Source organism: Paroedura picta, chromosome 5 (genome assembly GCF_049243985.1).
Source record: "Paroedura picta isolate Pp20150507F chromosome 5, Ppicta_v3.0, whole genome shotgun sequence".
NCBI lineage: Eukaryota > Metazoa > Chordata > Lepidosauria > Squamata > Gekkonidae > Paroedura > Paroedura picta.
In genome coordinates this window covers 58,353,555-58,641,912 of record NC_135373.1, presented here as the reverse complement: position 1 = coordinate 58,641,912, position 288,358 = coordinate 58,353,555, and the positions used below count along the sequence as shown (strand labels likewise).

General features: G+C 42.6%; 3 protein-coding genes, 1 long non-coding RNA gene and 1 pseudogene across 7 annotated transcripts; 2 read left to right on the top strand and 3 right to left on the bottom strand.

Annotated features, from left to right (window-relative positions):
* Positions 1-35,951: 35,951 nt before the first annotated feature.
* ABCD2 (ATP binding cassette subfamily D member 2) lies at positions 35,952-77,252 on the bottom strand. Of its 2 annotated transcripts, XM_077338201.1 has the most exons (10): positions 76,074-77,252; positions 73,316-73,496; positions 65,758-65,879; positions 61,870-62,038; positions 58,094-58,188; positions 54,756-54,901; positions 43,533-43,678; positions 42,047-42,131; positions 40,253-40,378; positions 35,952-38,042 (listed from the first exon to the last, which is right to left on the bottom strand). In XM_077338201.1, exons 1-10 carry the CDS (start codon positions 77,085-77,087, stop codon positions 37,832-37,834), a joined length of 2,295 nt encoding a protein of 764 aa, XP_077194316.1. In that variant the 5' UTR covers positions 77,088-77,252; the 3' UTR covers positions 35,952-37,831. The 2 variants fall into 2 exon arrangements, with proteins under 2 accessions (XP_077194316.1, XP_077194317.1); XM_077338202.1 differs by lacking the exons at positions 73,316-73,496; positions 76,074-77,252 and adding an exon at positions 68,558-68,795.
* LOC143837843 (small ribosomal subunit protein eS12 pseudogene) lies at positions 46,199-46,653 on the top strand (annotated as a pseudogene).
* A 2,026-nt stretch (positions 77,253-79,278) lies between the features above and the next one.
* LOC143837841 (uncharacterized) lies at positions 79,279-91,051 on the bottom strand. The gene is made up of 3 exons (XR_013231106.1): positions 90,881-91,051; positions 88,986-89,043; positions 79,279-79,603 (listed from the first exon to the last, which is right to left on the bottom strand). It is a non-coding gene; the product is annotated as an uncharacterized LOC143837841 (long non-coding RNA).
* Positions 90,245-112,748, top strand: REDIC1 (regulator of DNA class I crossover intermediates 1). Of its 3 annotated transcripts, XM_077338197.1 has the most exons (12): positions 90,245-90,381; positions 92,464-92,503; positions 95,344-95,479; positions 96,484-96,607; positions 97,899-97,965; positions 99,491-99,606; positions 101,064-101,587; positions 102,215-102,275; positions 105,464-105,524; positions 109,267-109,324; positions 110,661-110,743; positions 111,452-112,748. In XM_077338197.1, exons 1-12 carry the CDS (start codon positions 90,359-90,361, stop codon positions 112,061-112,063), a joined length of 1,905 nt encoding a protein of 634 aa, XP_077194312.1. In that variant the 5' UTR covers positions 90,245-90,358; the 3' UTR covers positions 112,064-112,748. The 3 variants fall into 3 exon arrangements, with proteins under 3 accessions (XP_077194312.1, XP_077194314.1, XP_077194313.1); XM_077338199.1 differs by lacking the exon at positions 95,344-95,479 and having other exon boundaries at positions 90,367-90,381; XM_077338198.1 differs by lacking the exons at positions 90,245-90,381; positions 95,344-95,479 and adding an exon at positions 90,441-90,511.
* An 11,660-nt stretch (positions 112,749-124,408) lies between these two features.
* On the bottom strand, positions 124,409-258,716 carry SLC2A13 (solute carrier family 2 member 13). The gene is made up of 10 exons (XM_077338196.1): positions 257,830-258,716; positions 233,165-233,324; positions 217,447-217,655; positions 198,517-198,625; positions 168,340-168,503; positions 165,669-165,789; positions 150,104-150,229; positions 134,358-134,479; positions 134,114-134,266; positions 124,409-132,610 (listed from the first exon to the last, which is right to left on the bottom strand). Exons 1-10 carry the CDS (start codon positions 258,392-258,394, stop codon positions 132,384-132,386), a joined length of 1,956 nt encoding a protein of 651 aa, XP_077194311.1. The 5' UTR covers positions 258,395-258,716; the 3' UTR covers positions 124,409-132,383.
* Positions 258,717-288,358: the final 29,642 nt, after the last annotated feature.

The following is a 288,358-nucleotide window of genomic DNA, read 5'->3' as shown; positions in this document are numbered from 1 at the left end:
TCAGGGGCAACTTTAAGACAAGTAAAGTTGTATTCAAGGTTTAAGCTTTTGTGTGCATGTACACATCATCAGTCACAAGACAATATCAGGGGAAGTCTTGGCCTCTGTGCCCTCTTTGGTGGTCCTCCAGGTCAACTGCATGAAACAGGATGCTAGATTAGATGGACCACTGGTGTGAGCCAACAGGACTCTTTCCTGGGGGCTCCTTCTTTGGGGGATTGTAATTTAGAGCCTGTAATCCAGCCCATACCAAACTTAGAAGGCAGGTAGAGGAAACTCATACCCCGTAAATCCAATGTTCACCAATTTAGAGAGCAGGTACAGGAGAGTCAGCCAGAGATCCACTGTGAGTTTGATGTCTCTAGTATGGGGGGGGCATTTTACTGTCCCACAAACCTCATGAACTGAACCAATTCATTTGGCACCTAAATGTTTGGGATGGTTTGTGGTTTATGAACTGGGCATGCCACAAATCAAAACGAACCCAATTTTTCCATTTTGTGCCCATCCCTGACATGCAATATTTAATCCTGGATGAGCAGGCTGACCTGGCATGCATTACAGACACCCAGCTGGACACGGTTGGCCACAAGAGCCAGTGCTGGGGGTTTCCTGCTGTGCCCCATGGCTGTTGCCCCATGCTATTTAATGTCTACATTAAGTCACTGTGAAAGGGTATTAAGAAGTATGGGCTGCAATGTCATGGCCTCCATGATAACCATCACCCTGTTGAAAGTGTGTGTGAGGGGGGAAATGGATGCTGAGCACCTTGAAGAAGAACATAATCAAATAAAATAATTTCATCTTCAGCCTTCTCCAGGCTTCCATTTGGAGACTGAACAAGACAACGGTCTACATAGTCATTGTTACTGTTGTTGTCAGCCATTCAATTGTGTCTGACTCTTGGCAATCCCATGGCACAGCTACCAACAGGATCCCTGATCCTGCACCACCTCTCTCAGCCATGCAAATGTTCTGGCCAGTGTCCATTTTAATCGTGTCCAACAACCATACCCTTTGTTGGCCTGGTTTCATTATGATCTATGACCTATTCAAATGAGTAGCCATGTTGGTCTGAAGTAGCACAATAAAATCAGAGTCCAGTAGCACCTTTAAGACCAACAAATATTCAAGGCGTGAGCTTTCGAGTGCAAGCAAGTGGAGATGAACAAAAGGCTTAGTCTGACGAAGAGTGTTTGCACTCAAAAGCTCACGCCTTGAATAAATATTTGTTGGTCTTAAAGGTGCTACTGGACTCTGATTTTATTGACCTATTCAGATACCTTATTTCAGTTTCTCAACACTGAAAACAACTTTTCTGCTATATTGTCTTGAGCATGCCCTGGAAATTACACAACCTCAAACTTGCCCTACAGGTACTGTTACTCAACATGTGAAGTTTGTCTCAATACCCATCCCCTTAACACAAATATCTATGCATCATCTTCCTTCATCTCCACCCTTTTCATGGTCTGGTTCTTTAAAAAATTGGCTTGTGACTTCCATATTTCATTTGAGTGCCAGAAGTTTCCAGAATGGTAGTTGTCACGAACCTCTCTCCATGGAACTGATCCAGCAGACGTCATAGCTGTTTCTGCTCCCCCCATAGTCATTTTTCTATGGGGCTCGGAGAGGGAGAGAAAACAGGTCCTAAATTTGAAGAGTCTTACTATCAGATAAAACCCAGTTCTTCATCCTATGTCTTTTTTCAAAATCAGGATAAAACATCTGTCTGAAATTTGGCTGGAAATACTTGCTATTTTCCAAAGATCTAACAAATAATGCTGATATACGTGTGCTGCATAGTGCTACCAATACTACTACTCTATCTCATTCAGTCCCCTCCATACCACAACCCCTATTCCACATGGGTTTTTTGCATGCAGTTCCCATGATCATTTGCATAGCTTTTGGGGGCAGTCAAAGAGGATGCCTCCTTAGTTTCTCATCAACAAAACAACTAGTTGAAGGGATCCAACTAAGTCTATAGGCCTTTTCAGAATTGTGTGTCCCAGGATTGCATCTCTCCAGTATGCGCAAAAGTCCCTCTTGATACACACAGATGCTACATGTGTTTCAGGTGTGAACAGTCCTGGTACACACAAACTGACCACCAGCTTCTTCATAGTCTATGTTCCCCACATTCCAAGGCTGTATGCACATAGTACAATTGCCCCTCTTCACACCAAATGGCAACTGTGCACACTGAGGGAGGGGTTGTGGGTAGCACATACTCCTGATAGACACAACTGGCAAGCTTTTAGTAGATCTAGAGATGCTTCTGAAAGCATATCTGGCAGCTAACAGTACTAAAGCTGTGCACAAATCCAATCAAACCCAGTAAGGTTAATTTTGAAAGAGATATGCATATATTTGATATTTAACTGATACATATTCTGTTTTGTCTCTGTATGCGCTCTGCAGATCAGAGCAGATATTTCTACTGTCTTCAGTTGGGGCGTGCATTCAGTTGTTCTGTACATTATGGTGAGCAGGTTCATCGGTTTGTTTTTTTAATTATGCAACATTTGTGTACAGGAATAACACGTGCACTTTGTAGATGTTAACTTTGCTGGGTGTGTTGTAAATCTTTAAAAGGGTGGAGGGTGTGAACCTCTTGAAAATTCTATCTCTGTTGGCCTGACAAACAGGTGAGCATGTGCAGAGTTGGAAGTAAAAAGTGCAAGTGGAGATGAACAAAAGGAAATGTTTAGGTATTCATAGGTAAGACATTTGAAAGCTTCAAGAAGCTGGAGAGGAAGGAAACTGCAGATTGCCTAAGCAGTCTGCAGAACTAGCTAAAACAAAGTGACATAAGTATTTTCTTTGCCTCATAGAAACCAGGGGCCTATCTAAAGAACAAAGCTCTCTCAAGGACTTCTAGAAATGGCAATGTTACACATTGATACAATAAATCTGCTCACTAAAAGACAATCGCCATGGTTTCTTAGGCAGGCCATGAAAACTGGTTGACACCCAGTTTCAAAGGGTGGCTTCACTTCTGAGGCTTAAGCTGAGTTTTGCTCAAACCTGTTTGTGAAGCAAACAGCGAACATTCAAATGTACATTTGATTTAGGAAATTCAACGTGACATCCCTGATAGCGTGTCAGACTAGGGCTCATTCCACACACTTAGAAGTAGATTTTCTTCTTTAGCACAGGAAAACCAAGCTGCAAAGGGACATTGAAAGTGATTATCCAACATGTGCGGAGTGAGCCTAGGACTCTGGGGTCATACTCCACCACCCCATGGAAGCTTGCTGGATAACAGTGAGGTGCTCTCTCTCTCTCTCTCTCTCTCTCTGTTTCTTCTCTATTTCTTCTCTGTTGTGTTTCCACCTTTACAAGTGAGGTGGGCCGCCATGGAAGACAAGGGATACAAACATAATCCTTTAAATACAGAGAGAACCCTCTCCCCCAGTGTCCCTCCTTTAATTTAAGCCCACCATCTTCCTTTAAGCATTACCACCCCCTCTCTCCAAAATGTTTATTACCTATAATCTTACTGATTAGGGATGCCATCCTCCAGGTTACAGTTTATCTCCACACTACAGAGATCAGTTGCCCTGGAGAAAATGGCTGCTCAAGAGGGTGGGCTGTATGGTCTACAGCAGTGGTCCCCGACCCCCGGTCCAAAGACCTGTACTGGTCCGTGGATCAGTTGGTACCAGGCGGCGGCTCCTCCTCATCCTCCTCCCTGGCTGCTACCTCGGGAGCTGCCCTGCCACTCTGCTGCTGGCTCACCTTTGGTGCTCTCCAGCGGCCGCCATGGGTGGGGCTCCCCCTCGGCGTGGCACTGTGCAGATGCTGCTGGCAGCACCCCCCAGTGGGTGGTGGGAAGTCAAGGGCACCAGCGGGAAAGCAAGTGGAGCAGGGGCTCAGGCAGCGGTGACATCCCTTGGCAAAAGACTACCCCTCCCCCGGGCCTCAGTAAAATTGATGTTTAATATATGGCACCCAGTCATGTGCATGTAGATAAAAATCAGCCACATGTTGTTGCACAGCCCCATCCTCAACTTTGGCCATGGGCCTTGGATAGCACAGATGATGTCAACCAGCATCCTGCTAATGAGCTCCCTTGGATATCTGCTTTATCTGTGGACTTTAGCCACTGGCCTTGCCCCTCTATCTCGCTTCTGTTGGCCTAGTTACTGACCTGGCTGATTTTATGTCAGTCTTACATGGTGCCCTCCTAGGAGGATAGTTGTCCCTCTGCCTATTCATCAGTCAATTATTTCCAGTCTCTTGGTCAGGAATCACAGCTGTTACTATCATCAGCCATTTGTTTTAATGAAAGAAAATACTGGATGCAGACTAGGCAGTGCAATGGAAATAAGTAACTCTCAGAGGGCGGGTAAAAGAAATACATCGATGTCTTGCCAACAATATAGCATACAACAATCAGTCCACAAAGGCACAGGTGGCTGGCAGCTGCAAAGTGCCTAATAACACCTCACTATTAGCGTTTTGATCAAATCAGCCCCCATTGTCCCTGGAATTAAATACTGCCGTGCAAGATGGAAAGAAAGAAGGTCCAGAAGAGGTGCAATAGAAAGAGATCTGCTGGGTGGCCAGAAGAATTAGCTTTTGCCTGCTCTTATTAACTGGACCTATTTGTTTATGTGAAAAGCAGGTGTTAATGGGTGCAGATGGCATGCAACTGGGTGGACCTGCGATGACAGTAATGAAATGAACCAGTGCAACCAGAAATAGCAATCAAAAGATTTGAAAACTGTAGCCCACTCGGGTAAGTGAAATAAAGAGCAAGCAGTGCAGTTGTTAAGAGTGTCATCCTAGTGCTTTCAGTACTGAACGAGGAGCTGAGAGATCCCTGGGGTCAGAACCCCAAGTTGGCTAAGTGATCTGGGGCCAGTCACATCACTCTCAGCCTAGCCTAGGCTGTTGCAAGAGAGGAGAATGATATTGCAAACTACTTTGGGTCTCCATCAAGGATAAATCCAGGATATCAACATCTAACTTGTGTCAGAAGACTGCTATTGTAAGTCAGCTGCAACGAATAGCTGCATTTTGCAAATCTGTGTGCCGAAAATAAAAAGGTCCACTGTTTGGGTGGGGTTTTGGTGCCACCACCTCCCTAAGTGGTCAAACACTTTCATGGTTTCCTACTTCTTCTAAAAACACTTGGTGAACACAGACACCATTTTGGGGACTCTAACCTACCATTTAAAACAAAGACAACTGCAAATAAACAAGCAAAAAAGCTATATTCCCTACCAAACAGTAGCAAAGAGACATACCAAGTCCATGTCATGTTTGCCTTTTTTAACCTTTTGACTGTGGCGGAGCCCCTGAAATAAATTTTCAAGCTTTGAGGACCCCTGAAAGTGATGTCAGCTGGACACGCCTCCCTGTCCCGTCCCCTTGAAGTGATATGTCACCGGAAGTGGTATCACCACCCACACCTTCTTTCACTATCCTCATAACTTTACTACTACTACAGTGGCTCTGCCTCTTGTTGGCTTGAAAGAATGGCAGGAGCTGAGAAGACAGCCCAACCCTCCCCCTCCATATCATGACACAACCAACTCTCCCTCCTTTAATTTTTACACCCTACCCACTGATCCCTCTGGTGGACAGGTACACTAAGGTATATGAGGAAAGGCTGTGGATCCCTTCCTGAGCTCCTAGGGACCCATATGAGTCCATGGACCGCTAGGTAGGAATCTCTGGCTTACACAGTTCCAAAAAGCATCATGGATTTTCACCCTCCAGCCAACAAATTAGTCCAGTAAAAGAAATTCATTTACATTCTAGTTTTCTTCAATGGCATGTATCATTTATTTATGGGACTTTTTGTGCCTCTTTTTCTGGAGGGGGCATTTCAAGAACAAGAGCGTCAAAGGATCAGTAGGAAATGCTACATTTTTATCCTTGCTGAAGTTTAAAAGCTAACTTAAACAAGATTAAACAACGAATAAAACAGTGTATTTGAGGAGAAATTGTTGTGGTTCTTTTTAAATACTTCATAATTAAAGCAGTGTTACCAAAACAGATCATTCATCTCTATATTTCTTAATCTAGAGCAAGTATGGTTAAGAGTGGTAGACTGTAATCTGGATAACCAGGTTTCATTCCCCACTCCTCCGCATGCAGCGAGTTGGGTGACCTTGGGTTATTCACAATTCTCTGAAACATGTTCTCATAGAGCAGTTTTCTTAGAGCTCTGTGATTCTAGACTATGCCATTGGCCTTTCTTACAGGAAGGTTTTCTCAGATTTCAAATGAATGATGCCTCTGTTTATGTGATTTTGGAGTTCTAGAGGATACACCACATTATGAACTATTTTGCCCTCTTTTCAAAGAACCGAGAACCAAATTTCCAGATAAGATCCCAGTGATGTTTCCTTTTTCTTCCTCAGGCCTTGAAAAACTCTCATTTCTGTTATAAGAGTTGCACTCTTGGCTCTGGCTGCTAGGAAGCTATGAGCCAAGCAAGCAAAAGTTATGGAAACAAATACACAGCAGGTATATCGGCTTCATGAAACCACAGGTTTCTTGCTGGATTCAGTTACACTATTTTCTTACAAGAATTCATAAGCATTTCTTTGATATCTTTGTTTTAATGAATTTGCTGTTGGTCCTGGGCCCCCCGGATATTTGATTGGCCCTGGCCCCAGCCTGGTGGAATGAGTTCCCGGAAGAGGGCCCTGATGGAGCTGTCAAGGTTCCTCAGGGCCTGTAAGACGGAGCTCTTCCACCAGGAATTTGGTTGGGGCGGGGAGAATGCCTGGAGTGACCAACTGGAATCCCGCCCAAAGAGGTGCAAATTACATCTGGTACAATTATGTCTGGTGCAATGAGCCTGGAGGAATTAAGCAAAGTAGGTGTTGGAAGATTCTAACTGCTGGTTGATTGGGTTGGAAAGTAACCATGGCTTTTTTGCTGGCATCTGTGGAATTCTGTTTTTGATCATTCTATTTTAAGGGTTGTATTTTAATGTTTTATGGGGTATGTTTTATTATTGTAAGCTGCCTCAGGATAACTTAGTTGAGAGGGGTGGGGTATAAATTAAATTATTTAAAAATTAAATAAAATCTTAATTTTGTATTTTATATTGTATATTTTGTACTTTATATTGCCTCATGTTTTATATTGTTATAGTGTTTGGCCATACATGATAAATTTAACTACTCCTTAGGGCTCTCTCAGCCTCATCTACCTCACAAGCTTATCTATTATGGGGAGAAGGAACGGTGACTGTAAGCTGCTTTGAGACTCCTTCGGGTAGTGAAAAGCCAGGTATAAAAACTCAGCTCCTCTTCTTAAGCAGAGATTTGTGTATTTGGTCAGAGTCTCTAAGAAGGGGGGAGGACACAACATTCTCAGGGTCATCATGGGGTGGCATGAAGCTGGGCAAGTCATGTGATTTGTTTATCATGGAATGTTTGGGCTGCAGGTGGGTGGAATGAGGAGGCTCTAGAGGGGATTTTTTTGTCTGGGGGCTGTTGTGGTTTTCAACAGTCCTGTCTTTGGGAGACACTGTATTCAACAGTTTATAACAATAGGCAACATAAAGCTCTAATAACAAGATCAGAATCTCCAAACTGATAGTGAAAAGCAGGCTGAAACACTGGTGTCAGCAATAACAACAAAGCTCAAAGTTTAGTTGTGTCAGTGCCTGATTGTGTTACCCCTTCTCATGTGAGAACCGACAAGTATTTTGGACCATTCAGAAAAGATTCTGCAGGGATTGAAGGGATGTCCTTGGATTGATAGACAAACACACCAATTGTCCTTGTTTTGATTTTTTTTTTGCAATGATAAGAACTGTAGGAATTAAATTTTCTAACCTTGACTTACAGGAATTTATGGGAATCTAATTTGCTTGGTGATATCCTTCCATGCCATCCAATTAGGTTTCCACTCTATTCTGTACATTTTCCTTCCCGTTGCTTCCCCCACTGCCAGGCTAGTGTCCTGAATTTGGACCAGCCATTGGTGTGGCATGGGAAACACTTAAAATAGCAAGGTCTATTACATCCCTCTGTACTGCAACCTAAATGGAAGTCATACAAGCACAATGTGAAGGATTCAGCTTCCAGTGGCTTGCAACACTCCTTTTAACGCTCTAGGTTAAATAGGTGTGTGGATGAAACATGGGTGTGTCTTTGGGTTTAATCATGATCCTTATCTGCTCAGCCAAGCATTTAGTTCATGAATGTTACATAGTTTGTGCCACTGTGTATAAGCACACTGGCTTCTGTCCAGTAACTCTGTCATTAACTCAGGTTCCTCCTGAACTGCCTGTTCATCTTTTCTGTCATCCTAATACCTGCAATCAACCAAATCTCAACTAGAAAGTCTTCCACAGCACGTGTCCCACCTGCTATTATTACTCATTTTAAATCACTTCAGCCATCATTGTCTGTATTCTACACAGGACATAATGTTCCTGTTCCTCCAGCACATGCAGCAAGGTTATCACATCGCATGTCAAAATCCATGTTCTGTTGCCTGCTCTCAGGCATTCTGCTTTCACATAATATTTCCAGTTGCTTTTGGCCCTAGCTTGTCTATAAATTAAAACATAATAAACTTACAAGTGTGAGGAGAGAAAAACACATTTTCATCCTGGAGACTAGCAGATTTTTTAACTGTAGATGAGAGCACCATCTAGTGCTAAAGTTTTTGTTGGTCCATAAACATGAAGAACAGCCGCATATAGCCCACTGTTTACTATTTTTATGCAATCTTTTTACTTCCAAGAAGGGATACCTTCCTAGGAGAATACACTATTTCCATGGATGCCGAATGATACTGAAAGTGATGCTGATTCAGGAGTATTTTGCATGTAGTTAAACCAATAACTAAATACTAATCTACAACGCATCAGGGAAAGATTTGTTTTTTTTTTATCTGAAGTTCTGGATTCCCTGAGTAGCACACTGAAAATACAACGTAGTTTCCATTAATTTTAGCAGGCTCAAAGTTCTGTAAAAGTTAGCACATGTCAGTATAATAAAAAGTACATTGATAACTGCAATCTTAGTAACTCAGAAGTATGAGCAAGGCAAATTATGGAATGCAATAAATATGAAGATTGTAGTGTTGATTTGTTGAAACTGCAGAGCTTAATAATAGAAAAATATTTTGCCACAGATGGGATGGGATGATAGCTGAATTTTAATTTTTTTGTTGCATTCTTCTTTGTATTCCTTCCAGAATTTTAAAAACTTTTTTGCAAGCCTTCCACATATGATAAAAAGTTCCATCTGTTTCTTGACATTTCCAGCATTTAACATTATAATTTTTATCCATTTTCTTAATGTCTTTAGAAATGATGTACTATCTTAAAAACATTTTATACCAATTTTCTCTTAATGTCTGACTACCTGTGTACTTAATTTGTTTATCCCATAACTATTCCCACTGTGACATAGGTATTTGCTCTCTGAAATTCTGCATCCATTTAATCATATATTTTTTCACTTGTTCTTTTTCTGTATCAAATTTAAGAAGTAAATTTCCCTTGAGCATTTAGTATATTATTATTTTTATTTCTTGTATTTGTATCATAATATGCATATATTGGAGACATCAATGGAGAAATTGGTGAGTTCAATAAATTCCATCATGAAAACCATATTTTCAAAAGTCCATCTCTAATTATATTACTCTTTTCTTGTGCTGTAGTGATTTTGATTGATTTCTTTGTCCACAAATAATTATGTAGACCTTCTTCCAGGTCTGCTGCTCCAAGTTTTAGAGTCTTTAATCCAATTTGTCATCCTAATGAAACCTGCCACTTAGTAGTATAGCTTTATATTTGGAACTGCCAATCCTCATCTTAAAGCATTCTGAAACTTATCCTTGGTTTCTTGCCATTCCAGATGAATTTATTTATCTGACTTTGCCACTCTGTCAGAGTTATTTTCTTCTACATATATTGACAAAATTTAAATAGAATATTTAACTTTGGAATTACGTTAATTTTTATTGCTGAAATTCTGGATAGATCTGTTTGTAACAGTTTCCAGGTCTTCTGATAATTATTTTTAAAAGATTGTAGTTTTGTCCAGATATTTTTGTTCCCAGATACTTAATGGGAATAGTGTTGAATTAGTAATTTGTAGTCTCCATTGAATTTTCTTCTTGTTGCTAGGTTTGAAATTTTTGTCTTTTTCCTATTAAGTTTATATTCTAAGAGGGATTCAAATTCATCAATATGTTCCATTGCATACTGCAGCAATTCTTGAGGCTCCAGATCTGTTGATACCACCACATTTGAATAGCTTTTCATTTTTAACTTTGCATCATCTACCTTTATTCAATACTTATATTCTGTCTTATTTTTGTAGCTAAGAATTTTAACACTAAGATGAACAGTAATTGCAATAATAGGCAGCCTTGGCATGTTCCTTTTAAAATTAAAAATGTTTCTGACAATTTTCCAGTTATTAACATTTTTGCTTTGCTATTTTGAATATATGCCTGGCCACAGTCCCTATGCTGTGTACCATAAAACGGGTGAAGTTGTCAAAACCTTTTTCTGCATCCAAGAATAGAAATGCTGTTTTCTTTTTTCTTATTCACAAATTCAATTTATTATAAATCATATATTATCTTTCACATACTGCTTTGGTACAAACCCTGTTGGATCAGTATATATTAAATCTGGAGTGCACTATCCTAGTCTTTCTGCCACTATCATCTTAAAAATGTTGTTTTGGTGCCTTCTTTGTGTATTAGCATTATGTGTTCTTCTTGTCATGTAGTAGATATTAACGTTTCTTCTTTTATCTCATTTATATTTATTTTCCAACTTGTCTCCTTAGGCTGAGAGTGGCTTACAAACAAACAGCAAGTTGTAAACATATATAAATAATATAGCAGTCCATCAACAATTTAGAAACTATACATAAGATGAACAATGCAAAATACTGGGAAGTTCTAAGCCCAACATCCTCCTATGATGGGAGCAGCTCCTTCTGAATGACAGCTAGAGATGAATCACTCCAAACCTTTTCCCTTAATTGCAGACTTCTTTCAAAGACACCAATACTGACACATTTAAAAAGGAGGGTCGCACCTGAGAAAAATCAGTGTTGCTTCTGAGGTTCTCAGAAGGCCGAATTTACCCTCTAGTTAATTATTGACCCAAGCTCCGTAACCATTAGGATTTGTGTGCCTGTTTATTATGTTCAGCAATTCATTGCTCAGCTAAACTAATCAGTTATCCCCCATTGAAAGCAGGATTCCAGATGTCCCAGCTGTCCATGCCTTGCTCACCTTTTGTAACTTACCTGCCCTACATATGGTTTTGCCCCAATTGCTCTTCCTTGTCTTTTTGGTTTTTCTTGAAGAAAACTGGACAGGAATTTCTGCCACACAGCTAACAAATTTGACTTCTAGCAGCTAGAGGCCTGATGTGTTAATAAAAAGTTTCCCCCTCCTACTTCTTTCCCAGTAAAACTTGTTCCTTTTGCCAGTTTCCCAAGTATGAAGATTCTCAGATATTAAGGAAGGTGAGAAAACCATTTTCTTCCTTACCACTTCTGAATCTTCATACTTGGGAAATTTGCAAAGGGCACATCATAGGGGAAATTTCCTAAGCAAATTGTGGATGTCATAATTACTCTGTTTCATTTTTATTTAGTATATACAACTAGATCCTTATAAGAATTCATTTCTATGAGATTTACAAGGGAGTCGGGGAATGTGCTGTTAACTCCCTTCCCTCCTCTTACACCACTAATACCGAGAAAAATCTATCTGTCAAGGAGTAGAAACCTCAGTTTCTCCCCAGATGCTCACAAATGAAGACTTTCATGCACTGCTAAACCTTGGACTTTTGACAAAGAAGCCTACCACAGCTGAGGGAATGGAAGCAGATCCAGAAGTAGGGGACAGTAATTCTGTGAATTATTTATCATGATTTCAGACACACCCAGTGGTCATATTTAAGTACAGAATGGGAAACTAATAAGGCTTTCATAAACTACCTGGAGGTGGAGGAAGATATGGGCACTAAGGGTTAACAGCACAGCTTCAGAAGATTGTATTCAAGCCCTATTCAACTTCCCCTACAGTTTTCATTCACATCAGGAATTCAGCACTATCATTCCCAAAGCAGATTGCTTTCCTTCATATTCGTTGTTCTGTGTTTTCAGCTATTCTGTAATTACCACCATTTAAGTAGTATGATTGGGCACATACAAACCACACCTTTAGCCTATTATGAGTAATGATGCATGTAATTGCTCAACACATTTTCCCAGTGTAAACAAAAATATGCTATAAATACACACCCAAGCAACTGTAATTGAACAACTTTAATGTGTCACTTTCCTCTCCCAATGAAGCTACGAGTGCCATGGAGGTTCCAAATCAGTGCCAGTGCCAGTGATGCTCTAGTGGCAGAGAAAAACATGAGTCTTAATCCAGGTGAGATGAATGGACTGCTGGCCAGGCATGTAGCTGATCCTAGAGTAAGGGGCTTTTTGCACGGCTTCAAAATCGCACAATGGTTGCCAATTGGTAACGCTATTGATTTGCCATAACGCACGACGTCGTACACAATCTGCAACACTCCTGAAACCAATCAGCAAAAAGCGCTTCATTGTAGCGCTTTTAGGGGAATCGCAAAAAGTGGATTCACCCTCCGGATAGCGATACACTCCTGCAACCAATCTGCAACACTAGCGCTAAAGACCTGTGCGTTAACATTGTTGCGGGTTCTTCGAAGTCCCTCCTCCTGAGCCTGTCCTCCAAACTTCCGGCGAACTGTTCGCCATTTTTTTTTCTCGGACCGAGCACAGATCAACGAGGCAACGAGACGGCGCCTGGCTTTCCAGCACGACCACTTTCGGGAATTTTGCCCGGACAGCACAATAGTATTTCAAAAGCACAGTAGCACACACCGTCACGCAAAACATGCCCCAAAGCTTAAAACCCCGTCTACCATCGGCCAGACCTAGCGGAGTCAACGTACAGGGAGCATTTTAAAAAACTTTCCCCTGAGCGTTGCAACGAACATTCGCCGAACGCAGTCTCCTGTACAGCTTTGAGGGGTTCAATAGATATGATGCGATGTGATATCATGAGGGGCGGTTTATGTGTCTACCTATCCCTCAAGTCTACCTATCCCTCAAGTGCAGTCCTGGTTGTAGTTCTCTTTCTGAATGTCCAGGTGATGGTAGGAACAATCTCAAGCAAGATCGACATGGAAGTATGTCCCATAGTACTCATTGGGGTTACTTCTAAGGAAGATTGCAGCCAGGAATAGCCAAGAGTGGTGTAGCAATTAATGTTGATTTATCACCCACTGTTCTGTGACTTCTGTGTTTCTTCCTTCGTACTGCTGCCTAAAATGGCCCTTGAAATGCTGCTCCTGGATAGGGTTGCCAGGTCCCCCTTGCCATCAGTAGGGGATGGGAGGGGATTGTTGCAAGAGCCACGAAGGGAAACTCCTGGAGATTTGGGCATGGAGCCTAGGAAGGATAGGATGTTCAGCAGGGTACGTTGCCATAGGAGTCCACTCTATAAAACATCAGTTTTTATCCAGGGAAACTGATCTATGTAGGCTGCACAGGAGCTGAATTCCAGGAGAGCCCCTGCCCCACCTGGAGGCTGGATTCCCTACTCCTGGTACACAGGGAACACCCCATGCCAGAAAACCTGGGAAGCTGATGGTCTTTAGAGGGAGGGGGAAATCAGTGAACCCCCCCCCCCTTAAAACAGTTCTTTTCAATCCATAGTAAATGCTCTTTATTTTGTAAGATATTGGGATAACAATTTTTGTTTAACTTCTGTTGCATCTGCATTTAAATCATAGACTTTAACAACTGATCAGCTAAATGCTACATTATCTCCTCAGGTTAAGCAGATCCAGTAAGCCAATCTGCTTCACATCTTTTCAACCCCAAACACAGGAGCCTTAAAAAGTCTATTGGTTTCATTGGTATTTGCTTGCAAATAGAGATGGGTGTGTAAGAGAGGTGCTTGAAGATGAGTCTGTAAAGGCTCTTTATTAGCTAAAGATGTTACAGGCACCAAGGAATCTGACCTTGGGGCCCTGCCATTCAGGGAATTAGTACCTGCACCCTGGCCTCTAGGGAAACGGTAAGCATTTCCAACTGGAAGATTTATACGCATTCCAGGTGGCCTGGAAAGTCAGGTGATCCAGGCCTTCTCATACGCCTAGTCTCAGATCTGCTGACTCCTCAGTCTGACAACCTGACACTATTTTATTTTATTTATTTATTTATTATATTTATATACTGCCCTCCCCGGAGGCTATGACAGGCCATCTGGGGTTCCTTCTGTACAGCAGTGGTCCCCAACCCCCGGTCCGGGGACCGGTCCCAGTCCGTGGATCAGTCGGTACCGGGCCGCAGCTCCTCCTCATCCTCCTCCCCAGCTGCTGCCTCGGGGGCTGCCCTGCCACTCTGCTGCTGGCTCACCTTTGGTGCTCTCCGGCAGCCGCCATGGCCAGGACTCCCCCTCAGCCTGGCACTGTGCAGCTGCTACTAGCAGTGCCCCTCAGCGGGTGGCGGGAAGTCAGGGGCGCTGGTAGGAAAGTAAGCGGAGCAGGGGCTCAGGCGGTGGCGGCGACGTTCCTCGGCAAAAGACTACCCCCCCCCCTGGGCCTCAGTAAAATTGTCAAGCGTTGACCGGTCCCCGGTGATAAAAAGGTTGGGGACGACTGCTGTACAGGATAAATACCTTTTGTCCAGCCCTCTTCCCAGATATCTATCTGTTCTTGGACCCAAGAAGATGGATCTTAACCAAATTTTTGAGGAAGTAGGTTTAACTGACATTTATGAGACAAGTAAATTGTTTTGTTCAACAATCAGGGATAATTCTAGCTGTAGGAATTTTGGATCCTTCAGTGAGGAAATATATCCATGGCAGTTGTTAGAACAGGGTCAGAACTTTCTGTGAAGTCTTCATTTAAAGATTTGATCAGTTTATTGTTGACTAAAGTAGCTGAGAACTTCTCACAAAAAGCAGTCAAGAGGTCTATGTTGTGATATATTGGACGCCTATGATATATTTGCATGCAAAGTTGGAGCCTTTTAAACATTCCCCTACCCAATCATGTACATAAATGTATTCAACATAAACCAGTGATCTAGATATATAGGAATGGGCACAAACCACATTTTTGTGGATAGATTCAATTCATGGTTCATGGTTCAACCATGAATTGATATGAACTGGGAGGTTCTTTTATGAAGTGTGCTTCATGAGTTACTTAAAGTTTAAACCTATGATTTCAACTCCCCACTGCTTTTCACTGGGAACAGAAAGTAGGTAGCCATTTAAACCAAATAGCTGAGTGGTGGGGAGCAGAAAGGTGGGGAGTCATTTGAACTCCTGCTTTCTACTTCCTATGAAAATCATCAGGGAGCAGAAAGCAGGGGGCTATTTAAACCAAACAGGTGAGCTGCAAGGAGCTCCCTGCCACTCATGTTTGGTTCAAATGGCTCAGAGCCATTTCAATACTGGTGGGTCTGGTGCAGAAGGCACATGCCCCCACAACAACATTGCTGTTGTATGGCTGGATTCCAAGGTGGACTGCAGAAGTTCTGTGTCTGGAACCTGCAGAAGTGGCTATGGAAGAGAGTTCTTGAAGTATGCCTTGGGCTACCCCATCTGGGGAAGAAGATGAAAGAGAGAAGGTCAGAGAAGAGCAAGTCTACAGGGGTGGATTAGTAGATATAAGAAATGCTAGAAATAATCTTATATAAGAAAATTAATTAATGAAGATTTCCCTATTGCAGGCTGTAGGGAAAAGGCAGGCCTGAAAAAGTTGAAGCTCCTTATTTTAGGACATAAATAGTGAAATCCAAAGAGCCTTAGCTTTCTTGGCCAATGAACTCTTTCTAGGATTGTACTGGAAGCAGGGTTGTTGCTTTTGGGGGCCATAGGTGTAGAATTCCCACTCCCGATAAGATTTTGGGAGCCCAATCCTACATATCTCCAAGGGAAGGGGAAATGCTTTGAGTCAGACAGTTTTTTTCTTGTTTTTTATTAGAATCATTACTCAGCCCTTTAGGATGTTTTTATTGCTCTGGTGGTTGATTTTATTAGGCTGTTTCACAGACATCCATAAAACAGCCATCTCTAATGAAAGCCACCAGCTACCACTGTAGAAGACCAAGTGCTAGCAGGGTAGTGCTTTAGAAAGTCCAGCAATTTTTCTTGCAGTTTCCTGCTCAGTCCAGATCAGTCACAGTGTGTAGATGCCAACAGGATCACATGCATGGAAAAGACAGTTAAATTGTCACCTTTTGAAGCATCTATAGAGAAGGCAGACCACTTAACAAGTTCATGTCTCCCTCTCTAGCATCTTATGACGTATACTAAATACTCTAAACATCAATAGTGATGCATACTGAAGATTATGGTAACACCAGCAGCATTTATGAGCTGGTGTGACTCTTAATCCTCCTTTTGACTACTCTAAGTACCCTGGGCACTCTGGCTTTCCAATTAGACAAAAGGGATAATTGTCCTGGGTTTATATATCACAGTGGATGTCAGCCAACCAGCTGTTGCCTTTCCCAGTAATGAGGCTAGTACACATGTAGGGCAGAGAAAGGGGAGGGGTGATGTGAGAACACTGGAACAGAAGGGATTCTCGGTTTGTTTGGTATAATTCTGAGCAAAACTCATTGAGACCGATATATGCTCTACTGACTCCACGATAAATTGCAGAGAAATAAATATATGGTTAATATGATTTAAGACAGAGAAGTGGCAGCCATGCAAAGTTCCATTGAGGTTTCTGCATCTGTCAACAGGTGCATGATCAGCCAAACTGAGGAGGGTGGAAAAATTTAAGCCAAACAGCAGATAACCTTGAACTGTCTATTGTTCTCACTCAAAGTACACTGGGGCCAAAAGGGCCAGAAACAGCCAGACAAGGGTTTAGTGACATGCTAACACAGAGGCTGTCCCACTGGTTCAGAGTTGGGAAATACTGGTTAACAAATCCTTGTTGAGTACTAAGTCATGACACTAATGTGAATGTCCTTGGGCAGGAGACTCTCATTCTAACATACTGCAGATAGAATAAGAGCATCAATTTTCAATCATTCAAACTTCATCAAAAGGGAATATGCAACAATGATATGTATTTTGGTTTCTTCTTTTGTTTGTTTTTGTTTCTTAAGGACAATGCCCATCAATTATATCGTGACTCTGAAAAGATAAAGAAAGTTATAAATAAAGTAAATCAGCAGTCTGCAGGATAAATTCAGACTCTGAGATCTCTTTACCCAGCAAGATAGATGGCAGGACTACCAAATTTTGATTAAATGGCAGTCAAATATTAAATTGCTTCCAAAAGCTAGAGAAGTTTTTCATTTTTAATATTACCTATCTTTGAACTAGGCATGTAAAATGCCAGACAGGTAGCTACTGAGATATGTTGTATGTATCTCATTAGATTTTTTGGGTGGGTGCATGTTAACCTGATTATTCTGCAAAACCATATAGTGGAGCCCTGTTCATAAGTCACAATAAACATAAATGCAATCCATGTACAGTGTACATTTGATTTTTCTTTATACACGTGTTAATTGCTTCAGTTTTCTGGTGGAAGTGTGCCATTTTGCAGGCCCTGAGGAACTTTGTCAGTTCCGCCAATGCCAGGATTTCAACTGGCAACTCATTCCACCAGATTGGGGCCAGGGCACAAAAGGCCCTGACTCTGATTGAGAATTGGCAAATGTCTTTAGGGTGAGAGATTAGCAACAATTTGGTATTAGCAGAGCAGGGGGCATATTGGGAGAGGTGGTCCCTCAGGTATCCGGGATTTGGTTCACAAAGGAGATACTCCTGCATCTTGCTAAAGTGCCTTGCTGTCAAATGCACTATACTGTCCTCTGTTCTGAAAAATTGTTTTCATCCTATTTGTGGGTGCTAAGCTAGGGTCTGGACCAAAAATGACTTCTTGCATTCTTATAGTCAAAATATTTCATTCTTATTCTAAATAGCCTTGTGGGAGCCATTGCTGCTGAAAATACAGTCCACTAAAGTAAATAAACGGCTATGAAAAGCAAGTCTCCCAAACTAGTGTGGTGCATACACATAAATGATTTTTTATGCAATGTTAGTTACAGCTTTATAATCTTACAGCAGTATAATTCTGAATCATTAATAAAGGTGCCCAACTAAGTAACTAGAGCAGAAAGCAGATCTCTCCCCTGGCAGTTGGATTATGTCATAAAATTCTGCAAGGGGCCAAAAGCAGGGATTTATTCTTGGGGTAAGGGAGGGGAGACCCTGACAGATTAGAATTATCTGGTATCTAACCCAGCATGTCTCTTGAATGAGACTGACAGATTCTTGGCATATTTTATGAGGCAGCATGGTTTAACATGCTGGACTAGGAAATGTGAAATCCAATTCTGGAGAGAGAAAAAAACCCATCTGCAATGGAAGCTTGCTGGGTGACCTTCGTCAAGGAAGAAAAGAAAGAAGGAAAATAATTTCCCGCCATGTGCTCTGCAGCGAAGACCTAAACACATAGAGGGCAATGTACATGGTGTGTGTGGGAAGACCAGTGCACTCAGTCAGGCTCCCTCTGAACGCACTTAGGTATACCAACTAAAGAGTAGAATAATGCATTCATGTATTCAAATATTTATATCCCCCATTCCCTTGTGGCTTAAGATAGCTTACAATTCCAAATTTAATAATGTACAAAGTACAATAAACTCAAGAAAATGTCTGAAGCTTATATTTCCCTTTATAGTGAATAAAACAGCCCTGCGGTGCTTCTGAAAGGAATATGGGTTTATGCAAACATTTCAGCTTCTGTATACCTCGGTCTGGAAATCTGGATAAAGCCAACATATACATTCAAAGTATGTGAATGCATCCATGCTTTGGATATGCATTGACAATGCTGGTCAAAAATTAGTATTTCCCAAATATGTCCTTCCCCTTCATCTATTGGAACCAAAATAGAGAATCCTCAAGTAAAGCTGGATTGTCTCTCTTCCAATGTCCAACAACATGCTGTATAGTAAATATATACATGAAGATTAGCAACCCAAAGGATAGAATTTCCTGTAACATAATTATGGCTTATAAATAGACTACCTAACCATTCTTTGCACTTTATAGAAAGGCCAAAGTTCAGTCTCTCTGCAAGCATAGCCTTTATATTAAAAGTGTGGTTGATCCAAGTATCTCCCAAGAATGTCTGCTCTCTGCTACTATCAACACCAACTCAGTGGCTGCCAATCTTCCATTAGAAAGTTGTAATCAGTTTCATTTAAAAAAATGTTCCCTTCTCCAAACTCCAGGATTAAAGGAAGCTCACATTTAATATATGTTTGAAGCAATGTGTATATTTACTGCTGTAAAACATTTCCCCTGGTCTTTTCATATCCAAAGGCTGCTTACATAAGATGAGCCCTGTTAGATCAGACCAATAGTCTATTTAGTCCAACATCCTGTCTCCCACAGTTCCTGTGGATGGCCAACAAAAGGAGGACAGAGACCAAGGCCTTCCCCTGATGTTGCCTCCTGCCTCTGGGATTCAGATGTGGAAGTTCCCCTCAGTCCCCATGTCCAGTAGCCACTGATAGACTTATCCTCCATGAATCTATCTAATCTGCTTTTAAAGCTGTTTATTCTTGTGGCCATTATGACATCCTCTAGCAGTGAGCACATTTTAACTACTCTCTGTGTAAAGTAATATTTCTTTTGTCCATTCTGAATCCACAGCCCATAAATGTCATTGGCTCAAATGCTGAACCTAATAGCATTGTGGTCACTGTACTTGATTAATGTTAACAATCTCTACATCTCCCACCAGGCCTTGAGACATGCTCAGAATTAAGTCCAAGATCACTACCCCTCTGGTTGGCTCCATGACCAACTTTTCCAGTACAAAGTCCTTTATGATGCCATTTCTACAGCATGACCGAAGCACATGTTTACCCAATCAAAGTGAGGGTAGTTGAAGTCTCCCAGTAATAACAGCTTCCAGTACATTGCATTTAATTTTTTTAAACCAAATTTAGGGCTCAATCCATCCAATGTTAAGCAATTCAAATCCTACTGATCTTAATGAGAAAGATATAAACACATGTTTCACTCTGAATGCATTAGGGGTTAAAAGTCCTTTATATTGGCTGGATTGCACCCAACCTTAAGAAACAGAATTAAAATAATAGCTGTTATTTCAAAGATCCATGCATCCAAATTTATGTTTCAATGGATCACACTGATAGCTCTTACTCAAAAGCCTCCCAATGCAGATATGTTTGTACCCCTTTCAGGGCAACCACATCAAAAAGCCAGAGCAATTCCAATACTGGCTGACTTTTCCCAAGAGGCATAGGGACTTAAGAGATAAGGACAGTGGCGGTGTGGAAGGACAGGTAGAGGTGGAGGAGGAGAGGCAGAATAGGAGACAAGTGGGCAGGATTAGAAGCTAATGATTGGAAGGTGGGCTGGAAGGTTGACCCCCTCAGTCTGCCACATTGTTATAGAGTTGGGCCAGCCAAAGTTTAAAGTATTAGCACCATTATACATTGCCACCTTGATTTGAGAACAGGAAGACTGTGCTTCTGAAAAGTAACTAGGAAGGAACTGTTGGAGAAGAACATGCCTAAACTTATTCTGTTACAGATTTCTCATAGTGATGAAAGCTGGTGACAGCTAGGTAATCAGTTGAGTTTTTCCTCTAGGTTCTTCTCTTCAAAGGCTTTGAAGTTACGTGTTTCTAAAGGGAATGGCCCTGCCAACTGAACACTGAAGAAGAATTTGTGGAGGTTTCAAGACACTTGGTGGCATTCAAGCATTCTTACCTTTGTTTGTGTGCAATGAATAGGATATAGATGACCATTTACCAAAACCTCACTTGCTATGATTTACATCTAACCAGTTTTAACATTGGCCACCCCATTAATGATGTGGAGAATTATGAGTCTCCTATTTCCATTCCATTCTAGTCAGGATGTTCCTTATTACTAGTTTTTCTAGTAATTTGGGTGTACACTGTGTTAAGTTACCTCATGATAATTCATTCAGTTGCCTCATGGTGTTCACTCTACATTTCTAGCAGTTAGGTGGCTACCCATACAGACAAAAAAACCCCAGCTTTAATCACATCCAGATACCATGTGTACATCTCACAGTGGCTTTCCAACACTTAGTCAGCCATATAAATGTCATGCCAGTTAAAGAAGAGTTTATGACATATTGCCATGATGTGCCTGAATGGCTTGCTCCTGGCATTACTTTTATATGAGAGACTGTGCCTGGAGGTATGCTTAGGATTAGACACAACCTAGTTTCAAAGGCTCTTGTGCAGATCATTCTTACATGTTCATGATGGCATGAGCTCAATATATAATAATTTTGAAGTCATGAGGGTCAGCCCAGTTTCCCATTGCACTGCTGTAGCACTAGAAAGACAGAAACGTTTTTGATCTTCATTGCCTGAAGAAAGTGTGTTTCAACACAAGATGGGAAAACTCACTAGAAAATGTACCTTTGGTTTTCAATTAATGATTTTGTAATTAAATAGCAGAGTCTTTGATGTCAGAGGAACGCTATATGAAGCACCTTAGAGGCCCAATTCATAGATAAATGACGTGTGTTATATTAAGGAATTATCTCATTTCCTAGAGGCAATTTGAGTTCAGTTGAATCCTGGTCTCAAAAACTTTTAAAAAGTAAATAGTATTCAATTTAAATTAAAGTAAGGACAGATTTTATGTTTGTTTATCTTTGCATGTGTTATTGTGCTTGATTAATCTCATGTTTCAATATTTTGTGCCAGTTTATTTACTGTAATTACAGACTGATTCACAGACTCTCAGACACCAAGTTATTTATCCATTATTTAACTAACAAGGAGTTTCTCATTAGTAAGAAGCTGAAAAGCAGGAATTTCCAAGAACTTTGAGCTGTAAAAAATGTAGTTTTAGTACTGACTCAGAAAACTCACCTCATTTTATTTCTGGCTTATATGTAATTATCTGTACAGTAGGTGTTTACCGTTCCTTATTTTATGTTCACATTGTATGTATTTATTTGACCAGTAAATAATATCTCATTTTCTTAAACTGTGTGGAGAGTATTTGGTAAAGTAAGCTGGGGTTTTTTTTCCATTCTGTAGTCATTCAAGAACATGCAGAGGGTCTTTTTAAATCAGGGGTCCCCAACCTTTTTGATCTTCTGGGCACCCTTGGAATTCTGATACAGAATGTTGAGCACAATTATAAAATGGCCATGGGAGGCAGAACCAGCCATAAAGTGATCACCATGGGAGGTGGACACACACACACATAATGCAAGTTCAAATGAATGGAACAAGAAGAGGAGTAATTTTTTTTAATGTCCTAGGAGAAAAAAGTGTGTGAGAGAACAAAACCTACACTATGGCTGCAGCTGCCTCTGAAACAATGTCAATTTAATTTGCACAGCCAATCAGAAGCCCTACTGGGCAGGAGCCCCACTTCACCCCATCTACTTTATAAAAACACTTGGATGGCACACATTTGGGACCCCTGTTTTAAATCAATATGGAGTAACTTTATTCAGGAGAAACAAAAACAAGAACACAAGGCCTAAAAGTCTTTCATAGCAGTCCTCTGACCAGCTTACCCAGCCATGAATAAAACCTGGTCCAGAACTGTTCCAGATTGTAATATTCTAGATCAGGTTCTGAACATATCTTTCAGTGATGATATCATGCACTGTAAGTGTGATATGACATTATTGCTTTATGGATTGGCTGGCCAAGGTACATAGCCAAACAGTCTGATTCCTCCCCCCCCCCCCAGTTGTTTAGGTTTGGGATCCATGGGATAGAGCCTTCCACCTTCTCAATGATACCAAGCTTTTCTAAGTGTTCTGATTCTTCTTCTGCTAGTTTATGTACATGTTATGAGGTATATAGTTTCCCAATGCTAATACGTAACTTTACCTGATAGTTTCTACATTTACCTATGCCACCAAATATATTTATGGTAGCGTGATTAATCCAATCCAAATCAGTTGAGTGAATGTTGCAGACCATGTGAATAAAGTTCAGTGAAATAGCTGAGGCGGCGATGTGAACGCTGAACTTGCACTCAGACCTTAAGGCTCCGGAAAGCAACCACTGTCCACTTCAGCCTGGAGAAGGCACTCCTTTATCCCAGTGAAGACAATAGGACATCTCCTTTTCCATAATTTATTGACACAAAGAATGCACTCTTTAGTAAACATTGATCGGAAGCAATCTTCATGAACTGAACACATCCACGTTTATTTGAGGGAGAACAACAATAACAGCCACCGATGGGAATATTTTTAAAGGGCCCATCCTACTGACAAGGGGAGAGAGCCCTGCCTCCCATCTTATCAGTTAGCTCTGTTTCCTAATTGCTTTATGATATTACATTAGGGGGAGCTCTGCTCTCTCTTCTTCAGAAGATTATGTACTGCAGACAATCCATTACTAATAGAAAACAAATATAATTGACAATCCATATTTCCATCCAGAGGCTAGCGGTGCCCTCTGCTGCAACACACAAAGTAGCAGTGGCCTGGCAGCTTTGAAACTGTAGCTATATTTGGTATTGTCTACATATTGGTAGTGGATGACATGACCCATATTCATGAAACTTCATATTTGTCCACTCTAATGTGGGTTTGTTGATCAGCGTGTCATATGTTTGTTTTGACAACATGTTTATTGAGGTACCGGTATCTATGAAGATCTTTGTTTCTTACCCTTGTTAAGGTTGCCAGATCCCTCTTGACTAGTGGCAGTGGGAGATGTGGAGGTTGGGTTGCCGGATCCTGATTGGAAAACTCCTGGAGATTTGAAGATGGAGCTTAGGGAGGAGAGAATTCTTAATGGGGTACAATGACAGTGAGTCCAGCCTCCACAGCATCCATTTCCCCTAGGTAAACTGATATCTGTAGTTTGTAGTGTAGATGAACTGTCATTCTGGTGGGTCCCTAGCCATTGTAGGAATATTTTGGGTCACAGTTGAAGACTATTTTCAGTGAGTACCCTGTATACTGAGGGGATGGTGGAAATAGAGAGGCCATTTTGTTTTTCAGTGCTATGGTGGTCATTACAACAGAAGCATGCTTGCCCCAAATGGGTCCTTTGGATCAGAATCAACTACATTAATATTTCATTTATTGATTGATTACATTTATATGCTGCCCCATTTTGAATGGGGTATTATTTCTCTAAATGGCTGTCTTTGTGAACTACAGACTGCTGCAAAATGGTTCAAGTTTCAACACTTCCAATCGCTAGACAGCTGAGATCATGGGAGTATTGGCCTCCACAATAATAGCATGAGGTGTCTGTCTCCATCGTGGGCTTAACAGGGATGGCTGCTCTTTCTGTGCTAAAGTAGTGTGAGCTTCCATGAACTGTGCTTGTGTCTCTATTGGCTCACAGGCATCAACCAATGTCTAAAATTGTTGGGAGTATCAGGACTGGATCCATCAATATTTGGCATCTTAGGCAAGGACAGATTATGTTTTTTGTTGTTTTTAATTGTATTTAAGGTGTGATTTTATTATGTATGTTTTAAATTTGTTAGCTCCATGGATGGCCTTAACGAGGGCAGAAAGGCTGGGCATAAATTATGTAAACAAATAAAAAGATCTGCTTCTACATGTCAATCTTCTTCCTTAGATGTACCAGTCATTATTCTTCCTGAAACGTTTCACTTCTGCAGGTTATCTTGCTCACATGTAACTGCTGCTTAGCAAGAACATGACCTGCTTGATCAGGCATCATGAAAGTCAAGAGATTTTTCCTCTCAAACCGGTTCTCTGTTCCACAAGCCGACTGTTATGCACCTGTTTGTGCAGGCCCAACTGTGGGATTTACTTCCAACAAGGTATACCTGCTCTCATCAACAAGCGCTCAAAATTTCCATTGTATATTTGCACTAGCTGTATTAGGGACAGCAGAATTGGAGTGAACACCTGGTTTACAACAAGCCCATACAAGAGGAAGCTAGCCTTATCTTGTGCATTTAACAAGGCTACTTGAGCACCTTCTTTGAATCTAACTTGGTGTAGAACCTGCCTCCCAGGTCCAACAGAAACATGACAGGGGCATCTATCATGGCTGCTGCTACATGTGTGAAGGGGGGATAGCAAAATATAGAATGTCTGTATGAGGGGAATTATACTTTCCAATTCCACCCCCCCCCACACACACACACATTCATTTATTTTATTTATCTATAATTACTTTTATATTCTGTCCTTCCCAAAGGTTCAGATCCAATTCCCGTCAAGTAGCTGCTTTTGGGGTTTCCCCTCTGAAAACCTATCGATCATATCAGTCAAATAAACTTCACTGGATATTTCTGTCACATGGTTTCATCAGTATCACAGGACATCTTTAAGCAACAGCAAATATTATCTACTCTGTGGTTTACATATAGATTCTAAATCTGAGGGTTTCATATTGGATTTGGAATATGGCACAACAGCACCATTTATTTATGTATTTATAATTTAATTTCCAGACCACCCTTCTCCTCAAGCAGACTCAGGGTAGTTTACAACAGAAACTGGACATTTAAAAACAATAAACACAATAAAACAGAATAAAATAAAGTAAAATTATACAAGTGCTCTGCCATTCCACTAACTGCCACTATCCAACAGGCAATTTTGGTTGTTACACTGGTTGAATATATCCAAGAGAGAGAGGGCAGACCTAGAATAGGAAGTGGAGATGAGAGAGGCCCACATATTTCTGAGCTGCCCTGGGCTCAACCATAGGTCTGGTGGAAGAGTCCATTTCCTGATCTTGTCTGTTCTTCCTTTAACATGGAGAAATCTGGGCTAGTTCTCCACTAGTAACTTTTAACCATCAGTGTGGAAGGGTGACCAATGTATGTGGGATGGCCCAGATTCAAATTCCTGCTCAGTCTTGTATGGCATTCAGAAATCATCATCTATTAAACTAACCTTGGCCCATTCTGCACATGCTAGATAATGTTCGTTCAATGCACTTTCGAAGTAGATTTTCCTGTTCTGCACAGGAGAATACAGCTGCAAAAGCATACTGAAAGTGCATTATCCAGTGTGTGCAGAATAGGTCCTAGTTCTATAATTTTGCCAAACATATGAAGTGCTCAGAAGCAACTGTTAATTAAACCTCTTTTTTTACATCCATTAAATTGTCCCATAATGAACCCCGCCCCCCAATTATGTCATTAGGGTTGCAAACTCTGGGCTTGAAAGTTCCTGGATATTTGGGGTTATAATGCCATAGAGTCCACCCTCCAAAGAAGATATTTTCTCAGATTCAAACAAAATGGTGGTGACTAAAGAGGACAGTCTTAGGGCTCATTCACCTTGTATACCTCCCAGTGTTTGATGGAGGAGAGATTAGGGCAGCAAGCTCTTCTTCCACCCTCCATTCATTTTTGACTGTGTACAGAAAAAGAGGAGTTGGTCTTTATATGCCGCTTCTCTCTTCCAAGAATCTCAAAGTAGCTTCCAATCACCTTCCCTTTCCTCTCCCTGCAACAGACACCCTGTGAGGTAGATGAGGCTGAGAGAGCCCTAATATTACTGCTCAGTCCAAACAGCTCTATCAGTGGTGTGGCGAGCCCAAGGTCACCCAGCTGGCTGCATATGAAGGAGTGGAGGATCAAACCCAGCTCGACAGATTAGAAGTCACCGCTCCTAACCACCACACCATGCTGGCTTTCCTTCATAGGACTTATGTATATTCAGTTGTTCATGTGGAAAGATGTGCTCATGTCCAAGTTCTGTCTGTATGTTTAAATGACCCAGAAGGAAGAAAGGACGAAAGGAAGAAGAAGAAGAGGGTTGGTTCTTATGTGCTGCTTTTCTCTACCTGGAGTCTCAAAGCAGCTTACATTCACCTTCCCTTCCTCTCCCCACAAAACAGACACCCTATGAAGTAGGTGAGGCTGAGAACGCCCTGATATTAGTGCTCGGTCAGAACAGCCTTATCAGTGCTGTGGTAAGCCCAAGGACACCCAGCTGGTTGCATATGGGGGAGTGCAGAATCAAACCCAGCTCGCCAGATTAGAAATCTGCACTCCTAACTACTATACCAAGCTGGTACACAGGTTCACACCTTGCCACACATTCAGTCTCCCTAATCCGAAGTCTGAGAAGAGGTAAGGACAACACAACTTTTAAGTATTCCTGTACTGGAATATTGCAGTCACATTGCAGAAGTGATTTTATTTTTATGTGCTTTGTTATATTTTAAATTGTTAGCAGCCTTAGGAGAGGTAAAAATTTTGTAAATATTAATTTAAAATAACGTAAAAGGCACAAGTTTAGGATTACCAACCTCCATGTGGAGCCTGGAATTCTCCAAGAATTACAGCTGATTTCCAGACTACAGAGTTCCAATTACCATCTTCCAAGGAGTGCCTACAGTTCTTTCAGACTTACAGTTGATCCACAGGGCTGCCAGACCACCCCCCCTGGGAAGGCAGGGGTCCCCCAGTGCCAGGCCCTGATTCACAGCTGCCAATCAGCTGGCTGGTGGGAGGACTTACTTGGAGAAAGAGAAAGGCCCAGGCCTCACTGATGTGTTGCATAGGAAGTGACATGACACCAATGAAATTCAGGCCACACTTTGGTATTTGGGTAAATACAGTAAAATCCATTTTTCCCATAGAATTTTGACTCAAATATCAGAGTGTTGCCTGGATATTGCAGTGTGATGATGTCACTTCCTGTGTGATACTAATCAAGAGAGCAAGGGGAAGGAATCATATTTTAATACTACAATATGAAAACTCTACGCAAAATAAACAAAAATGAACACATCAGAAATGGGTAACTAGTTACAAAAGCTGATGCAGTTAAGAAAGAGGCAAAGCCATCCTCCTCCTGGTGATGTCTGTGAAGAAGTGTGGACTTGTTTAACATGGCTGTTAGCGTTGTTGCAGTCAGAGTCTCTATGTGAATGACCCCATTTTGTTCCTTCACAATTGGCTGGGATCAGTTCTTTTGGGAACTTGGGAGATCTCCCTAGGTTCCCATGTGACATACTGAGCTGGTGTTCCAACTGCAAGGAATTATTAGTGTTAGAGAAATGTGAACAGCCTGTCCTACCACTTCACTACTAGGACTGCAAACTTCCACATGGAATTCTCCCATAATTATAACTGATCTCCAAACTATGGAAATCAGTTCTCCTGGAGAAAATGGCAAATTTACAGCCAGCTTTCTGGTAGACCATGGAAGATTCTGAATGAAATCCTACCAGATTCCAGTAATTTCCCAGGCTGGAGTTTTTTGTTCATCTTTCAGTGTAATACCACATCTAGTTAATCTCCAAAATGATACAGCTGTGTGTTTATGACCACTACTGTTGCTATATTAGGTTACTGTGCAGCTATTCTGAGATTTTTTTAGCAGAAAATAACCATTCAGTAAAGGGGTATTGACTTTTAGCTACTGTTTCATCCTTTCTCGGTAGGGATCAGTGAAGAGGTATAAATCATTCCAGAAACCTCTCAGTACCAGACTTACCCTTTGCACGTCAGAAATGAATGACAAATTGTTTCAGGATGACAGAGAGGGATATGACAAAGGGCTTTCTTTCTGTCATGCAGGCAAACCTCACAAACCTGTTCATGGCACTTTTCAAATGATTAATAAACACTACCGCATCAAAGTAAAATCCCTCATTTATTTAATGCTGAAATGAACTATATCCACCATACGGCAAAAGTATTGTTTAAATCCTGTTGTCTTTGAGAATGAATGAAACCAGAATGGTCATATTGAATGTTTTGCTTAAACTCATATGCATTCATTTGGCTTAAACTCATATAGATCCCTTTTCCACCATTCTTCTCAAGTGTCTTTTATACTTTCTGGAGTTTTTTTCTTCATCATCCATCATCTGGATAAGATTTGAATGGCTGGGGCCCTTCTGCTTCCCACCCCCTCCAGGCCCATCATTGGCCATTTGGTGAAGTGGGGTGGGATGACCTGCCCATAATTTTTTTTAATTCCAAGTTGCTGCAGTACACCTCAAATGCACCAACGACACACCGATGTGCCATGGCACACAAGTGGAGAATCCCTGATCTAGGCCATGCTACATTCTTCCTCTTAGGGAAAGGTGAGGTCTTCATAGGAGTGCTGAGGATACATATAGGGTGCTGGACCCTGTTGATGTCTCTGCCCCTTATACAATGGAGTGGCAAATCCATGTTGCCTCTGAATGAAATGCTGCCTTGCAGTGGTAGCAGATGGAAAGACACTGTCCATTTCGCTTCCTACATTATTTTCCCTGAAAATAAGACATACCCATAAAATAAGCCATAGCAGGATTTCTAAGCATTTGCTCAATATAAGCCATACACCAAAATTAAGACATACCCATAAAATAAGCTGTAGCAGGATTTCTAAGTGTTTGCACAATATAAGCCAAAGAAGTAACGCTGCGACTGCCTTTTTACTCAGCACTGTGGGTCTCTCCCCGCCAGCCAGGGGGCTGGGAATCCGCCCTGACTTGGGGGTGTTTCTCTCTCCTTTCTTCAAAGGAGGGGGCAGAAAAGCCCAGCCAAGAGGAGACAAAGGGAAGAGCCGCCCACCCTCCCTTGCGGCGGGTTCCAGCCTGCGCCACCACCTCCTCCTCAGTGCAGCAGCAGCAATCCCAGCTTGCTCCCAGCAGCCAGAGCAGGAGAGGTGAGGCAGCGAGGAAGGCGTTTTTGTAACCAGGGACAACCGGCAGCAACACGCTAGCTGATGCTTGGCGGAAGACTTGGGTGCCTGCAGCCAGCCAGACATCCTCCTGGGCACCAGCCCCGAGCACACCCGGCACATTTCCATCCCCACCCCGCTTTTCTCCCCCCTTCCCCTGCCGTGCACCCGCTTCCCTCCAATATCCCTTTTGGGGGTTGCTTTCCTGGTGGGAGGGGCAGAGCTGGCAACAGTGTGCCAGCCGGCACCCATACGTGGGTGCAGAGCTCTGTACCTGCAGGTGGGCACTGGCTGGTGCGCCGCCAGCATCAGCACTCCACCCCTCCACGCGCTGGCTGCCCCAGTCACTCTCACCTCCCACAAACACCAGTAAAGCTGCTGTTCCACAACACTGACCAGCAACAGTCTGTGGGTCTCTCTCACTCCACACAAACACCTTTGTTGATGGCAATGACTTTTCTCAATACCAATGAGACACCCCCTGAAAATAAGCCATAGTGTGTCTTGTTGAGGAAAAATAAATATAAGACAGTGTCTTATTTTTGGGGAAACACAGTAGTTGAAAGGAACTTGTAAGTACCCTGGGAAAACAGAATTACTCCTTCAGAAGGAATGTCCTCAACCTTACAATGTGTCTCCAGTGGGAGAGCCATTTTACAGAGCCAGGAGTGGCATCTGAGGACTATTGTAGGGGCCAGGGATTTGGCTGACAGATCAGCAGCATGCCTATCTGCATTCATTTCTTGTTTGGACAGCCTCAGATTTAGACTCATCCGGAAGTTTGTTCAAATACTGGGAGAGGTTCCCCATACCTGTAATTTGGTAGTTGGTAACTTGAAAATTGAGAGCAGCCAAGGAATACAATTTATGTCCTAAGGCATCTTGCTGACAACTCTCCCTGTTCATAGGGGATGAGTGTTGTCTTGGTCTCTGACAGACCTGCATATCCTCTGTAACCAAAGATAATGGGGAAGGATAATTAGTTAAAAACTCACATGAAATCTGATGAACTCTGTTTTGATTTTGTGAGACATGGCCAGAATAGATTCTAGTTTGTGTCAGATAAGGGTCATAAGATCTGAGAGCCCCACTAAAACAGGGAATGCCATTATCCCCAGGAAGTAAGGGTAGAGACAGGTGAAGATTCTGTCCTTTGGTTTATTATCTGAGGCTGAGACATTGTTTTTGTGGGCTTTGGCCATCTTAAGCATTTGCTCCCCATACAAATGCAAATCCTCACTAGGCAAAATGGGTACTCCCATAGTATCATCCGGCAATGGGTTGGGCATGGTCTCTAAAATGCTGTGAGAGGCTACTGACACCTCTTCATCTGGTTCATGAAATTGAGAATGAATTGGAGCAAAGGAGGTGTGGGATCCCATGAGGCGGGGGTAATAGTGATCCCATATGACACTGAACTAATGAGGTTGATGGGATTTCCACCTCTTGAGGTAGGTAGGTGATGTGCAGTACCAAGGTGGTTCTGCCTGTAGCCAAGCCTTCTGGGTTTGAAATCTGGCCAGATGGGGGACTTGAATGATTAGATCAGCAAGGTATCTTGGTGGGAATTCAAAACGTGATGATAAAGTGGATGGAGGCACCAAGATAATGTCTTGGATGATGTCTCCTATGCTTGGTTGCTGAGTCAGCCTTTTCCTTATGTTTCATTTTTTTCTTTCTTTGCTGGAGGCTCCAAATGGCAAAAGCTGATGCAGCCAGTGAAAGGGACTGAGGCTGTCTAGGTTCAGAATTTGGAACAACCAAAGAAGCTGACTTATGAATACCCAGCACCTTAGCTGTCAGAACCAATGGAACTGAACAGCCTCAGGTACTAGGTCAGAAGTTGGGTGAACCAAGCTGGATAGATCCAAACTCAGGTTGGGTTTAGGAGCTGGAGTGGACCAGGCTTTTCCCCAAAGTACAGGCTTGAGCTGCAGCACTCTATCTGATTGAGCTTTAGGGGTTAAGCACTGGCAGATTTGGCAGGCACTGACATTATGGGACTTGCCCAAGGACAACAGGCAAAGATCATTCCATTTCGAGGCATCAGTTTGGTCCCACATTTGGGACATTTTATAAACAACACCTTGGTCACTATAATTTCAGCCCCACAGGCAGCCTTCCAAAGAGAAAGCAGTTCAAGGTAGGCCACTGGGTCTCAATTCACCCAGTTGAGACAATCCCAGAAGGGACAAAGCTGGAAACAATGCAAGTTGAGAGACAATGCTAGAAGAGCTTCTTAACTCTGCAGCAATGAAAAGGAACGGGGGGAAGAGGGGGCACCTCCTGCCAGAACACATGGGCAGGAAATCCCACACATGGGCTGGCTCCAGCAAGGGTGGCCATCCCTTTTGGAGCTTTTAAGCTGGGAAAAAGTGTTCTACCATCAGCCTGCACACACACAGTCCCCAACGTGGGGCTGCACTGAAGATGGAAGATGAATAAGCATTCTCCTCTTATGTGCAGCCAGAGCTCGGTAAGTAGGTTAACACTATGTGCTATATTGGGGTCACTGTTACATTGCACAAGTAGTAAAAAAATTTTTCCCCACATCCAAGAACATCCTGTGAATGTAAGATTTCAAGTTAGTAAAAACAGTGGGATAGACAAGGCCACAATCAAATGATTTGTAATTGGCTGGCTGATAGAACCCAAAGGTTGCTCATTAATGGTTCATCTTAATCTTGGAGGGAGGTGACCAACGGTATAGAAATCCAAAACATAAATACAAATACATTAAATAAAAATATCACAGGGTTCTGTACAGAGGGTACATTGATCGGATTTGCAGATGACACTAAATTGGGTCAAATTAGCCTAATACTTCAGAGGAAAGGACTACTATTCCAGGAGCTCTGGATACTCTGTATCAAGCCATAGCCAACAAAATGAACTTTAATAGGAAGAAGTGTAAAGTATTACATTTGGGTAAAAAAAATGTGATGCATAAATATAAGATGGGGGTACTAGGCTTGATAGTAGTACATGTGAAAGGGACTTGAGAGTTCTGGTGGAAAATAATCTGAATATGAGTGTGATATGGCAGCTAAGAAAGCTAATGTAATATTAGGCTGCATTGCTAGGAGCACAGAACCTGGAGCAAGGGAAGTCATTGTACCACTCTATTCCACATTGGTTATTTGGAATGTTGTGTTCAGTTCTGGGCACTGCAATGCAAGAAGGATACTGACAAGTTGGAACATGTTCAGAGAAGGGTGGTTGAGAGAGTTGGGTATGTGTAGTTTGGAGGAGTGCCAGGGGTGATATGATAGCTGGGGTTAACTGTGGTGTAGTGGTTAGGAGTGCGGACTTCTAATCTGGCAAACCGGGATTAATTCCGCGCTCCCCCACATGCAGCCACCTTGGGCTCGCCACAGCACTGATAAAGTTGTTCTGACCGAGCAGTAATATCAGGGCTCTCTCAGCTTCACCTACCTCACAAAGTGTCTGTTGTAGGGAGAGGAAAGGGAACGTGAAAGTAAGCTGCTTTGAGACTCCTTCGAGGAGAGAAAAGTGGCATATAAGAACCAATTCTTCTTCCTCTTCTAAAAAGTATATATGCTGAAGAGGGGGCCAAGTTATTTACTGCAGCTTTGGATACATGGACTAGGAGCAATGGATTCAAATTATAGGAAAGGAGGTTCCACTTAAATATTAGAAAGCTTTTTCTAATGGTGAGGGCTATTCGTAGATGGAATATGCAGCCTTGGAGGGTGGTATGGTCTCCACTGGAAGTTTTTAGGAGACTGGATGAGCGCGTCAGGAGAGTGCGATTTTTAAGTTCCCGAGAAGGTGTGTGGTTGGATTAGATCAGTGGTCCCCAACCTTTTTATCACCGGGGACCGGTCAACGCTTGACAGTTTTACTGAGGCCGGGGGGGGGGTGTAGTCTTTTACTGAGGGACGTTGTCGCCGCCTGAGCCCCTGCTCCACTTGCTTTCCTGCTGGCATCCCTGACTTCCTGTTGCGTGCTGGGGGGGTGCTGCCAGCAGCAGCTGCGCAGTGCCACGCTGAGGGGAGCCCCAGCCATGGCGGCTGCTGGAGAGCACCAAAGGTGAGCCAGTGGCAGAGTGGCCGAGCAGCCCCCAAGGCAGCAGCCGAGGAGGACAAGGAGGAGCTGTGGCCCGGTACTGACTGATCCACGGACCGGTACCAGTCTCTGGACCGGGGGTTGGGGACCACTGGATAAGATTACCCTTTGTGGTCTCTTTCAGCTCTGTGTGATTCTGAAGATAGTTAATTATGTTGCACATCTTAAACACACACACATGAACATTTATACCTAGAAATAAACTCTGTCTTTCTGGTGCCACTGGACACAAACTTTGTTTTTATGTTAAAGAAGAAGAAAAAAAACCGGGATGATTTGAGAACATATTTCCTGTGTGTGTTTTAATGAAGAAAAACAAAAAAAGTCATAAAAGTTCCAGTTTAGGTGAAATCCTTTCCCATGTGCCCATTAAACATTCACAAACAGGCTCCCAGAACTGTTGTTTGCCCAGTTGGGAAAAGCCTACGGGATGCTGTACATTCTGTGTTGCAGCCTCCCCCCCCCCCCCCCCGAATGGGCTGCTTGAGGAGGTCAGGAAGGATTCTGCCCTCTTGGAGTTCTACAAATGAAGCAAACGATTCAAGAAAGTATTTTGACAAACATTACAGGGTTCTGGATGATTGATAAAGGGAAGGGACTCTGTACTGTACTATACTGAATTCTCCTATTATGCCACTTCTGCCATGTTAATATTTATGCTTTGATTCATCTTTGTTCCAGATTTTTACTTGGTTTTATCCTATTTACTACACTGAGTTACACTCTGTAATCCACTAAGTGGAAAAGGCAGACGAATGAATGAATGAATGAAATAGTAGCTCCAGATGGCTTTTTGATTGGGGGGGGATTATGTGGTGAGAACAGTTAAAACCCTTCCCCTATGCTATAGCTGCATTAAGCATCAAGCCCCCACAGCCATTATTTAGTAACGAAAAATGAACTGGAAATCCATTTGTGACTCCCCCTGTGTCTTATCGAGTGTGCCTCTTGATTAACAGTGAATAATGCCACATGCCATTTCCAGTCCAATATTCACTTTTTAAACCCTGCATGGGTGACCAGATATTTTAGGAATTATTATTACGAATAAAGCACCATCAATTATGAGGCCAACTTTTAAAGTAATATCATCATCAGTCTTCCCAGCTGTAATTCTGTCTCCTCTGAATTGAATTTCTTATGTACTGAGTTCCCAGAAACCTTTGCTTAATTCAGTGGCCTGAATGACATCTGTTAGTTCACTATCTTGATCTATCTGCACACCTATTTCTTTTATATCCCAGGAATCTCAGATGCATCTTACACTTGGGATCTGGAGTCTTAGCTTGACTTATACACCTTAGCAGTGATACGACAGCAGAAAATTGAAAGGTGTCACTTGACACCCAGAACAAGCTCCAAAAGACACAATAAATTAATGGGGAAAGTTCACCTCTACATTTCCCTGTGCTGCAGCAATTAAAGGCAGAACCAAATGGGGCATGGTTAGAAGGAAATGTAGTTAGGGCTATCAGGAAAAACAATACACCCGAGAAGACAATACATGAGAAGTTCTGGGGAGATGAGCCCTGTCTCGCCCCTTCTTCTGCTTTGTATATTCTACCAGCACCATCCTAAATTGGGTTACACTCTTCTAGGTCCAAGGTCAATCTGTGTTGAAGGGTGCAACTCTGCCTAGGATGGCACTGCAAGACAGCTACAGTGATCTCAAAAAAACGGAGATCAGCTAGTTAAACCCTTATTAGGATTAGGGTTGCCAGGTCAGGGTTGGGAAAGGCCTGGAGACTTTAGGGGTGGAGCTGGGAGTGGGTGGGATTTCGGGCAGGGAGGGACCTCAGTGGAGTGAAATGCTATGGAGTCCCCCCCTCCAAAGCAGCCATTTTCTCCAGGGGATCTCTGTCATGTTACATACCATTCATAGTAATTGTAGGACATCATAGGGTTGGAGCACATCTAGCTCCTATTGATGCATTAGGCAGAGTTTAACAATGACTAAAGGTAGCTTAGCATATCATTAGAAAAGCAAGAAGTCATCCAATTTCATGTCCATCTCACCAATTAGACTACATGGTGTATGAATGCATATCCTTCAGCGAAAAGACAAGAAAAAGGTTCTCTTCCGAATTTGCCTTGTGGCACACTGGGCATTCATGCACACCACATGCGTTTCTTGTTATCCTTCCACATGCACAGAACAGGAGGCTGGGCTGTTCTTGCCACGACAGTTATTTCTAAGCCGCCTGTCATTTTATTATTTTGCTAAGCAAATACAGCTGACAGCTACTGACATGCGTTATGTTTCAAAACAGGAGGTCAGTTTTACACGGGTTAAAAAAAACATTCCTGGGTCCACCCCCACATCCGTTTTTTGCATGCACCTGAATACCCTAGCCCTGCACTTGTGTTGCTCCATCCCTGATCTGCTGGACACACAGGGGCATATCATATGCACGCAGCAGCAGGGTGGGAAGGAACATTCTGCCTACTGGCTTTGAAGCTAGAATCTGCTGAGGCAGTCTAACCACACAAATAGCTTTCCCTGGAGCAAGAAGCGTTTGCCTCACTAGGATAAAGTACTATGAACACATAAAGCATGCTCCTGGTTGATTTCCCTGGGTTCAAACTAGTGCTGAGCCTAAATTCGGAGGGGATCATATTTCCCACCTCCTCTCACACTTATCCATACACAGCCTGTTCAATCAGCTACCACTTTTTGCACTTCTTCTGTGAGAACCTGTCCACAATGCAGAAGATGTCCAGTAGAGGAGAGGACACATTCCTATTATCAGAGTAACGGGTGATACTTATCTCCCCCAATCCAGCCAACATACTGTCTAGTGCTTTTTGTTGTTGTTTAATCATGTCCTGGCTCCAAGGAGCTTGTGGTGGCATAAATTCTCCCTTCCCTGTTCTTCTACCATCACAACAGTCCTGTGAAGTCGGTGAGGCTGAGAGATTAACCAGCCCAAGGTCAGGGAACGAAGTTCAAGGCAGAGTGGGTATTCAGACCTGAGGCATTTATCCTGACCTCCCTTGCTGTTACGCTTACTTGCAGAAGAGAGAGGACAACTTTGCTGATTCCTGTCTCTCAGCGCAACGCTCACTATTTGTCCCCACACAGTGTTTTCTTTGGGGGGGGAGGTCCACTGTCTCACGGGACCACAGTTTTGGGGGTCGCAGAAGACTGCAGTGGGACAAGGAAATCTGCATAGGATTGAAGAAGGGGTCTGCCAAATACTACTCTCACACCCTTATTACCATACACAAGCCTGATTATGCCACCGGGGCAAAGCAGAGATGCCGATACGCATTCCTGTGTGACTCTTCATGTGCATCTACTGGAAGCAATACCCTGCAAATGAAGAGTACCCACATTTGGGTGGGCAACAGGAGAGGTCTACAAAAGCAAATGTGATCCATTGACACTTCATTCTGACGTACAGCTGGATAAATATCCCCATTCTACCACAATCAGTCAGACACCACTACATGCAACCACAGCTAGCCTGAGGAGAAGGTTCCTGCCACACAATGGTGGTGGGTAGTGAAACAACCAGCACAGAGCAGCAAGACAGGAAAGGCTTGGCCTGGGTCTAGAGCCAAGGGGATGTGTAGACATCCCTCATTCAGAGTCCAATCAGACAGTTCCCCCCACCCCCTTTTCAGTCATAGTGTTTTGCAGCCACCTCTGATCTGAGGCATGGACACTGTGATTCCCCAACTGGCTGGGATTATGCAAGAAGGAATAAAAATTCTGTCAGACCAGAAGAACTTTGGGGTCAATCAAACACAGATGCAAAAAAAAAAAAAAAAAGGCAAGAGACCACAAAGGCAGAGGGAATTGGTTTCCAAGAGACTTCAAGCTGCCCTTGAAAGCCCACTGTTCTTGTTTCATTCAAAATTCACCAAAATTCGGCACAGCACTAACTTGAACCACTTCCATCCTTTCAACTAGGTGGACCGCAGATTTATGAAAGCATCCCGTTGGTCGACTTGCACTCTGAAGCTGATCACAATACATGCAAGCCAAAGTGTCTCTCAGGAATCATAGTGCATTTGGACTTTAAAAGAAAAAAAAACCTCTGAAAAATCTAAATGGAAACATTTATTCCTCTTTATCCATAGTTTTCAGCACAGAGTCCTCCCCTAAGATTTTGCAAAGTTCGTTCAGTCTTTGCTGCATTTTTGGCATTCCTGCAAGCTGAGATTCCAGTCTTTGTTTCTCCTCACTGAGGGTTAAGCGGATAGCAGTGTCCAGCTGTTCAAAGCGCCAGCCTCCTTCCCCATCAAACTGCAGCAAGTGTGTGTGGTATTTCCTGCAGAAAGACAAAAAAGACACACTGAGAAACTCCGCAATGGAAGTTGGAACACCAGCGGGATAATTAGTCAGTAACCTTCAGTGGGGAAAAATAAGCAAGGAAAGAGAGAAAAGGGAGACCCCTACTAAGTCAGGTGTGTGTGTGGGGAGTAATAATAATAAACTTTACTTTTGTATCCCGCCCAGGGCAGGCAACAACATGGTTGAAAACAATCAATCTCAAAATAAAATCAAAATATGAACATTAAAACATTTTTTTATAAATTACAGTAAAGGTAAAGGTATCCCCTGTGCTGAGAGATTAACCAGACATGACCCGGTGCTTGCACAGGGGATACCTTTACCTTTTATCCCCTGTGCAAGCACCTAGTCATGTCTGACCCTTGGGGTGACATCCTCTAGCGCAGTGGTCCCCAACCTTTTTATCACTGGGGACCACTCAACGCTTGACAATTTTACTGAGGTCCGGTGGGGAGGGTAGTTTACTCCTCTACTCTCAACCACTGCCCTAACGCTCTCTGATCGCTATGGTAATGTTTAAACATCCCTTCAAAATAAGATACAGACACGCCACAACAATGAACATAAGGAACATTTTATTTTCATGAAAATTTTAACTCATGACAATGACAAATCAATGGGAACCCTGAGCTTGTTTCTCTGCAACGAGATAGTCCATCTGGGAGTGATGGGAGACAATGACATCCGAAGTGTGTTGTAAAGGGCCGGGGGGGGGGGGGAGGCATCCTTCGCGGCCCACCTCCAATTAGTCGACGGACCACATGTGGTCCGAGGCCCCCAGGTTGGGGATCGCTACTCTAGCGTTTTCATGGCAGACTCAATACGGGGTGGTTTGCCAGTGCCTTCCCCAGTCATTACCGTTTACCCCCCAGCAAGCTGGGTACTCATTTTACCGACCTCGGAAGGATGGAAGGCTGAGTCAACCTTGAGCCAGCTGCTGGGATTGAACTCCCAGCCTCATGGGCAGAGCTTTCAGACTGCATGTCTGCTGCCTTACCACTCTGCGCCACAAGAGGCTCTAAATTACAGTAACACCCTGCCTAATTTCAGCTGTGGGGGATTTTTGAGATCCTTGGAGGGCAGATCTTCTCTCTGTTTTCAGCAGTGAGGCCATCACTCCTTGATGGTCACCTGGGCATCAACCATAGGCCTGGCGGAACAGCTCAGTCTTGCAGGCCCTTGCAACTGGAAGTACCGAGTACTAAAACCGAAGCTGTACATGTGATGTATGGAGAAGAAAAAATAACACTTCCAGCATTGAAAGATAAAGCAAACTCTGTGTCAATGAACAGAAGTACCATTCTAATAGCAACTCAAAGATGAATGCCACACCGTCAAGTGATGGTGCTACATAATGAACAGATACACATAATCAAATATGTAACGAGAAAATAAACATGATATCAAGTGTCGACGGTGAAAACAAACAGTACATCAGTTGATAAGAATGATATTACAGCACTGCTAGAAAGGAAACCAGAATCTGTTTTGATCCATGTCTTAAAGAGGGAATTGATCCATGGACAAAACTTATGAGAGGAAAGCCAAAAAGGAATTTCCTCATGGTCAGTTCAGGAGATACTTTCAAGAAAATATGGAATATACAAGAACAACTCATAACTTCAAAAAAATTGACTGCAATGTCCACTGGGTTTGAATGGGGGAGGGGGAGGAATTAAAGAGCTAAAGAGAGTCCGATCCATCTAGTTTCCCACCCGCTTCCATCTTCGCATTATGTATAAAACAACTGGTGTATCAAAAGGGGATACAATCCACACTAAAGGCTGTTGCTTCTGAATGAAAATATCTATGAAGTACAGGGGGAGGGAAGGTGGAATGGTACAGTCCAATCCTGCCAGAAGCTAAGCAGGGTGAGCCCCGTTCATACTTAGGTGGGAGACTTCCAAGGAAGACATCAGAGGATGTCAATGGCAAACCACCTCTGTTTCTCACTTGCCTTGAAAGCCTCTTGCTGGGGGCACAATAAGTCATCTCTGATCTCAGCCACATGAAGTACTGGGTTCGATCCTGTACAGATACACTTCCAACAATAATGCTTCCCTGTAAGGTAAAGAGCCTCCCACCAATAGTGGAATAAATCCACAGACTCTAACCCATTACAGTAGCATTAGCTTGGAGTAACATCCTTTGCCTGGCTGCAAACTCAAAACAACCTTGCAGACTCACCAAAGAGACGGCCTGTGCGTGATTGAAAGCAGGGATATACCAGCTCCCTTTGCAGCCTGGAATATCTTTCCTTCGACATCAATGCTGACAGCACTTGTACATTCATCGAGTAATGCATACTTGGGCCTTGACAATCAGAAAATAAATAGGTTATTCATTCGTTTGTTGGAATACCACCTCTGCTTAATGCCTGGCACAGGATTGAGGGAGCCAGCCTAATAGCCTACAGCACCCTCGTTGCCTGGAGTATGTACCGAGTTCTCCACACATGCACTACAGCCTCTTGGTTCAGAATAATTGCTTCAGTTACACTGGCTACGACACACACATTTCTGGGTTAAACACCCCTGTTCTAGAGATGCAAGAGAATGCAGCTCTTGTGTGTCCAGAACAATACCTTGTCCCCACATACAAGACAAAAGGTTGTAAAGGCAAAGTTGCATTGCTTGCCTTCAGTGGTCAGATTAAGGAAAGCAGAAAGGCAGCCCCTTAAAACTGGAAATTGATTTCAAAGATCTGATAACCTAGCCAAGAAGATATCTATAAATGCTACTAAGTACATGTAGTCTGAAGAATAAAAATAGGACTGTATTGGCTATTTTTGTCTGGCCTCTCAAGTCATGCTGGTGTGGCCCTTATTTCTCTCTGAATGATGTTCCCAGCAGTAGAACTCTACTTCTGCCCTAGAAAACAGCCAGGGTCAAACTACACATCACGTGAGAGTTCTGTGACACCATATAAATGTTAAGCAATGCTGAAAATAGAATGAAATCCTAACAAAAACAACTAAAGCCCCAGAAAAAAACACATGAGATGTGGGGTCAAAGATGCACTAAGAAACTTGACAATATCCCAAAGGATTTTTATGGCGTTTGGGCTGGGCTTCAGCAATAAGATCCAGCATGGTGCCATGATTAGAATTTCAGTCTAGGATGTGGCAGACCAGGATTCAAACCCCTGCTCTGCCATGGAAGCTTGCTGGGTCACTTTGGGCTAGTCCACATGTTCATCCCAGTCTACCTCACAGAATTGTTGTGAGGACAAAATGGAGGCAAGGAGATCGACATCGTAAGCTGATTTGGATCCCCAAGTGGAAGAACAGTGGGATCTCAGTATCTGAATGAACAAATAAAATCCTCAGATGGGGCTCGTTGACTGGGGTCTTTATACCAGCCACTGTGTCTCTAATTTATCTTGGGGTAAACCTCATGGTTTTACTCTGTAACCCACCACAAGCCAGCCTGGCTGAGAGTGGTGGGAAATAAATAATTGCATAAATAAAAGAAGAGGGGCTGCATAATATGCCATTCTCAATTCCTTGAGGAAGAAGAGCTGGTTTTTTGGACCCCACTTTTTATTACCCGAAGGAGTCTCAAAGGGTCTACCCTATCTCTCCCCACAACAGACACCCTGTGAGGTAGGTGAGAGAACTTTGAGTGGCTCAAGGTCACCCAACTGACTGCATATGGAGGAGTGAGGAATCTAGCCCGATTCTCCAGATTTGAGGCCACCAGTCTTAACCACTACACCAACTTGGCTCTCAAGGAAGGAAGCGATAGAAGCTAATCAATGTCTAAGTTTCCGAAGGTCTTTTTCTCACCCCCTTTCTGCTGCACCGTTCAGACTCGCTGCATTCCATGCTCATCCAGCTACAGACCTCATGCTCTCCTCAGGACCCCACACCTGTTGAGGGATTCTTCGCTGCAACCCTGGAGATCCTCTACCCTTCTTCTGAGGGAGTAAAAATTCCACCCACAGCTGACAGTTGTTTCAACACAAATGCTTTAAGCTTACTTGTGGTAAAACATCCGAGCCATGCCCATCCTCTGCTTTTCTCCCCCAGACAAGACATCTTTCCAGTCTGTGACAGCATCCCATCCTTCAGAAAGACAAAAGAAAGAAAACTATAAGAGTAAAGCACCATTCATAAGCCAGGACAGACAGTGACCTAACCTAATATCAAAAGACACATCTGGCAGTATGATGAGGGGTAGAGAAAGAGAAAGGAGCATTACAGGCCCATCCCTGAACCAGCACCAAACTCTGCCTTCCTTTAAGAACAAACTTATCAAACACCAACTTAAAAAACAAAAGGTGGCATTTGTAGTTCTGTGGCTTTCTTTAAAAATAATAATTTAATCTTCATTTCACAATGAATCCTAAATTGTTTATACAACTCTATAATGCTACACGATATAGGTAGCAGATTCAGGACAAAAAAAGGTTGTACAACAGGCACAAAATGCACAATTAACTTATGAATTTGCCACAAGGTATAGTAACAAGCCATGAATGCATACGGCTTACAAAATATCAAACTCACATTGATGTCCAGGAAGATGGGAAACAATACAACTTGTCTTTCCAGGAGCTCCACATAAAGAAAGAACATGGAATAGCTTCTACACACAACCTCTCTATGCATTGACTGCATGTGCAGAGAGGAAGAGCAGACACAAGCACATTAGCCTAGCTCTGCTTCTGTGTGATCACCAGCTCATGAGCACTATTCCTGTGTGCAGAGATAGTATCCAAATGCATGATTAGTAATGTATGTAAAACAGCACCCCCAATCACGGGGGGGGGGGGGGAGTGTATGTGCGAACAGTGCCTTCATTAGCAGAGGCCATGCTCATAAGCCGGAAGTGGGTAAGGGGCAGAGTGCTAGTGCCCACACTCCCACTCCATGCAGTCAGTAAATGTGTGAAAGGTCATGCATAGGGGGCTAGAATGCCTTGCAGAAGGAAGGTTGGAGACAGCACAAGAGAGTCACATTGGCACATGGGACATGCCAGTATGCAAAGTTTCAAGCCTTATTCCACCTTAAGTGTCTCTTGCTTCTTAAGTAAGAGGAAGGCTCCAAATTCCTTCAGCCTAATACAGGTCTCTGTCTCCGGCATCCTTGGATGACCTCGCAGTGAAAATGATGGTAGTCATTTCAGTACACCTCGTAAAAATCCCTGTCTACGCCTGGGGCAAGTGGGTGGGTGGTGCTTGGTGATTCAGGGTTGGGGCCTCTGCAGTGAAATGCTTGCCGGCAAACTGGCCCCCCTCCTCAGCCTCTGGTGCTTCCATCATCGCACATTTTAAGAGGGTGTTTTGTTTCAGAAAGTCTGGCCATGCACTAATTTACATGCTAGCAAACTTGTCATGAAGAGCAAACCCAGGATAAGAAAGGAACCAAAAACATAAAATTCTGAAGACAGCATGCGCTATTGCACTATTATATATGCCAGATGTCCCTGGTCATCTTTTGCCCACTCCAATACAAGACAGGTACCTCCTTCTCTCTGAACTATGTGGTTCAAATGAACAATCTGCAGGATGGACTCGAGATTCTGGTCTTGGTATCCCTTTTCATGCATGTCATCCACTGAGTCAGGATAAATAACTTGATCACGCAGTGTTCCAATGGACATGTAAGGCCTGTAAAGCAAAGCAAGAAATTAGTCATCTCACTCTGAATAGCATCGCAACCCTGCTATTTAGGGCTGCCGGCTGATACCCCCTGAACAGTACACAGAATGGTCTAAATGCTGTGTTTCTAAATACTGTAATTATTTGAAGATTACTGTTTTCCTACATTTATTCGAGAGAACAATGCCTTGTTTACAGAAGAACTGATTAGAGTGTGGCAATGTAGACAACGCTGGTTTGAGTATAATATACGCATCGAAGAAGAACACGCTATCCTGGGCACAAAATCTTCCTTATCTCAGCAAACAGATCAGAAACATTAAATTGGAAGTGTATTCATCTCTTCAATTTCTCACAGCCCTAGTGGAATTCCCAGATACTGAATCACAGCAATCTGCCCCAAATGTGTGATTTAAAAAAAAATTAATGGTAGGTTCTCATGTATAACGAGCACTCAGAAGTCTGATCCCTTGTACATACTTGATGTCCTACAAATATGAGAGACTGGGTGGCTAAAACTTTTTTTTGGAAGTAGTTATACGAATTCAATTACTAAGAAATTAATATGTAATTACAATGGAACAAACAAACTTTTCTTTAAAAAAAACTTTTTGTACCAGAAGTATGGTTTGTTTTTCATGGACTTTCACAGCATTGCACTAACATCCTAAAGGTAAAGGTAAAGGTAAAGGTATCCCCTGTGCAAGCACCGAGTCATGTCTGACCCTTGGGGTGACGCCCTCTAGCGTTTTCATGGCAGACTCAATACGGGGTGGTTTGCCAGTGCCTTCCCCAGTCATTACCGTTTACCCCCCAGCAAGCTGGGTACTCATTTTACCGACCTCGGAAAGATGGAAGGCTGAGTCAACCTTGAGCCGGCTGCTGGGATTGAACTCCCAGCCTTATGGGCAAAGCTTTCAGACGGCTGCCTTACCACTCTGCGCCACAAGAGGCTTAATCATCCTACTACTCCATTAAAATGTGAAATCATTTCACTAGGTTTACAAGCAAATAAGCAAATAATTTGCATGCTATCTATTCAACATTCAGGCATACCATTTACTGTCTTCTTTATTCCTACTGGCACCCAGCTAAACTTCATTTGAGATCTATTTGTTATTTTTTGTGTGTGTGTTGATTATGTCCTTTCCTCCTTTGCAAATACTAATTCTCTCTACCCTTCACCTTGTTTTTTGAAAGAGTCATTTTACTGTACTTATATTTTCCACCCCAAATAAATGGGTTCTAGATCAAATCAAACCTGAATTTTTCTTAGAAGTTAAAAATAACTAAGGTTCAAGGTTCTTGTATTAACCTTTAAGGCCATTTGCAGTCTCGGTCCAGTGTCTCCCTATGCCCTCTGTGGGGCTCTTCATTCTGTGGGTTTGAATAAGCTGGTGATTCAGGCCCATGAAATTTGTCTGGCCTCAACCAGCCCTGGCCCCTGCCTGGTGGAATGAACTCCCAGAAGAGCTGAGGGTTCTGTCAGAGTGAACACATTTTTGCAGGGCTTGCAAGTCAGAGCTTTGGTTGAGGTTAAGCTGACAAGATCTTGCCCCTCCTTTGAGGCTCCCTGATAACATCATCGCTGGAGGCTGAGCAGATCAGGGGAGAGTTTTTTTTTTACTGTGATTTTAGTAATGGGATTGTGGGGCGTTATGCTTTTCTTGTTCTTATTTTATTGTTGTTAGCCACCACGAGTCAGCAAGCTGGGAGCAGTGCCCTAAAAGGATAAACAAACAAACAGAGAGGATTCTACTCTGGCCAGACCATGGGAAGACAAATTCTTACTGGATAAGACAATAATGTTTGGAGAGACTGAAGGCACCTATATGAGATGAAGACCAAATATGAGATGGATTGACTCAATAAAGGAAGCCACAGTCTTCCATTTGCAATTCCTGAGGAAGGCTGTTGATGATAGGATGTTTCGGAGGTTATTAATTCAAAGGTTTGACATAAGTAAGAAGCAACTTGTAGCAACACATAAAATACACATATAGTTTTGCCAGGAAATCATGGCACAGTCCAGGTGGATGCATCAGCATTCTATGGGGATAAGACCCAGCAGAGTTTAGTGCTTAGGTGCCAGATTAGGCCCAGGGATGTCTATGTTTAAACACGCAATCTTGAAGCTTCTTGGGTGACCTTGGGCCAGTAACACTGTCTCACTCTAGCGTATTTCAGAGTATTGTTGTGCATGCTGCCATGTGCTCCCTGGAGGACAGACAGACATAAGTAATGCCAAAATGAAACCAACTAATGGTGACCCCAGCAAGGGGCTTTCACAGCAATGAAGAAGCAGAGGTGGTTTGCCATTGCTTTCCTCTGCGGGTTCTTCTATGGTGGTTTCCCAACTAAGTACTGACCCTGCTTAGCTTCTGGACTCTAATGATACTGGGCTATATATACACCTTGCCACTTTCCCTCGTATCTCCTTGGAGGAAGAGTGGGATAAAAATGCAACAAACGAGGCAAGGGAGAAAAAGAGAGCAGCAGTGCAAACTAAAGATCCTTGCCCTGCCTTTCCAGCATTGGGCCGTGGAAGCTGGTAGCAACCCCGGGTGGGAGCGTCACCATCAACCATGGCCAAGGAAGGCATTGCTGCTGGAGGTGTAATGGACGTTAACACTGCGCTTCAAGAAGTGCTAAAGACTGCACTTATCCATGATGGTTTAGCCCATGGAATTCGTGAAGCTGCCAAAGCCTTAGACAAACGCCAAGCCCACCTTTGTGTTCTTGCATCCAACTGTAACAAACCCATGTATGTGAAGCTTGTGGAAGCACTTTGTGCTGAACACCAAATCAACCTGATAAAGGTCAATGACAACAAGAAACTGGGTGAGTGGGTAGGTCTCTGCAAGATCAACAGAGAAGGAAAACCTCGTGAAGTTGTGGGCTGCAGTTGTGTGGTTGTAAAAGATTATGGCAAAGAATCTCAGGCCAAAGACGTCATCAAAGAGTACTTCAAATGCAAGAAATGAACAAATAAAATATTTTAGGCCTGGCAAAAGAAAAAAAGATCCTTGCCCTTCTTTTCTCCTGTCACACATGAAATCTCAATCTGCAGCTACAGATTCTTGGGCTTTGAGGAAATCTTCCCTTACTAGGGCAGGGGCATTTAAAAAGCCAATGGAAGGCAGCAAAGGCCAGAGCCCTGTGCTCTGAATATACCTGTCACATGTAGCACTCAGAGGACCAAATGAGTATTCCATGTGACACAGAAAACGAGCACCACAACTTCGTGCAGAGACCGGGACCAGGAGGTGGAATGGCAAAAGCTCTGTAAGCACCAAGCTGTCCAACTTGGAGCTGGTTGTGATGCAGTTCCAAACAACTGGTTATTAACACCCTGTGCCTTTTGGGTATGTTCAGGTTACTCATTCTTTTAGTCACGGAGGGAATACAAACATGGTGTTTAATTAATGGATATCACTGTGCTCTTTCAAGAAATGCTAGCTCTCAAGGAACAATAAATATCCCTTTCCCAACATTGAAGGTATACCTCACATTAATCAACAGCTATTTTAATAACAACACTGTCAAAATTAGTTCCTGACATTCTTACAAGGAGATTTACCACACCAGTTTTAGGATATAATCCCATGAAAGCAAGAGAGTTGTCAAGGATCACATGCCAACTGGGATTTGCTTTTGGATTTTTCCATAGTCATTGTCACTACTGTGGCAAAATATTTTAGCAGAGTACTACCAGGGTATAGAAGAACACTGTATTGATCTCATAGTTCTGTTTGTTGGGAGAAAGCCCAGCAAAACCCCCACTAGGGCTTGGGAAGATCAATATTGGTTAAAGCAGGATTGGACTATTTTCAGAATGCCAACTGGCAACATGAGACAGCATTTAATAAATTTTTGCCAGGATCCAAAAGGCCAATGATTTCTGCTGGAAAATACACCGAATATTTTTACTATAAAATGCTATGGGCATTTTTGGACAGCTCTGTAAAGGGGTCTCCAACCAAGATTTTCAATTCCTCCCCACACAACTGCAATCCTCAAGATTTGGAGAGGGGAAAGTATAATTAATATGTCTTCTGCAGATGTGACCTAAGTTCCATTATAACTATTTACCGGTCAAAAAAAAAATATGACTAGTGGAATGTACAGAAAATGAATCATTTTCTTGTCCACATCTCACCCCCCCCTTTTCTTTGCAAACTGGTTCAAGGGTGTTTTAGGGCAAGCCTCACTTTCCGCAGCTCTCTCAACATATAAATAATTGATTTGAGCCTAAAATAACCCACAGGAAAGCTTTCTACTCCAGGATCCAAGAACGTCTGTTAAATATTTCAAAGAGATCAATTACCGAGTCTGCGCGTAATAAGCTTACACTCAGTGACATAGCTTACAGGGTACAAAGTGAAGAGCTTCCCTACGAGAGTGTATAATTAGAAGCTGCTGTCACAGGCAGAAATATTATACAATAACAGTGAGCTATAGAAAGTGCAAGAGTGCTGACTGCAGAAAGGAAATTGGGAAGAACCCATGAGCCAGGCTGAAAAGCATGTCACTGTTTAGCAAAATGGCTCTCTTACAGCAAACAAGTCCAGGAGCTCTATGCAGGAAGTGCCTCTGTGCCAGGGATCCAAGCTCAGCTGTCAATCTGTCTGAGCCAGCACGGTGGAACCCAAGGCAGCGGCTGGCCTGCCGCCTGCTCATCATTAGGTCTCCAGTATAAGGCTCATCTGTTAGTAGCACAAGCACAGAGACGACTGTGGCACAGCCCAGATTTCTGGTACGACCTGAAAAATCCCACATCCTTTGGATGGAGCGAGGAATACTCTGCCCTGGCACTTAGAAATGAATTCAACGGAATAACAGAAGTGGTATTAATCAAGATTCCATAAGAACTAGAGTCTTTAGGGAACAACAGGAGGTAACAGCAAAGAGAAGTCTAGAAACCGATGGCTATTAGTTCCCAATAGTAAAACTAAACAGGAGGTTGGTGGCACTTTAAAGACTAACAGTGTGCCCTGTCTATCCGATGGTCAGCAGCTGCCACAACCCAGCTCACTGCACACAAAAAGGAGGGAGAAGAAGGGGGGGGGGGTAAGGAAGCACCACTGGAGAATGCAAATATATATATAATAAACACAGTAAGTCAATAAAATGGAACCCAAACAAATGCCTGAAAGACAGAAATGGCAGTATGCATGGAGACAGACAGGCAGTATGCATGGAGCTTTAAAGATGACCCAGGCCGTTCTGGATATAGATATGGGTGCTGAAGAGAGGATAGAGCAGGGTATGCCACCTCTAAATGTGGCCCAGTCTTTCTCTGTGTTGTTTGTGCTTGAAGCTTGAGAACAGGTGAATTCTAAAGGCTGAGTCTTGCTCATACTCAGAGGTTTTCTGGGATCATTCCTAACCTTCACGAGTTCAGAATTCTTAGTCACCCTCTCTTTCCTCTCCCCACAACAGACACCCTGTGAGGTGGGTGAGGCTGAGAGAGCCCTGATATCACTGCTCGGGCAGAACAGCTTTATCAGTGCTGTGGCGAGCCCAAGGTCACCCAGCTGGCTGCATGTGGAGGAGTGGGGAATCAAACCCAGCCTACCAGATTAGAAGTCCACACTCCTAACCACTACACCAAGCTGGCTATAGGAGTTGGGTGGCTATAGGAGTTGGCTGGCTGCAGAGTAGAGCGGTAAGAGGATGAATTCACCCTTCCTGCATCTTCTATCAGCAGATGTAGCTTCTGGAAGAAGAAGGAGGGAGTGATTTTGACTCCTTTCTCCTCTCCTGTGCAGCCCACAGACCTGGATGGCTATTGATCTATATGGGGCCTGCAACCCTGGACATCAGCTCTCCTGGGATTGGAAAAAACTTTTAGGGGAAGAAAACACGGGAAAAATCCAAGGTCCTCATGCCCAAAGGGAAGATCTAAGCCATCATTTGTACACACATTTCTACATTCTCTTATCAACCCTCTTCTCTGTTTATGTTTTAAATATGTATTTTAGAAAACAGTTATCTCAGATGTTTTGCCTAATTGGTTTGCAGAAGCAAAATAATGAACTGGGAGGGGTGGGTCCCAGTGAAGACACAAATATAGAAAATTACAGATGCACTGGGAAACCAATATGGCAATAAAATATCCAAATTGGATTTATAAAAAGTCTTCTCTCTTCAGTAATTCTTTATTCTTATTATTTGACATTTAATAAGAATAATTACTGAAGAGAGAAGACTCTTTGTCCAATCTGGATATTTTATTGCCATGTTGGTTTCCCAGTGCATCTGTAATTTTCTATAATTGGTTTGCAGGGCAAGACACAAATGCTATAAATAAACCAATTAATACATATATGCCAGGGAGGGAGCCAGCTAGAGTTCTGTCAACCTTCCCAAAGAAAGCAACCTTGCATTGAAATCCTTACTGGTTAAAAATATCTCAATAAAAGAGATGCTCGGTTAATCCACTGAATAACCAGAAAGCTAGGTGGGGGAACTGCACAAGTGCCACAAAATGCCCCATTCTGTCTCTCACCAAATCCAGCCCTTGATCTACAGAACTTGTACAGTTGCCACGTCCCTGCCGGCCACTGGTGGGGGATGGGGGTGGTGGTAGGGTTGCTTGATCCAGGTTGAGAAGCTCCTGAAGATTTGGGATGGAGCCTGGGGAGGGCAGGGACCTCAGTAAGGTAGGAAGCTACGGAGCCCACATTCCAAACTTCAATTTCTGTAGTTTTGCAGCTCCAGGTTGAGATAAACCTGGACATTTTGGGCGTGGAGCCTGCAGGGGGCTGGGCTTGGAAAGGGGACCAGTGGGGTTTAATGCCATACAGTCCATCTTCTAAGTGGCCATTTTCTCCAACAGAACTGATCTCTGTTGCCTGAAAATGAACTGTAATTCCAGGGGATTCCCAGGCTGGCATCCCTACTTTTTACCCAGGTGAACTGATCTCTGTCATCTAGAGAGGAGCTGCATTTCTGGAGGATCCCCAGATCCTACCTGAAGGCTGGCATTCCTAGGAACTTTACAAACGTAAAGTCTAGTTTTCATACGCAGCTGAATGAGGTGGTAATGAGATAGCAAAGGGCTGAGGCAGTGGAATGGAATGGACCACTTCAGATGGAGTGGGGGAGGGAAGGATTACCTTTCTCAAAGTTCCCCTGCATTAATAATTCACTGTAAGTAGAAAACTAGTACCACATAGGAAGGGCTAGCCTAGAACCTCTTTTCTTGAGGCACTCCTTTTTATTATTTGCAAGGAATTATTACATGAGGGAGCAATTTTTAAAAAATGTGACACTGCCACCTGCAGTATGAAGTAGTATAGCCATGGTACTGGTGGTGGAGTGAAGTGTTCTCTCGTGCTATTTCCTCAATCAAAAATGGCTCTTCTGGGATGTTCTTCATGATAGTAGGGAAACAGGTACCATTACTAAGCCTGTTTTTTCTCCACATGAGGGTCTAAAGTAACTCTGGGAGCCGTGTAGATAAGGGGAAATGAATGGACGTTCACTTTCCTCAGCACCATGGCCTCAATTCATATCAGATCTCCCCATCTTTGTTCTTAAAGCCAGATTTCTCAGGCTTATGGAAGCAACTCTGCTATCATACCTCATTTGGTCCTAAACAAGCCCAAGTATAAGATTGCCTAGAAAACAAGAGGAAACATCTGGCTCATTTGCAGCTGTATGTTACAAGAACAAAAATTACATGTTCATTTTACTTAATTTTACTGTCATGCTTTCTGTTAAATTTAAAAGCTAAACAGCTGAGTCCAGAAGCAAAAGATTCCCACAAGTATTGTCAAATGTATTGGACTATAAAACATAGTGAACAAGCTGTAAAATCAAAAGTGCTGAGGTGAGGTCTTCAACAAACACTGCATGGGGTCTATTCTGTTGGGCAGGAAAAATAAAGCCTAATTTTAAAATGTATTTACATGCTCTTTACAACATGTATTAAGTTATGGGCCTTAAGTCGGATCCCTTTGGTTCTTACTCAGGATCTTCCAGGCAAAGGGGAGCTATGTCAGCTCTGACATTCTGCAAAGTATTTTAGGAAAAATAATCCCTGCCCATCAATCTGAGACTTACTGTCTGGCGTTCCTACAATTCTAAGCCCGGGTTTTAATTAGTAAGCACTCAGAGTGTCTGGTGTCTTGGACAGCAGGAGAGAAAATATCAGTTAATCTTTAAAGCCGATATAACCTCCTGGAGATGCGCCCAGGTAACTCTTATACATTTCACAAAAGCCAGTAGCACTGCCATCTTTACAGTATCCTCCTGGGCTTTGACACTAACATTCATGAGGCTATGACATCATTTCCCTTTAAGAATACCGGTACACCTTCTGCATAAACAAAGAGTTTCTGTGCAGACAAACACAAGCAAGGCTGCCAGCTAAACCATACAGAATCAAGGCAATTCCTGTTTCAAGCAGGATAAAACTGACCAGAATCCATTAATGAAAGTTGAACCCCATCAAGAGTTGGGAACTGACTTTGCCAGCCAGGTGATGTCCATCTTAGATGGATTTAATTTCCACCAGCTCTGCTTCAACCAACAAACCACGGCCTCAAGGCAACAGGCCGGATCAGCCAGTGCAAAGTGCAGCACTATCTGGTCAGAGAGAGAGAGAGAGAGCTGGGTGTCACATGCATATGGGTGACATCCAACTCCAAGCCTCCTAATGAGCTCCAACAGAGAGCACATATATATATTAAATAATATTAAATAAATGTGTAACTCTTCTGAATAAGTTAAGGAGGTCCAAATGATTTAGGGAGGCTCTCTGCTGACAACAACACAATCCAGAGGAAGGTTTTGGTATTCCCTTCATTCCAGTGATGAGAACTTACCAGGAGTTTAGTGGTCTTAATCCAAACAAGCTTTCCCTCTAACCAAGTTATATTCAACTTTTCTCATTCATTTCAGCAAGACTAAATGGGCAAAAGAAAAACAACCTCCCAAATAATCCACAGTATTTTGTTGTTCTTCCTTAGCTGCCACAGCAAGCATTTGAGCAACTGCATGCATCCCATTTGAATGAGAACCACAGAGACTTATTGGCTAGTGTCTACAACATCACTGATGATACAGCCCCTCCATCGAAGTTTTGGAATTTAAAAAAAATCTTGATCCCCCCCCCGATCCTTGTTCATAGGTTTTCTGTTGTAAACTTTAAAAAATGTCCTGATCCTCATTTATGGCACTGTTTGCCTGAACTTACTTTTCATAAACAAAAATAAGCAAAAATCAATACCCCCTCCATTTATTCCTCCCTTGCAGCACACAAACTGCCCTTTCCATTTCTCCCCCTCCATCCACCAACCCTAAAATCATAACAGCAAGTCAAAACATAGAGAACAAATTTTTAAACAAGCAAGAGTAGAGCTATGGGAAAGAGTCAGGGTATTAGCAAACACTTGACCACTAATAATTAATCTCTAGACCACAAGTCCCCATTGTACCCCTCATACTCATGGGAGCCGCAGTGCCCACCAATACCTTTCCTAGTGCCCAACAAGTGTCTTTAAAAAATGGGCAGGCCCAGTTTGGGATTTTGCCCGACAAGGCTTCTCATGAGGTGTACTGAGATCTCAGGAGCGGCTGCCACTGCAACACAAGGATCTTCGCCATATGACTGAAGGTAGCTGAGTCAGCTGTTGTATGGCTGGCTCTGCCTCCTGTGGAAGCCATTTTGTAGTATCAGAATTCCAAAGGCTCAAAAAAGTTGAGGACACCTGTGCTGGACGGTCTCACCAACATTTGTGAAGGTGCCCGAGGACTCACATGTAGGATATGTAACCCTTTCACATCATGACAACTTGCTAATTTCTTCTACCACTAACTCATATCTAGTAGAAATCTTGTCTTATCATCCAGTGGGTTGGATGTCTAATTAGCTCCCTAGCTCTCTGGCTGCCACCAACAAGCCTAGTTCAGCAGCTCTATCAACAACAGTTCTAGTACTGTAAGTGTAGCTGAGTGCGAGAGGTCATATAATGAAGGCAAGGGATGTTTTCCAGGATTAACCAAACTGAGTATTGTGTGTGGAAAAAGAATGCAATTTTGGGCTGCCTCCTGACTCCCAATTCTTAAGCAAGCTCAGGAGGGGGACACCTGTCTTTTCTTTTCTTTTTTTTTTTGGCATGAAAAACATGTAAAGTCTAATCCAACTGAACAGTTGTAACTAAGCACTGTAACTAATGATAGCAACTGCTAACCTTACAGCTCCATTACTTTTGACATGACCTACTCATGATTTGATTTAGCTCCTCTAATAAATCACCCTTCAGTGCAATTTCCCCACCTAAACTTTAATTCCACACGAGGATTAAGGCCCAGGCCAGTGCTTGTCTGGTTGTGCGGCTAATCCCCACTTCCAGATGACATTAGCACCAGCCCAGGACTGGCCCAACTCAGGCCCTTGGTTGCCCTGGGACAACGGAATGTGAAATCTCCCGCAATCCTTTCCTTGCTGTGGGTGCCATCGGGGTCAATATCAGGCCAGGCCCATCTGGGAGGGAAGAGTCGGGCTGTCCAGGCCTGGGTCCACTCCCGACTACAGCATCCCAGAAGGGACAAAAAATGCCCCAGTTGGCTCTGCGCTGCTGTGCAGCCACGCAAAGCCAATGTTCTTGATATGCCCAACACTGCTACAAAATGTAGCAGAACCCCTCCCTGGCTGCCTTGTCTGGAGGAGCTAATCCAAGGCAGACATGATCGGGCAGGAAAAATGCTCCCCCGTCTGGAACCAGGAAGAGGTGGGGCAAAGTGTCCCGTTGCAAACACCCGGCAGCAACCCGGTGTGGTGGTGCCCATCTGGAATAGGTACTAGTGAGCCTGATACAGAGGGTAATAAAAGAGCCATACAGTCCAGCCCTTGTTAACAGATATTAATGACAGAGAGGTTTCTATGGAGTGTCAAAAACCATCTGGTACAGCTAACGATCTTAACCAGAGAAGGTTAGGAGAAGCTAAATCTCGAGACCTGAACCTTCCTTTAAACTCCTGAAAGACCTGTGCGCCCAAGAAATTGAATGTTGCACAATTAGAATCATATCTGGTCCTCCTGTTCTACACTAATATTAAAAATGTTCTACCAAACCTTTGTGGGATGTAGAACATATGCTGAGGAGGTGGCTTGTAGAGGACTCCTTCATAGACAGGCCACAAGCCACCTAGAATTCGGAAGAGAGAACTTTTCCCACAACCATTGGGGCCAGTGATTAGAAGATGCATTCCTTCTTCAACCTACAAAAAGGAGAAAACAATAACCTTTTAAGAGGCCCACATTATTCCCAGGTAAGCACACAGACAATCCCCCACCATGATGCCATTTCAACATTCTGATCTTAAACAGTAGAACTAGTCTATCTACAAGGCAGCAACATCTCTGCAAAGACATGTCAATAACATTTTGAAGAATTTACATGAGGCCAGCTGATTTAATATAAGAATATAAGAAACTCTGATGGTATGTGTGTGGGGAGGAAGGTTTTCAAACATATATCTTAAGTTTCCTGAGATAAAATCAACTATGTGGATGTTTCAAAACAACCAGTAAATGAAATAAAAAGACCACAATCCAATCTTGCATGCTCCTATTGATTGATACAGGCACAGAAAGCAACCCTTGTGTAAATATAAAGGTCCTTTGACCATCACAACCAACAACAGGAGCTTCACATACACATACCTTTGAATTATAGTTTGAGTTTTATAGCCCATTGGTTCGGGATTTTACAGTGCAGTGAGATCCCTAAGGAATCCTGCTGCATGGTAGAAAACCCACATTTGTTTAAAGGAAATTTATTTTGGGCAGCAGGGAATAAAGCTGCATAGCCAGTGTTCCTTAGCATTCCATTTTTATCTGCATATATTAAAAACATCACTTCTGCAAGAGCCAATAAGACAGGCTACATTGATGGGGTGCATTACAGGAGTAGGAATTAGGCCAGCAACACATATGTGTACAGCCCCACTGGAGCCAGTTCCCCATCATGCAGTTTCATGCTGCCTGGCAAGCACGTATGATTACTGCAACCATGAGGGTAGTCAAGTGGATTGTGTGGCTCTTTCCCTCCCAGTGTTTGTCCTCATTCTCAGTGGGGAGCTAGGATATAATGTGAATCACTCCTGTGACATCACTGTTTACAAACCTTGTGCTCACTCCCCATAGGTGTGGAATCACAACACAGGGCACAGTAGCTCCCATAATCCCCCTTCTCTCCCTCTGAATGTGTGTGCCTTTATATGGAGGAAGGATGGAGAGAAAGAGAAAAGACTGGGGTCCCTATCCATTGATCCATCTCCAATTTGCAAAAGAAAAGTAGCACTAATGAATGCATATGAAGTAGCAGTAAAACCTATCAACTGCACTAATTACTTATCTAAAAGGGCTGGTTAATAGTCTCACCTTACTGCTCATTACATGTGCTTTTTCCAATAAGTAGGTAGCGTATAGGTAGCTGTAAGAGAACTGTGAGCCTCTTGTGGCGCAGAATGGTAAGGCAGCCGTCTGAAAGCTTTGCTCATGAGGCTGGGAGTTCAATCCCAGCAGCCGGCTCAAGGTTGACTCCATCCTTCCGAGGTCGGTAAAATGAGTACCCAGCTTGCTGGGGGGTAAACGGTAATGACTGGGGAAGGCACTGGCAAACCACCCCGTATTGAGTCTGCCATGAAAACCCTGGAGGGTGTCACCCCAAGGGTCAGACATGACTCGGTGCTTGCACAGGGGATACCTTTACCTTTACCTTTAAGAGAACTGTGGCATGACAGTTATATGTGCATGGGAAAGGAAGTATAAGAAGAAGAGTTGGTTCTTATATGCCACTTTTCTCTACCTGAAGGAGTCTCAGAACGGCTTACAATTGCCTTCCCTTTCCTCTCCCACAACAGACATCCTATGAGGTAGGTGAGGCTGAGAGAGCCCTGATATTACCAATAGGTCAGAACAGCTTTATCAGTGCTGTGGCGAGCTCAAGGTCACCCAGCTGGCTGCATGTGGGGGAGCAGGGAATCCAACCCAGTTTGCCAGATTAGAAGGCCGCATTCCTAACCACTACAGCTTAAGCTGATTCTTCTATTGTCAGGGTGAACAGGCTCTTGATTCGCTTCTGCCCACACCCCCACACAAATGAGGCACCACCCTTTTGTCACTGAGCCAGGCCAGGCCAGGCCAAAAAGGAGGCCATCAGCCCACTGGCAAAAGTCCCAGTAGCCACAATGGCCAGTCTGCCCCGACAGTTGCTCTGATAGTTTGTAATGAGACCAACATGAGCTGTTGGGACAAGTTGTCGGGGGACATTACACATAATAAATCCATCATTATTGTCCTGTGATTGCTCCAGATATGCTTCCATAGCACAAGGGAAGATATGTAAAATGTATATATAAGAAGAAAAATGGATCTAAGAGAGGCAGCACCTTGAACCTGACATTTGTATCACATGAAATAGCAGCACCTCACCGCTGCTCATCTGGAAGTGATATAATTAATTCAAACAATGCACGTTACCCACATTCCTAGTTGGAAGGTAACATCTGTTGAACTTGCCATGCATGCTGGGGGAAACATTAACCAGCGTTTTATAGCCTAACTTCTTTTTAAAACCTTTTCCATTGGGATGTCCCCTCCCAAACTCTGGGAGCTTCTGATTCCCTATGTCTGCTAGATTTCTGAAGGCTTTCACAGGGAGACCAGTATTGTATAGGGAGAGCTATGGGCACGGACAGCCAGAGAGTCCTCAAAGTTTCAAATCTGAATTCCTGAGGTGGCAAGCTACCAGTTCAATACCCCAAATACATAAGGTAACCAATGAGAGTGTATGTGTGTGTGTAAAGTGCTATCAAGTCGTTTCCAACTTATTTATCTTATTATTTTAGATTATTTTAATTCCAATTCCCCAAAGGACAGTATACAGCATGATTTTAAATATACAATAAATGTAATATTGGGTTGAAGATCTAAACTTCAATTTAAAAAATTCAACTAGCTGAATTATAACATATGCTGACCCTATGAGTTTAAAAATCCTATCATTAACAGCCTTGCTCAGGTTTTGCAAACTGAAGGATGGGGCTTCCTTGATTAAGTCAACCCATCTCATGTTCGGTTTTCCCCTTCTCTTGCTCCCTCCAACTTTTTCTAGCAGTACTGTCTTATCCAGTGAGTTTTGTCTTCTCAAACCAACAAGTACATCATGTGAAAATGGAAATTATCCCCAAGATCATTGTACCATTTAGACTAGCCTTAAGTCTCCCTGTTTTCTGATGCAGCACAAATTGTATACATCTATGCCTACCTTTCTTGACTTCCCCTCTTTTCCATTTGCTCCTCCAAGAATTTAACATAAAGATACTGAACTCTGGGCTGTTTTTTTGTTTTTGTTTTGGTGCTAATTGTGATGGCAACAATCAGAAGATTCTTGCATATCATCTTACTTTGAAGTTTAGTCTGGAAACCACCACATCTCCATTTGGGGTAATTATAGGAACATTTTCACAGATAATCCCATGATCAACATCTATCACTTTTCCTACAAGTAAAACAAAAACAAAATAACCACACACATATTAGTAGAGCAGTCCCACAGGCATACACATATAGGTAGGCAGACAGAAACTAGTCCAGCTTAGCACGGCAGATTCTTGTAGAATGTGACTGACTTGCACATGAACTGCCTCCATCAAAAAATAGCATTTCTGATCAGACAGTGATACAAAAATATTTTCATGTGTTCTCTGTATTGCTCTTTGAATTTCACTATAAACTACCCTGAGATGCAAGAGAGGGCAGTATAAAAATGTAATGAAATAAAAATAAATAAATTTAATTTACAGTTCATCACCATTGTATGTCATTGGGCTTGATCCTTAGAAGTTTTTTCATTGCAAGACATACTTTCCTCAACCAAAACAGCCTTCCCCAACGTAAGGCACCTCTGTCTCAGGGGACTATCCCCCTTTACTGGAAGAAAGGACCTCTACTAACAGAGCCACAAAGACTGATACAATCACCTTAGACTTGTTTTATGTTAACTTTTGGCTCTCTCTCCAGATATCTGGCATGTCTGTGCACAGTAAAACTCACCAAAAGTGTATGAGAATAGATTCCAGCTATGCAAGAAAAAATTGTGTATGATTGAACCCACTCAAACAAAACAACTATAGTGGTATAACTCACTGTAATTACCATTAAATATATTTCATGTGTGCAAAGACACTCAGGACTTTTTACGTACCAGATTATTTCAATATAACCTCTGCTGAAATGATAAGATAATTATTATTGGAAGTTGGCGCCAGAGACTGTAGAGATCATCCTTAAGAACATGGACATGGGGACGGGAGAAGCAACTAAACTGAAGAATGACCCAGAAACTATGAAGGAGGGAACTGCAAGGTGTATTTATTAACATCTTGTGGTTGAAATGATTAATCAGCATTCATACCATCAAATTCAACCTGGTTCAGATTGAAAAATTCAAAGTGAAACAGAGGTGACAAAGATCCTACCTAAAAAGGAAATTGGGTCTATAATATGGATCAAGACCATGCAAGACTGGAGAAGGGAACTGAACCCTCCAGGCTCTGCTTGATTTCTTATTCAGCACCAAGATCACCACATGGTTACCAGGCATTTAAAAGGGAAAGCAAAGTGCACCTTTCCACCTTTAAATGCTAGTAACAGTGAAGGAAGATGAGTGGGGCTTGAAGGGTGATATTCCTTCTTCCTGCATGTCCACCCCCATAACTAAACCACATGGGAAGGAGAGACATAAATATTTAATAAAGAAATAAATAAATTACTTTCAACAGAAAGATGGAGATCTGTGAAGACGTGAAGAGGAGGGTGGGTCCAGGAGCCCACTCAACCATGTGATGACCCCAAAATTCAAAAGTAGTTAGCTTTAACAAGCCCTATAAGTTACCTGACCATGACTGAGCTGCCCGATTGAGACCACTAGTCCATTTAGGAGAAGAAGAAGAAGAGGTGGTTCTTATATGCCACTTTTCCCTACCCGAAGGAGGCTCAAAGCGGCTTACAGTCGCCTTCCCATTCCTCTCCCCACAACAGACACCCTGTGGGGTGGGTGAGGCTGAGAGGGCCCTGATATCACTGCTCGGTCAGAACAGTTTTATCAGTGCCGTGGATAGCCCAAGGTCACCCAGCTGGCTGCATGTGGGGGAGCGCGGAATCGAACCCGGCATGCCAGATTAGAAGTCCACACTCCTAACCACTACACCAAACTGGCTCAGCACTAGCTATCTATTCAAAGATGCAGCACTATCTATTCAAAGAAGCACTATCTATTCAAAGATGCAGCAGCTCTCTATGCTCTCCAGCTGCGGTCTTTCATATTACCTACTGCCTGGTCTTTTTAGCTGGCAATTCCCGGGATTGAACATGGGACCTTCTGAATACCAAACAAATGCTCTGCTACTGAGCCATAGCCCCTGTCCAACATTCATACCATCAGATTCAGTTTGATCTCCAGTACATCTGTTTTGACCTTAGGGAAGCAGGGGAGAAGCCCTCCTTTCATCTCTATGGCATTATGTGCTACAGCATCTATCAGCAACCTTTTACAAACAAAATGTGACATATCCATAGCCAGTAAGTCATCATTAAACACCTCAAGGAGATCAGATACCCGCAAACATTTACCACACAGTGACTACTGGAAAATGTGCTGTGCTGACATCCCTGGGCACCCCAAGAGCTGGTTATATGTTGTCTCTGGTTACACTGCAAACTGAGTAATGAAATCCTTCCTGGTTCTTTTTCTGGATTTCCGAGCGGTCATCTTACCACACAGAGAAAATAGAGAACAAGGTTTTCCTTGTAACAGCAGCTATTTTGATCCAGAAGATGTTTAATTGAACTCAAACAGTCCTTCCCTCCCAGGAGCCTTTGAAAACTTCACAAACTCCTTGGCTTTGCTCTCTTTAGTATTAGAGATAGCTACTGTTGGCCAAGCAGCATAAAGTACATTGCATAGTTAATTCTTTTTAGTCCCAGCAGATGGAGCACTGGCAGTTCCTTCTGAGGCAAAACTTGGCTGCATTGTAGAATGCTGAATCACACAGGCATTTAGCTGACCTTTGGTGAATGCATACTGAGGACACTACCTACATAATGCTAAAAAGGGACATCTCAGCAATTGCTTCTGTGGGCCAGTTTTCACATTATTCTTGCTGGAGACAAAATGAAGGGTTTGTATCAGAGTTTAATAAGATCCTCCTGTCTTCTTTGGCAAAATCTTTCGATGCGAAGGCTGGTAGCATTTTCCAAAGCCATTTTTTTAAATGAATATGAGATATTTCAGATGATGTGTTACATTTTAAAGGTGAAATGGGGTGATTTTTTTTTAAATTCAGCAATAAAGACCATATTAGTCAGAAGGTACCTGGCAAAATTTGCACAGTTAACTTTTCAATTTACTTAATTTAGCCCTGTCTTTAGCCCCCAATGGGGGCCCAAAGTGGCTAACAACATTCTCCCCTTCTCCATTTTATCATCACAATGATCCTGTGAAGTAAATTGGGCTGGGGGTGCTTGATTGGCCCATGTTCACCCAGCAAGCTGTCCTGGCAGGGCAGGGATTCGTACCTGGGGCTCTCAGATGCTAACTTAAAACTATCCATGACAATACACGTTCAGATTACAGGCAGAGGAATGCACCAAAAAAATATCTTTGCAAAGAAAATCTAAGCTTCAACATTCTCTCTGACAGGCTAATTTTATACAGATGTGCAATCTCTGGCCTATGGCCTAAAAAGGGGGAGGGGGGAAAGCACGCTACAGAAACTAATGCAATTTATCTTAATGTGCAGATAATCCCACAGGCTCTACAGAAGTCAAATTATAATAGCAATGATACAGGTAGCTGAAAAGCCACAGACTTCTTGTACCTGGTAATGGGGATGGATTAAGTGTGCAAATATCCTTTAGCTTATATAGCTGCCCCAGTGACTCCAATTATAAGAATGTAAAACAGGCTGGGTCAGACCAGGGGTACATGTAATCCAGCCTCCTGTTTCACACAGAGGCAGACTTGGATAACCAACAAATAGGGCATAAAGGCTCCCCTGGATGTTGCCTCCTGGTATCCAGTAATGAACTACCCTTGGATATGGAGGTTCAAAATGATGTGACCCATCAGAAAGGAAGAACCTAAAGGGGGGTGGGGTGGGAATGACATAGAATTAATTACCTTTGATTTCCAGGGGACCATCAATATGTCGTTCTGTCTTCTCTTTCTTCACATTGCTACTTTCACATTCTTGAGACACAGCTGTCCTTTTGTAAACACCTCTCTTCACTTCATCAAAGACTGAAAACATGTTGTACACCCGAGCTGTATAGCCAGCTAACTCGGTGACCTGCCAGACAACAAATTATAGCAAAGATAAATTACTCAACTGCATGTTTTTATATATATAAACCTAGCTAATGTAGATATCTCATGTGCTGTCCTGAAATACCAGAAGCCAGTTTTGATATGTAGGCGAATATTTCTTCCATGAGACAGTGACAGAACAATGAAGGTCAACTCCTGGTGGTTGTACGACATGCAATGAAGAAATGATTAGTAGGTAACAAGCTAAAACATCAACAGGTGGGGTTTTAAAAAATCATTTAGGGGCTCTGGGGGGGAAAGCAGTGTACAAGTCTAGCAATTCAACTCAGCAGTTTGGCAAACTTTCACTTAAAATGAGGTGGCGCTCTTGACTTCAAACAAACTTAACCTGTTGTGTGGATCACTCAGTTCAATTGTCATGCCTTTGCAGAAAACAGTGTGCTCATCTCACAAGTGACAAGGAAGCCATAGATCACTTCAGAGAAAAGGTAAGTGCTTCGCTCTGCTTCTCTCTTTCATTTTCCATGCCAGCTCAAGGTCAACTAGCAGCTGGTGACTGATACTCAAAGCAACCCTAGACTGATCCCGTGCTGTTGCTTGCCTGTCACAGAAACATCCATGCTTTCCTAAGGTTGCATGGAGATGTAACATTTGATTCTGGGATAGCGTCAAAACACATGTCAATAACTAGGGGCTTTGATTCACAGTAGGTGTTTGATGTCTATGAGCCATTGTTGCAGATCAGCAACCTCATGATCTATTGCCTCCCAACACCATGTTTGTTTTGGTCTTTTTATGGGGAAGGAGTGTATTTTGCCGCATCTGGAAACTTGTGGTGACAGTATTAAGATTCCCCTCAATGTTCCCCATCATTCACATCTTTTAAAACCCTGCCTCTTCTTCAGGTGCAAACACTTGTGGCAAACTGTTAGGGTCAAACTACACTTTACAGCAGGGGTAGTCAACCTGTGGTCCTCCAGATGTGCATGGACTACAATTCCCATGAGCCCCTGCCAGCAAATGCTGGAGGACCACAGGTTGACTACCCCTGCTTTACAGCATCCATGGTTCTGGTCTGTGGACACTGCCACCATTTTAGAGCTGAATGTGAACATTTAAAAATTATGCATGGTTGTAGTGTGGCAGGAGTGTGGTTGTAGTGTGGCATTGGTCCCATCAAGCTGCATTTTTAAATGGCCAAGTTGAAATCTAAAATGGCATAATGCCTAGTTTGAACCTCAATTGCACTCATCCCCTTTTCCACAAAAAGGTCAATTTCCAGGCTCATTTCACTGGACAAGGCTTTCTCAATCAGGGTTTCATGAAACCCTGGGGTTTCTTGACAGCCATGAACGTGTTTCCTGAATGGGTGGGAGTTAATCCTTTTCATATTTTCAAAGATTTCTTAAGCATTTATTGGGTTATATGAACATATATGGGTCAAGTTGACCCATCCACCTCCCAAAATGGCCAATGATGGACCTGGAGGGAATGTGAAAGGGAGGGGTCTCAGGCGGTCCTGTACACAGCTATACTTCTCAACAATTTTCTGCATGATCACGCCACTTCTAGGGCTTTTTGAAGCCTAAAAATGTTTCAGGGGTTTCTCAATGGTAAAAAGGTTGAGAAAGGCTACACTGGACCATTTTGAAAGAAATTGCTGTGGAACTGACTTTAAAGGAAAAGGGAAGTTGGTTAGCACAGTGATCTCTGGCTTTCTACCATTTCCCACTAGAATTGTTCGATAACTCTCATTCTTCACAGGTACCTCTCCCATAGGTGGCAACTGGAATTATTCTAGTGAATTGTTCCACCTGTCCTGAAATAACACAGGAAGTCACACAGACACGCATGTAAAGAAAGGGGATGGGGAAAAAACAGTTGATAGCTGGCAGCTTCCTCATCAATCAACAAGTTGTGGCATCACCCTAAAACCAGAGAGTGTTATCTGCTAGCAGAAAGAAATTAGGCTAGAACATCTGGACCTGTCAGAAAGAATGGAAAGATAAATATTATTTGTACCATGAAACATACTAGAATGGAGATGGCAAACTCATTTGTTATAAGGGCTCAATCTGACATAAATGTTGCTTTGTTGGGCCAGGTCATGTGTGCCAAAAACATAATGCCAGGTACCAGAGATATAAAATGTATAAAGGACACAGGCAACCCAATTAGCAATATCATTTTTTACTCAAAATACAAACATGCTTGAATCATTAATACTCTTATGTATTAAATACTTTATTTAATGGTCCTTGATAACTGATTCCTCTTGCTCTGAATTATTTCTGTAGCTGGTTAGGTGTGTATCCGTAAGCTCAGAATGTACTTGTGACTTATTTAAATATATTACAGAAAGAGAAGAGCTGGTTTTTATACCATTTTTCACTACCCGAAGGAGTCTCAAAGCAGCTTACAATTTTTTCTCCAACCCTGGCAGTATTTTTCTGTCTGAAGCAGGGTTTCTTTCCCACTCACTCACATATATATGTATTTATAGCCCATCCCTCTTGAACCAGCCATCTTGGAGTGGGTTACAATATGAACAATGAAACCGCAATAGAAATTTTCTATGGAACTGGAGCCATCACCCTCAACACTTGTTCCATCCACCACAAAAATCATGAATCCTCCACAGATTCATCGGCCACCTGTCAATGACCAGAACTCCTAAATCAGCCCTTTTCTCCCACCATCTCTGTGTGATTCATCCACACCAGTACACTCTCCATCAAAATGTCAAGTCCTTCCTTGCACTTCAGTTCCACTTGAAGACCTGACCTTCCAGAAAGATACACATACACTCATGATGCTGAGGTTTAAGCATGGAAACTAACAACGTGGACACCCAGGTTCATAAGCCCCACTCTGCCATGGAAGTCGCAGGGTGATTTTGGACCAGTAGAGCTCTCAGCCTAACGTACCCTGACCTGTTGTGAAGACAAAAACATATATGGGGAGAACAATAGCTTGTAAATTGCTTTGGGTCCTCATTTGGGGAGAAAAGCAAAAAAGGTGCTTAGAAAATAAAAATTATGCAACAAAATTGCATTAATTCTTTGTGGTGACTCAAGTCTCCGGTTGTTATCTCAGCCTCCAACTACATTCCTGCTCTTGCATGCCATCCCCCAAACACTCAGCACCTTCCCCCACCCCGACAGCTGTATTAATCCTCTGCTCCCATGGCTTTCCAAGCAAAGTTCCCACCATGCACCCCACTGCATTAACTTCCATGCTCCTCCCCTCAGATACACACTGACATTCCCATCCTTATACTTCTCCTAATGCCATTTTCCATCAGCATCTCAATGGATGGAAGAGGAGCTAAAAAGTTTACTGGTTGATATATTCTTAGTCATGAGCCTCTTGTGGCTCAGAGTGGTAAGGCAGCAGACATGCAGTCTAAAAGCTTTGCCCATGAGGCTGGAAGTTCGATCCCAGCAGCCGGCTCAATGTTGACTCAGCCTTCCATCCTTCCGAGGTCGGTAAAATGAGTACCCAGCTTGTTGGGGGGTAAACGGTAATGACTGGGGAAGGCACTGGCAAACCACCCCGTATTGAGTCTGCCATGAAAACGCTAGAGGGCGTCACCCCAAGGGTCAGACATGACTCGGTGCTTGCACAGGGGATACCTTTACCTTTACCTTTATTAGTGTGTACATGTGTGTGTATCCTATATTATTTTAAGATCTCTATCATTAAACTCTTTCCATAATCACAAAGAAATCAACCCAGTACCTCTTTATAAGATGACATAATCCGTTCAATGGCATCCGCACCAGAGGCCAGTAAATTTCGGGAAGTGGTAAAGGCTTCCGTTCGCTCACTGACCATAGCTTGTTTCTGGCCATCTTCTAATTCTAAAAACAAGAGAGAAATAACTGGAACACATAGTACCTTGAGAATAATTCTAACAGCATGAAAGAAAACTTTCTCGTAAGGAAGGAGCAAAATCCATGTCATAAAAATCCGCTCAAAACTTCTTAAACAGAACGTCTGAATCCTGACTCAAAAGCTTCTGTAGCCATAGCAGGCAGAAGACTTTTGATGGGGAATGCTTCTTCTACCAAGGAAAAAAGGGCAGCTGTCCAAGTTCGCCCTTGCAGCAGTCCTGACAAGCAACCCGAACGTCCACATAAGGGGGGAAAGTAGGAATTGATTTCACTATCTGAAAGAACACTGGCCAGCAAACTGGCTGTTAAACCTGCAGGAACAGATCGCACTGGGTGTTGCCCTGGAGGGCCACTGGCAGCCAGGATCAAGCCAAGCCCCAGTAAACCTGTCAGCACCACTCAGCTTCCTTCAGCAGCATCCATGGCTGGGGGAGGCTCAGCAGCTGCTTCCTTCTCTTCTCCCCCCACCCCCGGCCACTGCTTGTTGGCCGTATGGGAAGAGGCAATGGGCATCAAGCACTCACTCGAGCACCACAGCTTGATTCTAAGTGGAACTGCCCTAAGTGCTGGCTTTCATTGCCACAGGGGCTGTTCATCTTGGGTTGCCCCGGGTCTGCTTTGACGTCCCACCTTTCTGGTCCTACCATCTTTCCGATCTCTTTGCAATCTGTACAATATGGTGGGCTGGATCAAGCCAGCTTTTATACTCAATCTTGCCCAATTCCCCTTCTTAAAACAGTCCCCCACCCCACATGGGTTTTGTCCCTGTAGGTCTCAGGACACTCACTGCAGTCTTTTCAGATGGTTAGATGAAACCACTTCCTCCCTTATTCACTATTGGGAAAGCTGAGTGGGTCCAATTAATTGACTTTATACCCTCGGCCAGTCTGGTCACTATCACAGCACTAATAAGTCCCCTACAACAAACTTTTTCATTCCTTTGGTTTATTTACACCATTAATGTTCCCTAAAAACTATCCCTCTTTTACAATTTGGAAATGCAACAATAAAGGCACCTATGGGAAAGGAAAACTGCCATACAGAGAATCACTCTGCTTTGCCACCAGGGGAGTTTTCACACATGCTAAATCAGTGGTTCCCAAACCTTTTGGAGCTGCTGCCCCCTTGGCTCTCAGGCCACAGCCCTAGTGCCCTCCCCCACTGATATGGGCACACAGCTCTTTCCTCATGATAGATCTACTGCAAATTCAAAACACACTGTACTGCCTACATTTATTTTTGAGTTGTTGTGCAGAGGCCACATTTTAGTCTGGAAAAAAAATAAGCTTTTTATAAGTCATTTATAAAAGTCACTTTGGGTCCTCACTAGTGAGAAAGACAGATGGGGGGGAGAGAGGGGGCAAGCAATGGAAAATCCCATGGCCAGGAGCAAGCAGCAGAAGGGTTTTCCAGCCTCCCAAAGATGGAAACTTTTTGGGAAGGAGTGCCAACCCTGCATTAAGATATCTGGGGTGGAGCCTGAGAAAGACAGAATCTGGGGAGGGGAAGTAGTTCAGCAGAAATGGAATCCCACCCAATCCACCCTCTAAAGTCATTGCTTTCTTCGGAAAGCTATAATCAAATGGAGAGTACACACAAAAAGAGGATGGTTCAAAATGAATGTAACAGCAGAAGAGAGAGTAGGTTCCTGTTTTCTTCAGGAAGCTAAACAGCCCCGGTCAGTACTGGGGTGGGGGACCACCGAAGAAGTCCAGGGCCACTACTACCCAGAGGCAGGCAATGGCAAACGTCTCTCACTAGGAAAATGCAGCTGCAGCAGGAAGAGTCAGACTGCTCACCCGTCTGCCCCAACGTTCCTCACTGCCCCTCGGATTTTCCCACTGCCCCCAGAAGGGGCATATTGCCCACTTCAGGAACTCCTGTGCTAAATAATGCCAGTTCAATCCATTCCAGAACCCATTTCCAAGTGGTTTTTGCCATTTCACACAGTAAAATCCAGCTGCAAAGTGCACTGAAAGTGGATTGAAAGTACATTATTTAATCTTCTCTGTATCGTTCCAACTGTAGCATACATGCTGCTGAAGTGAGCAGAAAAGAAAGTACATTATTTAGTGTGTGTGAAGGCCCCCAGGTTGGCATATTTGTGTGTGTGGGGGGGGTCCCAATTAGCACAATTAAATAAAAGTTCTCTTTCTCTCAGCACAAGTTGAAAACTCAACGCTCTACTGTTGTAGAGGGTTACCTGAAAAATAACTTTTTCTTCAGGATCAAATTGGCAGGGGTAAAATATATCCCATAATAATTCTTGTAAGCAGAGATATAAGCAAAGCAGCTCCAAGCATTTTCAGATGCAACATTCATTTTTCTTTATCCTAAATTCTCTCCTGCCTATCATGTACTGCACTGGCAAAAAAACTCATGATATCTATTACTGTATAGTTTTTTGTGGAGCCAGCCAATCTCTGGTATTCATGCCACTAGAATACTGGTTTTAAAGCAAGATAAAGAAAGACAAACGTTCATTGAAAAGGCCTAGAAAAGGCTTTACAGATACCAATGATGCAAAACAACACTTGCTCCACGGAATTAAGCAGAGTTGGTTTTTATACCAGGCTTTTCTCTGCCATAAGGAGCCTCAAAGCAACTTACAATTGTCCCTGCCCTCCTCTCCCCACAATAGTTACCTTGTGAGGTGGGTGGGGATGAGAGAGTTCTGAGAACTGTAACTGGCCCAGGGTCACCCAGCAGGCAGCATGTGGAGGAGGAGTGGGGAATAACACTGGCTCTCTAGATAAGAGTCTGCTGCTCTTAATCACCACACCACCTGCCTCTGAACTGAGCAGTGTTTCCTCCCATGCAAGGAGGCTCCTACTAATAACAGAAGATCTTCCGTTAAAGAACTTGTATCTGCAGAAAGTATGACTGTTAGAAGAACAGAGTGGTAGGACCCAACACACAGCTACCCAAAACTAGCTTTGGTTGCACACAAGTAATCATGTGCAAATTAGAGGCTATGGGTGGAGCTGTAGGCCTCCAGACAGTGCTACAGAGCTCAGATGAGTTCTGTGATCAGGCTATACAACTGAAGTATGCATGGATCAGGGTCAACCGTTTTACCTCTGGATTTCTAGAGATAACCGCTGTGGTTGCTTCTTTTTAAGCAGAAAACAGAGTTCTAAGCAAAAATAACCACGGGGCTTCTGGCACCTTAAAAATGAATGAAGTATGATTTTGGCACAAGCTGGCTTGTCAGGCAGGCAGTATATAAATTGAACAAATAAATATTTTAAAAAAGAAGCTTTCTAGAGCTGAGTTCACAGGACTGAGAAAATTCAAAAGTGTTTAATTTGATGTTAACACAAATATGCCATTGGGTAAGCATTTTTTATACTTAGGCTTGTTTCTTTCTTGCACTCACTCTTAGCTATTTCGTCTACTTCTCCGCTTAAATGAATTAGTATGGAGTTCCCCACACATGTAACGGAGCTGGCCCATCCCCTGTTTTATCCTAGGGAAAAGATTATATTATGCAATTAGAAGGACTTCTACCCATGGAGTGGAAAATTCACAGCATATCCCTTCCCATGGCAGCCCAAAATGTCCTCTAAAATCTGTTCCTGTAGAGGGGACCCTCCAAGCACGTGATTTGGGGAGCCCCACAAAGGAGAGCTGCAAAGTCTTCCTCTTCAGGCAGAAGTCTTTGTGTTGGTGGAAAAGCTCTGTTGGATCCAATCTGGCATGCTTTCAGAAGCCTCTACAGGTTGAATGGCATCAGGTTGAATGGCATCTATCCCATTCTAGTCTCCCGCTCTCTCTGTCATACCATAGCACACAGTATGGCAAAGATTCCAACGCTAGGTGGCATCCAGAAAGATCTTTCAGCCATTCAACTTGTTTCTTCAGGGACTCATGGAATTTACATCTTCAGCTGAGGAGGAAGAAATTTCTGCTGGTCTCCTCCCATTACAGAATCCCAGTTTGTCTCCAATGCTGTCCCCAAGGGTCTAATGACCTCCCCCCACCATGTACAATAATCAAAGGGCACAGTGGGTTGTCATACTACATTTGATTGCAAACTGCTCAGAAAGCCTTGTTATGGAGAAGTGCATGTTAATAATAATAAAATACTCAGGAAGATTTGACGGACTGGTCTTTTCCTTACACATACTCAAGGTTTGATTGCTATATTTGCATGGACAGGCCACTGAGTCATTTAAAGCTCTTTGCTCTGGTTTGTACTAGCTCTCTACTTGAATGTGACATGAGATTGTATAAGTTGATCAGTAAAGCAGGAAGAAGAGAGGAGACAGACCTGTCTGCTCAAACTCGGGTTGCATCAACATGTCCAAGTGGGTGGGAGCTATTTCAATCAACAAAGCTGCCAAGGGAATGGGTGCTGAATGCTTCCTTCACCTGCTGCTTCCCACTCATATAGCCTTTTTTCTGAATGTATTTCTACCTATTAGGTCTCCAAGGCTGAAAGTAAGCCTGGCTAGAAGAAAAATGGCTAGGAGAGGATTGCAAGCAGACAGTCACAAGCAAGGGTCAACGCTCCCTCTCACATATACTTTGATAACTAAAATCTCTCCTCATCCTAGTCTACACATTTGAAAAATACCAATCTGTCATTGTCATAGCTAGCTTGTACGTAGAGAACGTTTATATATCTGACAACTGTATATAGTAATGCTACTTTGGACATCACACAGAACCTTACAAGTAAAGAACCTGTGAAAACTGGAAAGGGGGGAGTGTCATTGCCCTATTCCTCTCCCCAATAGTGTCCATAACCTCTCCCCTTCCCTTCTCTTCTAGCCACCCATCAATTTATCTATTCTGTTTCTCCTCCTGGAAGCTTCTGCTATCTCTGACTCATTTACCCCCAGAATTTCAGTTTTCCTTTTTTAGCTTTTCTTCCTCCTCTCCAGTTTTACGTTTTCTTCTTCCTATCTGTTCTGTTATTAAGTCTGTCTCTCATAAGCTTCCCCATGCTGACACCAACTAAGGTTTGGAATCCATAGCAATGCTGACTGCAGGTTGCCTAGCAACCCCCAAAATGGCCACTGAGATCTCACAATGCATTATCACAAGATCTCAGTGGAACACCAAGAATCTGCTTCTTTAAGAAACAAAATTGCTTCTATTATTTTGGGGTTGTTCTAGCTCCCTGATGATATCTATACATAGATCTATATCTCTATAGCCCCCTGATAGATCTGACCACTGGGGGCAAAGGCCAGTACTAGACTGTCCCAGTTCCTCAGATTATTCCATCTTATGCCCAGTTATCCATCTGTTTGCCTTTTTTGCTCACCCAATGGGCCTGTGTGGGAACAGTTGTTATTTATTATATCACCATCATTGTGCATTATTGTTTGGGGAAGGTTTAATGGGAAATTTTAATGGTTTTAATGTATTGATTTGTATCTGAAATATTGTAAATCACCACAAGCCAGTTCTCCGAGAGCAGCGGTCATACAAATGGAATTAATAATAATAAGATAGACAGATGTATATATAGATATAAAATTAGACATAATAATGTTATCTTAGAGCCTCTTGTGGCGCAGGGTGGTAAGGCAACCGACATGCTGTCTGAAGCTCTGTTCATGAGGCTAGGAGTTCGATCCCAGCAGCCAGCTCAAGGTTGACTCAGCCTTCGATCCTTCCGAGGTCAGGAAAATGAGTTCCCAGCTTGCTGGGGGGTAAAACGGTAATGACTGGGGAAGGGAATGGCAAACCATCCCGTATTGAGTCTGCCATGAAAACGCTAGAGGGCGTCACCCCAAGGGTCAGACATGACTTGGTGCTTGCACAGGGGATAACTTTACCTTCACCTTTAATGTTATCTTACCAAACAATGCCTGCAATTTGGCCTCTGATGAAAGCCCAAGTCACACAGTCATTCTATGTTTCATATGATAGCAGTCTTTGGGGATACACTCACATAAACGAACTGGGGATTCATGGATCCAGTTGGCATTCCTGGATCCAGCTGATTTCAATTTTCATGATTCAAATGGCTACTGTCCCAACTGCTGTAATCACAGAATATGTCAACCAGCGTAGGATCACCTAATTCCCACATAATGCTTGCTCATACAATTGTGGATATTATAGAGATGGTCTCCAGATTGTGCTCCAGCAGCAACAACCCAAAAGTGTGATTGGATGTGTTGAAATTTCCTGAAAACAATTTGTAACAAAAAAGCAAATGACATTCTAGTCATAGCACTTCTTACTGTCCCAAACTGTTGATGTCATGTTCTTTCTCAGCATGGATCACTATTAATCTCTTGTGCGTGAAAAGAAATCAAACTCTTTGGCTTACAGCGACGTGAGATAGTTCTTACTTCCTGAGATGCATCTTCTAAGCATATTTACAGTGCAGAGTTACACCTTTCAAACTCAATGAGCTTCCAAGGTTGTAACTCTGCTTAGGATGCCCAGATAGAGGTGGCTGAGCTAGGATTGCTCAGCCAGAAACTCATGGTCTAGCCCAGATAACTTCCTGAAGTCTCAGGCTGCACAAAGTACATATATGAGCTTCCATAAACTATACAAGGCACTTTACATTAAAAAAATATTGTTATCATTGGTATACAAAAATTTCTCAAGGCAAGTCCCTCCCCAACAGGAATCTTTATTCTTGTGCTGTTTAAAACAAAGTTGTCTCCCTTTTTAATGTAATTTTTTTAAACCAATTACTTTAAAATAAAATAAACCTTTTATGACTGTTTTATGCTGGGAACCCCCCAAATTTATTTGCTTTGATCCAACACAAAAAAGCAGCATAGCCCTAAGAACACTTTCATGGAAGTAAACCTTATGGAACAGAGCTGAGTAAACCTACTTAGGTTTGCACTCTACATACTCTGGCTTTAGCAGATTAACAAGGACACAGCTCTTAGGGCTTCACAGTTAAAACTCTTTGGAATCAGGGCCATTTTTTATATTTAAAGGAGGAAAAGGTTGGAATCCTTCTGTCTCCCACACTGCAGTTCCAAGTAGAACTGGGTTCCTGGTGATTTTAAAAATATAAACTATTACATTCTAGTACACTTTGCATTCTAGTACAAACTATAGAAGGCATTGTACATCATTATTTTTGGACTGCCTTTCCCCACAGCTGCAGCATGACTGCAGGGGCAGTAAACTAAGTCTAGGGAACTCCAATTGGACTTACAAAAAAATCGTAACATGTAGTTGGGCCCTAAGGGAATTTGTTTCACAGTACCACATCAAAGCAGGAAGACTGTGTAATCTGTAGTTTAGATAACTCCTGATTTACTGTTTTATTATCCTCTAGACTTGTATCTAGCAGAACTACTGGAGCATACAGTTTTAGCCCTTGGGCATTGTCAAGTTTCTTCCTCCGACATCTAAGACAATCCACAATAAAACTGTCACACAAGTATCTCAAATTAAATAAATGTCATTACCGCCATCTGCAAATCCCGTTGCTGTGATGATAGGTACAGCCACCATAATCAAACCACTACTACTCCAGACATATTTCATCAGGAACTGTTCAAGCATGATGTACCATAAACGCTTGGAGAGAATGAGGTTCATTTGATCGGCCAGAGCTTTGTAACTTTTCTGGAGTTGGTTCATTTCTACCTACAGTAAGAAAACAGTATGAAAATGGACATGCTGACATAAAAGGGTACATATAGAGACACAGGCAACTGAAACAGAAATGCCTAACAAAACTAAATGACTGGCAATAGGGCTTGTATCCACACAAAACAGCTGAATTTCTTTAAATTGTCTCTCTCAGTATAAGCTTATGCATGTTTACACACAAGTAAGCCTCGCTATGTTCAAAGGGACTTCCTCCCAAATTGCATCCTTGGAATCTCAGCTGGCTTATAATGTATAGTTCCAGTAAAATCAACAGCCCCCGTTTGAGAGGTCTGGAAATGACATCTTCCCTCCCGCAAAGTGGGAAGAGGCAGTACAAGATGCGGAAAGCTGAATGAGAGAAACAGTAGATCACTCACAGTTCTGCTCTGGGTCACTTTGGATGCCACTCACAATGGCAACCTGCAGATCTGAGCATTGCCAAATGGACAGACTGTCAGACACCCACATAGCTTTTAAATTGCCACACTTAAACGTAGGAAACGGAAAAGCCCATTGGGCAAGACACAACGCCTCACTTTCACTTCTTGTCTTGCAGACAGCTTCACAGAGATAGTGGAAGATGACTGAGCTAAGGGTTGCAAAACACTTAGAAGAGTTATATTTTAGTCAGGTTTCAGAAGGGTAGTCCTGTGAGTCTGTAGATTCAAAGCATAGGCTGGAATGTAATCTTTTTTGCTTATATGGTATGATCACATCACTGTACAACAAGCAGGGCTATCTCCCAGGAAGCCTATGAGAAAAAGTTATGCCAGGAGGCAGTGCTTCGGTCACAATCACCCATACAGTGCCAAGGTTTAGGAGGCATTTTAACAGACACATCCAAGAGGCAGCATACTCTAGTCTGCAGTTCCACAGGAGCACGCTAATTTGCTCTTTCTGTAACAGGCAACTAACACTGAATGAGTGTAATAGGTGATGTAGGGGCAAGAGTTTCAAAACAAGATCCAAGTGGCCCAAGTTTAAATCCCATGGAAGCTTCCTCAATGACCTTGGGCCACACATTCTCTTTCTCAGCCTACATTATTTGACAAGGCTTTTGTGAAAAGAAATGGGAGGAGAGGAGACAGTTCTTTAGTTTCCCATTGAAGAGAAAGGCAGGGTATAAATAAAGTGATTTATAACTAAATATAAAAATTACTAAGCACCGATTGGCAGCAGCTTAGTGGGAAATACACCTGCCCATTGGTAGCTTAGCTTCAGTTCTTAGAGCAGCCTTTCTCAACTTTTTTACCACGGAGAAACCCCAGAAGTGACACAATCGTGCAGAATACGCCTGGGAAGAATAGTTGTGAAGATGCCACCCATCCCCTTCCCACCTCATCCAGGCCATTGTGGGGGGGAGGGGGTTGACATTGCCATATATGGTCATATCACCCAGTAAATGTTTAACCATTCTTTAAAAATATATAAAAAATTCACTCCCACCCATTCAGGAAACCCTTACAGGTCCATCACAAAACCCGGGTTGAGAAAGCCTAGCTTAGAGTGACAGATACTCGCTTCTAGGAAATCCAAAGAATCTCATGGAAGCCACAGTGGAAAAGAGTTGCACAAGAGTGCTGATGTGCTCTTACAATGACACTTCCACAGGAAAGTTCTCAATAGAATTACATCCAGTAGCTTTTTATGAAAATGTAATTAGTACAAGGTAAAAATATTTTAATGCAAACAATTCTTCCCTAAATAAAAGCAGCTTTCAAATCCATATATGCAACATAATATCCTTAACTTTGACTTTGAAATGAATTGCTCATTTTATGTAATTACAGTTGTTAAGGCACTTCAGCCTGGGCTATTTAAAGAGACTGCATGGACAGCATCTCTGCCAAACCATTCAAAGCAATGTCAAAGGTTGGGGTGGTTGCTGCCCATATTCAAGCAAAGTTTTCTTCAGGCTAAAAGGCGTAACTGCTAGATTATGCTTCTCTTTTAACCTATACATTTACAAAAAGTCCTAAAAGAAATGCATGAAAATGAAATCATGCTAGCAACTCAGCCTGAAGAAGCACGATGAGTCTAGGAAGGATATTACATTTGATAAATGGGAGAAAACTGGGGTTTTATTGTGGTTTCACTATCCAGATGGTCGAGAGCAAAAATCCCATAGGACTGGATTTGGTAGGGGGAAGAGGAGGATGGGGAAAATAACATGCAATTGCAGGACTGTTTGTTGTGAGCAACCCTGGCTATGCAATTGGTAGCTGAGATCATTATACCCTTTGTAGCCTGGACGGATTTCTCTAAGAACTCTCACCTCTTTTTCTAGCGCTAAAAAAGAGAACACAAACCCAACAGAATGAGCAGGAACTTAGAACGTAAACATTTTTCCATCCCCTTGCCCTAAAAATGCTGGTGCCTCCCTCCACCTTCTGATGGTGCTTCCCTCCAGCAAGCCCCTTCCCTAAAGCCAATGATGTAAACCAGTGTGGGTGTGAGAAGGATTCCCATCTCTTGGGAATGGGGGAGGGAAGGGAGCATCATTTCCGGCATCCGAGAGAGCCTGGAGCAGCCCACGGGTCCTCTCCTCTAGTGTCTTTTTGGCCCCCTTACCTTGTGCCCTCTGTAAAAGGCGATCTCCTCCACATTGGCGATGATCCGCGCGTGGACATAGCGCAGGTAACCCTTCCTGTGGGCCTCCTCGGCCACCAGCTTGCCAAACTTGGGGGAGCAGGCTTTCAGCACCTTGGCAGTGGCGTAGACCACCAGGCCGGCCAAGAGGGTGGGCCCGATGGGGCTGGCCCCCCGGGACCGGGCCGTCTGGATGAGGGTGTAGGAGGTGAGCAGCACGTCGAGGATGGGCTTGGTCAGGTTGGAGTAAAGATGAGCCACCGACTGGGAGAACATCATGATGTCCTCGGTGAGCGACTGGTCCGGGTTGGCCAAGCGGCCGTCCATGTTGATCACCTTGTAGTAGGTCTGGTCGGCGAAGTAGGTGCGGTAGGCGTGATCCACCAGGCGGGTGCGGAAGGCCAGGGCCAGCTTGCACTCCAGGTAGCGGATGGCGCTGTTGACGAAGGTGGCCGGGATGGCGATGAGCAGCCACTTGATCAGCTTGAGCGCGAAGCTGCGCGGCTTCTTCTCCACGATGCTCTTGACGATCTTGCCGTCCAGGCCGGCCACGTAGATGGACAGGAAGGTCCGCGAGACCAGGGCCGCCGAGTGGAGGCACAGCCAGCCCGAGTCGCGGCTCGCCAGCCTGGGCAAGAGGATCTTGCGGAGTTCCAGCAGCTGCCGGAAAAATGCCGCATCGGCCGCCGGCGACGCTCGCTCGGCCGCCAGCTCCGCGCCCTGCAGCGGCACCTGCGCCCGGCCACGCTCCCCTCCGTCAGCCCGCCGGCCCCGGCCGCTGCCCTGGGCGCCCGGACGCTGCTCCTGCTGCCGCTCTTGCTCCTGCTGCTGCTGCCGCAAGTCCCGCTTGCCGCCCGCCCGCCGAAGCTGCCGGCAGAGCAGCGGGCAGAGGAGCTTCAGCCCGTACGCCGCCGCCAGCAGGCACGCCGCCCTCCTGGCCGCGCTCGCCCGGCCCCATCGCTCGCGCCCGGCCGCCGCCTCCAGCACCGGGGTCATTTTCCCGCAGCAGGGCAGGGCACGGCTGCCGGCAGCGGCTCAAGGCGCGGCGCGGCCTCGGCCAGGCCCCGGGCGACACATCCACGCGGCCCCGCCGACGAGCCGGCCGGCCGGCGACACACGCAGCACCTCCACTGGCGCCCGCCGCCCATGCCCCGCGCGCCGCCCCGCGCCACAATAATCCCCCGCTGCCGCCCGCCGGGCCGCCGGCCGCCAGCGCCGCACCAAGCCCCGCCCCCTCGCCCGCCCATTGGCCGCCGAGCCCTGGGAAAGCGAGAGCCTGGCGCGCGGTGGGGGGAGGGGGGCGCTCGAGCCCCCCCCCCAGCCCCAGGCGCCCTCCGGCAGGGAGGGTTAGACGCGCGGCCGGAAGGAGCCCCCCGGGCAAAATCCGCAGGGGGCGCCTCAGCACACGCAGGAAAGCGGCGGCCGGTCTCTCAAGGTCAGTCTGGCCTGGCGCCCTCACGGCTGCTCTCCACCGTCGCGGGCTGCGAGGGTCTTCCCCCTCCCCGGCTGCCGGGTCCGGAGAGTCGGAGGGCGCCGGGGCTCACCCGGAGACCTTAAGCACATCCTTTGCCTCGCCGTCCTTCTCAAAACAGAGGCAAATACGAAGCTGCTTTAGCAGATCTCTGTTGGGACATGCAGCCAACTCTCCAGGACATCGAGGTTTTCCCTATCCCCTAGGGTCCGGTCCTTTTATTTTAAAATCCTGGGGAGTGAACCAGTGATATTCTGCTCGAGCCTGGGCAGCAGAAACAGCAGAAACATTTTCTTGGAACTACTATGCATGTGTTCAATGGACACGTAAGAACTGCATTGGGTCCCAAACCCACTGATTTCCACACCTCTCAGCCTGCTTCCAGCAATCACCCTGAATGCACTGGCTGTACTCAAGCATCACCTCACAACCACCTTTGCTCCCAATTCTTGACCAGGGAGAAACACCCAAAGGATTTCTATGAAGCATTCTTGAGATTGGAGTGAGTTCAGACCAGTACCCAGAAATAGTCCACTACAAACAACAGGCCCCAAGGAGATCACAATAGATCACCACCAGCTGTCACCTATGGCTCCCAGCTCCTTCCAGTTTAGTGCATCATCAATGATTGACAGCCCATCCCTGACAGTGATGCTTCCCTCTTGGGCCTTGAGTGGGGGCACTTCTTTGTTTGTTTACGTCAGTCAAGAATGCTCCCCCCAACCTAAAACCCCTTATCAACAACTATGGATGCATACCTAGGAAGCAGTAATAAACCCTCATACCACCTCTGGCCCCAGAGCCACTCAAAATTAGGATTTAATTGTATCAGACTGACCCTCTAGGATCATCTATTTGCACACCTTCCAATGCAATACATGCTGTTCTGGGTCAACAGTGCCCTTCTGTTTTCTACAGAGTGAAAACAGATCAGTTGCTGCACTCACAAAAAATAAAACTCAAAAATGGAATACACATCTGACAATATTCAGTAACCAGTGAGACATGCCATCTGCATTTGTCACCAGTCTTGCATGGGACCTTTCAAAGGATGCAGTAATCGATGTTAAGTACTGCTTTAAAACATCCTGGTACCTGCAAGTTAATGCCTCTGTGCACACAATATGTTCACTAAGCAGAACTGGGCTTTCTCTTGTGACAAGAGACTCCTGTCTGTCTAGAGACTGTCTGAGCAGCTCATGTGCCTAGACACAGTAATGGAAGGCCCACAGATGCTATTCTGGTTCTGAGGGGGGTTGGGGCCTGGTGGTGGGCAGTCACTTGATGGGGGAAGAGAAGCCTAGACTCTGATATGGGAGGCAACTTTTCTTCACAGCAATGATGAGACAGGGAGACATTGCAGCTTATGAAATGGTGTTCCCTACTTCTTTAGTTAGAGCCTCTTGTGCCACAGAGTGGTAAGGCAGCAGACACGCAGTCTGAAAGCTGCTCTGCCCATGAGGCTGGGAGTTCAATTCCAGCAGCCGATTCAAGGTTGACTCAGCCTTCCATCCTTCTGAGGTCGGGAAAATGAGTACCCAGCTTGCTGGGGGGTAAACAGTAATGACCGGGGAAGGCACTGGCAAACCACCCCGTATTGAGTTTGCCATGAAAACGCTGGAGGGCATCACCCCAAGGGTCAGACATGACTCGGTGCTTGCACAGGGGATACCTTTACCTTTACTTCTTTAGTTAAGGTGTGCGTACACATGTGCAAACATATCAAACTATTCTAACAACACCTTTGTGCCGTAACTTCCAGAATGTGCCAGGATGGCCACGGAAGTGTTTTTCAGCCTCCAGTGAGCAGCAGGATAGGAAAGCAAGGTCACTAAGCAGTGCAAAGGATTTCTCCATGGCTCTGGCTTTTTTTTCTTCTCCTGTAACCTCCTGCTACTTGGTTTGGGCTTTCTGTCCCAAGCACTCTTGCTTTGCTGTCTAGTCTCCTCTCACAAGGCTAGCTCTCCCTCTTCTGGTCACATGACTGCCATATCCTGTGCTGGTTTCTTAGTCTCATGCTATCACCAAGTCGGCCCTGGAGCTGAAAAATATAACGACCGAGTTAGTTGCAGCTCTTGGTTGAGTAGACAAATGATGAGCCCATCTGGAAAGGACACAGGCTCAGTGGAAGAACTCAATCCATGTATTAAAAGATCCTTGGTTGTGCTCTCATGTCTCCAGTTCACCCGTGGGGCTGGTTAGTCTTTGAAGCAGAGAACCTGGAGAGCTTGTGTCAGCCAGAACAGATGACAGCTGTTTCAGGCAAGATGAATCATTGCTCCCACTTCCTTCTATCCTTTTGTGTTGTATCGACTGTGCTGAAGGGAGAATGAAAAAGCAATATCCAATTATTTGCAGGCTTTGGGCCTTTGTGGGCTGCATACCAAACGTGTGTGTGTGTGTTTTGTGCAGATTTAAAGGCTGCATGCTTTCTCTAACTCTGACTAGTGTGTGCAAGAATATCCCTGCCTTAATTGCTTCTCAGGGCTGGCATTTTTCTCATCTTCATTTCATATTTATAAACCCACAGTTGTTTTCATTTCTTACATTATTACATCCATTCATTTTCATTTTCCTGTTGTTTCAATGCAAAACACACACAGTTAGGCTGTGACTTGTTTTCCATCCCATTTAGACAAAATCTTCAGGGCGTATATCATTTAGTGAAGGGGCCCTGCCTGCCAAGTAGCAGTCAAATAGGATAAAGGGCCCCCTTTTCTAGGCAATCAAAATTCTCTCGCTTTGACAGCAAAAGATGACATAGGACAGACCACTGGCAGGCTCAGCTGTGTAAGTGCATTGCTACAGTCACCCAAGTGAGTGCTGGATCTGTTCCCACCTGCCACCAGGTGGGAACAGTGAGTGAGAATGGTGTTGCTGAAGGTGGTATTGGCTGAGGGTGATGGTTTGGCTGCTGGGATACCTGATGGTGGAGTTTCTCTACAAGGCATTGGGAGAACCAGCGTGGAGTGAGAATCAGCAGGGTGTGGTGGTTAAAGCCTTGTTGTTGTTGTTATGTGCGAAGTCGTGTCCGACCCATCGCGACCCCATGGACAATGATCCTCCAGGCCTTCCTGTCCTCTACCATTCCCCGGAGTCCATTTAAGTTTGCACCTACTGCTTCAGTGACTCCATCCATCCACCTCATTCTCTGTCGTCCCCTTCTTCTTTTGCCCTCGATCTCTCCCAGCATTAGGCTCTTCTCCAGGGAGTCCTTCCTTCTCATGAGGTGGCCAAAATATTTGAGTTTCATCTTCAGGATCTGGCCTTCTAAAGAGCAGTCAGGGCTGATCTCCTCTAGGACTGACTGGTTTGTTCGCCTTGCAGTCCAAGGGACTCGCAAGAGTCTTCTCCAGCACCAGAGTTCAAAAGCCTCAATTCTTTGACGCTCGGCCTTCCTTATGGTCCAACTTTCGCAGCCATACATTGCAACTGGGAAGACCATAGCCTTGACTAAACGCACTTTTGTTGGCAGGGTGATGTCTCTGCTTTTTAGGATGCTGTCTAGATTTGCCATAGCTTTCCTCCCCAGGAGCAAGCGTCTTTTAATTTCTTTGCTGCAGTCCCCATCTGCAGTGATCTTGGAGCCCAGGAAAATAAAACCTGTCACTATCTCCATTTCTTCCCCTTCTATTTGCCAGGAATTGAGAGGGCCGGATGCCATGATCTTTGTTTTCTTGATGTTGAGTTTCAAGCCAACTTTGGCACTCTCCTCCTTCACCCGCATCAACAGGCTCTTTAGTTCCTCTTCACTTTCTGCCATTAGAGTGGTATCATCTGCATATCTGAGGTTGTTGATATTTCTCCCTGCAATCTTGATCCCAATTTGTGACTCCTCTAATCCCGCATTTCTCATGATGTGCTCTGCATACAAGTTAAATAGGCAAGGCGACAGTATACAGCCTTGCCGAACTCCTTTCTCAATTTTGAACCAGTCAGTGATTCCATGTTCAGTTCTCACTGTTGCTTCTTGACCTGCATATAAATTTCTCAAGAGACAAATAAGATGCTCTGGTATTCCCATCTCTTTAAGAACTTGCCACAATTTGTTGTGCTCCACACAATCAAAGGCTTTAGCATAGTCAATGAAGCAGAAGTAGACGTTCTTCTGGTACTCCCTAGCTTTCTCCATGATCCAGCGTATGTTGGCAATTTGATCTCTAGTTCCTCTGCCTCTTCGAAATCCTGCCTGTACTTCTGGAAGTTCTCGGTCCACATATTGCTGGAGCCTAGCTTGTAGGATTTTGAGCATAACTTTGCTAGCATGAGAAATTAGTGCGATGGTGCGGTAGTTTGAACATTCTTTGGCATTGCCCTTCTTTGGGATTGGAATGTAAACTGACCTTTTCCAATCCTGTGGCCATTGTTGAGTTTTCCAAATTTGCTGGCATATTGAGTGTAGCACTTTTACTGCATCGTCCTTTAAGATTTTGAATAGTTCAACTGGAATGCTGTCACTACCACTAGCTTTATTGTTGCTCAGACTTCCTAAGGCCCATTTGACTTCACATTCCAGGATGTCTGGCTCCAGGTCAGTAACTACCCCATTGTGGTCATCAGGGATGTTAAGCTCGCTCTTGTATAGTTCTTCTGTATAATTTTGCCACCTTTGTTTGATCTCTTCTGCTTCTGTGAGGTCCCTACCATTTTGGTCCCTTATCATACCCATCTTTGCATGAAACGTTCTCTTCATATCTCCAATTTTCTTGAAAAGATCTCTGGTCCTCCCCATTCTATTGTTTTCTTCTATTTGTTTGCACTGTTCATTTAAGAAGGCATTCTTATCTCTTCTAGCTTTTCTCTGGAATTCTGCATTCAATTGGGTGTATCTTTCTCTTTCTCCCTTGCCTTTCACTTCCCTTCTCTCCTTAGCTATTTGTAAAGCTTCCTCAGACAGCCATTTGATTTCTTTTGATTTCTTGCATTTCTTTTTCTTTGGGATGGTTTTAGTTGCTACCTCTTGTACAATGTTGCGAACCTCCGTCCATAGTTCTTCAGGCACTCTGTCTATCAGATCTAATTCCTTAAATCTATTTGTCACCTCCACTGTGTATTCGTCAGGGATATGATTTAGTTCATACCTGAGTGGCCTAGTGCTTTTCCCTACTTTCTTCAATTTAAGCCTAAATTTTGCAACAAGAAGCTCATGATCTGAACCACAATCAGCTCCTGGTCTTGTTTTTATTGACTGGATAGAACTTTTCCATCTTTGGCTGCAGAGCACATAGTCAATCTGATTTCTGTGTTGACCGTCTGGTGATGTCCATGTGTAGAGTCGTCTCTTGGGTTGCTGGAAAAGAGTGTTTGCTATGACCATTGTATTCTCTTGACAAAATTCTACCAGCCTGTGCCCTGCTTCATTTTGTACTCCAAGGCCAAACTTGCCTGTTATCCCGGTTATCTTTTGGCTTCCTACTTTAGCATTCCAATCCCCCACGATGATAAGCACATCATTTTTGGGCGTTGCTTCTAGAAGGTGTTGTAGGGCTTCATAGAACTGATCAACTTCATCCTCTTCAGCAGCAGTGGTTGGGGCGTAGACCTGGATCACTGTGATGTTGAATGGTTTGCCTTGGATTCGAACTGAGATCATTCTGTCATTTTGGGGATTGTATCCCAAGACTGCTTTTCCTACTCTCTTATTGATTATGAATGCTACTCCATTTCTTCTGCGAGATTCTTGTCCACAGTAGTATACCTGATGGTCATCTGAATTAAATTCACCCATTCCTGTCCATTTTAGTTCACTGATTCCTAAAATGTCGATGTTCAGTCTTCTCATTTCTTGTTTAACCACGTCCAGCTTGCCTTGATTCATGGATCTGACGTTCCAGGTTCCTATGGAATAAAAATCTTTACAGCATCGGACTGTCTTTTCGCCACCAGTTACTTCCACAACTGAGCGTCCTTTCGGCTTTGGCCCAGCCGCTTCATTCATTCTGGCGCTACTCGTACTAGCCGTCTGCTCATCCCCAGTAGCATATTGGACACCTTCCGACCTGAGGGGCTCATCTTCCAGCGTCATATCGTTATGCCTATTGGAACTGTCCATAGAGTTTTCATGGCAAAGATACTGGAGTGGTTTGCCATTGCCTTCTCCAGTGGATCACCTTTTGTCAGAGCTCTCAGCTATGACCTGTCCGTCTTGGGTGGCCCTGCACGGCATAGCTCATAGCTTCACTGAACTACGCAAGCCCCCTTGCCACAACAAGGCAGCGATCCTTGAAGGGGGGGTTAAAGCCTAGTGGACTCTAATCTGGAGAACTGGGTTTGATTCCCCATTCCTCCACAGGCAGCCAGCTGGCTGACCTTGGGACAGTTACAGTTCTCCTTGAGCTCTTGTAGCCCCACCTACCTCACATGGTGTCGACATTGTGGGGAGAGGAAGGTGCTTTAGCTAGCACAAGCAGGGTAGAAAAAACAACTCCTCCTCCTCCTTCTCCTCTCAAGATCTTGACTAGGCCCACAGAGGAAGCCTCCCATCTCTCCCCCCCCCTGTTGGATAAATAACTTCTCACGGTGGAACTGGCAGCACCCAGGACACCTTTGAAGGACATCAGGATCACACTTCTGGCCACTTCAAAAGGGCCTTCTGCTGCTCGTCTAGTCTTTCCACCATCTGGGAGATATACTTAACATTACCCATCAACACAGGACACCTGTCGCTGCCTGCTTCTCCTGCAGAAACGGACTGTCCTTCACAGTTCTGTTAATGCCCTGTGATCTTTGTGCCCCTGTTGATCAGGTCACTGCTGCCACCTTTTCCTCCCAAGTCTAGGGCATGCCCTGCCCACTCTATCTCATCAAGCCTCCAGGAGCTTGGCACCCCACCTCTAATGGGACTGGAGCTGGCACCCCACCTCTAATGGGACTATTTTAGCTGAATACTGCAGTCATCTCGGTGACGGTCTGGGGACCCTGATTGTTGCTGACTGCCACCCTCTGCACCACAGACCCCACTTCTCCCCTATAACATCTCTGCTTGCCATTATGGAGGTATGTACTCATCTACAAATACCTCCCGTCCCTAACCCGATGGAAAATGTGCGAGCTGTACTTTGCCTGCCTAGGGTTATAGCAGCAACTGTATGTCTGAGTTGACAAGGCTGGTTTGTTTCCCATGTAAATTGCAGTTTACAGACCAAGGATCCTCTGCTGTGGTGCAGAAAGCATAGGCATTTCCTTTGCATCTGGGGAAGGAATTTGCCTTGCCTTTGGTCTCCTTTGTGGCTGGGCTGGGGTAGCAGGAGGAAGAGTGATCCTGGAAGGTCAATCCGCCCCCGCCCCCGCTGTTGCTGCCTGAGAAAATTGTTGCTTTGAAAGGTGGACACCATAACATTAGACTAAGGTGACCAGATTTTAACATTGGTAAAGCGGGACACCATTGACTGGGGGGGGGGGGTCTCGATTAAAAATTTGGTCTATATGGAGCAACAAAAAGTTTCATAGAATGCATAGAATGCAGAAATAGTATTGTAATATATATTTTACTTGCAACCTAAGTACAATTTGCCAGGCGCCCCCAGATGTCCCTCCAAAAGTGGGACAATCTGGTCACCTTACATTAGACCCCTCTGAGGTCCTTCCCCTCTCCAAACCCCATCATCTCCAGGCTCCACCCCCGAATGTCCAGGAATTTCTCAGCCTGGAGTTGGCTACCCCAAGACAGGTCCACTTTAAGGCATTTACTCTTTCTTAAGTAGAAGTATGAAAGAAAGCCTTGGCTGCCTTTTGCTACAGATTATCTTCCACACTGTGTCAAATTTAACAGAATTATGAAACCAAAGATTTTGTTTAAATCAACAATGCCAAATTTTTGCTCTTGTTTTCTACATTGGGCCCAATCCAACTCTGAAATATTTCTGATGCAATGAAGTCACCCCCCTCCCCCCGCTCTACAGCTGGAATATAAATCCTTGCCCAAAGTGCCAAGGAGTTAGATGCAGATCCTTATAACTCCATCTCACGCACTGTATGATTGTATTAGCCAGCAGGCATGTGGCTGCAATCCACTTTCCTCTCCAAATGGGGCCCAAAGTGTCTTTTCCTCTCAGTTATAATCCTGTGAGATAGTTTAGCTGAGTGAGATTGACACAAAGTCACCCAGCAAGTTTACATGGCAGTGTGAGGATTTGAACCTGGGCCATTCAGGATTCTAGTCCTACCAATGCCATGCTAGATCTCATTTGTAGTCTGGCTGCCCAGAGGCAGCATAGAGTTGCCATCCTCCAGGTGGCAGCTGGACATGTCCCACTATTAAAATTGATTTCCAGACATCCAAGACCCATTTCCCTGGAGAAAATGGCTGCTATGGAGGAGGGACTCTGTGGCATTATACCCTGCTGAAATCCCCCTCTCTCAAAACCTTGCCCTCCCCAGGCTCCATCCCACAAATCTCCAGGTACCTCCCAACTCAGAGTTGGCAACTCTAAGGTGGTACCCCACCCTTGCATTTACTGACTCAGTTGGAAGGTACAATAAGAACAGCCCTGCAAGAGCTGACAGCCAGGGCCAGCAGCGCCAGAGACCTCCTGCAGCCTCCCCTAAAGCCCAGCACAGCAGGGGAGACTGCAGCATTTGCAGCAGCACAAGAGCAGCCACAGGAGACTGTAGTAGGGAATCAGCTAGAAGAGGTGGTGATAAGAACAGCCCCAGACAGAGAAACCAGATACAGGAAGTAGAAAAGAGCAGAGGTGGTTCCAACTCCACAACACCCAGTAGGCTGGAAGTGAGCTCCTGTAGACGAGGCAGGAGAGGGTGTGACAAGATTCAGGAGAAGCCCTTTGGCTCTGGCTTTTGACAGTCTACATGGCCTAGGATAGGAGTTCCCAAAGTGAGCGGCATGACCCGCTCCCGGAGGTGGTAGAAGGATCCAGGGGGCAGTGAGAAATTTGAGGGCAGTAGGGAAGCAGCAGTCTGACTCTTCCTGCTTTGGCTGTGTTTTCCTAGCGAGAGATGTTCAAAGGTGGCTTGCTATTGCCTGACGCTCGGTAGGGGTGACCCTGGAGTTGCTTGGTGGTTTCTCATCCCAGTGCTGACCGGAACCAACCCTGCTTAGCTTGCTGAGACAACTACAGCTTCGAAAAGTGATCTGGATGGGATCATATTCCTGATGAGCTCCTTTCCCTCCTCAGACTTCCCAGATCTCCAAGAATTTCTTAATCCAGGGTTGGCAGCCTTTCAGCAAAAGCTTCCATCTTTGGTAGGCTGGAAAAGCCTTCTCCTGCTTGCTGCCATGGGATTTCCCATTGTTTCCATTGCTTTCCATTCCCTTTCCCCATCTGTCTTTCTCTCCAATGTGCACCCAAAATGGCTTTTATAAATGACTTTCACAAATATATTAGGTTCCAGACTAAAATATGGCTACTGCACAATTGCCCCAAAAGAAGTGTAGGCTGTATTTTGAATTTGCAGTGGATCTAACAACAGGAAAGAGGTGTGTGTTCATACTCGTGTGGGGGAGGGGCACTAGGGATGTGGCCTGGGAGCCAAGGGAGCGGCAGCACATGGCGAGGTGGCCAAAGAGGATCCCAATAGAGGCTGATGCCTGTGGGTTTCTCCTTGACTTCACTTCCTGGCAGTCCGGCAGGCCTGATGGAGAGGGGAAGCTTGACAGACATGTCGCTTGGACCCCGTGGGCAGGCCTGCTGGTGGGTTCTCCTCTCCAGGGGACTGTGGCCTGCTGGGGAGGAGTGGTTTTGAGGGTCTGCCCCCTCACATTTGGTTTGCCTATGTTCATTTGTATAACAATAAAAGCTGTAGCCTGAATCATGCCAAACAAAATTCAATATGTGTCTGTGTATTCTTTGTGTGTCAGGATGGTTCCACCCCTACCCAGAAGATAACATTACCTTGTAAGTAACATCATAACAAGTCTCTATTAAGGGGAGTGATATATTTTGTCTCCAGGTTGTTGGCAACTCTACTTTGTCATGAAAGCTCATACCATAATAAACATGTTAATATTTAAGGTTCCAGAAGATCTTTAAGTTATTTTTTGCTGCAACAGTGTAAGACACACATCTGTTGTCCTAGAATTAAATTTAGGGGAGCTTTTTCTGAGTGTAAATGCATAGGATCAGGCTGCCAATTAATTATTTTGAAAACAACTCTAATATTACAATTCCATGTTTTGCAATAGTTTCACAATGCCAACATCAAAAAGTACACCAGGCTATTGTTGATTCTCCCCACAAGACAGAGAGATACTTGCTGTATGTGTAAATTTGCCTTTCCTATTCATCCTGCAATAGAATCATAGAATCATAGAGTTGGAAGGGACCTCTAGGGCCATCTAGTCCAACCCCCTGCAGAATGCAAGAAATTCAGAACTGCCTGCCCACCCAATTGCATGTCCAGATGATGCCCCCCCCCAAAAAAAACCAAGAATCTCTGGCCAGTTTGATCTGGAGGAAATTCACATTCTGACCCCAGAGTGGTAATCAGCATTTCCCTGGGCATACAAGAAAGGGCCACAAGAGCCAAACTCAGACACAATCTGCCCACCCACTTACAATCTGCCTAAGTTCAACAGTTTAAGATCAAATTAGCCTATCTGACAAGAGTCAGCTATGTCTATGAAGTCCAGACTGACCACATGATGAGATGGACTTTCTTATACCACTAAATAACCACAACCAACTGTCATATGTGGAAGTAGGCATAACAATTTTCTAAATCCAAGTAGACTGGATAGCAGAATGCCCCGACACCTGGCTCCTCTCGTTTTAGACTACTAAACACTAGAAAGGTAGGAGGATAATTAGGCTGGATTGTCAAAAGTTATTTCCCAGACTGGGTTTTAAAAACAGCAGAAAAGTTTGTGTGTATGTCTTAAAGGCTTGTTAATGTGGTCAAAAGATACAGAATGAAATAGGGTGAATTTATTATGTGCTCTGCTTTATTTATCATTACCACTCGAGCCCCATTTGATGCTCACAGCAGCCATAAAAAATAACCATGAATTTATATATACCATTTTTAAATAAGGGCTCTGGGCTCATCTGCAGATACATCTTAAATGAGACCCCAAGGGTAATGAGAAACATGAGAGGCACAGCGTTGCCAGGGAGAGACAGCAGAGAGATTCTTTACCATATAAGCAGTACAGCTGATTATGAGAGCATGAGAGAAAGTCGGTCATTCAGTAGCCAATATTCAACACCATACATGCACAATCAATTCCTTGCTTAACTGGGAGGAACAGCCTTCTGGTTCCAGATTCACAAATACTAAAGCAGTTAGTAAGTCATACTATGAATATGATGTTGCAATGTAAAGGTATTAAGTAATCTCCATGAAGTGATGTTGAGTGTGCAACCCTGAAGTTAAAAAGTGTTCCTTCTTTTCTAAAAACTGAGTTAAAAATTGTCAGCATCAAGAGACCTGAAAAAAATATACAATGTAGGCTTAATTTCTATTACCTTAGAGGACACTCAGCCCAGTCCCTGGGAACCAGAGAACGTCATAGCCCTTGGCAACCTGGACAAAACAGATGCATTTAGAACTCCAAGGACCAAACTAAAATGACTGAGCCATGAAATAATAACAACAACAACAACAACAAAAACCTGACCCACAAATCCCATCTCTGGGGATTGTTGAGCTGATCATTTTACTCCAATGCTGGAGTAATTCCCCATTTTATTCTTAGTACAAACAACCTGTGAGATAGGTTAGGAACAAACTGGGATTGAATGGAAGTTCAAACCTTGGTTCTCTCAAATAATTTGCCACACTAACAGTACACTATACTATGCTTGCCCTCTTATTTACACACAAGGCTTTGGCTGGCTGTTTAAAACAGCCTGTGTTTTATATGGTTTATACAATGCAATCCTGTGTAGAGTTACATTCTTTTAAACACATTGACAAACCGTTCAGGATTGGGATGTTAATCTGTTACCCATCTGGAATCCCAATTGCTTGGGAGAAAGGCAAGTATATAAAGTAAATACATAAATTAATCTCCGTGTGTCTGGAAAACAGAAAGAGCAACACATCACATGTGAAAGAAATTCACCTCGGGCTAAGAACTCTCTGAGCCTAACAGAACCTACCTTACAGGCTTGTTGTGAGGATTTAAAAATGGCATTGGCGTGGGGGAAAAAGAATTACATTGCATGCTGGGACCGCATTGGAGAGCAAAGCAGGGCGAGGTTGATTTATCCATATATAGCATGTGCTACGGACCTTGCACTTCCAGGGGGTCCACATGGTGCCTTCCCCCCTCATGGGTCAGAGTAGTAGCCTCTCTCCTCCCACCCACTTTTCCTTCTTTAAGGACACTCAGAGTGACACCTCTTTCCACTGTGGGGGGCCCCTTCGCCCCCAGTCTGGCTGCTCCTGCTACAATTATATTCTGCTAGGGCTCAGTGAATCCTTAAACTGGCTCTTGTGGTATTGGCCCCGCAAATCCGTAAACCACACCTGAAGCATGGCATAAATATCTACATAGGAAAAGAAATCTGGCCAGGATGTGTGAACTCATGCAGCCCCTTTGAATCAGTTGCTCGAGACAATTTAATTCTAGCATTGTCTCTGTAATTTGCTTATTTAGCTGTTGAAGCAAATATCTTACACTGAGAAAGAACTTAACAATCAGAGAGTGTCAGGGAAAGACCATAAGAAGTGCTGTAACAGCTCCTAGAGCTCAGCTGGCATTTTCCCTTGGCAACTTTTGCGTTTTGTGGATGGAGAGTTTTCACCTCAGGTTCAGAATCAGACCTTAAGAGTATTCCGTCTGTGAGAGCTGCTCTTTCACTAGCCTGAGTAGGGTATTGCCTGGAGAGGGAATATGAACTGGGTTGGCGGCTCTCGGTGAGTGAAGCAAAAATAGTCACACAGTTGCCAGGACAAAGCCATGGCCGGTGGCAGCAGGAAGGCTGAACCTTCAGCCAAACTCTGCAATAGTAGGATTTAAGACTTGCCAGTTTTCTTCCCCTGTCAGGTCTCCTATCCTTTTAAATTTTAACATTTGATTAAGAAGTAGGAAGGGTGGGATGGCTTTTCTCAGCCAAGCGATAGGGTAAGGTGACCAGATTTTAACACTGGTAAAGCGGGACGCCATTGACTGGGGGGGGGGGGGTTCTTGATTAAAAATTTGGTCTATATGGAGCAACAAAAATTTTCATAGAACACATAGAACGCAAAAATAGTATTGTAATATATATTTTTTAATTTTAAAATAAGTACAATTTGCCACGTGCCCCCATATGTCCCTCCAAAAGTGGGACAATCTGGTCACCTTACAGTAGGGGGTTGTCCATTTTAATGTCTGCCTGAAGGGGGGAGGGATGGGGGAATCAAACCACCATACCTGATTTTGTATAGAAGATGTGGATCTACACATTTGTTACAGAACTTATTTAAGAAATCCTGTAGAATTAAAGAAAATCATTATTTCTGTTTCACAGTTGGAGTTATGAGGGAGAGTGACCTGCTTCAACTGAGGAACTGAACCTATGGCACAAAAAGGAAATAAATCAGTGTCTCCCAATACTCTGTCTGTGGGACCATATTAGCATTTTTAAGGCCTAGTTCTCACTGAGGTGGAAAAACCTAGATCGGGGTACTGACTACTGTGGGGGTTCACATAACTGGGGTGAAAGTTACAGGCCTACTCAAGATTGCCTTCTGAGGTATTTTTCTCTGCCTGTTTTTGTCTTGACTGGAGTTTCATATACCCTCAAAAGCATACTTCTTCCACACACAAAAAGGAGATATTTTTAGGAGTTTTTCTCCTCAGTGTGGCTGCTTCTGGTGCTGGAGCCAGACTGGAAGAAAATGCTTTTGTGATGGAACATGGGGGGGGGGGGGGGAGAGAGAGAGAGAGAGAGAAAGGGAAGCAGGATTCAATGTTGTTATAAAAATTAGACTCTCCCACAAACTCTGTCTTATTTATAAAAGGGGCAAATATGTAGTAGACTGATGTGTAAACTATTATGGAAAGAAATTGATCACTGGCTTAATAACTAAGTCCTGAATATGAAGACATGCTGAGAGATCCTGCACTGGGTTTCCAAGGATTTCCTATCTGGTTGTTTGTACTTCATGGTAGTGTATGTGGAGCACACTACTTTAAGATTCTCTGGAGTCTTAACTATTTCCCCAGTTAGTTTCATGATTTAAATGTCTTTCCTATCCCCCAACTGCTGTGTGTTCTGCTGGAGAAAACATATACATATTTCTTAAGATTTTAAAAAAGCAACATAGAGGGAAATGAGTGCCGCTTACCCTAACCCTGTGAATGATTTAAATTAGAAATATCTCCATACATGGGAGATCCAATCATGAATTCCCAGTGTGAGGATTTGGATATAGTTCTTCCTAGTAAAAAAAGTCAGAACTCTATCTACTGTGCTGCATTAACTGCAGGCTGTCAAAAGCCCCCCCCCCCCCACCCATTTTGAGTTAATTAAGTCTTCAAGGTTCAGGGTTATTTATGTTATGGAATACTGATATCTGAACAATGGTAGAGATGCTGCAATATTATTATTCCAACAGATAGATTTTAGTTCATAGATTTAGTTCATGACTTTCTCATTCCTTTGACCTGTTGTGACAGAAGCGGACAAGAGTTGCCAGAAAACATACATAACAGCCATTTATTTCCTGTAACATTTTAGTGGTATTGTTCCGAGTGAGCAATTCTATACTGGTCAGTTGTTCGAATTGTTTAATTCTTTGGAGTGCAGTACATTTTAGAGTTTATGCACTCAGTGGATTTGTGCAGGATAATCCTAACTAATAACTTGGCATATAATGAATGAGGGTTTAGCATGTAATTTCAAATAGCTTTTCTGGGAAATCATTATTATTCCATATTAAACCACAATCATTTTATTTATATAAATATATTACATTTCCAAAAAAAATATTTTTTCTTTTAAATCTTTCAAGTAAAAGAATAATATTTACCAAGGAGAGAAGAAAGCAGAAGGTATGTAGTACTTATATTGAAACAGAAAGTATAAATATCTACTTACCTACCTATTTGTACCTCACCTATATACTGACACAGCATACAAGGTATTATACCTTATCACTAGTGATGTTTCCAATTTCAAAATCCTGAGAAGACCTCGTCAAATAATTCTGGCCTCCGAGAACTGAGTACACTCAACAACACTCATAACAAAAAAAATTAAGTCAGCTTTTCCAAATAGTTCCAAGGGAACAAATCAAAGCTATCAAGAGTGATTCAAAGGTTATCATAATGGAGCACTCTGGAGATTATTCTGAAAAAAACACATGGTTTTCTAGAGTAGCTGAATGTATGATAGACACACACATGCATTCATAATTATACATCCTTATAATCTATACATTTTTGCCCAAGTTAGATGGAACACAGGTTAATAGTGGAATGCTAAACGAGTTACATGAAGTTGATAGGCTAGGCTAGGCTAGGCTAGGCTACGACAGGTACATTTCTTAATTAGAATAAGTAAAGTAGAATAAGTAAAGAGAGGAAAAAGGTATGTAATATTCAGAAATCTTCATGTTTCTTTTATAATGTTTTCAAGAACAGCCCTTCACTCAAGCAGATAAGTAACAATGTGCTCAGTTGAAGAGCATCTGTTTGGCATGCAGAAGGTCCCAATTTCAATCCAAGGATCAAGAAGTAGGTGATGTGAAAGATCTCTGCCTGAGATCCTGGAGGGCTACTGTCAGTCTGACTAGGCAATACTGACTTTGATGGACCAATAGTTTGACTCAGTATAAGGCAGCTTCATATGTTCAGTATTCCCAATGAGTTAGATCCAAAGATACACTTTGCCATGCATGTTAGAGTATTGGGTTAGGACTGGGGATATCAAGTCACTCAGATTGACCTACCTCACAGGGCTGTTGAGGATAAAATAAAGTTCTATATACACCACCTTCAGCTCCTTACAAGAAGAGCAGATAACAATGCGATAAACAGAACCTAGATGTTAATGCATGTGTAGGGCTCATTATGCATTTGTTGAAGCGCTGTAGAGGCTAACGCCCCCCCCCCCCTTCTTACAGTTCTCTGGATCCAACCCAATGTTTATAGCCCCTACTCAATTCTTGGTGTCATTACTCAACAAGTTGTCCACTTTTACAGAAGCATATTTGCAGAGATACTGTGTCCCTAAAATCTGTTCAATGTTGGCAATACTCCTTTAAGCAACAGCTCTCTTTTAGGTTTGGGGAGTCTATCATATTGTGACTGTAAATTAATTGTGAAAAAAACCATTAGTTCACATTACATAATACCACTTAAGTTAGAATGAATCACTGTTTTTTAATGGATTTATTCAGTATAATGATTAGCTCAATGAAAACATGAGTATGCAGTAGCAGTGAAAAAACAAAATTCAGTGCTAGGGATTATTCAGGAATGGATGGATAATAAAACTGCTTGCCTCACAATGCGCTTATGATGCAACTCTCCAGAATGAGGTAGTTCTGGCCATTTTCTTCCACATGCAGGAAAGGGCAGGAGTTTGGCTTATCCTGTGTGGGTGCAGTGGCTCCCTTCCACAGGGTTAATAAACATGAATCCAAATCTTAGGCAAGTTCTGGATCCATTGGCCTGGCTTCCATCAGGGCCTCAGGGTGTGAGCCAGAGGCTAAGAACTATGCATAAAAAGTCATTGGGCTCAGGCCCCATCCTCTGGTTACACCCAGGTTAAATATGCACAAGCCCAGATGCTAAATAAGCCTCTATAAAATATGGTTCCCAGCTTTTCTCCACATCTAATAATTAGGTTCATTTAAACATGCTAAAACCTGAAATATAAATCAGTTTTTTCCATAGATGTATTTTATTTATTAAAAGTCCTGCTGTCAGGATGCTTCGTTCCATCCAGGGCAATTTGGGTTTAACTGTCCAGCAAGAAAATTTGGAAGGGCTGAACTGAACTTCTCCCTGTGAGAGTTGCCCAGTGTCAAGAGGACAGTTTGATCTGATTGGGGCTCTGATTAGGGCTCCCCGCCCCCTGCCACGCTAGGCCATCTGTTGAGACCATCTGTTCTCTAAGGCCCCCCTCTTCTCACGCCCTTTATTAGGTGTTTTATTGGGGGGATGGGAAACAGACTAATACTGCCGTGTTTATTCTGGTTATATTTGTTGTATGATTTTCTATGTCCTTGTTTTAATGAGGTTTTATTTGGGTTTTAGCATGGACAACTTTTAACCCACCACGAGCTGGTTTCGGGAGTGGCGGGAAATAAATTTAAATAACAGCAACAACTTGAGAGGACAAAGACCCTGGAGTGTCTGGTGGCTGTTGATAGCTTTATGATAAGGCTGATTACCTGGTTGATCCTCCCATGTATTAAGCTATTATTAGTTCTGATTATTGCTGAGACTTCACTGGAACCTCAAGTGGGGAGGCATCCGATGAGTGCCTTTCATGGGATCCTTTTCTGCACAGAGAAGCAGGTGACATGTGAGAAATGCCTTTGACAATAGAAATGCCTTTGGCCAGGTGGAAATTTATTGGCACCCTATCTCTACTACTGCATATGTTTTTCTTGTCCAGGAGGAAATGCAGTGTATTTGGGGGGTTCTAATGTTGTGAGTCTACTCCCTGGATATCAGACTCTCTTCCTGCACAAACTCTTTTTCTGCAAAAAGTTCCAGCTATTTTGAGGCTCTTCCCCTCCTGTCTGCCAATGTAAAATTTCAGTTATAAGCCACCTTGAGCTTTAGGATGGTGTGAAAGATAAATATAAATGATATCCTGAATTACTAGTTTGGAAATCTACACTGATATAACATTTCCCCCAACTCTTTCAATGTAATAGGACTTTTTTGAAAAGGAAAGGCTGAAATCTAAGATGAAGGCATTGGGGGAATCTCCCCTTAAGCGTTCTGCCATCAGTTTAGACCTCCTTAATCTGCATGTTGTTAACCAGATATCCACCAAGAAAAATCATCCTGGTGAGTGTAATGGCAAATTTAATTTTCAAGCTTTGAAAATTAAACAATCATTTCATACAACAAAATGTCACTTAACTTTTAACTGTTCTATACCTCTCTAACCACTCTATCAGATCTGAATTATCAACATGCTCATTCAAATTTTACTTGTTGCAGTTTTCAGAAAAACCTCATTGATAGTATTATGCTAGTGCATCAACAATGACAAAAAGAATAGGAGGCCGGGACTTACCCGGGTCGCCATTTGGCGGGTGGAGGGCGAGCGGGTAAGGAGGCGGCACGGGCGGGCCCAGCTGGAGGCTTCTCTGCGTTGCAGCGCGCGCGGCAGGAGGCAGGGCCAGGAGCGTCTGATATAGGACGCTGCCTGGGTGTCTTTCCCGCCTCTTGCCAAGACGGCGACGAGTTGCCCACCCTCCCTCCCTTGTTATAATTGATTGTTGGTTTTATATATGTTTTCGTCACAGCGGGGTCTGCACTGGATAATGAGCCTGTTTAGTGGGGAGCCGGTGTGTGATCGGTCTCCCCACAAGGGTTGGGACCCCTTTAAAGGGGTGGTAAGTCACGAGCAGGCCTGCCCGGCGGGGTAGGTTAATGCGGCTCGTTATTGACCGGGCGACTCCGGGGGATGCCAAGGAGGTTTGCGCCCTTTGGCTCCCCCATCAGGGTCGCCTCCCATTTAGCAGGGCCACATAAGGAGACCCGTATCCCAGCGGGGATTAGTGATGGGCTCCTTATTGCTGGTTCGTGGGGCAGCAGCCGGCTGGCTGCTTAGGTGGCTCATTGTTCCAGGCAGTGCCAACCCTCCTCAAGGAGGCAGGTTGAAATAAAAAAGCTGTGGCCTATTTAAGCCAAACTAAACAGTGTCGCGTCCTTATTCCGCCAACACTGCCCTCTTACCTGCCAATACTTATTGAGATGTGCGGTTGCATATTCTTGTTGAATAATTAGATTTATTTCTACAGTTCACTGAAACAGCTGCTGACTTTCTGACCATTTTATTACAGACAAAGTTCAAAAGCCAGTTTATGTGGATATTAACCAAGTTCCTGGGAGGTGGCGCAGTATGGAAATCCCCAAAACACCAGAACATAAACCATCAAAATCATTCCTTGGTGACATGCAGAACAGGTACATTATACAGTGATCCTTTGAAACATTTTTTACTTATAATATATAAATATTATATAGAAATGGATATGAAATTTCATCATATGTGTAAGACTATGTGCTAAAATGAAGACTTCTCAATTGCATTTGCAAGTCAAAAAGCCTTCTATGTGCCTTCATCTTTGTTCCATTAGAATGAAGATGTTTCCAGTTTACAATAAGTTTGTAGAATTTTCCTGTGCTTTCTGCAAACAGTAACTAAGGGATATTGCTATTTTTCTGCACTGGAGGCAGAAGGGGGCGGTCAACAAATTAGTTTAAAACCAAATATCCTAATCATCATTCTAGAGAAGTCTAGTGGAATATCATCCTTTACAGGTGGTATATATATGGCCTATAGAAAGTATTGTATCTGTTTAGCTTTAGAAAGGTTGCTGTGTGTCATCAATCATAGAATCATAGAATCATAGAGTTGGAAGGGGCCATACAGGCCATCTAGTCCAACCCCCTGCTCAACGCAGGATTAACCCTAAGCATCCTAAAGCATCCAAGAAAAGTGTGTATCCAACCTTTGCTTGAAGACTGCCAGTGAGGGGGAGCTCACTACCTCCTTAGGCAGCCTATTCCACTGCTGAACTACTCTGACTGTGAAATTTTTTTTCCTGATATCAAATAATACCCTGGCCCCATTCAGTCACATTTTATCACTGTTTGTAGCCTGCCCTTCCATTTCATCATTGTTTTTATCCCAACCATCCACCATGATGTTTACCATGAACAGTACCCATGTTTGTTCTATAGCAGCTCTGGAAAGTATGTTATAGCCTGAGCTCAACTGATCGGCCCAGGGTCACTCAGACCATTTCCATAGTGGCTTAGTGTAATGGTTAGGAATGCAGACTTCTAATCAGGCGAGCCGGGCTTGATTTCCCGCTCCTCCTCCGCATGCAGCCAGATGGGTGACCTTGGGCTCACCACAGCACTGATAAAGCTGTTCTGACTGAGCAGTAATATCAGGGCTCTCCCAGAAATAAATGACCTACGTCACAGAGTGTCTGTTGTGGGAGAGGAAAGGGAAAGGTGATTGTGAGCTGCTTTGACACTCCTGGTAGAGAAAAGCGGCATATAAAAATCAACTCTTCTCCTCTAGAATAGGTCACTATTTGATGTTAAATGCTAGCCTTTCCACAACGTTGGTTGGGATACCAAGCATACCTCTTATCTAGGTCTTCAAAGATGGAAAATCCTGAAATCATTAATAATGTTGAAAACAGAACAATGTATTTGTTTCCCTGTCCCATTTTCTTAATAGGCTACAAAAAGAAGTACTAGAAAACAGAAGAAAATATCTTTTAGAAAAAGAGAATGTATGTTTTGAGGTAAGCTATGTGTAATTATCCTCTTACTAAACCTTCTTAATGACACTCATAATATTTTGCACCCATAGATTAATTCTTGGGGAATTCTCATGACCTTGTATGATAAAACATTAGTTCATGGTAATTTGCAGCTATTATGTATTATTTTCAGCTGCCTTTCCTCAAATTAAAAACCTACAAACATCAATACACATTGAAAACATTGTTTGAGAATAGCATTTATAAACATATCAATCACTATATTGTTAGCACATAATTCCATGAGAGGAAACACTCTTTTGGATTGCAGAGTAAGGGTTGTCCTTAAAAATATTGTTCTCATCTCATTGGGATTACCTGTGGTTTACATAGTTAATCACGTGTCCAGACAGGATATACCTTATTTGTTGTTCTGACTTGTTAAAAAAGATTGGGTGTGTGAAGGGCCATCAAGCCACAGCTAGTTTATGGCAACCCCCTAGTTTGTTCAAGGCAAGAGATGAACAGAGGTGGTTTACCATTGCCTGCCTCTACATATTAACCCTGGATTTCCTTAGTGTTCTCCCACCCAAATTCTACCCACAGCTAAGGTTGCTTAGCTTCTGAGATCTAACAAGAGCAAGCCAGACTAGGCTAAAAAAAACAGGTGTGATGATGTAGTTAATAGAGCATCATGTGAACCAGACTTGTAGGCATATGGCCTTTAAAAAGCATACTTTGTCTGCTCCTAGATTTAACAGGTGTGTTTGGCTCTAGCAGCCACTAAAACAAGGTGATATCACTAGAGCTATACCAAGTTTTGTGTTTTGTCTCTAGATAAGTCCAAGCCCTTGGTCAGCAGTCTGACCACCCTTGTTGCTGGTGATTGTCCCCTTAAGCGTTTGTAAACTTGACAATTCAGCAAGGACTAGGCAGAGTTCCACTGTCCAACTCTGTCATTATGAACTTAAGGACAATTTAAACTATTTAAAATTATCTGTGTTATTTAGTTTGGTCTGGCATTTCTCTATAGCAATGTGGCAGTGTTGGTTTTTATTAAAAATGCATCTGTGCTGTGGCATCTTTATACAGCTTTCGCTGTACTCATATTTGGCTAAGGCCCCTCACCAGGACAGACAGCAGTTCTAGACAATCGGGTGAGGGCACAATCTAGGCCCTCACCAGGCCAGGCCAGAAAGGCTTCTAGGCCCTCACTAAGACAGGCCAGAAAGCCACAGGGAAGCGGCAGGACACTGTGAGTAAAAACGGAGGCTTTCCCCTCGGGCCTAGAAGCACATGGGAAGGGAGCTTTCAAAGTCCATTCTCACGAACAGGCTTTGAATCTAGTTACCATATAAAACCATGACAGGGCAGAGGGAAAATGCGGGAAGGGTCTTCTGTGAGGAGGGCTGCAAACAAGAGATTTATCATCCCGCGTTTGCAAACAGGAAGCCATTCGTGTTTTACCCCTGTGTGTGGTCACAAATTATTCATACTTTCAAAATCCATTTTAAAGATCAAAAAGTATCATTGCTGCATTTATAATGTATTAATATCAATTTCTTAGTCAGCAAACATTGTACCTGAAGAATCATGGCTTTCAAACGCAGCATGCAAGCAAAGAAATATCAGTGACCCAGAAGCTGACAAACCATTGATTCCCTCTTTCCTGCAGTTGAGTAGGTAGGCATGGGTGTTATATCTTGTCCTGGGGCTTGATCTATGCTGGCACAAAGGACTGGGCCCAGCCTGCTCATCATCTGGCACATTCAAGGCCGCATCTTTCGGCTGCACCAGCAGTGGGTCGAGCAGTGCTTCTGGTGGCACAGCCGGTGTGGGCATGAAACTCTGACATCCATGTACTGGACTGGCACATTTGTACTATGAACTACATCCATATAACAACCCATGTTCTTTAAGGCCAGACCTAGAATTTGTACATTATGATTTGTAGTATAGAGATGGTTGTACAATTTAGGCTTATATACATTGGGGTCTGATGAGGTGATTTGATACATATGAGCTGAGTTGGGCAAAATCCTACCCAACTCTCATTTAATGTGTAACCCTGAACTCATCTTTAAGACAGCAGGAGGGAAGGCAAATTGGCTTTTGATTGCTGCAGGAGGAGCAGCTTCCTCATTCACTTGTACCCTCCATCATCAAAGGGCCACTGGGGATAGGCTGCTTGTCTTACTTGTGTCTGCCCAGGGATGAAACTATGACACGCCTCCTTCCCCTGTGCCACACTCAGGAGTCGATTCCTGCCCCCACTGTTTTTTAAGGTGAGTGCCAGGCCACATATGAACTGTAAGTTGGGTTGGGGTTTCCTGAAACCCAATTCTCATTTAGCATCTTATCTATTCAGGCTTTTATTTTGTTGATAGCTTTGCATGCCTCTTCATGCAGAAGTGATTTCTGCTCCTCTTCTACAGCTACTGACTAATTTACTGAAATGGAGCAGCAGTGACATGCAGTGGTTGGACTAGCTCATCACAGTTGCCTGAATAAACAGATATGCTTCTGAATCTTTATAACTACTTCTGAACTTGCCCTTAGAGAGGGACCAGAAATCCATCAAATGGGCAAGAGAGAGACTGTGGGGCAGTTTCTGAAAACTCAGGAGATCTCCCTAATTTTGCAGAAATAGTCCAGAAAGTATGTGGAGGAGGTCTTTTAAAATATATTATTTTTATTATTATTAAGGAAGCTCCAGCAACTGGAGAACTTTTAAAAATGCTGAGATCAGAGACCGTTCAGGATCATGGTCTGCATTGTTTGGTTTCCTAGCAACCAAGGCATTGTGAATGGAAGCAAATAATTATCCAGGGAGAGGGGAAGAGGAATAGGAAAAGTGGCTGGGAGGCTGGGAGAAAAGAAAGTGGTAATGGGTTGGGGTATGGATAAAGTGATGATGGGGAGGAACAAAGTGGCTACAGGTAGGGTATACAAGATGATTACAGTGGGGTTAAATTCCTGAGAGATGATCTCAGTTCTTGAGAGAGTGAGAGAGGAGAGCAGGATATGTAGATGTGAAGAATAATAGCTTTTAAAACTTTCATAAGGATATTGGTAGCATATTGTGAGCATTTCTGATTTTGCTTCGTTTTATGTGGACAACCATTTCTTTTCTCCTCTAGTCCAGGATGTAGTGACGCATTTGGAAAGTCTCCCAAGGTGACTGCAGGCAAAGATTTCAAGAACTGTAAAAGAGAAGAGCCATCGCTTGGTATTATGTGTGAGAAAGAGACATTGAACGGTACCAAAGATACCCAGCCCATTGCTGCATTGTTTGAAGAGGAGAATCATCCATTTCCAGCTGTTTTTTCCTCAGAAATTTATCATTCTTTTTCTAACAAAAATATTATAAGCCAGCCTCTTACAGATTCATGTAATGTAAATCAAACATCGAGCATATATAATCCTCCTTACAATGTGAAAGAAAGGCCTCAGATGGCAAGCTGTGCAAAAAGATCTCCTGCTGAGAGGAACCTTGAAAGTATTTTCACAGTACCGGAGCAGATTTACTTGCAAAACACACAAAGCTTTTGTGTGCTTCCTGAGGAGCCCACTAAGAATCACCTGCAAGAGTACTGGATCCAAGACCGAAATCTTTTAATGTTGCCTGAAGAGCAAAAGGATAGTACTAGCTCTGAGAGTACAGGTAAAAATCTGTGATATAAGAAACTTAACACAATGCAGAAGTCCTTTTGTATTTTCATGCAGGGCAGGGCAAGCTGCTGCTGTGACAAGTGAGCTGGCTTCCTGAGCCACCCACCCACAAGAGCCCCTCCTTATTTTAAGAACTTGGACAAGTGTAGTCATGAGTAGTGCATTACATTTTTATGCTGCTTTATATCCAAGGAGCTCAGGGTAGAATACTCGATTATCTCCTCTCCTTTACTCACAACAAGTCTGTTGAGCTCAGCCTGAGTCCAGAGTCATCCAAACAGCTTTATGTCTGAGGTGAGAATTTGAATCTGGGGCTCCTCAATCCTAATCTAATATCCCAATCACTATTGAACACAAACTCAATTATTAGATTGTGGGTATGCATCTTAATGTAGAGTTCAGTATATACATGCAGCCTCTGTTCATGTGGGTCTTCCCCTTTCACTTTGTTAGAGAGGGACAACATTCCCGTGAATCAAGTCCTGTCAATGAATTTAATAGGAAGGCTATTCTATGAGAAGAATAAGCCCAAGTTTACATACCTAGCATACAAATTTGAATTGGGGTGTTGTTGTTATTATGGAAATATTTGGTTTTGACAGTTGTTCTTTTATTGTAGGGGGATGTATCACCCAAAAGATTAAGGCAACAGCAAATATGCACAATTACTTAAAGCAAAAGTAAGCTCTATTTGTGTTTATTAAACACCAATTCATATATACAAGTATATAGTTGAATCTGTATCTACTAGATGGATTCCAGAACTGAAGATATAAGGTGTTTGGTATACAGAGACAAATAATATACATGTATTTTATTCCTGTACATGTAAGAAAGTTAAAGCTATTACACAGTTACAATAATAAGTAAAAAGCAGACAAAATACTCCCATGCTGGGAAATGAAAGGCTGCATTGTGACATATAGTTATGAACTGAAGCTCAAAAGTGTCATTAGAATGCTTTATTATATCCTGCACTGCTTTTACTATGGACATCTTGGTCACAGTTTGAGTCCAGCATCACCTTTAAGACCAACAAAGTTTAATTCTAGGTTTAAGCCAGGTGCCACTGGACTCAGATCTATTACTCCAGACCACCATGGCTACCACCTGAATCTATGGACATTTTGAATGGATTATTATTTTTCTAATTCCGTCAATATGTTTTTGAAGATAATGACACAATCAGTGAAAGTAAACAACAAATTCTAATGCAGTGAAGTAGTTTATCTGTCCACAAATAATTGCTGAAAGTAAAAAAAGAATGAGCTGTAATAGTATTTAATTAGCAATAGATGCTATGCATTAAAAGTAAAATGAGTATATTTTTCATTTGAGAAGAAGAGGGCATTCTGGGATGGTCGGGTCCTCTCCCGCTAACAGACCCTGGAGGCAGGTTGTAGGCTGATCTTTCCGTTTCCAGCTGGGGAGGGAGAATACACCCCTTTCCCAGTTGCCTGTCTTTCTCCTATGTTATTCTAAGTAGGAAGTTGGCTTTTGGGAATCGTCTCTCCAGGGATCTTTCTCTCCTTAATCTTGTTTTCATGTGTGTTTTAAAAGTTCTCCTATATTCCTCTACCAGCTTTTCTTCTCTCTCTGCTTCTGACGGTGGTCCTTCAGAGGTGGTCCTTCTACTGCCAAGACAAGTTTTGCCCATCCTATAGTGATGCATATGATTTTTTCCTACCTAAATGAAAAACTTTATATTTATCACTGTTGAAATTCATTTTATCCCTTTATCCCAGTTTTCTAGCCTGTCAGGGTTTTGTATTCTGATTCTGACTTCTGGTGTATTTGCTACCTCTCCCAGTTTAGTGTTATCTGCAAATTTAGTAAATACTCCCACTATTCCTTCATCCAAATAATTTATAAATCATGTATATAATTAAACTGGAGTTGAAAAACAAATTTATAATAGAATTCATACATTAAAAAAGGTTAGGAAGGAAAGATTACTGAGGGAATCCAAACGGGAGGAAACCTGTTCACCCATTGGCAGAAGATGGCAAAAGAAGGAGACAGACAAATTTTCCTAGGGAAAAAGTTCAAAGCTTTGGTGCCAGGATGAAGATGGCTTCTTCATGGGTTGCCACCCAGCTAATCTCAGAAGGTGGGGGTGCATGAAGCAGGGATGACTGTAGTCAGGCAGATTCTCAAGGGTTTAGGCAGTCCTTCAGGTATGTTGGTTCCAAACCATATAAGGCTTTGATAGAGCTTTTAAGGTCAACACCAGCACCTTGAATTGTATAGATGGGTCAAGAGTAACATAATATGGATTTTGACCTCAGTCAATATCTTGGCTGGAACAGTCTGCACTAATTGAAAGCAGCCCCATGTAGAGCTTACTGTGGTAATCTAAACTAGCTATATACAGGGCATGTACCAGAATGGCCAGATCTTTTCTGCCCAAGAAAGGTCACAGCTGGGTAACAGTCAAAACTTGTGAAAGGCACTTTTGGCCACAACTTCCACTTGCTTAACAAGAAGTTAGTTTAGATCCAAGAACACCTTCAAGATGAAGAAACTGTTCCTTCAAGGGGAGTGTAATCCCACTCAGAACAGGTAACACTTTAAATCCAAAGTCACACCTTCCACTCACTAGTAATACTTCCATCTTGTTAGGATTAGGCTTCAGTTTATTAGCCTGCATCTATGGCAAAGGTGCTTCCAGGCACTGGTTCAGGGTTGAGAGATGGACACAAGCTGAACCACGAAAAAAAATCATCACTAATTTTGCTGTTTGCAGTTAACAATCCGAAGTTTGTGATAGATCTACTGCCCTGAACTTCCATGAACTTTTTAAAGCAGTTCATGGCAGTTCGTGAATGGACCAGTCCCTTCAAACCCCTGCTTTCTGTTCCCTGCAAAAACTACAAATACAGTTCAGTTGTTCTGGTTTGTGCAGTTCCTTTACAGTTTAAACAGCTAATTGAGGAGAGCAGCTAGTACTGCACAAAACATCCTGAAACCGCTGAGTAGCAGGGGGGTGCCCCCCTATTACGCAGTGGTTTTTTGAGTTGTCTTATATAGTCCCTTTAAGCTTTAAAGGGACTGCAAAAGACAGCCTGAAACAGCTGAGCAGGAGCAAGCTGCTCCCTCTTTCTTAGTTGCTCTACTGTGGGGCCAGAAACCACAAACTGGTTTGGTTCACAAACAAACCAGGTTCAGTTCAAACCATGAATTTAATCACATTTTCTTGGTTTGTGCCCATCCTTATCAGGGCTTCTACAGCCTGTAAGTGTGGAAATATGAAATACAGCTGAGTGTATTGGTGACAGCCCATCCCAAATCTCTGGATGACCTCATTCAGTAGCTGCCTGTATGTTACAAAGCATAGGTGACAAGCTGGAGTCTTGTGGAACCACATAGGTCAAAGGCCAAGGGGCTGAGTAGCAGTTCTCAAGAACCACTTTCTGAAACCTACTGTCCAGGAAGAACCAGAATCACTGCAGAAAAGGGCCTCCCAATGCTATTCCAAACAGGTGGTCCCAGAAGGATACCATGATCAATAGTACTGAAAGCTTTTGAGAGGTCCAGGGTCACACTCCGTCGGTCTGTCTATTGGTGCAAGTTATTCAGTATTACGGTGGCATGTAGAAAGGATGCTTTAAAGTCAGAGTCACTCATACTAGATATCCAAGATTTCAAAAGAGATCAAAAATTCAGTGACCTCTATGATATATCTGCTAATTAGAGTCAACATTGGGGTTAAATAGTTTGTAGCTACCATATAGTACACCAATATCAGTATTATAGCAACAGAGTCACTATTATTATTAATATTAATTCATTAATTAATTAAACTTCAGTTTGGGGATCAGAGGCTGAAATGTCAGTGGAAGTTACCTTTTTGCTCTATATTTTACAGCCCAGAGGGTATCCTGGCAGAACCCAATCTGAATCATTTGCATATCTTTGGACTCGGAAAGGTATTCATTCATTCATTCATTCATTCATTCATTCATTCATTCATTTATTTATTTGTTTGTTTGTTTTGTATAAATTGAAGCAGATATAAGTCAATTTGTCATATTTTCAGTATTGCCTATATGTGCTATTATTTTGTACTGAAAATTGAATGAAATGAGCACACAAAGGATCCACTAACAGAGAGTTTATGGGCAAGAGGAAAGTATTCAATGTGTGGCTGCCAACTGCCTGGAGCAAAAAAATGCCATGTACTAAAAACACTTCTCTTTAAAAACAGTAACATTTAGTTTGGCCCTTGTGTTTATGGGAAGTGCCATCGAATTGCAGCTGACTTATGGTGACCCCAACAAGGCAAGTGAGAAGCAGAGGTGGTTTCCCATTGCCTTCCTCTTCCAAGGCCTCCTTGGTGCCTCCCGGTTTAGCTTCTGAAATTGCATTGTATTGGGCTATCCCATGCTACCTTCCCTCTCAGTTTGGGCCATAGATACATCACAATATGACCAACATTTCAGAAAAACCTTTGAAATATTCCCTACTTATCCATGAAGTATCTAGAGTGAAATCTTATTGACCGATTATACACGGGGCTAGAAATCCGGGATAGCAGCAGCAGGGCAGCCCCGATTATGCCCCCTGCTGTCGCCATCCCAGCCCTGGCCCGGGACAGCACCCCAGAAGACACACAACAAGGGAATGCGGAATCTTCCGTGTTCCCTGCGATGCAGCGGGTGCCAGCCAGGTGGCAGCAGGGGCTGGGTCGGGCCAGCCCCGTGCATAAGAGAAAGAGCTGGGCCTTTTGGCCCAGCCCTTCCCTCAACCTACAGTGTCCCTGGAGGGACACTGGACTCCCCTGTCGGCTCAGCGGAAATGACTGGGGAGTCCTCCCCCCAACCCTACCTTGGTTAGAGAGTGGCATGCCACTTCCCACCATTGTGCAGTGGGGGCCCCCATTCCCTCCATTCCCCCCTAACCTCCTCGCTATTGCTGCCTCCAGGCAGCGAGTTGGGCTTTCCAGTCACGGTGTTGTGCACATGCGTGTGTGTGCACCTGCACTACGCTAGGGCAGCCCGCATACTCCAGGGGATTCCTCCTGTGTGAGTACACCGGAAGTGCCAGGGCATCCTGCCCCGGCGCAATGCCCAACAGCAGCCCAGTGTGGCTGTGCATAACGGGTCTTTGTCCCTTCTCTTTCCCCAGTTCTCGCTACCTAACACTGTTTTAGGTGATAGCTTCATTTGAATTTTTTAAATAGCCAGCGCATTGACACAGATTGACTTTGGAACATAGAACATGGGTTTTCTTTCAAAAATGGCATGTCTTTGTCAGTGTCTTCTCCTCAGCTCGCAACATTTAGTTATGGGGAGGGGGAAGGATAACAGGATATCACTGTTGTGCATTCACAACTCCCTGCTATGGGATGAGGAAATGTAGTGTGGTGAGAAATCCTAAGAAAACTCAATATGGGTCTACAGTTTTTAGCAGCACACTTGCCTTTTGGTGACACATATAGTCCTGCCTATAGAGAACCAGGTTGAAAGATCTCAGTGCGAGCAGAAGGTTGACATATTCTTGGTCACAGCATCAGCCGTTTATGCTTGTGTGGCACTTGCATTTCCTTAGTACTCGAGAAATTCTTTGTAAGGCCCTGCTCAATATGGCAAATGGTGGGATGGGTATGAAGCATCAGGCTTCTTGCCTAAGGTCTCTAGGATGTTACCAGCCATGAGGTAGCTTCAGATAACAATATGGGGTTACTGGAAGGGTTTGTATAGTGGATAATTGCAGCCAGAAGGCTCTGTGTACTTTATCAGTTGCACAGCAATGCCACAGCTATTCTATTGATCAGCAAAATAAGCTTTCATTAAACAAATCCCATTCCCTGGTGTCTATCAATAAATAGACCAGGACTGACCTTGTGTTGGAGGAGAAAAAATATCTTTTCTATTATGGGAAGTGGATCCATATGGTACCAGATCACTGGCATTCTATCTCTTGGCAACTCAATATAAAATTAAAATTAATAAACTTTTGTAATTCCCCATGTGATAAAATATAATGACAAGACTTGAAGCCAAAGAGCATTATAAAGGGAGGGAAAGGAACTAGATATATTTCTATGTGTGTTTGCTGTAAACTGCTCCAAGCTTGCTTGCAAAGAAGGGTGGCATATAAGATGAATAATAAATATCCATCACACCATAGAAATGTGGATTTACATAGCTGAAGAATTCAGCAAAAAAAGCCCATAAGTTTCATGGCTCAGAAGATGGGCTTAGAAGGGAGTGAATTATATCAATGATATTCAGAAGATGAGGCAGTGTGGGATTTCCTGTGTTTTGTGTAGCCCTTTGCTTGTTCCTTTTTGATCACTGAAGAAATAATCTAGCAGAAACAAAATTCCAGCAGTATTCAACATTTATTAACCATGCAAATATATGCTTGATTAGTATAATTTTGCAACACACACAACTCCCCTTTCCTTGGCTGATGATGTGGGTTACCACCTTGGAGTGGAATTTTGATGCTCTCTGCATAGAGCAGATCTGATCCTTTTTATCTGCAACCTCTAACAGACAGAAATCTTGTCCTTTCACTTATCATTTCCACTCTCAACCTCAAGATGATAAAAAACATAAAAGGTTCTGTGCAAAGTGATTTCTGCCAGAGCACAGCTAGCCTGCTAGAGTGAAGTAAATATGGAAATGTCACAGAAGGTAAGAAAGCTGGCAGCTGACTTGTTTTGAAATGGGTGAATCAGCTGTTGGGGGGAGTTAATTATGAAGGGGGAAACTATTACTAGCTCAGAGATGACTGGCTAATTGCCACCCATCAGTGGGCAAATTCCCAAGGATTTATGCCAGATATGAAGCTTGTGCTGATGAGGAGGAACAGGGCACTCAGCTCAATATTAGCTTTCATAAAGTGTTTTATCTCATTTGAGCCAAGAGCCAGTTTTTGACCTACTTGAGAGCTCCTCTTCACAATGAACACTGTATTTTATGTCTCTCTCACAAAGGAGAAGATGAGAAGATCAGATGTTCTTTATTCACCAGTGTTCCAACTTGCTTTCCTTCCCCTTCTACTAGTTTGCTTTAGTGTTATGAATTTGAGTGCCAGATAACACATAACAGGAAGAAGGCAAGGCATTGCAGGAATGGAGACAGGGGAAGAGAAGCTAGAAAAGAGTAGGATAATGGGTAGATGATTCTGGCAGGAGATGAAAGGTTATCTTGTCTGGGTAAGGCCAGGACAGGGAACATCTCAGACTGCTGGAGAGTGAGGAGAAGATTCACAGGCCATTGCCAGCAACCTGAAGCTGGAACAAAGTTCTGTAATTTCACAGCAGAGTACAGCATCATATGGGTACTCAAACCCCGATTAGGCCTTATTTTTTTTCCTCTCAGTAAGCCATAAATGTGCAAAGGACTGTGTGTTTTTGGTCTTCATACCAGGTGTGGCTCTTTAGAGGCTCTCTCTAAAATATACCAACAGTGGAGTTCAAGCCAAACAACTTGTAGCTTTAGGTGAGGAGATCCTTGAAAGACCAAGCTCCAGTAGTCTCTTTTTGCCATAAGACATACAGTGTTGGAAAGCAGAGGTCATTTTCACAAGTGAGCCAACTATCCTCATGTTTTTAACCATGGTAGATAGATAAGCCGTGACTTCTTTGGGATAACTGAAATCAATACAAAAACAGTATTATATGTGAATCTGTAGTAATGTCTTTATTTTCTCCAAAAGACCGATGAGGAAGTGTGCACTAATCATAGCCAGAGTTCAAAGCCTTCAAGAGAAAATGGTCAGTAATTGCTTTCATGGTGTCTTAATTGTCCTTTCAGTGCATAAAATAAAAATTGACATTTGAGTCAAGAAGAACAAACCTTTTTTTTGCTTTGTGATTTACCCAACAGAATAAAGAGGAAACATTTAGTTGTAAGGTATCTTAATGGCCCCTTCTAGGAAGCACATTTTAATGATGTTTGTCCCAGTCCTCAAACATCAGCTCTTTAAAGTGGTTCCCAGCATCAAAAAGAAATGTCAGTTCCTTCTTACCCTGATCTATTCCCCACATCTGCATTCCACCTCTGGGCAATGATTTTGTAACCCATCCATTCTAATGTTTTGTAACCAAAGGAAGGATCTCTATTGTTCTATTTTTTTTAACTTTTACTACTTAACTATATGAATTCCATAATTAAACTGTGTTCTGTTGTACAAAAGAAAACTGCTCAATCCCCATCCTCCCTTGTTTTCAGTGAAGCTTCTCAAACCAAAGAATTTTCACATTGTTGTAATCAGTATTTACTAGGTTTACTAGGATATCACAGCTAGCTAATTTGTAAATACAACATCACCATAATGTTTCTAGTGGCAACATATTGAATCATTGTTTCAAAAATGTTGCAACAACTAAATCATGTACATTGAACAAGTGGAGGCCTGTATATACTTTAGGATACCGGTTTACTGTACTGTTCACTAAGGAAGCTATACATTTCTTGGTGGGTGGGTTCAAGAGGTGAACCCACTGTGCTTGACTGTGGCAACTGCTTGCAAGCTAAATGTCTGGCCTCCCCACCACTCTGTAGGCAGCCTCAGGGAGCTGTTGAGAGATATGCCCTGTAGAGCAACAGAGGCTGCGGCGGAGGTGAGTGGAAGGAGCATGTGGAAGGTCTGTCCAACAAAGGAAGTCATGGTGCACAGTCAGCCAAACAGCCCAAACAATCAGTCCCCTGCTTATGACTATGAGCTGAACAGCCCAAAGTCTGACATGAATGCTTGCCAAGTTACGACTATATCTTGTGTTCAGTTTATTAGATAGAACCTGAAACTCCTGGTGTGTGTGTGTGTGAGAGAGAGAGAGATGGTGTCTTGTGCAGAAAATATCACAGAGGAAAGCAGGGGAGCTGCACTCCTTCCTGCATGCCAGACATGCTTTACTGTAGAAGTTGGAACTGGATCAACACTAGACTTGATAGTTGTGTAGGTCAGTGGGATATCCATCTAATGAATCCCATTCTGACTTCGAACGAGAACAGTCTAACACAAAAGAGCATGCACAGAGGGTTAGTGTTATTTCTCACAGATTTTTGGTGCTTGGAGTTCCTCTGTACAAGTTGACTTTTTTCCTCCAGATGATGAATCTCAGCTGAGCAGCTGGTCCCCCAGTTATTTTCCGGAGCAAACAGAGAGATGTATTAGTTTGACGTTTGATGAGGTAAAACCAAGGCAAACATTGCCTTACTTTGAATTTATTGTACAACTTCAGCATCAAACTCCTGAGTATAACAGCCCTTGAAAGATTTCATTGGCTGAGTAATTTTCTACTTCATGCAATATCTTATTGTACAGAAGGATTCTTCCATAGTGCTAGAACTTGGTGGCAGTCATGGATGGACAATAGGTGAGGACAGGGTGGGGGGACAGGAAATTCTTCTCAATGAGTAATTAAATAGTGGAATCTACTCCACTAGAAGTAGCAATGGCCATGATCATAAATGGCTTTAAAAGGAGGTAAGAAAAATATATGGAGGATCAGTCCATCAGTGGCTACTAGCCATGGGATTATTGGCCTACCAGCACAACTGGGGAACAGTTCTCTGTGGGGAACACGATGCAGGACTAAAAGGGAAAATGATCAGATCCAGTAGGGCTCTTGTTTTCATGAATCCCTACATATTAATGTTAAAATATCATAAATGTATCTAGTTCATTGCATTGAATCATGATAATACTGAATACTGAATCATGATAATACTGTTATTGACCAACTTTGTACATTCATGTGATTCTGCTCTGTTGTACAAGTATGTTATGATACCAGCGCGGGGGTTGAATTTTCCAAGGCTATATGACTATGTGAAATTAACAATAGTAGTGATTCATTCATAGAGAAAGGAACATTAACAGCAATCTATTTTGGCAGTCTGCTGAGGAAGATCAAGAAGGAAATGCGTCAACCTGTTATGAAAACTATATTCCAAGAAATAATGGAAACCCGCTTGCAATTTTAGGAAGCCAAAGGTCACAGTGCAACGTCCACTCAATGGACACGCCCTTCATTCTTTGTAACTCTGTAAGTTGGGACAAAGCCAACATTCATCCCCAGGTAAAACCAACGATTGATCTAAGAAAAGATGATATAGTTCTTCCTCTGCAAATCATATCACATGGAACATTTAAAAACAAGCATGTGAATTCTAAGGCAAGGCATAATGCTTGGTCCCAAACAGAGAAATGTGCTTGGGAAACAGAGAAAACTGATGCAGCCGTACAATGTGATTTAATACAAGACTGCAGCTGCAAAAAAGAGATGTCCTCTGTCCATAGTGCTGAAATTGTCACTTCAACTAGCAAGATGGAAACCACTGGAGGGCAGAGCATTCCAGCAGATAGAGCTGCATTTCAGCCTTCAAGCACCAGCAGTGCAGAATTAGTTAAAGGCTTGCCTTCTGAAAGAGGAGACTACAGAAGCCATAGCAAAATAAGAGTAGGTATACTGAATTACATCAATATATTGGAAGTCCAGGAAACATGACTAAGTATAATTGAGTCATACTACATACTTATTTCCAGTACAGCAAAGATGGGAGTTTTGACTGATAGGTTTACCACATTCTTCAGCCATAGTCCATCACACAACTAGGCATACACAATCCACTGCAGAGTTAAAGTTGATAAAAGCCCCACGTTTTCAGTACAGCTGTTGATGAATGGTGACCATACCAGTGAACTTAATTATATAATGTGTTGGATAGTTATTTATAACTGCTTCAATCCTTTCTTTTGAATTATACATGTAACACCGATGAGAAAATATTCTTGTAAAAGAAACAAGAAGTCAAACAGAAAGAAACTGTCAAGAATTATTTATCCCTGTCAATGCATACAATATTGTTTCTCGGTATTTATATCAAAACTACTGACCACAAATATTAATTTAACATTACTCAATAAAGAAGTGACTGGTATTAAAAATACAGCCTGCATAACTAAGTTCCAATATTTATTTCATCTTGCTTGAATTATTTTAAACTTTGGTTTGATGGTTGTTATCGTTTGGGGTGTGAACTCCAATTAAAGAATTTCAGCCGCATTTTGTAAAATATAAATAGATCCATTGCCTTGTGACTTTTATGTTTTATAGATATTCGGATCAGATTGATACGCTTGAGGTTTACTTTCATTGTATTCGGATCAGATTGATACGCTTGAGGTTTACTTTCATTGTATTCAGCACCTATCTGTTACCCATGAAATAAAACCCATTTTCATTTACTCTCTTTCCTTATGTATTCATTTCTTTGCTAAGATGCCAAAATCAAATCCTCACTTCAGTGTTGCTACATTGGCATGTAAAAAAAAACAAAATGCAAAACTGGCCTCAACCATGGCCTTTTCTGCCATGGCCCCAGTATGATGAAGCGCTCTGCCTAGTGACATCAGGACCCCCTGAGACCTTAAGCAATTCCAGGGGGCCTATCAAACAGAGCTGTTCTGACAGGTCTATGTTCCACCAGGTTTCCACCAGGAAACCAACACCAACAAAATAGTGGCCTCCTTATGGCCCATTTATGCACGGAGGGAATGTCCATATTCGGGGTGGAATGGCGTTGCCTAAAATCACCGATAACACACGGTGCCGGCTGCAACTGGCCACAGATTCGGTGCATGCCACCGAAAAAGCCACGTTAGCGAAACGTGGAAGAAAGCGGAGCTTCCAGGCGCCCAGGGTGCAACCAGAAGCAGCGCTGGAGTCACCGCGTGCATAATCGGTTACTGTGGGTTTTGCTGCCATTGCGTCCCGTGCGTAAGCGGCTTGCTTCGCGTCTTCCCACTCTGTGTTTTCCATGTGACCCGAAATTACCGTTTCGGCAGCCATGCATAATGGGCCTATGTGAAAACCAAAGTTCAGAACCAATGAAAGTATTGATCAAGTCCTTCCCCCTAGAAGGTTTTTAGTCGTATCAGAGGCCCATTATGCACGGCCGCCAAAACGGCGATTTCGGGTCACATGGAAAACGCGGAGGGGGAAGACGCGACGCATACCGGTTATGTACGGGGCGGGGCGCGACGGCGGCAAAACCCAGAGTAACCGATTATGCACGCGGCGATCCGGGCGCCGCTTCTGGTTGCGCCCCGGTCACCCGGAAGCTGCGCTTTCTTCCGCGTTTCACTGACACGGCTTTTTCGGCGGCATGCACCGAAGCTACGGCCGGTTGCAGCCGGCTCCGTGCGTTATCGGTGATTTTAGTCGCCGCCATTCCACCCCGAATGTGCGCTAAAACTCCCGTGCATAATGGGTCAGAGAGAAGCCTTTTAACTTATTTATTCTAAAACCTAAATTATAGTAAATGTTTATTGTTTGTGTATTATATTGAGTGTTTTAACCCTTTGTTACCTGCCCTGAGTCTACCAGGGAAGGGTGGGTTATAAAAATAAAATAATAATAATAATAAATCATAATATTTAGTAGAATAGAAATATAAGCACAATCTTATTTGTTCACTGTTCTTCTGCAAAATCAACCCTCAGGTTCATGGGATGAGAAAACAGTTTGCTCCCCCCTTTTCTACATCTCTGTTTCCCAAGTATGTAGATAGTTTGCCAAGAAAACGTTGCACCTTTAGAAACTTGCCCTGTTCTAAAGCCCTTTTCTAAAGTAGTATTAAGTGGAGGAACAGAAAAATAAATGTGAGGACTGGAAGATTTTCAAAAAGCTCTCTGCTGATGCATTTGAGGGAAGTTGCCTTGGAGTACTACTATCTGTGCCGACTCCTGTTTCTCATCCATTCTCTTCTCAGCCTACACATACATTTCAACAGATCATTCTTACCAGTTCCCAGTTACTGCAAAATTGATTTGTCACCACATCAGTGGAAAAGCAGGTGAGCTAACTTGGTCCCCAACACCTATCCCATTCTGAAAGAAAATGAACATAACTGCTTGCCATTTCTACTTTCTGAACAAGAAGCACGGAGAACATGCCCTTATGCATTTCTGAAACAACGCACATTATTATGCCAGGATATATCAGTCACAAATTTCCATTTATTTCATACTATTAGAAAGTAAAATGTGAATGTGTAAATTATTTTTAATCCCAACATTTCAATGTCTCTGTAGATTAGGGATGCATGGGTCCAACAGAGAAGACCAGATCCCTGTGAAAAGATCTACACCTATCACAAACAGGAAAATTCCAGTTCAGGGCATTCCCTAATTTAATTCCCAAACCCAAGCAAGTCACAAGTGCTGAAGCAAACTGGCCAGGTTCAGGCTGGTCCATTTCACTACTCCTCACTTAGAAGTAGAGGGAAGCGAAACAAACCGCTGAAACAGCTGACAGCCATTTCAGCCTCACACCTGCCCCACTGTAAGGCGAAATGGCCACAAACCATTTCAACAATTGATTTTGCTCCCACCCACTTCCAAGTGGGTCTGACTGTCAGCTGTTGGGCTTAAAGGCTGGCAGCTTTTAATCTCTCAATTTTGCTTTCCCCCTCTTCCAAACAGATAGAAGTAAAAGGGAGTACTGAAATGGCTTGTAGCTATTTTAGCCTCACAGCAGACAGACACCACAAGCCATTTCAGCGAGCCATTTCAGTCCCTCCTGCTTCCAAGCAGGGGGGAGTGAAATGGGTCACTGACATGGCTTGCAGCCATACAGCAAGGTGGGTGCACCTGTCTGCTGTCAGCTTGAAAGGGCTGGCAACCATTTCATCTGGAGGTGGAAAGCAAAGCCAAGGCATCTAAACCTAACTGCTAATGGGTGGACTGCCCTGTTCAGCTGCTAGGTTCAAATAGCCCGAACCCTGAACCCAACTGACAAAAGGTCTGGGAAATGTTCAGGGGAGGCACCTCCCCTGAACCACATTCAGAGGGGGCAAGAACTAGTGGAATAGTTTTGGAATTTGGGATAATGAACCCATTTGTGCCCATCCCCATTCCTGTCTAAGAACACCAAAAAAAAAACCCTTGAAGCAGCTGGGACTATACAAATTCAAGCAGGTTGAACTGACATATGTTGATGTATTCATGGGTTACATTTCCAAATGTAAGGGCTGGCAAAAGGGCTGGCAATCATTTCAGGGGGTTGTTTAACTTCCCTCCATTTGGAGGCGGAAAGCAAAGCCAAGGCATCTAAACCTAACTACTGATGGGTGGACTGCTTCTAAGGTTTAGCTGCTAGGTGCAAATAGCCTGAACCCTGAACCCAACTGACAAAAGGAGAGTCAGTTTGGTGTAGTGGTTAGGAGTGCGGACTTCTAATCTGGCATGCTGGGTTTGATTCTGCGCTCCCCCACATGCAGCTAGCTGGGTGACCTTGGGCTCGCCACGGCACTGATAAAACTGTTCTGACTGAGCAGTGATATCAGGGCTCTCTCAGCCTCACCCACCTCACAGGGTGTCTGTTGTGGGGAGAGGAAAGGGAAGGCGACTGTAAGCTGCTTTGAGCCTCCTTTGGGTAGAGAAAAGCGGCATACAAGAACCAACTCTTCTTCTTCAAATAGAACAGAGATGCCAGGTAGCTAGGTATCAGTAGGCTGGATGCAGAACAAAGGGGGATCCTAATCATGTGGTTTAATTTGCATTTTTGCTTCACTGCTGTAGTCATGGTTACCAGGAGTCAGAGAGCTAGTTTCCTATGCAATGGAACAGACATAACAAGCTGCCTTCTTTCTTTAAACCTTCTTTCTCTAAACCTGCCTTCTTTCTTTCTTTTCCAACCTTTTGACTGTGAAGGAACTCCTGAAATGGGTTTTAAGGCTTTGAGGAACCCCAGTGGTGGTGAAATGCCCCTTCAGAAGTCAGGGATGGAAGTCAGATGCGGGGGGCCAGCCGATCACTTATCATTTCCATTGTGGAGTAAGATACCATGCCTTCAGGGCAACAGGAAAAGTGGTCTCCAGGAACATCTACTGATGTCAGGGGCTATTGAAACTTCTGGGAAAGGCTGCATAACCCCTGGGGAGCTCTTTGCATTCACCTTAGGGTTCTGCAGAACCCTAGTTGGGAATCTCTACTCTAAACTAACTTTGCAATACAACTAACCTTGGAAATTCCTTATGCATGGCCACAGTCATCTAGAATAGTCAAACACATGTTTTAAATATTTTCTTATATAAATCAGTGATCCTGTTTTATCACTTCTGTAATTAAATGTCATCTCTATGTAGGTTTTAAGTAATAACTTATTATATGCTTGGCCGGGATCTTCAAACATGTTTCAAGAGGCAGGGCTCAGTGGACACATCTTATAGCATATGGCCCTGTAGAACTACGGGATTATGGTGGGATGGATATCCTTCAAACAGAGTAAAAAGCATTACTGAAGTTAACCTTTCCTTATGCTGTTCACAAAAAATCACACTAGACCTCAAGGTCTCCCAGCTGGATATTGCCCCAAGAAAACAAAATAATATTTTTGGTAGATTTCCAAACAAGTGGAATCTATATTGCTTCCCTTGATTGCAAAGAGCACAAGCATCTATAATCGTCTTCCTCCATGACAGTTCAATGTTCATCAACAATATAAATATGTGAATCACATTTAATGTATTTTGAAACTCTCGAGAGACTCACTATGTCAAACTTACCTGATAGGGTAGGATCACTGTCAATATTTAATAAGCAACACCATAAATCTAGATAAGGAAACAGAAAATAAACCTTTACTTTTAACTCAGAAGAGCATAAAAGTGTTGATGGGACACCAACTGTGTTCTTCCCAATTTGCCACAGTTCTCAGAATCAGATGCCTATATGTTTTCCAGAGAAGACAACATAGCAGTCAAAAGTGTGTGCAGGCAATAGCAAGACTAATGTGTCCTACACCTCTGGCTATTAAAATGCAGTGCTAGAAATGTCACATACGCACAGAGAGAGGTGACTCTGGACAATGTCACAGTGACACTCCTGCTCATGGAAGCCTTCAATGCAGGTAGGCAGTATTCATTATTTGACTTCTTTATTATTCCCACAAACATATATCTTAATAAGAGAATCAAAAGTACAATCAGGCGAGAGGGAGCAGTGGGTCAGCAAGGGGCTGATCCAGTGATTCTCCAGCAGGAGGCCATCTGACTAAATTAACATTTCTGAAACTCGGCATGCTTACAAGGCTACTTGCTTTGTAAACTACATTTCACACCGGCTTCTTTGTCAGCTACATTAGTCACCCCAAAAAGATCCAGTCCAAAATCCACATAGCCCAAGCACTATTAATAACATCCCATCTCTGAGATCTCTGCAGAGTGCCGTCCTTCAGCAACCAGACTCAACTGAGGTTAGACTGGCTGGGTGAAACAGTACCAAGTGCCTGACTTCTACCTTCAGACTGTGGAGCTGCCTTCCCCAGCCACAGTCCGCATAGACCTTTGAGACTACAAAAAGCATTTAGCAGGAGTTGGGAAAGGACAGTCCCTATTTCCTGTTCATTATTTTACGCCTGTATTATTGAAGAGATGTTTGTCTTTTTTGGTCAACAGAGTAATTTGATTCGAATTATATCAGACTAGAAAATAAGCTCGCTGTACTCTAAATACAGCGGGCGCTAGCGGCTCGTTCGCCCCCTCCCCAGCGGCGCGGCTTACCTGGAGGCGAGGGGAGCTGGAGTCCAAGCAGGGCACTGATCGGGAGCGGCAGCCAAGAGCAACGGGGGCGAGCGGCTTCTGCCGGGCCCAGGCGCTCCCTCGCGGAAGCCGGATAGGAACGGGGGCAGGAGGTAGAGGTTTCTGCCAGGCCCAGGTGCTCCCTCGCAGCCGCAGCCGCGAGGGAGCGGCCAGGCCAGGCAGAAGCCGGAAAGGAAAGGGGGCGGGCGGCGGAGGCTTCTGCCGGGCCCAGGCTCTCCCTTGCGGCTGCGAGGGAGAGGCCAGGCCCGGCAGAAGCCGGAAAGAAAAGGGGGCGGGCGGCATAGGCTTCTGCCGTGCAAATTAAATAACCAGTATTACATAGCAAGTATAATCGAAGAGCAAAGGGAAGGGAATAAACACACACACACAGGCATACACACAAAGAGGCTTAAATATGAAGCTGAATCTTCAGCACACAAGCAGTAGGGACACTGATCTGATGTACTATGTTGGTTTTGTGGATCAGCAAGGTGGATCAATATTAATACCTTGTTTGTTTGTTTCAAATTAAGGTACAAAGATAATGTCAAGAAACTCTGCGACTAACTCTGCACTCTGTGGCGGCGGACGTGGAGCAGTCCATATGGGGACCCCAGGAGCTGGGCTCTCTCCTCTGGGTCGCCGTCCTCTGCGGCCAGCCCCTCGCCAACGCCGCCGCCCGGAGCGGCTCTTCTTCACCTTCACAGCCCCAGAGCCCCCCGCCCCTGTAGATCAGACGGACTAGGCCACCCTTTTTCAACTTTTTTACCTTTGAGAAACTCCTGAAACCCCAGAAGTGGCAGAATATGGTTGGGAAGCATAGCTGTGTACATTCCCACCCAGGTCCCCTCCCCTTCCCACTCCCTCCAGGACCTTCATTGGCCATGGGGGGGGCAGGTCAACATGAACATAAAAGGTCATATCACCCAATAAATGCTTCACAAACTTTAAAAATATATTAAACAATAATTAACTCCCACCCATTTGGGAAACCCTTCCAGGACCTTCAAGAAAGGCTTTTTAAGCAGGTCACAGAAGCCAAAGCCTCCCTAGTTGTTGTACTCAGGTACATACTGTGCATTTATTAAGACTCCATATAATCATTGTGGGGGAGATGATGGCCCCATCCCACCAGAAATGTGTACAATTTCCCTTGGAGCAGTGGCTGGAAAATGTTCAGGGCATCTTAAGCCTTCTGATACCCCTAAAGAGGTTCGCTGCATTTTGGCTGTAAATAAATTTTACCTAAGGTCACTTCACTGTAATATCTTCTATTCACTTTCTTTCTGTTTGTGCTAATTTGCATATCTATGACACATTCTGAAAACAGAAAAGGCCCCGTATTCTTTTGTTCTACAGTGGTATGCTTGCCAGAGGCACAAGGGTGGGGTGGGTGGGAAGTATAAGGATTATAAAAGACATGCCCTTAATTCTTTTTCAAACACAGCATGCTAAGCTTTTCCTGCACTTTGTTTTAAATACCTATTTACATTATTATTAAATTCTGCCTGCTGCTGTAAGTAGAAAAATCTCTTAAGGCAATTGCCAGAAATATTAGCATATGTATATATAAGAATACATTTTTCTCAAACAGAGACAATCTATGGATGCTTTTACTTCAGTACAATCAAACATTAACTTTTGGCAGAATTGCTGTGGTATAAAAGGCAGCGTTTCATAGGTCAGATTTAACAACTGACCAATTAAACTCCTGCAGAGTACTTTAGATTTTATATTGTAAACTTTATCTGTTTCATGTGTCATTTTTCAATGTATAAATTGTCATAAAATCAAAAAGTATTTCAAAAATGACCTTTTCTCTCTCTCTCTCTCTTTCCCTCCCTCTCTCGATCTCAGAAAGGGTTTGGTTGTCCCCACCCCATTTGTTTGGCAGCAGAAAAGGACACTGACAAGACACTTTAATTAGACGAGTTCTCAAGATACTTTATTATATGCATTTTTAGAGCATGCAAACTTCTGACTTGCTTTAATGAAAACATGTAGTGTTTTAATTCATGCCACATGGAGGAACTGAATCTGTCCCCAGGTTTTGGCATTAAATGAAACCCCAGAGAGAGGATATGAGTGGTTTCTGTGGTAAATGGATGGTACAGTATTCCAGAATGTTCTTCTGGAGGACCTTTCCTCCAAGAACTGGGATTTCCCCTTTGCTAGGCTGACAAGTTCTGTGGCGATGTGAAAAATCAAAAAAGTTAACCACTTTTCTTAAGTAAAAATTTGCTATAACTTTATTATGAATGGTTGTAAAGCTAGAAGTCACATGTCAAATTAAAAGTATTTTAATGATCTTTAACAAAATATGAACTGATTACAAAATTAATTTTAGCAGTATATACAACCCCTCCCCATTAAAACAGACTAATTTTTATTCACACTTGCTCTACCACAAAGGAGTTCTAGCCAAGACTCCAAGTGTCAGCCCTAGCCTTTTCCCATCTTGATGGACCAGATGGACATAAAGCACTACAAAAAATGTTACCAGGGAGACCGAAGTTTTGCCACTATTATGCAAACACATCCAATGAAAAAAAATTGCTGTTCTGTAGTTAAAAACAAAACAAAACACCTTGTTAAGCAATTATATTTCCAGCTCTAGGAATTTTGACAATGATGTTCTTATATTGTTGAAGAGAAATATTATTATTTGAAGGAATGTTTGTCTTTCTAACCCACTTTTGCTGGTTTTAGCAACCTGGAGTTTATATCACATTAAGCAGCAGCACTAGGCAATGTTGGAAATGAATGGGGGGTAGTTGTGTTAATCTGAAGCAGCAGAGAGTCTAGTGGCATCTGTAGAAGTATGCATGCACACAAATGCTTATACCTTGAATCAAATGTGTTGATCTTAAATGCTGCTGGACTCAAACATGGAAATTTGAAATGTATTTGAAATTTGTATTAACAAAGACTGTTTAATCTGGAATATTGTACAAGCATCCAACAGTCAAGTATTTATTCAGCCAGTACAGGACAACCTTCTGCTCTTTCTCTAAATATATTTTATTTCAGTGATTTTTAAGTTCTTGTGAAACTGTAAACAAACATAATCTACAAGTGGTTCCTGTGTTTCTAGATACAGAAAAAGCATTCATCATGTATTGAAAATCCTTCAAAGATTGATGCAAAGTATGTGTTACTTTAAGTGCATTCAAATTTCCAAGAGTTTTAATGGATTGCTTCATCTTTGTTTGAATCACTCAAGTATTCTGCTGAGCTTTGACATTAACACAGCAAATTATGAGATTCAAGCAAATATCCATATGCAAGGCTCTGTGTTTCAGCCATGTCAAACTGAGGAAGAGCACATGATACAGAACAATTTTAGTTGTACTAGGATGAAATATCCACAACTATGAAAAACAAACTGGAACATCACAAAACACTGTGTTCATTTCACTAATGGTAGTGCTTGAAGCATTCCCCTAAGTCAAGGGATGCTGCAGCCATACCAGAACTGATCCATACGATCCCACTGGGCAAGCTTTCAGGTTCTCCAAAAATCTTCATGAAGCTGGATGTTTAAGAGATTGGGTGTGTGGGGAGATCAACCATGATGTTAAGGTCTCTTAAACCAGATAGTAATTTAATCAAATATGAATACATTGATCAAGTATTCTTTTATATACACATGCCAAGTCATGGCAGTCTCTGTTTAACCACACTGTCATCAATAAAGAATGTGTAACTGAAATATAATTAAATCCTGTAATCAACTTTGTTTTGGAAACTATACCAGCACTAACAGAAGCTACCCACCGTAGGTCTTGGAGCATCAGTTTACACACTAGCCATGCCTGTGGTATTTTTTTTGGCTTCTAATTTGCTGAGCAGAGCAGTAAGGCCTCCTTGTGTCCTAAGTGGTCCCCAACTCCCAGTCCAGAGACCGATATCTGGATCTGTCGGTACTGGGCCGTGGCTTCTCCTTGTCCTCCTCGCCACCTACTGCCTCGGAGACTGCCCTGCCACTCTGCTGCCAGCTCACCTTTGGTGCTTTCCAGCGGCCGCCATGGCTGGGGCTCCCCCTCAGCGTGGCACTGTGCAGTTGCTGCTGGCAGTGCCCCCCAGTGGGCGAAGTCAGGTGCGGCGGTGGGAAAGGAAGTGGAGTAGGGGCTCAGGTGGTGGCGGCAACGTCCCTCGGCACAAGACTACACCCCCCCGGGCCTCAGTAAAATTGGCAAGTGTTGACCAGTCCCCAGTGATAAAAAGGTTGGGGACCACTGAGTTAAATGGCCAGTCCACACCACCTGAAGCTTCAGTTTGTCACAGGAAATACTAATAATCTAAAAAAATCTTCACGGTGTTTGTGTGTATGTGTGAGAGAGAAACACACAATTTCAATCAGGGACACCAATCAAGGAAATCGGATTTGGAGGCCCTTGAGGCGCCTTTTTAAATCCAAGTTCCACACCAGGAGATCCAGTCATGGATCCAAATATAACAGGCAGCTGGGCCCTAAAACTAGTGGCTTCTATCAAATTTTAAAAAGAACCAGAAATGTGTGCACATCCTAGTAGACTGTTCTTCTTCTCAGATATTAATACATTCTGATACTTGCCAGTTCATTTTCTTCTAAAGGAAAAGAGCTCTGTGTTTATATAAGATCTGTTCAACTCTCTGCAAAAGAAGACTGTGGGCAAAAAATAAATATAAATTTGACTAGTACTGCTGCATTATACTTAAAAGGACAGAGCAAGTTTTCTGGGCTAGAATGGTTTTACTTGTTGTATGCAACTGAAGCTTCATGAATAATGTAAGGGCCAAATGCAAGGTTTACCAGAACATACCAACTGGAATATCTGTACTATATTGTTGTGTAGGTCTCTTATTACCTTAGCATGTGACATTGTTACCTTTTAGTAACACATGAAAGTCCCTTATATCATGTTAGGTTACTGATCTGTCTAGCTCTGTAGTATCTACTCTGATGAACAAAGGCTCTCAAGCTCAGAATGCCATCCCCTCAACTGAGATCTTAGACTGAAATATTAGACTGAAAGTGGGATCTTCTGCATATATAGCATGCACCCTACCACTAAGACTTAGCACCTTCTCAAAATTCTTGGGGTTTGGAACAAGAACGCTGAAGAATTTTCTTGCTTTTCTCTGAAAAGAGAAGACCTTACTCTTCTCATATGTACCGTATTTGTCGGTGTATAAGACGACTGGGCGTATAAGACGACCCTCCAACATTTCCACTCAAAATATAGAGTTTGTTACATTACATTACAGTACTATGGGCCACTATGGGCAGCTCTGTCTATCCCAACTGAAGTGCACCCGGCGTATAAGACGACCCCCCCACTTGGAGGCATATTTTCAGGGGGAAAAAGTAGTCTTATACGCCAGCAAATACTGTAAATTTGCCTTAAACCAAATTTGTCCACTGCTCCAACTAGGTCACTGATGCCTACTGTGCCTAGCCGTAGTTCTCCAAAGTCTTGGATGCTGATACACCATTCCAAACACCTGAAACTGAGATCCTGGGACTAGAATCTGGACTTTCTCCATGCTATGTATGTGATCTGCCATTATATAATATCATATGTAATTCTGAAACTTTTGTTTGCAATTGGATTTTCCATTTACTCATGACTTCTTCACCATTGTTGTTGTGTCAGCCATTCTGTCATGTCTGATTCTTAGTGATCCCATGGCACAGCCACTGCCGTGATCCTTGATCCTGCACCTCCTCCCTCAGCCATGCAATGTTCTGGCAGGTGTCCATTTTGATTGTGTCTAACCACATCATTCTTTGTCAGCCTGGTTTCCTTTTTCCACTGACCAATCCTAGCATAATCACTTTCTCAAGTGAGATGGACTGCATGATAAGGCCAAAGTAAGTGAGCTAGAGTTTTGTGATTTTGCCTACCAATGATATATCAGACTTTATGTGCTGTAGTATTTCCTTTTTTGTGACTTGCTGTCCATGGAACCCACAGAAGGCTTTTCCAACACCAGAGTTCAAATGAATAGATTCTTCTCGTCTGATTTTTTTCATCATTCAGCTTTCACAGCCATAAGTGGCTATCGGAAATATGATAGATCTAACTCATCTACATTTGATAATCAGGCTTATATCCTTGCTTTTCCATGTTCAACCCAGAGCAATTCGACGTTCACTATATTCTGAACCAATTTCCACATACACAAATTATATGTACTCCAGAACATTCTAGTCCCACTGATTGAGAGAAAAAACAGATATAAATATTTGAAATAAATAGTACAAATAAACCCCAGAACAGGTCTGTAATCAACTCTCACTTTTATTCATTCATTTACAATTGTCAGATAATTCTTTAAAGATATTTATTTTTACGTAGAGACTGAACTTCCAGTAAAGCAACTGGAACATAAAAACATATAACTTTATATCACTATGTTTTAATAAAATATACACCACTTTTTATACATTATAGGCTTGGTTGGTTGAGAAACAAAACAGGATGTGCTAAAATTGTAAAAACAAGCTGACTTAGGACTGGTTCACATATACATCTCTGAAGTGGGAGGAAGTACTCTTCACAAGTTTAGTGTCTCAGGCTCATAGGAGACAAGATAATGAATCTGCTTGCTTCCTTAAAAGCTCTTAAAGGTACATGAGAGTGGGTTGAGACCTTCCAACTCACACAGTGCCCTGTTTTCCTTCAACGGGTTACTTACAGTGTCTTGGAGGGGCCTGCAAAGATGAAATGCCTTTCCCCTTCTCAGTTCAAACTGGGACTATGTGAGGCTATAACTGAGCATTTAAAGATCAACAGAGACTCTGTCTTGTCTGAGCCTCAGTATGGTATAGGCAGGTCTGTCTAAAACCACCAGAGAAAACAGGAATCATCACAGAAGTTCTAAGCCCAGTTTAAATAAACTGTTCATGATCTAAGAAAACTACTTAAGATTACTTAGGCATAAAGAGCAGGGAAGAGAAGCAATTAAGAGAAAACATATGGTGGAATGGAAAGGAAAAAAACCCACTTTCCCAACACCTACTTTTCTAAGTGCAGGGAGCTTTTAAAGGTATACCTAAGTACTGATCTTGCACTTAGATACTTTTCAAAAATGAGTGCAATCCTAAGGGCACTTTCCTGGAAATGAGTCTCACTGAATAAAATGGGAATTACATTAGTTTAGGATTGCCACCTAGGGTTCTAGCGTAAATTTACTCTCTTGTATGTGTTCCTGTGATCCATGAAACAAAAGGCTTCTAGTAGTTCTGAGTACTAATGAGGCAGGGCAGGCAGATTTGTGCAATCTTTTCACCTCCTTTGGTAGGTTACATAAAGTGAATTAAAATGACAAAATCAATTTAGATAAAAGTATCTAAAACCGATATGTACTGCAACATTATATATATTTATATATATACACATATAAAGCTTTATATAATTACACATGCCCAGTTATTGAATGTAATATAGTTTTACTACATACAAAAAGATTTTTTTAGAAACTAGTTTCTTACACTAATTTAACTGCCTTGACTCCAAGAGATGCAAGTCAGATTAGGAACTGTGTTTTGATATTTACTAATAAATCTTGTGGCTAAAATATTTTCTTATACAGTACTTTTGAACACCATTAGCACTTTGTTACAAAACAGCACAGTGATGATTATTGGCACATTAAAAAATCTTCCTCTATGTGAAAATACACAAAATAGTTAGTTGCCCAATTTGTTCCTGATTTTTAAAATCTACATAATTGCCTTTAATGAGTTCATTAGTCCAATACCATTTTTCACTGAGAAAATATTTTTCTGACCTCTTCTTTTAGACATGATCACAATCCACACTGTTCTGTAGCTTATGCCAAATGGTAACTGTACACAAGGCTATGAAGATTGATAGAAAATGACGATAATCTCCACCCAAAAATGTGATTTCTATCTCAGAATCATTTCATTGTCAGTAGCTACATTTAAGCTGTAAAAGTTACCCGCAATAACAAACTGTATATTTTTTAATACCATAACACATGTATTGTAGTCTCTCTGCTTCTGGCCTGATGTAGACTTTCAGATAAGAGGCAAGCAATCATAAAAGAAAAGCCCGCAAATAAATTTAACTTTTAGCCTTTGGGTGAAAATATTTTTTTCAATACATAGTTTTTAATCTCTCAAACACTGATTTCATTCAAATTTTCTCTCATGTAATTTTTTTTTAATCACAGAATAATTTTGGAACAACCATAAGCATGCTGGGAACTTCTGCACAAGGCCGATCCAAACAAATGGAAATAGTGCATAAGCATACAGATTTTGATTCATGGAATATATCCAAAGCTAATTCAAGTAAACTGACACAGTGGGTCAGTTTGGGATCATCCAGTATGGACTAGCACTGGGCAAATCCCCCCCCCCCCCGATTCCGAATATGCCTGATTTTTCTGAGTTTTGTCAGAGAACATTTGGAAAAGGCTCAGAGTTTTCCCAATAAGTTCTCAGAAAATCTGGATACACAGCTCCATAGGAGGATCCCTGCTAGTCTTCTACCAAACTCTTAGGGGGTGAGTGGATGGAATAAAACTTATTGCAACCATCTTAAAGATGCCAGAATGCCTGGCAGCCATGAAATGGGAGAGTTTTGAGCATGTGGAAGAAAAGCCATCATTGCTAGAAGTTCTGAGCTCTGTAGTTTAATTTCTCCTGGCTCAATATATTTAATAAATGTGACAAATACATAAATAACAGTGTTCCCAGCAGCAATAGGAACTCCCAAACATGCATGAAACTAGAGATGGACTAGAAAGTTAACATGGTCCAAAAGCAAACCAGGCTGAGTGACTCTTGCAGTGAATCTGCAAAGCTAACAGTGCTACTGGCCCACAGCTTTATTTGTTCTAGGGCTTCCAACAACCCTCCAGGGCAGTAGTCTACCAGGAACCTTCCCTGTTAAGTTAAATGGCCAGTATGCTCCACTTGAAACTCCAGTTTGTCACAGGAAATACTACTAATCCAAAGTAATCTTCACCTCAGCCTTTCCTCACTCCACCTGCAATTTAAATTTAGGAAAGGGAAGGGAAACTAACAGCAGAGCTGTTTGGGGATGTTTGATGCCAAGGCAAGCTGATTTGGTGGGGATTTGGCTCAATTCTTAACTGGCACAGTTTTTCCAAATCAGGATGCTCAGTTTCCAAACCCACCCAATGATGAAATTCAGTGCTATCCCTAATTGGGACAAAAGGAAAACACACAGCTGGGCATGCTCATACAAACATGTCATTCTTTGAGATCACAGTGACCCATCTTGTTTTTTTCTATATTGGAGGGCTGCTCCTAGCCTGAGAATTAATGTGTGCTTGTTTGGTTTTATAGTTAGTCTATGGCTTTCTCAGAATCTTCTATATCATAGGTAGTCAACCTTTGGTCCTCCAGATGTTCATGGACTACAATTCCCATGAGCCCCTGCCAGAAAACGCTGGTAGGGGCTCATGGGAATTGTAGGCCATGGATATCTGGAGGACCACAGGTTGACTATCCCTGTTCTATATTACAGGAAAGAGGGTAGGGTCTACTATGTTGGTATATTCTCTAAATACCTTTTCAACCTGCCTAGCAGTACTTAATATTTACACAATTCATAATGACAGTGTCATATCTTTATTAATGGCAGGCAACAGCTATAAAAAGTTGCTTCCAAAGTGTTAATTTCTTTTAACAAACACTCTACTTAAATGATCCTGTTCTCAATATATTTCTAAAAGTGATTTCATTATGCTTCACCAAGATGGTGCACATATCACATATTAGATGTAAGGCTGTAGGTCTTTTAAAGTTCTTGAAGGACTTGCCCCCATTTAATGATGATTCATACATTAACTGAGGAAAAACAACAAATAATCACAGAAAACCATTCTAAATCTAGCCACACCAGCAATAAAATAGAACTTTGATTAATTGGGTGGGGAAAGGAGCAAAGTTAAGCAACAGTGATCAGGGAATGGGTGATATGGGGACATTTGGATGAGCACTTCTCTTCTCTCTCAGTCCATGATCTTCATTATTAAAGAATTTTTTCCTAAAACCTAGTATTGAACAGACCACTGTGCTCACATCCACTGGCATTTTTACCTATGCTGCGTGGTTTGGAATGAGAATCTGGATCCACCAAATGGATCTTTGTACAGAACCCAGCTTCTGCCTGCAGTTTTAATTTCCCCAGAATGAGCTAGGTGATTAGAAGAGGTGTTTAGGATGTCACACCACCTGAAATTATTAAATTAAGCCATCTTCCTAGTAAAAGTTACTTATTAGAAAGTTTTAATAGAAATCTTGTGCTTAGGCTATTCATATAGTTAAAAATCAAAATCCCGCCGTAGGAATTTGACCTGTAATTGAATACTTGTTTTTGGAATGTTGAGTCTAGATCCCTTTTAACAAAGTCTTGTTAAACTTAATATATGCAAAACATTTTCAGAAAATCTGTTGCAAAATAAACATTAACTATAAACATTTACAGATTCTAAAGATAAAACCCCCAATTTTAAAGAACAGATTTCAAGTACTAATACAATTTTAGCTATATAACAAATTATTTTTGGTGCTGTGATTAATGTGGACATGAGCTATAAAATGTTTTCAGCATCAGAATATAAGAAACACTGAAATTAAATCTTGATCCAACATGTCTGTGAAGAAAAATACGATGCAAGAAAGATGGTACCGTTTCCCCCCACTTTTTGCTATGCTCTTGTTAGTGAGCTGAAACGCTTCGCTTTTGGTCTCTAACAGATACAGACCAGGAAAAGGTCAGGACTGACTTCAGAAAATACAAGAAGATGAAAGTAATAAGCTTTAGAAAAACAGATGAGTTTGGTACATGACTGAAAGTTATTTAAGGGAATGTCAAGGAATAGGATACTGGCTAATGTTCTTCCACTGATAAAGGCCTCAGCACAGCCTGAAAAGTAAGATTAATATAGATTGGAACATTATTTGCAAAGCTGCCCAAGAACTTTGTCACTGACAGCCATCCCATGATTATATCAAGCAAGCCATTAGCAATCTTTGCTGTCCCATAGAGGATAAACTAATTCAGCAGTGTAAAGATGGACTACTAAGTAACTAGCTGGATTCTACTTGGCTTTAATACTGAGATCAGTTTGAACTCATGTGTTTAACCTCAACACATATTTTGGAGGCTTCTTCCTGGATTAAGGCAGGTAAATCTTGTGAAGGCATATTTAGGGATCATCCATATTAAAGGCAGCATTTTGGCACAGGCTCAATCATCAGTATGTTTCATTGACCAGGTAAATATAAGAGCTGTTCTGTCTAAATTACAAGAATGTTTAGGACAAAGCAGAAAACAGTTGGGCTGCAGAAAAGAAGATTTTGTTTCCTTACTTCCCTGAAGGCAACCCCCCCCCCCAAAAAAAAAAAAAAAAGACAATATACTTCTTCCAGGGGAATCTTGGATGGGGAAATGGAATGAGATTATCAAGAAAAAAAATCCTCTGTCAACTAACACAGCTTGCTCGGAAAGCAGATCCAGAGGTATTTGCATTACTGTTTGAGAACTTCCTAATTTTAAACTATGGTTTACAAAGCTATTTGTATATTTAATGGGACAATTAATCAAAGAGGAAAAAAGCAGGGGCGGAGAAGTAAGACAGGGTCCATGTTCCAGGGGAACTTTTTGGAAACTCTCACGCCAAATTTTCCAGATTGCACTTCAAGCTGAACATTACAGGCAGCATTGAACACACCACATGAATGGTGGGTGCAGAAGAATCTTCTAACAACAGATAATACTGAAGGAAAGGAAAAAGGTGCTCAGGCAGCAATCCATGGAGCAAATAGGGGTGAAAAGTTTTCATCTGAGGACGGTTATAAAGTACACTATCTGCTTACAAGTTATGCTAAGACATGAACTGAGAAGTTGAAGCAATGGCTTATGATCCAGGAAAGAAAAATTACACAGAATAAAAGTGGAATGATCTCCTGTAATGTTGTAGAAAAATTTTTATTTCACTTTACCGTTACGAAGTTTGAAAAGGTATTTTAATTTTTAAATATGGACGACATCATAATTATGTTAAAGGACAATTAATTTGCCTTTTAAAAATACTTCTGCTGAAGAAAGTCATATTTGCAGGTGGATGGAATGTTACTTTTTCATTACAAGGGAAACAGTCATTGATTTATTTTATTTTGTCTCCTCTGAAGACAGCCTCATTATTTACGAGGATATTATGAAGAATACATGAAGGTTGATGAGCCTTACTCTTTTTGATTCCCAAAAGACTTAGGAGCCAAACTTTCAAAGGGAGTGTGGCTGGGAGGGGAAATATGAGAAAAGCAAAAATACTGGAGGCAATATTATGTGAACTAGACCAATGCTGTTACTTCCATATTGCGAGGGGGATGCTAAAAGAAGAGCCTACCTTGTGAGTTCGCAGCAAAACTGCAGAATTTTTCATTCAGGCTGCAATACTATCTGCACTCACTTTGGAGCAAACATTATTCAATAAAGTGGGATTTACTTCAGAGTAAACATGTACAGAAGTGTACGGTCAGTCAATGTTCCCTCTGTTTCCCCCTCTAAGCAGTTTGCATCCTGAACAGAATATAACTGCTATCATCTTCAAAGGGGCAATGGGCAGTGCAAGACCCTGGGTGGCTCTGGATTGCTGGCTACTGAGCTTCCTGAGTGAATGAGTGGCTGCTCATCCATACAGCTTAGAGGGAATGTGGCTGCCAACCACTATACTAACATCCTACCTTTCTCAACAGGAGGCATGTTCAGACACATCCTTCTGGGAACCACTGGAGAATGCAAGGGTAGGATTCTCCCAGGGCAGAAGTGTTTCCTGATCCAGGGAAAGACAGCACTGAATGGTGGAGACTATGCTAAGACCCTTCTCCTTATATGGTAGCTTTCCATGGAAGCTGTCAAATATGTGATTCTCTACTTGGATTTGAAATGGTACAGCTCCAGAATGACTACATAATGAATTAGCTGTATTAAATTCTGATAATATCACATAGTCTGTGATCAGTGGACAAAATCCCAAAATATGAATAAATAATCTAAGGGCTCACAAGGGATTGGGAGATGGCAAGGGGAAAGACTATAAAAATTCCTTGTGGATGGCTGGCCCACAAAGTCTTCCCTTGTGGATCCCCCAAATTTACAAAGACTTGGTTAGGCCACTTTCTCATCCCTCACTCTTTCTTTAACTCTCAGCTGGCTCTAAGCACTCTGTGTGTTCTGAAGCATTTTCAGTTGTCGGGTCAGGTGGGTGAATTTACAACTTTTTTTTTTGCATGCCTGGAAATACCAAGTGTGTAGAAATAACCCTGCTTTGTTTGCAGGTGGCCTGGTTTTTCTAGACTTGCAAGGGACCCAGCCATCTTACAATTAGATACAGTGATGGGCTTAGACCAGTGTAGACCCATCTTGTTTAAGGCCTAGCATTAAGATAAGTGAATGAGGTTTACTTCAAGGAACATACAAAAAGCAAAGGAACGCTGTTGCACTACTGAGGGTGACATGCTTCAATGTGCTATAGTCAGGTTGAGAGCACCTATACACAAAAGACCAGCCGTCCACAAATCTGGCTTCAAATGGCTGATACCCAGCAGGATTTCTAACAGAGTTCTTTGCCGAATCGCAAGAGGTTTCATCAAAATGCAAGGGCAGTTAAAAAATGTGCTTTTAAAGGCAGCATGTTCAAAAATAAAAAGGGGAATAGTGCAAAACCCTACCTTCTCTATACATATGAAATTAATTAGTTTAAGGAGTCAATTAATCAATCATTGTTTCCACAGCGGGCAGTGGATTTTTCTTTCCTGCTTATTTCATAGCAGGCCGAACACTTTTTTACTGAATATACCGAATCTTGGTTGCCAGGTAACCATACTTTTATGATTCATCTGGTTTCTGGCTAGCTGTGCTATTTCACATGTTTTTGCAAGACTGACAACTAAGCTTAGTATTTCATCCACTGTGTTTGGTATCACAGTTTTGAGGACTTTAGGAATACAACAGTGCATGCTATGGGATTACTTATATCATCATGGGATAACCTTCCACTTGGCAAGCCATCAACTTTGGCTAATATTATATTTCACTTTATTTTTTCAAAGCAACATGGTTGAGAACAATTAACATATGAGAAAAAAGGAGAATCAGACCAGAAGCAGGGCAGTGAGGTCATCCAGAGCAGCTTCTTCATCCCCACACCCAAGGCTTTTAAATGATTAAATATACCAGAAGCTGAAAGTCACTCCACATCAGAAGCATCATTGTCAGAAAGATGATAATTACTTCCTTTTACACGGATATATTCAATATACCTCCCATCATCAGAATCTGAAATACCACATGTACACAGGGAACTCTCAAACAAGCATTCGATTTCCTCTAGCTTCTTTCCTTTCGTCTCAGGGAGGCAGCCATAGATGAATATGACTCCCATTAAAGCAAATCCTGCATATAGGAAGAATGCCCCTACAGTAAAAAAACACACACAAAAATAACACATACACACAGTTAACACTGGATCATTCCCTTCTCTTCCAGAATAGATTTGCAAAAATATTGATAAAGTACCAGGGTTAGAATGAAGGTTTCTGATTACATTCCTACTAATTATACATTTGTATACTATTATACAGAAAGCCTCTTGTGGCGCAGAGTGGTAAGGCAGCCGTCTGAAAGCTTTGCCCATGAGGCTGGGAGTTCAATCTCAGCAGTCGGCTCAAGGTTGACTCAGCCTTCCATTCTTCCGAGGTCGGTAAAATGAGTACCCAGCTTGCTGCTGGGGGGTAAACGGTAATGACTGGGGAAGGCACTGGCAAACCACCCTGTACTGAGTCTGCCATGAAAACGCTAGAGGGCGTCACCTCAAGGGTCAGACATGACTCGGTGCTTGCACAGGGGATACCTTTACCTTTACATATATACTAGTAAATAAGCCCACTGCACTCTGAATGAAGCGGGCGCTAGTGGGGCTCGGGAATTGGTGGGGCCGGTGCGGGCGTGGGGCGGCGCGGCTCGTCCAGGCCCCCCCCACAGCACAGCCTACTGGGGCCCGTGTTGTTGGTGTAGGCGAGGTCGCGGCAGCGAGGCGAGGCGGCAACCTTCCCTGGCAGCTCCGCGGGAGGTAATGGCGGCGGCTGGGAGTCCGTGGGCGAGCAGGAAGGGGGGCAGATCGGGAGGCGCAAAGTGCCTCCCAATTAGTTAGTCCGGCGGCAATGGACCAATTGCGAGCCGCACTGTGCACGGCTCGCAATTGGTCCCCTGATGCCGGACTGACAATCGGAGGGCCCGATTGGCCCCTCCGATTGTCAGTCTGGGGGAAGGGGCCTATCGGCACCCTTCCTCATCACGGACATTATTTTATCTGCTCCGCTAGGAGGGCATCTGGAGGCCCAACAGGGCATCTGGCGGTACAATGGGCAGACGGTAAACCAACCAGATGGTCAAGTTCTCAACTGATTCCCATCCTAGACCAACACATTCCCCACCCTCCGGATCAACTGTGTAGGAAGAGCCCTGAAGGAGTAAGCCTCCCAGATAAGGATTGCCACCATTTACTGATAGTGGTTCTCTTATCTCACTAAATATGTTCAATATGTTCACTAGAACTTTGACGCACCTTTTTGACCATTTTAACAAGATTATAATCACATCTGGTTGAATTATGGAGAATCTTCAACACACTGCGGCAAGTATGTCTCATATTAGCAAGAATGGGTAGAGAATTTTCAGCTGCAAATTGACTTTAAATTAACTTTCTGGAGGTCTTTAAGGGGGAAAGATGCACTGTCAGTAAAATCCTTAGTTTATTTATTTATTTCTTGGTTTTAATATGCCTTTCCCCACATGCAAACATGGAGTGGTTCCCAATATGTATCATATGTATGTTTACAGCTAGTTGGAAAGCTAACATTTTATCTGTATGAAATACAATTCATTTGAGAATAAATTCAGACATAAAAGACTTCTTACCATAATATGTAAGATATTCAGCTGTGTGCAAAAAAGTTAGTGACACCAGAACGTTGAAAATCCAATTGACACCAGAAGAACATGCATTTCCTGTACTCCTAGCCCAAAGGGGGTATATTTCAGAATTTACTGTCCAAGGCATTGGTCCCATTCCTAAAAAAATAAAAATAAAAAATTAAGAGAACATTCAAACACAGGAATTAGATAAAAACAGACAATGGTAGAATGTGGGATTACTTTTTACCTGGTGCAAAGAACATCAGATATAAAATAAGTCCCAGGAGGGCTGTCCATGAGTATGATGTTGGGCAGAAATTATAAGCCCAAAACGTGTCTCCAGTTTTGAGTTTGGTCTCATTTGAGCATCTGAAAGACAAATACCACATAAAGCAAAGTTTAAATCAATACCTGAACCAAAATAGAAACAAAGTGGTTACAACAGATCCATTGGACCTCAAAATCCAGCTTCCATATTGAAGCATGGTAATTTCTACCAAAATGCAGATAATGTATTTTTTTCAAAAACAAAACTTTAAAGAATTCTATAATCCCAAGGCATCTTATTCATTTGCTAAACTATTAAAAATATATATTCCTTCCTTTGATCACCAAAAAATTACAAAGTGGCTACCTATCCAATTAACACAATATGACATAAATATAAATTAAAGAATAAATAAATAAAATTTGTTTACTTCATTTGAATCTCACCTTTCTATCCGGGGGGGGGGGGGTGATCAAAAGTGGCCTTCATAATTCTCTTTTCCATTTTATCCTCACAACAATGCAAGAAGAGTAAATAACAATGTTTTAAGCTGCTCTGTGTCTCCACTGGATGAAAAGAGGGGCATAACTATCTACACAACTAAACATGGGGTAGTAAGAATTTACGAATAATATGGCAAGCTCAGGGGATTTACAGCTCCCATGCATCAAGCTTCCCTGAGCAGTATTTCATGGGCCAACAGTACAGTGACTGCAGATTTTCCTGAAGTCTGAAATTGGGTTCAACTGTGTTTGAGGTGTGATTATTAGCCACAATGGGGGGGGGGGAAGCTGACTAATTGATGGTAAGCTGGAAACAATGTGGTAAAGTACACAAGCATCAACATTCTTTTCTAGTAGATATTCTGGGAAAAGGTGAGTTTACCCAACCCACCAAAGAATACTTAGTGAGTCAATCTTGAACTGAGTCAAAAGTTCACCAAAGGCTAACTCAAACCCAAGATGTCACTATCCTCCATTGCAATCTCTTTTCCCTTGTCGCGTCCACAATCATGGTGACTGGAAAAAAGTAATCTTTAAGTCCTTTTTCTTCAAGTTTTTATACAATTTTGTTTTTCCATAGCTGGCTAAAGTAGCAAGTAAACATTTGTGGGCAATGTGGGACTTTGTTGAAGCCATGAGCGTCTTGATTCCACCTATGCTAACTAAGTCAGCTCAATGAGTCTCGTTCTTTCTGTGACCCACCTTACACAGGCAGATTTTTACATTCATACTGGCTTTTCAATTAGAGACAATACACTAAACAACTTCACTGCGTGATATTAACTCATTTCAGTGTTGTCCTTAGTATCTTTTGCAGGTGCAGAGTGATGAATACTGGTTGATTATTCATATTGGAGTGTCTTGAAGCAAACAATAGTGTAATGGGTTTAGTAGATCTCTTTCAGGCAGCACTGCAGCTGCCCATTAAAGTCACGTCCAGCGTCTTCTTATGAATGCATCTCATACTTCACAAAGGCGCTAGTCAGTTTATCATCCTGCTTTCCTGTTAGCCACTTTGAAACAACCTGCTGATTAGTGTTCATCGTGCAGCCTGAACTAGCAAAGTGTGTATTATTAGGTAATGGTGTAAAAGGAGATGGGAGGACTTGCATCCCCTAAATCCCATTAAATGTTGTACATGCCTTTAAATTCTGCATGATGGAGCATGTTGAACCATCTAAAAACCCCTTGGGGGGGGGGGGATGAGGTGCTGGTACTGGAAGGCAGGTTTGTCTTCAGTACAATAGAAACTTACCCTTAAGCAGCGGAGGCCTGCGTTTAGGTGTTAGCAATTAATAGATTTGAAACTATGGTTCTGAACATTATATTATTCTGTCCTAGGCAAAATGGGATTTGTCATTTTATGCCACCTCCCATGGCAGGGAAAAGGGGGTTTGCCCTATGTATTACTAGGTTTCCTAGTAAGTGTTTAATTTTTCTGTTATATACAGTGATGGGTAATGCTCCCTGAAATCTTTTAAAGCGGTGTTCCCCAACCACCGGGCTGCGGCCTAGTACCGGGTAATTTGGTAATTTGATCTCCCCCAAAATTAAAATTCACTATGGGTATATTCAGAAATATCAGTGGCGTGCTGGTATAAACTTGCTCCTGGGTTTGGCCCTTTTAAAATCTGGCCCCAGGCTGCCATCTGTTTCAGAGCAAGCTGGACATTTTTTTTTCCAAAATAAAAAAGTGCTTGTCACAGCAACTAGGCCTTAATAGAAACCATCTTGATGTTATAGTTTCCTATTTTCCGTTGATCTTTTTTCTCCCTTTTCCTGTCACACAGAACAAGAAAGCCATGTTGTCTGGCAGTTTATTTTCCCAACTGCCACATTTAGTTAGCTGTTCTGTGTTCTTCTGTTTCCATGGTTACTTCAGTTTTTCCCAGACCGTTTATGCTTTGGTAACTTCACTACCACAGCTCCCATGCAGGAGCACAAATTGGGGGCAGATGAGGTGCACCAGGCCACATGTTCCCCCATGTGGGTGCAGGAAGAGGTGGGGCAACCTGCCATGACTAAAACTCCAGCCTGCAGCCCGGCATGAAACCTGTAGTGCGTAAACGGTCCCAGAGTTCCCATTCTTTCTGGGCATGCTCATTCCTTTTTGACAATACTGACAAGTCTTGAGTTTTTGGAATTCCCCCACTGCCATAGATTTGTGTGTGTATGTGTGTGTGCCAACACTTTCCAAAAACTACTGAAAAAACATAAACACAATGATATTTGATATTAGAGAAGCAAAACAGAATATTAGAGATGAGGGCTGCACAGACAGGAAAAAGAATGTATTGATGATCTGCAGGTACAGATACTATACAAGTGAGAGAAGGCTGAAAGTACTTTGGAGTCTTATGGCATTACTGTAATAACTGCTTTATTTGCACAGATGTGCTACCACAAGTCTGATCCTAGAGAGAAGAGAGAGACTGTGCACCCTAAGGAGCTCTAGCCAACTCACAGCCATATGAATTTTAAAATACAAGTTTGCTGTTGGTCACACACATGCATGCATACATACATACATACATACATACCTGTCCTCTTTCCTTAACTGGGAAGGTCTTCTGATTCATGTTTTTGTGTGTATTTGATAAAAATACCATCAAGTTGCAATTGACTTATGGCAAGCCCAGCAGGAGACTTTCATTGCAAGTGAAAAGCAGAGGTGGCTTCCCATCACCTTCCTCTGCAGATTCTTCCCTGGTAGTCTCCTATCCGAGCACTGACCCTGCTTAACTTCCAAAATCTGATGAGAGTGAGTTATATCATGCTGCTTTCTCTCCTCATATCCTAATAATCCTATCCTAATAATCCTATCCTAATTATCCTAATAATTAGCATCCATTGAATAAACACTGATCAACCAATCTGAATCACTGACCTAACCAAGGAATGCTCAGCTAGCAGCCTCAGCAATATTGCCCTTCACACTTTATCCACCAGGCAAATAAAAGGAAGGAGAGATGTAGGAAGGAGAGATGTAGTGAAGACTGAGGCTCAAGCTCTCTGCTTCTTTATGTTTGCTCCTAATCCAAAGGCTGGACAGGCAGTGTGGGTGAACTGTGGAGTCAAGGGATGGTTAACAAAGTTATCCTATCCAAGCTTGGGTGAAATGAAACCAGGAAACTACACTGACACCAAACTTTCCCCCCATCATGGGGGGAAAAGGCAACTTATTTTGAATTTTGAAGCCTCATTTTGCACACTGATCTTCCATTCAAGATATTTTTGTACTTGGGTTGTTTATTTTAAAATTATATTCTATAATATCTAGTTTTAACTTCAGATTTCAACATATGTGCACACGAAGAATTTTCAAGGTATAAAGGTATGCATTTCCTATGTCAAATACTGAAACAATGTGGACACTGTACTACTATTTGTGCATATGACAGTCATGGCACATTCTGTCTCCGTGGCAGCAGAAAGGACCACCCCTGCACATGACCAATTGGACAGGAAAAAGTGCTCTCAACCTAATGGAGGGAGGGAGAGCACTCCTTAATTAGCGCTTTGTAGAAGCTTGTGGAGTTTCCTTCTGTGGCAAGCCTGCACAGGAAGTCTGTATGGAAGATATGAAGATGAATAACATCTTTAAAGATCTCCTCCTTCCCAAACAGAATATCTCTATCTTTTCAGGATTTAGTTTCAATTTGCTCACTTACTTTCAGGTACAAAAATATGTTCTGTAATCACTTATGGCCAATCTAACAAATGTACTGATTTCTTGAGTGTACTCAGCAAGGGTCAGGAAAATGCACAGCTGCATTAATGGGGGAAGAGGAAGAGGAAAGCCTGCTTAACTGCCTCTTACTTCCATACAATCTGTTATGACAGGAGGCAGTTGAACTGCAGCTGAGGGCACGACAGTGTCATTTTCATTGGTTTTGCCCAGGCAATGAGATTGCTATTGCATGCTTGCTAGAAAGTGGGTGCCAGACTAGCACACCAGGAGCCATGTGCTGCAGCCTTCAGGAACTCTTTCCCCAATCGTCCTGACAGCAGTGTAGAGAGTGCTCATGAATAGCCAGCAGACCAGGAAAGGGGGGAAATATCTCAGCACGTCCAAAAACATTATGGACATTCAGAAGAACACTCTCCACTCTCTTAATTTATCTTCTTCAGTAAAAGCTTGCAGCTAATAACATTAATTGAACTGTAACAATCTAGGGCTATAAATAAGTACACCAAATCCTATTAAAAGAAAAACAAACAAAGAACCAAAGGGGAGATATATAGCTTTCTGAAGGTTGAAAAACATGCTATTGACAAGTGAATGACTCTTGCCACAAATGCAAAAGCAAAGTTAATTAGGTTGCCAAGTTCTTAATGCCATGTAGCTTTAGGGTGAATTTTACAAACATTTACATTGTTCTGATGGGACTGAATGTTGAGGCCTTGCCTGTAATGCCATCAAACCCAGCTTCACATATCTTAATTTGTTCCTTACAGAATACTGCAGTGAGCCTCCACATTGCCTTTTCAATTTTCTACATTACAAATGGGAACCTGTTAGAATTTGTGGGAGGCACCTCAATTCACCCTCCATTTCCTCTTTCCTTATCCTAAAAGTCCCCATAAACCTCTCCCCTAGTTCTACTTCCTTCTTGGCTTGCCAACCTCCAGGTGGAACTTAGAGATCTCCTGGAATCACAACAAAATTCCCAACTACAGAGATCAGTTCTCCCTGAAGGATACCTGCTCTGCTGGGAAATTCCTGGAGATTTGGGAATGAAGCCTTGGGAGGGTGAATTTTGGGAAGGGAAGCAACCTCATCAGCCATTTTCTCCAACTGTAGCTCAATTGTGATTCCAGGTGATTGCCTGTCCCTACCTGAAGGTTGGCAAACCTAGCTCCTCCATAGAAAATAGCTGTTTTGAAGTATGGAGTCTATGGTATTATACTTTTCTGAAGTCCCTCCCCTCCTCCTCAAATCTCACCCTTCCCAGCCTCCCCCCCCCCATGGACACAAAAATATCTAGGAATTTCCTAACCTTGAATTGGTAACCTTATCCCCCCCCCCAACTCTGTCTAGGAAAACTGTGGCCCAGTTGTGTGGTGCCACAGTTCCTTGTCTCATTCTTCTTCTCAGTCATTTACCAACATACCTTTTATCTGCATCCCATCTTTGGCTATTTTATTTATTTACTTCATTTATACCAACCTTTCTCCACAGAGAGAATCAAAGTTGCTTACATTATTCTACTGTTTTCCTTTTTATCTTCACAACAAACGTGTGAGATTGTTAGGCTGAAAATATGTGACTGGCTCAAGTCACTCAGTAAACTTCTGCAGCAAGTCTCCCAGATGCTACTCTACCTACTACACCACACTAGTGATCATTGGGTGACTGCAGTTCAATAGCAGCAAGCATCCAGGCTTAGTTGACCCCGATGAGTCCTCCCTCAAAGGCCAAAAACTGAGCTGAAAAGGACCCTGCCCTTTCCTTGCTCAACCAAAGTCTGAATTACTGTGGTTGTCTAGAAACAACCACTGAGGAAAACTAATTTATCCTTTTATCATTTTGAGTTTTTTTAAACCTCCCAATATATATATATATATTAGATTTTATGTTTTTCTGTAAATCTGGGGCCCCTTTCAGATTTATAGAAATATCTGTCTTGCCTATTTACAGCTCTAGTCATTAGATTTAAGTAGCATCGGGTTTGGCTGATTTCACAGTTAGCATATAGATACTTCTCATCATAGTGCTTATCGTTTTTTAAGACTGTTGCTTGAGAACCAGACAGAAGGCATCTTTTTACTTGCAAGCAGACACATTTGGCCAGTCTTTATGCTCTCATCACTGTGAAAAGGTCTTCTTGACAGCCGGAAATGTATGGCACATACTCTTGTGTTAAAGTTCTATTATTCTACTTTGCTTCAGTCATTAGCCATCATTAAGTACAATTATAACAACTGTAATCAACAGCACAAGAATAGCAAACCACAGCAATATGTTTGTCAGGAGAACAATGATTACATTAATCACATGACATTGATTCGTCTTAAAATATTTCTGCTGTTTTAGAGCTGGAAGGTGAACATGAAGTTTCTATGATCTAAGCCAGTTTTTCTTCCCTTTGTGTGGACTACCAGCACCATGGAGCTATAATCCTGAACTGATATTTGAAAAGACTCTACAATTCACTGGTCTGGCTTATGGCACAAGGAACCGAATACATACATATTACACCCACACACTCTGACACCCCCCCCCCCGTGATACAATTCTCTGTAAAGTTGCAGCTTTCCCCATTATCTTCCATGAACCCAATTAAGTTATGCCTTTCAGTTCTTCACAACTGCACCAATGCTCTATTGCTATTGGGATTACGATTGAATTAAACAGCATGATTTTCACAATGTCCCTTTAGTTATTTTGAGATGTGAAATTCAAGACTGGGGTCATTACACAAATAAATAAAGATATAGCTCAACAAACAACGGAAACAAATTTAGGCACAAAATCTCTGATGTTTACTAACTTCTTTGATTATTTTGCCCTTTGAATAAGAAAAGCAAACTGAGTGGCAAAAGATTATTGTGTGTGGATGAGCAGCAGACATATTCAAATCAAAAGTGGTCTAGTTCTCAATTTTCACTTGAATTCAGAAATGATTCACATTGATTAGATGTACGCAAATGAGGATTGTTTTTTTTTCCTTTGGGAAGAGATAGACAGAAGTGTTCTATTTCTGTGAGCACCAGTTTAGCAACTTTAATAAACACTGATGATGTGCACACATTAAAAAGGGACTAATTTATGAGGAATGGTGTGAAAGAGTATGGCACTCATTAATGAACAGCCCATTACTTTTGACAACTGTGACTAGATTTGTATGAACTCTAGTGGTATTTCTACCATCCTAAGCATAGCTTAAGTCAGTCATTCTGACAGCTATGAAATTTGATGCCTTACATAGAAATATTTCAAAAGTGTGGCCTATGTACTGGCCAGTAGGATATGCACGAGAGTAAAACATTACATAATACTTTAAACATATATGAGTGGATATTTCATTTTTTAAAACAGCATTCAACTAAATACTGAAGTATAATAATAAAAATAGATCAAAAGTCTTTAGGGGACATGTAAGGTTCTAACAGTGCAATCCTACAGTACAGCTATTATTTAAACTATTATATATCTCAACATAAGACATTAGTGTAAGAGTGATCAGACAGCAGAAATATTTATACTGGGATACACTAGTTGCTTTCTGAAATTCGGTGGATATTCTTCAATTTGTTCATTTTAAAATATTTGTGCACTGCCTCTCCTCATTCATATCAAAAGGTGGTTCACAATGTAGTAGGCAAATACAATGTATAAAATAGTTTAAACCCCAAGTCCATTCTATAAACATAACACCAATAGCAGCAAGCACAAAAGCAGGATGAAAATAAGCAATAGTGGTCATCACCAGGCATTTTTTGGGGGGTGAGGGTGTGAACGAGGTGGTAGGGGGAAAGAAACAACTACCAACATGATATGATCACAAAATCTGGATGGCCTTTGTTCGAATTATGATGGACAAGGTGGACTTTGGTCTGAACAAATTTCGAACTATGATGGACAAGGTGGACTTTGGTGGGGGTTTCCCCCACCTCTTTTTCTCTGATTTCAAATAATTTTAATCAATGAATGACTGATAAAATCCAATAACTAAAAATATTCAGTATAGTTTGGGCACGATTCCAACATTTTTCTAACAAAGCAAAGAGGCTGAACAAAACTAGTTTCCTTCTTTTTAAAATACGTACAGTAAACTTATTTTACTGTATAAATCTTGCAATTGGTTCAAAATTGAGAAAGGAGTTCGGCAAGGCTGTATACTGTCACCTTGCCTATTTAACTTGTATGTGGAGCACATCATGAGAAAGGCGAGATTAGAGGAGTCACAAATTGGGATCAAGATTGCAGGGAGAAATATCAACAACCTCAGATATGCAGACGATACCACTCTAATGGCAGAAAGCGAAGAGGAACTAAAGAGCCTTTTGATGCGGGTGAAGGAGGAGAGAGCAAAAGTTGGCTTGAAACTCAACATCAAGAAACTCAACATCCGGCCCTCTCAATTCCTGGCAAATAGATGGCAAATAGATGGTGAAGAAATGGAGGTAGTGACAGATTTTATTTTCCTGGGCTCCAAGATCACCGCAGATGGGGACTGCAGTAAAGAAATTAAAAGACGCTTGCTCGTGGGGAGGTAAGCTATGGCAAATCTAGACAGCATCCTAAAAAGCAGAGACATCACCCTGCCAACGAAAGTGCATCTAGTCAAGGCTATGGTCTTCCCAGTTGCTGTGAAAGTTGGACCATAAGGAAGGCCGAGCGTCAAAGAATTGAGGCTTTTGAACTTTGGTGCTGGAGAAGACTCTTGAGAGTCCCTTGGACTGGAAGGCGAACAAACCGGTCAGTCCTAGAGGAGATCAGCCCTGCCTGCTCCTTAGAAGGCCAGATCCTGAAGATGAAACTCAAATACTGTGGCCACGTCATAAGAAGGAAGGACTCCCTGGAGAAGAGCCTAATGCTGGGAGCGATTGAGGGCAAAAGAAGAAGGGGACGACAGAGAATGAGGTGGCTGGATGGAGTCACTGAAGCAGTTGGTGCAAACTTAAATGGATTTCGAGTAATGGTAGGGGACAGGAAGGCCTGGAGGATCATTGTCCATGGGGTCGCGATGGGTTGGACATGACTTCGCACCTAATAACAAACACAGTAAACTTATTTTCCATGTATGTATGTATGTATGTTTGTATGTATGTATGCATGCATGCATTCATTCATATTTATATACCGCCCTCCCCGAAGGCTTAGGGCGGTTTACATATAACTGAAACTATACATGAAACATCCATATAATAACTATAACATTCATATTATTAATTGATATAACCGGGTAACAAAGTCATTTGGATTGGGCTCACAGCACAGCGTTTCATTGCCTAATACTGCAGCAAATTATAGTAGCTAAATTAGGAATCGATCATCTGGGTAGATATTTTCACAGAAGAACATCGGTTCAGAAATGGACACTTCCCCAGGGATGCTGGCAAAGGAGGCACTCTGGAGTAGAGCTGAATAAGGCTGAGGCCCCCATTAAATTGCCTAAGGTTAGTGATCAGACAAATGTGCACCCATCCACAACAGTGGTTTGCAAGTCAAAGAGAAAGCTATTGGTGCATCTAATGAGCAAGCATTTATGGTTATTAATGAATTCATTGCATATAAATCTTGCATATTGAACATTATGATGCTATTCCATGCATTCAAATGTACTATGTCATCTGCTAGTTGCATGGGGGGAGGGAACAAGACTTTCTGTGGCTCTCCATAGCCCTATGTGCCACAAAATCCTGGAGATACTTAGGGAAACTATAGCATGTATTTGACATGCATTTGTGAATATGTGCTATGCAGAGTTTACTCCTTGTTATTTTATTTCCGCTTAATATTTCGGCAGCAATGCAAATTACAAATTTTAAAGCTTTTAGCTGAAGAATACTTCAACCCATAAGGGAAAACTGAGGGGCTTTCCGCACTCCTTCAAAATCGGACAATGGTTGCCAATTGAAAACGCTACTGATTTGCCATTATGCACAACGTCGTTGACAATCTGCCACACATCTGAAACCGATCCGCAAAAAGTGCTTCCTTGTAGCGCTTTCAGGGAAATCCCCAAAAGTGGATTCACCTTCCGGAAAGCGCTACACTCCTGCAACCAATCTGCAACACTAGCGGGAAAGTTCTGTGCGTTATTATTGTTGTGGTTTCTACAAAGTCCCTCCCCCTGGCTCTCTCCTCTGATCTTCCGGCGAAGTGATCGCCATTTTTTTTTCTCCGAGCGAGCGGAGATCAACGCACCAGCGAGCCTCCGTTTAGTCAGTGAGGCTTCCCCGGCTGCAGTCCCTCCCCAGAGCTGTTTACAGTCACTAAGCACAAACAACAGAGAAGCCCGTTTGCTGATTTATTTTCCCTTTATTTTTCACACTGTTTTCGGCCAAAAATCGCGCCCGTGAGGGGGGGGGATTTTTTTTTCACTCGGGGGGAGCGTGGCAACGATGAAACGGCAGCTCAAACACACCTGCCAGCTGGATGGGTCTCTCCGTTGCAACGAAGCAACGCATATTCGTTGCAACAGGTGTGTTTAAAAAAAAACTTTCTTAAAGGGAAAGGGGCTGTTTGGGAGCATGCTAATGGCCGCCCATTGGCTGCTTGACGGCCAGGGGCAGGACGAGCTCGGCAATAGCGCTTCCTTTCTAGCGATTTTTGCCGAGACCGGATGCCTGTGGGAAACGATATAAAGGCAACTGGATTCCACTACAAAGGCAGGTATGCATAACGACGAATTCCACTATTTTAAATGGCGATTTTTCGTTCAGCAAACAATTTGCTACAAGGATCCCGGTGCGGAAAGCCCCTGAGTCTGGAAAGAAAATACAAATTCAAAACAAAATCATATGGCTCATACAGTATTCAATTAACATGAATACTGTACATATAAATTACAGTAGCCTTTTATTACTCCAAGGTAACACTTTCTGATGTGTGGCATGCTGTACTATATTTCTTCCTACTTTTGTGAAGAAGTAATTTGAGGACTTCTGTTGGCAGATGTGGGCACTTCTTCTCATTCAGGACAGGTGTGACTAGTCAAGGCATGTTTTCAGGGTTTCTGCAACCAGACATGTAATCAGAGAAATGCATCCAAGGTTCCCTAATGAACACGACTTCATACTCTTGGTCAACCTAGATCAGCATTCTCTTCTCTGGCTGACAGAATGGCCACATTTCAGGTAGAAAAAAGGTCTTTCTCAACATTTGCTACCTGAAATACTGATATCTGAAACTGTTTGGTGTGAACCAGGGATATTCTGGATATGCTTGACCTATGAACCATGGCCTTTCCCTTGTGATATCATGGAGCATCCTAGACTTAAGCTGCTGTTTCTGCTGAAAAGGTGCTTGGGTCTGCAAAATGTTTGGCTTCTTAGCCAGAGCTCCACATAGCTTAAAGATAGCCACGTTTGGATGTAGTATATGTGGATATTTTATTTTTAAGTTTTCACTCTTAATAAACTCAGAAAAATAGTTGTAATTTGACCCCTCTTATACATAAATAAATAGATATAAATAAATTTTACTCATGAATCACATTGTGAAAATGCAACCACTGCTTTGAAAATAGCTTTAGTTTGGTAAGCTTTTTGGGGAGGGGGGGAGTAATTACTTACTGTTACAAAAGAGTTTTAAAGACCGTTTATTATGTCCAGTTAAACTCCCTCCCTAGGAGAAACCAGATGATTTTACTATAGTGTCTTTTGACAACCCTCCATCATCAGAACATTTTGGTTGCATGATAAAAGTGTAAATGAAGTGCGTTTCATTACTTGTTCATATGTAAACGTAACTTTACACCACTGATGATGGATAAAGCCATTTGCTAACTATTTGTTTTCTATGCTGACTTCCACTTAAGTCATACTTTAAAAAGAAATAATAGAATTATGAGAAACTGGGGGAAAGTTAGGTTAGAGCTTAGCATTCTGTTGTGGTGTTGATAATCAGGTCTTCTCATATCACTATATCTAATTATGAAAGGAGCCATAGATATGGAATTAAAAATACACCCACAACCACACAAAAAAATGTAGCCAGGAACAGACAAGGGATATACTAGAAGTACCAGATTTGCAGAAAAGTATTAAAATCAACAGAAAAACACTTGGGTTTAAAACAAACATTATTATTTTATTATTATTATATTACTATAATTATTAGATTTATTTCCCGGCACTCCCTACAGGCTCGTGGTGGGTAACAGTAGTCTTAGAATCGCCCATTAAGACCCCCACTAAAAGACATACAAAACCATAGAAGCAATGTCTGCTTCCTTATGAAATGTTTGCCACCAAAAGATTTTAGTGGCAATTTTGGAGCTCGCAAGGAAATCTGAAGTAAATCCAAGGCTCGATTAGTGTTGATGCTGGAGAAGGCAGAGAGAAAGATTTAAACAGGAAAAAATATGAAAGGCGGGGAAGGTAAAGCTAGACTGGCTAAGAGTAAAAAGGCAAACAGAAAAAGAAAAAGTAAAGATGGAGGAGGGGAAAAGAAAATAGTGGTTGAGTGAATGGGAATAGAGGCTGCCAGGGAGAAACAGAAAAGTGGAGGTAGGTGGGTGGGTGGGAGGGAGGGAAGGAGAGGCTGCAAGAACTGCTGAGGATGGCAAGGAGGAAAAGCAAGAGAGGGCATGAGACTCCCACCCCCTTGCGTTCTCATGGGTCCCTCACTTATTTCGCAACAGCAGTTCGTCATGGCTTTAATAAACTCACAAGGTTAGAAATGGTTAGGATTAGGTTTTTTGATAGCAATAATTAGAAAATAGAACATGAAACCTTGAAGGGTGATGAATGTGTCTGGTCTCTACATTTTTGAGCCGGCTCCTAGACCCAAGGAAAAGGTGTCAAGGTCTGCTATAACATGATTATGATATTGAAACTTTGTATCAATGACCCAGTACAAGACCCTTTGCAGTTGTTAAGATTCAATTTCTAATTTCCAGGGTCCCAGCTTCTAGTGCAAAATTATATTTTCTGCAAGAATCTAATTTTTGTATTCTCCAAAGCTGTAAATCTCAGCCCCTTATGGAATTAACATTTTGCCTGAAACAAAACTGCAGTTCAGCATAGCACAGCACAGCATGCTGCTTAAGAGCTACTATTTCCAGGGAGTTTTAATAAAACAAACAACTCCTAACTACATTTATGAAGGGTTTTCATGGGTGTAAGCAGGGATCCCAAAGCTATAAGAAATTCTTTGAGTGCATGTAAACATGGCTTTTTCTTTAACACTGCTTATACTGGGGAATCCACAACTCCAATATATTTTAGAACATAATTTTTGTCCTGCCTAGAGACAGATTCTGCTGGGTCTTAGTCAGAAGATATACAATTTTGCTTTGTCTTGAATCAGTCATACTGGCTGAAAGTTTCTTAAAAGAGCAATTTAAACAGTGCTTTTTTATTACTTTTAGTTAATCCTTGTAAGCATGCCCTCCCTCTTCCTCCTCCCACAGATTCCTCTACAATGAAATGAAGAGACAATAGCACTGCTCCTGTAAACTTTGCTCCCCATCATTTTGACACACTATGGTTCTTTCAGTTTTCCACACCAGCCCCTATAATGCAAACAGCCATCAGGGTAACCATAAGATGATGACATCTCCTCTATTCCCTCTACTGTAGGTGACATCTGCAATTTGGACAATAATGTCAAATTCTGAACTGGAATTATTCACCTGACATGCAGTATTGCAGCTGTGAAACAAATATCTAGAATCTCTCATAAGAAGATGAAACTGTTGACAGATCTTGACAGATCAAAATATATTTATTTCTGCTTGAACTGATGGTTAAAAGCTTCCACTGTGGATTTTGTGATGATTCTATTTCTAAAAAACTCATAACTGACAAGAGAAATCCACAATGGTTTATAAATTTGAGTATCACCTTTACTCATCAATGATCAACATATATCATCTCTCAAAAAGAAAAGATGAAACAAAGGCTTTAAACTGCCAGACTAAGAGTGCAGTCCTAAAAACACTATGTTGAGATTGTTCCATTTATTAAATTGGACTTTCCTCTGAGTAGACCTGTTTTGGCTTGATCCCTGACATTTTACCAGCAGCATTAAAAAATAAAATCAGCAAAATGATTCAGGGGAACGAGTCCTCACACTAGATAGCTACTGTGTAGGAGAAGGGGTAAATTGAGCAAGACATTACAGAAGGAACTCAACAAGGGCTGTCATTTTCATCAGCCGCTCTGTGATTGTTTGAGTACTGTATTATTATCAAACAAAGTTAGGAAGCAAAGAAATTATTCCTCAAGGAACCCTACTAGCATACTGGACAAGTTTAGTTGAACTCATCAATATAGAAACTTTATGTTCTAGGTCATGGTTTTAAATATTTCAAAGGTATTCAAAGACACAATAAAAATTTCAGATGCAGCAGTAGCTTCTGTAATGTACGTATCTAAAGTGAGGAGAAAATGGAACACTCCTTCAGTTGCTCTGAATTTGCCACATTTTCCAATACATAAACAGAAAATTATTCACAACAGATGTAGCAACAAGCCAATGGACATAGAGGGAAAGCAAGCATGCTGGCCCTTGTCCCCACAATGACACAGCATCTACAAACCTATGTACACAGGCATTCTGCTCATGTGTAAAGATGTACAAAGGAGAGTGGACACAGTATACTCATTCCTCCTCTGTGCATGCTAGCTTATCTTAACACATTTTGCAAGTCAGGATGGGCACAAACCTAGAAATTCCATTTCGATTTGGGGCAGCCCTCAAATAAAACCCCAAACTGAAGTTTTCCCAAACCAAACCAGCTATTTTGGACACTCCTTCTCCTGGCTATGGCTTGCTGCGGCTAGAAGGGAGAGAATTGCCTGCTATGAAGTCTGTGTGTTGGGGGGGACAAAACAGACAGGCTAAATGGCAGGCAGCCATTTAAACCTAGCAATGTCATGGGCTGACCCATCAGGCTGTTAGACTGAAATGGCTGGCAGTCATTTCAATGATCAGTTTTGCTCCACTCCCCCACTATCAAGCTGTTAGGTTTAAATGGACCAACAACCACAATGAACCAGACAAAAGTATGGTAGATGTTTGGGGAAAGTGTATTGGTTTGGGAGCTACTGAATCAACTGTGTGCCCATCCCTAGTCACAAGCATCGGGGCTGTTTGGCATTCTGTATTAATTCTAATTACTTGTGCCTCCTTCTGTCACTTCACTAGCTTTAGGTACATCACATTTATTCAAAAGTCATAACTGAATCTTGGCAAAATGTTTATTAAGACTTGTTTTTCCTCGCAATTGATGTCAGGGAAAAATATTATGTGACCTTTAAGTAGGCAGTCACAAATGATTCTACTGAAGAGTGCTTTTATTTTCCGAGAGAGGCAGGGGGAAGGGGAAGAAAAGAAAGCCAAATGAAAGGGTTGTTTGACAAATGAAAACTCCTAGAGAACATGATGATTATGATGATGATAATGACGACGACAAATGCAATTATGAAAACTTACGTAACATCCACACTTTCTAATATAAAAAGGACTGGTTATCATGGAAAACTAATATTTAAATTACTGTATCTCTCTGATCAAATTAAGGGACAGCAAAACGAACATACCTGCCCCAAGCAGCTTCCATTGTAGATTTTTTATTAACAGGAACACAGGAGGATTCCACAATACTTGACTTGTTCAGTTTATAGCAAAAGCCACACGTTGGATCCAGCATGCACCCATTACAGTAACTGAAAAAATTAAAAAAGAAGTGTAAGCACAATCTTGATGCAAAATATCAATTAAGAATTGGTAAGGTTCAGGTGGGTTCAAAAGATAGAAGACTGCTTTTCAATTCCATGACATCTGACTGATGATGAACAATAAGATTCTACCTCATCTCTTACACAGTTTGAAATCTACATAAATCTACTAGAGAAGTTGCTCAGGATTTGGAATACAGCAGCACTGATATGTAGATGTTACCAAGCTCTCTCTTCTGCTTCTAGAGAGGAAGTACAGATTCTGAATCTGTAATGGACTGGATGAAAGCAAACAAAGCGAACCTTAATCTGGACATGGTGGTAGTGCTGTTGCATGGCAACAATAGTGGATGTGTTTGACAGGGTTATTCTATCCCTTAAGACCAAGGGTCACAGCCATTGTGATATAGCAATGGGCTCCAATGTCTTGTGGAGCAATGTTCAAGCATGCTTTATGTCAGGATCTATCCTCATCCAGCCTTGACTTGGGGAAAAAACCTCCAGGAGAAAGGAGGCCCCCATGGGGCTTGGATCTCCATGGGGAGATCCCCAGCCCACTCTCACAGCAAGGTCCTGTTCAAGACATGGTAGAACAAGCAGATCAAGAACTTCCTGAATATTATGTGTACCACTGTCATCCCCCCAATATCTCCTAGGACTCTAATAGCAGAGGAGAAGGAAAGCCATGAGTCAAAGCTCAGATCAGACAAAGGAGTATATGTCTGGCAGACCAAGGCATCCTACTCAGGAGTCCAGTTCAGAAGATCATCACTTTCACAGTGATTCCACTCTGGCTTCAGGAAAGTATAGGATTACCTTTTTTCTATGTAAACTTCAGTTATTAGTTAAAACTGCCGATTCAACACCTTCTACAAACCATCTTGTGTACCAACTTGAACAGTCCCTGCTGAGAGGGTTTACAGTTCTCCAGGCACCTGCATGCCACCTTGTTGATCTCTATGTTTTTTTTCCTCCGGGTTCCTTTGTAATATTCTGACGTCCTGAATAGGCCAACAGTTCCAGTTCAGCTCAGGCTCAGCTGCCCACCTGGTAGGCTAGGTGAACAACAGGACATTTTACCAGCTTTGAATGGTCTGGGGGTGGTACCCCTTCTTGGAAAGAAATGATCTAGATGCAATAGTGACCTCTGTCTCACAAAAGCTCATATATATAATAAATAATGTTAGTTTTTAATTTACCAGTGGCCGGTTCTGTTTCCCTGCAGTAGACAAAACTGCTATCTCACTAGTATTTTCATGAGACTCCTTCTACAGTGGCAACAATGCAACCAGATTAATTCAACCTCTCTTCTGACCCCATATACATAGCATAATTTCCAGACATGTACTCTAGGAAGAGGACTATCTCTGGTCATTGAAGATATGTACATAAAAGATGACTGCAAGCAAAATTCCAATTTGAAAGATAATTTCTCATCCTGTAGCAGTGAATATTTCCTCTTTAAAACTTCCCATGAGGAAACAGATGATAAAAAATACCCACACAATTACCAATTAAAGACAGGAAAGAATGAAGACACGACTGTAATAGAGATTCATTAAGTTTTAGCAATGATCATTAAGTGTGGTTGGGTCATCAGGGAAAATTGTTTATATATGCACAAGGTCCCAGATGTAATATAAATCAGTATACATACTGCTTAGATTGAACCAAATTGCTGTATCTGAAAGGCTGTACCAAATACTAGCAAAATTTACTGATATTCATCTAGCTGTTAGGTAGTATATCTTCCATAAATATCAAAACCAATTACTAGTCCATTAAATTATGCTCACTAATCACCAGTAAGAGGTAAACCTTTAAAAAACCTTAATATCTATAACTGCCCCCATTATGTCCCTAAATTTATGTGTCTGAGATAAATTCAGAAACAAATGCAGCTCTCTTTCCTCAAAAACTAGTACTAAAAATCCTTGAATTTCATCTAGGCAGTTGCCCCGGAGAGCTCTTCTGGTTAGAAAAATATATTTCTAAATATATTTGAAGACACAATTCCATTTTTATTTCACATTTTTTCTAATTATTTAACACTATTAATGAATATGGCACTTTCTAAACTCCAAGATGACAGGTCCTTGCTCTAAGGAGCTTACAATCCCTTTTTAAAAAACAAACAAACTAGAATTAGGTTCCAGTCCAGTTTGCAATTTTCACATTGGGAGATCTTTATGCTTAATAATTGAAGGAAGAAGGTTGCTCTTTTCCTAATTTATGCATTCATACTGAATCTTAACAGTAAATACAGAGTCCAGTGGCACCTTTAAGACCAACCAAGATTTATTCAATGCGTGAACTTTCGAGTGCAAGTACTCTTCGTCAGACTGTGATCTTCTTACATGACTGGGAATATATAGCAAAAATCAATTCTGTTACATTAGTAGACTGTGTCACAACCAAATACAGCCAATGATAATCCTTTGTCAAAACAGCCAATCAATCCCCTAGACTTCAGTGTACTTTACAAAGAGAAACCAAAATGCTGCTATTAGAGATCAAAGGCTATCACCTCCCTGTATGTTGCTTGCTCCATACAACAGTGAGGAGCTACTTATGCTACTTCAGACCAACACGGCTACTCATTTGAATTTAACAGTAAAGACTCATTCAAGTTTTTACGGACAAAGATTTAAGATTACAATTACTGATCATCTGAGGTACACTATGTGCTTTAATTTTTTAGAAAAACCCTGCTCATTATGTTTAGACTGTTACAGCTGCAAAATTTAAGATCCTTTAACAATGGTATTTAATCATAATTAGATTTAATAAAATGTTCTACACTGAAATTTGGATATAGGAAACATTTTGCGGCTTGTGCTGATTTTTTTCGTCAATTGAGATCTAACTGTAATCCACAATAATGCTTTCAGATGTTACGGCTTGTCTCCCTAATGTGCTATTACGTGTAAGCTGATTGGTGATTCTGAAACTTTTATCAGTTCAGATGATATCAGAAAACAGCAGCTATTCCTTTTAAAAAGTTACTGTTAAAGGCAACAGATTGTAAAAATGGACACATTTAGTGATATTATTTAAAGAAATTGATTCAGTCTCTCTTCTGTCTACACCTCAATTCATCAGGGAGAAAAACGGACCCAGTTTATTTTGCATTTGTCCATATGAGAAAAGAATGGAATAGGATTTTTTACCCAGTTGTTAAAAGTGAATATTTTCAAAAGGGGGGAGAGTTATTCTTTATGGTAGGTTGTAGCACTGAACATCACTGCTGCCCCTCCCTGCAAAGGGTTGGATGTAGGGGCAGACTTTCCAGGTTGGCTCATGGGGAAGGCAGGTGAAAGGAAAATTACTCAGACCAGAATCTCAAGGAATCTTTGGCTGTAGAACTGAGACAGACACTCCTTGGGGCAATCACAATCTTTCACACAAAGTTCTCTTGGCTAGAGAAACATGATCTGACTTGTTCCCCTCATAGACCTAGCACCGCATGACAAGGAGATCCTAGAACACTTCTGACGATTGTTCAGAGCAAGAGTAGACTTAACCAGATGCTTATAAAGAGCATGCCTGATGCTTTCGCACCCTGCTTAGTTGTCACCTGCACTGCATCTGTGTTATAGTTAATTAATTTGTCTGTTGCCAATCTTTTGTATTTAATATTAAGTTGCGGGTTGTCTTACATCCAAAATTTGTCTTAGCTGTCTTTATTCTAGGTTCAGTTGCAAAACCCTGTGACCTAATTAGGTGAACATTAAAAATTATCTTGTAACCTAAGGCTAAAGTTACAACAATAATGTCTATCATAGTGTTTGAACCAAAGCTTTCATACTTCAAAACACGCCCTTCAAATCTTTGAAGCATGTTGCCCATGGTGCAAGACTGGCCTGAAACCAAATCTGTCATCGCAGCACATCAAAATCTTTTGTGTAATCTAGTACAAAACAGCATCCAGGGGAAAAAAATGTGTATCACAAAAGCAGATCAAACAAAGATTCAGCTAGGGATGTGCCCTTAGATCACCACGGCCAGTAAGATTTTAAAGTGATTTTTGCTACTGAAATTCTTCCTTTCCTTCACCTACAAGCAAATCATCTGTTTACTTTTGTACTGTGTTAAGGAAGCCAATAAATGAGTAATAACGATGAACTTTCTCCTAAGTAAAGTAATTATTTCTGAACTGAAAAAAATCCACACAAACTAAGAAAGGGGATTTCAGATAACCACATCCAGTCCATTACCATCAATTCCCCCCCCCCCCTTTAATGGAAATTACCATAAAGCAGCATTTCCCAGCCAGGGTTAAATGTAACCCCAGGGATACACCAGAGAGCTGGAGGGATTATACAGGTTGTGGGCATTTAATTAAAAAATATATATTTACTAGCAGCAAAGCCTGGCGCACACAGGAATGCACTGGGCCATCCAATGCAGGCCCACATGGAAGGCCCTCCTGGCACAGCAGCTCTGACCACGTGGTGCTGGGAGGCCACTATTGACCCCAGCCTCACACAGTCTGGTCTGCTGCATATGGAGGGGGGGGGGGCTTCTGTGCAGCCTCCTGGTCCTACACAGGACTGAAGCATCAAGAAGCCTCCACGCTGCTTGCCCACCTGAGTCCTCTGGGATGAGGTAGGAAAGCATGTGGACAGATAGTTGGGTGTATCCTGTTTAACATTGTAAGCATGTTTAATATGACAGGATATGGCCTGGAGAGATGTGGGTCTTTGCCTTGCGCTAGATCTGTCAACCCCTTCAGCATGGAAAACTGATGGCACCATGAGATTCTGAATAAAGGCAGCTCAAGATCTCATACTTGGGCCTGTGGTCAGTTGTGACCAACTGACCAACTCAATCTCCAAGGATTAGGCCATGCCTAAAATTTTTTCACTTTAAATTCTAAAGTCTTCTGTACAGGATGCTGGAGTCAAGTTCCCTACCTGGGCTCAGATCTAAGGGGTCTTCAGAATTAATATCAGCATTGGGTGTGCCCATTCTTTGCCCCCTTTCATGTGAGAAACAGGAATAGAAGATTAAAGTTTTCTTGATACCATAGCCATAGCTGAATCCACACTGGATCTGGTCTAGTTCCAGGGTCATAGTAGTCTCCCTGTTTTGTTAGATATGCTAGGAATATAAAATATGGATACAGAAGCCACAATATACCGGCTGGGGTGATGACTATGGAATACATGGGTTGGCTTTTGGTCCAGTAGGGCATGGAACCGAGATGATGGTTAGTTCCAGTCCAAACTTGCTTTCTGAAAATGAGAATGTGGCAAATTAGGTCCAGGTGAAGGAGTCTTTGGAGGGGCTAGCACTTCTTCCACTTCAGCAGTCATCTTTTGGGGTCATTTTTGCACCACAATCAGTACATTTTTTAAAACTAAGCCCTCTTGACCCACCATATATAGTAATGGGTGGTCGTGGTGCTAGAAAAGAAGCCAAAGTGAAGGTAAGTAAAATGAGGGCCAGTAAATGCTATGTGGGTATGCCAGAATCTTCTTCATCTGCTGGTGAGAATACCATCACCTATTCCACCGTGTGCAATCTAACCTTTATTTTTAATCCATCTATAAAAACAGCATTCCAAGCACATGCTTTAATTGATGTAAAATAAAATATCTCATCTTATATATATTGTATTATTATAAAAATGACAGATGATTATACTATTATATTGAAATATGTCCTGTTACCCTCTGGAGTTTTAAATTAAATTAGAACATTGGATAGAGAGAGAGATGTGATAAAGAAAGGTTAAATACGAGTACCTGAGATGATTAGTTCACTGATTTCAGGATTTATTATAAGGTCATCCTTCAGCTCCACAGTATGAGCTTTGCAATAGAATTTTAATTACATTTTGATTAGAGCCAAAACAGTAATCTGAACATGCATTTGTGCGTCACTCTGGGATTCAGCTCTTCTGAATTTTGCATGGAAATTAGCAGAAACTCTATTTTTTCTGTTAGATTTGCCTTCAATATTTCAATAAAATATAAATTATATTCTAAACAAATTGGAATGAGTAATAGCTCTTAAAATCACTTCAATAAAGATAGTCTATTATTGGATAGGCCTTCTAGTTCTTCAGTCTAGACAGGGAATCCCTGCATCAAGATTCTGTTGCTCACTCTTGCTTGAAGTGGTGGTGGGGATTTTTTTTTAAGGTGACAATGACTGCATCCCTACATCACTCCTGGGAAGAACCTAGAAGTTACATGGTGCAGCTCTAGGAATTGTTGAAAACTCTATCTAGCCCTTGTCACTTCCAGATTTTTCCCAGAAGTGAAATAGGGACACAGGCCATGTTGCACACAGGCCCATGTTCTCACCCCCTAATCCTCCCATCAGTTGCCAGGCTCAGCTTGACAACCATATCTTGGAAGCAACAATAAATAGACAATTGCACACTGGACCATCAACTAGGTGTTGCTGGGATCCTTCCAAATATGAGAGCTACATGACCTTTGGGTTTTAACTGTTAAACTTGCCTGAATACCCAGTCGTGCACTGTATTATTCAGTGGCCCACAGAAAGTTAAACAAACAAACAAAAGCAAACTGTAACCCACACAAAACAGAAGTTAGCCTACTGTAAAGTATAAATCTGGAATAGCCAAAAATCTTCTTTATTTAGAGTATTTTATTTATGATTCAACTTGTATCCCACCACTCACATAAACTGGTTTCTGGCAGCTAACAAGGTATAACAATTTTACACACTGCAACTCTAAAGTAAATAAATAAATAAGTGTACCAAATAAAATTGCCAATAATTTTTCTTTGAAAGCTAATTTTTCTTTGAAAGCTGATAGAATGAAATTAAAAGCTGCTGGTAGACTATGTCATTCCAGTTCTGCTAACTCCTTAAAATTCAGGAGCTAGACCTATGAATGCTTGGGCCTTCTGTAATATCAGAGCACACAAGTCAACAGCAAAGTTCTATTGTCAGAGAGTAGATAATCCTATGGCTTAAAAGGGTTCAATGGGGGAGAGAGCAGAGGAAATTGTACAAGTGAAGGGATTATGAAACACTGATGGGAATGGAGGTATATATAAATACTTATATATTATTTAAGCACAGCCCTTTAAATATTTATTTAAATACAGCCCTTAATGCTTCACTTTATCACTTTATATATCATAAATATACAAATATTAATCCCATTGCTCAATACACACAAATAAATATTTTTCTATTTAATCTTTTAATGATACAAATATAGAAGCATCAGTGCATTTATTTTAGTCAGTTATCATGCAATCTACAAGTTTAATTTTCTGAGGATCATTCATTCTTTGCTGAACATCACAAAGGATGTGTGCTAGATGTACCAGATAGGCTTCTTTGCCTTACAAAAGCTTGTATACAGCTAGCTTTAGATGTCAGCCTGCACAGGGTCATGCTTAGAGATGCTACTCAATCAAGGATGGAAAGCATCTGTCAGAGCTTTCTCAGTTCCACAGGGCTTGCAAGATGAAACTCTTTCGCAAGGCCTTTGGCTGAGTCCAAGGTAATTAGACCTAGGGCACCCCCCCCCCCAATTGGTTAGAACAGATGCCACTCCCAGATTACCATCTGTTACCATCTATCCCCAGAGGCAGGGGGTTGTGAAGTGGGGGAGGGTGGTTTTTTCTTTGCCAGGGTGGGATAGATTACTTTACTGGGGCTTTATTGTGGGGTTTTAAATGGGTAACCTGCCACAAGCCACTTGGCTGGGAGTAGTGGGGTATAAATCAAATAAATAAATATATAAATAAACAAAAAAACAAACAAATAAAATCTGCATCAGAGCTATACTAAGTAGAATACAGCATCTGAATTACCTATTTTGACTCCTCAACAAATGGTGGAAATAATTGGATGAACACAAATCCACATGTTATGTTTACATAAAGGTAAAGGTATCTCCTGTGCAAGCACCGAGTAATGTCTGACCCTTAGGGTGACGCCCTCTAGAGTTTTCTTGGCAGACTCAATACAGGGTGGTTTGTCATTCCCTTTCCCAGTCATTACGATTTTACCCCCCAGCAAGCAAGCTGGGAACTCATTTTACCGACCTCGGAAGGATGGAAGGCTGAGTCAACCTTGAGCCAGCTGCTGGGATCGAACTCCCAGCCTCATGGTTAGAGCTTCAGACAGCATGTTGGCTGCCTTACCACCCTGCACCACAAGAGGCTCTTTATGTTTACATAAACAACTGCAATAGTGAAAATCATGAGGACGGGATAAAGAACAATAGCATTTCTGGCAATATCCACTGCTGGAAGCCCTCTGGGATCCCTGGGGAATGGGGTGGTCAGGGCTCTCCTTCTCCATTGCACCCTTGCTCAACCCTACGTGCACAGCAGAAATTCGTGGTCACATTCTGGGGGGAAGAAAGTGCACTGCTACTTTGGCACTCACCTCCATTTCATTCCTTACCCAACTTAGTCCAAGGAGGGGAAGAGAAGACTGATCTGGGGGGTGGGGGCTTAATGTCCTGATTTAGGGTCCTTAGAGCTCGGCCAGGCGCACAGTACTTCCTGTAGCTTAGTGTTGAAGGATCCCACCAACAGCTCCATTGCTCAGTTCCTCTGCTGTTTCCAAGCACTTTTACAAAGCTGCAAATACCTTGGGCTCTACTGAGCCAAAGCCTTAATGGTTTTGTGAGATGGGGAGATTGCTGGAGACAAGGAAAAGTAATTCAAGATGCTGGACTTCAGAAGGGAACTCTGAAATTGAAACCACTCAGAGCTCTCCATTAGCCCGCCTACTCTACTGGCAGAAAGAGAAGACTAAAGGGAAGATGGGAGAACTCCCCCCTCCAGAACAAGAAAGCTGGACTTTCTGCTGCCAAAAGTGAGGTGAAGGGAATTCCACACTCATCTGAGTCCTTCCAAGGGAAAATTTATCATTTTATTTCAACATGTACACACATACACAGAGAGAGACTCCAGCCTTGTGTCTTATCTTATGGTTTTCAATAACAACAACTTAACATGCCAGAGCCTTCTCATCCAGGCCCAGGGCTACAAAGAACAAAGCAAGGGAAGAAGGAAGCTATGATAGAAATCTTAACTGTGTGTAAAGGGCTTTTTATTAAACTTTCCATTCAGCCAGCTAACACAACTGCCCACCTACCTGTCTTTGTTAACCAAAATAGAGAGGGAGAAAATCTGTTCCTCACGATCTTTTGGCCCAAATCAATGTTTTTATTAATAATGGGGTCTTGTCAGTATTTCAAGAATCTTACTGTTAAAAGAAATCACAGAGATCAAGAGAACATTGACCAACCAATAAAGGAACAATCTGCAGGAGCAATCCTAAGTAGGTCTACTGCTATCTACAACTTGTACAGAGTGGTGCAGTTTGACTATTACCAGGAGTGCCTATTACAATCACTCCATTAGTTACTGATTAAAATATTAGTTACCTTTAAAATACTTCCTTACCTGATGGAACAGGTAAGGTCACCTGTTGAAGCTGGTGAAGCTATCACTTCATAAAGTAGGCAAGTTAAGCAGCTATTCACATATGCAAAGCAAGTGGGGTACTTTATAAATGAAATACTGGTGTTGTTTTAATATCCATGAAAATGTAGTACTTTTATTTCCTGAATTGTTGATTGTTAATATTTACTTTTGGCAATCAGCCATGAGTTTGTGAGAAAGGCATACTACAAATAAAATAAATAAATATGACTAAGTAAATTTAATTTTACATTGGTGTGCTTAGAAATGAAGCCTCAGCAGATTTCAACTTGCTGGCCATCCCCGGCCCCAGAGTGGTGATCATGGCCATGGCTCCAGGCTGGTGGAATGAGCTGCCAGCAGAGATGTGGGCCCATATGGAATTCCCCACGTTCCAAAGGGCCTGCAAGATGGTGTTCTTCCACCAGGCATTCGATCGAGGCCAAGGACCACCATTACCATCTGAACGGGCTACCCCTGTCTGATCCCTACTGACTGACACTTGTATGCAATCTATCCAGTTCCCAGACACAATGGGGAAGGTATTGACGGAAGCGAGTTTTCAATTGTTTAGTTATAAATTTTAGATTTTTACTAAATTATTTATTGTATGGGTTTTTAACTGTCAAGTGTTGTAATCCGCCCCAAGACCTCTTGGAGAGGGGTGGCCTATAAGCCTAAAAATAAAATAGGTAAAAGGTAAAGGTATCCCCTGTGCAAGCACCGATTCATGTCTGACCCTTGGGGTGACGCCCTCTAGCGTTTTCATGGCAGACTCAATACGGGGTGGTTTGTCAGTGCCTTCCCCAGTCATGACCGTTTACCCCCCAGCAGCAAGCTGGGTACTCATTTTACCGACCTCGGAAGGATGGAAGGCTGAGTCAACCTTGAGCCGGCTGCTGGGATCGAACTCCCAACCTCATGAGCAAAGCTTTCAGGCAGCTGCCTTACCACTCTGCACCACAAGAGGCTCTTGAAAAATAAAATAAATAAATACAATTCCTTAAGATTGTTTCCACAGAAATTCAAAGCAGCATTATATAAAATATAATACACCAGAAGCTTCCCAAGATAGCTAACATAAAAATAATACAACAGGAAATTAAAGAATAACAACTGAATTCATTCAATTTACTAAAAGATCAACAGTAAAATTTATTACCAGTAGTTTAAAAGAATTACATAACATCAGCATAAAAAGAAACAGCATACATAGCAAAAGAACAGGAAATAAAATTTGAGTTAAAAGCCTGGGTGAACAAAATGTTTTGGCTGAGTCCTTAAAAGCTAGTAATGTAGGCATCATGTGAGTTTCAAGGAGAAACGTTCTACAGGTAGGGCACCACCACTGGCACCTACCCTTCAAGTCTCTAGCCTTCTCACCTCTGCAAATGGGGCACCGGGAGTAGTATCTTAAGGCTGGACAGCACCTATGCATAAATATTATACACACATTAACAGTCATGTTGATGTCTATAGACCTTCAATAGCTCAGTGCTAGATTACCATTACAATCATATTGCACTGCTACTATGAGATCATTTTAATTCTATCTAGCGGTCAGTTGCCAACAAGATATGCATTTGTTGCCTTTTTTTCAACACCATTTACATTTATTAAAGGTGCACTGATATAAACTATAACAATTTCAATTATATAACAATTTTGATTATTGTCAATATGCTGAAGTTGTTTCTACACTGATTTATACTATAATTGAATACCTGCTTTTTACATAATATTTAAACTGAAGAATTCCTATACTCATTTGTTTTGTATTTCAACAGAGCTTTTCCATTGTGTGCTATTTGCCACTCAAATACCCTACACCTTGAAAGAAGATGTATGTGCACTAAAATTGCTTTTGTAAGCTTTGAAAGCAATTCTATTGTTATCGTCTAGTGTTGGTTCTGTTTTCAATCTTGCTCCGTAATGGAGATGAAATCATGTACTGGTGAAAGGAGATGTAGTCAATCAGCAAACAAATGTGAAAGTCACACTGAACTACTTTGGAAAAACTTCACTGACTCCTTCAGGACAAATATAGAAGCTTATTTAGAAAGAAGTAGTATCTGTTGTACTGCTGTTTTCTGACGGATCATACTTATCAATTATTTTTACTATTCTCGTATGCCATTATTACATTTGGGGTGATTATATATTTGATAGGCACAGTCAAGTAGAATTGCTTTGCAAGATCCAAACTATTACACTTTTGCAAGTACAATATTATAAGTAGGGGACCGTGAGACTCATAGATGGAATCCCACCCCCCTCCACTTTCTTGCTGAGCCCAGTGTGGTCTCCAGGCTCTCCGGCAGCCTCCATCAAATCCAGGATGGAGCTCTGGGTTGTTTGGCAGCTGCCGCCAGACCTGGTAAGGCCCTAGGCTCCTCCTGGACTGTGCTGATGCCAGGCCAAGTGCATCTCCTGAGTTGTGTCACTGCCAGGCCCAGCACAGAGTCCCAGACTGTGGGGCTGCTGCTGCCAGGCCTGGTGTGGCCCCTAGGTGCTCCCTGGGGTACACCACTGCTGAGTTCAGCACAACTCCTGGGCTGCACTGCTGACTTCAACATACCCAGCAGGCTCCCAGGCTACACCGAAGCATGTCCACTATGGCTCTTAATTTGAGTGGCCGCTACCAGGCCCAACATGGAGCCCAGGGCTGTGCCTCTGCCAGGCCAAGCACAGCTCCCAGGCTGCATTGCCACTGCTGCTGGAGTCAGTGTGCAGCCCAGGACTGCACTGCTGCCATCACTGGACCCAACACATGTCCCCAGTGCCACTGTCACTGTCTGCCAGAGGTAAGTACATTTTATGCACTTGCAAAGAGAATACTGTTTTACTTTTCAGGGTTTTTTTTTAATATGTAATTTTATTATTTATTATTATATTATATGAGGCATTTACAGAAAAGTAAAGAGAAAAAAGCGACCAGCTGATATGGTTTGCCATCCTCTTTTAACATACATATTCAGTTCCCATCACATATTAATCCTAATCTAGAAGTTTTTACCATTTTTCTTAGCAAAATGATTGTTAATACATATGAGAGTATGATCTGTTATAAGAATATATTCTATTATTATCTTAAGTGATATAAGGTCAGTCCCCTTCATAAATTGGCCCTGACCTAAGAGTTACTGCTGCTGTCTTGTTAATACATATGAAGTATAGTTTGTCATCCTCTTTTAGCATATATATATCTTTATATCATCTAAAACAATAATAGAATATATTCTTATAATAGATTATACTCTCATATGTATCAACAATTACTCTGCTAAGAAAGATGGTAATAACTTCTAGATCAGGATCAATATGTGATGGGAACTGAATATGTATGCCAATATGTATGCTTTTCAGGGGTTTTAATCCAAAATGTTTTTTTTTTAATCCCCAATTTTACTTCGAACCTGGGAAGTGCCCCAGGTTTGCTGAAAGTTTAATTGGTCTTTAAGGTGCTACTGAACTTGAATTTTGCTTTTGTGCTACAGACCAATACAGTTACGCGTCTGAAAATATGAATGGTCAAGTATGCCATGTAATATTACTTTATACAGAATAGATCTCTTAAGAAAAATCATTGGATCTGGACCAAGATTTGTGACAAAAAGTTAAAATTTGTGACAAAATACCAATTTTACACTGCGTCTCTTAGAGCAGGGATTCCCAATCAGTAGTCTGTGGAGCTGTGCGACTGCATGTGGACACCGACTGGTGGGCCAGCACCAGCGCCGCCCTTCCCCTCCCCCCTGCCGCGCCACGGTGCTGGCTGCTTCGGGCTGCAACGGCTGCTTCGGCGGCCGAAGTGCCCAACCCTAATCATAACCCATTTTCAGAGCAGATATCTATGTACTAGGTTCAGTTAACCATAGTTGTTGTCTAAAAATATTATGATCCTAATTGTGTCTCCATTGCTCAACCTTGGAACAAAACTACTCAGCAAAGCCCAACAGCACTTCTACAAGATATTACAGATACATCACAGAAAAACTGCACATCTTGTATCAACAAGCCAAGCTACAGGAAAAGAGCAGCTTTTTAATCAGGCTATGTTGTGAGATAAATTAGGCAGAAATGTTTTGTGCTGACAATTCTTTGTCATCTCCTCTGAAAAGTGACTTTTGATTTGCCCAACTCAACACATGCTTGATCTGCTTGTACACCAGGCATGAGACACTTGCACATTTTGTTCACTCCACAGCATTCAAAGCTCCTCTCAGGGTAAGCTTGGATTTTGTAATAAAAGGTTGTGGATTTTAGCTTGCTCTACCTTTAAGGGCGCTGGGTGCACAATTTCCTTTTGGGGGGATTCATCTATACTCCTTGAACACTGTTTTCTGCCAGAAGGTGAAGATCTTATTGTTTTTATTTTTATTTGTTATTAACCTGCCACCTTGCTGGGTCCAGGATTCAGGGGACAGCCTTTGGGGGACTGTGCTCCTTTTTCCGGAAACAAACACAGAGGGTGGCAGTGGAGTATGAGTTATCACATCCCTCTTAACTCCCTTGTGGGGTTCCGCAGTTCTCTCCCCCACACTGTTCAACAGCTATATGCGCCTCTGGCCCACCTGGTCTGGAGTTATGGGCTGGGTTGTCACCACTATGCAGATGTCACCCAGCTCTATCTTATCATGGACAGCCCTCTGGACTCTCCCCCAGATGTTTGGAAGCCATAGCTGGATGGTTGGGAGCAGAACTGAAACTCAACCCTCCAAGGTGGAGGTCCTGTGGCTCAGCAGGAAGACGGCAGATCAGGCAGCACACTATCTGCATTGGCTGGGGTACAACACAACATCTCCTCCTAAGCCAGGAATCTGGTTGTGATCCTGGATGCCTCCCTTTCTATAGAGGCCCAGGTCACAGGAGTAGCACACATGGTGTTTTTCCACCTGCACCCTATCTGTGCTTAGCCACAGTCATTCATGCAACGGTCACCTCACTCTACGCCAGCCTAACCTTGTTCCTGACCCCAAAATTGCAGCCTAAGTGTGGCTGCTAGGGTTCTCATTGGAACACCTTGGAGGGCCCATATCCAGCCTATGCTGAGGCAACTGCATTGGTTGCCAGTTGCAACTCAGTCAATACTCTGGCTTCAGCGTTTTGTACCAATTTTAGCTTCCAGACAGTCTTCAAGGGCAACCCCATGTAGATCGTATTGTATTAATTTAATCTAGATGTTAGTAAATCCCCATCTAGAACAGGGGATAATTCATTTTTGGGTCAGAACTCCCCCCCCCCAAACCAGTAGCACCCTGTTAAAAATGCCTCCAGGTACCTGTTCACAGTTTCCATAGCCTTCATGGAATCTGCTGGTAGCGCAAAACAGAGCTGAGTGTCATCTTTGCATAGATATTTTAAAAGTTGGCCAGAATGGTAAAATACAAATGCTTTAATAACAAATAAATGACTAATTGTTTTTATTGAAAAAAATTAATTGTATGACACATTTGTTTCCTAGGAACCGCACCTTTTAATCCACTCCTACCCAAAGCTGTTCCTGAAGGTTATAAGATTTTCCAGATTAGCAACTGATGCTGCATCATGAAAAACAACTCTGAGGAAAATCAGCAAAAAAAAGAAAAAAGAAAAAAAAAGGTCCACCTACTTGTGCAACCAAGCATGAATTCCATTTGTATAAGAGGCTATTTGAATCCAATCAATAACAAAAAAATCCTTAAATGCTTGTACACTAGAATAGCTAGGTATCATCTATGATCAAGTTGCACGGAGAGGCTCACCAAATTTTTCTAAAGATGCAAAACACTGCATTAAAGTGGGCCTTGGCTATTATTAAGAGACCAGGATGTCTTCATAGAGGCCTAATTACTACTCATCAAGATCTGAAGATTTAACAACAACACTACTCATTGGCAATATTGAAACATACCATGTGACAGTAAGGACAACAATTCCCTGACTAAGTTTCCAGTAGACAGAAGAATCAGAGGAAAACAAGAAGTTTTCAAGAGGAAATCATGGCTACTCACCTGTATTTTGCACAGCTAGAGTTCTGACCAGGAGGGCCTTCAGGATTAAGAGTAACTTGTGGTGAAACCTGAGCTGACAGCAAAAATCCCAAAGCTAGAACAAGAAGTGCAAAGGTAGTTCCTACAACAGAAAAACAAGGAACTTTAATCAAATAGAATTTGAACAATGAAAAAGTGTTTCTCTGGTAGAAAAATTATTCTATGCAGTTTAACTCAGCTGAACTGACTACGCTCCCTGCAATAATGCCTCTCATAGGTAACTAAATCCTTAATAGCCACATCACTGGCCAGTTCTTATGGTTATAAGAAATAACTTAAAAGAAGTGAAATAAAACAAAATAATTTCTACACACTGTTCCAGAAAGCATTCTGTGTGAATACACAGGTAAATGGGAGCCTACTGTCAAATTCCCTTACAATAGACCATTAACTTGATCCATGTTTTCTAGATGAGATGAATCCAGGAATAGCATTTAAGTAAAGGTGATTGGGATAACAGTGTACAAATTCAGTATCTAACAAAGTAATTGCTTTTGTAATTTCACAGAGTTAAGACCATAGAAGTAACTGCAAGTGAAAAGTCTTTTACTATAGATAGAGCAAAACATCTAATTTAGCAGAAAAGTGACAAAGGATCCAACCCATAGATTTTTAAACAATGATTATATTAATAACTTTTACAGCAAGTTAGTGGTAAAAAGAATGGCTGGGCAAGGTAACAAAGTCCCACACAAAGCCAGAGACAACCACATCCCTTAAGGAGTGTGAATCTTTAGCCCTTGGTATTTTTACCCTCACTGGGAACATAAGGAGATTCTGTTCATGACACATTGTTTTAACAATTCATACATCCTGAAAGAGCTCCTAAAATCCAGCAGGGAATATTTGGGATCTTTAGTCACAACCAGCAACAGAGATGAGCCTTCTGGGAAAGTAACTGTTGAGCTGTGACTAGCAAACGTCCACAAATTATCTAAGGATTACTGTGTTTAAAAACATGAAATAATAAGATGCTATGTATCAGCTTTCAGTTAAGACTTATTTGGCAAGCACAGACACCTTGTTTTAGGGAAAAGGAATTTCTATCCCCCAAGATGTCACAAATTAAATTGGATTTTTGATAGCCTTTCTCTTCCAGCCTTGAAACATGCCAAAGCATGTTGAAGCACTAGAGTGTCTACCTACTCAGCCCGCAATCTATTCTCTCTTATTCGGCTGTTATAAGTGAAATCAGTCGGTAACATTCTTCCGATACTGTTGAATTAACTAAAAATTCAACATCGTTACTTTCAGAAAAACAACTAAGCAATTCATACACAAGGGCTCTTCATTTTTGGCTGGAGATGGCATTACATATTGAACACACTTCACAGTTCCAAATGGAAGAGAGAGTGAAGGATTACAAAAATAATCATCATTAAACAAATTAAAAGCAACAGAATTATTTACTGATACAGATAAAAGGTAAAGGTATCCCCTGTGCAAGCACCGAGTCATGTCTGACCCTTGGGGTGACGCCCTCCAGCGTTTTCATGGCAGACTCAATACGGGGTGGTTTGCCAGTGCCTTCCCCAGTCATTACCGTTTACCCTCCAGCAAGCTGGGTACTCATTTTACCGACCTCGGAAGGATGGAAGGCTGAGTCAACCTTGAGCCAGCTGCTGGGATTGAACTCCCAGCCTCATGGGCAGAGCTTCAGACTGCATGCCTGCTGCCTTACCAGTCTGCGCCACAAGAGGCTCTTACTGATACAGATACACTATTTCTAAAATGGGCTTTATTAGTACTGAGGTCTATCCCATACTGAGCCTGTGGTGAGAGCCCTCCTTGCAGGATCAACTGGTTGGTGGGCTTCTCAGGGGCAGTCCCTTTAAACCAGACTGCCCAGCAGAGCCCCTGCTGAGCCTGCAGAGAGAACTTTCTTTGCAGGATAGGCTCCTTGGCAGGCTCTGTTAGGCAATCTAGTCTAAACCAGGCTGCCAGCAGAGCCTAAACCAAGTCTGCAGGGAGAGTTCTCCCCGCAATATCAGTTTACAGGGGCCCATGAGGGCCCCGGATGAGCCATGGCTCACTTGTTCTTACCAGCTTTGCTGCTGCATTTTTCCCTCAGCGTTTTCCAGTTTGCTTCTATTGCACTGGAAAAAAATTGGTGTTTCAAAAAATCCCAGATCCAAATACTCTACTGGTATTTGGATCTGGCTTTCTGGGGAATCCCAAAAATTCTCCAGGTTCAACAGATCCAAAATGAAAAATATTGGAGAGTTGGGGAGGAACTGCACAACTCCAGTGCAGATGCTACTAACATTTTAACCAAAGCAGATTATCCTGACAACTATTTTTTCAAAGTCACATTTGGGTTTCAAGGATATGCTTACATGAAGCTTTTACTTTACTCCAAGGAGTTAAGAGGCCGTATTTCTAACACATTCTGTCCTAGCATAAGATACGTCAGTCAACAGATATGAGACTGCCAAAGACCATCCAAGTGCCTGAATACCCCACTTTTAAACACAGCACTCTGAATCACACATGACAGCAATATTTTTGCAGATTCCAGTTCAATTAATGGATAGAAGGCTTCCATTTTCAAGTCTACTTCTTTTCCGTAATCTGTCTTGATGCCACATACTCAATAAAGATTTCCACACAGTTCTCAAGTATCGACACATACCTGCCAAACTTCCAAGTGTGAGTTTTCTACGGCCTACTCTGTCAACCAGCCAGACTCCAACCAGAGTGAAAACGAAATTAGTCAATGCTGTCACCGCAGCAAGCCAAATTGCAAGCCGATCATCTTGAACGCCAGACATCTGCATAATGGTAGCACTGTAGTACCTGAAAGATGATAAAAACAAAAAGTACTACCACTGATTCAGGAGTTAGAAAATGGTGACTTAATATGTATGTTTTTTCTCTATGATATTTTTCTCTTACGAGAGGCATGCACGTTGACTTTCAAAGGCATTAAGAAACTGAATAAGCAATCTTTAATAGCACCTTTTAAATGAGAATTTATACATCTTCACATCTAAGTCAAATTAAAAGGACAAGAATGTGCATATGAATTAAAACGTTATTTACTGTTATATACCTTAAAATAGTTTTTTACTCCTTGCGTTGACCCAAAGTGAACTCAAGGCAGTTTACAATAAAGCAATCAATTTAAATGGCACTTGTTGAGCTTCTAAATTGCATTAACTGCATTTAGATGTGGTGTGAAGTAGACCAGAAAGCACCCTGTTGATAGTGAGATCTCTGATAGCTCATCACAGCCACACAAAGGCATTTCAAAATAACTGTGTTTGACAACTTACACCTAGAGTGTTTACGCTTTTGAAGAGTTTGGAATTGCAGCCTCATGACTAGCCGCATCAAATATTCAACCAGACACAGCAAATGCTCAGAGGAGATAAGTCAAAATGAAATTCAAGGGCAGAATGATTCCCCTTGCCCTCAGCTGATTGCCATAAACTTTAAAAATTGCTCAAATATTGCTGCCTAACAAACATGTCAAGTAACAAAATAGATTTCTCTCTCTCCAAATAGAAGCTTCTTCCCGTACTTTGCTAAGAATTTGTTAATCATTTAAATGTGGATTCCAAATACAAAAATCCTCCTCATTTCAATGAAGCTGTCAGAAAACAAAATGCCAAGACCACTCTTCCTTTCCAGCCTCAACCACTTTTCTACAAATCTTTGTATCATTGAACACCTATTTTTCAGAATGTAAAAAACATTAAATTGCTTTGTTTTTGTTTTAACTGGTTATTTCATACCAAAACATCATTAGGGAAGAATTGATGGGCTTTCTTTTGGATGTGGTAGCATAAAATGTATACCTTCTTAGACTATATTTTCCTTTTTCTTTATTACCTTATTCCTTCTCCTTTTGTTCACTAAACAGGGTTATGGCTGCCAATTCTGCTTATTCTTACAAAAAACCTGTGAAAATACTCTCAGGCTCTCTAGAACAGTTTATGTAATACCCCTGATATCTTCAGTGAAGCTGCTTCTTCAAACATAGCAAATGGGCAGCAACTTGGTCCATTAGGGAAAGTCAAATGGTTCCTTGCCGGTAATCTTTTCAAATACCTAAATCTTCATGAACAACTGAGGTTTGGATGGATCCTATGGATTCGCTCCATAATGGTGGCACATTTGTCTAGTGCAATGTCACCTCTGAATGAAAGAAATTCCTTCACTAGTGGAAGAATCTCTTGCACCGGGGAAGATGCTACCATTAGTGGAACACATCCATCAGATCCAACACAGAGGTTCCCAGTTCCACCTTGCAAAGGTACTTGTTTCTCAATGCAGTTGTTACAGTAATTTGTGACCACTAGAGGGAGCACACGTGTCAACAGTGTATTTTTGAGTTTTCTTTTTGTCTTCAGATGAATGCATGTGCATTTTATGTCCAGCCAAGCCCTGTCTTGTCAGCTCTTGGAATCTAAGGAGGGCCAGCCCTGGTTAGTACTTGGATGGGGGATTACCAAGAAAGTTTAGAGTCACTATGTAGCATCAGACAATGGAAAACCACCTCCAAGCTTCTCTTGCCTTGAAACCCTACTGGGTTGTGATAAATTGGCTACAACTTGAAAGTACTTTACACACAGACACATAACAAACAAAAAGCAAAACCAGGTAGCCAAAGACTAGAAGTAGAAAATGAAAGTTCAGAGAAGGACAGAATGAAATATAATGTTTATGATCGTTATTTTTCTTGCATTTTCATGTTTTGTTAATCTTATAAATTCCACAAAGTAGAAAAGTAGCTCATACATTTTGAAATAATAAATGGTAAAACTTGAATTTAACAAAGAAAAATCCATAAACCATCACTAGTTAGGCTAAACTAATTAACACCTGGTAACAGGTAGAGAATCCCAGGTTTTGGTACAAAAAATCCCATGTACCTCTTCAATCGAGGTGGGAAGGTAGTGTGAAATTTCTTAATAACCCCATATTCAGAAGTTTCACACAGGAGTCTGCCTTTGAAATTTCTTTTGTAGAAGAACACTGGCTTTTCGATCACCAACACTGTGCTTTTAGAAGACTGAAATATTCTCCCACTGGTTTCTGAATACTAAGATTTTTATTGCCCATTTACATATTTATGTGGAGAAAAGAAGGGGATGGTTAAGACATGATATCCTGCATCATATCATGATGGGCAAGGTGATAAACCCAAGATGGAATAACTAATGCTACTGCTTTAGGATGCTTTGGGCTGATCCTGCGTTGAGCAGGGGGTTGGACTAGATGGCCTGTATGTCCCCTTCCAACTCTATGATTCTATGATTCCTATCATAGTATTGCGTGTGTGTACGTAGGGATAATTCTGGAATATTTTGATCACACTCAAATTAAGCAATCCACCTAACAGTAAAAGCACATGGTTGAAGCATGCTACAGATAGTTGCAATACACACCGACTTATGCCACCACACACACACAGACACACAAAGATTTTTGTGACATTTTACTATCCTGAAATACACTAGAATGTAGCTTGGTGTAGTAAACATGCTCCAAAAACAAATTAAATGGGGGCTTTTCCACACTGTTGTGAAAACTTAACAGCATAAAATAAAATTCATGAATGATTAAAAATTAATTGCTGCATATATTTTAGTTTTTCACAAGATTCCCCATTAGAAAATGGGAGAATAGTTCTTCTTTTTAAAGGAACAGAGCCAGCTCTTGATAATAATGTCAGTTCTTTTCCTGGGATGACCAAATTTACAGCTACAGTACAACTATACAAAAATTATCAGTGAAAAAAAACCTTTCCAGTTTTCAGACATTACATCACTACATATCTCTTCCAACGTAAGAAGATATTATTAAAATACCCACACAGCCAAGGTAGAAAATATTTGAAAAACCCAATTTTTTCAAATAATAGCTCAACTGGGTGACTTAGCTTAAGGCAAACTAATATTGCAAAACTATGCTCTAGCATAGCGATCCCCAACCTGTTGCAGAGAAACAAGCTCAGGGTTCCCGTTGATTTGTCATTGTCATGAGTTAAAATTTCCATGAAAATAAAACGTTCCTTATGTTCATTGTTGTGGCGTGTCTGTATCTTATTTTGAAGGGATGTTTAAACATTACCATAGCAATCAGAGTCAGAGAGCGTTAGGGCAGTGGTTGAGAGTAGAGGAGTAAACTACCTCCCCCCCCCCCACCGGGCCTCAGTAAAATTGTCAAGCATTGAGTGGTCCCCGGTGATAAAAAGGTTGGGGACCACCGCTCTAGCAAACAAAAGTAATTATGAAAAGCCTCAAGGAAACCTGAAAAGATTCTGCAACCATTCTTTTTACATGTTTACCATTTCACAAGGTTTTATTTTGTTAATGTGGAAAAAAACACTAAGTATGCATACCCTATGAAATTTATAATAAGGTATTAGCATTTAGCTTCAAATTGCACTTAACATGGTTAAAGTTATGGTTACAGAATACAATTTTTTTTGCATGAACAAAAATATCTACAGCTCTTTTATCAGGATACAATTTGAAATAATTTTTCTCCAAAGGCATCTAAGCCATAGTCTCAAACAAATATTATAAGCGTGGGCCTGCCCTTTATTTTCTCAAGCCAACTAAGGAAATACTTAGAAAACATGGACCAATTCAAGATTGTGCTATTTTTAGCAAAAGAGCCATTTTCGAAGGGTGCCTAGAAATAAGGCAATTTTTAAAAATCACTAAAGTGTCAGATTTCATTTATTTCTTAGTCCCTGAAAGTTAACCATCAAGAATCTAGATCAAAGCCATTTAGGTCCTTTATAAGATATTACCAGCCCTTTGAACTGCACTCGGAAACAACATGTAAAACTGAAGTTTATTAATGACTGCCTTGCCTGGATTAAATTTCAGTTTGTTTTCCCATTTGTCCAGAGTAAGGATAAAACATATTTCAGTACTTGTATCTGAAGGCGTGTGCTTGTACACAAACACTTATTTCTATAACTGCCTTTTTGCCTCCAAACAAGCACTTAAAGCTGTTTACAAAAACACAATAACATTACATAAAAATTGTCTACAATATAAAGATCAAAACCAGAATGAATTTAGGATGTTTTGAATTGGGGAACTTAATCTTTTTTTTTTTTTGGTCTATCTCTACACAAATACTCCCCAGCATTCCCTCCTTCATACTCACCAGCCAAGCCCTGCTGACAAAGTACCATATTCTACAAACCCTTTTGTTACAACTATACTGACCAATTTTTTAATATGATAGTTCCCCTAACTCATTTGGACTGCAGACTTTAGACTTGCTTATATCAGAATTTAGTGCATTTACAGAATTCTAACCCCAATTCAGATAGCTGTTGAGTTCTTGAGCTGCATGAAAAATGAAATGAAATGCATGGAAAATGAAATCGTATTTTTAACTTGCTGGACAAACTTGGTTCCCCCCCCGCCCCCCGCCCCCATCTCTCAAACATCATTTAACTAATTTGTCTTCTCCTAATTATCTTGTAATTTAGTTCCACCAATAAACTGAGTTATTCCTACTTTAGCACACAGAAGATCTTCAGAGACTCCATCATCAACTAAGAATTCTGGGGCCCTGGTAAGCTTCTTCTTCTTCTTCTTCTTCTTTTTTTGAGAAAAAGGCACTACATTTGCAGCATAGTCAAAAAAATAACACACATACACCCCCCCAACCCCCAACCCCATATTCAACAATATGATAAGGTATTTTGAGGTATTTTCCCCGCTATACCTTTCAGGGGCTCGTGGGAATTGTAGTCCATGGACAGCTGGAGGGCCACAATTTGCCCACCCTTGCTCTAGGGTCATCTAGTCTAACCCCCTGCATAGTGCAAGAACTCACAACTACCTGCCTACCCACAGTGACTCCAATTTCACGGCCAAGTAATCCCCCCCACCACATCTCTGGTAACATACTGTCTCTAACTTTATGACTATACATCCCTAATTAGATTTTTCTGGCTCTGCTACCATCTAAAGGCCTTAATAGGTATAATTTCTGGCACCTTTTTCATCTCCTGTATCTACGATGCACTTTCTCCAGGTGGGGCCTGGAGATTTCCCAGAATTGCTACTGATCTCCTGACTACAGAGATCAGTTTCCAAAGAAAATGGCTACCATGAGGAATTAACTTCATGGCATCATACACTGATGATATCCCGTCTCTCTCAAAATCGCTCCCTTCTTAAGCTTTCCAGGAATTTCTCATACTAGAACATGTTACCTAATCCCATGTTCTCTATGCCTGTTCCTCCTAATAAATTTTATTACTAGTGCAAGAGTCAGTGTACAGTAGCAGACTAAGGTCAAGCCCGCATTCTGCCATGGGAGTTTTTGGGGTATCCTTGGGTCAAACATTCTCTCTTGGCAAGCATTTTCTCTTGACTTAACCTACCTCACAGGTTTGATGTTGTGAGGATAAATGAAGAATGATGTTATAACCTGCTTTAGAGTCCCAATCAGGAAAGGTGGGATAAGTACCCGAATAAATAACTGCTTTGAAGAAGATAACTACCTATAAGTATATTATGCTTCTAGGAAAGTACAGGAAAGGGTAGACATGAAAACCACAAATTACTCCTCATTTGCTGTACATGTCCCTCATTTTCTCAGTAAAGCTGCCACTCAGTAAGTTCATAGTAATTTCTATTTACAGTTAATCTTATATACAATACAGTGAAAATGTTTAACATTAGAAGTACATTTAAACTGCAATACTGTGGATTGGAGGGAAAATGGAGTTTCTTACTTTCTGCTGCAGCCCTCTATATTGTGGTGCATTTTATTAGTTAATCCTTCTGAACCTTCAGAGAGGATTTTCAGAGTAAACTGCAGGATCCTTGGGGAAGAAGGAGGAGGAAAAAATCCATCCCACCAATTCTTTTCCACTGGATTCTGACCTATATTTTTCACAGAATTAGATACCTGGAACACTACTTTAAACGTGCCATGTTGATTCTCTCTCACACACAAGTGTTATGGCATCATTATAATTAATGCGTACAAACCAGAAGCGTACACAATTCTTCAGCCTTATGAAAATGCAGCAACATGGTCTTCTTTGCATAAGGAGCTTTATCCCCTAATGAAATGATTGTCTTGAACAAAATGATTTTTGAACAGCAGAAGTTAAGTATTTAAAATTCTAGTGATATCTGAAGTATTAGTTCACACACAGAAGTCTCATTATTCTCTTCTTTTCCAGCTTTAATTAATTGTGCTGCATCAGGCATGTTTACCTTACATAATTTAACATTTCTTTTCTTATACATCTTTATGGCTCTGGGACTGCTTAATTAACTGCAATAAGAACCCCCATACCAAAAAAAATTCTGGGAAAACTAGTATTAATTTCAGACACTAATAGATTACATTAGGCTGATTCTGTCAAATGAACAGAAATGCATGCTGCCAAACACAATATTTAGATGCCAAACCCTGTTTTTAAAAACCATTTTAACAGGTACAACATATAAGATTTCAGTATTGTACAGTATTTTGATGTCTTATCTCAACTTGAAACATTATCATCATCAACATCATATTTAATTTTATAGGCTGCCCCTCCCTGCAAGCAGGCTGAGGGCGGCTTACATTAAATGTAATGATAACACCAATAAAACATTACAGTTAATATTATGTATCACTATTCCCTTTCCATAGCTCCACTGGCATTCTATATAAAATTATTTGAAGTCTAAGATAAGATGAGAGGTATTTCAGTGCAGGAAATAGCTGGTACAAGTCGAGATGTTGAAATGAGAAAAGCATTGGAAGGCCCGTAGTTGTTCTTATTTTATCCCAGCCTGAACCATAGACCTAGTTCGGAATTGTGTTCATTCCACTGGGGACTGGATCGCCATTGTTAGCTCATTCCACCAAGCAGGAGCCAAAAGATTATTGCAGATTATAACGTTCTGTGGGGGACAACATACTGAGAGAGGTGATCCTATAGGCCCAGATTGTGTAAGGCCTCCTGTAGGCCTAGATTGTGTAAGGCCTCAAAGGTTAATGCCAGCACCCTGAACTTGATTTGGAGCTACACTGGCAACCAATGCTGCTGGTGGCTACCATACTATGGAAGGCTTGCATGACACTGAAGGCCATATACCACAGAAGGTAAAACGTGAAGAATTCACAGAATAAATTCAGATAGTCCCAGGCTTGCCAGTTTTCACCATGGGTAAAGGATCCCCTTTCCCCCCTGTCACTCTTGCAGCCAGCAGGAGACAAAAATTGTTGGTGGGGGGGGGATCACTGTTGAGTGATAACATAGCATCACTTGAGGTGTGTTGACCAATAGCACCCCCAGTGACCCCCAACCTTAGTTAGTCTAGAGGAGCTAAGTTCCTGCCCCCATGAAGCCTTTCTGAATTCCTAAACAAATTCCCCCACCTCCAGTCATCCTTAACCATGAACATTGTTACCCAGCCTCCTGACAGTGAACAGACTGTCCATTGGTTACTTCAAAGATGGTTTGCACAATGAAAGTGGGATGCTGCTGTAAATAATAAAAGTACCCATGAAATGTGTTGCTTTAGGAAGGGAATAGACGTCCTTCATTATTAAGGAATAAGACAGAAAGGAAAGAATAAGCATTCTTGATAGCTATGATAGGACAGAGAGAGAACTGAGAGAACGCTGTGACCTCAGGAAGGTTAGATGAAGAAGGAGGAAGAGAAGAAGTTAGCCAGAAGGAAGGAAGGAAGTCCCTGAGAGTAGCAATCTGAGTAAAAAAGGGTCAGCAGCAGAGGGAAGGAAGCAAAGGAAGAATACAGCAATAGAATACAGAATAGATAAAGGAAGAACACAGAGGGACTTGATCTTTCCACCTTACTTACTCTACTGCCACTCTGTGCTTGTTACAAAAAGTCATTTTACAGGTACACCTTTAACTTGGGAATGTGGAAGTTTTACTTTAAGGAAATGAAGAAGTCACTTAATTTCCAATTTCTCTGTTTATACTAAAACTGCATCAGTCTTAAAGTTATCAGTGTATACTTAACGGATCATACGTGAGCATGACTTCTGTATAGCAATTCTGTCTGCTGTTCCAAGAATCCATCAGGAACTAAACACTCCACATATACTCTTAAGGGAGAAAACTTTCTCTCACCTATGAAATATAACTTGACCAGATAATCTGTATGCACCACTTAAATTCTAATCTGGCAATGCTTGCCTTTGTTATATACAAACTTAAAATGTTTGCCTCTTCTCCATCTGCTTTGGCAGATGATTCAATGATCATGGGAGCACAAGAGAATGTTTGGCAGCTAAAAGTATCAGATTTTAGTCTCTGAAAGCTGTGATCAAGAACATCTCACAGCAGCAGGGTTGCCAATGAACCCTGGGTGCTTTGTTTTATGAGAGAGCAATAAAGTCTGTGAAAAGCAAATATGAACATTAGCAATGAACTGAACTTTGAGGATATAGGGCCAAAAAAAGTGCACATGGCTTCTGGAAAGAGAAGCAGCATCCCCCCACCATGCCCTGTTTTACAGTATATTTATACATGCAGAAAATTTCTGTGCCACCTCTCCAGAGAACCTCCCTGAGACAGATTACAGAGTTAAACATAATAAAACTTAACTAACTGTAGAAATTAACTAGCTGGAGCATAAAACCATATTCAATAGAGAACAGCTTAAAATGAGCCTGATATAACATTCCTCGTGCTCAAAACAAACTACAAGGAAAACTTTTTCAAAACCAGTTTGTTTTTTACATGGGAGGTGGTGTTTTCATATTGATTTTAATAGTATTTAGTCAAAATTTCTGAATTTTGGAACATTATGAATAAAAGGAACATAATTTCAAATTCTGAAACTGAATTCAGATTTAACCTATTTCACATTAAAGAAAGTGTAAGCACTTGAGTGATCCATTACCATGAGAATCATCTTTCTGTTCATCAAGGCCAGCTAAATGATAGACATCCACTAAATTATCCGAGTTATCAGGGTGAAGAAAGCAGAGTCCTCCCCCAGCTCATAGTTCATCTCCCTGAAGTTTCCCTTTTCTGTCAGTAAGGCAAGAAGGGCTTGAGGAAAGGTAGCTCATATACAGAGTTACCCCCAAACACTTCCTATTGCACTAAATTACTCCCCCCCCTAATCCTTTATGTGATTGATGCTTTTGTGCGTTCATGGGCTCATCTCTAGCTCTGCACTGGTAGTCAGTGTAGCAATTGTATGACTATTGCAGATTTTATTTCTAAAGCCTTTGATGAGCACTTGTTCTGGCCCATGATATTTCTTCCTTAAGTCACAGAATGGATGTTTCAATCAGATGCATTTACTGTTTCGAGATGGACTGGCTGGATTTGCATTTGCAGCTATGCTGCACTTTGAAAGACAGAAAGAACCTTAACTTTTTAAAAGGGTAGCACAGAGGCCTTTAAGATGTTCATAACCAAGCTACTACCACACCAGTAGTTTCTGAAGGCTTTCCCTGTTTCTTTAAAATTATTATTAAAGCACTGGCTTTTAATATTAGTATTGGTGTGCTCAAAGCGAAGCTAATCACCTAATATTAGTACTGGTGTGCTCGAAGTGAAGCTTGATGCTTAGCCTCAAATTTTTACAATGTGCAGATTATTCTTCCTTCTTAAATACAGCTGCCATGTCCTTTTGTACTTCCCAATCCAAAGGGAAAAGGCCATTAAACACAACAGGTTATTTACTGTCACCTAGTTTTATACCCAGTTTTACATTTTTTGTAGAACCCCTGGAGGAGTAGCAGCTGTTAGGGACCAAGTCACATTTATTGGGCTTCTAAATGCATTCATAAAAGGAGGAAGAGAGCATACTAGGAGCTAGCTTGGTGTAGAACCAATCTGGTGTAATAGTTAAGAGCAGTAGATTCTAATCTGGCCAGCCAGGTTTGATTCCCCACTCCTCCACATGGAGCCAGCTGGATGACCTTGTGCTCATCACAGCTCTGATACTGTTATTCTGACCTAACAGTCCTCTCAGAGCTCTCTCAGCTTCACCTAGCTCACAGGGTGTCTGCTGTGGGGAGAGGAAGGGAAGGCAATTGTATGCCATTTTGAGACTCCTGCAAGCAGTGAAAAGTGGGGTATAAAAACCAACTCTTCTTCTTAGGAAATATACATACTTAGCCTCCTGAAAGCTAGATGACGGAAAGCGCAATCAAACAGGCACTCTTGTATATCAACCATGACTAACACATATATAAGTAGTAAAATTAATGGGTCTTATCTTGATTTTGTACTTATCTTGATTTTGTAGGGGGGCAAGATGGCCACCGGGGCGGATGGAAGGCATTAGCTCCTCCGTCCTGGTGAATTTTTAGGGTTTCTTTTTTCATTGTTCAGCCCCGAACTTGTCAACCGGGTAGGGCAGAGACCACCCCAACTGTTTAACTAGAAGAGCAGTTTCTAAAGACTGAGACTGAGACCGAGACCAGGACCAGGACGAAAGAAGGAGTGGGGGGGTGTGAGCGTCGGAGAAAGCTGGGAAGAAAGCTGCAGGGAGTGCCGAGGAGAGCGGAGCGGCCGAGAGACAGCAGACGAGCCGGCTGGAGACGAAGAGGGCAAGTGGAGGGGGATTGAGAGGAGAAAGTGAGAGACTGGGAGAGTTGAAGAACAAGGAACTGGGAAGGAGTCGGAGAGCTTTTGAGCAGAAAAGCCAGAGCGGTTAATGCTGAGCTAATAGTTAACATCTGAGCTACGTGAAACTTACTGTGTGCGGAGGACCAGCACAATTCAGTAGCTGGCCTGAGAGCAGCAGGAGCTGCGTTGTTCTGTGTTTAGCTGGCGTCGCCTAGAGAGTTTTCCCACATCATTGGAATGGAAGAATGCTCTGCGGTCACTTTAACGCTGCATGGCTCGCTCTTCTGCTACTCCCCCTCTCCCCCCACCCCCTCTGACTGCCCTCTTCTTGGAGGACGAGTGGGAGCTCTTGCTGCAAGGACTGCACACCTTTGATCCATCCAGCAGGTGTTGGCACAGAAAACAGCTTCCCCCAACTCGAAGCTTGGGAGGATTCAGCCTGGAAGGTTGGTTGCAGTGTGGGACCTTGTCTGTCTCACTCAGCTGTGGCAGAGCTGTTGAGATCAGAACGGACCCCTGCATTCCACGCATTCCATGCTGGAGCAATCAAGATCAGAGCCCCTGCTGCTACAAAGTGCAACGGCAACATCCGAAGAGTAGGAGAAGAAGAAGACTGTCTCAAGCTACCCCCCTGCGCCAACTCCTGGATGTTGACAGAACTGCTCTGACTAAGTTCTATTCAGTTGGGGGACAGGATTTTATTTTTCCAGAGTGTTAGGTGGGGGTGGACGGCCAGAGGAGAGCAGCTGGGTACTCAGCTGGATCCTCGGTATAACACCCTGGATAGCTAGTGGGTGGGACCAGTATAGCTGTAGTTAGTCGAGGGTGGGTTTTGAGGGAGGGTTTTTGAGGGGGGATTGGGACGGGAGGGATTGGGTTGGGAGGTTTTTAGACAGCTATTAGAACTGTTAGATGAAGGACTGCCCTACATGGTGGCCGAGGGAAGAGAGTGTGGCCATTGAGATGGGGATCCGGCCCGGGGCTATAATTCCAGTTCTTCTGGGCCAAGGCAAACATAGCGGTGGGAGGAGATTCAATAATAGGGGGGCAACGACGTACGTAGGTCCAAGAAGGCCCCGACCGTGGAATTTCCACGGATGGTGGCCTGGTCGATATGGACGTTGCCCTTCAAATCTTCGTCCCATCCCCAGGTTCATGGGGGAGAGGGCTAGGGTGGAACCGGTGTTGATCCTATGCAATGCCAGGTCAATAAACAACAAGTCCTCAACCCTGCGGGATTACTTCGTAAGGCATGAGGCTGACCTGGCTTGCGTGACGGAAAGCTGGGTGCGCGAAGGCGAGACCGTCGCCTTGAAAAATCTGGCACCGCCTGGGTTTTCAGTCCTGCATCAACCCCGGCTCCATGGGAGGGGAGGGGGGGCAATTCTGGTCAGAGAGACCTTCTCCTTCAGGGCTCTCCCTGCGCCAACGATTCCGGGGATTGAGTGTGTCGGTCTTGGGTGGGAATCGGTCGAGAACATGGCGATCTGGTTGGTGTATCGATCACCCACTGCCCTGCCTGATTCCCTGCCAGGCCTGCTGGAGGCGGTGGCTGCCTGGACGTTGCAGTACCCAAAACTTTTAGTTTTGGGGGACTTCAACATTCATGCGGATGCGCCGATTTCAGGACTTGGCCTGGATCTAGTGTCAGCCATGGAGACATTAGGGTTCTCGCAGATTGTTGCTGGTCACACCCTCAATTTGATCTTTGGTGCAGGTGTAGCGGTAGATCTGGTGGCGAATAACATTGTTCCATGGTCAGACCACCATGCCCTGAAGGCTCGACTGAGGATACCACCCCCTCTCCGTTTGGGTGACGGACGTATTCTAGTCCGCCCACGGAGACTCATGGAATCTGAGAGATTCCTGAATGCCCTGCGGGACCCGATGCCCTCCAGCACCTCGTTGACGGCCTTGGTGGAGGACTGGCAGTCCCGCCTTACGGCCGCCATTGACGAGATTGCTCCTAGGCGCCCTCTCCGACTTCGCCTCAAACAGGCTCCATGGTACTCCCAGGAACTTCGGGAGAGGAAGAAGGAAGTGAGACGGCTTGAGCGAGTGTGGAGGAAGACTCGTGACGAAGCTACAAGGACATCTCATTGCACGCTTATGAAGGCGTATGAGAATGCGGTGAAAGCGGCGAAACGAGACTTCTACGCCGCAGAAATCGCGTCCGCAAGCTCTCGCCCAGCACAATTATTTAAGGTAATTAGATCACTTACAGCCCTGGAAGAAGGGCGACAAACGATAAGGGAATTGGAATTGAGCTGTGTGGCATTATCGAGCTATTTTGCGGACAAAGTCCTGTCGCTCCGCCGTGACCTACCTGCCACGATTGATACAGTTAGTTAACTGGAAGCTCCGTGGCCGTCAAGGGGGTTAGTGTTTGATGGCTTCAGGCGGCTCTCTGTAACCGAAGTGGACAAGTTACTGGGTTCAGTGAGGGCGACCACTTGCCCCTTGGATCCCTGTCCGTCCTGGTTGCTCAAATCGGGCGACCAGCGGATAGGAGGCCCCTTGAGGGAGATTGTCAACCTCTCCTTAACATCTGGAGAGTTTCCCAAGGGGCTCAAGGAAGCAGTGGTAAGCCCCTTACTGAAAAAGCCATCATTGGACCCGCGGAACCCCGCCAGTTACCGCCCAGTTTCGCATTTGGCGTTTCTGGGTAAGGTGATAGAGCGGGCCGCAGCAGACCAACTCCTAGGTTTCTTGGATGAAACTTCGGCCCTCGACCCATACCAGTCTGGCTTCCGCCCTGGCCACGGGATGGAGACCGTGCTGGTCGCCCTCATGGATGATATCCGGCGCCAGCTGGATCGGGGCGGCTCCGCCATTCTCGTGCTTCTAGACCTGTCGGCCGCATTTGATGTGGTCGACCACGAATTATTGGTACACCGCCTCGCCGGAGCTGGAATAAGGGGGACTGCGCTTCAATGGCTGGACGCAGAGGGTTGCGATGGGGGAGAGTATGTCGAGCCCTTGTGAGCTCCCTTGTGGGGTTCCGCAGGGGGCAATACTCTCTCCCACACTTTTTAACATCTATATGCGCCCTCTAGCCAAGCTGGTCCGGGGCTATGGGCTGGGTTGCCACCAATATGCGGATGACACCCAGCTCTACTTCCTAATGGACGGCCGGCCGGCCGGACTCCACCCCGGATACATTTGCCAGCTGTTTGGAAGCGGTAGCTGGATGGCTCAGGCAGAGTCGCCTGAAACTCAACCCCTCCAAGACGGAGGTCCTGTGGCTGGGCAGGACAGGACCAGGAAGCGCGCCTCCCATGCCTGAACAGGGTGCAATTAACACCTGCACCAGTTGCCTGGAATTTGGGAGTGACATTTGATGCCTCCCTCTCTATGGAGGCTCAGGTCACCAATGTAGCTCGGACGGCATTTTTCCATCTTCGCCAAGCCCGGCTACTAACGCCCTACCTGTCCTCAGAACACCTGGCCACAGTGATCCATGCAACGGTCACTTCCAGATTAGACTTCTGTAACTCGCTCTACGCGGGCCTTCCCTTGTCTTTGACTCGGAAGTTACAGCTGGTCCAAAATGCGGCTGCCAGGGTCCTCACTAGAACACCTTTGAGGGCCCACATTCAGCCGGTGCTTCGTCATCTGCACTGGTTACCAGTCTGTTTCCGAATCAGATTCAAGGTATTGGTATTGACCTTTAAGGCTATACGCGGCCTGTGTCCCGTCTACCTGCGGGACCGCTTGGTTGCTTATGCCCCCCGCAGGGCACTCCGCTCTGCGGGTATGAATTTACTGGTTGTCCCGGGCCCACGGGATGTTCGCCTGGCCTCGACCCGGGCCAGGGCCTTTTCAGTCCTGGCCCCAACCTGGTGGAACGAGCTCCCAGAAGAGCTAAGGGCCCTGCAGGATCTACCAGCTTTCTGCAGGGCCTGTAAGACGGAGCTCTTCCGCCAGGCATATGGTTGAGGCCAGGGCAGCTCTCCCACTAATCCATCAGAGGATCCCCTCCAATATTGAGATCTCTAACACCGAGATCATGGTTAGATGTATTGTATTGGTGCCACCCTCTTCTGAACATTATTCTTTCCACCAGGCTGAACTAAGATCAGAATTGTGACCACCGCCGCTATATGTTATGTGATATGTTATATGTAACTTTTAATTGGGGTTTTTATGGGGATTTTATTGTGTTTTAACTATTTATGTTGTAAACCGCCCTGAGACCTATTGGGAGAAGGGCGGTCTAAAAATTAAATAATAATAATAATAATAATAATAATAATAATAATAATAATAATAATAATACTTCTAAATAGGTTATAATTTTTTATGCTTCAGTTCTGCTATGCCAAGAAAAAAAAATCGCAAACTGGCTGTCTACATAGGCAAGATGGTAACCTTGCATTAAAAATAAAATTTTGAGTTTTTCACCCATAGTTATACACTGTACTATTGATTTATTTAGTTGTTAGATTTTATAACGCCCTCCCATATAGCTCAGGGCAGTTTACATATAACGTTGTGGGGTAATACATGGAATGATCTAAGCATATAACAGTCAGAAATAGCATCAACAATAATCCAACAATGGTTTAAATTAACATAATATCAATAATAATATCAATGATTTTGATCAACAATAATATTAACGGAACGACAACTTCTATAAAAAACCCAGAGAAGTATGAGTGGTGTAGGCCATGGAGATGTCTGAGGGGTGGACCAGTAGATGTTATTGGGTTGGTTAGTTTCAGGGGGATGTCTGGTGGAGGAGCTCCCTTTTGCAGGCCCTGTGGAATTGTAGGAGTTCAGGCAGGGCCCTGATCTTTTCAGGGAGCTTGTTCTACAAGGTGGGGGTCAGGACAGAAAAAACTCTGGTCTTTGTTGAGGACCGACATACTTCTTTGGGGCCAGGGATCACCAGCCAGTTGGTGATGACGGAGCATAATGCTCTTTTGAGTGTATAGGCAGAGAGAGTATAGTTTATGTTGTTTATGTACCGTGTAAAAATGTTATGCTACTAAAGTATGCAATGATCAGATATTCAAAGCTATTTAAAAAAAGATTATGCAGCCAAGTCATCTGGTATAAGATATTTTTTGGTAGGTTTATATCTCAACTCATACAGGGCAGTACTTACTTCTGGCTAGCAGCAGCTTTTTAGAATCAAAACCAAGACAAAATCAACACAAAGATATAATAATAACATCAGAAGTACTGAGCCATGCATGCATACATAACTGTATAACAAGTGTGGGTAAGTGCCTGTGAGAGAGACACAAGCAAGAAAGGAAAAACCATCTGCTGACCTTTTCAAAATGGCAGCTTTGTTCTCCTTACCAAAAACAAATATTACTACATGCTGCCAAAAAAGAAAAATAATTTTAAGAGAAAAGTGTTAACATGTCCCAAGTAGCAATCTCATTTCTAAACAATTTAATTTTTTTAACTTTGACATGGTCCTGGACACAAGCTCCTAGATAAGCCAGTGGCAATCATGGCCAGGGAAAGATTTTTTAAGCTTTGACTGAATTTACAAGCTGTGGCCTCTCCTGGGCAGAAAAGATCTGATTATTGGTTAAGAGTGGTGGTCTCTAACCTCGAGAACCAAGTTGGATTCCCCATTCCTCCACATGAAGCCTACTGGGTAACCCTGAATCAGAGTTCTGAGAGGAAGAGGAGGAGATTGTAAGCCACTTTGAGACTTCTTAAAGAAAGAAAAGTTTTATATATAAAAAGTGTATAAAAACAATTATTTTTCTTCTTCTCTATTTTGAGCTTCCCTTGAAAAGTGCTCCAAAACTTACATCGCTAATGAATACTATAACCAAGACGCTGACTGAAGTGGATTGTAGGTGCCATTCAGGCATGTCTCATCTACACTGGTTTCCAATTTGTTTCCAGGCACAGAAAGTTGCTGTTTTTGTTCTTTAAAGGCCTACACAAATAGGAACTAAAATTTCATAACAAAATATAAATGCTGAAAAATGGTCCATCTAGCACAGCACTATGTATCTATTTTTAAAAGGTTATAGTCAATGCCAGCTATATCAGCTGATGGATGCCCCCCAGACACTCTGGTGAGATGTTTGGAGACTGTGGTGCATCGGCTTAAGCAGAGTAGGCTGAAGCTGAATCCAACTAAGACAGAGGTCCTCTGGCTGGGCTGCCATACTTTAGAAGGCCCACTGCAACTCTCAACCCTTGACAGTGTCCAGTTAACACCATCAGGAGCAGTCAAAAGTCTGGGCATGGATGTAGACCTTTCCTTGTCTATGGTTTGCCAGGAATTAGTCAGTTATCCAGAAAAAATCAACCAACAAGGATTCTCACCCATTATGTTGAAGGATTCAACATAATAAATAAGGGGCAAGAATCCTTGTCCCCTGCCCACTCCCTCCTTTCAAGAGACCCAGACTCCCCCCTACTCCCTTACCCTTCTTACCTTTGTGCTTCCTGGGTGACACACTGCCACCTCTGCAAGTCTTCCAAGGCCGCTCCTTCTCTCCTGGGAGCGGCCTCGGAAGACTGGCAACTGCGGCACCAGAGCAGAGAGGTCCAGCAACAAGGGCCGCTTGTTGCTCTGGTGCCATGGACATTGGCAAGTGTCTTCTGAGACTGCTCCTGTGCCTCAAAAAGTAGGAGCAACTTCAGAAAACTGGCAGCAACGGCAGTGGTGCCAGGGCAACAAGTGGGCCTCACTACTCTGGCCGCGCTACCACTGCTGCGGCCCATCTACTGGCGTGCTCCCTAAGCTAGGACAACGGACATCACATGTATTATCATTTCAGTTATATGGACCATGGCAGTAGATGTTCCACATCAACAAAGAATCAGCTACATGTGACACTGGCAGGATGAGACTGTGATGCTCTCCCTTGGCCTTCTGCTAAAGCCTGTCCTTCCACTGATGTGTAAGGGTATACCTTCCCTGGGAGATTAGAGGGATGCACTGGCTGCTTCCTCTCACAAATTTTGTGTGTCTGCTGTTCTACAAGCTATTGCCATATCTATCAATGTCTGACCTAGCCACTGTGATCAATGCAATGGCCACATCCAGACTAGATTATTGCAACTCACTCTATGCAAGGTTACCCTTGAAGCTGCTCTGGAAACTCCAACACGTCCAGAATGTGGCTGCATGGGTCCATACAGGAATGTCATGGAGTGCACATCTATAACCTATGCTCTCCCAACTGCACTGACTCCAATTTAAGGACCAAATTATTAAATTCAAGGTTTGGGTTATGAGCTTTAAAGCCGTAAATGTTCTTGGAACATTGTACCTGAAGGACCATCTCTTCCCCTATAACTCCAAAACGGTATTAAGATCAAGCCAGTAGAATCTACTTAGGATCCCTGGTCCCAGAGAAATTAAACCTTTTTGGCCCTGACTCTGGTCTGATAGAATGTACTCCCAAGTAAGATCAGAGCCCTGCAGGCCCTTAGACATTTCTGCAGGGATTGTTAAATGGGGCTGTTCCACCAGGCCTATAGTTAAGGTCCAATAAACATCTGACAGAAAAATAATATAGATGAGAGTTTGCAGATACTACTTTCACTTTCTACTAGAGATGGGTTCATTATTCCACACTGTCTATTTCTATTTTTTTCTTGGGATTAGTATGTTTTCTCCTGGAGGAAAGCCAGGCCCCCACCCTTATTGCAATAAAGGCTGACCTTTCTTGTTTCACCATAAACACTGTCTGTCTGATGCTTGCCAGACTAAGTTATAGACACAAGATATTTTTTCCAACACACCTATGAATAAAACTGGCCTCCCTATTGAAAAGCCCCATTTATCAATTTGGGGCTATTAAAATCATTCTGCTCACTCCCCCTTCTGCTGTCAGAAAGACTAGAAATAGGCATAGAAAAGCAGAACTGTTTAGCTGTTAAGATTTTAATTATTTATTTTAGAGTATATTTGTGTATTTCTTTTTTATTGTATTGTATATTGTTTGATATAACCCACCCTGAGTCTGTAGAGAAAGGGCAGATGCCACAGAGACGGCCATAAGCAAGTAGTGCTGACAGATGACTGTTACTCTGTCCTCACCGGCTGAATGTTACCCAGCATCAGAATTTGGAGGCTGTATTCAGCTACCATGGGCAAAGAGCCATCAATAGATTTATCCTTCATCAATCAATCCAACCTCTTTCTAAATTCAACCGAGCCAGAGGCGATCACCACATCTCATTGCAGTGAGTTCCACAAGGCAACTATTTGTTCTGTGAAATAGAACTTCCCTTTGCTTACTTTAAGTCTTCACTACCAATAACAGAAATGTTCTTTTGAAATTTCAGAGGCCTTTCAAATCGAACCTTCTATTGTGGTTTTCAACTGTCATCCTTATCCATGGTTCCTCTATATATTTGTGAAACAGCCAGGGGGGTGGAATGTGCCTGGCTGTCCAAATTGGAATAGGGCCAATCAGGGTGCAGCCAGCTTTGATTGGCCCTACCCCTGCAGCTCCCGCCCTCCGTCCCTGGACTCTAGCCTCTTTGCTCTCAGACACAACTCAGTGCCTGGAACCAGCAGCAGGTAAGGAGAGAGGGCCCTGAGCAAAGGGCCTGCTAATGAGGGCCTCTTGGCTTGCTAACGAGGGCCTCTCGGCCTGCTCTGTCCCGGGCCTGCTGCGAGCTGCGGCCCAAAGCCATCTTAAGCTGCCTGGCTTGGGGCCGGGGGCCAGGAGAATGGGCTCTTTCAAGGCCCATTCTTAGGAACAGGCTGTGAAGCTAGTTTTATGATAATGCATAGATTTCTATCAATTGCATATTGATTTCCATGCAGATTTTTGTTATTTTAAAATGATCACTGTGCACTTTATAATTGTGAGCTGCCTTGTGTAATTACTAAATTGAAAAGATAACAGATAAATGTTCAAAATTAAAAATAATATCTACTCAGCACCCTATTATGCCCAGACGTATTTGGACTATGGTCTGATAAACCGCTAATCTTTCTGGTTATGGCTGATTAAAGCTAGGGTGAACTATTGCTTCAAGGAATATTCCACATACAAGAATAAAACATCACATCACGTACTATACATAATTCTTCAAGTATTATTGTGTAGCTTTCTTCCGCTAATATGGATTAAAGGACTTGCTAGATAAATCCAGCATTTGTAGAAAAAACATACATTTACCAAAGGGATTTTCCTCAGAAAAAGATAAATTTCTCAGAACATCTGTTTGCTACATTTATCACAAAGTAACTCATGGTAGAAAACTGTAATGATGTGTTGATACTAAATTACAAATATTTTGATATTAAATACAAATTAAATGGAGTCCTGGGGCTCAAAGCTACCCTAACTCATTTGGTTCACATTCTTGGAACAGCTATGACAGCTAAGAACATTGCCACGTTTTATAATAGCTAATACAATATAATAATATAAAAATGTTTTCAGTCTGAATATTATGTCCAAAGTTTGGCATGCTGCTGAGCTGCGTCTTCCCTACAAAGGAAAGTTTTAGGGGCTGTTTGATCGTTTGTATGCTATTATTTAGACTAATTCTGATGAATGCTCCACAAAAGGTATGTAGCTGGGAATGGGAGTTCAATTATTTGTGTGAGGTAAGCGGTTTCTGTCTTTTCTAATAACCTAAGTAAGCATTATTTGATTTTGGGGTTGGGATGCTTACCAGTATTGATACGCTTATCTTGTTAAGAATAAAGGTAACACATTAAGTCAAATCACTGGCTTAAGCTAACAATAATCCTCAAAGAGGAAACAATGGATTTTAATAAATATAAATTCCCTGGGGGAGAGTTCCAGCCAATTACCTTCTCCTTGCTGTTTATAACATGTAAATTACATTCACCACCTTCTGTAAAGTTTACTTTAACCAGAAAACAATACATCGTACAGTCTTATTCATCAAGATCACTGTGTAAGATTGTTCCTTGTGAAATTCCAATGGAGTTTGCTTACCTAGATCTATCAGTCTCTCACCTGTGAAACCTGTTCTCACACTCTCAAAATAAAGGCGACTAAAATCTACAAAGCAAAAATGTATGTTGCCCGTTGCTATAATAGCTACAGCAATAGCTACTGCCATTCTCTGATTATTTCACCTTGGTTATCAATCAAATGGATTCATATATATGATTTTGAGGCTAGGCATGACTAGGGTTATCAGCTCCAGTTTGTAGTAGAGTATGGGGAGGAGAGACACTTCAGCTATATATAATGCCGTACAGTCCACCCTCCATTGCATCATTTTCCCCAGGGGGGCAGATCTCAGTTGTCTGGAATTCAACTGTAATTCTGGCAGATCTTCAGGTTCCACCTGGAGGATAGCCTTGCAGCAGCCTCTGAGTATCTTGATACCAACCCTACCCGTATGATTCAACTAGGTTTAGTGGCTTGCTACTGTTCACAGGCAGCCACCTTATGAAAGCCAGTGTGGTATAACAAAGCTTCAAAGGTGAGTCTGGGAAACTGGTACAATCACTATCTTGTTGTGGAAATTCACAACATTATTTTGGACCAGTCACATACATTCAGCCTAATATACCTTACAGGGATGTGTCAATAAAAATGGAATGAGGAAAATAATGTAAGCTGCTTTGGTGTTGTTGTATATGTTGTTTACCAATACTGATGGTAGAATCCAAACATTTTTTCCTCCCCCAAAAAAGTATCTTTAGGAGGAAGTAATTGAGAACAAGGAGGGTCATATAGGAAATCAAGTCAGGAAAGAGTTAAGGACCCTTACTGTCCACCTCCACATTCCTCCCAAAGTTGCTTTTCGAGAACAAAAACATAATTGGGTTTTATTTTGTGCCCTAAGCTATTGTGGGTACTGCAGCATAACCAAGGGCAATATGCATATGCCCTTTTAAATAATGAAGGCAATATGCACGCATATTTTTGCTACTTGAGCAGTATTGAGGGGCCCCATGTTATACAATTTGATACAATTTGTGGAGGGAGAGGGGCAGGTTGAGACAAGGAGGCAGATAAGGGTAGGCTGGCATTTGTGTAGGAAGATGATAAAGTTGTCCACTGTCTTAGGATATTTTTAGCAATTGTGTGGGGGGGGGGACCAGAATGGAGCCTGGGGATGGTAAGGTTTGAAGAGAGGAATAATTTCCTCAGAAAGGTATAATTTCATAGACTCCCCTCTACAAGGAAGCCATTTCCTCCAGGGGAACCAGGTTTCCCAACTTTTATGTGGGGGATGGAGACTACCCAGAATTACAACATCTCTAGATGACCGAAATAAATTCCCCTGGAGAAAACATCTGCTTTGGAAGGGTAGACTCCATGGCATTGTACCTTGCTGAACTAATTTCCATCCCCAAACCTCACCCTCCAAATGCTCCACTCCAAACACATACATAAATAAATATTTATTTTTAAAACCTGCCTTTTCTGTGCAGCTCAGGGTGGGTGACAATATGATAATAACTGATAAAATCTCCTGGAATTTCCCAATTTGGAGCTGACATCCCTAACGATAGCCAAGTGATCTCAAAGTTGGCAAACCCTAGAAAGAGAGAAGGAAGCAGGAAAAGAAGAGAAGCTATGGAGCTTTCAAGAAAACAAAAGAGGAAACAGCGAAGGAGGAGATAGTGAGATGCTTCCTTAAAATCCTTGTGGGTTCCTGTTTGTTTCATGTAATACAGAAGTAGACTCTCATTTGAAATAATAATAATAGTAGTAGTAGTAGGAGTAGGAGTAGGAGTAGTAGTAGTGAGTAATAATAAAGCAGGAGAGAGAGTTGCTGTCATGTTCCAAGGCAAGAGAGATTTTGAGGTGGTCTGTCATTGCCTGCCTCTGCACAGCAACCTTGGCATTCTTCTTAGTGCTCTCCTTTCCAAATACTGACCAGGGCTGAGCCTGGTCGGCTTCCAAGATAGGATGAGACTGGGCTAGCTTGGGATATCCAAGTCAGAGCAGTTTATTCTCCAGTAAATGCTCTCTGGGAGAAAACAATTTTACACATCTTCAGTGTCGTTATCGTCCAATCTGGTAGGCCATTCTGAAGACCAGTTTGCTTGTGTGTCAGGAATATAAACTCAAGAAATACAGGTGAGTATAATATGTGCTCTCACTAAAAAAGGTTTACATATTTTATAATTGCTTTTATTGCTCCTGCTATAGATAATTTTATCTGTTTATATTTTGAAATGTCAATAAAGGGCAGACAACAGATGATTGAAGTAAAAATAACAGAAAAATGCAATAAGTGAGATTATTGCATTTCACATGTAGAAGAGAAGAGCTATTTCTATGCCTCTGAAACACTGGAACATTTCTCAATTACAAAAACAAACACTGCTCTCTCTTCATCTTACTTGAATTACTAATTACCAAAGCTGTATATTACAACAAAGCCTTTGGGCTCTTTCCCACATAGTCTGCACATTCCCTACTTTTTGATCCCACAATGAAGTTATCATACTGAATTTGTGACATTACAGTTATTACCAAGGCAACCAGCTATAATCAGACAGTACTACTGCTTCCTGGCAGGATCAAGGGGGGGGGGGATCTAGACTAAGAAAATGATTTTAATAACATATAAATGCCTTCAACAGCTAAGCAAAGAAGATACATTTCTCTAGAGCTAAACTTCTTTGAAGCTTGCACTAATGTTCCATTCTTATACTGGTTCTAAAGGCCACCAAAACTACAGTCTGAAGCATAACAATTAGGCATGTGTGCCAAGAAAAAAATCCAGACCAGTTTGGGAGAAGCCGCTTCAGTCTGCCTCGGCTCTGGAAGAAGCCACATCAGTCTGCTTTGAAGATCTCCGAAGCGCTTTGGCAACCCTTAAGGTCAATGGTGCCAATGACTATAATGGGGATTTTCAGGTTTCTGCCTTTCCCATGTCCTTGGGGGGGGGGGGTTAGGTTACAGGCTCCAAACTTTCAGGGTAGCTTCCAGAGGCTTTTCTCTGACACCCCTCCAAGTTTCAAAAAGCCTGGCCCGAGGGTCTAATTCTAGGGGATCCCAAAGAGGGTGCCCCATCCTCTCCATTATATCCCATGATGAGAAAACACCATGGGACATAAGGGGCCCATTACTTCCAATTGTGTTTTTTCTCATCATTAGATATAATGAGAGAGCATGGGGAGCCCCTAGAATTATACCCCTTGGTCCAATCTTCTTTAAACTTGGGGGGGAGGGAGTCAGAGAAGAGGCTCCTGGAACTACCCTGAAAATTTGGAGCCTTTAACTCAAACCACCACCACCACCACCACTCCAGGACATGGAGACAGCGGAATCCTGAACATTCCTGAAGCAGGGAGGGAGTCTCTCTCACTCTCAGGTCTAACGTGCAGATGCCATCCTCCAGGCAGGAGATGATAGGAATAAACCAGATTTGCTGCTCATTTTCACAGAGAGAGCAGTTACCATTCCCATCATCTCCTGTGGGGAAAAGGGATACTGCATACCAGAGCTGCAAGGGACAGCTGTGGCTGGCTGCCGAAGCAATGCTTCAGTCAGCCTCCAGGTGAGAACTGGAGAACCACTGAAGTAAACTCAGAGCTCACCTGGGTTCCCCTGGAGGGGGGGGGGCTGGCAAGGGTGTGGCAGGCCACCCACCCAGGGAACCACAGTACCCAAAGTGGGCACACCACAGTACCAACAATAACATTAACAACACAGGGAAGAAAGGATTAAAACATTAAACTCTAACCACAACTGCACCCCAACAAGAACCTGCAACAACAAGCAGTGCACAATGGACAACAACAGCAGCAAATCAGGACTGAGGAGTGAGCCACTTACCCCAACACCCACCACAAAAACAACACTGAATTAAATTTTTAAAGAACTGTGAAGACCAATAGCACCCCAAGAAAAACAAAGAAACAGTGCTGCCTCCTTGGCCAGAACAGCCGTCAGCCAGAGGAAAGATAAAAAATACAAATACTGAGAGAAAAATGTGAACCCAAGCACCCTAGCATCCCACCCCACCCACAGAAATCCAAAGAATAGGTTGGTTTGAAAACAAGAGGTGAATCAAGTAAAGTGAGAGTAAAAATGAAAAGAGAAAGAAGAAAAGTGAGAAGAGGGTGAAAAAATCAATAGTGTCCCTTAGTCAAACCGTTTGATGTCTTCTCCAGTGATGAAGATCCTCCAATGTTCAGCGAAACAGTAGCAAGCCAGCCCACCACACAGCAAAGCCCAGAACTCTCTCTTGGAGACAGATTCAAAGAATCTACTCTACCAGAGCAACACAGGTCAGGAGGCGGCGGCAGCCAGCCGCAGAAGCAGGTAAGAAACCCCCCCATGCCTTATACTCTCTTGGCCAAGCACAGAAGATTTTCAAAAAGGAGAAACTTTCTATGATTGGCCAAGAAATTCCCCCCCCCCCAGAACATGCCTCCCTATAGGCTTCCTCTTCCCCTTTCCCCCTCCCCCTACCTTGTTTCTCTTTGCAGCAAGCAAGCTATGCAACCTACAGGATCTCAGCATTGCAAAGCAATTGAAAAGGCAAAATGCTTTGCAATGATTGGCTGGCCCCCTACAGGGAACCCAGCCATTGGTCTCTCTCCTTCCCCCCTCCCCTTTGTTTCAGGCCCTGGAGGACAAATGGCAGGAAAGAATGGCACCAAGGTCTATATTTTCCTCTGTTTGCCTTTCCCTTTAAATTAAAAAAAAATGCCTCCAAAGCGCTTTGAAGGCCTCCAAGACGGGTCCTAATCGTGATTCGGATTCCTGCTTCAGATCTGTCTGCCATTGAGATTTAGCACTTCAAGCCACTTCAGGGCAATATTTCTCCAAGGCGACTCTGCTTTTCTTTTGAGAAAGATCGACACGCACGTCCCTAATGATGATTAAGACAGAGGGTTTTCACATTAAAGTATACCTAATTCTGAATACGACTGGAGTAAAAGCATGAAATGTCCACTACTTGTAATTAGTTATGAACATCACAAAGGACAACAACATGGACAAAATATTATAGAGTCCATATACAAACTGATCAGTAGTTCTCTGATGAAACTGTCAGTTTAGGGACAGGTGGGGGGAACCTTGCTTATTCCTGAAGCTGGGGTTTCTTTTAACAATTGCCAGTATAATACTAACATTAGTGCTAACACTAGTGCTCATGAGAACATGCAAGTTATTACTGTTGTTTCCAGTTATAGAGTCTTGGAAGAAGGCATTTTTGAAGACCGTAAACAAAGCAGTATAAGTTTTTTCTTCTTGAAGCCCAAGAGTGAAAACAAGACAAGAAAATTTACAATCCATAATCTGCAGGTTTTAATAAAGCAAAAGTATAAGGGAACTGTGGGGTAATCCTTTCTCTATCTTCTGGACTACCCCTGAGGACTAAGAACTCCATTGCTTACTATGGTTACTGCTCATATTAGAACATCTTTGGCACTGGACCCCATTTACTGGAATGCATTACAATATTTTAAATTCATTCTAATGATACCATTACAAAAAGTTATGAATAAGAAGAAAAGAGGCATACATAACATTAATATACAAAGAAAGCAATGTCACACAGATCTATTTCTCTGCTGTTCGTCAGTTACAAAATATTTACCACAGTAATAGCAGAAAGATTATAGAAATGCCTACCAAATCTAAAACACACTGATCAAACAGGCTTTGTATCAAAAAGACAATATACAACTCATTATGGATGCAATCAAATTTGTGGATGCAGAGAAAGTGTTTGATCATTTTAATATGGTCTTTTTTAAAGCATGCTCTTCGAAATATGGAGTGTAACCCTGAATTTTGGAATTGGATGCAAAGTATATACTCAATTCAACAAGCAAAAGATTTTAATAAAAGGGAAACAAGCAGAAGCAAACTCAGCCAAAAAAGAAGCAAGTCAGTGTCCTTTGCCACCCTTATTATTTATCCTAGTGATAGAAACTTTAGCTGCAAAGATCAGACAAAATACAAGTATCAAAAGAATAAAAAATAGATGATGTAGAATTTAAAATTAAAAGCTACACAGACAATGCATTTCTAATTGTCTTGAATTCTCAAAAATTGCTACACTATGACCATTAATCCACTGGGAACTTCAGTGCCCCAGCTCCCGTGCAGGAGCACAAATTGGAGGCAGATGAGGTGCAACAAGCCAAATGCTCCCCCATGTGGGTGCGGGAAGAGGTGAGACAACCCTACCATGACTAAAACTCCAGCCTGCAGCCTGGCATGAAACCTCCAGTGCATAAACGGTCTATGTAATGGAACATACATAGATTCCATGTAATGGAATCTGAATCCTTTTCAGGAAACAAAATCAACAAGAAGACAAAAATGGTAATGAAATTTTTAATGCAACAATAAAAATAAGATATTATGAATATAGTATGTACAATGGCCACCAACCCTATTAAATATTTTGGAATAAATGTGACTGGGCAAAACTAAGCTTTTAAAAAACTATTACAAAAGATGTGGAAATTAAAACAAGTAGATTTATGTAGATGGGGGAAAATATCAAAAAGCTCTGGGTTGGGAAGAATCTCTGCAAACAAAATGAATATACAGCCAAAATTTAATGTTCTATTCCAAATGTTACCTATACATATAGAAAAAGGAATATTGGAAGAGTGGAAAAACACAGATAAAGAAATGTATTTGAAACAGCAAGAAACCAAGAATAAGCTTTTAAAAAAATACAACACAAGAAAAAGAGGATTACCAGTTCTAAATTAAAAAAAATATATCAAGCAGCAAGTCTAGTTTGCATTGAAGATAGGTTTTAAAATCCAAGACAAAGGATAGTAAAACTTGAAACAGCAGACTTACACAATCATTTATGGATTAAGAAATCATTTAAAGCAATCATAACACAAGAAAAAAGTCAAACTCAGAGATGGGCTTTGGAGAATATGGTTTACACTTTGGAATTTACTGAGCTCTCCAAATTCTCTGGTCATGTCTCCAACAAGAACACAAGAAATAAAAAATGACTTTTAATGCATGGTAAAATGATAAATTATTGGGGATGAAGGAATTAACATTCAAAGGGAGTTATATTATCAGATTCAAGACTAAAGATTATCAGTGTGGTAGGTTGACCATTTACTAGGATGGATATATAAGTTATTACTTCAGCTAGAAATAGAAGAACAAGTCAAATTGTATGATTAAATGGACACAGAATTTAGAGAGCAGACCCCTATGTACCAAGAGGAACAGTTATGGGGAAAAGAAAGTTTACAGCCAGCTAGGCATTAAGAGTAAACTGGTGCAAAATGTCTTTTTAGATGATCTATAATGCCAGAGAATATTGAAAAAGTAGACAAAAGCTATAAAGGAAAATGTTGGAAATGTCATGACACATGTAACGGAATCCAGAAATAAGGGTAAAAGAAAACCTGGAATAAGGGAGAAAAAAAAATTAATTACCTATCTGTTAAAACTTATAGTGAGTATGCAGAAGTGGCAAAAATATGTAATACCAAATATGTAGTAATGAAGAAACTAATAAGGCAGTTGCAAAATAGATTAGTTACGAAATTTGAAATTTAAAATGTTAAATACAGATGTACCTCAACAGAAGTAAAGGACCATTGTATTTTACAGAAAATTAAATTTATAATGAATTATAACGAAGAGGATGTTAGGAAGAAATATTTTGTTATGTATATTCCATGAGATATAATTATCCTTGATATTCACAATTGTATAATCTCCCCCATTTTATATGCCCTCTATACTATTGCTTTGTTTTCTAAACTAAAAAAAGTAAAAAAACCAACCAAATATGAAACATCAGTAGTCTCATTCAGCTACAATGTATTTATTCTACAATGTACTGATGCAAGGAATGTAGGAAAACCAAGTTAGATAAAAGTTGATTTCTCTTGTTAATTGAAAGCTTACTTGACAGAATAAAATTGTCTATTTACAGTTTAAAGCCATGGAATGAATTAAACACAAGTCCTGGCAAGCATGTGTTCAAATATTTAAATATTTCAGCTGTGAATGTGATTAAAGGTATCCCCTGTGCAAGCACCGAGTCACGTCTGACCCTTGGGGTGACGCCCTCTAGCGTTTTCATGGCAGACTCAATACGGGGTGGTTTGCCAATGCCTTCCCCAGTCATTACCGTTTACCCCCCAGCAAGCTGGGTACTCATTTTACCGACCTCGGAAGGATGGAAGGCTGAGTCAACCTTGAGCCGGCTGCTGGGATTGAACTCCCAGCCTCATGGGCAAAGTTTTCAGACAGCTGCCTTACCACTCTGCGCCACAAGAGGCTCATATGTGAATGTGATTAAAGGACCATTATTCATATGATAACAAGTCACTTTATCTCTAAGGTTATGAATTAGAAGAAATGCCAGTGAATTAAAGCTCCTAAGAGAATATGCCTGCAACCTCATATTTGATGCATTCACACTTTGCATTTTTAGGTGTTCACAAGGATAATCTCTCAGGTGTACACTTGAGAGAATTTTGTGTACAAACTTAAGGTGACCAGATTGTTCCACTTTTGGAGGGACATCTGGGGGCACCTGGCAAATTGTACTTATGTTTCAAGTAAAAAATATATATTACAATACTATTTTTGCGTTCTATGACAATTTTTGTTGCTCCATATAGACCAAAATTTAAATCAAGAATCCCCCCCCCCCGGTCAATGGTGTCCCGCTTTACCAATGTTAAAATCTGGAACAAACTGGAACCAGTATCCCCAAAGCAATGGACTTCAGTGCACTCAAAGCCAAGCCTTCAATGCATTAATAACAATTTACATTTACTTTCATAAATAGTCAAGCAAAAATCAGTGAGGCATTAAACCATCATATTAGATTAGATTGGTATAGAAGTACCCTAAAGAGTATGTGTATAGATATACTTCCAAAACCCACAGAAGCAGCATGGTGATCTATGTAAGTCCACTTCTATCGACAATTTCAGTTAGGCAGCAATCTAATCGAAGTTGACTTCAAAAAGCCAAGCATAAGGGCCACAGCAGCCCCTGGTCTTATGCTGCTTGGGACCGATTTGGAGATTTTAAAAGAGAACAGCAGAATCCACCTGCACTCAGAGCACCTGCTGGCTGCAAATCTGCATTCAGTTAATTATTGCACAAAGCAATCAATATCACAAACTGAAAATCTTCCCAACAGATATTTATAAAATGTTTTCATTTGATATTATAAAAACTTATCTGAAAACTCCTAAATGACACTGAAAGTTGCTTATAAACATATTTAGCCTTTTCTGTATTGTACTCAAAAATTGAGATAAATCTTTACCCATTTGATATTTGAACACTTGAAATATATTCCAACATTTTTTTAAAAAAAGGAAAAGAAACTGATACATACATGACTGTGTTAATCCCTGCAAGCTGTTGGAACATTTGTAGACCACAACCCACAATTAATTCTCTTCGAGTTGGAGGGTAGGTCAGCATTCTGCAGATCACAAGTCCAGCTTAAACGAAAATGAAATTTATTAATATACCAATTAAAATATCTACTAATCATTTGCCATTATTGCAAATGTCAGCCCACACCTTTTTTTGAGGCTTACTTTATATCAAGGTCACCCATCTTTTTGTGCCTCTGGGCAACTTTGGAATTCTGACACAGACAGGATGGTGAGAACAACCGCAAATTGGCTGCTCAGAAGCGGCACCTACTGCAAAATGTCAAGGAGTGAATTTATGCATAACTCTTCAACATAATTCTTCAACATTTCAGGAAGCTCTATTTAACAAGTTTCTTTAAAAATTGTTTTATGAAATATTTTCTTGCATATGTGCAGCTTACCTTCAAGTCATGCAATGAAAAGCCTTGTGCTGTAGTGTCAACTGCTACCAAAACAGCATAAAAAAAATATCTGCAGAGTCAATCAGATCTTCAATGGCCAATCAGGAACCCCTCTGCACTAAATCCCCACCTCACCCCACCCACATCCTTATCCATTGTTGTTCCTCTATATATCTATGAAACAGCCTAGAGGATGGGATGTGTCTGGCTGTCCAAGTTAGAATAGGGCCAATCAGGGTGCAACCAGCTTTGCTCTGATTGGCTCTGTCCCTGCAGCTCCCTCCCTATGTCCCTGGACTCTAGCTTCTTTGATCTCAGACGCCTCAATGCCTGGAGCCAGCAGGAGATAAGGGGAGAGGGCCCTGGGCAAAGGTTAGTGGTGGAGGGCTCGCTAACGAGGGCCTCTTGGCCTGCTAGGCTGGGCCTGCTGACGAGGGCCTCCCACCCTGCTGATTGCCTGCTAAGGAGCTCTGTCCTGGCCCTGCTAACGAGCTGCCCAGCCCCCACCTGCCCCACTTGATCTGGCTGCCCAAAGCCACCTTAAGCTGCCTGGCCAGGGGGCAGAGGAGGGGTCCCTTTCAAGGCCCGTTCTTAGGAACGGGCTTTGAAGTTAGTTCTTAAATAATTTGGTGGGTACCAGGGAAAGTGTCAGCAGGAACCATGGTGTGCACAGGCAATTTGCTGGGGACATTACTTTACAAATTCTTCTCAGTAATACACACTCATTGTAGTAAACAGTTTAAAACTGTCTATTCGCCACAGATTAAGTTGTCTTAATTTTGCCAGATATTAATTTTGGGATAAGTCACCAAAATGATTTAAGCCTACTGAATATCAGACATTACAGAAAGTAGGTAGAGGCAGGGCCAAAGGCTACCTATAACATCAATAATAAATAATAATAAAGCCTAGATAGCACTCTTCATCCACCAGAATTTACATGGACTGAACGTATCCCAATCCTTACCCGAAAGGATACCAAAGAGGAGTTCAAATTGCTCCCTAACACCTACTCACCTATTTTGGTTCTCAACTCTTTTCCTTAATAACCATGACTATAAACAACAAAGTTGCTGCTGTTTGTAAAGCAGTAATAAATCAGTTACAACTAATAGTATTTGTCTTCAAGATGTATGAACTTCAAACTAGATGTTATATGAATAAGAAGTCACTGGGTTTTCATTTTGTAATATAACTAATTATTTGGTTTTGTTTCTCCTTTCAACTTAAAATTCAGCTAACTTTTAAATGTCGCTCCAAACATTGGGAATTGCAGCAACAAAATTCCCACCAACTTTGTTGGTGCAATTTCTTTATTCACGCCAGTGAAAAGTAGGCAATTTGATTAACAAGCTACTGTAAAGCAGTTGCTGAAATCATCCATACATTGAATAACTAAAAAAGCAGGAAGTACTAATGATTTCTGTTTCTCTGCACGACAACCTCATTTTTACTTCCATGATTTAAAATTAACAATTTGACTAAAAATATATATAAATGAAATAGAAACTTTATAAAGATATTGCACATAATGTATTCATATTTACAGCAGTTTAAAATACAGAAAAGAGCCTCTTGTGGCGCATAGTGGCAAGTGGCAGAAATGCTGCCTGAAACTGTCTGTCCATGAGGCTGGGAGTTCGATCCCTGCAGCCTGCTCAAGGTTGACCCATCCTTCCAAGGTCGGTAAAATGAGTACCCAGCTTGCTGGGGGATAAAATGGTACTGACTGAGGAAGGCACTGGCAAGGCCACACTGTATTGAGTCTGCCATGAAAACACCGGAAGGCGTCACCCCAAGGGTCAGACATGGCCCGGTGCTTGCACAGGGGATACCTTTACCTTTATAATACAAAAATTGTCCTACAGTTTTAAGTTATGAATCAAAGTAACATTCTGAATCTTTTCCAGGCACTTATCTATACACTGAGCATTCATTACTAGAACAAAATCCATTACTTTAAGAAAGCCATAAATACAAGCATCCATGTCTTGAAGTGTCCATAGGAAGTTTTCCACAACATATCTGTTCGCAATAAAGTTGTTCTGTGACTACGTTTCTCAAACTGTAAAGTGGATGCAGTACCAAGAAAAGGGCTCACTGGACTAACCCTGAAAGCTCTTTCTAGTCTAAGATGGGGAGGGCATCAGGTCAGTCCCATCAGGCCAATAGGCAGGATTCAACCTTCGATTTCCTGTCTCCACTAACTTATGTCTCAGTAAGGAGTAACATGTCTCAGTTTAGAGACTCCTCAAGCTTCAAATATGCACTAACTCCCTCAACAAGAAAGAGAAAAGATTTAGTGGTAAACTGTAACTGTAAAAAAACACTGGCAATATGAGTTGGTAAACTTGTAGTTCAGGGGGGGAAAGCAGATAGTAAAAACAGCAGAAATAAAAGTCATGGCACCCAAATCTGATCACGCCTCTGCTTAAATCAACAAGGGATAAGATGTCCTCCCTATCTCAGAATAGAAGGGCTCCTCACAGTTTCTTAATGTTCCTTTCATACTCTAAAAGGGTAGCCATTTCTATATGATTTGGCTAATAATTTCACATGCCGTGTCGAACAGATATGCTTGCCTAAAGTTGAAATGGACCTGTACCTTGCTGCAGAACTCTTTGGACAAGGACTGTATTATCCAAGGCAAGAGTATCTCTTGTATAATAGTGGATGAAAGTCAAAGGTGAGAATATGCTTGTTCAGACGCAGCATCTACCATTCACTCCTAATTAAAGGCTTTAGACTCATGATCAAGGAGGGGTACATTTTGGGCTGAATTGGGGAGGGGCCCAAATCATGATGATGGAAAATACCTGGAGATTTGGTGGCGCAGTTTTGGAACAATGGGCTTTGGGACTTCAGTGGTATATAAGGCCACCCTCCAAGGCAGATATTTTATCCAGGGGAACTGATTTCTTCACTCTGGGGAGCAGTTGTAATTCCAAGAGATCTCCAGGCCACACCTGGAGGTTGACAACTCTAATTAGGGAATAGGACTCTCCTCCCCTCACCAGTGGAGACCAGAAAGAGAAGTTAGATACTACCTCCTGACCTGATGTGAGGAATGCCCTACTCTAAAATACCTTCTACCCTCCACCTATGAGTAAGAAGCCTGGCTTCCTTTCCCAGCATGGCTTCCTGGCCTCAGAATGAAGGCAATGATTCTTGCTTCTGACAGACAATTGATAATCCTGTATATATATTAATTGTTAAACTAAGATGTCTTGGTGGTTTCATGCTGTGATGCATTCAAAGCATTTTTTTAGAGATTTTCAAATGTATAACTCTTCAGTACTATGTTGAAAATAAGAGGTACCCAATTCATAGTTAGACAAAATACTTTCTACTGATTACTACTAGTGATTATTTATTTATTTATTTATTTATTTATTTATTTTCTTATATCTTTATATTGCCTTCTCATAACAACCCAGGGCGGTTTATATGGAACATCATAGGATACATGGAGCATCATATAATACATAACAGTTACAACATATATCAGTAATAATTCTAAGAATAAATATAAGTTTGACAATAAGTTTAACAAATTACTATAATTAATTCATTGAACACTTTTCAATAGAACAAATTTAACAGAGCCCCTGGGAGGTTTGGGATTATGGAGGAGACCACTGGATATTTTTAGGTCGGGTTAACCTCAGTCGAATGCTTGATGGAGAAGCTCCCTTTTGTAGGCCCTGTAGAATTCTGGGAGTTCGACCAGGGCCCTGATCTCTTCAGGGAGCTCATTCTACCAAGGGGGGACCAGTACAGTGTAGGCTCTGGCCCTTGTTGTGGTCTGGACATACTACTTTGGGGCCAGGGATTACCAGCCAGTTGGCGGTGGCAGAGCATAATGCTCTCTTGGAGGCATAGGCAGGGAGATGGTACGGGTAGGTCTCCATACAGCGAGTTGCAGAAATCTAGTCTAGAGGCGACCGTTGGATGGATCACTGTGGCTAGGTGTTCTAGTGCTAAGTAGGATGCTAGTAGCTTGGCTTGGCGGGGATAGTAGAAGGCCTACCACACTATCCTTGTGATCTGTGCCTCCATAGAGAGGGAGGTATCAAGTATCACACTTAGGTTTCTGGCAAAGTGGCCTACAGCTAGTCATACTCCATCCAGGTTGGGCAAGCACACTTTCTTGCTTGGTCCCTTCTTTCCCAGTCACAGGACCTCCATCTTTGAAGAGTTGAGCTTCAGACGACTCTGCTTGAGCCACTTCGTCACTGCTTCCAAGATTCTGGTTAAGGATTCTAGGGGAGAGTCAGGGCAGTCATCCATCAGGAGGAAGAGCTGGGTGTCATCCGCATATTGGTAGAATCTGGTTAAGGATTCTAGTGGAGAGTCAGGACAGTCATCCATCAGGAGGAAGAGCTGGGTGTCATCCGCATATTGGTAGCAACCCAGTCCAAATCTCTGCACCAGCTGAGTAAGAGGGTGCATGAAGATGTTAAATAAGATAGAAGAGAGGACTGCTCCTTATGGGACTCCACAGCTGAGCTGGTAACGGTTGGATACTCTCTCTCCTATTTCTACCCTCTGTCCGTGACTTCAGAGGAAGGAGATCAGCCATTTGAGGGCTGCCTCCATATCCCGGTGTCGGCAAGGTGGTGCACTAGGAGCTTATGATCAACGGTGTCAAACACTGCTGATAGATTTAATAGTACCAGCAGCCCTGACCCGCCTCGGTGAAGCTGGCGGTGGAGGTCGTCCATCAGGATGACTAGCGCTGTTTGTACCTCATGGCCAGGTCAGAAACCAGACTGAAATGGGTCAAGGGTTGAAGTTTCCTCCAGGAATGTTGATATCTGGTCCACAGCAGCCCTTTTGAACATTAATTAATTAATGTACTCTGACATTTTGGGGATACCCCCCATTTACCACTCTGATTCCAAGAAGTTCTATTTTAAGACCAAACAGCCTTTGATCTATTTTCCCAATGGGAGCAATTTGCTTCAGAACCACAATTTTATTCTGTCTAGGCAGACCATGATATATTACCATGCTCGAAGCCAATTTATCACTGAATAAAAACCAATAACATTCTCCTACACAAAAAGGAAAACAATACTAAGTCCAAAACAGATCAGCATTTGTACATGAGAAACTTCCCTTATTATTTTCATAAAATGCTTTCCTAAACAAGAATACTGAATTGTTTTTTATTTGATGTATCACTTTAAAAATTACATCTGTGGTCTCAATAAACATTTGAGAACAACAAACTGAAGACATTTTTTCTCCAAAATTTCTCCACAAGGGTTACTTACTATACTGTTATATAGATTTTATATTATGACAGCCAATATTCAAACCATTTCCCTATCCCAGGCAACTTAGATACATTTGTAAAAATAGTGTCACACCAGTTACAGTGAGTCATGCTTCCCAGCCCAGTTACAGCGAATCACGCTTCCCAGCCCCTCCTCACCTTTTTCCTGTACCGCTCCTCTGCCGCCTTTTCACGCTTCTCCCCCTCCACATCGCCTACTTGAAATGGCAGAAGAAAGCAACGCACTTTATATGTGACTCTCTTCCGCCTGTTAATCAAGCCAGGCAACCAATCCCCTTTCTCCATGTTTATTTATCGTCCATGTAACTTATCGTCTCCTTTGGCACGTTGTATGCGTGTGTGTTTGGGGGGGGGGAGCTTGATGATAAGGAAACAGCAAGAGAAAACAGTGGCTGGGGGGGCGGGTGAGTTGCCTGTATTGGAGAAAGGGTTGTTGAGATCTTCTCCATCTTGCCTCTGCTGTGTCCCTCACTTGCTTCCTACCCGAGCTTAGTGCCCCTGTGTGTGTGTGTGTGTGTGTGTGTGTGTGTGTGTGTGTGTGTGTATTAGAAAGAGTGCGTGAGAACTTGGGAGAGGAAGGCATTATTTCTTCAATGTTTGCATTGGGCAGTGGGGAGGACAGGAGAGGCGGAGGAAGACCTGGCCAGTCAGGAGAAGCTACATCAAGTTCCACGATCCTGCCAACTCAATCAGGCTGAGCCAAGGGCCCATGTGCTACTTCATTGCCCTAAACATTTTTGGAATGGGATTTATACCTTACCCCACCACTACTGTGGAGACCTTTTCACTCTGATATGAGGTTGATACATTTTCTTCTTGAGGATAAGGACCTTGAGATCTCCAATGCTGTAGCACTCTTTATCTGCGAAGCTTTTTATTTTAAAAATATTTAATACTTTTATCATTCTCTGGAATATTTTCTTTGTCCTTGTGTAGTCATTCTTTGTGCCATTAAAGGTGTTTGCTTGTTTGTTTGACTGGGGAGGTAGTCATGATGGAGCTCGAAAAGATTTTTAAGTGTAAGGACGTGTCACTGGTGACCAAGATCAAAGTAATTAATGCCACATTTTTCTTTATATGGATTTGAAAGTTGCAAAACAAAATGAAACAAAAACCCACATGTATTACTGCCCCAAGACAACCTGGTCAAGAGGGACCAGTATATAAATGGAAATATATAAATAAAAATAAATTTCTCTGCAACTGATTCTGCACAACTAGTAGAGCTGTTGCTTGCTTCTTCTTCGGTGGTCAATTACACAACTGTCATAACAATTACCTTCATGATTCATAGCATATTGGAAGGTGGGGAATAATTTTCTTCTTACTGGACAACCAGAGCCTCTTGTGGCGCAGAGTGGTAAGGCAGCCGTCTGAAAGCTTTGCCCATGAGGCTGGGAGTTCGATCCCAGCAGCCGGCTCAAGGTTGACTCAGCCTTCCATCCTTCCGAGGTCGGTAAAATGAGTACCCAGCTTGCTGGGGGGTAAACGGTAATGACTGGGGAAGGCACTGGCAAACCACCCCGTATTGAGTCTGCCATGAAAACGCTAGAGGGCGTCACCCCAAGGGTCAGACATGACCCGGTGCTTGCACAGGGGATACCTTTACCTTTACCTTACTGGACAACCAGAGAGAATACTTTAAAAAGTAGAGGTGTTTTATTTGAAGGATCAAGTGAATATTCCTAGACACCTGAACAGGCACATGGTGAGGGACTTAGAAGAAGAAGACGACGACGAAGAAGACGAAGAAGAAGAAGAGTTGGTTCTTATATGCCGCTTTTCTCTACCCGAAGGAGTCTCAAAGTGGCTTACATTCGCCTTCCCTTTCCTATCCACACAAAAGAGACACCCTGTGAGGTGGGTGAGGCTGAGAGAGCCCTGATACCACTGCTCGGTCAGAACAGTTTTATCAGTGCCATGGTAAGCCCAAGGTCACCGTGCTGGCTGCATCTGGGGAAGTGCAGAATCGAACACGGCATTCCTAAACACTACACCAAACTGAACCCAAAGCAAACAGTACAGCAACATTGTTTTATATTTTCCAACCAGCCTGAGCTGATCATTTATTAAATCATGAATACTTACATGTACCAATAAAATAATTACTGCCATCCAATGGAAAAAGTATCCTGCACAATAGCTGTCAGTTATAGAAAAAACAAACAAAGCCATGAATGCATGGAGTGCACAGGCATCATCTCCCATCTTTTTTGAGTGGGGGGGGGGGAGAGATTTTCTCCTCGGTATCACAAAAGGTATCTACTTCAAACAAAACCAATAGTTTTTGTTAATGCAACCAATTTGTATTCATGTTTGTCAACCCAAATTGCAAAATGGAAAACAACTTAAATCAACGATTTTAGAATAAATTATTTAATCTCCTTGTTTCAAAATCAATCCTTTCTGCTGTCACGAGAGGGATACAATTAAAAGCACTTTTGAGAAATATGCTAATGAGACTTCATATGTAGATTATAAGAAAAATTTCCGGATAAGATAGAGATATGAATTAAGAGTGAGATATCCATCACTAACTTACTCTTGATAAGAAGTAATACAGCTCATGATTGGTTATGCTACCCCCTCCCTCCAATTTTATTACATGATCTTTTAAAAATATTACAGAAGATGGTACCTGACTACTTCACTTTTAATAGCTTCTCCAATTAAAAAGAAAACAGCTGCTTTCCTATTCATTGGAGCAGTACTATTTGGACAGGAACATTTCTGATGGAGGAGACATATTACTGGAAGGGAAATTATTCTACAGGACAAATTTGGGAAGAAGTAGATTTTATTCACAACATACTGGAATGGCAAGTTTAATGATAATACATATAACAGAGTCTCTTTTCTCTTATAAATTGGTTTAATAATGTACTTTAGTCTTACTCTAAAGAATCATAAAGTAAAAACTGGCATGTCTGTTAACCTCTTTTTAGCAGCAATACAACAACAAGCCTATCACTATCTGCCAAGACTACGCCTAGGCTTGAAGAATAAGGAGATAACAAATGAAATTGCTAAAAAAAATATTTGCTACTGTTCACTGTCTAGGAGCCATAATAAAATACTGTCCAGCAGGGAACGGCACTGGAGACAATTGGGAATATTTGTATGGGAGGCTAGGTAATTAAGCAGTTGTTTATTAAACAACATTTGAGACATAAATGCATTATCTATAACAAACTAATCTTATCTCAGTATCTGTACATACTGTAGACCGGTGGTCCCCAACTACCGGGCCACGGCCCGGTGCTAGGCCGCGGCTCCCTCTCCCCGACCCCCCCTGCAGTGAGAAACTTCCCAGGCTGTAAGCTTGCGGCCCAGGAAGCTTCTTTTTGTGGGAGGGGGGAGCAGGAAGCGTGGCCACCAGCACAAAGTCACATGCGCGGCAGGTCCGAGCATGCATGTTTGCACCATGCGATGCCGCAAATGCGCATGTGCGGCACCTCCCCGCATGCATGCAACAATAGAAATATAATAAACAAACAAACAAACAAATAAATGTTTGTTGTCATGCATACGCAAGTGTGCGGGCCTGCCGTGTATGCATGCAAGTGCTACACATGCATGTTTGCTGCTGCGCATGGCACAAATACACATGTGCATGCCTCCCGTGCATGCACGTTTGCGCCCTCACCCCCCACCGGTCCACAGCCTAATCAAGGTTGCGGACCACTGCTGTAGACTATTGGTGGTAGGATACAAGAGACTGCTCTTTTATCAAAACTTTTCATTAGATATCAGAAAATCTTTAAACATTTATAAGCACTGGTTTACTTTTATTGTAAGAAAAGGTGCAAACAGGTCATCATCAACATATGATTGAGAACCATAAAATTGTTTTGTGTTAAAAGTTTATCCTCTTTGCTGATTCAATGTTTTTAAGAACAACTGACACTTTCAAATTAGTTGCAAATCTTTCAAGAACTCAAGTACTCAAAACATGATTAACCCTACATTATGTAAAGTACTGCATGTTTTCATATTTCTCAAGAGACAGATTTCAATCCATTTTAAACTTGTCTGATTCATTAGCCTTTTCAAGATGCAATACACTTGCTGTGAACTATTTGGTAATTACTACTACTGTTATGTGTTTTAGAAAACAGTTGATAATATCCTTAAACCAGCTTCCTTTAGAATCAGGACAACACAGTTTATGTTATTATTAAGACTGCACTTCCATTCAAAGCAGATTTTTCTTTTACAACTGAGGATCCCCAATGGCCTTTGTAGATATTGCCATTCTTGTTGCTAAGATACACTGAAAAGGATCCTACATATAGTTTTTACCATGATAAACCCAAAAGCAATTTTGCTAATATTAAAACACTCTTCAGTTTTTTCACAATTGAAATCAGCCTCTGAAAAACTATCAAAATATATTTAATAAGTTAAGTAAGAGCGCATGTACAAGCAAGGGCCATATACATATATTACTGCCTAACGACCACCGCATTTTAAAACCACATTCTTCACTTACCTTGCAAAAGGCACAATTTCTAGTGATACATCAGTTTGAATAAACTGCAAAAACTCCCCAAATTACTGTTCAATTTATGAGGTGAGATTGTGTATTCTATGAATAGCTGCGCCACAGAGAGCCAGCTTGGTATAATGGTTAGGAGTGAGGACTTCTAATCTGGCGAGCTAGGTTTGATTCCATGCCCCCCCCCCACATGCAGCCAACTGGGTGACCTTGGGCTCGCCACAGCACTGATAAAGCTGTTCTGACCGAGCAGGGATATCAGGGCTTTCTCAGCCTCACCCACATCACAGGGTGTCTGTTGTGGGGAGAGAAAAGGGAAGGCAAATGTAAGCCACTTTGAGATTCCTTCGGGTAGAGAAAAGTGGCATATAAGAACCAACTCTTTTTCCTCTTCCTATGAAGCATTAGTTTGGACTTAGGGCCGCTTCTCAGAAACTCCTGCATCAGATCAAGTCCCCAGTGCAGAATAACCTGGAACTGAGAAAACACATTGATTGGGAGGACAATAGTCATATTCCTGATGCTGATGCTGCCTGGGAAGTTATCTGCTAGATCTATAGTTCCCTGTTGATGCTATTATCACTGTGGGCCAAGGAAAAGGACAACGATAAAGCAGTAACTAAGCCACAAGATGTTTACTGAAAAGCAGCACTGATAATACTTAGCATTTATGATCCTTGTCCATTAGTACTGCTTACAAAACCTGGAAAGGTATTATTACTGCTGATGGGAAGACAGAGGTAAAGATCAACTGGTATGCCTAAGTCTACAAGATTCTGACTGAGAAAATATTTGAACCCAAGATCTCCCAGCTTACAATTCAGTCAATTTCAATATATTATACTAGCTTTGCTAACATGCCATTTTGAAATATAAGCCTTTGGTACAATTGCCTCCATAATGATTTTTGAATTCAAGAAGGAAGGAGAAAAGCACTCCTAATACAGGGCCTCCCTCTGGCCGTGGAGGAGATCTCTGATTCAAGCACTCTTCTCCCCTTGATGAGAGGCACATGGAAGAAAACCACAAGTCAACAATAATCATGAGGAATCCATGCAAGCAAAAAGCTTAATTGCCAGAATCGGGATTCTCTGAACAAAAGAGATCTTCAAGTGATGATCAATGGAATAGCTAATAGCTATATGAAATTGAAGAGACCTGCAACAAAGATTTTATTTGATGTTAATTTATAACTGCTGCTGCCTGCTAAGAGCTCAAGATGACAGTGAATTGAAATTCAGAGGTATCTAAGGAGCTCTTCCCTGGTGACGTCTTTAGACTGTAATTCAAAGATTATAACTCAAACTTCTAGCTATTACAACCATAAGGCATTCTGACCTGTTGGTGAAAACAGGCCTTTCTAGGTTATAATCTTTAATAATAACAAGACACAGGACCATCTGAAAATAAGCAGCAGGCCAGTTCTAGCAATCTCCAGCTATCTCAGTGACTGGGCAGGAATATTCCTGGTCTTTCCCAATTATGACAAGTACCTGGCCATAAAAACATACCTCTATAACTTCCAAATTCCCCTAAGGGAAATTATGCCTAGAAATACATGGCATCACATTCTCCTGAAACACCTAAGATGTGATTACTCCCAATGTCCAAGGGAAAAACTCCCCTCCATAATACCAAGAATTTCATTTTAGATTGGCTCATCTATGAAAGATAGCATTTTTATTTCCACATTCCAATACCAGCATCCCTTCCCCTCCTGAACTCAGGCAAAAAGTTAGAAAGAGTTAACCCTCAGCCTTAACGTTTTAATATTTTATTTTTCGATATTTACACTGCCATTCCTCAGAGGGCTCAAGGTGGATGACAACAGGTAATTAAAAAAACAAGACAGTAATATTTAAAGGACACTAAATAAAAGGAAGGACTATATAACAAACCACATATATCAAAAATCTTTCTCTATTTTTCTTTGCTACTCTTAGATAAACCCCTCCTAAAAACAGGCAACTGACACCCCTAGACCCGCAGGACCAACTCACAAACTCACCCGAGGTCTCAAACTATGAAAACAACGCTACTAAAATGAGCTACTCAAGTCTGAACCTTAGCAATTAGCAATAGTTAGCCTGTAACTCTTTCCTATTTTCAGTTTACATTAAGGAGAAAAAAACTACACACCAGAGCTTCATATTCCCCTTTCTTTAAAATTAGCATTTCATTACTGCTAAATGAATTCTATCTGCATAAATGAAAAATCAGAGTTGAACATCAATCAATATGACAATCAGTGTAATATACACCTACAGTGACTTACCGTAGTTTCATTTTTATTTAAGACTTAGAAAGCTACTAAAATCTTGCTTTCCAAATAGGAACGGGCACCATGCAATTACAACTGTTAATACAATACCCTTTTTGACCTTAGCATTTTTCTCATATTTCATATTGATTATGAAGTACAAGTATGTTTTTCCCATCAATTTCAATGTATGGCAATGAGATGCAAATTAGAGAAGGTTTGGGGTTTTGAATGCATTTGGGGGAAATTCAGAAAAAATGAAATGTGTTAATAAAGGTCTTAATAAAGGTTTGATGGTATAGAATGAAGGCAATACCCAAATGCTGTTGATTGCCTGCTGTAAATTTGAGAGCTTTCTAAGTGGTTGGTGGAAGGAGAGCTATTTTATACTATTTGATAGTTGGGATAAAGTCCTAGATTCCCATCCTAGGCCCCTGAAGAAGTGGCAAGCAGTAATCAGGAATCAAACTTAACATTAAGGAGCCAGCTGATGACTATGGAGTACCATAGTCTCACTGAATGCATGAGATGAATTTATTGTATGCATATATAGTAGAGCACCTGGGAGACTTGTTTGAATCACCACTCTGCCACGGAAGATTGCTGAGTGATCATGAGCCGGTCTTACACATGGAAACTGTATTATACTGAATTAAACCGCTGGTCCATCAAGGTCAGTCTTGCCTACTCAGACTGGCATGGTCTCAAGTCTTTCATGTCCCCCACTACCAGAACCTTTTAACTGGAGATAACAGGGATCTGGGACCTTCTGCACGCCACCAGCAGGGGGGCTTTCCCTTGGGCCTGCAAAGCCCTATTGCCGCATTTGCAGAGCCGGTGGGGGGGGGGGGCTTTCCCTTACCCTTTGGCCTTTCCCTGAGCCATTGGACCCCTTTCAAAGCCCATTTTTAAAATGGGCTTTGATACTAGTACCCATATAAATAAAGTTGGTTTTCTCTGGAATGCTGTTTTAACATTTTAATGTTTTACTTCTTGCCTGGAAGCATTAGATTATAATGCTGCATACTAAGAGGAAGTATATTAATGAAACATCAATTTAGCATGATTTAATCTGGTTTGGTCCAGTTTTTTGCTGTCTATTCCTTTGTGCTAGTTAGAGGCTTTTTATTTATTTCTGCAAAATACAGAGGTAAGCAGGTCTCAGCAACCAGAGGCGACGTACATATTTAGGGTCAATCAAGAAACAATGAAGCAATGAGAGCAATGAGAACAAAAAATGCAAAACTGTTCTGGCAGCTATTTACATTTTGACTCTGAAACAGCAACCTTATCTCTTGGCAAAATCTGAAGACAGTTTTTCACACAGCATAGCTATAACAATGGAAAGCTAGGCTTTTATGGACGTGCTATAGAGATCTCTCGGGATGCCTGACTGAAGTTATTCTGATGGAGAATCTGATCAAAGTTTTCCCATATTGCCTGGCTTTTCAGAATGATTCATATTGCAAAGTCAGCCTTGGAGAAGAGGGCTAGAAAGAATAATACATTATCGATCTCTATGTCTACTACAATATGAAGCTTCAGATTTTACATAAAACATTGAAGTTTAGAGCAAAATAAATTCTGCCAGCAAAGATATGAAAATTCACACAGAGAACAGTAAAAAGTACTTATTCTTACAGCATATTATCACAACTATTGATAGGATTGCACAGTACAAGGCAAAAGTGAGCAAAAATCTCCTCTTCATTGTCTGAGCTCCATAGAGACTTAAACCTTGCTAAAGTGGCATCCAGTATGAAAACAGTTCAGCCCCAATCCAAGGTATAGTTATTTCTTTATATCTACTAATTACTGCACAATACATGCACAAATGCACCAGCTTTCAGTAACACAGCAATCTATCATTCCTTAATTAAGTACAGTATTTTACAATTTTTTCTAGATAGATTTATTTTATTAAATTTTAGCACTGTATATAATCTGTAAAATGGGCATTTTTGTATAGCTGAGGAACATTTGCCTTTCAACACAATGTTTACCTAACTGTTACTGAACCTCAATTTCATGCCTGAATGAAAACAAAATTCCACAGGACAGCCACACAGATGAATCTTATAAAACTTTTTAAGTCTTTCAAGGCTCGGGGCACTCCCCCTCCCTGCCCAAATAGCCTTATGATGGTGGTGGGGAATGCACTCCTTCCTTAGTTATCCCTTTGCTGCAATGGAGAGGAAAACACATAGCGGAGGAAACCACCAAAAGAAAAGAAGGGAGGGATATGTGCCTGCACAGAATCCCACTCAATGAACAATAGTTACAAATAAGTGCAACTTTGTTTTCATCTTCATAGTTCCCATGCAGTCCAGTCCCACAAAAGAGAATAGCAAACTCACTTACCAGAAGGAGTGGGTATGGTATCCCCAGGGGAATAACTTCTAGAACACAGCTTCTTCCAGAGCTGCATTGTTCCTGGAGTCTACTGGTGTTATCCAAGGACACTTTCCCCAGAAATCATCGAATCAGAGTTGGAAGGGACCTCATGGGTCATCTAATCCAACCCCCTGCACTATTCAGGACACTCACAACCCTATCGCTCATCCACTGTAACCTGCCACTCCCTTGAATCTTCACAGAATCAGCCTCTCAGATGGCTATCCAGCCTCTGTTTTAAAATTTCCAAAGATGAAGGACCCACCACCTCCCGAGGAAGCCTGTTCCACTGAGAAACCGCTCTGAGTGTCAGGATGCTTTGAGCTGATCCTGCGTTGAGCAGGGGGTTGGACTAGATGGTCTGTATGGCCCTTCCAACTCTATGATTCTATGCTGCTGAAGAGGACTGTGACCTTGGCCAAATGCACTTTTAGAAGGAAGCCACAGTCAACTTTAAATAAAGACTAGGGTGTAAACTGCACAGAGCTTTTATTCTCAATCCCAGATCAATTCAGTCCCTGCCCTTTACACAGAATGCGATTTCCGTTTGGATTTTGGGCAATTTAAATTTTCCTTCTGCAGCAAGAAGGATTGATCTGGAGTGACCCTACCTTTATATCTAAGAGTGCTGTTAATCCTCAATATCCAGATTGGGTAGAGAACCTCTGATAGGCTACACCTGTCATGTGACACGCTTGCCTTAAAGGAGAAGCCCCTAATTTCTCTCAACTTCTGTCGGTCCTGGATTTTTCCTCCCTCCTCTGCCTTTTTCGATCCTCTCCCCCTCCCCTCCAAGGAAAGAAAGAGGCTCCCTGCCTGGCTCCTCTCCCCCCCCCTTCAAGAAAAGAAAGAAAGAGGCTTGGCTCCCCCCCCACCTTCTGAGCCTCCCTAACCATGTGCAGAAGACTTTCCTGTTTCAATGGGGAGGAGGGGGGGAGAGGAAGACCCGAGTTTAAAGCGATCTGAATTCAATAGGATTGACAATCGAATAAACAAAGTAAGTGCAGACTCTGCCTAGGTGAGCTGATCATTATTAGTACCCAACACAAGACAGAGAACATGTGCCCCTTTCAGGGGCTGGAAAACATATACAAAGATTTCTTTGTTGAAATACTGAGTCCATTCTAAAAAAAAAAGGCAAAGATCTTCTCATGTCAATTCTGTGTAGAGTGTAGGGGGTCTGGATGTCCCTAATCTCAAACTTTACTATGAGGTGGAATTAGTGTAGATTTTGGATTGGATCAGAAACCCTTCTGGAAGATTTTTAATGTTGAGGAAAGCTGGCACAGCAAAGCCTTCATGTTTTCAGAAATAGACTTTTAAAAATTTGGAAGGGGATATAAGACTAGGGTTAGCCCCAAGGTCTTGCTATTAATCAATTATTCAAGCAATCAATCAATTAATTAATTAATTTGATTTATATCCCGCCACTCCCCAAGGCTCTGTTTAAAATGAGAAACAGAATCCAATTTTGATAAGAATCTACAAAAAAATTATTATATATTATATATACATATAGACACACACACACTCCATACACACGTATTTTCAGAACTTTGCTGAAAATATTTCTTATGATGTTTGGGAGCAGCTATGGACCAAAAATGTAAAACTTACAAAATGTCAATTTTTGATGGAGAATTGATATAAATGTTGTATGTGGTATTTGACGTCCAAAGATATAAGGATGTCAGTTTGATTGGCTTTGTTGATGTTGTGATACGCCTTCTTGATTCTCCTTCCTCCAGGTCTGGCCCGAACCTGGTTTCGACCATGGTGGCACTAATGTTCTCCCAATCTGTTACTGGACCCACTCATCAAGTTGGCCATACACTCAATTTGTTCTTCGGTGCTGGGCTAGATGTGGATCTGATGCACTCTTCAATTAAAATGCATATATGCAGCCCTCTTTTCTCCTCACACACAGGATTTTCTTTTGGTTTCTTCTTTCTTGCTGAGCAGCCACTGTATCTATTTTATTCTAATTTATTGGTTTATAGCTGTCCTACCCTGTCACATTATATATTTTAACTTTTGGAAGCTGAAAATAAACAAATAATGGGGAAGGATCAGGTGGAATCAGAGGTAGGCTATACGAGGTGAACAGATGATAAAAACTGAGATAACTTTATAATTACACTATTTCCAGATAATATGTTGCAAACAAGTGTTTTTGCTTTTCCACAGTCTTTGAAACTGTGAGGAGTGCAGCTTTCTTTTCAATTTCTGCTTTAATACTCAAGCATAGGTTTCTGAGTTTCACTGATACTTCCTATTTTGAGCGCAGGAATGTACAATCATGTTCCCCAAATCCTTTTCCATACACAGACAGGGATCACCCTTCTTTCAAGAGCTATCTCCTTTTTCACTGGGCAGAGATTACTTCTTAACTAGAAACAATTTCCCTTTTCATTTTGAATGGAGATCCTTCATTGATCCACCCACTCCTTCTAACAAAGAATAAGCAGCATTTCTAGTAAATGCCTTTCCCAATACAGTCAGAAATGCTTATGTTAAAATATCTTCTATAAGCACATAATGAACTCTGGAAAACACACCCAATGTATGCATTTTTATTTAAGCAAAAGAACTGATGTCTGAAGGCTAAGCATCATTTTTTCTGTAGACCATTTTTTAAACATCAAGGCAATTATTATGGGCAACTTGGTTCTCTTGGCTATAAAGACAAGAGCACTAAAAATCTGGTGATAAGAAGTCTCTTGGGTATGTAGTGATGGACAGCACTTACTATATGAGGCTCTATGTGCTGAAACAACAGCAGTGAAGAGTTAAAAATCCTCACTAGGCAGTCAGAACCAGGGCTACAGGCTGCTGAGAGCCCTGTAACTGGCCAGCCACAGCTGAGTGGGAGTTGATATCCTGGCTATAGACTGGAAGGAAGTGAATTCAAATTAAAAGTGTTATGAGAAAGAGCTGATTCTCACAAAACTTAGCTGAAAGATTCCACTGAAGAGAAACTCTAATGAAAGAGCAGAGTTCTCTAATGAGAGCTAATCCACACAGTGCCTGAACAACTAAAGTAATTTGCAAGTGAGAATTTGGGTAATCAGGCATTTACATCCAAATTAGGCCAAAGTGAGAGGAGAATCCTTCGAAGGTAGAGTTAGAAAAGAGAAAACAGAGGTGTATTCCCTAAAATATGGGTCTCAGTTACCCAGAAGGCAGTGATATACTGGTTCATCCAGGAAGGAAAGAATAATACAAGCTAATAATACCCACTTTTTAGGAACAAGGGAGAGTTCAGGGCAATGCTACAGATAGAGTGATAAAAGAAAAACAAACATGTTTTTAGAATAAGCACAGTAAAAAAACCTTCTCAGATTAAAAATAAATTTTAACATCTGAAAGAAGAGCCTGTGAACATCTGAAAAGTCTGTAATGAAGAACTAGAAAATGTAGACTAATTGATTCATATTAAAAAAATTAATTCCTCATTCCAACTACCATTTTCCTATTTCTAAAATAAAACCTTAAATGTGTTTGATAACAACACCTCTGTGCCAATCTGACAAAAGGGTTTTTTTTAAAGAAAAGGCAGTTCAACACCTTCCCAAAAAGGTTCCAAGGCTGAGTAAAGCCAACCTGATCTAATTGTGACAGGGTGGGACAATGAGATTCATTTATTAACAAAGGAAATCACACTACTACAGCTAAGTCTCCGAAATAAACTATCTTTCATTTTGGAGGAAAAATTTACCTCAGTGTGGGGAAGGATGTAGAGGCAACTGTCATAGCATTCTAATTTGTTTTCATGTCTCCAGTTGCAATTCGACATATGTAACCTGGCAGAAAGTCCCATTACACACAGCAGGATTCAAGACCGAGTAAAGATGAATAGGATTACGTCATTAGTTTCTATAAGAAAACTCTAGTAACTCCCTTTCAATCAAATCTTCATTCAACCTAAATTTCATAAAAAGCAATCCAGGAAGTGATTGCTAATAAGTCAGTCTTAATCTGGTCCTTGTTAATAATCATACAATAAAAACAACTAAAATTCAACCTTACCCGAACCAACTTCTTTTTCTTCCTCTTCAATGTTATTCTTGATACTATCATATTCTTCATCTATTGTTTGGTTACCCCGCATCCGAGACAGAATTCTACGTGCCTTCTGAGTCTGCCCCTTCTGAATAAGCCACCGGGGACTTTCAGGAAGAAAGAGGAAACCAAGAAATTGTATTACAGCTGGAATGGCTGATAGGCCCAACATGTACCTGAAGGAGAGGAGGAAAAGGTTCTAATGTAGATTTACAAAATTCTCTTCACAGTGAAACCTACAAGAGTTTACAGTCTATCATTTCCTGATGTATTTTTCTAAAAAAATTAGATGGGAATACTCAGAATATATAGTGTTCACCATAAATAAGAGCAGAACAACAAAACAGAGTTGCACTTACTTGTAACTGTTGTTCATGATGTATTCTGTGCCAACACACACTGAGAGTGTGCTTGTATAGTCCAGCTAAAAATTACTAAAAGGGGAACCCCGCCCTTCCAGAGCTGACAGTGAGCTTTCCCAACAAAGCAGTCATACACTCAGGCAGCAAGCATCTCCTTCCCTCAGCTCCTGGAAGGCCACCATGACCTCCCACGTGGCGAGAAGGAAAAACCATGTGAGAGCTCACAGTGGGCAAGAGGGAGGGAATGTGTATCTGCAGAGAAGATGTCAATGAACAATAGTGCAACTGTTTTCATCTTCCACATTGGGACCATTAGCAAGCTCCTCACCTGAAGAGGCAGGGTGAAACTCTCACTAGAACAGTGACTGAAGAAAACAGGATTGCACTTTCCTATAACTACTGTTCATCAATAACCTTCTTTGCAAGCACACATGGAGACTTATTTTATCTTGCAGGTGTTACTAATTAGGCTTCTCTACCTATCTGCCCATCTTCAAAGCCAAAATTAGGAATAGGATAATTAGCTCATTATGAAAATCTGCAGCCCATGGGATGGGAGGGGAGAAATCAGGAGTATGTGAAGGTTCCAGAAAAAACACATCCCAATTGTCATCATCACTTGACTCTAGTTGGCCAAAAAAACTTCCTTGGAGTAGGAGCAACAGAAAACACACTTAGGAATCTAGAAATCCAGCAATATTCCATTGTTGATAAAAATCCATCAGTTACATGGAGAAAATGGTCAACCTTTCAAAGAAAGGGTCCTCCACTTTGCATCATGTCTCCTATGGGAGGGCAGCTTTAAACAGCCAGCAGTGTCTTCTAACTACAACAGAGGCTATGGAACTGGATGAGACATCAGCCCAAACTGATCTTGTTTACAAAGTCTGATCACCTCCAATTGGGTCAGTTTGGCCAGTGACTTAGGCTCCTCAAGTAGTTGATCCAGTTACTGAGATAGGCTTTCCCAAAGGAAGTTGATAATTCACAAATTGTAAGTTAAGTGATGCCAGCAAATAAGACTTCTGTCCCAAGAAGTCTAAGCAGCAGCTTTAGCTGTCCACTGGAGATGAATGCTGGTCAGGTCTCTAGCATACCCCTGGTAACCATGGAGGAAGGAGGTGGATAGGTAATCAGGAATTCACAATGAGTCCTGCTTAATATTACATAAATTTTCTATTCTACAAGAGGTGTACAGAGTAGAAGCCAAATCAGTACAGTTAGGTCTGCTAGGCCCTCCAAGATGGCGGATGCTATTATGCCCAGGGAATTAGAGAAAGGGCAGCTCAAGATCCAGTCCTTCAGGTTATTGTCTAAAGTGACCACATCAGTGTCGAGGACCTTGGTCATCCTCAGCATTTGCTCACCATAGAGGCAAGGGTCCTCACTGGAGTAATATCCCCTACCATGTCATGTGATGTACTGGATATACTCTTGGAACTACAATGAGATGCTACAGTGATAACCTCGCTGAGTTCATGGTAGGGGAACCAGAATGATATGAAGGTGGAACAGTGGCTGGGGAAGTTTGTGAACCCATTGCTTCAAACGCATCAAGACATAAAATAGGAATGATATTGAGATAGATATGGCTGCTGCCAAGAGAGAGAGGGAACCAGTTCTGGTATCACAAGTTGACCTTCTGGGATGCTCAACTGGTTCTCATCCACATCCAAAAGGGACCCAATAGGAGAACCAAAGTGAAGTGACAGAGTGTGCAAGGGTACCAAAATGATCTCCTGTTCATTGGAAGATCACCTCGGGGATAACTGAGGCTTGCTACACTTGGCATCTGAGTTGGACTTGGACTTTAATATCACCTTAGGTCTAAAAATGGGGTTAGTTCTAAGCATCACCTTGTTATTGTGGAGCTGACAGTAATCCTTTTTAATGGACAAAGCTCCTAACTCTGATACTCTGTGTGCTGAAGTAACGTTTGCTGTTAGTAATACCATTTTCATTCTCAAAGATTTTAGGGAAATCTTACCTATTGGCTCAAAAAGTGGTTTAGTGAGTGCCAAAAGCTCTGTATTGAGCATCCACTAGGGAAACGTGTGAATCACAGGCCATTCCCTAGCAGCAGCCCCTCTCAGAAACCTTGCAGTATGTTGATGTCTAGTTAGTTGTGCACCTTTAATTCTTGGAATAACTGATGATATTGCTGCTACCAGTCCTCTAAGTATAGCTGACCTTAAACCCCTATCTATGCCTTCTTGTAGAAACTGCAAAACATTTGCTACTGAAGGATATAGACAATATATTTTCTTTCTACATGCCCATTTCACAAAGGCTTTCCAGGAAGCAGAATATATTCTCTTTGTTGACTGTTTGCATGAGGATAGAATAGTCTCTGTGACCTCCTGTGAATATCCCTATCTTAGCAGAGAGCTCCGTTCAACCTCCATGGGGTTAAGCACCACCAGGCTGGATTTGGATGAATTATCGGACCCTGTAGAAATAGATCTGGACATATCAGCAGAGGAAACTGGGGTTTCGCTAGCATTTGAATTATTGCAGCAAACCATGGTCGTCTTGGCCAGTTCAGAACTATTAGAATAACATTTGCTTCTGTATCTTTAATTTTTCTGAGTAGTCTTGACTTCACTGAAAGGGGTGGAAATGCATATAGGAGACCGTCTGGCCACCTCGCTGATAGGGCATTCACTAACTCTGCTTTGGAGTGTTGATATCATGCGCAGAACCTCAGTCCCTGTGCATTGCTGGCTGTGGCAAACAGGTGGACTTCCAAATCTGTCCGCCGCCATCTCCTATTTGAATTGCCATTCCGCTTCTTGAATTATTTGCTTGCTCAAAAAATCGGCTTGAATGTTGAGGGAACCTTTTCAAGTTCCACTCTTAATGTGCTTACATGCTTTTGTGCCCATTGTAATATCCTTTCTGATTCTTTTTTCAGGATTGACAATCTCGACCCACCTTGATGGATCAGAATGTTGTCTCCCTTTATTTGTTTCTGAAAAGACTTCAGTGCTAACCTGATCGCTCTCAGTTCTAAGAGGTTTACCAATTTCTGTGCCTCTGCAGACAATGATTTCCACTGGATGGAACTTGTATTCATTACCACTCCCCATCCAAGGAGACTTGCATCTATGTAAATCTGGATTTCTTCCCTTATATAAAAGGTCTTCCCTGACTTCAAGTTGCAAGAAAGAGTCCACCAGATCAGGGATTGCTTGACTTCTGTTGACACCTTTAAATATATATCCTTTTTCTTGGCAATTCTGAGCTGAAACGGACTCAGGAATTGTTGCAGTCCCCATGAATGAAATCTGCCCCATTGTACCACTTCCATGTTGGCTATTAATAAACCCATTTGGTTGGCTAGAACCATCAGTGATGAGTGTCTGCTCTTTATTACCTGAGACACTACCTGTTGTCTCTTTTTTCTGGTCTATCAGGAAAAACTTTGTCTGCTTTGTGTCTACTATTATTCCCAGGGTCACAGAATCTCTGGGAGGGGGATAGAAAACTTTTCACAAAATTACCTAAGAAGCCAAATCGCTGAAAGTGAAGATGGCTTTCTGCATGTGGCTCACTGCTACCTCTTTTGATGGTGCTCTCAGCAACATGTCGTCTAAGTAACGGTAAATGCTTACCCCCTCTCTTCTTAGACCAGTGAAGGCTGAAGACAATCTGAATAGGAGAGCTCTGAACTGATAACGTTTTCCTTCTATGCAGAACCTTAGGTACCTTCTGTGTTTTGGAAAGATTGGAATATGAAGTTACACTTCCTTGAGATCTAGCAACGTTAGGAAGTCTTCAGGTCTCAGACATTCGGCGATTGATTTCAGAGTCTACATTTGGAAACGCCTAGTCTTTACATACCGATTCTGAATTTCCAATCTAGTATCGCCCTCCAGTTCTTTTTGGTACAGTACAGAACATTGAGTACACTCCTTTCCCTTGTGCTTGAATGGGCACCAGCTCTATTGTATGTATTTCTAGCAGATGTGATATTGCTGTCTTTGTGCATAACCTTTTTGCATGGTTCTTTAACACTGGGGGTTATATGAATCTTTCTGGGGGAATGTTTCAAAATTCTATTTTATAACCTGAAGTAACAACCTCTTGAGTCCAGGAGTCTATGTGGGTGACCCAATATTGAGCAAACCTTTGTAACTGCCCCCCCACACACACACACACTAAGTCATTCCTTTGGTCCCCTGTCTGCCTTGTCTCCTCTACTGGAGGAGTTGCGTTAGAATTTGGAGAAGTTTTCCTTTCTATTGTTGTTTTGAAAGTTGTTGTTCCAGAAACCTCTTATAATGTGACTTGTGTCTAGGTAAGCTGTTCTGCATGTGAAAGGAAGTATGTTCCCTTTGTACATGTCTAGGTATGGCTTTACGTTTGTCTCTAGTTTGTACCAAAATATTTTCCAAATGATGTCCAAACAGTTTATCCCTTTGGAAGGGTTATGCCGTTACTCCTGTTTTCGATTGATAATCAGTCTGCCAAGCTTTGAGCCAGAGCAGGCACCTAGAAACATTATTAGATGCCTAGAGACCCTGCCACAAAAATTACTATATCCAGTGTTGTGTCTGGAGAAAAGGAAGCTCTTTTTTGAATTCTATTTATTCCTTCAGTCTTTCTTTTCTCTGTCTCTGGAGTCAGTTCTAAGAGCTTTCTACTCCAGGCTATGATAGCTCTATTCAATATAGATGTAGCTGTGGTTGCTCTTATTGCTATGGCTATGTTTTCATGGGTGTGTCTCTGGGCAGTGTCAGCTTTTTTATCCGTTGCATCTCTCAGTGACCCTTCCCTGTCCTCTTATCTTTCTTTTGAAAAAAGCTGGCATTGGGAAATGCTTTTGAGAAGGATCTACTTAGGGGAAATATTCCTCTTTCCCTATAAGTCCCAGTATTTTTCTTTTTTTCCTCCATAGCTATTTCATGACAGTTGTGTCATTTAAGTCCAATATACCTAAGGATTTACATAAAACATATTGAAAATCATCTCCCTTGAAAAAACAATCTCTGCTCAGGACCTTCTTCCTCATCCATGAGAAAAGCCATATCATCCATGGATCTGACAGAATCAATGTCTTCCTCATCTGAGCACTCTGATCTATTGGGGCTTACTCTGTCCCTTTTTTGGGCTGCTTTAGCTGGCCAAGTACAACTGGTGTCCCCTTGGGTATTAGAAGATTGTTTTTGTTTCTCTTTATCATAGGTCTATATCTATTTCTTCATTGCTGACTGCAAAAGTTTAAAGAAATCTGAAGGTAATTTAACCTGAGTAGTAACTTCCTCCATGGGAAGCCCTGTAGCGCCAATAGGGTTACTTATCTGATCAAAGGCTTGCGTCTCAGCCATTGTAAAATGGCTGCCTGAGAGAGGTGTAGCTATTGGGTTGTAGAAATCGGGCTTGCATTCCTTGGTTTCTTGGCGGACAGTGTGCCTTTTACACATTCTCCATCTACTGCTGCAGTTAAGACAGCCTGAGACGGACCGCTGTCTACCACATCCGTTTGAAGAGAGGACTCCTTGGATGGTAGGAAGGGCACTGGTGCCTTGTCCTTTGAGGTAAATCCGTCTTTCATTGTAATGATCGGCTAGTGATCTCTAGATATGCTCTACTGGCGTTAGTAAGATGTGAAAATAAGAGGAGAGGAAGAGAAATAAGTCAAGAATAGGAAGAAAAGCTAGAGGCAGGAAGAATACTGGCAAGAATGCCTCCTATCACGAAGGAGACAAGAAGTTAAAACAAAAGGACAGAGCTCTAAAGAAGAGTACCTACAGGTTACTAGGCACTGTAGATCAATCATAAGAAAGGCCAAAGCTGAGAGTGAACTAAGATTGGCCAGGGAAGCCCACTGTAACAAGAAAAGATTTTTCAGTTATGTGAGGAGCAAATGTAAAGTAAAGGAGGCAATAGGCCCACTGTTGGGTGCGGATGGAAAACTCTAACGGAGGATGCAGAGAAAGCAGAAAGGCTCAGCACCTATTTTACATCTGTTTTTTCCCACAGGTCAAAGGATTTAGGCACATCTAGAGATGGCAGTAGCCAAGAGATAGTGTCTGGGTGGCAGGTTGACATGGACAGAGAGGTTGTTGAGAAGCATTTAGCTGCAGTGGATGAGTTCAAATCCCCTGGTCCAGATGAAATGCATCCGAGAGTGCTCAAAGAACTTTCTGGAGAACTTGCAGAACCCCTTGCCCATCATCTTCGGAACCTCTTTAAGGAATGGAGATGTCCCGGAGGACTGGAAGAGAGCAAACGTTATTCCGATCTTCAAGAAAGGGAGGAAGGATGACCCGGGAAACTATCGACCAGTGAGTCTGACCTCTGTTGTGGGTAAGATAATGGAGCAGATATTAAAGGGAGCGATCTACAAACATCTGGAGGACAATTTGGTGATCCAAGGAAGTCAGCATGGATTTGTCTCCAACAGGTCCTGTCAGACCAACCTGGTTTCCTTTTTTGACCAAGTGACAGGTTTGCTGGATCGTGGAAATACAGTTGATGTCATTTACTTGGATTTTAGTAAAGCTTTTGATAAGGTTCCCCATGATGTTCTGATGGATAAATTGAAGGACTGCAATCTGGATTTTCAGATAGTTAGGTGGATAGGAAATTAGTTAGAGAACCGCACTCAAAGAGTTGTTATCAATGGTTTTTCATCAGACTGGAGGGAGGTGAGAAGCGGGGTACCTCAGGGCTCGGTCCTGTACTTTTTAACATATTTATTAATGATCTAGATGAGAGCGTAGAAAGACTACTCATCAAGTTTGCAGACGACACCAAATTGGGAGGACTGGCAAATACTCCAGAAGATAGAGACAGAGTTCAACGAGATCTGAACATAATGGAAAAATGGGCAAATGAGAACAAGATGCAATTTAATAAAGATAAGTGTAAAGTTCTGCATCTGGGTCAGAAAAATGAAAAGCATGCCTACTGGATGGGGGATACACTTCTAGGTAACACTGTGTGTGAACGAGACCTTGGGGTACTTGTAGATTGTAAACTAAACATGAGCAGGCAGTGTGATGCAGCGGGAAAAAATGGCAAATGCCATTTTGGGCTGTATCAACAGGGGTATCAAATCAAAATCACAAGATGTCATAGTCCCATTGTATACGGCACTGGTCAGACCACACCTGGAGTACTGTGTGCAGTTCTGGAGGCCTCACTTCAAGAAGGATGTAGAAAAAATTGAAAGGGTACAGAGGAGAGCGACGAGGATGATCTGGGGCCAAGGGACCAAGCCCTATGAAGATAGGTTGAGGGACTTGGCAATGTTCAGCCTGGAGAAAAGGAGGTTGAGAGGGGACATGATAGCCGTCTTTAAGTATTTGAAAGGTTGTCATTTGGAGGAGGGAAGGATGCTGTTCCCATTGGCTGCAGAGGAAAGGACACGCAGTAATGGGTTTAAACTACAAGTACAACGATATAGGCTAGATATCAGGAAAATATTTTTCACAGTCAGAGTAGTTCAGCAGTGGAATAGGCTGCCTAAGGAGGTGGTAAGCTCCCCCTCACTGGCAGTCTTCAAGCAAAGGTTGGATACACACTTTTCTTGGATGCTTTAGGATGCTTAGGGCTGATCCTGCGTTGAGCAGGGGGTTGGACTAGATGGCCTGTATGACCCCTTCCAACTCTATGATTCTATGAAATCCTGCCTCCCTGAACAAGTGGCAGGAAACACCCACCAAGACATCCTCCTGGCTCAACAGGGAGAAGCAGGGGTTTTCAAAGCCACAAAGAAAAACCTCAAAGGAAAGAACTCCATAAAAGCAGAAAAAGCAGAAAAGTAAAGCTCGCTAGAATGCTCCCTATTCATGCAGTTGCAAAAAAGGAACTGAAGGAAGGGTGCACCTGCTACCAGAGCATGTGATGGCTCGGTCAAGAAAGCCCAGGAGTCAGCTCTGAAAAGGGTGGAGCACCCCTCTTTTTAGCTGGAAGAAAATGTTCTACAGCCACCCAGATGAAAGATGAACAATTGACTGAGTGGAAAAAATAATTTATTCAGTTTAACAATACCTACATATTTCATCTATAACTTGTCTGGTAACACTAGACAACTTGAGAGCCAGCTTGGTATAGTGATTAGGAGTATAGACTTCGAATCTGGTGAGCCAGGTTAGATTCCCCGCTCCTTCCCCACATGCAACCAGCTGGGTAACCTTGGGCTCGCCACAGCACTGATAAAGCTGTTCTGACCAAGCAGTAATATCAGGGCTCTCTCAGCCTCACCTACCTCACAAGGTGTCTGTTATGGGGAGAAGAAAGAGAAGGTGAATGTAAGCTACTTTGAGACTCCTTCGGGTACAGAAAAGTGGCATATAAGAACCAACCTTCTTCTGTTATTCTACAGATGCCTCCACCAAGCACAGACAAATCACACAAGAATTAGTTAAACTGAATGAATTATTTTTCCCACTACACCAACTGTTCTTTTCAAGTTTGTTATTGGTGCAGCCCTTTTCTGCATACCTAACAGTGTATACCTCCATGATCATATCAAAGGTCCATTTTAAAGAATTCTGCTTCTCACAGGAGTCAATCAAATGACCTCAAGGAAGCCCACAAACAGGTCAATTTACCAATAGCCCACCACTGCCACATAGCAACTGTGAAGAATACTGACTATGAACTCAGAGTTTGCCTTTAGCCATCGCAGTTAAAAACAGGATAGATGTCTACTGTAGGGATCTGTCTGATAAACCCATAAACTCATTTCAGTTAGTGGCTATCAATGCGCCAAGTAGTGGCAAAACCTATAAATTAGTTATGCATTCTGCGAAGAGGTACTTTTGTTTGTATTTCCAAGTCAGCCGTTCCAAGCATTCTTAAAGAGATTTTGAAATGTTTACTGAAAGAAATCAGTTCAACATTCTACTCTTCAAACACCCACTCATTTAAGTGACTGCTTGATAGCATAAAATTAGCCCAAATTGATCCACCCACCTTTGCTATCGTATCATAAGAGAAAACTTGCTCCTCTGTACTTGCAACATGTACTCATCAGCATCCAGGAGTGTACATGAACAACAATGTTTGTTTGGTTTTCACTTTTGTTTTTCTACATGTGCCTGGGCTTTACATCAGAAGAAAGGGAACGGGCACCCCTATTGCTGCCGTTAAGGGCAGGAGAAACACAGCAATGGAAGAAAGTCGAGACAAGGCAGGCAGCAGGGTTGGTCAAGTAAGATTTGTCACCAGTTCTAATCTCTCTCTCACCTCGTAAGACAATCCCTGACATCTCTGGTTTAAAAGGACCAGTCAATAGATGATATGAAAGAGCTCAACCTGAGATCCTGAAGAGCCGCTGTCAGTCTGAGTAGGCAACACTAACCCTGTTGAATTCAGTATAAGGCAACTTTCTGTGTGTTCCTATGCAACTCGAACAACCACACTAACATTCTATCAGCTATGAGATGTTGTTGCTGTACCTTAGGTCACACTACAGTGAGATAGTTTCCCTTCAGGTAACGCCTATTACTTTATTTATTTTATTTATTTAGATTTATACACTGCCCTCTCCGAAGGCTCCTTGTAGGGCTCTGCGCTCTGTGGGAACTAATTTGTTGGTGATTCCCAGCCCTCAGGAAGTTCGGCTGGACTCAATCAGGGCCAGGGCTTTTTTGGAATGAGCTTCCGGAAGAACTGAGGATCCTGCGGGAGCTTTTGTGGTTTCGCAAAGCCTGTAAAATGGAGCTCTTCCACCAGGTCTATGGTTGAGGCTGGGGTGCAGAAGATCGAAGGGCCGCTCCTCAGATTAGAACAATAGTTGGCATCCCTGGAAAACCATGCTCTGAGGCACTGAGAGAGTGGAGGAGGACTAGGGGGTAGGGGGAGGGTAGATATAAGGTAAGCTTGATTTTTTCACTGCCACAGCTATGTTTAATGTTAATGTTTTTAATGTTTTAATTGATGTGGGGTTTTATTTTGTAACCAGCTGCAAGACATTATACAAGAGTGGCGGATAAGAAATGTTATTATTTATGATAATAAAAGATTATAAGACTAATCTACCTGGTTTTTGAGAAAAGCAGGCTAAAATGCACTTAGAATTAAATAATAGATAAACCTGGCATGCATTTCTCCAGACTGGAGGAAACTGGTGAGAAGGTTAAATGCTTATAAGTTGTACAGACTAGTTTTCTCAAGTTGGATTCAGTGTATTGTCAAAGATCAAAAAGGAAAATGGCATTGCCTACTGGGCTACCATCACGTCTCAGTAACAGTTCTAGTTTTAGTGTAAAGGTAAAGGTATCCCCTGTGCAAGCACCGAGTCATGTCTGACCCTTGGGGTGACGCCCTCTAGCGTTTTCATGGCAGACTCAATACGGGGTGGTTTGCCAGTGCCTTCCCCAGTCACTACCGTTTACCCCCCAGCAAGCTGGGTACTCATTTTACCGACCTCGGAAGGATGGAAGGCTGAGTCAACTGAGCCAGCTGCTGGGATCGAACTCCCAGCCTCATGGTCAGACAGCATGTCACTGCCTTACCACTCTGCGCCACAAGAGGCTCTAATTTTAGTAAAGGTAAAGGTATCCCCTGTGCAAGCACCGAGTCATGTCTGACCCTTGGGGTGATGCCCTCCAGCGTTTTCTTGGCAGACTCAATACGGGGTGGTTTGCCAGTGCCTTATATAGGTGCTAAAACTGATTTGGATTTTGTAAGTGCAGTGCCAATACTGTTACCCAGTAATCTTCTACTGCTTAAGACTGCTTCATTTGCATGCAGGCAAAAATCACCCACATCCATTATAACCTAGACCAGTGGTTCTCAACCCAGGGATCGGGACCCCTTTGGGGGTCGAATGACCCTTTCACAGGAGTCGCAGCAGAGCAAGCAGCTTGGCCGGGGGGCACCATCTACACCAGCGGTCCCCAACCTTTTTCCAGTTGAGGACCGCCTCTGGGGGTGGGGGAGAGCTGCCAGCCCGGGCGCTGCACATGCACGTTTTTGCCAGCAGGTGGCGCTAAAGCACATGTGCAGCAGCTCCATGCATGCGCGTTTGCATCTGCTGGCATGCTGGAGGCCACGCCTGCCTCTTCCCTCCCCTCTCACAGCAAGAAGCTTGCTGGGCTGCGAGTGAAGCGGCCGCTTTGGCCTGGCACTTTTGGCCTGGTGAGCTTCTCGCTGCGGGGAGGGAGAGGCAGGCGCGGCTGTTGGTGGCCCAGTACCGAGGCCTTCGCAGCCCGGTACTGGGCCGCAGACCAGGGGTTGACGACCCCTGATCTACACAACCCTTGAGGGGTAGATCGAGATACAGCATTCATCTGTTTGGCGCAGCAGAAAAGAGCGAGATCAGCATCGTGGGACAAGAGGCAGAACTGAACTGCAAAACCCCGGTAAAAAAATCAATTGATATACAATCCTAAACAACGGATCTTCTCACCATTAGTCAGTTTTGGTTTAATATGTATGAAAGAACACTTGCATCATTTTATGGTTGGGGTTCACCACAGCATGAGGAATTGTATTAAAGGGTTGCAGCATTAGGAAGGTTGAGAACCACTGACCTAGACACTACTATTTCTATAGGTCAATATCCTAATCAAATAAAAGCAGAGTCAAGGTCCAATAGCTTACAAGAACTTTCCAAGAGGTCCCAAGCATGATGCTACCCAGTGGTTGTTGTTGTTGTTGTTGTTGTTGTTTTAAGCAGGAGGGGTCAGACATGGCTTTTGCCCAGCGGGGCTTCTAAATTGAAATCTGATTGACTGCAGATTTTTCAAAACTCTTGCTTAGCAATAACTGTTTCCACATTCAAAAACCATAACTGCATGACTGAAGATAAGCTGTGATTATAAAAGAAAATATTTTGAAATAATGTTTTCATTTTAAAAGCATTTGGTTAAATGGGGCTTCTGCCTGAAATGCAGAATGGCTATGCCCATCACAATGTGTCAGAATTCCAAATATGTAAACACAGAAAAAGGCTGGGGACTTCTGTTCTAACACATGAAACTACCTTAAACTGAGCCAGATCCTTTCTATTAACATCACTCTTATTTACTCAGACTGAAGTTGATTCCTCAGGATATCAAATAAAGCTCCTCCATATTAACTCATTCCCGATTCTTTCTACTGCAGACACTGAGGATGGAACCTGGGACCTTCTGTACCTAAAAGGAAATGCTCTACCACTGAGTTACATCCCCTCCTGATAAAAATTTCATTGCATATATGTGTTGCTCCAGCTCCAGTTTTCAGAGGCAGCTGAAATGCAGACAGCTGCAGAAAAATTACCTCTATGCTCTACTTTTGCCCATATGACTTATAACAATATCTAGCTAAAGAGGATTTCCCAGCTGATATAAATGCTTACTTAAAAGGACTGGGGGGAACCTTCCAGTGCCTTTGCTTCTAAAGAAGTAATCTTTAGCCAAATGATTTAAGCAATCATCAGCCTGTGTGGTAAACATCCACTTCTTGGAACAGGTGCTCAAGCGAATGATGGCTACACAAATCTACGTTCTCTTAGATGAAAGAGATTCTCTACGATAGTCATTGCCCGGGTCACACTGACCAATGCTCATCAGGAGACAGAAAGGCTAAGCTGATATCCACCCAGCACTCAGATATCCTTCTGAGCTAAGTGATTCAGCTGGATATCAGAGCACTAGGCACTAGGGATTCTAGTGCAGTCTGATAAATTCCAGAAAGTGATGCAAGCAGGCAGCTGCTTAATTAGATGACTTATGATGTGGGATTCTATCTTGAACTCTACATTGTTTCATGTTTACCTGAAACTATAGGGGAGAATGCAAGAGTTCTTCGACAAAATGTTCTAAGAATGTTCAACTTCTATTCAGTTGCAACAATAAGACTACTAAAAAACTATATCGAAGCAATATAAACCGAAACTCAACAAACAAGGCGGAGGTACTTTTTATAATCAATATGGCCAAAGAACTCTGAAGTCACAGTTTGGACAAGGCAAGTCCTAAGTTTGAGGGTGCTATTAGATCTGTGCTGACAGATAAGACACCTAAGTCTGTTCTGTGACATTTACCGTATTTGCTGGCGTATAAGACGACTGGGCGTATAAGACGACCCCCCAACATTTCCACTCAAAATATAGAGTTTGTTACATTACATTACATTACTATGGGCCACTATGGGCAGCTATGTCTATCCCAACTGAAGTGCACCCGGCGTATAGGACGACCCCCCCACTTGGAGGCATGTTTTTCAGGGGGAAAAAGTAGTCTTATACGCCAGCAAATACTGTAGTTTGCTCACTTACAACTACTGAGCCAGCTATAGTCTTTTTCAGTAGCTGAGACCTGTTCACAGTTATCTATGCCTTAAAGACATCTATGCTGTACTGTTACAGCTTGGTGTAGTGGTTAGGAGTGCAGACTTCTAATCTGGTGAGCAGCAGCACTTCCCACATGCAGCCAGCTGGGTGACCTTGGGCTCGCCACAGCACTGATAAAGCTGTTCTGACTGAACAGTAATATCAGGGCTCTCTCAGCCTCACCTACCTCATAGGGCGTCTGTTGTGGAGAGAGGAAAGGGAACAACTATAAGCTGCTTTGATACTCCTTAAGGTAGGGAAAAGCGGCATATAAGAATCAATTCTTCTTCTTCCAGTGTCCTGAAACTGTACCATTGAACACTGACTAAAAAGACATTCGCATGAACCAAGAGCAAGGTAAGTAATTTTGTAATATACCAACCAAAGCATTTATAGGGTACTCTTTCAACTTCCTGGGAAGAGGGGAAAAGCATATGCAACCAGAATAATTGGGGGGAATGCAGAAAATAAACCTCATAGCTTGAAGTAACATGCAAAATAAGCATGAGCCCTGCTGAAGCTCTATTCAGTAAAGAGACCCTATCACAACTGAACTCCAATAGGGGTCACTTTGAAAATGGACATTTCAGCTCATTCAAGCCAAACATGGAGAAAGCTCAGACAAAAGCAATCTTTAAAGCTCAGGTGGGATACCTGACAGATTCCCCTCTAACACTTCGGGAGCAAAAATGGGCATCTGCTTCCTACTACTACTCCTAAGAAATCCAAACAACACAATAGCTGCCACTGAATTGAAAGGCTGGGCTGCTCTATCAGTACGTACCATATGAACATGGATAAGGTAACATAATAATAATAATAATTATTATTATTATTATAAAATTATAAAATATATAATTAAAATATATAATAAAATTATAACAAATAACACAAATAATAAAAATTATTATTATTGTTGTTATTATTATTATTATTATTATTATTATTATTATTATTATATTTATATACCACCCTCCCTGGAGGCTCATGGCGCTTTACATAAGAACAAAGAACAATACATGAAACAATCTATAACATGTGAATAACCTTACAATAATAATAACTAATAGTTGTAACCATATAACAATATAACAGTATAAACAATATAAACAATGCAACAGTACAACAATACAAACAGGTCCAGAGTATACTGGTGGAGTTCTGAGGGGAGGCCGGGGGGGAGCAGGGGCCCTTCAGTCACCGTTGGTTGTGTCTGGTCTCAACCAAATGCCTGGCGGAAGAGCTCCTTTTTGCAGGCTCTGTGGAACTGTTTAAGCTCCGTTAGGGCCCTGATCTCCTCCGGGAGCTCGTTCCACCAGGTGGGGGGCCTGGTCGAGACAGGGGGACTGTATGTGCTTTAGCTGATTATTTGTTGATGCTGGAATGTTATGATACTGTGCTTGATAAAGCTGGTTAGAAGCCACTTCCAGCTAGGACTCGGAAAACTATGTGCAATTGAATTGAAACATGATTGTCTGTTTACATGAGGGAGATGATATCTAGCTTCCCCTTTTCCACTGAAGTTTCCCCATGAAACACCCCATGCAGTTCTCAACAGTCCCCACAACCCTAAAGAACAAATTTTCAAGGGCACTTTTTGAGGGTGAGGGTGGGAAGAAATACTCCAGGGGAAAAGAGGCAGAAAATTGACATGTCACTTCACATACAAAACACTGTCCCAAGATAAAGGGTTTTTTTCTTAGTTCAGCCTATGAGTACATTTTAAGTGGCTATGTCCAAAGCATGCAGGAATGAACTGCCAGAGTCACAAAAGGAGAAAAGATTCTAAGTCACATTATTACTTTTCTAAAATATTTATTTAAAAAAAATTTAAAATAGAATTTTCATTAACTGGCTAATTTATAAATATATTTGAGTGGGATTTCTGTTTTACTCTTAGAATCTTTTTTCCTTGTTTCAGAAAAAGGGATGCTAAACTTTTGCAGTCCAACTCTGGAAAAGAAACTGCCACTAAGAAAACAATTTTACAATATGTTATAGAAACTTTCATTTGTAGCTTTAAATGTTTTTTAAAAATCACACCAACCTCCATCCATTTTTGGGAAGGTAACTGAAGGCTCCATCTATCACACTCGCAAAAAATTGGCCACCTGTGATGAAGAGCGTATTTATAGTAACTAATCTGCCTCTCAGATGGGGTGGAGCAACTTCTGCAATGTATACTGGAACTGTCATAGAAGCAATACCTGCAAGGGAGAAATTAAATCAGTAATCAACTCAACAGGACTCTAGGCCTGCAAGCAGAACATGCCCTGAATATCACAACTGTTAGCTAACATTCATGACACTTGCCCATAAAGAGGGGGGGAAATTTATTCATATCTAAGTACTGACTGGTAATATTTATAAGCAAACTGACTGTGGCATCCAAAACAGACACAAGATTATTCAAGTGGAAAATAAACTTTAAAAGCAGGTCACTGAAACATAAAGGAGGTCTAATATGCAATCATGTATTGTTAGTCGTCTTGTGTCTGACAAGAGGAAGTGGAATAGAAATGTTTAAAATTAAATTTTCAAATATATAGCTTATATACCCAGAGACAAGGCTGAGCTATTTAATTCACATACACACACACCTCATTCCATACATATACACATAAAACATGAAAGAAAATAATCAGTTTTTATTTCTGAAGAGAAATTTTTGTATCGTGGCTACAGGCTTACAGGCCAAACCATTCCTGCTACCCACCTCTTTCCCATAAAGCAGTGGTCCCCAACCTTTATTAGGCTGGGGACCGGCAGGGTATTGGGTCGCGCCCGCAGGGACCGCGCCCGCGCGGGCCACGCCCATGCTTCGGGCCGCGCCCGCGGGCCGCACCCGCTGATCGGGCCGCGGATCGGGCCGAGCGGGCGCGGCCTGCACGGGCGCGGCCCGGCCCTGATTCCCTCTCCCCGCCCTCCCACAGTAAGTAGCTTCCCAGGCCGCAAACTTGCGGCCTGGGAAGTTTTTTACTGCGGGGGGGGCGGGGAGAGGGAGCCGCGGCCCGGCGCCATGGCCTTTGCGGCCCGGCGCCGGGCCGCGGCCCGCAGGTTGGGGACCACTGCCATAAAGGATACCCAGGTGCTTGGGTACCATGCAGGATTTGTTTGGATAAAAGAGGAGGATTTTTACCAATCCCCCTTCCCTTTGCTCCCATATTCATTCTTCTCCCAGGATAACCACTGAAAGGGATAATTTGGGCTGCAGTAAGAGGGGAGAAGTAGGGAAGTCCTATGCCATGGACAAAAATCCCTTCCTTCTACACAACATTCCAATCAATAAAAGTCATTCTCCCCCACCAAGAGCCCTATACATACTTACAAAGATCAAGATCCTAACTACCTTGTATATCTTTAAACCTCCCGCAGCGCGGGGCGCCGTGGACTAAATAATTGAGTAAGGGCAAGTTGGGAGGAGTTAGGGCGGACTCTGTCCGGGATAAAAACTCGGAGGAGCGAATCAGGAGCCGCGAAGCGGCTCCTGATTCGCTCCTCTGAGTGGCACTCAAGGGCCAAGTGTCCAAGACACTTGGCCCGTCTCCTGAATGCCGCGCCTCCAACTGCTCACTCCTCCCGAGCCGCCATCCTCGCCCCCGATGGCCGCCAGGGAGGAGGCTCACCCAACGCCGGTGGCCTCGGGGGAAACTGCTTCCCCTCTGGCCGCCGCCTGCCCTTCGCGACCAACGGCAACCCGACCTCCGCAGTCTCCCACGAAGCCGCCCATCCCCACCCTTCCCACCCCCACCGCAAACACCCCTCGCAGCTCGCCACCGCAAACGACCTTCCCCCTCCCACTTCCCACTCACCGCCTCTCCGGCCACCTCCCCATCGCCGCCGCATCCAGCCTGCTTTCCCCGGCTGCCCATCGCCGATGCCTCCAGCTCCCGGCCTCCTAAGCCCACGACGTTTCACTGCCGCTGCTGGGCCAAGGCCCGCCGATCCATGACGCCCCAGCAAAAACCAGGACGCCGCCCCCGCGCTTTGCCGCCAACGGCCTGCACACAGCGCCACACAACATGGCTGCCAACACAACGGGCCTGCCGCTGCTGCAGCACGACACCCCCGCAAACTCTGCCCTCACTACCCACTGAAGAGCCATCCGAGCTGCCGAAGGAGCCACCCGCCCTCCAAAATGGCCGCAGACAAAAAAAAACCGCCGAAGAGCCGCCGCCCGTGCTCCCACTTCATCGCGCACATCACGAGGCTGACAGGGAGCCGCCGCAGGAAGCCACGGCCTCCCTTCTCACCACCTTTCCCTGCCTGCCGACATGACAAGGACGCTGCTCTTTCCGGTAAGCTTCCTTCCCTCATGCTGCCCCCGGGACCCCTGCCATACTGCGTGCTGCCCACCATGTGCCACATCTGCCACCCCTCTCCCTTTCTACCCACTCGCTGGCCCCACAGCGCTCGCAGGGAACACGGGCACTTCCAGGGACCCCTGCCCACACCCCCAGGAAAGCCAGAGTGCCTGCTAGCGCCCATTGTATTTTTGCTACAATGGGCTTTATTCCTAGTAAAGATATAAAGAAACAACATTAGCATCATCATACGTCAATATCAATTATATTATAAGTACACATTCCTTGGGATAAATAAAAACCACCAGAACTCAATAGCTATCTGGGCTGCAATTTTATGCTGGGGGAGGAGTGGGGCTACTGGATCTCCCACAACACTTCTTCAGTCTTAAGATATGGCATCATATTTCTAAAGTAAGCTACCTAATTTGTGGAGGATTTTCTTTTCTAATTTTCCCCAAATCGTTTTTCAAAGTGCATCTAGCATTAAATAGCCAGCACTCCTCCACATGTAGCCAGCTGGGTGACCTTGGGCTAGTCACAGTCCTGTTAGAGTTGTTCTCACACAGCAGTTCTGTCAAAGCTCTCTCAGCCCCACCTATCTCACAGGGTGCCTGTTGTAGAGAGAGGATGAGGAGGCAATTATAAGCTGCTTTGGGACTACTTGACATAATGAAAAATGGAATATTAAAAAAATCATCTTCTAAACTTAATTACCTCCAGACTCCAATGTTTTGTTTATCACATATTCAGAAAAATTATATTGTCTGAACGTTCAGTCAACAAACTTCTTCATCAAGTCTCAAGCTACTCTTTCTGGCTAAAAGCCATCAAAATATTGTCTTTTAGCTTTTTCTCCCCAAAACATGCTCATAACTACCAACATGGTTTGGGAAGGGTGGGGGGGAGCACTTAACAGTAAGGAAATTATTATTTAAAAATCAAAATACAATTTTTAAAAAGTAAAGTTGAATCATTACCATATCTGTATATAGTCCAGCTATTGAACCATAGTTGTTGAAATTGCCCACTTCATAATTGCCTAAGTACAGCTGGATTAAAATCCCCATGAACAGAAGTAGTTCAGGGAAGCCAATCTTCCCTGCAATCTTTCACCAGCCGCCCACGGCTGAGGGTCATATGAATAATACAACATGGGCTGCTGCAGCAAAGAAAGGAAACTGCAACTGAGGAGCAAGGGGGAATTATTTCACTTGATCCTCACCCCTCACTGCAGCATTCTCCTGATGCTATGTGACATATTATTCAGGAGGGGCTTCCAATCCTCAGTTACAGTTTTTTGGGAATGCAGAAGAATTCAGCAAGAAATGGAGCTGATGCACTTCTGTACATTCCTTCAAATCACAGGAGTTTGATAAAATCCTTAAATATTTTATAATTTCATCTCATTTTCTATAGCTTAAGGGCATTTGAGCACATTAAGATGACTTATACCAAATAAGACCATTGGTCCATCAGGGTCAGTACTGCCTACTCAGAATGGCAGCAGGTCTCCAAGGCCTCAAGCAGAGATCTTTCACATCAGCTACAACCTGGTCATTTGAACCGGAGATACCAGAGAATGGATCTGAGACCTTCTAAGCTCTAGTAGTAGAGCTGCCATAAGGAGGGTATAGCCAACCATGCACCACTGGGAAGTTCCAAAACTATAGTCATCAGGCTAGTATGTTGCTTGATAGTAAATATCATCTGCAAACTTGTCATATCTGGGGGAGGGGTATAAGAAGAGCTCCAAGATCAGACATGTATCAAGATAGTCATCAGCCAGTTGTTACTTTTGGCTTATCCACAAAATGGATGCTGCAGCTTATCTTCAGCCACACAATGAAGATTCCCGTGCAATGATTACAACTGTTCACAAAACAATGTTTTTTTAAAAACTGCACAGCCAATCAGAAGCCCGGCTGGACAAGAGTCCCACCCACTTTCTAAAAACATTCTGCAGGCACCAGGAAGTGTCAGCAGGTGTCATGGCATCCACGGGAACCACACTGAGGACCACTGTCCTAGATGAAGTACACAGAGGCAAGGTTACTTCAAATCAGTAACACTGCTTCAGGGAATATGTGTAAGCAATCAATGCACGTCATTTCAAGCAGTAGCATATTAACTTCTGTGCAGTAAGTATAATAGATTTATGTTCCTAACAAAAGAAAGCTGTCTGGGACATAATTGTCCCACTGTCCCACAACAGACTCTTCTAAATTATGTCTTAACATTTCTGAAGGAGTTTTTGTTACTCAATTCTCTGACACACTACATAAATGCAGTTTCCTCTGGGAAAGATGATCAGCTTCACTAAAGAGAAATATGCAGCAAAGATCAAGCTACACAAAGCAACAAGACTGTCATCATTCTAAGAATTATGCTCTATAGTGATCTCCTTAACTGACAAATGGAGGACAAATCTCTCCCTCTCCCTGCTTGCAGACGCAAGTTAAAGGAGAGGGAGATTTTAGAATCCATTTAAGATTTTAGCATTTCCAACTATGTAAGCCAGGTAAACTCAACAGAACTTAGTGAATTTTCCCAGGCAATAAATAGTGTTTTAGCAAAACTGATTAGCTCTGGCTGCTTGTAGGACAGCAATGGTTTGAGTGAGAGGCTCTGATCTTTTTTTTCCTTTTGCCTTTATTTCTTCCAAACTATTATTTTGGTTTCTGTGGGTGGGGTGGGGTGAGGTGGGTTCTGGGGGTGCTTTGGGATTTACTGTTTCTCCTAATGTTTATTTCTTTTTTTTCTGAGGGGCAGCATTGTTTTGCCTTTTCTTCTTGGTGTTGCGTTTCTTTTAAAAGTTGATTTTACAGTTCTTTATTTCAGTATTTTGTTCTGGGGGGGGGCACTGTAGCTTTAGTCAGAGTAATCCATTCTCCCAGTTTGGTAGCTGTTGTACTTGTTGTAGGAGATTGCCAACTTTGGGTACTGTTGTTCTGCTCTAGTTTGCTGGCCCTCTTTTGCACTGACAGAGCTAGTTTACTGTTTTTCTTTGAAATAAATATTCAAAAACATTTAATCTACTGGTGCCTCAATTAATGTAAATTTACCAGTAAATTTACCTCCCAATTTTCACTTTCTGGATGTCTCCCTGAGATACCAAGCTGGTGTCACCATGCAATGTTGGAGAAAGTACTGTCCCTGCAAAAGCAGGCTGCAGCTTCCCAAAATGGGAGCTGGAAACGATATTGTTCAAGGCCCACCTTCAGATCACATCCTCTCCCTTCCCCCTCCATAGATTGTTTAGACAGGTGGGAAGGATTCCTCAGACAGGGGCAGAGTGCAGGGAACCAGCCCTGGATGACTGAAGCAGCCCATAAAAATTGCATTCATAATGCTGCAAACACAGCATTGGATACTGAAGCTTCCATTGAGAAAATCCTTAAGATGGTCAGCTATGTTGACCTTGATCAGACCCCATAGAATGAATATCACTGGTCAGCTGATAGAGCCTTCAGGAAGGTATTACAGCAAGTGGTGCAGTAGGACTGGTTTCTCCACCAACATGGAATACAATTGCGCTTGGATATTCAGTATAGGCATGAGCACAGGGGAAAAATTCAGACCATTTCAGATTTGGTTGGAATCAATTTGGGCCAAATCAAAATCAGCCAAAGCACCCTTCACTAATTCAGATTTGGCCGAATCATAAAAAATACCATTTTCTCCCCCCCCCCACCTTCCCAAGCACTGGAGAGTGTTTCTACTGCCTGGGGGGGGGACATTTAAAGGGCATGCTAAGCAGCTGATCATGACAGATTAGTTGCTTGGCATGCTTTCTCATCCCACTCAACCACCTTCCTCAGGGTCAGCTGTTTGGTGGGCTCAACCAACAAACCAGCAGAATCAAGCCTGAACTGATTTGGGCTCCTCTTATTCAGCTGTTTAAGCTCATGGGATGTTTGATTCGGATCGGATAAATCAGAAAACTACCCAAATCAGCATTGATTGGGGTACTTTTCATCTTACCCAAGCCCAATTGGCTATGAATAGTTCTTTGTCAAGATGCCATCCCCCTCAGAGTGCAAAAGAAACAATGTGAGCCACCATTAGGGTTCCTCCCACACTAACGAAGACAAGGCATCTTGTCCCACCCTGATTTGAACAGGGGGGTAATATGTTGTTTTCTCCATGTGAATGCCTTCTCATTTTCTGACCTGTGTTTCCTGTTTCCTAAAATGCTGAATGTTTTACTTAATATTTTAGTATAGATACTGCTTCAGGAGTTACCAAACTGAGGAAAGTAGATGACTCCACCCAGGAGACAAGAAGCCCTGCCTCCCTGATGGACAGATGAGAATCACACATGACAAGATGCCCTCCTTTCCTTAGAGCAGAAGGAAACTTCATGGTAAGTGCCAATGTTCCTTTTCCATTTTTGAAAATAAAATAATTAAATTTATCTTCCCGAGTCTTTGATAACTACTCCTTAACTCAATCATTAGAGACAATATATCTTGCAGAAAATGAAATGAAAATTAACAGAAAGGATAAAATCTTAAACATGCAAAGAATTATTGCATGTATATGCTAGCCACAGCATTGGAATAAAAGCTTAACAATTAACATTACAGAGCAGGAAAGTACAATAGCTTGATGCATTGAATGAGCTGTGATGCAAAACTTCTGAAACTGATCTTAATTTTAATTTCCAGAAACCTCAAACAACAGCGCAAGTTAAAAACATAAACTAAAGTCTTTAACGGCAAAACTCTCTTACCCAATGTCAATCTGAGGAGCATAAAAGGTATCTCCTGTGCAAGAATCGAGTCATGTCTGACCCTTGGGGTGACGCCCTCTAGCGTTTACATGGCAGACTCAATACAGGGTGGTTTGCCAGTGCCTTCCCCAGTCATTACCGTTTACCCCCCAGCAAGCTGGGTACTCATTTTACCGACCTCGGAAGGATGGAAGCCTGAGTCAACCTTGAGCCGGCTGCTGGGACTGAACTCCCAGCCTCATGGGCAGAGCTTTCAGACTGCATGTCTGCTGCCTTACCACTCTGCGCCACAAGAGGCTCTATCTGAGGAGCACATAAAGCTACGAAAAAATGTGTACCATATTAACTCAATGCAGAGTTCACTGCCATTGGGCTAGTCAACACAATCTCAGTCTAACTCACCTCACATGGATTTGAAAAGACAAAACAGAGGACAGAAGAATGATAAAGTAAATAATCTAGGTATAAAGTACTACCAATGTCTTAACTTGAACTGGTTAAAAAAAAATCAATGAAAATCACATGCTCCCTCCCACCTTCTCTTCCACCCCCCACATAAATTCTCATTCCTTCACCATATTACCATTAATAACAACTATCCATGATGACAATGCAAACCATGGTTAACATTTGCAAGGCTGAAGTTCAGTCAGAGTTTCAAATCTGCTTTAAAACCTAATAAAAAGATAGATGAGATTTTCTATAAACCATGGTTAGCAGTTGTGCAGGCATAATGCTACATCATGTTTAATGCCTAAAGAAATGGAATGGACCTACACAGACATAAAATTTGCAGCAGTTCCACTTCTCTCTGGATACATGCCAGACAGAAGTTCTGCTGACTGTCTGGACAACCTCAACCACTTCAAGGATAAGTGATACACCCTCATAATGCAGCTTGTCAATGTCTCATCTCACTTCACACTCAGTTGGCAGAGAGCTTAATTGCTTTGACAGGATGCATTCATTATATTCTCCACACCACCATGCAACAGAATAAGAAGCTCTGAAGCAGGACTGCAATACAATACATACCCAGCAGAAGAACATCCATTTAAACATCAATTTAAAAAAAATGAGGAAAAGTTCTCCAGATCTCCCTGAAATTATACATAGTACCTCAGAGATCTCGTGTGCTGACATGGTGCAATACTCAAAGGGTGGCAATGAATCATGGCAAGCATCTGCTTGTTGTTTTCCAATCCACATTATTAAAACATCTTTCTTCCGTAACTAATTACGGTTTCTAAGCTGCTTGACAGAAAGCAAAAATCCACTCAGATTCTAAAACTGTTTCAATATCAGTTCTTACACAACATTAGTGTTCAGTTTCCTACATACACTGCACAATACTACCACAAAGCAAAGCTGGAGTCTTTTTTAAGTAGATATAGTGTACGTAGGACTAACAGAAGTTCATTTTCATGAAGATATATTCAAGCGCATAGCCATATTGATCTGAAGAACTGAGTATGAAATATGCTATATCTGAAGAACTGTGCGTGCACATGAATGCTTATACCTTGAATAAAGCTTCTGTGTTCATCTGTGTCTCTTTCTGTGTATGTGTGTAGAGGAGAGAGTTACACACACACACATCCCCATCCCAAGCAGCTCTTTCCTCTGGGGGAACTGATCTTTGCAGTCTGGAGAGGAGCTTTCATTCTGGGGGGTTTCCAGGAGGCTGATGGCTCTGAACAGTGGCAGGTATGCCAGCTTCCAGCTGAGACCTGGAGATACCACTTCTGGGGTTTCTCAAAGCCTGAAGAATATTTCAGGAGTTTCTAAATGATTAAAAAGTTAAGAAAAGCTGACACACAGGAAGTAATTGAGAAACCATCTGTAAGTTCTTTCCCAAACAATGTTTTCATGTTTGATTGTAACATACAACTATTTTTATTTACTTTGATATTAAACTGAACTGAAGAATGTACAGACTGAAAGGTTTTTAGTTCTTCAAGCAAATTTTGCTATCAATTAAATATTTTCATTGAAAAGTGGAAACTGTGACAAGTTTATGAAATATTGGATGTTTATTCTTATTAGCAATTACTGCCACACAGCATTTCTCTTTGTTTCTCACCTGGAGCCTGGCATCCCTGCACTTCTATAGGATCCAAAGCCAGAGAGTCCCTACTCCCAAGTAGCCCTTTTCTCCAGGAGGACTGATCTCTGCTACCTGGAAATGACCTGTAATTCCAGCAAATCCACAGGTCCCAACTGGAGATTGGCATCCTGCAACCTCTTTGGTTGCACAGTGCCACAGAGTTCCCCCCTCCCAAGCAAGACCTCCCAAGGCTCCTGGAAATGAGTTGTCATTGCAGAGCCCCCCCCCCCTCCAAAATAGCCATTTTCCCCTGGGTAGCTTATCTCTGTAGTCTGCAGGTGACTTTCAATTCCAGGAAATTTCCAGGCCATACCTGGAGGTTAGTGAATCCTAGGTCAGAAATGTTAGTTGAGGAGGAGGGGCCTCAAGAGTCCAGGGGTGAGCAGGAAGTTTTGTCATGTAGACAGTGCCCATAGTTACTCTGGGTGCAACGGGCTTTGCCTCTTGTAAATAAATAAAAACATGCACCAACATGATTCACCGTACAGGAGATCTTTTGAGAATCTTCCAGAAATACTGCATTCAGTGGGTGGGACATAGAATCATAGAGTTGGAAGGGGCCATACAGGCCATCTAGTCCAACCCCCTGCTCAACGCAGGACATGTGACAGACTGCAGCTTCTAAAAGTTCAAAAGTGCTATACAAACACCTGAAGGACTGTGAAGGGTTAATTCTTCACAGAAACAGAGAGCCTTGAGTGAGCCTTGAGCCTTGAGTTGCTCCAAACAATCTGACTTGTTAGCATTCGTTGAACAGAGAAAGAACTCTGAACTGCATGCTGTTGAGCAGTGGTCCCCAACCCCTGGTCCGTGGATCAGTCGGTACCGGGCTGCAGCTCCCCCTCGTACTCCTCCCTGGCTGCCCCCTCGGGGGCTACCCTGCCACTCTGCCACTGGCTCACCTTTAGTGCTCTCCAGTGGCCGCCATGGCTGGGGCTCCCCCTTGGCGTGGCACTGTGCAGCTGCTGCTGGCAGCACCCCCCAGTGGGTGGTGGGAAGTCAGGGACACCAGCAGGAAACCAAGTGGAGCAGGGACTCAGGCGATGGTGACATTCCTCAGCAAAAGACTACCTCCCCTGGGCCTCAGTAAAATTGTCAAGCATTGACCGGTCCACGGAAATAAAAAGGTTGGGGACCACTGCTGTTGAGAATTAAGTCTGATTACAGGCCTAGATGAGAAGAGTTACTGACAATTTCGGAATTCAGTACTCAGTACTGATTGAGAGCAGTTTAACACAGATAGATCTCAGAAAAGTTGGCAAGAATGAGTGGCTATTTAGATAGAAACTTTCATTCAGGTCCAGGAAAGCAGATAAATCTTCTAGAGGCAGCTTGGGGTAAGTGGTTAGGAGTGCTGACTTCTAATCTGTCGAGCTGGTTTTGATTCCGCCCTCCCCCACATGCAGCCAGTTGGGTGACCTTGGACTCACTACAGCACTGATAAAAGTGTTCTGACTGAGCAGTGATATCAGGGCTCTCACAGCCTCACCCACCTCGCAGGGTGTCCTTTGTGGGGAGAGGAAAGGGAAGGCGATTGAAAGCAGCTTTGAGACTCTATCTGGTAAAGAAAAGTGGCATATAAGAACCAACTATTCTAAAAAGAGAAGGAATTTTACTACCAAGTCTAAACAAGGTGATAGCTCTGAGGAGTAGAGAGCTCCCTGGTCTGCTGTGGTTAGAAATCGCTTTTAGAAAACTTAAAGAGTCAGTTAAAAACTCAAGATGAGTATTGATTTTTCAAAAGAAGGTGGTTGCGTATTGGAAAGATTGTCTCAGCCTTTTGTAAACTTAAAGAGTGCATGACAGTGCCCCTAATGGTGTAGTGGTTAGGAGTAGCAGCTTCTAATCTGGAGAACCGGTATGATTCCCCACTCCTCCAAATGCAGCCAGCTGGGTGACATTGAGCTAATCATGGTTGTTTTAGAACTGTTCTTGCAGAGCAGTTCTATCAGAGATCTTTCAGCCCATCCTACCTTACAGGCTGTCTGTTGTGGGGGTAAAGGAAGGGAAGGCTATTGTAAACCACTTTGAGACTCCTCTGCTTAGCAAAAAATGGGGTATAAAAACTAATTCTTATCTCTGATACTAACCCGACTAAGCAAGCTATTCCCTTACAAGCCATTAACAAAAGAAGTATAGACCTTGCTAAAAGCTGTACCACATTCCATCTCTGGGTTTTCAGATCATGTCTCTTATGGATCTTGTATGCCACAGGTTCATCGAGCCTAAAACTGAAATCCATAACTCAAACAGAAGAAGGCCCCTCTGACTACTCTGGAAAAATCTGACTGAATTAATGATATTCTCAAACAAGATACAAATCTGTTATTATCATATAAAGCAATAAAGCGGCAAAACAGCAACAACTGGGGGGGGGGGGAAGGGCTATATACCAATGGTCAGTTCAACTGCTAGAGCAGTGGTTCTCAACCTTTTCTTTACCGCAACCTCAACTTCGGCACTGAAGCCCAGAGGGAACCCAGCCAGAGGAGTTGCCAGCTAGCGCTGCGAAGGCACTTCCACCCCCCCCCGGCCATGGCCATGGACGATCCCCCCACAGAAAGTGACTGGAGGGGGGAGGGGGCTGCTGCTGCCACCTCCACTGCATCTACGTTGCTCTCTGTCCCACTCCGGGCTGGGCTTAGGTGCACGGCTTGCTCCCTTGGGTCGCCGCTTCTCTCCTTTCTCCCTTCTTTTAACCACAGGGGGTTCCGCAGCAGCCCTGCTGCAGAGCATGCAGGGCTTGCTGGATGGAGTCGGGAGGGATGGGGTGACTTTGGACCCTTGGGGGGAGGGGGTTGCTTTCTGGCCAGCTCTGAAAGAGCTGAGTGAAACATTTCAGCACATTCCTCGGCAGGGGTAGACGCGACCCTCCGGGCAGGCTGGGCAACTGCAGAAGGAGCCAGTGGGGCACTGGAAACACATGTGTGCACGCATGAGCACAACAATCGAGGTGGCGTGGAGGCAGCCATTGCCATCGCTCCTCTGCCCATCGCCACCTCCGCCACCTGCCTCCACACGCCGCCACCCACTGCTGCTACCAGACGCCTTCACATGCTGCCACCTGCCACCGTGGCAGTGGGCAACCTGGCGACCCCAGGGAAGGGGCCGGGTGACCCCAAATGGGGTCCCGACCTCAAGGTTGAGAACCACTGTGCTAGAGCAATATTAAACATGTAATTGTCCAGCAGTGATTTACAAAACATACAGAAAAATCTATTTGATAGTTCTGGTGACATTGCTTATGCTATTTATATGTATGGATATGTTTACTAGTTGGGGCGCAGAGTGGTAAGGCAGCAGACATGCAGTCTGAAAGCTTTGCCCATGAGGCTGGGAGTTCAGTCCCAGCAGCCGGCTCAAGGTTGACTCAGCCTTGCTACAATTTTTTTGTAGCTTTATATGCTCCTCAGATAAAGCCTCTTGTGGCGCAGAGTGGTAAGGCAGCAGACATGGAGTCTGAAAGCTCTGCCCATGAGGCTGGGAGTTCAGTCCCAGCAGCCAGCTCAAGGTTGACTCAGCCTTTCATCCTTCTGAGGTTGGTAAAATGAGTACCCAGCTTGCTGGGGGGTAAACGGTAATGACTGGGGAAGGCACTGGCAAACCACCCCGTATTGAGTCTGCCATGAAAATGCTGGAGGGTGTCACCCCAAGGGTCAGACATGACTCGGTGCTTGCACAGGGGATACCTTTACCTTTACCTTACTAGTTGTATTCTGAGTTACAAAAGGTAGCTTACAGCAGTGGTCCCCAACCCCCAGGCCGGCTCCCTCTTCTCGCCCCCCCCCCGCAGCGTGAAGCTCGCCAGGCAGCAAGCAAATTGGCTGCCGAAGCGGCCAATGAGCTTGCGGCCCAGCAAGCTTCTTGCTTTGGATGGGGGGGGGAGAGAAGTTTGCCGGGCCGCAAGCTCATCGGCCACTTCTGCAGCCGATTTGCTGGCATCCTGGAGGGGCAGGGAGAGGGAGCCGCGGCTGCCGGCATGCTGGCGGCGCAAGCCCGCATGCGTGGACTGCCGCGCATGTGCGTTTGCGTCTGACGAGGGCGCAAGTGCGCACGTGCAGCAGTTTTGCGCATGTGCGTTTGCCACATGCAGCAAGTCAGCGCATGTGCGTTTGCACTGGGGCTGCCGCGCATGTGCGGGGCCCTGGGCCGCCCTCTTCCCCCACTCAGTAACAGCGGTCCGCTGCAGCCAGAAGGTTGCGGACCGCTGGCTTACAGCAGTCAAAGAAGCCAATGCAAATACATTCATAATAGCAATTGAAACATTAAAATGTAATAAAATAGCCAAATCCAGAATACAAATGGATGCTAATTCTTCACAAGGAAGATTACTTCTAAACCAATTTAATTAACTTCCACAGTGTTTCCACAGTATTTTTTTCATACAGCCAAACATAAAACTGCAAGCTATTACATGTAAATACTAAATTATTAATTTTATTTCACAAGTTAATGTATATACTAACTTTGTGGGCACAATGCAGATAAGTAAATCAATATTTTACTTGTATGCCACCCCATCCCTGTGGACTCTGGGCAATTAACATTTTAAAAACAATACAAAGTAAATAAAACCATACAACAATAAATATGTATGTTATACAGCAATAAATAAATATATGTATTTTATTATGTTTTATATTTATTTATTGCTGTAATACTTTGTATTTTATTTATTTACCCAGATGATAAATAAAACAAAATGCAACTGCCAACAAGTTGTTTTCTTATTCACATCTTACAAATATTGACTACCTTCTCAGTGGTAACATTTAACATGCTATTCGCTCATGAAATTGTTATAGAATTATAGAATCATAGAGATGGAACCTCCATGGTCATCTAGTCCAACCCCCTACACAATGCAGGAACTCACAACTGCCTACCCACCTATAGTGACCCTAATTCCATGCCCAAGTGATTTCTCCATCAGAAATTCCAAAATCCAGCCCGGCCTAGAGGAAATACACCTACCCAACCTTGCAATTTCAATTCCCTGGGTATGCAAGGAAGGGCCATAAGAGATAAATACTGGCACATCCCTTCCTGCCCACCCATTCACAATCTGCCTACGTTCATAAAATCAACATTTCTGTGAGATGACTATCTAGCTTCTGTTTAAAAGCTTCCAAAGAACTGTATGAGAAGCAGCATTCTCTTGCTATTAACAAACATGCAATTTGATCCTATCATTGCTTATTTTTTTCAACCAGCACTAACAGTGCCATAGATAGAAAGTGGCTCCTTGTATCAATTTACAGAAAAAATGTTGTACTGTTTGAAAAGCTCATTCAGTGTTTTTGATGGTAAAGCTGGCAGCTTTTTCAGATTAAACTTGTAACACAAGACAGGATGACAACAACACAGAATTTTTATATATCTATTTGGCAAGTTCTGGCTCAAAGCAGAAGTAAAATTGTGCATTAAGCTGTGCATTATAACTAAACAGTCATGACAAACAGAAATAAAAGCCATGCATATATCAACTAGTCATACTCATTTGAATTAGTGGTCTTTCCTTCTCTTCAGGGTTAAAGTGCTGACATTTATTCATATTGTCAAATAAGACACAAGTCATCCTGCATAACTCCATAGAAAGGCAACTATTAGAATGTAGAAACAGATGTAGAAACAATATTGCCATATACCAGATTAATTTAGCTCCGAAAGCACAGGTAGATTAGACCCTGAATTTACAGGGAAATTTCCCAGAAGGCCAATGACAGCAGCCTAGACTCCAAGGCAGAAGAGGCTGGCAATCTTAGCAACTCAGTCTGGACACCAGCCCTGAGCAGTGGTTTCCAAAAAGGAACCAAGTGAAAGGAGAGAAAAGGAAGTGAATCACGAGGCAGTGGCCCTGCACTGGCCAGAGCCCCCAAGTCTCTTCCATGGCAGATTCGCCACTCGTCCATGGGGCTTCTCTGGCACTCCCAGCATAGCTCAGAACCCCAATGATATTAAGACAAACTAAATCAACTGTTTTCCAAATATGCTGTGCCTAGAAGTGCAATCCAAGACCAATGCATGCTTATTTGGAAGTTCTGTTGAGTTCAGTGGTTCCTACTTCTTCCTATGCACATGCCGCACTTGAAAGCCACAGAACTTGACCAGACTCCCAAGGGTGAGGTAGTGCTAAGGACAGTTCTTTCTTCCTGGAGGTAGGGATGCCCTCTGAGGCGTAATGATTTGTACTTTTTTACTCCAGTTACATCCTCATTTGATCCCAAATGGGCAACCAATATTTTCATTGCTCTTTTCTCTCCTATCTTATCTTCACAACAATCCTGTAAAGTAGGTTAGGCTAAATGAGTATGACTGGCCCAAGGTCACACAGCAAGTTTCCATGACAGAATAGGAATTTGAACCAGCATCTCCCAGGTCCTAATCCATTGCTCTACTACAATATACCACTACCAATACACTCCCTCCATCTGGCTCATTATAAAATTTGTAGTTCTTATGGGGCTTTAAGAGACAAATTTCCAGCCTCAAACAAACTGAAAAATGTTTGGTAAGACTCTGGGCAGGGATGTCTCATTACTTTGTGAGTTACACTGGGAGCACTCCAGGAGCTAACTTGAAATAAAGGGTAGATATTGTGTATAATTAAAACATTATACCTCTCAGTCTGTGTGTTCTATCAAACAGATGATTTCAGAGGAATGATGGAATGATCCTTCATAACTAAACCGGCAACCAACTGCTGCTTTCAGTATGGGAAACAGTCTGGTCAGGCCCTAAAAACTTCTGCCTCCAATTTCAAACAAAAGTACATTTAAGAAACCTCTTAGTGAAGGACTTAGGTCTTTTCCAGCTTATTCCAGGAAGGCAGAGCTGCTAATTTCCCATCTGGGAAGCAATGTTCATATACCAACTCGTGCAGTACCCACAGGAGATTGTGTGTTTTGTTTAAAAAGTAGTCTGAGCATCTCACCCTTCTGATAGTAAGAAGAGAGGGTCTCCACAGGAAGGGGCTCGTGGGGAGGAGGGCTCAGCAACAGACTAAGTTCTACAGGGGATAATTTATTAAAGTATATAGATGTAGAAAAGACTCAAAGCTGTATATTTTACTACTGCTATATGCTTAATCTAACTTGTTATGAACCTGTCCCACAACTGGGAGACACTCCTCATGAAAGGCATACTTGTATTTCAGCTTCCCTTCTCCATTTTATTTTCACAACAACCTTCTGAAGCAGATTAGGAAGAAAAAGAGTGACTGGACTTTGGTTACCCAGAAGAAGAGTTGGTTCTTATATTCCACTTTTCTCTACCAGAAAGTCTCAAAGCAGCTTACAATTGCCTTCCCTTTCCTCTCCCCACAAAGGACACCCTGTGAGGTGGGTTAGACTGAGAGAGCCCTGATATCACTGCTCGGTCAGAACAGCTTTATCAGTGCTGCAGTGAGCCCAAGGTCAACCAGCTGGCTGCATGTGGCGGAATGCGGAATCAAACCCGGCTCGCCAGGTTAGAAGTCCACACTCCTAACCACTACACCAGGGGTAGTCAGACTGCGGCCCTCCAGATGTCCATGGACTACAATTCCCTGCATTCGCTGGCAGGGGCTCATGGGAATTGTAGTCCATGGACATCCGGAGGGCCGCAGTTTGACCACCCCTGCACTATACCACGCATCCCCTGAGAACTTCCATATCAGAGGAGCAGTTTAAACCTGGATATTCCAGTTCCTGGCCTAACAATCTAACTCCTATGTCACACTGACTCTTAACCACATGTTCTTTGGACTTTAAAAGCAGCCATTAAAAAGGGAAAGGTCATACGGATTGTGACCATAATGGATCCTCAGTTGCAGACATACACAATTATAGAAAAGATGCCAACAGCAAGGTTGGAAGACTGTGAAACACATAGTGCAGAGTATTTGACCATTTCTTGTTGTTGTTGTTATGTGCGAAGTCGTGTCCGACCCATCGCGACCCCATGGACAATGATCCTCCAGGCCTTCCTGTCCTCTACCATTCCCTGGAGTCCTTTTAAGTTTGCACCTACTGCTTCAGTGACTCCATCCATCCACCTCATTCTCTGTCGTCCCCTTCTTCTTTTGCCCTCGATCACTCCCAGCATTAGGCTCTTCTCCAGGGAGTCCTTCCTTCTCATGAGGTGGCCAAAGTATTTGAGTTTCATCTTCAGGATCTGGCCTTCTAAGGAGCAGTCCGGCCTTATCTCCTCTAGGACTGACCGGTTTGTTCGCCTTGCAGTCCAAGGGACTCGCAAGAGTCTTCTCCAGCACCAGAGTTCAAAAGCCTCAATTCTTTGACGCTCGGCCTTCCTTATGGTCCAACTTTCGCAGCCATACATTGCAACTGGGAATACCATAGCCTTGACTAAACGCACTTTTGTTGGTAGGGTGATGTCTCTGCTTTTTAGGATGCTGTCTAGATTTGCCATAGCTTTCCTCCCTAGGAGCAAGCGTCTTTTAATTTCTTTGCTGCAGTCCCCATCTGCAGTGATCTTGGAGCCGAGGAAAATAAAATCTGTCACTATCTCCATTTCTTCCCCATCTATTTGCCAGGAATTGAGAGGGCCTGCTGCCATGATCTTTGTTTTCTTGATGTTGAGTTTCAAGCCAACTTTTGCACTCTCCTCCTTCACCCGCATCAACAGGCTCTTTAGTTCCTCTTCACTTTCTGCCATTAGAGTTGTATCATCTGCATATCTGAGGTTGTTGATATTTCTCCCTGCAATCTTGATCCCAATTTGTGACTCCTCTAATCCCGCCTTTCTCATGATGTGCTCCGCATACAAGTTAAATAGGCAAGGCGACAGTATACAGCCTTGCCGAACTCCTTTCTCAATTTTGAACCAATCCGTGATTCCATGTTCAGTTCTCACTGTTGCTTCTTGACCTGCATATAAATTTCTCAAGAGACAAATAAGATGCTCTGGTATTCCCATCTCTTTAAGAACTTGCCACAATTTGTTGTGCTCCACACAATCAAAGGCTTTAGCATAGTCAATGAAGCAGAAGTAGACGTTCTTCTGGAACTCCCTAGCTTTTTCCATGATCCAGCGTATGTTGGCAATTTGATCTCTAGTTCCTCTACCTCTTCGAAATCCTGCCTGTACTTCTGGAAGTTCTCGGTCCACATATTGCTGGAGCCTAGCTTGTAGGATTTTGAGCATAACTTTGCTAGCATGAGAAATGAGTGCAATGGTGCGGTAGTTTGAACATTCTTTGGCATTGCCCTTCTTTGGGATTGGAATGTAAACTGACCTTTTCCAATCCTGTGGCCATTGCTGAGTTTTCCAAATTTGCTGGCATATTGAGTGTAGCACTTTTACTGCATCGTCCTTTAAGATTTTGAATAGTTCAACTGGAATGCTGTCACCACCACTAGCTTTATTGTTGCTCAGACTTCCTAAGGCCCATTTGACTTCACATTCCAGGATGTCTGGCTCCAGGTCAGTAACTACCCCACTGTGGTCATCAGGGATGTTAAGCTCGCTCTTGTATAGTTCTTCTGTATAATTTTGCCACCTTTGCTTAATCTCTTCTGCTTCTGTGAGGTCCCTACCATTTTGGTCCCTTATCATACCCATCTTTGCATGAAACATTCTCTTCATATCTCCAATTTTCTTGAAAAGATCTCTGGTCCTCCCCATTCTATTGTTTTCTTCTATTTGTTTGCACTGTTCATTTAAGAAGGCATTCTTATCTCTTCTAGCTTTTCTCTGGAATTCTGCATTCAATTGGGTGTATCTTTCTCTTTCTCCCTTGCCTTTCACTTCCCTTCTCTCCTTAGCTATTTGTAAAGCTTCCTCAGACAGCCATTTTGATTCCTTGCATTTCTTTTTCTTTGGGATGGTTTTAGTTGCTACCTCTTGTACAATGTCGCGAACCTCCGTCCATAGTTCTTCAGGCACTCTGTCTATCAGATCTAATTCCTTAAATCTATTTGTCACCTCTACTGTATATTCGTCGGGGATATGATTTAGTTCGTACCTGAGTGGCCTAGTGCTTTTCCCTACTTTCTTCAATTTAAGCCTAAATTTTGCAACAAGAAGCTCATGATCTGAACCACAATCAGCTCCTGGTCTTGTTTTTATTGCCTGTATAGAACTTTTCCATCTTTGGCTGCAGAGTACATAGTCAATCTGATTTCTGTGTTGACCGTCTGGTGATGTCCATGTGTAGAGTCGTCTCTTGGGTTGTTGGAAAAGAGTGTTTGCTATGACCATTGTATTCTCTTGACAAAATTCTACCAGCCTGTGCCCTGCTTCATTTTGTACTCCAAGGCCAAACTTGCCTGTTATCCCAGTTATCTTTTGGCTTCCTACTTTAGCATTCCAATCCCCCATGATGATAAGCACATCATTTTTTGGCGTTGCTTCTATAAGGTGTTGTAGGGCTTCATAGAACTGATCAACTTCATCCTCTTCAGCAGCAGTGGTTGGGGCATAGACCTGGATCACTGTGATGTTGAATGGTTTGCCTTGGATTCGAACTGAGATCATTCTGTCATTTTGGGGATTGTATCCCAAGACTGCTTTTCCTACTCTCTTATTGATTATGAAGGCTACTCCATTTCTTCTGCGAGATTCTTGTCCACAGTAGTATACCTGATGGTCATCTGAATTAAATTCACCCATTCCTGTCCATTTTAGTTCACTGATTCCTAAAATGTCGATGTTCAGTCTTCTCATTTCTTGTTTAACCACGTCCAGCTTGCCTTGATTCATGGATCTGACATTCCAGGTTCCTATGGAATAAAAATCTTTACAGCATCGGACTGTCTTTTCGCCACCAGTTACTTCCACAACTGAGCGTCCTTTCGGCTTTGGCCCAGTCGCTTCATTCATTCTGGCGCTACTCGTACTAGCCGTCTGCTCATCCCCAGTAGCATATTGGACACCTTCCGACCTGAGGGTCTCATCTTCCGGTGTCATATCGTTATGCCTATTGGAACTGTCCATAGAGTTTTCATGGCAAAGATACTGGAGTGGTTTGCCATTGCCTTCTCCAGTGGATCACCTTTTGTCAGAGCTCTCAGCTATGACCTGTCCGTCTTGGGTGGTCCTGCACGGCATAGCTCATAGCTTCACTGAGCTACGCAAGCCCCCTTGCCACAACAAGGCAGCGATCCTTGAAGGGGGTGACCATTTCTTAGTAAAATTCAAATAGCATCTTCAGTGATTCGTGTTGTTAACTGGTCACCATGCTTATGTTGGTTATCTTTAAATAAAAATTCCATAGCAAATCATGGCCTTTTGAAGGATAGCCAAGTTCTCATCTCACTCTACTCACACTAAGTACCTTCAGGAAACTATTCTCTCCCCATCTAAAATATTTGACAGCCATTTGATGTAGCATGTAAGAGTATTAGACTAGGAACTGGAATGCCTGAGGGCAAAATCCCACTCAGCCACAAAGTTTACTTGGTGAGTCGGTTGCATCTCCCCTGCTCAATCTACCTCACACAGTGACAGTGAGAATAAAATTAGTGGATTTTGTACACTATCCTAAGCTCCTTGGAAACAAATGAACTAGATTCCTTACAGCAGATACAACATTCCTTCTGTTTCTACTACCGCCAAGCACCTTACACTATAGTTCTGTGGCCCCTGAATCCTGCCCTTAAAGGTGATCAGCAGCATATAAGAAAACTACTGTGATTTTTTTGGCATTTTGGTTACCCAACCAATCCCTGCCTCAGAATCTTTCTGCAGGCAGCTTCCTTCCCCTCCTCCCTGGCAAAAATAATTCTGCTTTGCCAGTGCCCCAAGGACTGTAGCAACAATAAGAATATGCTGCCACTGCGAGACTGCAAACTTGCCCACACCAGCAAGGAAAAATCAGCTTCCATAACAGTATATACACGCTCACCTTGTTCTGACAATCTTAGCTTCATCTTCCCCTTCTATCTTTTCTATCCACACTCATTTTTAACTCAGTTTAAGAGCAAGAGGGGGAAAAACATGCTTTGGAAGACATGTATTTAAAAAACAAGAAATACAAAATTTGGCCCTGAAATGGAAAAATGAAACTATTCCAATTATACGGGAGTAGTATGATTTTGAGTAGCCTCTTGTAAAATGTTACTGTAAGAACTGAAACACTAATGATGTCTTCCCATAGAACATGGGAGAAAAGAAGATATTCTAAGTTTAAAAGAAAAGGGAAATGTTAGTATTTTGGTAAACACCCCTCGCCTAAACATGCAAGTCTCTATGAGGTAGCTTTCAACATTTTTAAAGGAAGTTATCATAAGGTAAGTCATTCAATGCTGCAGCAAAAAAGCAGACTAAATTACTAATTAAGATACTGATGTTAATGAACCTACAGGTCTCCTAAAGGCAGAATAGAATGGACAACAGAGCATTCTAAAATACAACAGCAGTACAAAAACAGGACAGCTGATAAAAATACACAGGGCGCAGAGCTTTCTTAAAGCTCTCGAAAATAAGAATGTCTTCATCTTGCACCTAAATATCATAAATTCAGTACCAGGTGAGCTACTGTGGCGAAAGAGTCTAGCCACCTACTGATGGTGCTCAGCCATGTAGTCTCTGAAACAAAAGGCCTCCAGTGGCTGTTCCTATATGCCCAGAATGATGTGATTATACAAGTTAAAGAATTCAAGAGGAACAAAGGGTATCAAGTGACAGCAAGGGATTTCAGTGTGAAGAATAGTACAGGAATCCGAAGGACATCATATGCATTGCCTTTTCCCATGCCACCAACCCCAGTAGCAGCATCCTGTACCTCAGAGCAGTGGTCCCCAACCTGCGGGCCGCGGCCAGGTGCCGGGCCGCAAAGGCCATGGCACCGGGCCGCGGCTCCCTCTCCCCGCCCCGCCCCCGCAGTAAAAAACTTCCCAGGCCGCAAGCTTGCGGCCCGGGAAGCTTCTTACTGCGGGAGGCGGGGAGAGGGAATCAGGGCCGGGCCGCGCCCGCTCGGCCCGATCCGCGGGCGCGGCCCGTGGGCGCGGCCCGATCCGTGGGCGCGGCTCGCGGGCGCGGCTCGGGTGCGGCCCGATCCGCGGGCGCGGCGTGGGCGCGGCCCGCGGGCGCGGCCCGATCCGCGGGCGTGGCCCGCGGGGGCGCGGTCCGCGGGGGCGCGGCCCGATGCCCTGCCGGTCCCCAGCCTCGGAAAGGTTGGGGACCACTGCCTCAGAGGGCTAGGTACAGAACCAAACCTGCATGCCTCCATTTGACACATGCACAGGCTTTGCCTGTGCCTCCTGCCAACATACCGCAGCCACAGAGCTTGGAATACCCACAACAGCCAGTTACTTCAGCCATGAAAAGTCTTCAACAATTCTTTGCACAAAATTCAAACATATTCAAAGCCAGTGATCCTAAACATATTTGTTTGGAAATCAGATCTTCTCAGAACTAATAGTTCAAATACACACTCAGTCACTACCAGCCTAATTAGTTTTACAGAACTGTTAGTAACTGGGAGTCAAGCAAGATTCCTGGAACTCAGAGGCAGACCAGGATAAAACCTCAGTTCTAATGGATTCACATCCCTACAAATGTTAACACTTTTTCCAAAAGCAGGGGGAGAGAAGCGACAAAAAAGAAGAAATGTATTTCCTGCACTCATTCATGGATCAACTAAATTCATGAAGTTTAAGGGATTTCATGGTATGATACTGTATACCAAAACAAAGGCAGCTATTAGAGAGACTATTTCACAGCCACGTGAATGTTCAACTGCATCAAAATAAGGGTGCTTTTCAATATGCTACAGCAAATGCAATCCAAGAGGAGTGCTGTTCACATGCTCTCTGTTTTTGTTTGCTCACAAATCCACATATTAACTGTCAAGGCAGTGACAGCAGTTGTTCAGATGAAGGGACAATTTTAAAGAGGCCATGGTGTTTCTTTACCATAGACTGCACAATCATAGTTATTATTCAAGACTCCTGAGTCAATAAACCCTCCTACACACATTGCCAGAAAGGTATGAAAGACCACTGCCACTTTCAAGCAGCAATAGTCAAATACATTTTGCAAACTAAGCAGAGTAAGAAGTCTAGTGCTAAAGGACCAACCAGGGGCAACCAAGGTGGTTTGGGTTATTCCAAATGGAATTTCTAAACAGCTCAAAGTTACCAGAATATGGCAAGTATGACAAATTTTCCTGAAGAACCATGACAAGTGTAATGACAAAGTTTAGTTCTTAAAAAAATACATGTAAAATCCTGACTGTGTGACTGTAAATTTGCCTTCCAATTGCAAAGGAAAGAGGCCAACATTTTGCTAGTAAAGACCGGCATTGTGTGTTCAGGTCACAATTCCTAGAGTTCACTAGCTTATATTTTTGTTGCTTAAAATCACATTACAGCAAAGGTTGAGGTGAAACAAAAAAAATGTGAAAAACAACTTTGAGAGTTTGAAGTAGTGACAAGAACAGAGGAAATGCAGATAGAATTTGAGCAATTTCTAATTTACAAACCTATTGATTACTTACTTCATTTTTACTCCAACTTTTCTCCCCAATAGGGAGCCTAAAACAGCTTACACCAGCCTTTCTCAACTTTTTTATAGTTGAGAAACACCCAAAACATTCTTCAGGCTTCAAAAAAAACCCTTGCAATCATATACAATATGGTGTGTATAACCCCACCTGGGGCCCCTCCCCTTCCTACCCCCTCCAGGCTTATAATTGGCCATTTTGGGAAGGGGTAGGGGGGTAAACATGATCATATATGGTCTTTTCACCAGATAAATTAATTAACTCCCATCCATAATTTTTTACATATTTTTAAAATTTGTTAAATATCAGGTGATATGGCCATATATGTTCATGTCGACCTGCCTCCCCCCTCCCAAAATGACTAATGAGGGGCCTGGAGGGGGTGGGAATAAAAGGAGCCCTGGGGATGCATGTATATAGCTATGCTTCCCCATCACATTCTGCATGATTGAGATGCTTCTGGGGGTTTCAAAGCCCAAAGCATGTTTCAGGGGTTTCTCAACAGTAAAAAAAAAAAAAAAAAAAAAGAGTTGAGAAAGACTGGTTTATATCTTCAGAAAATACATTAGGTGTTCAGTGTCCTCCCGCCCCTGAAAGACTAATGATATTTTAACAGGTCATAAATTTTCATAGACAAGAAAACCCTTTCCTCAGGACAGGCTGGAATGAAATCCTGTCTGTTCTTAAAACTTTTTAGTTCTTTTAACCCATATGTTACTTATGTCTGTTCATATGTACTTTGGGGACAATTGACAGCTTCAGGTGGACTGCACTAAAATTGGAAAAGTCAAGTCCAGGCCCACCTGAAACCAGATGTCATAAACTTTCCAGCGGCCGCGCTTCCTTGTCCTCAACTCCCCCTGGCTGGGGAAGCTGAACTCTCTGCCAGCACGCCTAGGGACTTGAGCAAAGCCTACTGGATGTTTAAACAGCCACAGTGGCGGCAACTCGGCACACCCACCGCAAAGGGACTGGGACAGAAAGCCCGAGCTCCAGCCGGCGAGGAGAACTGGCGGCGGGCAGAGCAGGAGGCAAAGAACGCGGGAGGAAAGTTTGCCGCGGCGGCGGCTACTCGGGCCGGCGCGCGCGAAACTTCTTCCTGGGGGCGGGCCCCACTCACCTATGCCGAGCCCCACCACGATGCGGCCCCCCAGCAGGGTCTCCTTGTTCTGGGCGGCGGCCAGCAAAGCCGCGCCGGCCGTGAAGATGCAGCTGGCCAGGAGGATGCAGGCTCTGCGGCCGCAGCAGCCGTTGAGCACCCCGCCGGCCAGCGCCGAGAGGGCGGCGGCGCCCACCGTGCTGGAGACCAGGAGCTCCTGCCAGAAAGCGTCCAGGTGGAGCTCCTTCTTGAGGAGCAGGAGGGCGCCGGACACCACGCCGGTGTCATAGCCGAAGAGGAAGCCGCCCAGCGCAGAGAAGACCGACACCACGTAGACGAAGGCCGGCGTCTCGTCCTGCTGGAACTGGCGCCGAGCCGCCCGCTCCAGGTCCGCGCAGCCGCCACCGGACGCCGCTTGACTGTTGAGGCTGGAGCAGGACTCGGCGGCGGCGATGAGACTCCGCTCGCCCAGGCTGGCCGTGTCGGGCGCCGCCGCCGCCGCCGCCTGCTGCTGCCGGCGACGCTTCTCCCCCATCAGGTTGCTCAGGCTCCGCAGGGTGTACTCCGCATTGGCCTTGCGGGACATGGAGCAGCCTCCGCCGCCGCTTCCACCTCGCTCTGCGGCCTCTGGCGGCGGGGATGGGGAAGAGCCGCTTCCCGGGCGGGGAACACAGCGTCGCTCGGAGCGGCAGACGGGCTAGGAGTGCTTCGCCTGGCAGCCGCCGCTCATCGCCCTCCGACTGAGGCCAGCCCACTCGGCCCGAGGCGGCGGCGGCGGCGGCTGCTGACGACGACTGTCGCCTCCCCTCGCGCCCGACTCCGCCAGGCCGGCGAGAGGAAGGCGGAAATAATGTCAACCTCGCCGCGGCGGACACCTCAAGCGGGCTCTGGCCTAACGCGGAGCCGAGCTGGGTGGGCAGGAGGCGTGACTAAAACGTAGAGGATGGGCGGAACAGAACCGGGTTTGCCCCCTTTTTAAAAATTGTATTTTGACGGGGTGGGCAGCCTTCCTGCTTTGCTTTTCCACAGATTCAGCGCAGGCGGGGGATGGAGAAGGAGGTCTTGTGAGCACGCATATTAAACACCAGAGAAGCCCCCCCCCCCAAAAAAAATGTTAACTGACATACTAGTTATCCAACCTAAATCTGCTGCTGCTGCAGATTAAGATGAATGCGACCTCTGGATTTATAAGTGTAAAATTAAAAAACAAAATATCTGATTTGGAGCTATGCCTGTCACATTTTTACCCTGACCCTTTTTCCAGGTCACTATTCGCTACTATGGTATAGTGTCAGACTAGGCTCTCTCAGCCCAACCCACCTCACATGATTATTATATATAGAGAGGTAGAAGGCAAGGTATAATGTCTGGGTGGTGGGTTGTCATAGACAGAGAGGTCATCAAGGGGCAGCTGGCTGTAATGGATGTTTTCAAGGCCATTTTGGTGCAGGAGCCAGTTTGCTGTAGTGGTTAGGAGTGCAGACTTCTAATCTGGCATGCCGGGTTCAATTCTGCGCTCCCCCACATGCAGCCAGCTGGGCTCGCCACAGCACTGATAAAATTGTTCTGACCCACCAGTGATATCAGGGCTCTGTCAGCCTCACCTACCTCACAGGGTGTCTGTTGTGGGGAGAGGAAAGGGAAGGCAACTGTAAGCCACTTTGCTTACAGGTAGAGAAAAGCGGCATATAAGAACCAACTCTTCTTCTTCAAATTCCCTGGATGGGATAGTGTACACCCAAGAGTGCTCAAAGAACTTTGTGGAGAGCTTGTGGAACCCTTGTCCATCATCTTCAGGAACTCTTGGAGGATTGGAGAGGAGTCCAGAAGACGGAAGAAGAGGGAATGTTATCCCAATCTTCAAAAAAGGGAGGAGAGATGAGCTGGGAAACTACACGCCAGTTGCAGGACTAAGAATAGAGCAGATTTTAAAGGGGGCAATCTGCAAACCTGAAGGACAATTTGTTGATCCAGGGAAGTCAGCCCGGATTTGTCTCCAAAAGGTCCTACCATGACAGCCTGGTTTCCTTCTTTGACTGAGTGATGGATTTACTAGATTGCGGAAACTCAGTTGATGTTGTTTACCTGGATTTCAGTAAGGGTTTTGACAAGATTCCCCATGATGCTTTGATGGGTAAACTGGGACCATTTCCACACATTTCCACACTGAAATTTGCCATATGAGACACAGACCCAAATAGCCCCCACACTTGGCAATCCCTGCAGCAAATGTTAACTGACATACTAGTTATCTGGTTTTCATTTTTTTTTAAGTAGAGTCTATTTTGGGGTTGTTCAGTATGGAAATATGTGCATTTTTTTTGCAGCACCTACCATTTTGTGTGTTTGGGCACACTCTTTTCCTCATTGCAGTATATTGGCACACAGCCTACACTTTAAATCCACCATTTTCTCCAGGGCAACTGATCTCTGTAGGCTAGAGATTAGTTGTAATTTCAGGAGATCTCCAGGCCCCACCTGGAGGTTGTCAACTTTAATGGTGGGCTTAGAGGTTGTCTCCAGGCCTCACCTGGAGGTTGTCAGCTTTACTGGTGGGCTGAGAGAGTATGCCTATCACAAAGTCACCCCATGAGTTTGTTTACCTGTTACCACCTCGCAGAAATTCAGGGCAGTATGAACTTGGTAGGAGCCCAACAGCCTGATCCTCAGCAAGATCAAGCCTGAAGCACTGTTACCTCTTCATCCTACCACTTCCACAAAGGAGATCAAGACTGTTCCATTTATTTATTTATTATATTTATATATCACCCTCCTGTTCACATGAAACAGGAACAATACAGATAACTCAGTTCAACAATAATACAGTGATAATGGCAAGCAACATAACAACAATAGAATAATATGGAGAACATTAAATTAATGCATACTGATAGCCCAGTGGATTGGGCAGAACTGCAGTGGGTGCCATAGGGAAGTGGTAGTTCAGGTTGACCTCAATCAAATGCCTGGCAGAGGAGCTCCCATTTGCTGGCCCTGCAGAACTGTTCACGTCCTGTAAGGGCCCTGATCTCCTCTGGGAGCTAGTTCCAACAGGTGGGGGCCAGGATGGAGAAAGTTCTAGCCCTGGTTGAGGTCAAGCAAACTTCCTTGGGGCCAGGGATCACCAGGAAGTTGGAGGTGCTGGAGCGTAAGGCTCTTTGAGGAGTGTAAGCAGAGAGGTGATCCCTCAGGTACGCTGGGCCCAGATCACGTATGGCCTTAAAGGTGATAACCAGAACCTTAAGTCTGATCCGGAATTCAACTGGAAGCCAATGCAGCTGTTTGAGGATGTGCTGGATGTGGGACCTCTGAGGTGTTGCTGTGAGGACCATGGCATCCTGGACCAGTTCCAGATCAAAGTTAAGGGCAGGCCTGCATAGAGCGAGTTGCAGAAGTCCAGTCTAGAGATGACTGTCACGTGGGTCACTGTGGCTAGATGTTCTGGGGCCAAGTAGGGCACTAGTAGTTTGGCTTGGTGAAGGTGGTGAAGGTGGTAGAATGCCAGCTGTGCCCACCATCGTGATCTGAGCCTCCATTGGGAGGGAGGCATCAAGAATCACACCCAGGTTCCTGGTGGACTGGGCCACTGATAACTGCACTCCATCCAGGTTAGGTAGGTGCGCTACCTTGGACCCTTCCTGCCAACCACAGGACCTCTGTCTTTGAAGGGTTGAGCTTCAGCCACCCCGTTACTGCTTCCAGACAGCTGGGCTAATGTTTCTGGGGGAGAGTCAGGTCGGCTGTCCTTCAGGAAGAAGAGCTGGGTGTCATCAGCATATTGATGGCAACCCAGCCCTCTCCCTCATTTTATCCTCACAGCAACAAGCCTGTGAGCTGGGTTAGAATGCGAGAAAGTGGGGTTGGTCCAAGATCACCTAGTCAGTGAAATGTTCTCACAGCCTAACCCACCTCACAGTGTTGTGAGATCAAATGGTGGGCAAGAGAATTATGTATGCTGCTGTGAGTCCCCCCTGAGGAAAAGGGCAATATATAAATCAAGTAAATTAATTAATCTGGTTGTTTGCCTAGCCAGGCCATACTTGGGGGGCGGGGGCGGGGGCGGGGGCGGGGGCGGGGGCGGGGGCGGGGGCGGGGGCTCAGTGGCCAGGGCTCTGTACAATAAAAGCCACCTTGTGCCTTTCTTCACCATTGCCTGTCAGCTCTCTTCAGATGAAGGGAGAGCAGAGTCAGTCGCAGTTTTTGGTGTTTTTTTTTCCCCAGAATAATAAGAGTGCTCTAACCTAAACAGCACAAGTTTCCTCGATTTTGTCAGATCCCAGAAGTGAAGCAGGTTTGGCCCTGGCTAGTATTTGAATGAGAAACAAGACAGTCCAAGGTTTTGCTACATAGAGGCAAGCAATGGCACGCCACCTCTGGACATCTCCTGCATCAGAAACACTATGGATTTACCATCAACTGCAACTTTATAGCAACGGAGGGGTTGGGTGGCAGAGATTTAATTGGAGTAGCAGTATTTGGGAGGAATCCTTTCCCATTCTCCACACCAATGTTCATTGCCTACTAAACTCACCCCTGCCTGGCTAGATATAGTTATGTGCAGCATTTGGGGGTGGGGGGAGCTTCTTATCAGAAAAAACAGCCCATACACAGGAAAAGACTAAATACAGTCTATGCCCTGTCAGTGTTCCAGTACAATGTTCAGCCTAACATGGCTGCATTTCAGGAAAAAAATCAGGTCAGTAGGGTTCTTCTCACTCTCCTGCAACTTATTCACTTTGGCTCTTAGAGAAAGTAGAGGTAAGTTCAACATTAGCAAATCAGGGGGCACCCTGCATCTGTGCCCTGGGAATGGGATTGGTCGGGATCTCTGTAAGGGCAGATGCACCTGTTGTTTTTTTTAATTGGGCTGCTGTCTACAAAACCTAATGCCACCATAAATCTTTCTGCAGCTTTATTTGTTCTGGCTTTTCCATTCTGCAGAACTGAAAAATGAAATTTTCTGATGTTGCACTGCCTGCAAATTAAGACTGCAATTGAATTAGAGTGGCCACTGATGGAACTCCAGAATACAGGGCAGATGGGGGGGGGGAGCCTAGATTAGCTGAGGGCAGATGATTTAGTGGTGAGTTTCTGTGCCTATGTGAGTTCTGTGGGGCTAAATTAGGAATAGAACCTGCAAGACCAGTTAATAACATTCTTAACTTGTACAATTCTACAATTCTAGAGAGCGAGAACTGAGTGACTTAGCATGTTCAGCTCTCATTTATACCAGAATTAAACTACGTTGTTCTTAAAGGAGCCACTGGACTCAAACTTTGTTCTCACATTTCTTTGTTAACTCCTTTATTTGTATGCTGATTTGTCACTACAGGTTTTACCAAATATGTTGATCCAATATCAACTATATAGCTCAGTTACTTATGCATCTTGATTCTAATTAGCCTTTCCTGGTAACTAACCCCCCCTCTCTACCTCAGCGGTTCTCCTGGGGGGTGGGGGGGCGATTGACCGGGACAAGGCGGCAGAAGTGGCTAGCAGCAGTGCCACGGGGCTGGCCTTCTCCGCACCGCCTTGAAGATCTCTGCATCTTTGTGAGTATATATAAGATGTATAATACAATCATAATTTGGAATTTAAATTAAATTACATATTAAAAGTGTTAAAATGATTAAGAGTTAAAAACAATAACAGCATTCTAGTTCCCGGCCCACAGGAGGTTTGCCTGGACTCAACCAGGGCCAGGGCTTTTTCAGTCCTGGCCCTGACCTGGTAGAATTTGGTCGGCAGAATTGCTGAGAGCCCAGCAGGAGCTTTCACAGTTCTGCAGGTCTTTGGCTGAGGACAGGGTGTAGAAGATCAGAGGGCCCCTCCATAGACTCATACACCTACATAGTTATGTATATGTCAGTTCATCTGTGTCAGGCATCTGAGACCACCCTTGAGACACTGGGTATGTGAGAGGTTGTTTTTTTTTGGGGGGGGGGGAGTTTTATGCCACCAGGGTTTTTACTAACTGTGGGTTTCAATTGAGGAGTTATGCTTTTATGTGGGTATTATGCTCCATGACTGTAACCCGACACAAGATGGTTTCTGCTAGCAGCGGGAAACAAATCTAATAAATAAATAAGATAAATAAGTATTCAGTACTCAGCAGCTCAACTCCCAAGGCCCTTTCTAGTTCCATTCGAGGCAGACTACATACTGGGTGTCTTGTAATGAGTGGTAAGATAGTGGATGGTGAAGTAGATGGCAGAATGAATGGGTGGGGACCACTAGATGATAACATATCACCAGCCACAACCAAATGTCTGCTAAAAGCACTCCCGTCTGGCTGGCTCTGCAGAATTCTGCTAATTCCAACAGGGCCCAGATGTGTTTTGGGAGCTCATTCCACCAGGTAGGGGCCAAGACAGAAAATGCCAGCATGCTTTCAAACAGCAAGGCAGATACCATCAGTACCCCCAAGCTTTTAACCTGCTCTGCAACAGCCAGTGTCATTCCATCTAGAACAAGTGGATTCAGTGCCAATATCAGCCTTCCCATCCAGCATTACCTCTGCCTTGTTTGGATTCAGCTTCAGTTTGTTCTTCCTTGGCTACTTTGGCAACATCATCCTTTTAAAACCTTAACTGAGATAATCAGTCCTTTTAAAGGAACTCAGGTGGCAGTCCTCCTAAAGACACTTTCCAGGGAGTAAACCCCATTGAATATCATAGGAATTCAAAGCAGATATCCTTATGATTGTTCCTTGAGAGTGCAATGTCATACACAGTTACCCAGGCAAACCCAGTTAAAACCAGTAGTTTTCCATTTGGTGTAAGTCTGCATAGGATTGCACTGTGACTAGACAAGTAACAAAAATGGAGCACGAGTCAGGGCCTATGCATGTAAGTCCTACTGAATCAACGGGATTTACTTTCAAGGAAGTGGGCCAAGGATTGCAAATATACTTTAAGATAAACAAAAATCATTTCCATTTATTCAAGTAATATTTTAGATGTTTTCTGTAAATATTTATTTATTTATTTATTTACTTATTTATTTATTATATTTATATACCGCCCTCCCCGGGGGCTCTGGGCGGTTTACATAATAACATAAGAACAATACATGGAACAGTCTATAAAACATTTGAATATCCGTGCAATAATAACTGATAATTGTAAACATATAACATTATAATTGTATAACCAATAAACAATTGTATAACCAATTGTATAACCAATAAAATTGTATAACCAATGTTGCAACATACAAACAGGTCCAGAGTGTATAGGTGGTGTTCTGAGGGGGGGGGCAGGAAGCAGGGGCCCTTTGGTCGTTGTTGGTTATATCTGGTCTCAACCAAATGCCTGGCGGAAGAGCTCCTCCTTGCAGGCCCTGCAGAACTGTTTAAGCTCCGTCTGATTGATTGAGCTTAATATTAAATTGAGTAATAATAATTAAAAACTGATTTTTTAAAAATACAATCTGGATATTTGAAATACACTGAAAATCATCTGCTATCTGGCCATATTTTTTGTGCAACTGCTAGAGATGTTGCACCTCCTAGTGGCTGGAAATGTTATTAACAAATTACAAAAGTTAAAAAAAAACCCTTGTACTTTTCTTCCAATAGTCTGTCTGTGGCTCTATATAGCAAAAGGGCCATCTAGGATGGAGATTACTGGGTATTTCCACTGTCGTTTCAATCTGAAGAATTCAGCTGCTGCTTAGAAAGAGAGCCAGTGTGATGTTGCGGTTAGAGTGTGGGACTAAGATGTGGGAGACCCTGGTTCCAATTCCTTCCCTGCCATGGAAGCTCAGTGGATGACCTTGGACTAGCCACACATGCTCAGCCTAACCTACCTCTCTCAGCTGTTGTGAGAACAAAATGGAGGAGAGGTGAATTATGTCAGTCACTTTGGGGCCCCACTGAGGAGAATTGTAAAGTATAAATTAAGTAAATAATTTTTGTCTTATTAGTTATGTCCAGTTTAGCATCAGAAAGGGGATGTTCCACAAGGAAGGAATCAGGCCGGAGATTTCCGTGTGTGGGGACTGCCAGATATTAAAAGAGGCATTCTGTTACCGACAGGCTGTCCCAGAAGTTTCCTCCATTCAATTGCCACTCTACTGCACACCGAGGGCCCATTTGTGTTATCTGTTTTGCTTGGCTCAAATAATGTCACTGTTTGTACCGTTTTGTTACGTTGAAATATTAATGTGGCTTTGGCTATTTGGTTTTTGAAGTGGAACTCGTTCCTTTGGCCCACTGCGAGACTGTTTTACATTTTGAGTACCTGGCTTCTGGGGCCGGATCCATTTCTCCCAATTGGACAGAAAGCAAATTGCGCACTAAAAGCTGTAACCCTGCCCATCATTTACCCCAGATAATTCAATATGAATCAGAGGCTACAATATTATGTGCATTTACTTCCATGTCAGCCCCATCAAATACAAGGGAACTTCCTTATAAAAAATATGATAGCAGCTGCTCTGGATCAGACCAGTAGTTCTTCTGGTCCTACAGAGGTGGCATCAAAAGGCCTACAAGAAGGCCATAGTGTGCCTATTGTGGCCTCTCCAGCCCTAGTATTGAGAGTTAATCTTTCTGAACGTGGAGGGTCCATTTTATCACCCTAGTATCCACTAATTATCCTCCATGTGTTTATCAAATTCCCTTGTAAAGCAATCTAAACTAATAGACATCACTACATCCAAGGCACTGAATTCCACAAATATGTATCTCTTCAAGTGAAGACATGTTCTTTTGTCCTGAATCTACTGCTTATCAGTATGATTGGGTGCTCACAAATTCTAGTATTATGGAAGAGAGCAAAAAAATATCTCCTTTTTCCACATCATGCACAATTTTATAAACCTCTTATTACATTTCTCCCTACCCTTCTATTCTCAAAACTGGGGAGTGAAAGCCCAAACATCTTACCCTTTTCTCACAGGGAAGGTGCCCCAGCTTTTGTGTTGGTTACTGTTTTGTGCACCTTTTCTAGCAGTAACAATATCCTTTTTGAAACATACCGGTATTGTTTACCATATTCCACTATATGCGAAGGCTTAGTATTATCAACAATAGATGCTGTATCCTAAAAAGATAGATTAGAGAAATGCTAATAATTTCTTGATGTAAGTGCAATCACTAGCAACTGGTGGCATTATTTTTAAAAAGAAATTAGCTATTACCTTTCCGTTCCTGGAATGTTAGTTTCACAGAAACAGTGCCATATGCTCACGGTTCAGATAATGTGCCCTTTTTCTCATTAGCTGGGAGTGTCCTATAGAGAATAAATACTTATAAAAGCAATAAAAACAAATGAAAATCAATAATGATAATAGACACAACAACATTGGCCAGTACCACAATGCCTGCGCAGCCACAGCCTTTTGGAAATGGTATGTCCTCTTTGAAAAGCTGCAAAAATGGAACTGGGCATTCTCAAGTAGCTCTAGCTCATGGCTAGCCACTCATGACTGAGGGGCCATGTGTACAGCAGTCAGGGGGACTCTGCTTAGGCATGCCTGTTTGCTCACTGGGGGAAGGGAGTCACTGGGTGTGTATGAGTGTGCTTGTGTGTCTTTTGCTTGTATAGCTCCTGTTTAGATTGTGGGTTGTGGAGGGAAACTGTCTCCATGGATACCATGTCTAGGCAGCTCTGGTCTAGAGGATGGGTGAGTGCTTCCAGCCATGCTGAGGATGAATTCTGGCATTCCTGGCCACGATCTCCACAGAGCTGCCCAAGGGAATCGTCACTATTGTCCACCAACAGCACGTTTCCAGTGGCTGTAAGGGTTGCCGTTTCTGCACTGGTTATTCCTTCAGTGTTTTGGACACAGTACTGCCCAGCATGCCCAGATAAATGCTGTTGTCATTCCAGCTGAATTGGCAGATCAGTTTGCCCATAAGAAATTGACCTATGAAGCATTTTAGAGGATCTGTGCCTTTGTAAATCCCTTAAGCCTTTGTTTATGAGTTTGTATTATGAAGCAGTACACAGTACATTGACACCAAGTTTTAATTTCCTGGATAGAGTTGCTGTTGTTAGCTAGTGGTGAAAAACCATTAAGAACAGAAAGATCCCTGATGCTGTTCCAGAGCATCAAATTCTTTTTTTTCTAAAAAGTACAGCTATTCAATAAGACTTAAAACATGCCAGTCCTAGGAAGTTAATACTAGGAAGATTCCATTTTTGCAGCAGGTAGTACAGGATTAACAAATAATTGTTGTGCAATTATTGTACTTACCAAAATAAAACAACTAAGTAAAAACACTATGGCCACTTACCAAAATCTTTTCCTTCATATGTACACAAAGGTGGACAATGTATTCTTGTGATAATACCAGGGCCAGCCCTGGTTTAAACAGCATCTTGGGTGAAACACGTCAAACTCTCTGCCAAAGAATGAAAACCCTGTAGGGGAACACTTCAACCTTCCAAGATATTCAATAAGGGACCTAAAGAAGCTGTTTTATCACAAAGGAACTTCAAGAACAGACTAGAAAGGGAGATCTCAGAAATCAAAGTTATTACAATACTCAAAACAATGGAATGCCCTGGACTCAACAAGGACAAAGGTTTCTTATCTCACTACATATGCTAATCTCATTAAACTCTTATATCCATGTTCCTTACAATCCTTTCTTCTTTTATTTTATTTGGAACAATGTGACTGTAATGTGATGTAAGTAGTATATAATGTAATTCAGAATCTGTCTGGTCTCAGGACAAAATAGTAAACGGAGCACCTTGTCACTTGTGGGTATGCTTCCATGCTTGGGTGGAGACTGAGAGGGCAAGCAATTAGTCTCTTTTAATTATTTCTTTTCACAACTGGGAAAGTGTCTGCCATTAATTACTAACCTTGACATTTTTATTTTTCCAATATTTTTGTGACCTACAGCTGAACTCAAAAGGACTGGATTATCTGTCGTAGCAAAGAAATATCATACTGCATAATTTGGACATTATGACACAGTTTACTAATTTGACACTTATTTACATCTGTACTTTTATGATCCTTGTTCCACTTTGTTTGAGGAAAAGTGCATGCACTCGAAAGCTCAGGTTTTGAATAAATCTTTGTTGGTCTTAAAAGGTGCCGTTGGAATCAAATTTTGTCAGATTAGAAGCCACCACTCTTAGCCACGACACCATGCGGTAGCACTTCCTTTTCCAGGCAGGCTGGGGGGTGGGGGCAGTGTTCTAGGGTTGCCTTTTTATTTTTATTTTTTTGGGGGGGTGTCCTGCCTCTTTGGGGCTCCCTTTTAATGCTGAAAATATCCACTTTTGGGGTTGGAAGATCATGACTGTGCCAGAAGACTGAAGGAGAGCAAGTGTTATCCCAGTCTTCAAAGCATGGAGGAGAGATGGCCCAAAAAACTACAGGCCAGTGAATCTGACCTTAGTTGCAGGGAAGATAACAGAGCAGATTTTAAAGGGGGGTGATCTGCAAACATCTGAAGGACAATTTGTTGATCCAGGAAAGTCAGAGTATTACACACAAGATATTCAAGTTTGTCCCTTTAATTTAAAAACATCTGATATGGAGTTATGCCTGTCACATTTTTATCCTGACCCCTTTCCCAAGTTTAGGGCTATCAGTGGATACTAGCTACTATGGTATAGACTAGACTCTTTCAGCCCAATTTATCATACAGTGTTTTTATTATTTATCTAGGAATGGTAGAAAGCAAGGTATAGTGTCTGGGTCACGGCTTGACACAGGCAGAAAAGGGTTCAAGAGGCAGCTGGCTGTACTGACCCAGAAGCTGTGCACCCCAGAGTGCTCAAAGAACTTTATGAAGAGCTTGTGGAACCTTTGTCCATCATCTTTAGGACTTGTTGGAAATTGGAAGACTGTAGGCTGGATTTCCAGATGGTTAGGTAGATAGAGATCTGGCTAGAAAACTGCACCCAAAGAATAGCTGCCAGTGGTATTTCATCAGATTGGAAAGAGGTTAGCAGTGGGGCGAGACAGGGTCTGGTACTTTTCAACATTTTTATCAGTTATCTGGATGAGGGAATTAAGTTTGCAGATGACACCAAAGAGATAGAGTTTGAGATCTGAACATGCTGGAAAAGAGGGCAAAAGAAAACTAGATGCAATTCAGTAAGGAGAAGTGTAGAGATCTACATCTCGGTTATAAAAATGAGAAGCATGCATACTGGATGGGAGATACACTTCAGGGTAGCAGTGTGTGTGAATGAAATCTTGGGGTGCTTTCAGACTGTTAGCTAAATATGAGCAGACAGTAGGATGCAGCAGTAAAGAAGGTGAAGTCTTGGGCTGTATCCACAGACACATCACATCAAAATCACAAGATATCATAGTCCCACTGTAGACCACATTGGAAGACCGCATCTGGAGTATTGTGCGCCATTTTGGAGGTGTCACTTTGAAAAGGATTTAGAAGTTGCAGAGGAAAGCGATAAGGATGATCTGGGGCCTATAGAGGAAAGGCTGAGGGATCTGGGGGCATTTTTGCACATTAACTAATAGTGTCAGGCCTGCGGAATGGCAAAGCATGAAACTGTATCGCACCTCCCAGACTCTCCTCACCTTTTTCCTGTCTCGCCTTTGTCTGCCATCTTTTCATGGGTCTTACGCTCCTCATCTGCTTCTGGAAAAGGCAGAAGAAAGCAACATGCCTTATACGCATTGCACTTCTGCCTGTCAATCAATCCAGGCAACCAATCCCCTTTCTCTATATTTTGAAGCCGTTTAAAGGTCCCACAATGCCCATTAACACGGTGGTCCTCAACCCCCGTTCGGCGGCCCGGTACCGGGCTGTGAAGGCCTCTGCCAGCGGCCGTGCCTGCCTCCCCCCCGCAGCGAGAAGCTTGCCAAGGCCGCGAGCGAAAATGCGCATGCAGGGCAACTCTGTGCGAGCGTATTAGCGCCATCTGGTGGCAAAAATGCGCATGTGTGGCAACTGCGTGTGCGCGGCACCCGGGCCACCGGTTCTCCCCAACCCCCGGAGGTGGTCCTCGACCAGAAGAAGGTTGGGGACCGCTGCATTAACACACACACACACACACACACACACACACACATACATGTATGAGAAAGAGAACCAGGGAGGAGGGGCTCGCCCATTCATTCCCCTGCAAACCCAGTCCCCTTTGAAATCTCAGTTTCAGCTTAGGCTTCCCCTCCCCACCCCTCAGCACAAGAAAGACATGGGGCCGTTCCGCATTCGTCCAAAATAGCACAATGGTTACTAATTGAAATCGCTACAGTTTTGCTGTTATGCACAATGTCGTTGACAATCTGCAACACTCCTGAAACCGATCTGTAAAAAGCGCTTCCTTGTAGCGCTTTCAGGGAAATCCCAAAAAGTGGATTCACCCTCCGGAAAGCGCTGCACTCCTGCAACCAATCTGCAACACTAGCGGGAAAATTCTGTGCGTTACCATTGTTGCGGTTTCTGCAAAGTCCCTTCCCCTGGCTCTCTCCTCTGATCTTCCGGCGAAACGATCGCCATTTTTTTTTCTCCGAGCGAGCGGAGCTCAACGCACCAGCAAGCCTTCGTTTACCCAGTGAGGTTTCCCTGGCTGCAGTCCCTCTGTTTAAAGTCACTAAGCACAAGCAACACAGAAGCCCGTTTACTGGTTTATTTTCCCTTTATTTTTCACACTGTTTTCAGCCGAAAATCGCCCCCGTGAGGGGGGGGTGATTTTTTTTTTCACTCGGGGGGAGCGTGGCAACGATGAAACGGCAGCTCAAACACCACCTGCTAGCTGGATGGGTCTCTCTGTTGCAACGAATCAATGCAGATTCGTTGCAACGGGTGTGTTGTTTTTTTTTAAAAAAACTTCCTTAAAGGGAAAGGGGCTGTTTGGGAGCATGATAACGGCCGCCCATTGGCTGCTTGATGGCCAGGGGTGGGACACAGCTCGGCAATAGCACTTCCTGGCTAGCGATTTTTGCCGAGACCGGAACCCTGTGGGAAACGATAGAAACGCAACTGGATTCCACTACAAAGGCAGGTATGCATAACAACAAATTCCACTATTTAAAATGGCGATTTTTCGTCCCACAAACAATTTGCAACATGGATCCCGGTGAGGAATGGCCCATGGTGTAACACTGTCAAAATCCCCCTCCTCAGGTCAGCCATGCCTGGATCACGGCATCTTCGGTGTCATCAATGGCGTGGACAGGCAAGAGCTTCACTTCCCCTGGGAATTGACCCAACTTCTGTTTTTTTAAAAGCCAGGATCCTGGAGGGGGGGGGGTGAGTGAGAAGAAGCCCTCTCCCCTTATTCAAGCCCCGATCCCCGCCTGATCTCCCACACAATAAAACATGGATGGCTCGGGGGGGAAGTTTTTAAAAAGAGGAGCGAGTCTTTTATTCATGACAGCTCCTGAGGAAAGAATAACCCAGGCTCTGAAGGGCAGCAATTTTTTTCTCTGCATCTGGAAAGAGATTTTATTTTTTTTAGGGTGGTAAATCCACTTTTGTGATTCCCAAAGAAGTGCTTTAAAATGGAGGCTATAGTGACACTGGATGTGGCAATGTCATGTGAGGGGGCCAGAATATTCAGTTTTCATTCAATTGGCATGACACTACGTTTAATGGGTGCAGAAAAGCCCTGGGAAGGTTCAGTCTGGAGGAGGTTAAGAGGGGACATGATTACTGTCTTTAAGTATTTGAAAGGTTGTCACTTGGAGGAGAGAAAGGAGTGGTTCCTGTTGGCAGCAGAGGATAAGATCCACAGTAATGGTTTTTAAACTACTGGTAGAATTATATCAGGAAAAAAATGATACCAGTTAAATATTGGGGGGGGGTACTCAGAGTAGTTCACCCGTGAAATTGGCTTCCTGAAGAAGAAGAAGAAGAAGAAGAAGAAGAAGAAGAAGAAGAAGAAGAAGAAGAAGAAGAAGAAGAAGAAGAAGAAGAAGAAGAAGAAGAAGAAGAAGAAGAAGAAGAAGAAGAAGAAGAAGAAGAGTTGGTTCTTATATGCCGCTTTTCTCTACCCGAAGGAGGTGCAAAGTGGCTTACAGTCACTTTCCTTTTCCTCTCCCCACAATAGACACCCTGTGAGGTGGGTGAGGCTGAGAGAGGTGGTGAGCTCTCCCACCCTGGCAGTCTTTAAGTAGCAGCTGGACAGATACTTATCATGGATGCTTTAGATCAGGGGTGGCCAAACTGTGGCTCTCCCGATGTCCATGGACTACAATTCCCATGACCCCTGACAGAGATGTGTGTGCATGTACATTCATTCAGAAAAGCCTTAAAAACATGTGGAGCACGATGCACAATAACTTGACCACCAAGTCCTATTGATTATGGGATTATTTTTAATGAGGCATAGATCACATTCAAGGCCTCCCTGATTTATGGATGATGAGATTCGTTTGCCAGTTCTTCGCAAAACCACATATTGGCAGGGGATCATGAGATTTGTAGTCTATGGAGAGCTACAGTTTGGTCCCTGCTTTAGGTTGATCCTGCACTGAGCAGGGGTTTGGACTAGATGACCTGTATAGCTCCTTCCAGCTCTATGATTCTAGGAATATTCCTAGTTAGTAGCAATTATCACAGCTTAAATAATAAGGATATTTTATTTTCAGATTAAAATGAGATTTGTCATAGTGATCACTTATTTGAAGTAGTCCACTGGGAAATATCCTCACCTGCTCAGTAATGCAAGCTAGCAGTATTACAACAGAAAATTAGCTACTTCAAGGACATTCTTGAGGCCCTCTCAATTTAAGAGGGAGTTTGTGAATTCTCTTCTCTGAGGTCCTCAGCTTTTCCTGCTGCTCTTTTCCAGTCTCAATTGAGAGCTCCAGTTCCCACTCCCCCCTTTTTTTTCTGCCTCAGCTGTTTCCCTGCAGAACTGTGAAGACTTGTGTCTCACCTGTATGTGACTGCTAGTGCATGTCAGTGCCTGGCAAAGTCCTGATTCTACTTACTCATGTTTTCTTGCTGTTTGTTTTCTACTGTACCCCATTGCAATGTGCACTGTGTTAATCATACATGAAGTAAAATATATTATTTGATCATCCAGTCCCTGTTCATTAAACATTTCCTACCCAAAGACTGATGTGGAACACATCTACTAGCACACTCCCAAAAATGGAAATGATATAATAAAGTGATTTATTATATTTAATTTGGATCTGTGTCATGGAATTTTTTTTTCTCAGGGTCCATATTGGTCTTGGCAGCTCTTATTTTTGTAAGCTCAAATTGTTTTTACCGCCATTTTTAGTGTCAAGTGGTTGTTTTGTATTTGATTCATTTTAAATGTTTCCCAGCTGCTTGCCACACAAGTGTTGACTGAAATTTTTGTCAAACAGGTTTGATAGTGTAGAGTCCCCAACACTCCAGTCCTGGAAAACACTCCATTTATGGAAATGAAAAGCTCTTTATTAGTCAACTGAGGAATAGTCTCCCTTTAGGAAAAACAAAAATCCAAAATGGAAGAGAGCACATAGGCTCTCATTAAGAATTCTGATTACACTGCAATCACATGGGCAATTATGTAGTTACTTCCAGTTCAACCCTCAAAGTCTTCTGTAAGGATCCCCTTGTCATGTCATGCACAGTTCTTGAGCTGGTGTGAAGGGACAGTGTCTGGGGGGGAGGTAAATATGGTCCTCAAGAGTGTCACTTTTATTATGAATGACTAAAACATCTTCTATTCGGTTATCTATGGTCAGTTCATTTGGCTTGAAACACTATGTTAGAAATATGACTAACATGTTAGAAAAATGACTTTGTTCTTTGGTTACTTGGATACATTCATATTTATGTGAAATACAAATATTTTTAAATGAAAGAAACAAGCTAAGAAACCTGGAGTCACCTAGAGTTGCCATCTGTGGGTTGGGAAATACCTGGAGATTGGGGGTGTGAAGCCTGGGGAGGGTGGGGTTTGGGGAGCAGAGGGACCTCAGTAGGGTATCATGTTATGGAGTCCACCCTCCAAAGCAGCCATTTTCTCCAGGGGAACCTAATTATGTTGCCTGCTCATGCACAGAAGAATTTCAAAAAAGAAATTGGCTAAAGAGCAGTGCTGAACCTGAAATCCTATCTGCCTACTTGGTTGGACTTTACATTTGAAGCCAAAAACCTTGCAAACTCCAAACCTGAATTGCAATGATGGGCTCGAAGGCACTACAACTACCTTAAGGTGCTTTTGCCTTGGCACTGCTAAATGCCTCTCCATCCTGGAAACCAGCACAAAAGGTGAGAAAGAGCCCTAGAGGAGAACTGAAAGCTAACTTTGTAGTACTTTAAACTTCTCCACGACTTGAAAAAAGGCAGGGAGGAAATTAGCTTTATTTGGAATCAGCTATACTGGTAGTCGTCAGATTCTGTGATCTCTATTCAGTTTTAAAATAATAATTTTTAAATACCAGTAAGGTATTTCCTAGGATTTTTTGTGCTTGGATACCACTGAATGTATATCCCTACAATTCAGTGATTAACCTAAACCAATTACATGTGGGTGTGTAACGGAAGACAGTGATTTTTTTTTAAACTGACTATTGTTAAAATTATGAAGCTATGGTATATAGCCACATATTACCATTCAACTTTATAGTAATTTTCCCCCTTGTTCTTACATTTGAAAATATAAAATACATTCATAGCACTGGGTGAGTAGGGGAAATGTCACATGTGGCTTCAAACCTAACAAGCAGCAACCAAATTTCTTACGTCCAGTTTACAACTAGACATACAGTTATGGCAGCAAACAATTCCATACCCCATTGGCTGGAAAGACCCAGACAGCTCTGCTCTGCTTGCCTCCAATAGAGGGCTATTATAGCTTGGAGGCACAAGTTCTCTGATTGCTATGGTGGGGGATATAATCAGGCTGCCTGTTATCACATGAGTCCCCAGGGGGGGAAAAACAGTTCTGCCAGAAAATAGCAGGGAGCAAGCATGTGTCAGAATGACCTTTATGTTCTGTGTGTCAAATTTTAAAAAAAGACTCCAATACTTCAAAAAGGCTTAATGGAAGGAACACGGTATTCTTCAGTGACCTCCACAGAATGAAAAATAGCTATTTGCCAGGTTACCCATGCAATAACCTTGAAGACTTATAAAAACACTTTCAGCCAATGAATATTGTAATTATAAATGATTCAGGGAGAGATTCTAGAAGCTTCAAACAGCTGCTTCATTTGTTGCCATCAATAAGTTCAAATATATATGTAGCACTGTCAGAAACAGTGGCCTGTAACCTACCATGACACTGATCAAAGTCTGGAGCCTTTCTCCAATATAAAAGTCATTAAGTTGGAGGGAGGCTCCTTTAGACTACCAGAAAGTCCCTCCAACCTATTTTACGATACTCACTCCTATTGTCAAGGAATCTCTGAAAGCACAGCTCCAATCCCTGTCCAGCACCTGCTGTATGCCTAAACTTCCCAATCAATGAGATGGGCTCAGCTGGGGTTTTAACCTCTTCATTGCAATTTTGTTAGGAATGTCTTGTGAGGGGATCCAGTCCACACACAGCCTCCTCAAGGATTCTCTTAAGGAGCATAATCTGGCTGGATGGCAGAAGGTCTATCATACCAATAATTCAGCAATTCTTCCACCCCTTCCAACAACAGTTAGGCTGTTTTTCCCACTGCTGTGGTTATAATGATGGACAGCCCTGTTGTGCTACTCCAAGGTTGCCATCCCCCCAATTATGTTCCTCCTTAGACTGCTACTCACTTCATCAAGGAAAATTCAGAACAACCTGGATTTGCACTGAGGTGTCCACTCAAGACTTTAAACATGAAGAAGAAGAGTATGGGGCTTTCCGCACAAGGACCAATTTTGCTGAATGTTTTCAGTATGCAGAAATGCTATATCAAATAGTGGAATTTTGTCATTCCGCATACCTTTAATTTTAGTGGAATATTGAAGTCCCAGTAGCGTTTTATTCATTCCCCACAGGTTTCCGGTCTCGCTGGAATTGCAACAAAGGAAGCGATATTTTTCCATGCTTCTTCCTGCCCCTGGCTGTCAATCCAACAGAACAGCCAATGAACTGTTGTGTTCATGTTCCTGAAAAGCCCCTTTCCCTTTAAAAACTGTTTTTTAAAAACCCAAGCACACCAGTCGCAATGAATATTTGTTCATTCATTGTCTCAGAAAAACCTTTTTTGCTGGCGTAGGAGCTGGCGCTTAATTTACACGCTCTTCAAGTTTAACCCCCCCCCCCCCATGGGCGCGATTTGTGGCCGAAATTACGGCCAGTGTCGAACAGGGGGCTGTATTGTGCTTGGGAACTTTAAAGATACTAGCAGTAGGGAGCTTTGTTTTAATGTTAATCACTTTTGTGGAGGGACTTTAGCCGGAGAAGCCTTGCTCGTTCGTTGCTTTCGCTGGTCTAAGAGGAAAAAAAATGATGATCGTGTCTCCAGAAGCTCAGGAGCAAGAGCGAGGGAGGGACATTCTTTCTATTGCTACATTGAGAGCGCACATGTCTTTTTCGGATGTGTTGCAGGTTGTTCTCAAGGGTCTAGCATTTTTTTAAGGGGAATCCACTTTTCTGCATTTCCTGAAAAGCGCTACAATGAAGCAATTTTTGTGGGAGCTTCATGCGACTCCCAATTGGCCGCTTGGCCCTGGAGTGACACTCGGAGGGCCCAATCAGGAGCCACCTCGCGGCTCCTGATTGGGGCCTTCAAGAGTTTATCATGGACAGGCCCCGCCCTTTCTCCTCCCCTTTAGCCCTTACTCTTCTATTTTTACTGCTCCGCAGGAGCAGTTTAAAGATAGTGAACCTTTCATTTAAAAGCATTCTCATGTGGTGAGATTGTTTAGAGAGAATATTGACTTTACCAGATAACAAAATGCAGAGCTTCCAGAAGTCCCCAGAAGCTTCCATACAGAGATCCAACTGAAACACTATATAAATCACATGACCTTTTCCCAGGCTCTGTGGACCTCAGGAGTGACCAGGATACCCAGAATTTGGTAAAAGAGAAAACAAAAACACAACCCCAGTGCTCTTCCCCTTGCCAAGGCTGACAAAATAAGCCTCATAATATGACCTCAGATAATGGAAACTAACCTAACTACCAAGAAAAACTCTTCAGAGAAAGGCAATGGGAAACCACTTCTGCTTCTCACTTGCCTTAAAAGACCCTTGTTGGGATCAGCATAAACTGGATGTGACCTGACTGCACTTATCCTTAACACGCCCGCGGTGCCGCGGGCGCCACGGACTAAATAATTCGTTAAGCCCTTGGGGGGAGGGCTTTGTCCGTGATGAGGAAAGGGCCTGATTGGCCCCTTCCTCCTGACAGACCATTGGCCCGGCTGATTCCCAGCCTGCTGACAAGGAAGCAACTGCGAGCCGCGCAGAGCGCGGCTCACAGTCGCTACCTTGAGGGCGGCCTGATGAGTTGGGAGGCGAAAAGCGTCTCCGACGCATCAGGCCGCCCACAAAGCGAGCCCCCGGCAGCCTCGCTCCGCGCGACTGCCGGGGGCTCCCTGGCCTAGCGCCCGCTGTATTTAGATACAGCGGGCTTGATTACTAGTATATATATATATGACCTCTGGAGCAAAGTCCAACTGGAGTTAGCGCATATAGCTGCCTGCCACACCACTGAAAGGTTTCTTGTTCATCTTATCCATGTAAGTTTGAGAATCCTAAAAATCCAGTTCAGGCAATCAAAGGCAGGGTGGGGATATAAAGTCACAGGGCCCATTACTACTCCCTGAAATTTGCAGCAAACCCGAGAAGCTACCCAAGTAGATGGCACACCCAGGGAGAATGGCAAGGATGCTCTAAAACTAGCAGCTCCAGGGAAATACAATAGCCTGGACCAGCTGGCTTGGATTACCTGTGCATTATTCACCTCTAGACTGGTCATTAAAAAAAAACATCTGAACTTTCATGGGGAAAACAATCCCCCATATTTCCCGCTGTAATCAAGCTGGTAGGATAACTGAGCTATGAAAAACCTATTTAAAACCTTTATTTTATCTTTATCTTTATCCATTTCTTGGTTCTATTCCTGATCTTACCTAAAGAACAAGAATGCGGGTGGATCTCAGTGCCCTACCCATCAGCATCTCACTATTTATATTTATAGTGTGCCAGAAATTTTTCTTTCTAAAGTTTCAAATGCATAGAGATTGTACTTGTACCTGTATATAACCAGTCACAAATTGTAAATATTTTGTTTAAATACATAATTTTATAACATATTCGGGGGTTTCCGTGCTCATTGGAGATCACAAATTTTCAACTTTATGAGCATCTACCTCAGCTGCTGCATTAATATTCTGCTGCCTTATCAGTCTTTGGGCTTCACACATTTATGAAACTAGGTCAGTAGCAAGTTCTGTTTAGATCTGCATTGCTTTTTTGGGGGGGGGGGGGTTGGCAGGCAAATAACAGCTGTAGTGCCTTTGTGTTACAAGTTTTGGCCTTCATATCACAATGTAATATCTTGTAAAGATTTCTTTTATAACTTGTAGGCATGAAATGCTTCTTAAAATATTCTTCATATACTAATGACAGACATGAAGGAAGGAGTAATTTGCTTCTGTGTCACTTCATCTGCGGTACATGAAGAAGAAAGAAACTGCTGGGGGAAAATTAATGTTTTATAAATCCACTGTACATAACTGACTGTATTGTATTATACAGTTGTGCAGTTTCTCTAAAATTATAATTGGATTTGTTACATTTATATGTGTTATACCATTTTATTGTATATAGCATACTCTTTTTCATGGCTACTCATTGATTTTGCAGTCCCTTTTTATTGCATTGTTATTAGCATCTGTTTGACTGCTTGAATTGCATTGTTTTAGTGATGTAATCTGCCTTGAGTCTCAATGAGAAAAGCAAATTATAAATTAAATAATAATCAAACAAACAAACTGTTCCAGGGAAACAGTTGGTCTTGTTCTAGACTAAGATGTTAATGTATCATGAACCTGTCTCGAAGAAAGAATAATGCATTGAGGAAAGCTACATTTAAAAAAATTATGTTTTGTTTGATTAAATCATACCTTAGAAAAATAAAAATTCCCAAGTGCCTGGAAGCCATGCAGTGTCATACCTAGCCTATTTGAGGTCTCAGATCATTTTTATTTTTACCATCAAGTCACTGCTGACTTAAAACCCACAGGGTTTTCAAGGCAAGGGACATTCAGAAGTGATTTGCCATTGCAGAGAGCGGGACAAAGGAGTGACATCACACTGATAACATGACATTACTTCATGCAAATACCTGGAAGTGATGTGACTTTTTGGTTTTATCATACATCACAGAACTGTTATTAGGTATTTGTTACAAACATTGAACAATTTACAATACTACATATCCAATCAGCACAAATATACACATCAGAAAACACACTGGGCATAAACTTAAATAAAATAGAAATAAAATTATTCATGATAATTCACAACCAACCTACAGATCCTCATAGCAGCTAAGAAATACACAGAAACTGAATTAGTAATGTGAGGATTCCAATCAGATAAAAGGTATATTGTTCTACCATTGATTATTGTCCAAATCCAAGAGTGTTATGGTAATGTTCTACTGGTAATGTGACCACTTCTGAAATGAATAGTAGATTAATAAATCTGAATTATAGAGAGGAACAAAGAAGACTTTAGTGGCAGAGTGAAAGAAACCCATTTTTCCCATTGCTGCCTTGAAGATTAAAGATACCCTGAGGAACACTTTAAGCAGACAGTATTGAAGTTTGCGTCCAAAGGGAATCTTTAATTAAAGGAATCTCTTCATATGCCTTAAATCAAACAGTCATCTCTGTAGCCTTGAGCAGGAATGGTCCATGCTGAGTCCAAAATTCATCACAATCTTTAGTTCATGAACTGGTTTGTAGCCATCCATGGTTGCTTGTAACTTTAAAATCTCCCAAATCCCATTGGGGAAAACTTATTTCAAGAACTGCCAAACAAATATAGGTTTCAGAAATTTAAAAAGTAAGCACCAAATATTGAAAAACAAATCCTGGGCAGAATCTGCATGGAGCTTTTAATCCAATCCCAGGTCAATTCAATCCCTGCCATCTACACTGTATATGATTTCCATTTTGGTTTTGGGCAATTTAAATTCTCCCTCTGCAACAAGCATGATTGATCCAGAGTGACCCTACCTTTCCCCTGCGATATCCTGGAGTGGATATAACCCCCAATATTTGAAGAATCAGCATAAGGTGCAGCTGTCTGCTTTCCCTGAAATAACTTGCTGCCAAGCCTCCAACATTGTAGAAAAGCCCTGATTGGCTAGAGTGCCAATTCAAAGGCTTCCTCCTTCCTAGGTTGCAAGGCTTCCCCTAAAGGGGAAGCCCCAACTTCTCTCGACAGAAGCTCCAGAAGCACTAACATCTCTCAGCAGAGATTTGCCTCTTGGATTTATTTCCCCTCCTCTGCTGTCTCCAATCCCTCCCCCTTTCAAGAAGAGAAAGAAAGAGCCTCCTGCTGTGCTTGGCTCTCTTCCCCCCCTGAGCTTCCCTAATCACGTGCAGAAGATTTTTCTGTTTCAATGGGGAAGGGGGGGGATAGAGGAAGACCCGAGTTTAAATTGATCTGAATTCAGCAGGATCCACAACTGAATAAACAAAGTAACTGCAGAATCAGCCCTGGAGCCAACAATTATATTCCTATATATTTTTCAGATAAGCAAGCGCTTAAAAAAAATCAAAACATTAACAAATCAGCCATTTGAACTGCTGTTATTTTTTGTGATTTGTGATTTGATTTGTGATTTACATAAGCCTCTTGTGGCTCAGAGTGGTAAGGCAGCGACATGCTGTCTGAAGCTGTCTGTCCATGAGGCTGGGAGTTCAATCCCAGCAGCTGGCTCAAGGCTGACTCAGCCTTCCATCCTTCCGAGGTCAGTAAATGTGTACCCAGCTTGCTGGGGGGTAAATGGTAATGACTAGGGAAGGCACTGGCAAACCACCCCGTATTGAGTCTGTCATGAAAACGCTGGAGAGTGTCACCCCAAGGGTCAGACATGACTCAGTGCTTGCACAGGGGATACCTTTACCTTTTACCTTTTACCTTCACCTTTTACCTTCACCTTCATTATTTGTTATTTGTTATTTGTTATTTATATAGATATCTAGAACCTCTTTTTATCCTCAGTGGAGACCTAAAGCTGCTTACAACATTGCCGTTTTCTCTTCAACTTCATTCCTAGGCTAGGCTGAAAGAGTGACTGGTCCAAGACCATCCAGTGAGCTTCCATAGTAGAGCTGAAATTTAATCCTGAGTCTTCCAGACCAGTGAACCAGAGCAAACTTGTTTGTCTGTGAACTCTCCAGACATTTCAGTAAGTGCCCTCTGAAAAATTCTTTTTTTTTACCTTCCTCGCCATTAACAGTTCAATGACTTTTGACCTGACCAGGCATGTAAAAAGACAGTAAAAAATTAAGTTTCAACAACGACCTCACACAAGCTGTGACCATGTAACTTATTTCACTATTTAAACATCCGAAAATAGCTGGCTTCAATTGAACAAGCCTACTGAACATTTCTAATCATAAGCTGTTTCAATTTAAAAACCAGGAGAGAGTTTTGTAACCCCAGCCTTACCATCCTCAAAACTAAATGAGAACAGAAAAGGTTACTGAAGAAATGCAAAATATCTCCTTACTAGTTATTGTCATTGGTTTTTCTGAGCTATGTGGCCATGGTCTGATAGTTTTAGTCCCTGACCTTTCATCAACAACGGTGTTGGACATCTTCTGAGGTAGGACATCACAAGCTGGGAACTTCTCCGTGTCAAAATGTCTTGCCATATCCCACGCCAGCCAGAGTTACTGATACAACATCAGGGACAAACTACCAGACTAAATCCCCACAACTCAGAAAACCCACAACATCCAGTTGACTCCGGTTGTGAAAGCCTTTTACAATTCATTTATCTTTTTTACTTTCACAAAGTAAATAGTTACAAGTTCAGAATCCTCCAGCAGCCACATGTTCTGTTCTAACCAAAATACCTTTGGGTAACCTATTCAGCAGGAAAAAAGTTCAGATGACCCAACAATAGGACTGTGGCCAGATGAATAGTTTGCTCATGGAATTGGCATCCAGAGACATGGAAACAGCCCTGGGCCATGAGGAGGAATCTTTTAAACAATCTGAGAGAGCAAAAAGCAAGAAAGAAACAGGAAGAATTGAAGCCCTGACCAGCAAACAAAGAAACTGTTATGTATGTGGTTCTGTTAACAATTCTACTGAGGACTAAGCCTGAGGTCTGAGGTAGGATCAGCATGGGCAATGTACACTGCTAGATTCCTGTCTTGGGATCCAGTCAGTATAAGCCAATACTGACCAATAGCACGCACTGGTGGGAAGATCCTTTGTTTGTGTGTTTATAAATGTTGGGGGCTGTTGAGGGGTTTCTTGGTTCGGTTTTACCTCTTCTACCACCATGCTATGATCCTAATAAAGAGCTGATTGAATTCCCAGTGTCCTGGCTTCCTTCGAACCCATGAATTCAACAGAAGCCAATGTCAAAACAAACTCAACAAAGTGGTTTTATGTATTCATTTATTTAATGAAGCACTATTATCTTACCTTTAGTCTTCTCTCAAAGGAAAAAGAAATTGCTCACCACACAGAACAAACACCCCCCCCCTCGGATTTCTCTGCAATGCATTTTGCAGATAAAATTGCTTGCATCCATCATGATGTAGACACCCAGGCTGGTGTGGTTCTCTCTCAGAGTGCTACTAAAGTGCAGGCTAGTCCTAACCGCAGAGAAAACTTTCAGTTGGAGACCCTGGTGAAGTTATCAAGGTGGTTAGAAGTGTGAAGCCCACCATGTGTGGGCTTGTCCCCAATGGTTAATAGTATCATGCTAGATGAAACTGGTTAAGTTGGTCCCGGAGATAATAAATACCTCTCTCACAGTGGGCATAGTTTTGATCTCTTTGAAAGAGGCAATTGTAAGACCTCACTTTAAGAAGGTAGCACTTGACCCAAATGGCATCAATATCTACCACTCAGTAGCAATTATTAAATTCACAAACAAGTGGTACTTATGCAGCTTCAACTAGTCTTGGAGGAGGCAACATAGAACACCACAGCATTCCAACGGGGTGCCTGGGTTAGTTAAAAGGGATGACACACCACTATGCCATTGCTTGAGGGAAAATGATTTAGTGGGAAGGGTTGTGACTCAAGGAAAGGGCTATGAGTTAGTGGTAGAGTACCTGCTTTGCATGCAGGGTACTCCTCCACTCTGGCAAGATTTTCAAAAGAAGACCAGAGTAAAATACAATTTTACTTGCAGTATCTAGACATCTCCAGTGGTGTCCTGCAAAGTTGTACAGTTAGCTCAAAGTAAAAAAAGAATACCAGCATCCAGCAGGAAACTACTGCTTGTGTTTCCCTTTCCAATCCAGATGATGACTCATATTGCATATTTCCTTCTGGAAGAGACCGCTGTGTGTCAGACACAACAATTTCGTTCTCCATAAGTTAGACTTGAAGAGAAGAAGGATATAATATGCAGCAGAAATTTAGGTCATTATTTAGACAAAAAGACTGCAATGTCAAGGTCTGTGCAATCTTCAATCATTACTTAATTTAATAAAAACAGAATATATTTCCCTGTTTACTAGCAGGCAAACAGCCCATAGGAAATCATTAAAGATGAGAAATTGATCTGGAAAATTCCATGTGAGCAGAAAATAGATACTCATGAAGCCTATACTGGATAGAATAAGTAACATCTCCCAAGTCACTTTTGCTTACCTGGCTAGTCATCAAATTGATTTTCATCAGCTCCAAAAGAAGGAAATTAGTTGATTCCCACACATAAATTATACACTTCCTCATTGTGACAAATAACCTTGCCAACCACCCACACCTCCAATCTGGTATACAGACCAAGGGCAACTGGTCTCCTCAAAAATCAGGCTAAATGCCCACGATTTTGTTTTTAAAAATATTTTGTTACTAATAGGCTATAATAAAAGTAAAAATAGTCATGGGTGAGAACATTTCAGATAGCAGACTGGAGAGAGAACAATAAAAAGCTGAGCTTTTAAAAATACAAATAAGCAGTATTATAAACAGAAAAATGAAGCTAACTTCTGAAGGTATTTTCTAATGACAGGAAATTTTTAATTGTGTCTCCTCATGCTGCTGGTGGGGAATGTCATTTCTTTAAAATGCTCCTTCATATCTAAAACATTATGTACAACTAACAATCATGCTAGTTTTCTGCTACAAGGGAGTAGTTTTCACTATCAGCGATGGGGTGGGGGTGTTTGTTTATTTTTTAATAGGGAGAGTTTTCAGAAATACCACACACAAAAATATATTTATTTTATTCTACCACTTTTATCCCCAGTGTGGGGACCCAAAACAGCTTACAACAGTCTTCTCCCCACTATTATTTTATCCCCACAGCAACAACTCTATGAAGTAGGTTAGGAGGACAGAAAGTGACTGACAGCTAAAGTCACCCAGCTACTTTTAATGGCAGAACGGGGATTTGAACCTGGGACTCCCAGATCCTAGTTCAATAATAACCACTTCAGAAAACCCACTTGCCATTTGCCAGCAAATTCTATTGTGTATAGAGTTCCCAGCATTCCAAACCTTAAAATCTTGGGCAGAGATAAAAATAAACTAGTAAGGGCCACAAACAAAATAACAAAGTGATACCTCCAGTCTCCTGCTTTGAGACCTAAAAAGAAAGGCAGCAACAGAAAGAAATTTAAACTACTTTCACTCCTGGCATAAGGGAGTCCAGGGTCACAAACAGTGGAATTTATATCTAGAAAAAATATATACTGCCTCCTCAGAGACCTCTCAAAACAACTCCTAGGTAAAACAATATTATAAAACTATTCAGCTATAAAAAACAAGCCAGAGCATAAAAAATAGCACTAAAATTAGCCAAATCATTACACAAGACTGTAAAAACAACTAACTCTTTCCAGTGATTCCATTACTGGAGGGACTATGAACAGGCTAGGCAGATGGGAAGATAACATTACAGGCCAAGCACATACTGACCTGAAGCCCATTCAATTGTCTAAACGGGCTTGCTTTAAAGTTGTCAACTATTGACTCTAACAGAATAGGTTTTTTAAATGGTGGAAGTTTGAGCAAATGCTCAGTAAGCAGAAGTATCAAGTCGGTAGGAATAACTGAGAATTGATTTATAGTGAGAAGTTCCAACATCCAGACAGACATCTGGTGTCTAACACATGTAGGAGAGGTGCCAAGTAAATTGTGATGATTGTGCCTAGGAGAAAGTGTTGAAATTAACTAGTAGGAAGTATTAATCACCCTGCCTCCCGCTCTTTCTTCTTTTCACTGGTGATTCAGAACAATAAGTGTTTTCCTTCTCTCAAGGAATGAAGTTTCAGTTCTAGAGAGGGAGAGATGTTCATTCAAAATGGTTGGAATCTCAGTTCTGGAACCAGGTGGACATCCCAAAGTTGCAAGACACACTTCAAATCAGACTCACCTGCAGAAGGTAGTAGAAAGAAAAGAATTATAGTTCCAATTATTCACTTTAGACCAAGACAGATTGAGCTATAGCAGAAGCTAACATTGCCAACCACAAGGTAGGACCTGGAGTTCTCTGGGGATGACAACTGATCTCCAGACAAGATATTGCTTCACCTGGTGGAAATGGCAGTTTCCGAGAGTGAACTCTATGATATGAAATCTCCACTCAGCTCTCTCTGCTCCTTTACCCAAACTCTGCCCTCACAGGCACTACCCCCAAATTCTCAAGAATTTCCCAAGTCAGAGATGGCAACTCTGCTGGCAGATTCTGGTAGGTTTAGCATGGATCCATGATTGCACCTGGTAGGCTGAAATTAGAGTAGAACCTAAGAGATTTTGGTGACAACCAAACTGGAAACTAAATGTGGATGGAGTTTAGTCAGATAGATCAGTCACTACTGCAACCAATGGAAGTTGATTAGCTTTTCAGAACCCCACATTACTTCCTTAACAAGGACATACTGGCTTGGCAATGCTAGACAGGATGGGTTGAAAATAATATAAGACTATTAAATAGGAAAGGGATCTGATTCCATGGACTGCCTTCATTAAATGTCCTGTTTTAGAATCAGCTTGGAAAAGGAGAGGGGAGGGGCAAAACAGCAGACTCAGCCTTTGGGTTCTTATATCATGTCCTACTAAACATCTCCTCCTCCCTCCCACTTTGTCTCTTGTACTTAATATCCAGTCTGATGAAATGTTCTAGAGACCTCCAAAGCTTGGTGATCATTTCACTCTGATATTTGGGGTGATCCCAATTTTTAAAAGTAATACACTGCTGCTGTTTTCCTGCCTTATAAATCAACATGGCTACCCCTGGTTTTGTCTGTTGTTTAGAAGTTGGGTTGGAGAAGAAAGAAGAATGGAAACAGGGGTCAACTGATGCTGGCTGATACAGCTGATTGATGTGTTCCTGCTCATCACATAGTTGTCCTCTTATGGAAAACGGAAATGGCATGAACCCTCAAAAATGTGCTTTCAAGCATGAAACTTCACAGCAGCAATTCTTGAACAGTAGAGCATAAGTAGGCAGGCTTAAACATCTCTTATTTATGAAATAAATACCAGATGTCTCCTATTGCACAGCTGCGTGGGCCGTAAAGGAGACATTGCACGGTCTGTAAAGGACACAATAGTCACTGTCTGCAAAATTTACTCTGACAAGACTTGGCTGATTCACCATGACCATCATGCTAGCTGGGTGGTTGGGAGGTAGTTTTGGAATAAGGTGGGAGAAGAGCCATTCCTGGAGGAAGGTTTTCAGTTGGTCTTAAAAAGTGCAAGGAGTGTTTTGGAAACATCTGCTGTATGCTGCTTCTGTACAAATTTAAATTAGCTGCTGCCCCCACTATTATTTATAAATAGAAAAGGATGCCATTTGGTCCCCATCACTTATTAACACCTTATGCGATTCAAAGGAAAAATTTAGAGCTCTCTGTCCTCTTAAGGGGACATTTAAGCAAAATGGCAGATGGGTGGTGTTAAATGGGTATAGTGGTGAGTCTTAAGAAAACACAGATATTGAATTCAAATTATATTGTTATTATCCTTAAATTTAATAGCCAGGAGATTAGTCTTGTGCAAGACAAAAAATCTAGACAATGTAGCCGGGATATAGGTTCTAGAAACCCCTAGATTTACCAGAAAGTCAAAGGAGGGAAAGGGGGGTTAAAATAAAACCCAAGTGGTAAGAGCAGTTTCAGCCCATATACACAATGAAGAAACAACAGCATTCAGGTGGCAAATTGGGTTGCTATAGCGACCCACAATGGCACCTGACCTTGTGCTAGTGATTATGGGTGCCACCAGAGGGAGGTGTGCTGGGATGGTGAAGGGATTTGGATTAAGGAAGGAAAGAAGGTGGGGGGGAGGAAATCCACAAGCATGGAGAGAATAAGAAGTGGCAACTGAGGAAAGGAGAAAGAAGAGTTGGATGGAAGGAAGCAGGGGTCAGCAAGGAGTGCGGGTGAAATATGGGGTTAGGAACAGAGGGAGGTGGGGACAATTGGAAAAGTGAGACCAAGCAAGGACTGTAAACTGCAAATGAGATCTGCAGAAAAATAACAGTGTTGCTATGCCACAACTTCCAAAAA

Bases quoted from the DNA above. Each gene is read 5' to 3' on its own strand.
- ABCD2 (XM_077338201.1), bottom strand. From the start codon at position 77,087: ATGACCCCGGTGCTGGAGGCGGCGGCCGGGCGCGAGCGATGGGGCCGG. The intron at 65,880-73,315 runs GTAATGACATTT...TCTTGTTTTTAG, and splicing joins AACGGGATTTGCAGATGGCG to AATTAGAAGATGGCCAGAAA. The intron at 40,379-42,046 runs GTAAGCTTAAAG...CTGATTGTCAAG, and splicing joins GCTCGGATGTTTTACCACAA to GCCCAAGTATGCATTACTCG.
- REDIC1 (XM_077338197.1), top strand. From the start codon at position 90,359: ATGAACTGGGTTGGCGGCTCTCG. The intron at 102,276-105,463 runs GTAAGCTCTATT...TATATTTTACAG, and splicing joins CACAATTACTTAAAGCAAAA to CCCAGAGGGTATCCTGGCAG. The intron at 110,744-111,451 runs GTAAAACCAAGG...CTATTTTGGCAG, and splicing joins TTAGTTTGACGTTTGATGAG to TCTGCTGAGGAAGATCAAGA.
- SLC2A13 (XM_077338196.1), bottom strand. From the start codon at position 258,394: ATGTCCCGCAAGGCCAATGCGGAGTACACCCTGCGGAGCCTGAGCAAC. The intron at 217,656-233,164 runs GTTGGTGTGATT...CCTCTCCTTCAG, and splicing joins CTTCCCAAAAATGGATGGAG to GTACATGTTGGGCCTATCAG. The intron at 168,504-198,516 runs GTATGTATCAGT...ATCATCTTTCAG, and splicing joins GCAGGGATTAACACAGTCAT to GTACTACAGTGCTACCATTA.